At 39.6% G+C, this 288,358-nt stretch overlaps 1 protein-coding gene and 3 long non-coding RNA genes across 10 annotated transcripts; 3 read left to right on the top strand and 1 right to left on the bottom strand.

Moving 5' to 3' along the window:
- Window positions 1–10,516: 10,516 nt before the first annotated feature.
- On the bottom strand, window positions 10,517–179,742 carry SPATS2L (spermatogenesis associated serine rich 2 like). Of its 6 annotated transcripts, none has more exons than XM_012473236.2 (13): window positions 179,667–179,742; window positions 156,307–156,356; window positions 97,801–97,861; window positions 75,435–75,543; window positions 71,464–71,513; window positions 68,443–68,689; window positions 48,840–49,046; window positions 47,382–47,517; window positions 28,186–28,244; window positions 21,631–21,740; window positions 19,031–19,133; window positions 15,942–16,162; window positions 10,517–11,411 (listed from the first exon to the last, which is right to left on the bottom strand). In XM_012473236.2, the coding sequence occupies exons 3-13, from the start codon at window positions 97,837–97,839 to the stop codon at window positions 11,016–11,018; spliced, it is 1,677 nt and encodes a 558-aa protein (XP_012328659.2). In that variant the 5' UTR covers window positions 97,840–97,861; window positions 156,307–156,356; window positions 179,667–179,742; the 3' UTR covers window positions 10,517–11,015. The 6 variants fall into 6 exon arrangements, with proteins under 6 accessions (XP_012328659.2, XP_021526372.2, XP_064229276.1 ...); XM_021670697.2 differs by lacking the exon at window positions 179,667–179,742 and adding an exon at window positions 179,460–179,604; XM_064373206.1 differs by lacking the exon at window positions 179,667–179,742 and adding an exon at window positions 178,150–178,177.
- LOC105731471 (uncharacterized) lies at window positions 53,808–76,353 on the top strand. The gene is made up of 4 exons (XR_001110743.2): window positions 53,808–53,907; window positions 56,135–56,166; window positions 69,953–70,178; window positions 76,313–76,353. It is a non-coding gene; the product is annotated as an uncharacterized LOC105731471 (long non-coding RNA).
- A 515-nt stretch (window positions 179,743–180,257) lies between the features above and the next one.
- Window positions 180,258–185,524, top strand: LOC105731469 (uncharacterized). Of its 2 annotated transcripts, none has more exons than XR_001110741.3 (3): window positions 180,258–180,810; window positions 181,393–181,588; window positions 183,078–185,524. It is a non-coding gene; the product is annotated as an uncharacterized LOC105731469 (long non-coding RNA). The 2 variants fall into 2 exon arrangements; XR_010341433.1 differs by having other exon boundaries at window positions 185,066–185,524.
- Window positions 185,525–263,349: 77,825 nt separating this feature from the next.
- Window positions 263,350–266,535, top strand: LOC105731461 (uncharacterized). Its single transcript, XR_001110738.2, has 3 exons — window positions 263,350–263,616; window positions 264,664–264,719; window positions 266,281–266,535. It is a non-coding gene; the product is annotated as an uncharacterized LOC105731461 (long non-coding RNA).
- The last annotated feature ends 21,823 nt before the right edge of the window (window positions 266,536–288,358 follow it).

Genomic DNA, 288,358 nt, shown 5'->3' on the forward strand with positions numbered 1-288,358 from the left:
TGCATCAAGTAGTTTAAGGGAAATCCATTCAGTACACTGAGTCTTTGAAAGAGGAGTGACTTTGGATAACTACTGAAGGCCGGGGCAGCTGTGGTAGGAAAGGGGCAGATGGCCCCTCATGGGTATCAGGAGTCAAAGTCAAATTCAGCATGCTTAAGTAACAAACATTATTTGGGTGTGGTTCCCTGGGGGCTAGCCTCACTTTGCATGGAAAAATATTTTTCTTAATACCAGACTGTGCAAACCCTGAAAGAGTTGGTAATTCATCATAACCCATTGCTCTTCCTGGGGGGGGAAAAAAAGCTTTATAGTGATTTGAGAAGTAGATTTACACAGTTGGATCAAGAGACACATAGAAATACTTAATATGGGTCGGGTGTGGTGGCTCACGCCTGTAATCCCAACACTTTGGGAGGCCGAGGCTGGTGGATCACAAGGTCAAGAAATCGAGACCATCTGGCTAACATGGTGAAACCCCATCTCTACTAAAAACACAAAAATTAGCTGGCTGTGGTGGTGTACATCCATGGTCGAGCTACTCGGGATGCTGAGGCAGGAGAATCGCTTGAACCCGGAAGGCGGAGGTTGCAGTGAGCTGAGATTGTACCACTGCATTCCAGCCTGGTAGCCAGGTGACAGAGTGAAACTCCGTCAAAAAAAAAAAAAAAAAAAAAGAAAGACTTAATGACAAGTAGAATAAGTATTGTTCATACATTTAAAAAAGGTAAGTGACTATACTCTTTCACATATTCTGTGTTGAAAACAGGTTTGCCCCAATTAAAACTGGTTAGTTGTATCATGGAGAGCCTAAGGCTGGCAATGGGGACCTAATGAAGGATTTGTTTTGTTAATAATGCCTTATATTAGAATTTAAAAAGTATTTTCACATATGTGATTTTCATTGCTTTTTACAATGTTTTCAAATTTTTAATTTTTATAGTGACAGGGTCTTTGTCGCCTAGGCTAGAATGCAGTGGTATGATCTTGGATCACTGCAGCCTCCAACTTAAGCAATCCTCCTGCCTCAGCCTCCCAAGTAGCTGGGACTGTAGGCATGCACTCCACACCTGGCTGTGTTGCCCAGGGTGGTCTCAAACTCTTGGACTCAAGCCATCCTCCCGCCTTGGTCTCCCAAAGTGTTGAGATTAAAGACCAAGAAAACGAGTTTCAGAAAAGTTAAGGCTATACAATAGTGAATGCACACATTTTAGCCCCATTATCTGATTTCTGCAGAACTACACAGCATCACTGAAAAGCTAGAGGGAGAACATAAATGTAAAAGGGTGAATTTCCTCAATATTTGAAGTTTTTGGGCGGTAAGCTACTATATTATGTGTCTGTCTCCTACTAAACAGGGACTGTCCTTTCTGTCCCTGTAGTGTCTGGTATACAATAGGCCTTTAATAAATTTCTGAACAGTTGAGGGCCACCTCCTGTCCCCAGATTATTTTAGAAAATGTGTCTGATAGCAATCTTCAGGGCATGTGGAAACTGCTTTTTGATCTTGCAGAGTTTATAGTGTCAGGAGAACAAAGGCGGTGCTTTTGAAAGTTCCTTGATACAGTGAATATTCCTAATGACCACAATTACTATTAGTAATGACCATAGCAGTTACATAACTTGTCAAGTCGTTTAAAGTAATTTAGAGACATGCATCACTAGATCCCAGAGAGGTCTGTGGCTGTTGCTTCCTGACTTTCCAGAGAGGAAAGCAGAAGTCTGGCCTCTCTCATAAATTCAGTGCATTTCCTATGCTGATGTAAGTTCTTTTTCATTCAGACTGAATCCCATTGCTTCCTTTGCAAGTGCTAACATTAAAAAAAATTGTTGACTCACTTTCCAGTCCATGTATACATGTATAATGACTGACCAGCTGTACCTTGACTTTTACCACAGGAATTAACATACAACCATGTTTGGCTTTATCTGAGAAATCGTTCATAGAAAACTTTCGATTTAATAGCATTTTGAATGTGCATAAGACCTGTGGTGGCAAGTTGTTTGGTAAAGGGAAGAATGCTGACATTTCTCTGAGTATGAGATCACCTTAGATAGGGCTGTCTTACACCTGTAGGCCCTTTGAATAGCTTTGATCTGTGTTTGGCAGGATGTTGGTTGGAGACTGAACAAAAATTATGAACTTGGAAAAACATAAGGAAAGAGCTTCTACTATAGCAGATGAAAAGTATTTTCAAATGACTTACACGTGTGTATTTGAAAGTTAACCAGGAACTTTTTAATTATGAAAAATTCTGTCTTTCCCCTATGCGGAAACTCTCCCTTGAAAACTGTCAACGGTTGCTGATTCCTCAGTCAGGGTGGATGAGTTGTTCTTTGTTGAGGCTGGCAGTAAGCATGCAGGGTTTCAAGCATGTAGGACAGCCAAAAACAGAAACATCGTAAATTGCTAACAGGAAAAAAAATTGCTTTCCAGCTGTTTCCAGAATTTCATATTTCAATCTGGTTGGTGGTGCAGTCTCAAAGCGGCCATTTTCGCTTATATTCCTGTCAGCCTCATAAAAGACACATGGTTTACATTGTTAGAGAAGAGCTAATTTTTCTTTGTTCACATGTGTTGCCTCAGACATCCCATACACATTTTATATTTGCTAGCTAAATGGCTTCTGATGTAGGCTGTGGCTAAGACCAATAGAATTTTATAGTAACTGTCAGTCAGTATTCTACCCTGCTTGTTTATTTAACGGCTTGTTTATTTTCATTTTATAATGTTGTTTCTCACGCTTTTCATTTACTTCTTCTACCCCCAAACCCTCATTGCCTTAGTAAAGTTCTGCTGAGCTCCAGGTATGAACTGGGGGGGCCTGGGGCTTAGAAGAGAAACTTGTTTCACACAGAGAGCATGTCATGGAAAGAAAAAGGTAGCATATTTGCTAATGATGGGAAAAGCCAAACTACCTTCTGCTAAGATTTCTTAAAAATTTGAATAGTTTTGTTTCAATAGCAGCTCTTTCAAGAATCTATCCCCTAATTTCTTGATGTGGAAGACCTGGGGATTCAGTTTCTATGTAGATGACACTAGTAGCCCATGGACCTTTGAAATTGTACATTTAGATCCAGCTATGGGTCAGTCTGGAGTTGGCCACTGAGGCTGAACCAGCAAAGAACCCAGCATAACTGGAGTAATCAAGGAATTATGTCCTGGCTCATCTACTCAACTTCTGTCCCCTTTCTCCAAATCCCTGTCCACTCTAGATCAGGGTTTCTCAACAGTGACTTTATTGACATTTTGGACAAAATAATTCTTTATTGTTAGGATTATACTGTGCACTATAGGATGTTTAGCAGCATCCCTGGCTAGCATTCCTGCCCCAGTCGTGACAATCAAAAATATCTCCAGACTTTTCCAAATGTCTCCAGGGGTTGGGGAGCGTGTGTTGATTATCCCCAGTTGAGAACCATTGCTCTAATTGGGTGATTTAACTTGAGCAAATTAACCGCCTTTCCTAATTGGGGGCTGTGGATCAGTAAGAAAACATCATCAATCACAGGCAGGAGTAGAGCCATGGGAATTGAGTGGGAGGACGATACCAAAGGAAGGATGTCTTGGGCTTGATGATTTAAAAAATCCATCCTTTAAGCTCCCGATTACACATCTGCTTTTGGTATAATATTTGAAATATTTTCGTTTGCTGTTCTGACCAAGCGACTACCTAATAAAAGCTAAGATGTAGTCTTCTAATTGTTTATGAACTTATTCAATACACTAACTCTACGATGTAGGTGGGTATTATTATCATCCCTACTTTACAGATGGAGAAACCGAAGCACAGATGGGTTAGTTGAGCTGCCTTGCTGCTAGCAGAAAGCAAAGCTAATATTCACATCTATGTCGGTGAGGAAGGAGGCCCCTTCCTCTTAAGCTTCTAAGACCACTTCCCCTTAGCATTGCATTTCAAAAGGAGAAGTAAAAGTTGAAAATAGAAGGCATAAGGTCAGTGGAGGAGACAAAACCAGTGCCACTAGCTGGACCTGTAGGTTAAAGATCAAACCCCCCACCATAGTTCCTACCCTATCTACAGATCACAGGCATGGTATGGAGGAATCTTCCCCGGAAGGCATTGTTCTCGCTTAATCACAATTAGACACCCTCCCCGTCCCCAAAGTCACGTACCCCTTGCTTACCTCATCAATCACGACCCTCTCACATGTACCCTCTAAGATTGTGAGCTTTTAAAAGAGGCCAGGATTTTCTAGTTGGGGAGCTCAGTTCTTGAGACGCTAGTCTGCCGAGACTCCCAGCCAAATAAAAAGGTACTTCCTTCCCAGTTCGGTGTTCTAGAGGTATGTTCGCGGTCGCTCCTGCTCCATCATCTTACTCCAGAGTCCAGGCCCCTAAGCACACTAGGTCTCCTCTTACAGGAGCCTGCTATTCCAATTCCCAGAGATGAGCTAGAAAGGATTAAAGTCTTCTGTATGTTGCACAGCTATTTATTCTATTGATTAAACGTTCTTTTTTTTTTTTTTTAAATTTTTTGAGACAGAGTCTTACTCTGTCACCCAGGCTGGAGTGCAGTGGTGTGATCTCGGTTCACTGCAACCTCCACCTCCTTGGTTCAAGTGATTCTCCTGCGTCAGCCTCCTGAGTAGCTGGGATTACTTGGGGTCAACATCATGCCCAGCTAATTTTTTGTATTTTTAGTGGAGATGGGGTTTCGCCATGCTGGCCAGGCTGATCTTGAACTCCTAACCTCAGGTGATCTGCCTGCCTCGGCCTCCCAAAGTGCTATGATTACAGGTATGAGCCACCACGCCTGGCCTGATCAAACACTCTGATAGTGCTTTCTAAGGATGTTCTGGTATCAACTCATTGCCTCTGGCTTTCAAATCCCCCCTTTCTTGTGCCGCTTGTGATACTAGAGCTGGACCCTGTAAACACTTTTCTCTCACCAGCTGGCATGATGTAAAGCTTTGTCACTGGTGAGACGCTGCAGAAGGGCCCTTTCCTTCCTGGTTCCGGGTGCATCCTGGTTCTCACTGCTGCAGTGCTTAGTCCCAGTGTGGGATATCCAATGGCTTTCACCCTTAGCAGCTTCTGTTGGGTGGGCCTTCCTGCTGGCTCCACAGACAATTCAACAACACCCCTGTGTGGGGCTTCCAGGTGAGTGATGCTGGTGTTCTAGCTGGAGTCCCAGCAAGTTTAATGGCACCCCTGCGGGTGGACTCCTGGTGAATCTGAGTGGCTTCCAGCTTGCCAGTCCCAGCTTGCAACACCTCAGCGAGCTGCTCTGTCCTCCAGTGGCCACAGCCACACCCTCTCCAAGGCCAAATGCCAGCCTTGGTGGTGGTGGTTGGAGGGGGGACTCTTTCAAGCTTGTTCTTGTCTTGGGTACTCTGTTTTGCTTCTCGTAGTGACTAGTCCCTGTATCAGCTATTCCTATTGTCTTTAGAGTTCTTACCCCTTAGTAGATAATCTGCTGTTACTAGTTATTTCTGTTGATCTATCTTCCCCATATACATTGATAGCTTCTCTAGCAACTTACTCTGTGGTTTATATGCCTGGAATCCATATAAAGTGCCAGGCATTATTCCAAATGCTTTTCAAATATTAACTATTCAATCCTCATAACAACTCTGTGAGGTAACTCCAGTTACCTGCCCCATTCACCCATGGAGAAAGCAAGGTAAGGATATGTTTAGAAATGTGCCCAGGTTTACACAGCTGGAAAGTGGTGGAGACAGGGCTCGAATCCAGACAGGTGGCCTTGAGGGTCGGTTACTTCAGCTTCTCTGCTCTCTCCTCGTATTTTCTCTAGGATTGTTTTACTGGGTTACTCTGCACAAGCCATTTAGACTCCAGAATTTTCTGGAGGTATTGGAGTTGGTCACCTATTCATAGCTTCTCTCTCTTCTAATCAGTGTTTATTGAGTACCTACCATATGTCAGGTGTTGGTAGAGGAGTAATGGTGTTATTGGATGGCTTGTTACGCAAGGATGCTAATTTACAGAAAGCGTGTTCTTTCAAAGGACTAGGAACAATTCAATCGAGTTTAAATCTAAGTATCTGAAGTTAAAAGCAGGATAGCTGGCTGGGCGTGGTGGTTCAAGCCTGTAATCCCAGCACTTTGGGAGGCCAAGGTGGGCAGATTGCCTGAGCTCAGGAGTTCAAGACCAGCCTGGACAGCATGGCGAAACCCCATTTCTACTAACAGTACAAAACTTAGGCATGTGTCTCTAGTCTCAGCTACTTGGGAGGCGCCAGCCTGAGCCCAGGAGGTGGAGGCCGCAGTGAGCTGTGATTACACCACTGCACTCTAGCCTGGGCGACAGAGTAAAACCCTAACTCAGAAAAAAAAAAAAAAGATATGTTTTTATAGGGAGCACTTTCTACATTGCTGTTTTCTGTAGAAGTTCTTTGGCCATTGTCACAGTCATTTTTCTGAAATAATGTTTTGGTTTTTTTTTTTGCCAGAAATCTACATAATTTCTCAGCCAAATTTGCTTTAGAATGTACTTATTATTATGTAAAAGTTGTTTGTGGCAATTCTTCCTATGAAACTGAAACTTAGTGGCAGCCACAGAAGCTCCTCTGAGCTGTGGGAAAAAACAGAGTTCTCAGACAAAGGGGCTTCTGATAATTAATCACTAATGTGTAAGAGCCTTGAGTGATGAGAGCAGCATTATGTGTTTCTCAGATAGAAAGACTGGATTCAGACCGGAGAGCCTTTGCCTGCAGGGCTGCTATAATGAGATTAAACACTGGGCTCTGCTGAGCAGCCTCCCAGGACTGGAGACCTGGTTCTTTGAAACTAAGAATAAACAGAAAACTTTGTTAGAATTCATTTAATAGGCTGGGTGCGGTGGCTCACGCCTATAATCCCAGCACTTTGGGAGGCCGAGGTGGGTGGATTATGAGGTCAGATTGAGACCAACCTGGCTAATACGGTGAACCCCATCCCTACTAAAAATACAAAAAATTATCCAGGCATGGTGGCACAAGCCTGTAGTCCTCCCAAATACTTGGGAGGCTGAGGCAGGAAAATCACTTGAACCTGGGCGGCAGAAGTTACAGTGAGCTGAGATTGCGCCACTGCACTCCAGCTGGGCAACAGAGCGAGACTCCATTTCAAAAAAAAAAAATTTTTTTTAAATCCTTATAATGGATTGTAAAGAACAGTATTTAAATTATGCTTCAAATTCTTAGCTAAGTAACAAGAGCGGCAACGGGACTTAGCAACTCTTCTTAATTTTCTCACAAAATCAGAGCAATTGAGATAGCTCAGTACTTTCAAGGAAATGCTGGAACAATGTATTAGTCAGGTGAATTGCTTTTTTCCCTTTTTTATATGAGGGTGGGGTCTTTTGCTATTTTATAGTTTGCTTAAGAAATTTAAGACCAAGTGACTGACTCTTTTCCTTTGCTTCATTTATCAGTACCTGGGGGCAATCTGGAGACCAAGCCCACCCATGCCTGAATTTTAGGTAGGACCTCTGAAACAAGTATGGCAAGAAAGGGTGCCCTTATGTAGGTCAGTGGATGCTGTCACTGGAATGTCTGTTAATAAATAAACATTTTGTCATCTGTAGACACATGAGGGCGCTTTAAACAGGCAGTGTGGGATGCAGCGTGCAAAGGGAGGGAAGGAAGGAAGGAGAAAGCTTGTCAAAGGTAGCCTGGAATTCAGGCATCTCTCTTTCTGGTTGTGGACCTGTGCCTGTGTGGGGCTGAGGAGCACTGAACTGGTCTAGGAAAAGAACTGCGGAGGCCCTTGATCCCCACTTTTCATGGTGAAATTAAGTTTGAGGTTCAAATTAAGGCTTTCAGAGAGTCAGAATTTCCAATCTGTTACTTTGGCAAAAAACTACTTTTAATCTGGTAATGTTTCCCATTAACCTCATTTGATGTCCTTCCCTAAGAATGTTTAATTAGAATCTCTTTTTCTGATGCCAGCAGAATTGAACTGCTTATGAATTGAGCTTTAAACTGAGTCTGTTGTTTCTAGTCCTCCACTGAGGATGAATTTTGCAGCAATTTGCGTTTAACTTTCTGTGCCTTGCTGCATTAAGCACTTCTAGAATAGGATCAACAGGACAGAGCTGGAGTATGCAGAGATTCTCAAAAGAAATGTAAATTTGGAATGTAATTGGAAACCCAACAGGAAGGGGTGGATTTCAAGGATGAAGTCTTGGTGGAAGATCTATATGCTACAATGTGAGTTTGAAGTTATTCAATCTTCCTGAATATTAAACTATTTTAACTTCTACTAGGCAAATGTTTAAGAGAGAAGAATCTATTTTTCTGACTACTGTGCATCAAGTAGAGAGTTTAGAGTTTAAAACATTTTAAAAGAGTGGCAGAATAGGACTCAGATCTCCAGGATCACACCAATAGTTCTGCCAGACAGATGAAGATATGTAATATGGTGTTTAAGTGGCCTGACACTGTTATTGAAATTACTGTTTCAAAAATGCAAATTAATAAATGCTCACATGCCCAGGGTCTATAACAAAGGCAAAAATCAGCCAGGTGAGGTGGCACATGCCTATAATTCTAACACTTTGGGAGGCCAAGGCAGGAAGATCGCTTGATATCAGGCATTTGAGACCAGCCTGGGCACCACAGTTAGGCCTCGTTTCTATTAACAAAATTAGCTGGGATGTTGGGGTGCAAACCTGTAGTCCCAGCTACTTGGGAGGCTGAGGTGAGAAGATGGCTTGAGCCCAGGAGTTCAAGGTTGTAGTGAGCCATGATCATGCAATCTAGCCTAGGTGATAGAGCCAAGATCCTGTCTCAAGAAGAGGATGAAAAAGGAAAAAATATAGGAAAAAATATAATCAGGTCTGAACACTTTTTAGCATTCTTTTGTTTCTTTTCAGTGACATGGGAGTGTTTGCTGTGTGCTCAGGAATGTGTTTGGGCTTTTTTAACCCTGAGGGAGTGAGTCAAGGTTAAGAGCGGTTGGGTTCAACTCTGACAAAGGCAGGTGCACTCCTGACCTGGCAACTTCATTTTTTCCCCCGTTCCAAGAACTACTTGACTCATCTTTGAAGCGGCCACATTTACACTGACATTTTTCAGTGGCGAGCAAAATCTTGCTACATAAAAACCTGTGCAAAATCCTTCTGTCTTTTGATACATAAATTCAGGGCCTCAGATGGGGTAAACAGGGCCTACAGTGCTGAACATTTATCTTTCTTATTTGAATGAACAACTTTTCCTTCCTTCCTGGAATGTGACTTAACATTTAGAATTCCTATTAAATCTCTGGGTACCCCCAGAGACCTCAGAAAGCTCTCTACAGGGAGAGCAAACATCCTCCTGTACTTGGCAAAAGAAGAAACAGATGCTTGCGTGGCTTGCAGGCTCAGCTGCTCAGGGCTGCTCTGTGGAAGAGAACCAGTGAACCTGGGTTGCCAGAAAAAATGTTAATGTTGAGCTGAGAATAAGCATTTGCCCTTGCAAGTAGCCAACAAATCTGTAGGACACATGTGAGTGCAATGGAAACAGCGCCCAGACTGGACTGCCCTGTAGTCAAAGTTAGGGGATCTGGGGCTATTTGGAGTTTGGGCCACGGAGTATCCATTTTCCTTTCCTGAGAAGTACCCTTTTGCATCTAGTTCAGGAACTCTGGGAAGCTGGCCACACCCCAGCTCCAGAAGTGGGCTCTGATTAGTCTATGTAAATTAGTTCATTGCATTCACTTCTCTTCCCCCTTCCATGATTGGTTTAAGAGACAGGCCTACCAACAATGGTATGTAAGACCTTCGCTGGGATTTCTGAGAAAGACACTTGCTCCATGTAGAGGCTACTAGATAACTTATCTACTCTGGACAGTGTGGGGAATATACTTGAGTCTTAAGAGCATGGTGGCCCTTTGCCACCATTCTGGATGCAATGTCAACCCAAGGAGGAATGGAGAGCTAAGATAATCAAGAGCTGGGAGCTGGCTGGGTACGGTGGCTCAAGCTTGTAATCTCAGCATTTTGGGAGGCCAAGGTGCACAGATTCCTGAGGTCAGGAGTTTGAGACAAGCCTGGACAACATGGTGAAACCCTGTCTCTACTAATAATACAAAAATTAGCCAGGTGTGGTGGCGCATGCCTGTAATCCCAGCTACTTGGGAGACTGAGGCAGAAGAATTGCTTGAACCCAGGAGGGAGAGGTTGCAGTGAGCTAAGATTGTGCCATTGCACTCCAGTCTGGGCGACAAGAGTGAAACTCTGGACCAATTTGACTTTTCACTCACTGAACCAATAAATTCTTACTCTTTAAGCTAGGCTCAGTTGAGGTTTGTAGTACTTGCAGTGAACGTTTCCAACTGCCCAACTGCCACATAGTGTGTCTCAGATGATCAGGGTGCATATCCATCTATTTGTGTGTAACCTAATTGAAAGGGCATTTTTTTTTTCTCTGAAAGAGTATGTCCCAAGAGAAACAGTATTTATTGTTCAGAGCTTTGCACTGCAACCTCTAGTCTCTAAAGTTTTTTTGAAAGCACTAAAAAGTACATTCAACAAGTAGGTGGGTATCAATCAATAAAAGAAACTAGCGAGGTGTCAAATGCAGCATATTTTAATTTGTTTCAAATAAAGCAATATATGTATATATATTTTTTCAGAAAAACACCAGATGTTAAATTCTACAAAAGCGCATGTGTCCTCAGCAGATCATGTTTGTCTGATTATTAAGAATTCTTTTTTGTAACATTAACTCTCTAAAGACAATCAATGGACTGACATCACTGCTACAACACAGGTTGCTAACTGAGCCTCTGATCTTCAGCCACATCTTGATATTCCTAACAATGAGTAAATACTGCCTGGCTAAAATGCTGCAAAGTCTTGATGAGAGAAAGCATCAACAGATCAAGCAAAGCCATGAAAGTTATGAAGCAAGCTAGAGCTGATTATTAGAATTAGTAAAAATGATTAAGAGAGGAGACACAACCAAACAGGATTTGTATATTCTGATTGACTCTCTTTTGGCAGCGAATTGCGTCAGCACCTCGGGCAGGGAACCAAAACTGAGTGAAAACTGCTCTTTTTTCATCCTAGCTCAGGCCACCAATGTCACAGCCGGGACTGAGAGAACTGCTGCATCTGTGGAAACTTCTATTCTCGTAGGGCAGAGATTGCACTGTGAAACCCTACCAACACTACCCCGGAAGGGCCTGGCCTCCGAGGTGTCTACAGCGTGCTGCCTTCGCCGGGGTTTTTCAGAATGGGCCGGGGCCTCAGGGGTCTTCGTCCCCAAGGGGGCCTCTTGATTTCTGGCACCACCTTTGTTTTTGGGCCGGAAGCCGTTGTGTGGCTGTCTTCTGTGTTCGTGGCGGTTGTTGCCCTTCCCCAGTGGATCGGCTTCATTCCCACTGCCCTGCGACTTGGCAGGCCCATTTAGCCTGTTGTTATGATACTGTGGATTAAATCTCCGTCTTTGGTTAGAAGATCCGTTCTACCAAAAAAGAAAAGAGATAAGTATCAGATGCCAGTAAGTCATAGATGACACCAGTAGACATCAGGGAAATGAAATCTCTAAGCCACAGGTAAGCTTTTTTGATACACCAGAAGAATCAGAAACATAAAGATGAGGTCAAGCAGATAAAATTCTTAATCTTAAAAGAATAGTGGACTGTTTTGTAAATGGAACTGCAAGAAAATGATGTTGAAAGAGGTTACAGAAGCATAAGACAATTCAAAAACTGGGTCAAATAAAATCCATAAAGATGCTTAAACTATAGCAGAATAAAATACAAGCCAGGAGCAGAGTAATCATGATCCTCTACTATGGAGATTTCTGGGACATTCTGTAGAGACTGATAGGGATGGGAAGCACAGAAATTCTATAAAGAAAAAGGGTGGGGTCCCTGGCTAAGCCCCACGCTCAAGCCCTATTTTCCTGCTCAAATGTTGCCTTTTCTAAAACCACACTGGCCCTCCCCACCCCCCATCCTGTTTCCATAAACACCCCAGATTCCACTGGCAGACAGCAGAGAAGAGAAGAGGAGAAGCAGCTGCATGTCAGAGACTGCAGTCTGACGTCAGACAGAAGCAGTTTGACTTTAGAGGGACGGCTTGATGGCAGGACTTTGGAGAAGAGTCCAGCCAGAGATAGCCAGACTTCAGCGGAAGAATACTTACCCACTCTGTCCCCTTTCCAGCTCTCCTTCCTGCTGAGAGCCACTTCCACTGGCAATAAAATCCCCTGCATTTACTATCCTTCACTTGGTTCATACAACCTGATTTTTCATGTATGCTGGACAAAGCTCGTGATACAGAAAAGTGTCACACTGACTCTCTGCCTTCATGAAAAAGCTGAAGGTCTATTGAGCTTTTAAACACTCAAGCCATCCTTGGACTGCAAAGCTAAAAGAGTACTGTAACACATGTCCTCTGGGGCTCCAGCGGTCACAGGTACCACACTAGATGCTGCTATGGGGCTGCATGGAGTTTTGATCCTGCCGGCACCCAAAAGTGCTTGCTCTAGCTCCTGCACCTGTCCACCTGCATGCTCCCCATCCCCCAAGGGTTTGAGAGCTTCAGGCTAAGTGAGGCACCCCTGTTGCAAGGCCTGCAAAGGGGGCAAGGAAATTTTCCTGTTCAAGACTATGCATAGGAATTCTAATTACATAGGTGAAGAAAAAGTAAAATTCTGTCTGTAACTTTTCTTCTCTAAAGTAGCTTTTCTAATTTTTTTTGAAACAAATATCTTCACAGTTCAGAAATATTATCCTGGGCAAATATAGGGGTAAAGCGTATCTGGCAGGTTTTGGTGGCATGCAGAAATAGGTATATTTTCACAGAGGTAGTTCATTGTTTTTCTAAACTTTCTGCAGTTATAAGCAAAGAAATGTTGAAGCCTCTACTGAAAAATCATTCCTTCAGCAAATCAGTGGCCAAGAACATAAATGGATGAGTGTAGGGATGCAATGGATTAAGCTCCTGTATGAGGAAAAGATTTCTGAACTCCTCAAGGTCAATAATAGCCAACACTCACTGAGTGCTTACCATATGCCAGGCACTGAGTGAGGTTCTTCACCATGCACTACCTCATTTAACATCAGAATCACCCTTTAAGATAGTTGCTATTATGTGCTTCATTTTATAGATGAGGATAAGGAGTTTCAGGGACTTGCCCAAGGTCTACCTATAGCAGGGAAATGGTGGAGCTATTACAACTCTATATACTGTCTCCTGACAAGGTTCTTAAGTTGTAACATAAACACAAACCTGTTTTGAAAATCAAACCTCTTATGAAAACATGTAATTTTATGAGTTACAAATATATAAGGTTCTTAATTTGTGCACTGTGACTGGATGGTATAGGTTTAGGGCAAACCAACCCCCAATAATTCAGAACCCAGAGCAAGAGTACAAATGTGGGCCCATACTCCTGTGAAAGGAAAATAAATCTTGGCAACCCCAAATTACTAAGCTAAAGGGAAAAGTTAAGCTGGGAACTGCTTAGGGCAAACCTGCCTCCCATTTATTCAGAGTCACCCCTGTGCTCACTGAGATAAATGCATATCTGATTGTCTCCTTTGAAGAGGCTAATCAGAAACTCAGAAGAATACAACCATCTGTCTTTTATCTACCTAAGACCTGGAAGCCCCCTCCTCACTTCCAGTTGTCCGCCTTTGCCTTCAGTAGTCTCACCTTTCCGGACTGAACCGATGTGCATCTTACACAAACGGACTGATGTCTCATGTCTCCCTAAAATGTACAAAGCCAAGCTGTGCCCCACCACCTTGGGCACATGTCGTCAGGACCTTCTGAGGCTGTGTCATGGGTGCATGTCCTCAACCTTGGCAAAATAAACTTTCTAAGTTATCTGAGACTTGTCTCAGATTTTCGGGGTTCATATACTATATGTCTGAATGCTGTCTCTTCCTAACTCTGGCTCCGTCCCACATTGTAAGGGGGCCTTGCACACATGAATGTGGACGTTCCAGCCTGCACACCTAAGCTTCGCCTCCACTCCCACCCTTCAGACCAACAGGTGTGGTTTGTCTTCAAGATGATGTATATAGGAAAGTGGTCCAAACAGACCCTGTGAGCAGGCTTGGGCCCAGCTGGGAATAGAATTCCAGGATCTTGAGTGCTGACTGGCAGCATGCTTCAGTATACAGAGTGTAGACTTCAGTGGCCCTGTCTCCCTTGTCTCTCTGACTCCTTACTCTGTAGAGAGAGCCATGGCTATGCAAGGGTCAAGGTCAAGAAGGGTTACTTGAAAACACAGGGCCCAGCCCAAGGGCCCTTCTTACCTGGGCTTACAGTGTTCTGACTTAGATATTTGAGTGTATTTCAACTTAAATGAGCCATTACCTAAAATGCTAAAACAGAGAATTGAAAAAGTATCTATACAGATAGTACTTAATCTGGCCTCCTTTGTTTTTAAAGAAACTATGAAAAAGGAAAACTCATAGGCTAAATTTTAGACTTAATTATAGCATGATATTTAATAATGAACAGAAAGGCCAGGGACGGTGGCTTGCACCTGTAATCTTAGCACTTTGGGAGGCTGAGGCGGGCGGATCGCTTGAGCTCAAGAGTTTGAGAGTAACATGGCAAAACCCTGTCTCTACAAAACTTATACAAAAAAAATTAGTCAGGCATGGTGGCACATGCCTGTAGTCCCAGCTACTCTGCAGTCTGAGGCTGGCAAATTGCTTGAGCCCAGGAGGTTGAGGCTGCAGTGGGCCAAGATTGTGCCAAAAAAGAAAAATGAACAAAAGTTGTGAAGATATATTTAGACTACAGGTAAAAACAGATTTGATTATGATCTTTAACTAATGAAGTTATAACATGCTCCTTATCAAGGTGCTATCTTAAAGCTCATGAAGATTTCAGGCCTGAGAAACACCTGTCAGTGTCATTAACAAGAATTCTCAAAGGCCAAGACAACAAAACCCAACAAGACACCTGTTAGAAAACCAGCATTTTAAATGACTTACAAAAAAAAAAGAAGAAAAAAAGACTTTCTCTTGGAGATCATAAAAGGTATCTTTATAGCATGCCCAACTTCTATACCATCAGATCCATTTTTTTTTGGATGGAGTCTAATTCTGGTGCACAGACTGGAGTACAGTGGTGTGACCTCGGCTCACTGCAACCTCTGCCTCCTGGGTTCAAGCAAATCTCCTGCTTCAGCTTCCCCAACAGCTGGGATTACAGGTATGCGCCACCATGCCTGGGTAATTTTTGTGCTTTTAGTAGAGACGGGGTTTCATCATGTTGGCCAGGCTGGTCTCAAACTCCTGACCTCAAGTGATCTGCCCACCTCAACCTTCCGAAGTGCTGGGATTACAGGTGTGAGCCACTGCACCTGGCAGATCCCAATTTTTTGTTAATGCTCTAAGGATAAGGGGGAAATCACCTCCCAAAGACATAGTGGAGAAACAGAAGGAGAAGAAAGATTGTTCCTTGGGTACTTGTGTTTTTAGACGTCATAGTAGATAAGAATGAAGAAGGTCATTTTGAAATGTATTCTCCTTGTTGAAATCCCAAGAGAAGATTGCACTAACTTTAGCCTCTTATCGATCAACTCAACATAAGTGGAGATTAAAATATCTTAAAAAACAAATGCCAGGTTTTCTCTCATTAGTAGTTTCAGTGGCCAGGTTCTGAATCTTGTTCCTGAGTCTCTGTGGGTCCCTTCCACATGTGGGCTGGTTTTGGGGCCCCAGGGATGGTAGCAGTCCTAGCCATGAGCCTCACTTGGGTGGACTGTCTGCTCATGGGGTCAAGAGTGTATGCAGGCCACTTCCTTCACATGGGAAAGCACCTGGGAGGTATAGACAAGAGAGACCAGGGGAGCTCCCTGGAGGCCAGTTAGGCAGTGCTGCTGGGTGGGGAGTGGGTAAGGGCGGGTGGAAGGAGCCTGAGTGTGACCCCAGGAAGCTGAGCATCTAGTAGTTGCTGTTTTCTTCCTCTGGAAACAGGGTGCCCCCCCACCCCCTGGTACCCTGCACCAGTGTCTGCTTACCTGCTTGTTGGCTGGCATGGCCTGGTAAGAGGGGTCGACGGTGCTGGGGAGACTGCTCACCATTTTGGGGTTTGCTGCTTTGCTTTCGGAGGGCTTATTGTGAGTGGATGATTTTCGGGAAAAATTACTCTGTTTCCCAGAGGTTGCTGCATGCACATTCAGCAGAGGCAGCAGGGAGCTGCAGGGAGTTCTTGAGGAATAGTTGTTCTTTGGATGTGTAACTGCAACAAGAAAGTGCTCAGTGTTACCAGCTGCACCTTCAACACTGCTGTCTCAGTAACCTATTAGGAAGCACTAGAAGATGAAGAAACTGGCCAGGAGCTCTACAAAAACTTTCAGAAAGTTTTCTTTTGAAAGATGTTATTTGAAAGGGCACCTTGGTGCTTAAGAGAACAACCAAATTTCTCCTGTGGGAATCACTGAACTGTGATTATAGCATAATCATCCAAGTTGTGAGACATTTGTAAGAAATAAGACATATCTGAGCAACTTAAATATTATTCTTTAGGTCAAGAATCACCAAGGGAAAAAAGATAATGAAACCTCAAGATTCCCTCTCTGGCCTTGTCTGTAAATGCACTCTGCCTCGAGATTCCCCATTACCAAACCCATTCTCACCTCCCTGATCAGTTCCCTGGACCGACTGGTACTGCAGACACAGAAAGATTGGGAGCTATGTGGACACTCTGGCCTGTCAGAGCCACGATGTTCTTAGAGTTTGGGAATGGGGTGATACTGGATGTTAGGAATTCTGCTACTCTGGGTCATGCATATCCCCCAAACACAGGGCCAGGCCTGCCAGCCCCTAAGGCATCTTGTATATTTCATTATCGCTCCATTAACCCACCTTTAATCAGCCCCATTTTCTGCAGCCTCACTGCAGATGTGCACCAATTCCAAGGTCACAGGCAAGGCAAGCTGATCAGGCAGACCCCTATCAGGGCTCAGGACTCAAGGCTCAGGCAGGCCTGCTCAGCATTTATTATGACCATTCCTGCTGCTTTTGAAAGTGATGGTTTCTGCTGGGATGATTTCTATGTGATTACACTGAATTGGAACTGGAGGGAATCAATTCAAGGATAAAACCATGACTTCCCTCTCACAGTTCACCAGAATCTCACTGCCAGCTAGAGCTTTCTTTGATTTTTAAAACTGTCACCAATTTTTGAAAGCAATTTTGTCTGCTCCCTTTGATGGATCAGGTTTAATCCCAGGGTTCTGCTAGAGGATTAGGCGGGACCAGTAAGGATCACAATACAGGAGAAATGGAAAGGCCAGGGATGTATTCCTAGTGTCTTCATTGTATTGGGAAGGTGTGACAGCAAGCTGGGCCTGTCCAAATGTGACCAGGGGATTTATGTGGCTCCTGTGCTCACCAGATTGTTTTACAAGGTCATTATTGTCTGCAGATCAGGGACCACTATTTCCAGTTCACTACCAGTACCCGTGGGTTCTCAATGTGCTCTCAACAAAGCTGAGAAGGAAGAGCCTTTGGACGATTATGGTCTCTGTCTTTCAGAATGGACACCTGGAATTTAGTAAGAGACCATTTCTCCCACTAGATGGCACTTGAAGTGCTCAGGAGGAAAGGAGGTGAAGGGGTGCCTCCCCACCACACCTGAGATGGGTGACAGGGCGTCACTCAGCATCACTGTCTTGCTCATTGAGGGCTGACGTGGAAAGAAGAGTGGGCAGTTCCCCTTACAACTGTGAACTGGACTGTTCCCTTTTTTAGAGATGGGGCAAAAGCTCTGGATAGAGAATGGCAAATAGGTAGATTCTTTCATAAGGAAGAGTACGGGGGAAAAAACAAAAATAATTTTTAAAAGTTCAGTCAGAAAATCAAATAATTGCCAAAGATGTGTGGACAAGGATGCTCACAGCAATGTTATTTATTAATTTAATTAATTTATTTGTTTTTTGAGACGGAGTCTCACTCTGTTGCCCAGGCTGGTGTGCAGTGGCGCGATCTCAGCTCACTGTAACCTCTGCCTTCTGGGTTCAAGCAATTCTCGTGCCTCAGCCTCCCGAGTAGCTGGGATTACAGGCACACACCACCATGACTGGCTAATTTTTGTAGTTTTAGTAGAGACGGGGTTTCACCATGTTGGCCAGGCTAGCCTTGAACTCCTGACCTCAGGTGATCAGCAGTGTTATTTTAATGGTGAAAAACTAGAAGCAGTCTAAATGCAGCAACCTGAAGACTGGTGACAATTATATTATATATAATTATATTTACAGAAATGACTGGTTAAATATATTGATATGAAAAAATGTCTACCATAGATTGTGAAGTGATAAAAGCAAATTGTATTACTATACATGTATGCAGTGTAGCATAGTATAGTTACTTATACCATAATAGGAAGTGCAGCCAAATCTTGATTTTTCAGCTGACTGCAAGGCTGTGGGTTTCTGCATCACTCACTAGTCCTTCTTTCCTCCTTGTGGCTGTCCTTAAAGCCACTTCAGTGCTCGTTCCCACCTCCCCTTGCGGGTGGGCTGGTGTAGGGGGAAAATATAGCAGCCAATTTTGTTGCACATTAGCTGCTCTAATTAAGGTTTAATAGGGAACAAGGCTAAATCTAATGGCTGAGTGGAGTCTTTCATTATCTGCAGACCTCACTCAGCACAGAGAACCAAGGGCAGAGGCTCAGGGCATTGCTGAGGGGCTCACACAACAGCTGGGCCCTGCACAACAATAACTGATTGTTTCCAGACATGTTAGGACACGTTAGGAAGACTCACTCTCTGCCTGACGAGTTTCTGTAGAACCAGGGCTATTTGAAATCAGAGAGGCAGTTTAACTGGCAGTGCTTAAGAAAAGTTTGCAAAAGGTATAAACTAGTTGACCTGTTCTGTTCCACTTAATAAATCCTGGGGATTTACCGATGGGCAGTGGCATTTGAAGACTCTAAGTTCAAATCTTGACATTTCTGATGACTTGTGTCATGAGCTTAGATCATTAAATCTCTTTAGACCTCATTTTAGCCCCCTGGGGGGACTGCACACCTGACATTTCCTATAGCAACTCCAAATAGCACCAAGCTTACTCACACAGAATTATTTAGCAAGTATGCAAAACTCACTTTCTCCACAGAGCATGATTTGGGCCTTCAGCTGTTCGATGTCACAGGAGAACCGGGCAGCTTTCCCAAGCTCTTCGTCATATTTACGCTCGCTGACAAAGTGCTGGAGGAAAGAGATGGAAAGCAGGAGCCCCACGATTACAGAAATGACTGAGGCACCCTGTGGATGCGTGCACTTTGCTCTTCCAGCACACACTGCGGTGCTGACCTGGTGGGGATCTTTCCAGCCCCGTTGCTGGGAGGCTCTATGCTCAGTCTTGGTCCTAACCTGGCTGGGGCATGACCATCTTCCTGCCTGGGGAATATGTGGGGTCCTGTGTTTCTCTTGTCTGGGCCTACATGGAATGTGTGTCTGACTCATCTATTTAACCTTTTAGCACCCCTCGACCTTCTAGTAATTTTCTGAACTGCATTCTGGTAGGGTCTTCTGAGTGCCTGCTAAGGTATTGACTATCAAGAGAAAACATGTCATCTTTCCTAGACCCCCATCCCTATTTTAATAGGGAACCAGGAAGTCCACAAAACCTTTAGTGTCTGGAAAATATAATCTTAAATGGCAGAATTTCAAGTGCTGTGAAAAGAAGTGAGAAAGAGATTATTTTTCAATTCATTTAAAATTAAGATCTACATGTAGAAGACAGGGTGAGAAATACAGAAATAACTGTGACTCAGTCCCTTCTTGAGTTTACCAGGGAGTTTAGCAATGGCAAGGAAAACAGATACCATTAAGTACAATACAAGGTGGAATGTGATTGGTGCTTCAGGAATATAAAAGAGGAAGAAATTATTTCCTACTGAGGGCAATGGGGAAAGATTATGTAAGAGGAAACATTAAAAAAATTATTGAACACTTACCAGGCACTGGCCAAATTCTTAACAGATAATCTCATTTCATCTGATCACAGTATTATGAAGTCAGTACTATTATTATCTCTATTTTACAGATGGGGAATTGGGGTTCTAAGAATCTAAGAGAATACGTAATTTATCCAAGGTCATAGAAGTAGAAAATTTTGCAGCTGGACTGTTTCACTCCAACGCCTGTGCTACTAACCATTTTATGATGGGTGGGATTTTGACAGGCAGAAATGAAACTTGGAAGATGAGTTGATTTCAATAGACCAGGAAGCTGGCAATTTTATATATCTTACTTGATGTTCTAGTAAGCTGGGATTTTTGTAGGGGGAGATGGAAGTTGGAATATACATTGGAGTCTAGTTGGGAATTTTTTTCTGAGGGGAGGGAGATATAATGGGGGAAAACAGATCTGCTTTGGGAATTTAAATCTGGTCTTCGTGGAGTATGAGGCTAGAGGGAGACAGTGTAGGCAGAGAGACTAGTGAAGAGGCCACTGAAATTGGCTAGGTGGGAGGCCACAGAGGCCACAGCACAGAATGTAAGAAGAGAAAGGCCACTGACACGCTCAGCACCCTCGAGCGAGGTCCTCTTCCCCATAGGGCCTGCTTTCGTACCCAACCAGGAGGGGGTCACTTGCCACTGTCTATCATTGCCAACCAGTTTTATGCCCCAATTTGCAATCTTACTTCTAAAGCTAGCAGCAGCTGTGTCTTACAATCACTCTAGTTTCCTGGAAGTGGGTAAGAAGCTTAAGGGCGTGTGTGTGTGTGTGTGTGTGTGTGTGTGTGTGTGTGTGTAGTATACTGGGTGAAAAAGAGGATAAGGGGAATTTTAAAATTGCTTCCTATTTTGTTGAAAATACTTATACTTGCCTTCCTGGTAACCATTTCCCCTTCTGGTAACTGTACCCTAATGCAGTTTCAAAGAGCCATAGTCTTGGTGGGTCTGGCGATCAAGATGTCACACCCTCTCTGGGCCAAATGATGTATGTGACCCAAGTGGAGGCCAATCAGAGTCTCTCACTTAGTGATCTGAGCTGAGTGGGATGGTACAGGGCTGAGGGTCCCATCAGAGTGTGTCTAGTGATTGTTGCTTCTTATTTTACCCGAGCCACCCCAGTTCCTGCCTAATTGTTGACCTGAGCCTTCAGATAGGGCTCTGCTTTGGTGAGCTATACTCACATCCTTTCAAATTCTACTTGTCCTTGAGGTTAGCCAGGGTCAGTTTCTGTTGCATATCAATGAAGGAATCGAATAAATATGTATTTATGGGTAGTATTCTTAATAAAAATGCAACTAAACTAGAAAATAATATAGGAAAGAAATCTCCACAGACTGCATGCTTTCTAATCCTCACTGTTACACTACGTTCATGCTTCATGTGTGTGTATATACCTGTGGATGTGTTTATATACATACCTATAAATCACAGTGTGTTAAAATAATATCCCCCATCCCAGCTATAATTCATGGCAAAGTTACTTTATTTGGGTTGGTCTCTACTGACTGACAAAATAGCTTGTACTTCTCTTTGGGAGTAAAATGTTCCTTCAAAACACATTACACTTAAACACAGTGATTATGTGGGTCTTCCCCCTTCTGTGTTCTCTATTTCCACCCTGTGAAAGAGAGCTGGGTGTAGATGTTAGATCCTCAGAGAGCAGCACTCTGTGGATGCAAAACAAACATAATGGGGATCAGCTCTCTGGCTCAGGGTTCAGGCTGTGATATTTTAGAACTGACCTTAATTTCTGCCCTGAGTTCGGCCAGCTGCATCTCTGCCATCTGACTGGCAAGGTCAGTAAGTCGCTTTAGTTCTTCTGCTTTCTTCTGACGAGTGGTCAGGATTTCCACTGCCAAATAAGGATGAGTCACACATTAGGGCCAGAGATTGAAACATATTAAATAACCTAATTTCTTGGAATCAGTTCTCGCTCCACAGACTGATTGCTTTGTTGGACCATTACTGTGTTTTCTGAGTTGGTCACGGAGGCGGGTTTACCCTCGGTGCCTATTGCCAACAACCCAGTTCCTCCTGTCCTCCTCCACCAATCCCCAAGCCAAACAGTCCCTTCTGATTCACTGTACACTCCCACTCTGCATTTTCTTCACTGATGTCTGACCTCACTCATGGAATTTAGACTTTTGAAATTTGTGAGTTACTCGGAACAACGATCTCTGAAAAACAAACTTATTAAAGTCCTCTCTGAGTGATACTGCAAAGACAGGAAGTCCACTAAGCAGAAATCATTCTATATGTGCTGCACTATTAAACTTTAACAGCAGCAGCCCTGTTGAACTTTAACACATACTCATTTAGGGTGACTAGCTGTGTTATTGGAATCTAACATAAAAATCTAACTTTATTAGTTTTTTGTGAGCCAAAAATGTCTCTGCTTTTGATACTCTGCAGATATGTTTCCATTCTGCAAAGAAACAGAAGTTCTACCCCAGAGTGTCTTAGGTCTTTCTGTAAGTGTCCCCAGTGGAAAATTTTCGAGAGTGAGTGAGGCCAGCTAGAACTAGATTCGTGTGAATTTTTTAGCACCTGCACATGTAGAGAAGACACTAGGGAGCACTCGGGCTCCAACATTTTCGCACATCTTCAGATGAACTAGAGGTTTAAATAGATGTAGTAGCCTGTCGGTTAATTTGTGTCTGTGTGTGTATACACGTGTTTCCCAAAAGATTATGGAGCTCAGAAGCAATTAATACAAACGCACAGGATGAGAGGTTTAAATATGCAGTTGGATCTTTCAATAGATAGACTTGTGGCTCTCTAATTCGATTCATATATGAATTGTCTTCATTTCTTTGGGATGAGCATTTTGAGTTATAAGAAAAGAGGTGTTCATCTAAGATGACATGCATGTTGGACTCACATTCCATGCTTGGCTGAACAAGGATCAACTGCTTTATTAGACCAGATTCACAGCACACATGCAGGGCCAAACAATATGATTTCTGATTTTAAGAGTTCTTATTACACAAAATATCAAAAGATAATCACCGCAAAAGCCCAAAAAGAAGTACAGAATCCACCAAGAGTTAAGATTCCCTGCAAATCATAAACCATTCTTTAGACAGACTGAAAGACATAATCTTTGTATGCTGATATTGATGTTGAGATGTTAATAAAATAATTAGTCTATAACACATACAGCTTTATCGTCTGTCAAACTGTGCTAATCATGCTTTGATTATTTAACTGGGGCTCCTCCTGATCCCCATTTACAATACCATGTGGCTGGGCAGACGGATGTGTGCCTAATAGTCTTTCTGAATACAGAGGAGCTAGTGAAAAACTTGTCTGGATGATGAGAGTGAAAGGAAGTTTCATCTCAATGTAGACAACATATCGCTGAGTGATGTCTCAGGACACCCAGTTGGACCAAAGGTCACAAAAAGGGTGGCTCACCATCATTTTCAGCCAGAGTACATATGTCTTGTTTGGGCCACACATTGCTTTTACAAATTAACTGCCCACATTTAAAAATTAGAAGATTTCATTTGAAAGCTGGCTCTCTGGCATCTCTTAAAGTACTGGAATTTTGGCTAGAGTTGGTCAACATTCCTACATGGCAACAAGTGGCTGAAGCCAAGAAGTCACTGCCCTCTTTAGATGGAGTCAGGCACCGTGTGCTACGGTTTCCCCCTGCACCTTTTGGCACATTAATGTTACCTATCTGTTCCCTGTGAGCACCTCCAATCATTCTCCGGACTACGGTGTGAACTGTACCATGTAGTTCTTCGTGTCCATGGCACCTAGTGCCTGCTTGGTCTACAAGGGGTGTGCAATATGCTTGTTGAGTGAAGAATTCAATGAATGAATTAATGAGTTACTTAAAGGGAATATCTAAAGAAGGATGGAAGTTCCTTTTCTACAGGAGTCACTTAAGACTGTTTAGGATTCATACCTTTGATTAGTTATGTTATTTGTTTGCTGTTATAATTCAACATATGGATGGGACTAACATCTGCAGCATGAGAAAACAATTCAAGTAGGAAGATGAAATGAGATACATTCTTCTTGCAAACTAAAATGAAAAATTAATTCTATGCTGGGCGCAGTCACTCACATCTGTTATCTTAGCACTTTGGGAGGCTAGGGCAGGAGGACTGCTTGACTCAGGAGTTCGAGACCTCCCTGGGCAACAAAGCAAGACCCCTATCTCATAAAAATAATAATAATAATAAAAAATCTAAAGGCTCAGACTTGAAGCAGCTAGTAAAGGGGTCAGCAGACCCTCAGTGACGACACAGTCCAACAGATCTGACTTTTCTTCATGGATCATTTGTGAGACTGGTGACAATTAGGGGTCATTGTTGTTGTTGATTAAGTAGAACTTGGGCATTCATACCAAACAAAAGATTTCGTAGAAATAGATATAAATGGGCCCTAAAATAGGAATGCAGGTGCAAGATCACCAATAAATTCTGAGTTTACACTCATGCAAATATGCACGGAAATAAATACTTTGCATCAGCAAGTGTTGGAATGAGTTTTACATATAGTCTCATTAACATTTCAAAGCCTTTCGTTATGAAAAATGCTTTAAAATTTGAGATCTAAAGCCAATATTCTTTGGTGGGGGGTGGGGAACGTTTTCACCTCAAAAACATCAATCACACAAGCAAAAAACAAAAACAGATCAGATCTTAAACTTCATTGATCCTGTAATTTAAAATAGAACAATAAGTATGTTTTGAAAGCACTATCCTTTCGGAAATCTGTAGAGGGAGACAGTTCCATACAGCTTAGGTTTTCACTGCATTCAAGACTTAATTAATATTATGTATGTATAAACAGTATCTGGTATGCTGAAATCCACTTTCTCAATAGGATTTATAAATTCCTTTAAGTTTTTGAAACACATTGGAAGCTTGCTTATATTATCTAAACCACAGAAAATCTTAAGCCTTCTCAAACAATAACCCTCAGAAGAAAATATACTCAAAATCAAGGTTTGCGTCAGGAGCCAGAGAAGTGGCTCCTTAAGCACAAAGATTCTTTGAAATCCTTTTTATTCCTTAAAAATTCTTGTGAATTTTGTATTCTACTTCATAATTTGTGTGTGTTACTACTAATTTTCTTCCCTTATCTCTAGTGAACTTGACACCTGTGAATACCTGGGTATAAACATGAAGTTTGAGACCCTAGCACTATAACATGCTTAGTTTCTTCTTCTGTCAAATCTGTGTAGGAATTGATCACATCTTGTAGGGTTATTGTGGAAATAAAGATAATAACATATGTGAGGTGTTTAGTATAGTATACTCAAAATGCTAACTCTAAATATTATTAATAAAGTGAGCTCTGTTCATCCAGAATATACCTCCTCTTCTTTTGCAATTACATGAGTGTTCATTAACATTGGTTCCCACAGTCTATAGATACTGATTTATTTACAATAACTCATTTAACAAATATTTATGAAGTACCTACTGTCTTCTCAGCACTGTGTTAGGTGCCATGAGGGATTTAGGAGATTCTGTTATAATTGAGGAAATATGGTTTATAATGTCTACAGGAAATGTAAAGTGTGAAAAATTCTCTTGAGACCACAGAGAACCAAGTTAAAGAGGGTGGTTGGAAAGAGAGCTCTGTAGTGAGTGAGGAGAAATCCATAGTTCCTTCTATCTGTGGAGAAGACATATTGTTGATACAGGCTTGTTATTTGAGAGATGCAACAGAACCCCTGACCTCCATTTTTTGACTGTAATATGAGGGGGTTGGGGTAATTTGCTAATAAGAGCTCTTCCCTTTTTGCACACATATTGTATCAGGCTCTGTGCCAAGTGCCTGTATTTTTTCACTTTATTTTTACAATAACTACTTGAGATGGATATTATTGTTGTTGTTATTTTTAGTACAGGGTCTCTATTACCCAGGCTGGAGTGTAGTGGCATGATCATAGCTTGCTGCAGTCTCAAACTCCTGGGCTCAAGTGATTCTCTCCTCTCAGCCTCTAGAATAGCTAGAACTATGGGCACATGTCACCACATATGGCTAATTTATTTTTTATTTTTATTTTTTTAGAGATGGGGGTCTCACTATGTTGCCCAGGCTGGTCTCTAACTCTTGGCCTCAAGCAATCCTCCTTCCTTGGCCTTCCAAATGGTCTGGAATTATACATGTGAGCCATTGCCAGAAATCTCAGACTTTGAGAAGTCAACAACATGGTTCAAGGACACACAGCCAATTAGAGATGGAGGTTGGACTTGAACTCGAACTCAGTTCCATCTGCCTCAAAGGCATGCAAATGGGCTTCCCCAGGGCTGAGAGTAGTCCAAAAACCTGCAGCACCAATTACTGAAGTTAGGTGAACCCTGTCAACCAATCTAGCAGTTTGAGCTAGCCTGAAAGCTCGATGAGTGCAGGCTTTACATCTATCTGTTTGCTGTTTATCCTGGACACAAGGAAGCCCACGTATTTATTGATTAAGTTTTTAAAATGGGATGCTCTCCAGAGATGCTCCAAAGTCCGCAGGTCTTGGCATCAAACATTATCATGTCCCAAGAAGGAAGAATGAGTTCATGAAACCTGAGGTCTTTAGTTAACCTCTAAGAAAGTGATGATGTGCTAGTGACTTTCTATTTTGGTTCAAGAGGATCATTTGTATCTGTGTTGGTTGTTAGCATTTTTATCATTAGGATATAAAACTAAAATAAGCTATAAGTGAGAAGTAGGGAAAATCCCAAGTTGTGAGTATAATCTACTTTTACCGAAGATATCAACAAATTTCATAAGAATAAAATGATTTCACAAAGAGATTAACTACCTAAATATTCCGTAGCTTTACCTGGATCACATTAGTTTCATTTAATAAAGTTTGCTCTATTTCAGGGTTCTAAAACGTTGCTTAAAATTATTTAGATGCCTGACTAAACAAGGTCTGAAATGAATAACAAAATAATTGAGAAAACTCTGTAACAAAAATAACGATAGCTATTTTCCATAAAATGACACTTGAATTATGGCCTAGGTCTAGACAAGAAAAATAAAAAAGAATGAAGAATCTGATCTTTCATTCTGGCAAAAAGAAAGACATCACAGTCAAAGGTAAAAGGATTTCACTGAAATCTGGTTGGGACACAGACCGCCATTTATCCAATTCATCTCTGGGTAAAGATGAGGAATTTAAAATGCCCAGGAGACAAGAATTGAGCTGAAAACTAAAGTCTTAGGGGCCCCATTAACAGAAAACTAAATTCAGTAATACGAGACAGCCTAGCACATTCACTTGTGGCTTGATGTGAATCTGACTGAGTAATCTTGTCTTTGTTGAAATTTCCAACTCATGAGCCTCAGTCTATCTAAGGTGGTAAATCTTCTATTACTCAAGTAACTTTACCACAGTTTAAAGGTTTATAAATCAGCATAAAGAAAATAAAACAAGTCAAACCAAGAATGTCAATATTTTATGTTAAATTTAGGATGAAGTTTTGCAATAATCAAGATAATCTGAGCGTGTTCATTATTTAAATAGAGAATTTGGTACATTAAGCGATCTGATTTGTGATTTTCAATTTAAAATATGGAATTGATTTCCTTTTGTGGTTTTAAGTTGGCAGGTGTCAGTGTATTTGATGAAGTTCATGAACAGGACTGGAGTATTTTAAGAAAACTCTGTTTAGTATACCTTTAATTTTGAATTATTAATCTTACAAGAGTTACTTAAAAGCTTAGGAACACATTACTTGTTAGGTTTGTGAGTTTGCCTTGTCTGACATCTGAAATGCTTAAGACAAATGAGATATATTAAATTTATATATGTAATTTAAAATGTTAAGGGGAATTTAAGTAATTAAGTTTCAAATGGAACTACTTTTCTAGAAAAATTTAATATGATAAGCTTAATTGAACCTAAAAAGACCTAGTAAAAATGATGATGTAAATAATATGGCAAGATTTATAAGTTGTAAAGACTTAAAATTGTCTTAAAATGTAATACTAAATTCAATGTCATTTAAAATCCAATTAACTATAAGGTCTTTATGTGCACAAACGTCCCCTTGGACTTCCAAAAACTCAACTGACACCTATTATGTATTGAGTGTCCATCTTGCCATGCAGTCACCTGTATGAGGTGAGTGTTACAGCTATATCCTTTTGCCAGATGATGTAAATGAGGTTCCAGGGGCTAAGTGACATGCCTAAGGTTACAGGGTTCATGAGCCAAAATTTCAGTATAAATTTTAGGACCCAGCTCAGAATCTAGTATCATTGTCAGTCTGACCTATGGATTCCTTCTGATTGGGAAGCTCCTAATCAAATAACCATGGTCGTCTACTTACTGGCTTCTTCTTTAACTTTATCCATTTCTGCCATTAATGAAACTTCTTTGTCAATGATGCTGGGGAAAAACAAAAACAAAAACAAAAGCAAAGAATGCTTAATCAAAGATAAACTTTTAATAAGCAATGAAAGCAAAAGAAAAATTATTTTCATTAAACAAAGTACAAAATTACCATAAATATTTCTGTGCTACAATGCTAGCAGTATACTCTGCCTCTTCAAAAAATGAGGCGATGTGGAAGGGATATTCCCAAGGATTACATAGTGACATCTGTTGATTAAATCATTGTCAACAAACCTAAAAAAAAAGTCTTTTAGACTTTCAGAATTGTGCTGCTTTGAATTTAAATTTGGGAATATTTTTGTCCTATGCATTCCAAAGCTCCAAAACAATATAATAAGTATTTGAAAAGCTGGCACTTAGGTTGTCAAGAACTGTAGTTCCCATTGTCTCTGTGCTCCACCCTGAGAGATTCTGGCTGGGAGGGAAGAAGACGGGCCCAATTCTGCTGCAGATGGTCCTGGGACCATACTTTGAGAAATATGGTCTGGGTCAATCCATCCACATGCTCAACAACATGCGTCTCTGCCTTTCACAATCCCCTGAATAAGCATTTCAAGGTTCTAATGAACTTCTCATATTTCATTTATTTTTTGGTTAGTCCTTTGAAGAGGTATTACCTGCATACAGCAAACAATGATCTGCTCCAAAGTTTGCTTCTCTCCTATCCCATTCCAACCCCCAGTTCTCTAGTTCCCCTCCCGGAAGTAATGCATCATGACAAATTTCTTATACGTCCTTTTATAGAGTTTTATGTAGGAAGGAGTGAAGAGAGGTTTCATCAAAAAGGCAGGGAGCTGTGCAGGGTGAGGAGCCTGGGAAAAATCCCCAGGGTGGGTGAGCACAGATGTCAGATTCTCTTTATATTTTTAGTTTAGCCATAAATATTTAAATATATATCTTTAAAATATAAGGACTTTTGGGGACCACAATCATTTACTATTAATCCATAAAACATTCACAATAATTTAATCTTATCAGATATCTACTTAGGATTCAAATTTCCCCCACCTTTCCCATTAATCTTTTTTTTTTTTTAAAGTGTATTAAAACTAGGATCTAAACAAACCCTGCTTCATTCCAATTGGTTGATTGACTCTTAAATCTGTTTTAATCCAGAGGTTCCCTTTCATCTGTTTTTTCATCCACTTTGCAATTTATTTGTTGAAGAAATTAGGTTGTTTGTCCTCAAGAGTTGTGCAAGGTCTGAATTTTGCTGATTACATCTCCATGGTGTTATTTAGCTTGTTCTTTTGTATTTCCTATAAATTTGTTATTAGATGTAGAAATCTGATTAGATTCAGGTTTTATTTTCTTAGGAGGAACACTTGATAAGTGTATTGTGTCATTATGTGTGTGCTGATAGAAGTATATGATATGAACTACTCCACCTGAAAAAAAAATCAGACTGAGTTTAATCAAATTTCTACATCTAAAATAGCAAATGTATAGGAAATACAAAAGACACTCTCTTTTTTATGATCTTATCAGCCACTGATGATTATTACCTAGATTTATAGGGTTTGCAAAATTGAGACATTCACATTCTATCAGTCCCTCTTCATTTATTTCCTGGAATTCTTCCATAAAGAGAAACTTTGTCAACTATTTGATTATCATGAAGTACAGTTTGTATAGGTAAGGTAGGATGAATGCTTGATTCTCCCCTTTTACTTGTTTTCAAAATGATAGTTGGTTCCTTAGCATCCTTCAAAGGTAATCTAGAAGTTTTCTTTTTTTTGCTTGTTTGTATTCTTTAATTATACACATTAATTATAACCTCATATTTAATGTGCTTCAATACACTATTGTTATCATCTTTATTACTCTCAGATTGTTCCATCACATGGACTTTTTCTTCTCCATCAGATGCACGTTTGCAATTTAAAGTGTGTTGAAAAGATATTTCCTCTTAATTTTGCAGTATTTGTCAAACTTCTAGGCTATATCTATAGCGGTTTGGGGGTTCCTCAGCTACATGATGCAGCCTAAATACTTGATGAGTAAAGGACTGTGTGCTCAGGAGCTCATCCCTTCCCAACAAGGAAATTCTAGTGGAGAGGACTAATTGCACAGTGCACGGCAAGTTTTCCAGAACTGGGCTCTAAGCCTAGTCTCTCAACTGCAGACAGCATCAGCAAGCCCCATGACACACATGGCTTATGGTCACTGGATATGATCACTTTGGTGTAACCAACATATCAGGACGCCTGTCCCTTATCTATTTATTGACATTACATAGGTATGATGTCAATGTGTTTTTTTTTTTTTTATTATACGTTAAGTTCTGGGGTACATCAGCAAACTGACACAATGTGTTTTAAATATAGGAAATGCACGATACAGAAAGGTGTACAGTGAGAAGGAACTCTTTTTTCCCATCTCTGCCCCAACTAACTCAGTTCTTGTCCCCAGAGGTCTCCAATGTTACGAGTTCTTGCGTTTCCAGAGACTCTCTATGTATCAGCCAGCATATATTCAGTAATTGTATGAAATGCCAGGTTGAGTCAATAGGCTTTGTGCTCTTGTGTTTATGAGCTTCTCTGCTAAGTTCACAAACATAGCATGACAGAGGCAACTGTGTGTGTGTTTTGATTATTTATAACCTTCTTAGAGAGGGGCACTTCTACCTTACTTTAGGAAAACAAGGACTGTTCAAGATAAACTGTTGGAGAGACACGGTAAAAATCTACAGATGTGGAGCCAAAAGTCCAAACTACAAATATATGGTTAAGCTACTCTGCTGGAGGACATATTGTGAATTTTTATTCCTTACGGAAAGGGAAGAAAGAAGAGAGAAAAGTTAGCATGATGATATTCTTTTTGGGAGTGCTGAGAAGGATGTGAGAGGACCTGCCAGGACTCACTGGGGAAACAGGGAAAAGCAGACAGAGAGGAAAGAAAATGACAATGGCAAGAAGAAGAATTAGGATTCTCCTCCCCAAATCGACTAGAAGGATTTCTAATAAGAGTCCCCAGGTTTGGAGAGCATGCCCGGCACACAACTAAGGGAAATAGCTGCATGTGACATGAGACTGGCATGTCCTCAGATGCCCAGTGGCAGGAAGAGGAGCAGACTACAGGCAAAGCAGAGGCCCCAGAGGCTGGGAATCCTGCCACCTGTGTGTGGGGGTGGTGGAATGATGCGAGCAAGGGCCTTTGCTAATTTATCAGCTACAAGACCATGCTAACACTTTTGTTGATCAAATTTGTTAACATGATTTTATGCTCAGAGAATTTACAAGATGGACATTTGGGGTATAATACATGTCCGCAGGTCTAACACATAGTAAACAAAGTTGGGTATTTATATACAATGGTTAGTTCAGGCCTTCTGGGCTAGCAACAGGAGGGAAGAAGGTTTACACAATAAATTGTTAATCTGCTTAATACACACCCTTGAGGAAGTGAAAGAGCCTGTGAAGTTGGCATCAAACCAGGCTTCTGTTCCGCTGGGTATTTCCACAGAAGATCATCCTCCAGCATCACAGTAATTCAAGCTCTGCTATCTATGGGTGGCTGCTTTCAAAACTCATGTGTACAAAGGCAAGCTAGTAACCTCTGCTGACTCAGGACCCAGCTTGGAGCTGATGAACTGATGCAAATGAAGATCAGGGACTAGCCTGGGGCAGATAAACCCGACCCGCCCTTGAGAATCTCAATGTGTAGACCTGAGGGTTCCCTGGGTTTTGCTTTCAAGGCAGTAGGCTTGTCAAGGGAAGAATAATGGTGGGAAGTGGATGTGGAGGAAGTAGTAAAGCCAGCCTGTCCTTTGGCAGGCTGTCAGACAGTGAGGAGCCAGCCTCTCATCAAGCGGGTGCCAGACTAAAAGAAGGTCAAAGAGGAAGGACCATGCCTAAATCCTTATAAAGGCCCACAAAGCCTGGGGTGCCTGAGTGGGTCACAACCAGTTTTGAAAGTAATTTCATTGGTGCCATTTGCACGTCCTGTGGAATCTTCTTAGAGGTACCAGGACAGAGATAGACACGTGTAGATAGTCAAGTGCGGCTTGACGACTCTGCAGGCTGGATAAGAACAGAGGGCACTTGGCAAAGCCCCGGTATGGAGTTACCAGATATGGAGGGAGGAACGAGTTCCTTGGAGAGGAATGACATTAGGGAGTTGATAAGTCACTGAAGAATCACAGACACTATCAAGAACCACATTCCTACTGTGGAAGCTGCAAGGTCACACACTGCTTTCGAGGTACACCTATGCAGACACATATCAGCCCTCAGTTGCCTCAAAATGTGAGCTAATCATAAGAAACACTTTCTGAGTGCAGACGGTGGACCAGGCACATTAGGTAGAGCGCCAGTGCCTTCCTGGAATGATCTCATTTAAGCTTCCTGACATCCCATGAGCAGCGAACCTGGCTCTTTCCTTGCCACAGGGCCTTGAAATGAGTCCTCCCCTCTGCCTTGAAGACAACTCTTCTCCTTAACCTTGCTTCTCTTCATCTCATCAGCTCTGAGTCCTCCTTCAGGTCTTTGCTTAATTGTCACTTCCTTAAGGAGCTCTGACTATGTTTTTAAAAACTTCTGTTCAGTTTCTTGATCTTAGACTATTATGGGTTGCTCAACAAAACTTTCTTGATAGTGATGAATGTAAGGGAAGACAACATATTCATTTTTCTGTGGCATAACAATAATGAAACTAGTACACTGTGGTGCTTGCATATAAATCACATTTATGCAAGATTTTTTGTAATTTTGGTTACTGACAGAATCCAATCATTTGAGACATAAGCTTTGAATAAAGGTGTATTGATACCCACCAAACACACAGGGTTTGTCTCAGAGTCAAAACAAGCAGTTTGCAAATTGTGGTGGTTTAATTCCTGAAATTTGTTCTTCCACCACTAATCATCTGAAATGCTGAGTTCTGAATGTTTTTGCTTTTCAACAGTGATCTGAGTATTTGATAGAAATACATAACTCTTTAATTGGCCTTCCACTGGCCACTAAAATTTCTCTAAATGGTTGGGTAAAGCCCTCTGGAGGGCACCAGGCACATCAAACGTGTTCTATATAATCAGAGCTCCCATAAAACCCACGTGGACCTCACGTTTCAGATGTGCTCTTTCTCCTTCTAAAAACACATCTTCTCATTTTAGCCAAACTGCCTGGATAGTAAAATTTTATTTTGTTGCCATAAAAAAGCTTTTATTATCAAAGCAATAAGGTGCAAGGAGGAGATTACCATGGCAAAGACTTTACAGTTTATTATATAGTTAATCACAGAGATAAAGTGTCATTTTAGAAAAATGTTTCCACTGTCTTGATTCCTTTCTATAGAGGACTAATAATGAAAAGAATCAGAAAGCCTCTTTAGTACTAATAGATTTATCATTTTCTGCCATTTGAAAGACTCTGTAAATTTGGAGACGGAGGCATTGAGTGACAAAACTGATTCATTTGGAAGCTTGGGTGAGTCAGGTCAGGCCCAGTGTTCTTCAAAAATAAAGATGCCGCCACATAGAGGCAGCCACAGGACCATCAATGTGGTTGTTAAGCTGGAGAGCAGAATCTACTGGTAGATACTGAGGAATGAAAGCAGAATTTCAAAGGGGAGGTGAAGAACTCAATCTGTAACAACAGCCTGGGACCATCTGATTCCGGACAATTTTGCTGCGGAACCTTCCTGTGGAGAAAGTGCTTCAGCTGGAGCGTCCTCAACTCATCATCTGCCAAGCTGACAATGCACAATGGGAACATCAGGAGGGAGGCAGGCCCAGCAGGAGGGGCATGCTGTAGAAAGAGAAGGTGGGGACTGCTGTGGAGAAAGGATGCTAATGAATGCTAACGAGTATTTCAGCCTTCCTGGCCTCTACCAAATAGCATAAGCATGCCAAAGACTGATAAGCCCATAGCCAGGCTTCCCTGCAAAAGAATTTCCATTTCTTTCACTAAAAAGAAAACAGTGGTGCAAAAACATTTCTCTCCACTGTGAGCTCTGCTCCTTAATGCAAAGCAATAAGAACTGTGACCAACAGTTCTAACATCCCCTGAGAGGAATGTCAGCTGAGCTCACAGCCTAGTAGTGCCCAGTGGCCACCACGTGGGCCTTGAGCTGGGAATCTAGCCCTGTACTAGCTAGCACTGAGTATCTGTGTCCTTTCCCTTAGTGAGAGAATTTTGCCCATCAGTTGGAAGGCAGGAAAACTTCCTTTATACATTTAAAGCATAATGTACTTTCCATGAGTACCATTTCTAGTCCCATTCCCCAGTATTACCAGTAATTCTTGGGCCCAGGGCAAAGCCAGTCAGGGGTTTCAGCTCACCAATTTCTCAACTGTTGCAGCTGTCAACAAAGATGCTTCCCTGGCTTAACAGCCACAAATGCAGCAAGACTGTATGGTTCTGTATTTCCCGGTCAGGAGGCCTGGCAGCCCTAACTGCAAAGAGCATTCATGCTCTTGCACACTGCCAATTCCAGGCTCTTCCTTGCTCTGTTTTGCTCCCCATCCTGTCCCCTCTCCTGTCCCCTCTATGCTGGTTACTGGTGTCGTCCCTCACCCAGTGTCCATGACTCCTCTTTCTTCGCTTCCCACATGGTTACATCCTCTGAAGTCCACCCCAGAAATGTCTGTCTCTCTCATGCACCTCTCCACTTCCACTGAGTCTTATTTAACCCTGAGCACATTATCAAGTCCTTGGCTATTTGTTGTTGTTTATTGTTACACTGCTGGAATTCCCAGGCCTGTCACCTTCCACTCTGTATATATGTGCATTTAGGTTTTACAAACACCTGAATTCTTTTCAAAACTGAAATACAATAATAGATGTTTTTTTCAAATCGGTCCTTCTAAAGATTTCTTGAATGTAACAGTGTTACTTGGTAAACACATAAAACCCAACATACATGTCTATAGCATGTAGACTGAGGTTAGCACACAATCCTTTGAAAAGCTGCCTACTAATCATGCCCATCCAGGAAATACAGTGGCGGTGCCCCAAGCATGAACCACACTCAACACACAAAGCAAAGTCAAAATCCATCTTACTGACAAGGAACATCAATAACTACACTCAATTGCCAATTGGGCTGACATTTTATTTCCACTTCTTTTATAAGAGGCAATACAATGTGTTAATATTGTTTAGTCTGCGTATTTGATGTTGGAATTATACAAGGATTTGAAATAATGGTCAATAAATTGTTCATCATACTGTCTGAGGTGCATTTCTGCAATGAGACACACAGATTTAGTATAAGAACTAATTCTCAACACTTATAAAATTTTGGAGTTCTTCAAAAAGGACATTATTAATTTAAAAAACTACACAGGGATTCCTTTTTCTTATTGGAATTTTTTAAATGACAGAATAGCATAATCCCATAGTATGGACATCCTACAACATCAAATGTTCAACTGAAAAATCTATATTCCTATGTTTGGAATTTTACATATGACTTTGATGAACAACAGAAATTTTTATCTTTGCTAATTACTTATTAGTTCAGTTTCTTTTCATGGAGATCACTATTCAGGGAAAATAACTTGACTGTATTTCAGTTTCTATGACTATAAAAATGCAGACTCCCCTGCTTCCCCTTTTATATCTACCTCTATGGAAAGAGAGCAAACTATTCTATCTGTGGATGTTAATTTTCTTATACCACAAAGGTTCTGTTCAAGGACCTGAGTTACACATTGCTCTTCACATTTTTATTTCATTTCACATGCTCACTCTAAAACACTGGAAAATATTAGAAAGCAGGATAAAATGAAACAAATTTCACTAGAAAAAACTGGAAAATATTAGAAAACAGGATAAAATGAAACAAATTTCAAAATAAAACAAAATAAAGCAAAATGCCCCTTTGTCTCAAGCACAAAATAGAGCCAACCACTCTGATCCCTGTTGTATTTCCTTCAAAAAAAAAAAAAAAGGTAGGGGGAAGGGGAAGGGTGTTGATGTAGATGCCATCATGGTTGTTGAATATAAATAACAGAAACAGAAACTGGAAGAAACTGATATGGTACAAGAAGTGCTGGAAATGCTGGCCCACATTCAACGCAAGGCAGCCAGGCCTAGCATCCTCTGCTCCTGTGTGAGAAGGGGAGGAGAGGGGCCCTTCTCGTTTTGGCCCAGAAGGCTCTTCCCCACAGGCACCTCAGTCTCAGGTGGTTACTGCCCACGGTAAGGCCCTACTCTAGCCCAGGCTTCCAGAGTGGAGCACAAATAAAATATTAAATTTTATGTACTCACGTTTTATTCTAAGTAGACTTTCCTAATCTTTAGTATACAGATTAACAGTAGTACACATGTATAATTTATAAACGAATTTTCTGATTTGAGAGGGATGCGCTCAAAATTCATTTGTTGATGGAGTGAGACCATCATCATTATTTTTATTAATTTTTTTTTTGAGACAGGGTCTGGCTCTGTTGTCCAGGTTGCAGTGCAGTGGTGTGGGTGTGATGTTGGCTCACTGCAACCTCCATCTCCTGGGCTTAGGCGATTCTCCCACTTCAGCCTCCCAAGTAGCTGGGACTACAGATGTGCAACACCATATCCAGCTAATTTTTGTATTTTTTGGTACAGACAGGGTTTTACCATGTTGTCCAGGTTGGTCTCGAACTCCTGGCCTCAAGCAATCCTCCCACCTTGGCCTTCCAAAGTGCTGGGATAACAGGTGTGAGCCACCACGCCCAGCGGAGACCATCATTATTGATGGAGGGAGAGTACTCCTCCCTGAGCACATTATGGTCTTTCTTGCTTCTGGTTCCTTGTGTTGCTTCTTCTGCATGGAATATTTTTTCTCCCTTCTCCAATCTTGCAAATTTCTAGTCTTCCTTCAAGATCCTGCTCAAAGGTCACCTCTGCAATGGAACTTTTCCTAATGAGCTAAGCAGAGTTGATTTTCCCTTCCTCCAGCTTCTTTCCAGCTTGTTTACATCTGCAGCCACTAGACCATGGGCTTTTTTATTTTTATTTTTTTAGGAAAAAGACTGTCTTTATCCCTCAGTCTTTCTAAAAGTGTTCCTTCAAGTGTGGTCTGCAAAACACCTACATTTGTACTCACTACACTCATTGAATGGAAGATTCTTGGGTGCTACCCAACATCCACAGAATCAGAATCTCTGGGAATGGGCCCCTTGATGCTCCTCATGCACTCAAATATTTGAGAAGCAGTGGCTTGACACACATTCATTTATCTATTAAGTGGATGAATGAAGAAAGGGGAAGAGAGAGGTAGGGAAGGCATGGCAAGACGAGAAAGGGTAAGGGGAGCTGTTTTGGTGGCAACTGTGACATTCAGAACTGGCGGTCTCTTTGCCTTACTTCTCTCTTCATCAAGTAATAAAAAGTAAAAGTCATGATGGACCATCCCTCTCCCATAGCTGGAATCCACTGCATGCTAAATAAATAAAAAGTTGGAAAGGATAACTTATTCCCAGTGTCTTGGTGTAGAGGACAGGAAATTCCCCAAATGCTACTCGGGAAAAAAAGAGAATCAACCTTAACTGAATATCTCTATGGGCTAGGCTAGTGATTTTCTAAAATGATGTGATAAATGCATTACTTGTATATGAATTTTCACAAAACCCCTAGAAAGTGATAGCAATATTTCTGTTTTGTAGCTGAGAAGGAGTTAAAAAAACTCAACCAGCTTCAGAGCTAGCATATGTAGAGATGAGATTTAAACCTTATTCTATCTAACTCTACATCCTGTGCCTCCTCATTAAGTGGTTAATAAACCTTGAAAAATGTGTCTTTTATTAGAATATGGCCTGGTAAGAATCAAGAGTTTATAGTCATGTAAGCATAATGTAGTACACATATAAAGAATTCTATTTTATTGGCCTCTGGTACGGCCTTTCTATATGATTTGTTGCTGACTTAGCTGACAAACTGCCCCAAATAACTCCTTAGTCTCACTGTACCAGTCCAAAAATCAGAAATAAGCTCCAAGATCCATTCTGAAATTGTGATCCAGGACTCACTTTTTAGTATTTATTATATTGTATTTTATGTTTATATTAATATATAAGAACAAATTCATCTTTTTTCTAGAGAAAATAGACTATATTACACATATTTTTTTAAAAAGACCATACTCTAGTATCCGGTGGGGATGTGTAGATAGAGGAATTTGCTTATTTCCTCTTTATTTTTCTATTTTATGATGAAAGCGAACAATTCCTTTTCAAAAGCACATTCCTGAGCTGGTTGATTGGTAAGCTTTCATTTGCTGAAAAGATTCAAAAATCTTTTCCGATTTCAGGCTGAAATTAGAATCAATTTCTTGTCCTGCAGTTCTTATTGTGGGCCTTTATTCTGCAAAGAAGGCTGCAGTGCCAGCAGAGCTGACTGCCAGTGCCAAATGTGTGGCTGACATAACGTATGGAGGTAATCCACACATGTAGCTCAGGAAGGCTATTAATATGAGGTGCTATTTATGCTGGTTTCCTGGGGACTGTACCTAAACTGAAAAGGCCAGTTCAGTACTTTTTGTATTTATCAACCTGCTCTTCCTTCATGTCAACTGATTCATTCAGTCCTTGCAACGGCCCTGGGGAAACATCTATTGCAGAGAAAAACCTCAGGGAGGAAAGAAAATAGGAAAAGAGAAGCTTTCACCTCCAAAGAGTGAGCTATATCTATTTAGAAAGACACATATTCACAAACAAGGCAAGATTTGAAATATACTGCACCACAGGGACTTGCTTTAGTCACAAAGTCACAGGAACCTTGAGTTTCTCCATGTTATATGGGTATTTGCCCTTTCCACAGTTTCAGAATAGATCCTGGAGCTTATTTCGGTTTATTGGACTGGTGCAGAGTGAGGAAAAGGAGTCATTTTGGGCAATTTGTCAGCGAGACAGCAACAGAAACCATACATATGGCTCTCTTGAGGCATAAATATATTTATTAGCCTCTTTCATTATTGTCTCTTGGTGTCTCTTGCAAGTAAATGTTCATCCCCATACTCTCTGTTCCTTTAACTTCTGGCACAGTATTGAATATTGGGTGTGGGGAGAAGGAATAAGTTTAATTTTCTTTCTATGGTGCTTTGTGCAAGTCACAAGCAGGTGGGCATTTAGAAAAACCGCTTGATGAGAAGGAAAGGGATTAGTCAGAAAGTTTGGTTTGTATGGATTTTGATCAATGAAAGGATGGTATTCATTTCCATGGCAGAAAGAGAGACCTTTTATTAAATGTCTTTTAAAACAAACCATTAAAAAACACAATCCAAACTTGATTTTATTAAAAAACAAAACCAAAAACACAACCTGATCTCTTTTGATTTTTTTTTTTTTTTTTTTTTTGAGACAGTGTCTTGTTCTGTCACCCAGGCTGGAGTACAGTGGCGTGATTCTCCTGCCTCAGCTTCCCGAGTAGCTGGGATTACAGGCAGGAGCCACCACACCCGGCTACTTTTTGTATTTTTAGTAGAGATGGGGTTTCACCATGTTGGCCAGGCTGGTCTCAAACTCCTGTCCTCAAGTGATCTACCTGCCTCAGCCTCCCAAAGTGCTGGTATTACAGTTGTGAGCCACTGTGCCTACCCATTTGTTTGTTTTTGAGACAGGATCTTTCTCAGTCGCCCAGCCTGGGGTATAGTGGCATGATCATGGCTCACCTCACAGTTTCAACCTGTGGGCTCAAATGATCCTGCCACCTCAGCCTCCAGAGTAGCTGGGACTACAGGACCGCACCACCTTGTCCAGCTAATTTTTAATTTTTTTTTTTTTAGAGATGCGGTCTCCTTATGTTTTTCTAGCTGGCTAAACTCTTGATTTTTCTCTTCACTAGATGTTTAGTCTAAGGAACTGGCAAAATCTATTAATTGTTTAACACATTCCTGATAATTAAACAGGTAATTGAAAGCTCTTAAAAATTATTATATAACAGTGCTAAGTGGCTGAAAATTCTCCTAAAGGCAGCTCTCCTGCTGGTAATCCTATTATAAACATGCCTTATTGAATGGCACAGAGAAAAGCGTCATCTTATTACGTACAACTACACTATGCCACTCCAGATCCTCTCAGGGTACACTGGCAGTGCTTACTATCGTTTATTTCAGCCATGTTAGTTTAACAATGGAATCTTGACTTATTACTCATGCTTATATCAACATCTTCCATGTGACTGAACTCAAGAGCTAAATTTGCTTGTCACAGCATCTATTCTGTGACACAGATCTGATTCTACGACCTCTTTTGCCTAATACATATTTTTCCTATGCTTACCTGTTAAAAGTATACACAGTGCCACAATTCCAATAATTCTCCTAATTAAGACAGAGTAATAAAATGGCCAATAAGTATTTGTTCAGCCACTATGGCACTGTAATATATGTAAAAGACCTTCTGTTTCATTTGGCTTAAATAGCATAATGGCTGGGCACACCTGGGTATGTCACTGGTATTAGAGTAGTTGGATATATGCCAGGTATGCCCAGGAACACCAAGTAATATTGCTCCTGGCTGAAGCCAAAGAAGAATAATAACCAACCCCCCAAGCAGACATTTAATGGAACAATTCCTTACTGTATTTATCTTTACATGTCTCAGATCTTCATCCTAATCCTGGTTCCCACTGCAATATTTGGTTTTATTGCAAAATGAGAAAAAGACTCAGGTAGAAACAGAATGGCTAATGAAAATGACTGCCTATCATTAGCTACAACCTTCAGTTTTTAATTTTTCCATTTTCTTCTAAGGACTGAGTAGAATTCTATAATGAAAAACAGACGATAAAGCAAAGCCCTCAATTTTCTACACTTCAGTATAATTGTTTTTCTGATCTCGAGGAGACAAAAACGTAATTTGACCTTTAAAATGTGTAGCGAGAGGGTCTACGTTTCAGGCACTATGGAAAAAATATTTCCTGCTGCACTGATACGAAATAAGGAGACAAATATAATATGTTTCTTTGGGTATGTAAGTGGTTGGAAAGTCCCTGTTTCATATCTCCAGTGGTGCTTAGGAGGCAACTGCAGGCAGGAGATGCTCAGGAGTGTTTCAAAGGGAGGCATCTCCATCCTTTCCTCAAGGAGCTCCAGCAGAACCGAGGTGGCAAGACAAATGAGGCATTCTTCCTCTCATTTTCCTCTCACCCAGGCTTTCTCAGCACTACTGACATTTTGGGCCAGATACTTCTTTGTTACGGGAGAGGTGGGAGAGGTGGTTAGCAGCATCCCTAGCCTCTACCTAACAGATGCCAGCAGCACTCTCTCCCTGTGGCTGTGACAACCAAAAATATTTCCAAATCAACTGTCTCCTGGGGGCAAAATTGTCCCACTGAAAACCATTGCTGTGGCCCTAGGCATATCAATCCCTTTGCAAGACTCTCAACTAGTAGTTTTCAACCATGGATGCCAGATGTATCTGTTTTTGCTTTTCATTGAGACAGGGTCTTACTCTGTCACCTAGGCTGGAGTACAGTAGCATGAACACGGCTCACAGAAGCCTTGAATTCCTGGGCTCAAGTGATGCCTCCTACCTCAGCCTCCTGAATATGTGGGACCACAGGCACACACCACTACACCCAGCTAATCAAAAAACTGTAGAGATGGGGTCTCTCCCTGTTGTCTAGGCTGGTCTTGAACTCATGGGCTCAAGCAGTCCTCCTGCCTTGGCTTCCCAAGGTGTTGGGATTGCAGGCATGGGCCACCATGCCTTTTTTTTTTTTTTGGTAGTGTTGTTGCTTTTGTGGGAGTCTCACTCGTTGCCCAGGTTGGAGTGCAGTGGAGCGATCTTGGTTCATTGCAACCTCCAGCTCCCAAGTTCAAGTGATTCTCCTGCCTCAGCCTTCTGAGTAGCTGAGATTACAGGTGCGTGCCACCAGCTAATTTTTTGTATTTTTAGTAGAGATGGGGTTTCACCATGTTGGCTAGGTCTTGAACTCCTGACCTCAGGTGATCCACCTGCCTCGGCCTCCCAAAGTGCTGGGATTATAGGTGTGAGCCACCGTGCCTGGCCTGTTGCTGTTTTTAAAAGCCTGGCACAACCATTATCTCTGGGGGTGGCACTTAGGCAAGGGAGGACTATAAAGCTCTAGGAGTTTTTATTCATCATGTACACACATACACTTTGTTATGGAAAGAAGTAGATACTAATTTACAGGTATCATCTTGTAATGTTAAGTTGTTCACAAAGATAACACATAAAAAACCCAAAGCACATAGAAAAGTCAGGCTTTTATCATTGTTTGAAAAGCCAGGAATCACAAGAAAGCAGCTAAAATTTGGAGGATATGGGCAAAGAAAAAAAAAACCAATATTGCAAGAATCAACTGTGAAAAACTGCAAAAGTGATGGTCTTACTTGGACTCAAAAGAAAGGGGCTTCAAGGATATATGTTTCAACAATTTTAAATCATCTGGGTATCCAAGGGGCAGCAAACTGGGAATATGGGACAGATGATTACATAGGTATTTCTGATACTCAGCAGTGCCACTGGAAATTTCCCACATGAGGGACCTCAAGATCACATCCTAGGAAAAGTGCACAATATTTAAAGTATCAATGGTAACATCTGCTTTGTATGTGGGGCCACCTGTTGATCACCTTGATAATCTGTATGTAGTTTTGCTTGACTGTCAACAGGGCTTCAGTAGCAGATGAGAAGGATTTGAGAAAGATAAACTTATTTCAAAATAGCTTTTTCTTCTGTTTAAAAGTCCCACTCACTCTGTTGCCCAGGCTGGAGTGCAGTGGCATGATCTTGGCTCACTACAGCCTTGACCGCCTAGACTCAAGTGATCCTCCCACCTCTCAGCCTCCTGAGTAGCTGGGACTAAGACAAACCACCACACCTAGCTATTTTTTTTCCCTTTTGTAGAGACGAGGTCTCGCTGTGTTGACCAAATTGGTCTCAGACTCCTTCCTCAGCCTCTGAAAGTGCTGGGATTACAGGTGTGAGCCACCTTGCCCTGCCAAATTCTCACTTTTAGAGTTATTCTTTTGGCTGGGGGAGTCTCAACAAAGCATTTGTTAACATGCAAATATGTCACTTTGGGAGGGAGGATACACAATGATCAAAGGAATGAGTTTAGTAGTTATAACATAAGACAATTGAGTTTCCTTAGTTAAAAAAAAAGAGAAACTGCTCTTTGGAGTGGAGACACCACTGTTAAGCGGTGGAGTGGAGACACCATTGTAAACGCCTATCTTTATTGAGGTGAGGAGCCCTGGCCTGTAGGGGGCAGCAGGAAGTTCACCCTGTCTGCTGGGAAGGAGGAAACTACAAGATGCAGGAAAACTGGCAGAGGAAGGGGAAGTGGGCCAGGGCTCAGGGTGCTGGGAGCTGAGACTCCTGACCTACTTTCAAATTCTGCTTGGGCCAGACCTGGCATTGCTTCGGGAAAAAATAAACACAAAGTATGGGAACACTTCTGGCCCACTGATACAGAATGCATGCTTTCACAGATTTCCCTTTCCACTTTGAAAACAAAGCTGCCTAAAAGAACTGTTCCCTCCAGCCCCCATTCCCTGCAGCCTCTTTATGCCTCCCCACGCCCAGCACACACCCTACCCCATTGGCTCATTACAGTCTTCCATTTTCTCAGAGTGCTTTTAATTAGATGTTAAATTGACAATAGCACCTAACAGAATTTTTACAGCTCTATTTTGGAATACTTTTCCCCCAGCATATGGTGGAACTATCAAGTATTATTCTCCTTCCTCAATGTTTTTTTGAATTTCATGTTTCATTGCTCATTTTAAGCCTTCACAATCAACTTGGACACACACACACGGATTTGTGGTGAGAAGCTATACTAGTTTGCATATAAAGCAATTAAATCTGGCAGCTATGATTCCAAAGGATGAATATTTTCCAGTTGTGGTAGGAGGCCAATCATACAGAAAAGAAACCAGCTGCTTCATGTTAGTTTCTGATGTGACTTTTCACACAGATGCTCGTGTCGCAAAGTTTATTTTCTGTTAAGATGTACTGTGAGAGCACTGTGTCATCTTTGTTCCCCTCTCAAATCCCCAGTTCTTTCTGGGAAAATGAGAATTATCTATGTTACGGCCATGCAGCCTTATGTAACCGTGTCCTGCTGAAATGCCAACTTTGATTTTGTATTTTAGCTACTTAATGGTTTTCTTCAATAACTGTACTGAGCAAAGTATTCTTCACATCCCAGTTGGAAGAGAGATCATTTCATTCATTTTACCTTGATGTGTGCTCGCTTGGTATCGAGGATGTGCAAACAACAGCTTCCTCCCAGCCTTTCAGAATCATTATTCTCATGAATTCCAGCAGCACTTTTCAGGGAATTTAGTCAAGCAGGACTCAGGTCCTTATGCTGGCACTTTTTGGTAGCAAAGTGAATATTTAGAATTTCTGACTTGAGTTTTTAGCTCTAAACTACATGAAATGCTTGTTGAGTATTTTGTGGTTAGGATAGCTGGGTGGCCCAAAGAAAGGAGAGTAGAAGAGGAACTGGAAATGGAAGGTACACATCCACGTCGCTTGTGCACCATATGCAGTGACATCTCTCTCAGAACTAGCACTCTTTCTGGAAATCTCCAGAGGACTTATCCCATGTCCTCCAAATCTAGATATGCCTCATGATATAATCTTGAGGCAACAACTGTATTAAAATGAGTACATTCTAATACACCTACAGTTCATTCAAAGTTTTCACTAATGCTTAGAATGTAGGATTTCACCATCAATAAGAAAATTTCATTTAAAAAATTTTTCTAAGCTTCCATCTTCAATTTTGTGACCTGATACTTCAAGAGCACCACAATCCCTAAAATTCATTTTCTTTCCCTTAGAAAACAAGAGGGAGGCTTTATTCAAGTACGTCACCATGTTTGCTGGGCTGCAGGCTCATTTGGAACAGAGGCAAGGTTTTTCCGTTTGGCAGACACACATGGTTGGTTTTTAAAAGTACTTTGGTTTTATTTTTAAGTTAACATTTATGCAATGATTGTGGGATCATTTTTATTAAGGATTAGATCAGAAAATAAGTGCTGGTGTTTACTCATTTTATAGCAACAGCATACAAAAAATGGTTGGTCTAAATGTCTTCTTCGGTTTGCAGAAAAAGTGCCATTTTGATAAGTAGGTGGCTTTTAAACAACAGCACTACTTGGCAGTGCTCATTCAGAAGTGATTCTTTCCATCAGTTTAAAACACAACCTGAATTACAAGCAGAGAAAAAATACACAATTTCCTTGGGTGCTGACTTTCCTGGCCCCACACTTTCAGCTCTTGAGGAGTAAAACTCTCACAGAATCTGTTATAAATCTCAAGACATCTCATGACCCATGTGATATTCATTTTACTAAGAAATAAAATAAAATAAGAAGTACTCAGAGCAGCTGGAGGAGAGAGAGGTAATTTGAGGGCACTGCTACACTTTGTCAATTAGTGTGAGTCACTCAGATGGAAGTATCACACAGAGGCCTCAGAGGAAGAGTTTATTCTAAAAGGCCACACAAAAGAATAAGACACAGTGGTCTTCTCTGAACAGCTAACTAATGCCTCTAGACAGGGGTTGGTGAACTATGAGCCTCACGAGCCAAATGTGGCCTACTGTCTTTTTGATTACCTAGGGCGGCCTTTGAGGAGCAACAGCAGAGCTAGGTAGCTGCATGGAGACCTTAAGACCACAATGCTTAGGTATTTACTAGTTGGCCCCATAGAGATAAAGTCTGCAGACCCTGGCTCTAGAGGACAGGCCTGGAAGCTGGCTGTACTTCTAAGTGTTAGGGTAACTTACCTAAAGATAGACTGGAAAGTTTTATGACTATAAAATAACAGTAAGAACAACTATAGCATCTTTAATTTCTCATATTCTTGGAGTTGCTTTGAACAATTAATTAGGTTATCATATGATCAAACAGAGAGGCCTGTCGGTGACATACAGATGCTATGACTGGGGTGGGGGGAGGTAGATGACTCCTCCCCTCAGAGGGCCTCTGAGAGGCTGAATGATAACTGAAGGAGAAGGTTTTCTTCCAAGTTCCTGCTGTCTTCTGCACCCTTAGGATGTTATATGATACATAGCCGATGGTTTAAAATTCATGCATTTTAGATTAGATTAGTGTTAAGCCTAATTCTTAGTTTTACACAACTCCATAGTTTCTGCTAAAAAGCACTCAATGTCAAAGCAAGCACTTGGAATAGGAAAAACATGCAGAACATGTGATCAAGTTCTAGAATCATGGAAAGCCAAGGAGACACACGGAACATGTTACATGAGCCTGGGCATGGTGGATACATGCCAGCCCTTGGACTGTAGCCAATCTAGCAGCTGTGAGGGGGTCATCTTTGCTGCCACATGGAAAGATGGTGCCTAAAAAAAAGCCAAGAGTGGGCAGAGCTAGGAGACTGTGGGAAACACTAGGAGGGGGAGGAAGGAGAGAGGGTGAGACAGACCAAGTCCTGATAACATAATGAGGATTTACAGCCAAATTTGTATGAAGGAACCTTCTGAAATTTTCATGTATATCAGCCAATAACTTCTCTTTTGTCTTTAACTAGTATGACTTGGTTTCTGCCACTCGAAACTGAAAGAGTCCTAATACACTGAGAACATTCTTCTACTGATAATAACTAAATCTTTACTAACAGATACATCGTTTCAATCGTGGACATTAGCAAATATACAGGGCTCAAAGAAACGTTTTCCATCAAAATCAGTGGCAGGGCAAGGCAGGACCAAAACCATATTGGTGCACCATGTTTAAATTCTAGTCTTAAAGATACCCAAGAATGGGATTCTGTCACTAAGCTTATGTGAGATGTTTCTGAATTTCGTTAAGGGAATTCTTCTTATTTTATAATTATAGTGCTGGAAAATATTTTGTTTTCCTAGTAGCATTCATGATATTAGCCTTTCAGCGATTTGTTAAAAATATTATTTTTTGAGGTTTCGTTCTTTGTTGGGGTTTTGTTCTACATCATTCATATGGTTTGGGGCCAACTTCAAACTCCAGTGAATTATGTCTATCAGGTTTCTTTTTATTCAAATACTTTATCTTCTTTTTTATTCCCAAGATATATGCTACTGCCTGCAGGGCTTAAAACAATCTGCTGGAGAGTTATTCTGTGATGCTTATATATTAAATAAACAATGTTTTCCATCTGATACTTTTACCTATTTGAACGACTCAAGTATCATACATTTATAGTTTCCATGTTGAATCACTCACCAGTTGTGTAATTCAGCAAAGGCAGCTTTGATCTTCTTCACAGAACTATCCACTTCTTCCTTGATCATGACGCGATATCTAGTTAGAGAAACAGTGCAGCGTTGCAAATCCTTCACTGATTTCTCAATATTTGGGCCTAAAATTGATGTCAAAAAACATTATTAACTTGAGCATTTTATCCTTTGTTTGTAAGATAAACAACAAAACGAAGCAACTAGCCCACCAAGAAAAAGGGATTCATCTTTTGTCTAGTAAAATTTCCATCAGGAGAATGTTTGTAACCCAGTGTGGGTGGTTTGCGTGGCACCTGAGGCTGCTATAATTTCACCAGTGGGGTCTCTGCCTGGGCCATCTAGGGTATACTTGTCTCCTGTACTCTTCAAAAGGAGGCTGTGATCATTATGTTCTATTACAAACTGCAGTGCCTTAGAATCTGATACGTCTAAAGACCATTTGTGCTGCTGGCTCTCTCTTATAAACACCACTCTGCATGGTTAAAAGCCAGCAGGGCTTTTGGAAGAGGAAAATGACACAGAGATTGCCAGAGGTACAAATGAGCTAGAGAAAGGATGGGACACTGGTGCCAGGTATGCTGGCACTGGCCCCATCATCCAAAGCCAGGCCTGTAATAAGAGCAGCAGCATTGAAAGCAGCTCTGTGGGTGTCCATCTTGCCTGATTTCCTGAAACTGTCACCAGGGTCTACAGGTAGTGCATCACAAATAGGCAGATTGTACTTAACACAATCAAGGCCATGTTTCTTAGAAGAAAGAAATCTCCCTCAAGAAAAGTGAGAAAGTAGATCAAACCAAAGCCAAGGAAATCAAATACAGCTGAGGCTGAATGAGAAGAATATCATTTAATCTTCTGGGAATCAGAAAGGAAGTGATTTTCATTTTTAATATGAGTTATGTATCAAGTATATCCAAGCTCAGAAAAATCATAAAAACCCAGTGTGTCAAATATAAAACCCCCTTTCAGTGTTACACTGTCTGTAAATTCTAACACAGAACTGAATTTACATGGGGAAGACCATATCTGAAGAACACACACCAGCCTCCGGACTCATCTTCTTTCAATGCAAGGCAAGCACCTGTGTATCAGGGAAACATGAGTCCCTTTCAGCACTTAAATTTTTAAAAGAGCTCCTGCATGAGCACTTGCTTTATAAGATATTAGGATAGAAGGTATTTGTGGTACAAGTTTATCCAAGCCTACAACAAGAAGAATGGTCTCAGAGGTGCAGAGAAAAGAGATGTAATTCCATTTAAATATTCAAGACCTTTGATTACATGGGAGGAATCACATCTGCCTTTCCACCTATGTGGGTCACAGAGAAAAATGCAATTTCATGTGCATCTCTCTTCACTAAGCAGCATCTTTTGGAAAGTTCTGTCACTGGCACTTTTCTGTATGTGTAAAATATGTTGAATCATTTGTGCAAAATAAATCACTTTACCTCTTTTCTTTGCCAACTCATCTGGCTTTATTTCAAGATGAGCTGCAGGGGCATTGGACTTAACAGGAGATGTTTTTGCCTTAGGCTTGCTTGGGTTACAAGGCTGCTCAGCTGACCACTGTAGGCCATCTGACCTCTCTGTTGTTCCATGTATAGGTTTGGGGTTCCCATCTAAGGATAGTTTCTGTTGCAGTAGTCTGTTGCCTTCTGTAAGAAAACACCAAATAATGACTGTGAAGTGATAAACTAAAAACACTTATGATAAAGTGATGGAGGATGCCAAGATTTCTGTTTTTGTTTACATGTTGGCAATAATGCCTTTCATTGCAAACAGCCAAGAAACTGTTTAAAAAGAATCCCCAGAAGATTAGAGGATGTACTAGAAGAGTCTTGTATTTTGAGTAGGAAGACCTGGGCATGTTTTGGCTCTAGTAATTACTTGCAGAGTGACCCTGGGCATCTCTGAGCCTTAGTTTCCTCATCCATAACTATCCAGGAAGGTTATTAAGAGGCTTATAGGAGATAGCAGGGCCTTTTCCCTCCTGCAATTCCAGTAAAGGCTATGAGTCTTTAAGTACAATTTCATATTGAGGCTATAAAAATGTAGGCCTCCTATCTCCAAGTGCTACATTAATGTCTTGTGATATTTTATTCTGAATTAATGAAGGCAGAAGAGTGATTGGAGAGAGAGCAAAAATGAAGTGACAACAGGTACTATAATCATTGCATCTAATTTATGAAAGGCTTAAATCAGAAAACATCATCATAATACCTCAACTATATTTAATATCTAGGGAGTCAGATTCTCTCTGGAGCTTTAATAGATGTGGCAATAAATTAGCAGGATGTTGCTTTTGGCATCTTTTAAAGGTAGGCTCCTATTTAGTTATTGCTGGAGTGAATTAAATGGCACATTAGTGGCTTGAAAAGGAAATGTATCACACTTAACATCTTACTTACTACCAGAGAGAGCTTTGGGTGTGAGAAAGAGGAAGCTGGTATGCTTTTGAAGGCCATGTTCTTGTAGAAAGCTTGAAGAGTGCAGTTTGAATCTGGGAGAACCAAGTTCTGGTATTCCCTATGTCCTGGATGACCTTGTGGGAATGCCTTCACTTCTCTGGCTGACTGGATTGCACTCAGACAGAACACAGTTATCTTTGTGAAACCCAGCCTTTTCAGATAGTCACCTTTGCTCCACTTCTCTCTACTCCCATGTTGCCTTGCTTTACTTAAAACCACAGTACTATGATTATGTTTTAACACAAGTCTTCCCGTATCTGCCCCTCACCCCTGCCTTGTAGAGGCTGCGATCTTCCCAAGGGCTAACACTGAGACCAATTCTTTTTTGAAGCCCTAGTACTTGTGTCTGGCTCAATGGCTTTCTGTAGAATTATGATTGAATTAAAGTACATTTGAAACAATTTCATGGAAAAAATAAAAAATAATGAACATCTTACCTGACATAGTCACAAACATTACAGAGACTACACTTAAAAAAACACAAAGGAATATGATCTAGGTCCTAGTCAATTTGATTTTAGACATTAGTCCATTCATGATCAATATAATTAGACTTCAGTTGAATCCATCATTCATAACTTACATATCAAGAAAGCACAACATACTTTTTATAAGCTGAATGATGAATACCCTTAAAAATTTACTCACAGTACACAATAAAATGTTCAGCAAAGATAGTAAATGAAGTATATAAGTACTGAAAACAGCATTTCCTTCAGTAATAAAACAAATTCAAATGGTAGTATGCAATTTTATCCTTAGTTATATTAAAGTAGAACCTCACTATAAGGCACTGGCTGTCAAACTCCAGTGTGAAATGAGTTTCACAAATATTAATAATGCCAACAAATATTAATAATGCCAACATTTGCTCAGCTTCTGGTGAGGGCCTCAGGAAGCTTACAATCATGACAGAAGATGACTCGGTACATATTACATATGCAAGTTCCCTAACACCATTTCTAGAGATTCCAATTCAGCCGTGGGCCTAGGCTTCTCCTTCCCAGGTGATTCTATTGGAGTGGAGATGGGTGGTACCAGCTACCCTGAGAACCCTACTGTAAAAGATAAAAAACTAATTTTATGTTGAGTCTATAAACATTTGTGTTAAAACAATGATTACGTCCAAGCTGGTTCCAAGTCATTACCTTTCTAAATCCCAGCTGAGAGTTAGTCTTGATGAGATATTATAAATTGAGAATTCTGGGTTAGGCTGTTTTTGCATTGCTATAAAGGAATACTTGAGCCTGGGTAATTTTTAAAGAAAAGAGGTTTATTTGGTTCATGGTTCTGTATGCTATACAAGAAGCATAATGCCAACATCTGCTCAGCTTCTGGTGAGGGCCTCAGGAAGCTTACAATCATGGCAGAAGATGAATGGGAGCCAGCATGTGGTGAGAATGGGAGCAAGAGAGTGAGGGGAGAGGTGCCACATACTTTTAAACAACCAGATCTCACATGAAGTAACTGAGCAAGAACTCGCTTATCATCAAGGGGATGGTAAACCATTCATGAGGGATCTGCCCCCATGATCCAATCACCTCCCACCAGGCCCTACCTCTGACATTGGGAATCACATTTCAACATGCGATCTGGAGGGGACAAACATTCAAACCATTTCAAATTTAAAACACAGATCTTTGTGTATACATATTCCTGAAAATAATGGGATTTATATTATAGTTTAATGGAAACAATGACCTTAGAACAGAGGGGAAAAATTATTGAAATAAAATGCAAAAGAATTTTAAATGGAAGCCAAGCATGCAAATGAGCATGGGCTCATTAACCTAGAGCTAAAAACATCTTGTTTGTGTATCAGAGAACCGATATGTGGTCTACTGGTTCATTTCAACATTCATCCAACAAATATTAATTGAGAAATGTGAGTAGCAATATTTTTTTTAGGTCCTGAAAAGCTGTCTCATTACTAGTGGAATCATTGAACATTAAAATCTTCAAGACCACTTGCACATATTTGCATACTGGCTGTACAGATTTGTCTTCAAATATAGTAAAACTCTGGGACTCTTGCAGATGAAAACTGTTAGAGAGTTATAGAGCATAAGAGAAAGTCACTGGATACGGTGACTTTCCTCTAACATTATAGGGCAGAAATATCATCAGCTCTCCATCTATTTGGAGTCCACTTGTAAACTTCAACAGGTTGTAGCTCAATGGGGGCTGATTCATACATAAGCCTCCACTGTCCAGTAAGATAGCCACTAGCCATGCGGCTATTAAACACAGGAAATGTGGCTTGTCCAAATTTAGATGTGCTGTAAGTGTAACATATATATGGCAATTTGAAAATTTAGTACAAAATTAAAAATTTAAAATATTTCTTTAATAACAAAAATATTGACTACATGTTGAAATGCTATTTTTGATACATTAAGTAAAATATAATATATTATCCAATTAATTAACCTGTTAACACTTTTTAAATGTGGCTACAGAAAATATAAATTATATACATAGCTTGAGTTAAATTTCTATTGGATAAACACTAATAGGATACACAAGGAGCGTGAGATTGTTGATCTACAGCGCATAATCACTACTAGTTTATATTCTAAAAGAGGATATTTCTTTTAGTGAAGCCTTAAAATATCCTCTGCAATTTCTACAAGAGAAAAGTGGTGACAGTGATGCATGTCTTGTTCATCATACTGTATATACTTGGTATCTCGTAGGTACATAATAAATACTGAATGAGCAAATCAGTGTTACTTCAGTGCTAGGCATGCCTATGGCCCTTCCAATTGTAGGGAGCCTAGTTTGATATGAGTCTCTGGCTGTGTCTTTATCTAATATTCATCAAATACTTGAACCATAGTAGCCATATCTTGGAAAGATAAGTTATCTCTGGAAACACTCCATCTGCCTAGATTTCAATAAAAATTGTATACATTTTAACTTAATCCTTGTCCATGTATCTAAAAATGGCTTCTAGAAGTTTGTGTCTTTGAATTTAACTATTAATTGAGCCTTCCTTTTATTAAAAACACTTATCAAATCCCAACATAAATGGTATATAATGTCCTGACTATTACGTTTAGTTTCTGATTCAAGGCCTCGATAGACACATATAGAGAGTGCATGATGTATCAACTCTGGTTTATTAATAAGCAGTAAATGAGAAATAGACATCTGAACTTAATAACTAGTATGTACAATGTGAAAAAATTTCAAATCCCAAATGTTGGTTGCTAGAGTTCAGGTATACAAGTGCTTTTTAATATATTGAACTTGTATCTAGCAACTTGGCTAATTTCCTCATTCGTTCTGGCAGCTTTATTTATTTTTTTGGTAGATTTCCTAAGATTTTCTTTCTATATACACAATGACGACATTGGTAATAAAGTTTAACTTCTTTTCCAATCATTCCTTGCCTTATTTTCTTGTCTTATTAATTCTAACTACAAAGCAGAATGAGCATCCTTGCATTGTTCTAGGTCTTAGGGAAATTGCATTCAGTATTTTATTAAGTATTACATAGCTGTAGAGTTTCCATGTATTTATTAGACTCAAGAAGTTCCCTTGTATTACTACTTTGCTGACAGTTTTTGTCAAGTCACTTTTTTAATTTTACACATTGAGATGATAATATCATTGTTCTTCTTTATTGTATTAATTAACAATATTATGTTGATTGGTTTTCAATGTTAAACAAAAGTTCAGTTCCTGAGATTAACCACACACATTTGGTCATGGTGTATTATCCTTTTATATATTGTTTACTTCATTTGTAATGTTTTGTTGAGGATTTTTGTTCTGTATTCATTAACAATATTGTTCTGTAATTTTCTTTTCTTGTAATAACTTTGTCAGGTTTTGATATGAGTTATGCTGACCTCATAAAATGAGTTGGGAAGTATTCCCTTCTTCCTATTTTCTGAAACTGTTTAAGGTTGCAATTATATTTCTTCCTCAAATATTCATGAGAATTCACCAATGAAGTCAGCTCGATCTGGAAATTTTAATTATGAATTTCTTTGCTAGGCATGGTGTTATTTGGATTTTCTATTTCTTCTTGTTTGTTTTGGTAAGTTGTGTCTTTTAAGAATTCATCCATTTCATTTAAGTTTTTGGATTTATTGGCATAAAGTTGTTTATAATACCCTATTGTTAGCTTTTAAATGAATGAAGAGTCAGGATTAATTTTATTCCCGATATTGGAAATTGGTTTATTATATTTTCATTATGATTGAGTTTAAAATTTTTCTCATATCTCTTGTGAATTTTTCTTTTTGACTAATGGATTGTTTAGAAGATTGATTAATTTTTAAACATTTGGGGATTTTCTAGTTATCTTATTGCTGTTGTTAATTCAATTCTACTGTGTTCACACACCATACTCTTAAGATGGTGTTTTAAAACTTGAAACATTTTACGGTCCAGCAACTGGCCTACTTTAATGTAAATGCCATATTCTCTTGAAATTGTTGGGTGTGTTGTCCTATAAATATCAGTTGGCTCAAGTTGGTTGATGGTATTGTTCAAATCGTCTACGATCTTACCGATTTTTAATCTATATGTTCTATCAGTTGCTAAGAACATGGTATTAAAATCTACAATTGCTGTGGATTTGGATTTGTCTCTTTCTTTAGTTCTATATATTGCTGCTTCATGGATCTGAAATCATTAGATGCATATACATTTACAAGTGTTATGACTTTTTGATCAAACAACATATTACTATGAAATGACACTTGGATATGTGGCTTGTTGTTTTTCATCAAATTCAGATAAACTGTGTCTGTTATTCCTTCATAGCTTCCTCCTTCCCCACCCCCCAATTTTCTCTTTGCTTTCCTTCTGCAACTCCAATTACACCTATGTGAGACTGCCTGATACTGTGCCTTAAGCCACTGAGGCTCTGGCTTTGTTTGTTTTATTCTTTTACTTTTTTTCTCTCTGTTCTGCAGTTTGCATAATTTCTTTTGACTTGTCTTTAAGTTAACTCATCCTTTCTTCTTAATTGTCTGAACTGCTGCCAAGCACATCTGATGATTTAAATTTTCTTTCTCTTCATCCATTATATCCATCTTTTTTTTCTGTAAAATTCTTAATATATTTTTAATTAGCCATCTTTGTCTGCTAATTCCAACTTCTGTGTTGTCAATGGGTCTGTTTCTAATGACTAACCTTTCTCTTCATTATAGGTCACATTTTTCTGCTCCTTCCCATGTCTAGTAATTTTAAAATTGGGCATTGACTATTTTGGATGATGCACTGAGAAACTCTAGATCTTCTTTTCCTTTAAAGAGTTTTGACTTTTGTTCTAACAGGTGATTAAAGTACTTGCAGATCACTGTCCACTCTCTTCCTCCCTTTCTGCCTTGAGGATAAATGCTAGGCAGCTAAAAGAACAAGCTGGGGGATGGTAGAGACGGTAAGAGGATAGTGGACTGTTCCTTAAAATACTTTCATTTAATTCCTCTCTTTATATTCTGCTTCTTGAGCTTGCCTTCCATCCAATGTGCTGTCTCTGAACCCAGGCCCCGCCTAGGGTTCTGATTCTGCAGGGCAATCATCTTCCTTCCCGCCAAAGCTCCTCCCTCTGTATTCTATGCTGCAGCATCTGATTCATCAATAAAGCCCCTTCCATCTACTTCCCTTCTTGTAGAAACTGATGCCCTTTTTTCATTTTTTTCAGTATTGTGGATTTCTACATATAAAAATTTCTTTACTATAATTTAAGGAAATTTGTTATGAAGACAATAAAAATTCATGCCTTTCTTTTTCTTGAAAAGTTCTTGATATGCTTTGTCAAATTACTTTTCAGTCAAGTTGTACCATTTACACTCAGCTGTGGCGCCTGAAATTGTTCTCACATTTAACTCTTGCCAACACTGAAAACTATTAGCTTTCTGGTTACTAAATCTTAATATCAACTTACATATTTTACTTGTCCTTCATTTGATTTATTTTATACAATAAATGAATTATGCTGGTTGCTTTTGTTAGCAGTGCCAAAGAAAACAAACCCTCCTCTTGGGGAAAATATATGAACTTAGATTCAAAAAGTTTTCATTATGTATGTATAGCTATGTATGTATTCAAATTTGAAAGTTTCTGAAAAACTTTTTTTTCTCTTTAGTTTTTACTTTTTAGTGAAAGCTTAATGTATTTAGAAGTAGACTGAAGAAAGAATTCAAATCTAACTTTAAGAATTCAAGTCTAACTTTAAGGAATGTATTAAACATAATACTTTCTAAAATTAGTTTAACCCTTTGAGTTAAGATGGTTTCATTGTCTCCTATACACAGGTAATTGCAGCAAAGCACATCATCTGATCTGAGTATGTATTGTAAAGTAATTCTATTTGGAAAAAAATTGATAAAGAAAGCATAACCTTGTTGTTGTAAAATTATGTCTAAAATTGCTAATATCTATGCTACTTAAAGCATGTTATCATTCTTTAAAAAGTACTTATGTGAATATAATGGTGTTTTATGAGACCTGATACCTGATAATATGATTGGTAATTCTTTGGTAATTGATCTTTGTGTTCCTGAATATTTACAAAAAAGAAATATAAATGGAAATTAAACTTCTTAAAAAGTTCCATCTCCCTACTAATCAGTTTTACAAGTAAAAACAATGAGATTAGTATGTTTTCTGGATGGTAATATATTAATAACTTAACAATGATTCATACCCTTTGAACCCAGTAATTCTACTTCTAAGAATATATGCTAAGGAAATAATCATGGTTGTTCACACAAATCTATATACAACAGATGTTCACTATAATATTGTTTATAAAACCAAACACTGGAGACTCATGCCTGCAATCCCAGCACTTTGGGAGGCTGAGGTGAGCAGATCACCTGAGGTCAGGTATTCGAGACCAGCCTGAACAACACAGCAAAACCTCATCTCTACTAAAAATACAAAAATTAGCTGGACATGGTAGCAGGCGCCTGTAACCCCAGCTACTTGGAAGGCTGAGGCACAAGAATTACTTGAACCTGGGAGGCAGAGATTGTGGTGAGCCAAGATCATGTCACTGTACTCCAGCCTGTCTAAAAAAAAAAAAAAAAAAAAAATTCACATGGACAATAGTTTGAGAATAATTAAAAGAAATATGGCACATGGCATATTCATAAAAATACAATGCAGATATTTAAATCATGTTTTTAAAGAACATTTAATGATATTATATAATGTTCATAATCTCATGTTACGTAAAAAGCAGAATACAAAGGTTCACATGTTGTTTAATATGATTTTTAAAAAATCTACATATCTGTGCATTTAAAAATTCTGAAATGAAATTTAACAGTGGTTGTTTCTGGGAGGTAGGATTGTTTCATTTTTTTTGCCTCAAACCTTACTGAATTTTCAAATTTCCTCAATTAGTATAAAGCCTTTTTAAACCCAGAAACACAAAATCCATGATTACCTTTAAAAAGCAATATAGCCACTTTGGGAGGCCGAGGCGGGCGGATCACGAGGTCAAGAGATCGAGACCATCCTGGTCAACATGGTGAAACCCCGTCTCTACTAAAAATACAAAAAATTAGCTGGGCATGGTGGCGCGTGCCTGTAATCCCAGCTACTCAGGAGGCTGAGGCAGGAGAATTGCCTGAACCCGGGAGGCGGAGGTTGCAGTGAGCCGAGATCGCGCCATTGCACTCTAGCCTGGGTAACAAGAGCGAAACTCCGTCTCAAAAAAAAAAAAAAAAAAGCAATATAGCAACTTACAAAAATTTAATTAACCTACACTCCTTCAGATGTATTTATCATTAATATCCAACAGAGATCATGAGAAAGGATTGTGTGAGCACCCAGCATTGTTCCAGGCCCCAGAAATACAATGGTAATGAAAGACAGATGTGGTCTCTGTCTTTACAGAACTTGCAGTTTAATAGGAGATGTATAAATCAAACCACCATACAAACAAATGAAAAACTGCAACTGTGGTGTCAGCAAAGAAAAGCACTTAGTGTTATGAAATCTGTACTGGCATATTTGACCTGGGGATATCAAGAAAGAATTCCCCAAGGAAGTAACACCTAAGCTGAGATCTAAATAATCTCATCTAAAATCACTTGAAATAACTAGTTGAAAAGGGTGGGAAATTGTATTCCAAGCAATGACTACATTTGTAGGGAAGAAAGCATTGTGTACCAGTTGTCAAGTTATAGTGTCTCTTGGCTCCAGATCCGCTCTTCTTGCCCTACTTTGTGATACTGGAGCTGGACCTTATAAACAATTCTTTTCTGCCAGCTAGTAGAATGTTAACTTTGGTATCAGCAAATGGCAACACAGTGACTCTGCAAGGCCATAAGAACAGAAGTATATCTCTCTTCAGGGTTCTGGACCTCAATTATTATTATTCACAGGAACCCAGCAGCCATGCAGAGGAGTTCCAACTACATCCTCATGCCACGTTCCTTTCCCCATCTCCCACCACTATCAGTGGCTTTGAGCAGCTCCAATTGATCTACACCCTCTGGCAATGGCAGCCTCTTAACAAAAGAGCTCAGTCCATGCCCTTTGGCAAGTTTCTTCACCGCTGTAAGGCTGCCTGTTCCCCTGGTAGCCACACATCTTTTCTGATCAGGTCAGAATCTCAGTCTTGGCTTGGGGGCCTTCCCAGTACTTAGTTGCTTTACTGTCTGATTCTCCTCAGTGTAGATACAGTAATAGTAATTGCTCTCATGCTACATGTGGACACCTTATGGTCCTCATTTACCCCTTCTAGTAGTTAGTAACCTCCTACTGTTTTAGTTAACAATGCTTTACATTACATGTCTCCTATTCAAATAACCAGTATGGTTCCTATCTCCTGACTTGATCTTGACTGATACTCATGGCCAGTATGAGGGCTAAAGTAGAAAGGGCAAGAAGGGATGTGCCAGGCAAAGGGGCTGGAGTGGGACACAGAGGCCAGACTATGCTGGGCTTGTAGGCCAGGGTAAGTCTTCTGGTCTTTATCGTAAGAGGTCAGATTTGTGTTTTTAAAAGTTTACATGATAGAGAATGATTTACAGAGGAACAAGGGTAAGTGCCAGGAGATTAATGAGTGGACTACTGCTGCAGTGCAGGCAAGTGAGGATGGTAGATTTGGTGGGAAGGCAGGGGAAGAGAGTGAGCAATGAATGAATTCTAGAAATACATAGAAATGAAAACCAACAGGAAATGGGAATAGATTGGAAATGGGGAGTGAGAGAGAGATGTCATGACCGATGACTAGATTTCTGGCTTGCACAATTGGATAGATGGTGCACTAGGATCAGGAACACTAAAAGATACAGCCACAACTGATAAGGGAGATCACAAGATTGTTTTGAGCATGTTGTTGAAGGGCTTTGAAACAGCAAAGTGAAAATGTCAAAGAAGAGTCTGGAGTTTAGAGTGTAGCCTGAACTAGGAAGATGAGTTTGAGCGCCATCTTACATAATTAAAGCTAGAGTGTGGCTGAAATAATCTAAAGAGAGTGTGTAGCTTTATATCATGAAGGACCTGAGATCCAGCCCTGAGGAGCTGCAGCAATTTAACAGCAAGGTAAAGAAGAATGATCTCCAAAGGAAACAGAGAGGAAGCAATAAAGACAGAGGGACACAATCGGGAGAGTGTCATGCTATAGAAACCACAGGGAAAGGATAGAGCTCTTAAGAATAGAGTGGTCAACAATGCTGAATACTGCTGAAAAAAAAAAAATTAAAAATGGCGGCTAGATTAAATAACATGGAGGCCATTGCTAAACTTACCTAGCACAGTTTACCTAGAGCAGTTTATTTGCAGAGATGAGGCTAAAAGTCATAACAATGAGGTGATGAGCGAGAGGGAGGTGAAGAATGGAGACAGGGAGTTAAGGTAACTCTCTGAAGATGTTACAGAATACTGGTCTAGTGATGAAGCCTCAAGAAAACTCCTTTATCTTTTTTGGATATTTGCTCTTGTTGCCCAGGCTGGAGCGCAATGGCGCAATCTTGGCTCACTGCAACCTCTGCCTCCTGGGTTCAAGTGATTCTGCCTCAGCCTCCCAAGTAGCTAAGATTACAGGCATGTACTACCATGCACAGCTAATTTTGTATTTTTAGTAGAAATGGCATTTCTCCGTGTTGGTCAGTCTGGTCTCAAACTCCCGACCTTGGGTGATCTGCCCGTCTTGGCTTCCCAAAGTGCTGGGATTATAGGCATGAACCACAGCGTCCGGCCTTCCTTTTTTTTTTTTTTTGAGACAGGGTTTTGTTCTTTCATTCAGGATGAAGTGCAGCAGTGTGATCATGGCTCACTGCAGCCTCGATCCCCAGCTCAAGTGCTCCTCCTACCTCAGCCTCCCGAGTAGCTGGGACTACAGGCATTTGCTATCATGCTGAGCTAATTTTTGTATTTTTTTGTAGAGATGAGGTTTGCCATGTTGCCCAGGCTAAGAAAACTATTCTCTCATAATTATACACTATGATTTGCAAATTTCATCATTCTTCTATCTTTACATGACAGGGTAATTAACAGAAATTCGGGGGAAACAATAACTTTGGAACAGAGACCAAAACAGACAAGTTTATGCAACAGACACAATGTCAGTTCTGCCTTTTCATGTCTTTATCAAATACAGATAGACTTTATTATTTCATTCAAATCCTGTGAAGCTTGATCAGCTCAGAGGGCATAAAGGTGGTAACTTTTCAACTGGAATAACATCTTTAGTTTTATTTACATTCACTGTCTTTACAAGATCTCATATGTCATTAATACCTTCATATATTTAATATATATGTATATTATTATATATAATAATATATAAATATGAAAAGGTAATAAAGTCAATGGACTAAGTTGTCAATAACACAAAGTAGGCCGAATAACTTGATTTTTTCCACTGTCTTATTTCTTTGTAAAACAAATTTAATTATTGCATTAAAAATTTTTTTTTAATTTTTGTGGGTACATAGTAGGTTTATATATTTATGGTTTATATATTTATGGGGTGCTTGAGATATTCTGATATAGGTATACAATGCATAATAATTACATCAGAGGAAATGGAGTTTCCATCTTATTGCATTTTAATAGAAACATTTACATCTTTGTTCCAAAATCTCTAAAAAAATATTTTTTGAAAGCCTTTTGATCTTTGTAAGCGGTACATTCCATTTAATTAAGTCTGTTTGTAACTGAAATCACCATAACAAGACATGGGTGGGAAGTTATGAAGGTATAAGCTATTCAGAGGTGAAGAGTTTTGTGTTTTTGCTGTACAGTTGCAGCAAAAATTCTTTTTGAATGAGAAAGAGAAGAGAGAGGGCTTTGGGTTTCACTCTGCCCAGGTGACAGAAAAATACCTGAGGGGTTTTATGTTTCCTCTGCCCTCATGTCACTACATCCTGTGTCTATGTCTGTCTCTTTCTGCTTTATCATATATAGAGAAAGGAAGCACAGCTCTAAGTCACTGCAAATGCAATCTAAGATACTGAGTTATGTGAAGCTGAGGTTGAGACTGAAAAAAAACACCACTCTCAATGGGAATTAATATTACGTATTTAGATGCTAAAATAATAATTAAAGAGGAGTGAGAATAGTAACTATGTGCTTTAAAATATAAATTTTATTTTTATTTTTTATTTTTTGAGGCAGGGTCTCACTTCGTTACACAGGCTGGAGCGCAGTGGTGCGATCATGGCTCACTGCAGCCTTGACCTTCTGGGCTTGAGTGATTTTCTCACCTCAGCTCCGCAAGTAGCTGGGACTATAGGCAAGGACCACCACGCCCCACTAATTTTTACGTTTTTTTTTTTTTCAGTAGAACCAGCTCTCACAATGTTGCCCAATCTGGTCTTGAACTCCTGGCCTCAAGTGATCCTCTCACCTTGGCCTCCCAAAGTGCTGGGATTACAGGCATGAGGCACTGTGCCTGTCCAAAATATAAACTTCAAAAATGCATGTTCATATGACGGTACTTAACATCAGCTATACAGATATAGATATATAGAGAGTATTCGAGCTATAATTAAAAAAATAGTAAAAACCTATGGTTATAATTCTACAAGGGCTTCAGCTAGAATACTTAATAAAAGTTTAAATAAAACACTGGCTGTTCAAACCACTATAACTTGGCATGAGAGAGCCTGAATTGAAGCACTGGGATCTCAGCTTCAATGCCTCCCAACACTTAAGTCACGGCAGGACCTTCTATGGAATCGCTGCACACGCATACTCCCTAGCTGCCCTTCTACATGCTGCCTTTATAACATTTAGTACAGTCTAGAATTATGTTGTTAACTTAGTTGTATTCTGGTTTATTATCCATCTCTTCTCCCTATCCCCCCCACCCTAAAGAACATAAACTCCCCAAGAGCAAATAGTTTGTTGTCTTGTTCACTGTAAAAAGAACAAGAATTTCTGACACATGTTGGATGCTTAAAAATATTTACTCAAAGGATAAATGAATGATAAGAGCGTCTACCCTGTTCCAGATGCTGAGTTAATCACTTTATGTATCTCGTTTACTGCTCACCATAATCTTGCAAAGTGGAGGAATATTCTGTATTTTGCAGATAAGGAAAGTGAAATGCAGAGTGGTTAACTTATTCAGGGTCACACACCTCGTAAGTAATGAGGCCGAGATTTGAAACCAAACATGTCTAATGCTAAAGCCCTGGTTCTTAGCTGTGATATCATATTGCTTCCATTTGAGAGCTGGCACTGCTGAAATCCTAGAATATGCATATTTGACTTTTACTATTCAAGTTCTAAGCTGGCTGCTTTCTTTTTGTTGATCTTTGCTAATCCTCTGGTCCAATGTAGGGCTTAGTGAAGCAGGGGGGGTAATCTTGAGGCCAGGAACAACAGCAACATAAAAAAATCTACTTGAACAACCTGTGGTAAACCTCCTAACATAATAATACTGTGAAATGGTGGTGGGGTGTTTTTGTTGTTGTTTGATACAGGAAGCACAAATGATGGGGAGCACCTGACATTCTAAATGCACAGGATCCTTTCTCTGACATTTGGTTCAGTTCACTTGAGGATGAGAAAGCAGCTCCGTGCAGGTGCTGTGCCCTAAGACAGAATCTGCATTGCAAAGGTAAAAACGCAGGGCTGTTCCTGCTCTGCAGTACAGGGCAGGCTGCACAGTCCAGCTCAGGTAGGTCAGCAACCATGGCATGGAACTTTTTGTTTCAATGAACAGGAATGGAAGACTTGGCTTCCCAGGATGCTTTACATGAAGAGGCAACATTAAGGACAGCTGCTGGGTCAGCAAGAGGAATGCAAGAAAGGGAAAGCTCTGCCCCAGAATTTATCTCTGGGAAGCTGCTGATGGCCCACAGTCCTGCTCCTTTCCTATTCAATGGGAATTGTGTCTGGTGGGGGAAAGAAAGAGAGGAATGTGAATTCCTATTTTGGCCTAAATGAAGACAAGTAAATGCTATACATTTTAGCTTATGAGACTCAAAAAAATATAGGGCAGGAGGAACATTTAGCAAAATTAGACCCTAAGGTCACAATGTGCTTTAGATATTTAGATAGGGTTTTTGAAAAAAGTATTATTCTTGGCACTTTTAGTAAAATATATATATTTTACTAAAATATATATAAATATATAAAATATGTATTAAAATAATATATAAAATATATATTTTTCACTAAAAGTAAATATATATTTAGTAAAATATATACATATATATGTGTATATATATATATTTTTTGAGATAAGCATTTGCCCTGTACCCAGGCTACAGTACAGTAGCACAATCATAGCTCACTGCAGCCCCAAACTCCTCGGCTCAAAGGATTTTCCCATCTCAACCTCCCAAGTAGCTGGGACTACAGGTATGAGCCACCATACCCAGCTAATTTTTTTTTTTAAAGAGATGAGATCTAGCTATGCTCCCCAGGCTGGTCTTGAACTCCTGGCCTCAAGTAATCTTTCAGCCTCTGAAAGTGCTGGGATTACAGCTGTGAGCCACTGCACCCGCTCGGCAAAAATAAATCTGATCTGCTCTTTGCCTGACTTTGTATTTGAGTCCAGGATGATTTTGATTGGATTATATAAAAGATCCAATTTGAGCTGTTATTAAAAATTCTGAGATACAGAAAAAACTACTCTCAGGCTTAAAACATACCCCTAAACTTCTAAGCTATCTGCTGACACACAGCATTGTCCCACTTGACAGTGCTATATTTACAGCCTGAAACGATGATGCTTTTGGTGGTGATTTTTCATGTAGGAAGTCACACTAACACCCCTGAGCCACCTGCATATATCTTATTCCCCTACCAAAAAAATGATTCTGTTTAAGACTTTAAAAAAGAGAGATCCTGAATGTCAAGGTGTTATAAAAAGATAAAACACGCATCCCACATGTTCACAGCCTCCTGCCCAGTGGGGCATTCAGGGCAGCTTTTGTTGAGCTAGTTCCATTACTGGAGGGCTTGATAAATGCTCCACTATAGTAGCTTGGAGATTTCTTTTAGGCTTATGCTGTGAAGTCACTCAAGTACAGAATATCATTATATGGCTTTGTTATTGTGACTTTTTTCTAATTTTTCAATTACACATTTTTTTAGGAGTTAGGGAGCCCATGGATTTAGCAGTAACTCTCCACTACATAATAAAATTACATGGATTTGAGTCAGCCTTTTGCAAACTGCAGAGTTCAAGAGGGTTATCCTCTCACCTTCTCAATCAGGAGTCTTAGTTTCTTCAGTTATAAAGTGGGGAGCCAGGATTAAAGCTTCCCTCTTATCCTTTCTAGTTCCAAACATTCTACTCAAAATGGGGTGCAGAGTGTCTATAGTCTAACACTCATCTGTGGACTACCTGTTAGAGCTCTTGTGATTGCCAGTAGATTGAGCAAGCATTTTAAAGCCATTAGATAGTTTTGGCATCAACTTTCTGATGAACCTTCATAATTCTGGGGCAGGAAAATCTAACTACAATAGTGTTCCCTTATTCACAGTTTCAGTAACCCATAGTCAACTGCAGCCCAAACATAGTAAACAGAAAATTCCAGAAATAAACAACTCATTAAGTTTTTAGTTTTACACTGTTCTGAGTAGTGTGATGAAATCTTGTGCCATCTCACTCTGTCCCACCCAGGATGTGATCATGCCTTCGTCCACAGTATCCATACCATACACGATACCTGCCCACTCGTCACTTTAGTGGCTATCTTGGTGATCAGATTGAGTGTCATTGTATCTCATCACGCAGGCATTTTATCATTTCACATCAGCACAATAAGGATGTTTATAGTGCAATAAGATATTTTGAGAGAGAGAGCAAAAAAGAGACCAGTATATTACTATAATTGTTCTATTTATTATTGGGTATTTTTAATCTTTTACTGTACCTAATGCATATATATATATAGAGAGAGAGAGAGAGAGAGAGGGTCTCATTCTGTTTCCCAGGCTAAAGTGCAGTTGCACGATCTCAGCTCACTCCAACCTCTGCCTCCCAGGTTCAAGCAATTCTCCTGCCTCAGCCTCCCAAGTAGCTGGGATTACGAGCACTTGCCACCACGCCTGGCTACTTTTTGTATTTTTAGTAGAGACGGGGTTTCACCATGTTGGTGGAGTGCAGTGACATGATTACGGTTCACTGCAGCCTCAACCTCCTGGGCTCAGGTGATCCTCCCACCTCAGCCTCCTGGGTAGTAGGGACTACAGCCATGCACCACTAGGCCCAGCTAATTTTTGTATTACTTGTAGAGACGGGGTTTCACCATGTGGCCCAGGCTGGTCTTGGACTTCTGGGCTCAAGCAATCCTCCTGCCTCAGCCTCCCAAAGTGCTGGGATGACAAGTGTGAGCTATCATGCCTAGCTCATTTATTATTTAAGAGAAAAATTTATTGCAGAGACATTTGTAATGAATCAGTGACATTAACAAATAATACTAACACACCTCAATGCCTTCTTACAAAGCAGAAGGGAGAATGGGATCACTCTTCGTGCAAGAAAGGATTCTTTACAGAAAGTTTCATGTTAGGGTTTCCAAAAGCCCCCTTGTACCCACTCCCCTGGTGGGTACTTAACTTTCAAGGCAGCTGTCCACTGGGAAGGAAAGCACTTCTATATCGAATTTGCTTTAATGTCTTAACACTTGATAGAGTTACTGACATTGTTTTATGAAGAAGGTATAAATTATAAGTAAATGAAAATATATACATGCTAAGCTTTTAGTCTATGATTGATATCAAAATGGCAACTTGAGTAATTAGATTTTGAAAGTAATTCATGTGAAAGCAATAATAACTAAAGTTGGGAACCTGCCACTCGATTATTTAATTTCTTTCTCTTGCTCTGACTATAAATCAAAATAGTCTCAAAACTGCAGGCAGTGAAAACTGAATTTAAAAATTCCTGGAGAATTCAGATTCAAAATAAAATAGGTTATTTTTGTTGTTGTCATCGTTTGGTTTTAGGAAACCATCATGAAGTAAATAAGGATGATACGAATTTCAGGACTATTAGTGGAGTTGTTAGGAAATGTGTTTCTGGAAGAATATTTGTGCTTTGTGAACAATTTAAGAACTTACTAGTGTATTATGGAGCATGCCAATGCCTTCTCACTGCCACCCTGATTTGGTTCATGTCACCATTTGATTTTCTGTTTGCACCTCTATCTCTTCTGCTAGACTGAACTTTTCTTAGGCACGGATGTGTCTTACTCATCTTTGGTTTGTCAGAGGCAAGCACTGTGTCACATACAGCAGGTATGCAATACATGAGGGCACTCAGTAAAGTTCTCCTTACTTCTTTCTAACCCTTCAAGTTCTTTTTACCACCTCAGTTCTCTTGGTCCTTTAATACCCAGTGGTCCCAGGAAATCTCTCAGGATCACTGAGTTAGATGCAGCACGTCTCTTCCCCAAACCTTAAACTCACCAGTGAACCTATAGCCTTCTCTTCAAGGATATCAAACCTTAAAATGCACCAGTGAACCTACAGCGTTCTCTTCAAGGATATCAGAATGTGATTCCATCAGGGCATAGACCATATCACATCTTTCTCTGAATCTACTGTGGCATCTAGCAGAGTGCTCTGAATAAAAGGAGAGTTTAAAAAGGCACTGGTTCAATAAACTCAGAATTTTATACTTAGAAGGACTTTGGGGGTCAACTAGTGTAGTGGTTCTCATCAAGGGATCTACCACCTTTTAGAAGGCATTTTGAAAAACTGAGGGGGCATTTTTAAAAGTTAGCAAAATGATTGTGTGTTGGGGGTGGGGTTGGGGGGCAGGATGCTAGATGACTTGCAATCCTGGGAATGTCCTACATAACAAAGAATTGTCCTGTGTCCTGAACTTTTTCATGTTCTCCTGGACATTCATGATTATTTAAATATATATATAATTATGTGAGTCTAGACAGTTTTGCTATGGATTCCCAACATTTGCTTGGATTTCCAGGATTCAACTATTGCATAAATTAAAGGAAGATGGTACTTTACGATGTTTAGAACTTGACTAAGAATTTTTCACCAAGTGGAAAACCACATCAGCAGTCATGATATTAGAGTTGACACCCCTTACCTGAAGTCAGACTGCATTTGTAGCACGTGCATTCACAGTGAGTCCATGTTACATACAAATATACTTATTGAGCTCTTACTGTACATGTCAAATCTAAAAAAAAACAGTGTCCACAATATCCAACTGACTACTGCCTTACTTCATTTAATTGCAAAGTGATTCATTATAAGTGGGTGTGAAAATCTGGCCTCTTTATTGGGCTTTCTATTTTAGTTCTTCCTGAATTTCTTATATTTTTATTTACTGAAAATCTGTTTCTAGGTAGGTTATATTATGCATGAATTTTATTTTAAGATTTGTTCTAAAAATGGGGCATTGGGTCAGATAGTATTGAGAAGCACTGATCTAGTAGATTCCAATACAGTTTCCTTATTTTTCAGAAAGGAAATGGGACCCTAGAGAAGAAATGAGGCACCCAAAGTCAAATAGTGGATTAGGAAGTGGCCTTTTAAAGATTAATAAATGTATAGCTATAGTACAAATAATTAACATTCCAGATTCTAACACCCTGGCAGATTATGTTCTGTCACATCATATAAAAAATACCAGCAGTTCAAATAATTTGGTCTGCCCTTTCAAAAGGAAAACATTTAATAACATTTCTTTTCGTCATTAATTATTCCTTCACTACTCCAGGTGAATTCTAGCAAAGGTATCTATATAGAATATTTCTTTAAACTAGAATTTCCATTTTAAAAAACCCTCTGACTGGCCAGGTGTGATGGCTCATGCCTGTAATCCCAGCACTTTGGGAGTCCAAGGCAGGACCGCTTGAGTCCAGGAATTCAAGGCTGAAGCTGCAGTGAGCCATGATCACCTTACTGCACTCCAGCCTAAAAAAAAAAAAAAAGAAAGAAAGAGAGAAAAAAAAATCCTCTGACTTGGTGTACTGCTAGATTGAGCATTTATTCTCTGCCCTGTTAATTCCTCTTCACCCCCTATCCTGGCTTCCAGAAGGCTGAATTGTACATACTGCAGAAAAACAACCTTCTATTTTCAACAGAATCAACCCAATGAGCTCCCTTTGTGCTCTTTTCATCTATGTTTTCCTAAGCTAAGTAATTTTACTTAAGCATTACTGACCTGTGACCCCACGAAGTGCCTTTGAAGGTTCCTCAAGTATTGAGATCTTTTTCTCACGAGGGTTAAGGGCTGGTTTCTCGTTGGTAGAATCTGTGGAGGAGCTGTCCTTCTCGCAGCCATTCATGGGCCCATTTTGAATCTGCGGTGGCTGTGGCTGCAGGGGCCCTGCCTCAGGCCTCTCCACTTTGTCTTTAGCATCTTTGTTGCATTGATGCTGCTTGGACTTGCTTCTTTTTCTTTTATTGTTCTAGAATGAGAAACAAATAAGAAAATAATATTCAGCTCAGACTCTTGAAATATAAGGTGAATCTGAGGGATGAAAATTAGATACATTATCTTTTTTGGTTCCTGGCTCTTCTAATAGACTGGATGAAGAATATTTATACCTTTATTAACCATCCAAATTAATTTAAGTATCTTCTTTCTTACAGTAAGTTGTATAAACTTTCACCTTATAAACACAATAAACATGAAGGTTCCAATAAAAGGAAGAAAATACCAACAGGAGTGGCTTAAATAGCTGCTTAAATATTTGAGCAACTTGAGGCTCTATAATAAAATTTTGTGATAACCGTCCTGAAAAAACTTAATTTCAGTTATCCTGCCACTGGGGAGTAGCTCTCATCTCAAAGTGGTGAATGCTGGGGAGGCAAGGAGCATACTAAGGTTCATATCTGCTGGAGAGAAGGAGAGGTAAAGGGGAGAACTGCTAGGCAAAAGGCAGGCAACTTCTTATAAAATGAGGGCACAGAAGGTAGGTTGTTAATGTCCAGGTTGGGTCTCTGAAATAGAAACCAATCAACCAGGAGATTCCTGGAATTGCTGCCATTGTCTAGGAAGTCTCAGGTAGCCACAAGATCCATAAGCATCCCCATCACTTTTTCTTTTTAACAAGGTCTCACTCTGGCTCTGTCACCCAGGCTAGAATGCAGTGGCATGATCACAGCTCACTGCAGCTTCAACCTCCTGAGCGTAAGTGATCCTCGCACCTCAGCCTCCTGAGTAGCTGTTACGAAGGCATGCACCACCACATGCAGCAATTAAAAAAATTTTTGTAGAACAGGGTCTCCCTATATTGCTCAGGCTGGTCTCCAACTTCTGGGCTCAAGTGATTCTCCTACCTCTGCCTCCCAAAGTGCTGGGATTGCAGGCATGAGCTACCTGTCCTGCCATCCTCATGAATATTTCACCTGGAGCAGACAAGAGCTTCAAGGTAATGGCAAACTGATATAAGTCCCCCTTTTTTTGGTGCGAAAGCCCCCAGATCTCTTGGCTGCTAGCTGAACAGCATTACAAGGCTTCATTTAATTTACTTTGAAATAACACTACACTGAATTTTATACAACTGAAATTTTTTAGATGCCCAATATCACAGGAGTCTAAACTGCAGAATTTTACTATATCTCTCCTAAAATGCCCTAATGGTGAATACATAAGAATATCAAGAAAATTAAGAAGATGTTGTTCCTAATTATGTTGTATGCTCGACTTGATGTTGTTTTGTACCCAGTTGATATTCAACGTACTTAACAAGCAGTATGGTACCAGCCCCGGCCAATGGGAACAGACATCTGACCCATAAGGAAGACCCTGTCCCACCTCCTGAATGAGTGCCAGCTGAACATCAGCCTGTCTTCATTCCTCAACACATTTAGAAAAGAAGAAAAAAGTAACTGTTTCCTCTTCTCAATTCTCCTCTTTGCTCTCTTTTCCTTTGGAACCACAATCATGCCCTGGTAAGTGCTCTCCTAGGTGAGAGGTATATCCCAGGTTGAAATATAGGCTAGTGGCACTTATTCCCCCTAAACACTCACAGCAGCTTCTGGCTCTCAAGCCTCACATCTACTTGGCTGGGAGACCATTTTCCTTTTCAACCTCCAGGAGGGAGACTCAGTAATGAGTTGGGTCTGCAGCTGCTGTCTGCTCTTTTTTTCACTTCAGAAAAATCTAATACCCGAACCACACTTTTGAAATTTTTCTATGTAAGTCTAAATACTGCCTTTCAATCACTTGCAAATCATGTTCATCTCACACAGAGGCCTGGGAAGCTATGATTAAAGATAAGCAGAGATTGTCAAAGCTGGTGGCATACAAAGGTTAAAAAAAAATCTCATAATTTTCCTATTCTACATGAAACTAGGAGGAGAAAAAACAGGAAAGGATGATTCCTGTAATTTCAGTAATCTTCGGGTTTTATGCAAGTAATACTGTGTTATTGTTTGTTCAGAATCTGTTTTGCAGGCCTGTGATCTTCCCCCATGGGAAGGGATAGACTGGCATACTATATCCTGAGAAAACCAAAACACAGGCCTTGCCGTGCCATAGCAGGAATGAGTGGAACAGTTACTTTGAAAGGAGCAGCACACTTTTGCTAGTGTGTATGCACAGACACAGCTCGGGAGCTCCCAGAAATCCCAGGCCCTTTGTGACTCGACAAGAAAGCAAACCAATTTGAATGGGACACAGTAAAAACCCCTTCCCTTTGTTCTCAAAGAGTAGTATGCCAGTGTTCAAGAAGGTCCCTTACTTACTACGGTTCTAAGGAATTTTCTTTTCTTCTTCTTTTATTAATGATCTACCTTAGAATTCAGCCAAAAAAGCATCTCAGAGCAGCCTTGGACAGATTCTTTCAGGTGGGAAAACATGTGAAAATAAATTTAGAGTTTTTCAAGTATCTTTAAAACACTCCTTAATTTTTTTCTTTGTGCTACAGGATATGTTCAGGCAAGTTAATGTTTTGAATCCTTTGAATTCTCCAGCTGGGCTACCCTTTATACTTAAAAAAGAAAACAACTCTGGGACTTCTTAAGCACACCTGGTCGTTAAAAACACTGAGCAGAAAATAAAGGCATTAGTATTGAGAGTATCTGGTAATTTATGAGAGTCATGAATTTGGAAGCTTTCTGGGTGTATATTAACATATTTGAAAGAAGCATAAAATTGGCAGCCTTGTTAAAATGATAACAACCATGAAGGTTTTGATTGAAGATGTTACCAATTTACAATCAATATTAATCTTACCTTCTTTTTTCCTGTCATATTCCATTCTTTTAGAACTTGAATTGCACTGCCTAGATAAAGACAAAGAATCTTCAACAAATATTCACATCATGAAACAGCACACAAAATTCACCTCTGTCTTTCCATCTTGGTAGCAGTTTTTTTTTTTTGCTTTTTCATTTGTTTTGATACATCCTATCTTAATAAAAATGCCAGTTTCATCTTTTATTTCCCAGATTTTCACTTAATTTACTGTATGATCTTGGTTTTATCAAAATATTAAGCCTCACTACATGAAGCTTACTTTTTTATCATTATATTATCTTAGGGAAAATGAAATATATCTCAAGAATTTTCCAGCAGCTTTGTTGCCATAGGTAGAATTAAAATTATTCTGTTTGATATATGAATAAAAATACCTATAATCTTCTGAACCAAATATGGGATTCTGAGTATTATTAACATTGTGAATCACAGCTTTCTGTTTGGCCATTTCTTCACTTTTTCCTTCCCTACTCATATGTTCATATCTGGCAGGGGGATGAGGAAGACATATTATAATATTAGCTTCTCTAGAGTTATCATGGATAGGGATGGGATGTGGTCTTTACAGGGCTTCTACCTTGAAACCAAAAAAAGTTCATTATGTGAAAAGTTGGGCCCCAGGTTCTGTACATCCCATTCACACATATAGGTAGAACTGTACTGACTCAGAGAAGATACCTAATTAAATTATATTAAATTATATATAAATTAAATGCCTAATTAAATTACAAGACATTAAAAAAATGTTTTATTGCTGGCCAGCTGCAATCCATGTTTCTGCATAGTCTAACAAAGTTCATTCATTCATTCCAATTGTGCTGAAGGTAGGTTCAATAACAAATTATTGGTAATCGAGGACACCAGTTGTTTTCAAATAAATAGGCACAGCATTTCTAAAAGAGGATAGCTCTTTAAAACGTATTCTTTTAACAATTTTAAGCATTCTCATATAAGCTAAATATACTAATAGATCTCTACAAGGAGTATGTTGGCTAAACAAAGATAAATTTCAGGCTGGTCTTTATAATAAATTTCAAATTAGTAGGGTCCCAATTATTGAGTCTACTGTGACTGTTAGATAAGCAGAAGGCCATATGGCTTTGACTAAGTTCAGACAGGCTAATTATTCCTATCTATTTAAAGTTTCCAATTCAATGACCCTCTTAGACTTGTCTGAGTTGCATGCACTTGAAATAATAAGTCTGCACCTAAAAGTAAGCTATAATTCAGACTTTTTATTAACTGGGTGGTCTTTCTCTAATTTGTCCAGGGAATTAATGTTTCACTGCATTTTCCTTTTGAAGATATTTAGAAAGTCCCTTTCATTAGGTTTCTTGGTAAGTCTTGGTTAATAATAATTAGGGCAGTTCTTACAGCTATGCTTCAGTTTTCTAAATAAAACTAAAGTTTAAAAATGCTAAATACTTTTCATTTTAATCATAAAATGGCGGTGAGTTGCTTACTGCTTTCACAACTGCCATATTTAATTAGTCCTCTAATTTTCAGGTTTTGATATACATTCTATTTGTAATTTGGACAATGAGCTTTAGAGACTAATTCTGAAGAAGAAATACCCATAATTACAGAAGATTTTGAAACTGTTATTATTAAATTTTAATTATCTTGAAACTGCCTTGAGTTTTTTAGCCACTCAGATTGCTTTCTGTATGCCTCATAAATGACTCCTAATAAATATTTTTGACTCTAAATTTTTTTTTTTTTTTTTTGGAGACAGGATCTTGCACTATTGCCTAGGCTGGAGTGCAGTGGTGCAAACATGGCTCACTGTAGTCTCGACTTCCCAGATTCACCTGATCCTCCTGCCTCAGCCTCCAGAGTAGCTGGGACTACAGGCATGTGTCACCACTCTAGGCTAATTAAAAAAAAAATAGAACTGTAGAGACAGTATCTCGTCATGTTGTCCAGGCTGGTCTCAAACTCCTGGCAATCCTTCTGCCTTGACCTCCCAAAGTGCTGCGGTTACAGGCATGAGCCACCTGCCTGGCACCCAGTGGTTTTAAAACAAGTTTTCCTACTGCTCCCCAATGAAAATGACTTCCCATGAGGCTTCTCAGCAATCAATGAGTTTTATTAATGAGATCTCAACACTGAGAAGGTGAAAATTTCAAGAAGGACAAGCAAGGTGCTCTGTTTAAATACAAACAGATTTGATGACAGTCCATCAGTTACTGCGCATCTGTGCGTCTCATCAAGATCACTCAGCAATAAAAACTTTCATGATAAGGAATATGGTGGGCCTCAGTCCAAGTAGGGGTAGGGAAGAATGGGGAAAATAGCCTTTTTCCTTTCCTAAAGCTTTTTTTCCCATGGCAGTGATGTTGGCAAGTAAAACCTGAAAAGAGAAAGTATCTGACCCAGGATGTGCATATTTACCAATATGTTTTGAGACAAACTGCACATAATGCTGCAAAGTCAGATTAATATTGCATTCTCTACCATTTGCTTCTTGTGACTAAAAATCATATATCTGTTAGTATATGAACCAGGGAAAAACAGTGAGGAAAGTTATGCACCATGGATTTGCTTATAGGTCTACTGAATGATAATCATTTCCTAATTCAATTAGGACCTTGCACCTTGACTGCTGATATCAGAATGTGAGCATATTGCTTGGTTGCAAGACCTTGACCTGAAATGCAATTATACTTTTAGAAACTCAAGAAGGTCACTCTACTCCTAGGAAAATAAGTAAATCAAACTGTCCTTGACAAACTGTAAATAGGATACAACTAAGAAATGTGCTGGCAGGTCATCCTTGACCTTATTTGACAGATTATGTGTAGCTTGCCCATATTTACAAAATAGAAACTAATACCAGGACAGAAGACACATGATAACTAAGGATAAGCAAGAGATCTTTGTTCAAAACTGGAACTTGTTTAATTTGATTAGGAGAGGAGAATTTCCCCATAATTTACAGAAATCTAAAACATTATGTTGTAATTTTATAGGATAAACATATTTCTGAGATTTTAGATTTTGTAACATTTCTGGCAATGGACTACCTAAACAACAATTTCTTTTAAAGAAAGCAAAAAGATTTTAGAGGTGGATAAGATAAACTGATATTGCGATTAACTTGGCAATCTAAAATTCATAAACTAAAGACATTAAAGAATAAACCAGTCCTCCTGGACTACATAAGCATCAAGTTTAATAATTCCAGTCATAAAGCCAAGTAGAATTATGCTGATTGGAGAAGCTTTCCAGATAAGGACCAAAATACATTATCCTCCATTCATAAGAATGACATCATATAAAGAACACATTTCTTTATTTCTTTATCTATTGAGACAGGGTCTCACTCTGTCGTCCAGTCTGGAGTGCAGTGGCGCGATCTTGGCTCACTACAACCTCTGCCTCCTGGGCTCAAGCAATCTTCCCACCTCAGCCTCTGAGAAGTGGGACTATAGGCATGCAGTACCATGCCTGGTTAATTTTTTTATTTTTTATAGAGACAGGGTTTCACCATGTTTCCCAGGTTGGTCTCGAACTTCTGGCCTCAAGTAATCTGCCCATCTTGGCCTCCCAAAGTGCTGGGACTACAGGCATGAGTCACTTCTGGCCAAGGACACATTTAATATCAAATTGGAATGACTGGTAGGCAAGGAAATTAGCAGCACTATAATCAATATCCTTGAAAAGTAGACTCTTTTTTCCTTAAAGAGAGAAAAATAACTTCCAAATTCTATTCTTATTGAGTATGTTTATATGTTTTTAAAATCTAGCACCTTTTTTTGAGACAGGGTCTAACTCTGTCACCTAGGCTAGAGTGCAGTGGTGTGATCACACGAAGCCTAGCACATTTTTATGAGACCTAAAGTACTCATAATGAATTGACAGTCAGTTCATTTAAGGAAAAAAATATGGAATATCTGCAATATTTAGTTCTAACATCTTCAGTTCCAGGACACAGGTATACCTACCATCCACAAAGGCTTGCACGGCTTTATCCACGTTAAAATCAAACTGTTGTAGCACCAGGACTATTTCATTATTGCTTTTATTGGGAACAACTGATCTAACTGCATAGATCTGTAAAGGAAAAAAAAAGAAATAGAAAGGTGAACACTTTAAATATTTTTCATCTATGAATTGCCCATTGGATAGAATTATAACTATTAGAAAGGTCTCTAAAAGCCAACTTATCTACCTTCTTGCCATCAAGCATAATTAAGGCATTCCAGACCAGTGAACATTCATCCTGGTAATCACCTTGATACCCACTTTATTTGTGTACACATTTTTACAAAGATCTTCTTGTAGGAGTGTAGGAGCATGTGTGAAAAGCCAACTCTGGTTTTGCACTCTACCCTCCCCCAAGACTACAGATGCATACAAGATGTGTTCTCAGTGAGGACCCAGAGACTTTTTCTGTCTCAGCCTTCCTTTCCACTAGCTCAGGGGGTTCTTTAGAAAATGTACAGAAATAGCCTCATGCCTCAGCTTCTCTATCTGCACAGTGGAAACAGTCATCTTGAGGGTCACAGAAGTGTGCTGTGAAATTCCATTAATGTTTAAAGATACAAAAAATGTGGAGCATTGTATTTTTGAAATGGTAATCTTAGCTACAGTCCAAAAAACGTTCTTGAACACACTTCTGAAAATCAAACATTGAAAACAGTAAAAGTAAATACATATATGCACAAGGATTTCAATAGGTTAAAGCTTATGTTCAATGTTTAATGACATATATATCTTTCTTAGTTAAATTTAGCATATATTCTTTCTTCTTGACTATTAGAATTAATTGACCTTTATCTCACAGTACTTGTATAACTACAGAATGTTCTATTGATTTTAGTAAAACCTGGTTCACCCAGTTCTCTATCACAAGGATTACTGCAGCTGCTACTGACAAATACTAGAGTATTGCATGGTGCAAAGGTAAGTGATTATTAGAGCACTGTACAATCTTCAAATGTTTTCATCAGCAGTTAAATTATGACCAGTTGGTTTTAGAGTTAAATGCAGGTTAGTACAATTGGATTCACAGAACATGGATTATATGGGTATGCATGTGTAATATGATGCTACTGACCAGAACATTTAATTGAATAGGATAGCCTATTTCCTGATTATATTAGAAAACAGACCACCTATTCCACACAGATCTACAGTAAGAGTATTTAGGTTGTAATGAGACAACAGCACAAGCTACTGTCATGTACTCACCCAGCACAAGCTAGGGGTGGGTATACGACTTGTAAAAGTGCTGACACGATAGATTAGAAAGCTGGTTTTGAATCTTGACATTTTATAAATGCTAAATATTTGAGTTTTACTAAGGACTCTAATATTATATATATATATTTGTACGTGTGTGACTCAAGATTCCTTGATTATTTTCTATTCTCACATTTTATGATTCTTAGTTTTTCTAGCATCCATTGGAAAAAAATTAACTTCTTCAAATCTAAGCTGTTTCTCACTTTTTCTCTTTGTCTTCTTTAAAAATCTAATTCTGTGAGTATTTTTTGAATACTTATTATGTGATAAGCCATCAGACTTCCTGGAACTTGGAGACTAGAAGACGATTTGCACATTGACCAAATGATTGCATAAATATATGCTTATACATTCCATGTAAGTGGTATAAAATCATATGACAGGGAGACTTGACTTTATATGACTTTATCCACTGAGACCTGGATGGAGGATGAGTGAGAAGAGATGGATGGGAAGGGAAGGGAAAACATTTTGGCCACAGAGAACAGCATGAGTGAGGAGAGAGGCATGGATGATGAGGGAGGAGCTGGAGGTGATTAGGGAGGGAGGCAGAGGGTAGGCTTCTAGAGTACAAGAGGAAGCCCGAACTGGGCAGGGACCAGATCACACAGGGCCTACACAACTGTCCAAAGGATTTTTATTCTTAGGAGCATCCCTCAACTAACTTTTTGTTGAGAATTTTTTTTTTTTTTTTTAAGAGAGAGAGGCCAAGATGGGGAGAAAAACAAAAACAAAAAATCCTCCATCCAGCCCAGAAAGGTCATTAACACAATGTGTCCAACAACACACATTATCTGGCTCATTGTTACTAGCACACTGGAGTTATGCTTAAAGATTGTGTTACCCTTCCAATATAGCTCTTTTAAATAAAATCTAGCATTTATTTGAAGCCACTATGGCTTAGTTCATATTACAAAATTTCTTAATAATCACCATCATTATTACCACATCAGGCACACCTAAATAATATAATATAAATTATATTAACTACATTATTGTTACATTAGACAAAGGTTTTCAATCCACCTACACAGCTATGTAAACTGTTAAGACCCAGAATTATAGGATAAACATAAAATAATGGCTTTCTCTGCCTCCAATCTCTCCCCTGCAAAACACAATATTGTATTATGTTAAGGCAAAACACGAAATAAACCACTACTTGTAGAGATACTTCCTTTTTAGATGTTTATACTACTCTTGCCTATCCTCCTTCAAAAGAAAAAACAAAAACCATGGTCAGATGTACACAGAAAACATTATCTATCCGTGTCATTTTGTATATCCTAGCACTGACTGTATCTTTAGGAAACTGACAATGACTGAGTTTTGATATCAAATCTAACTGAATATCGTATACAATTCTGGAGGAAGGCACTTAATTAGGACAGGTATTCCAAGTTTTACAGAAAAAAGGGAAAAAATAGTTTCTGCTTATACTTGGGTATTACATATTAATGTTGAATTCTAGTAAATTTCTGGGCCAACCTCTGTTTCTGCTCTAATCACTTGGCTTGGGTAATATGGAGAGAGCAGCATTATTTATCAGCCTGCTATTTATAAATCCACTATGTTTATTTTCCTATGGAAATTCTCTGAGAAAGATGGAGAAATTGTGTGCACTCACATGTGCACATAAAAATAAAGGAAGCTCACTGTGTCACACTCATAATTCAGTGGTATCAAAAAGGGTTTAAGCATTTTAATCTAAAAAAAAAAGCCCTCATTATGAAGAGCTTTAATTGTAAGGTGTGGATGACCAAGGAAGAGTTATAGTGAGGTTGTGCTGAAAGGCTTGCCTTTGCAGTTGGAAACGAAGCTTCTGAGGACGGATGCTCCTGGAAGAGTGGATCAATCAATGCGTGACTAATGGTAGTTTGCATACGGAGAACTCATCAAATTCACGCCCTCAGTGGCTGTTTTGCAGAGGCTGTTTCTGGCGCAGCTTCATACACACAGCCTTTTACTTCATTGCCACAGCACAAGCTAACACGTAAGCCACTGTTTGAAGCTGCACTTGACTGCACCCCTAAAGGGCTCTCATGCCATAAGCAAAGTGGTCCCACCAGGTGGCCGCTGTTGGGTGACAGTCAAGATGGCTAGTTAGCGGTTCATTTAGCAACTGCTTTACCTTCCCAAAGTTACGTTCCCCTATTTTACTTCTACTAATTTCACTATGGTTTGGCAAAGTCAATGTGCTATCTAGAAATAGCACGATGTTTTGATGCTACCTCTTGAGCATTTTAATCATGATCCTCTCCTCTCTCTGGGCCTTCCCTATATGGCTGTGCAGGCTCTGCCCCACTGTGCCTCAAGCCTGCCCTGCTGGCCTTTGCATGCACTAACTGGGCAGTGAGGCAGTGTGACTTTCATGGATGTTGTCTGGTTTCAGTTTCCCAAACCAACTTACCTCCCCTGTACCTGAGCTGTCTGATTAAGAGCTGTTAACGGTTTTCCTCATTCATACTGTGCATCTTTTGAGCCTGTGATGACCCTTAGAAATTCTTCTTGGCTTCCTGATGAGTCACTTAAACTATGTCTGAGTTTTAAAAGTGGCTCTGACCAAAGTTTTCAGTCCACCCACACAGCTGTGTGATCAGCAAAGACCCGGCATTATCAAATAAACATAAAATAACTGCTTTCTCTGCTTCCATTCTCTCCCCTGCAATTCAGTCCCAGGCTGCTGTTCTTCCCTGAAGTATATTCGTGACGATTTTACCCTCTTCCCTAAGAACTTAAGAATAAATTTAAATATCTGCAACCTGGCATTCAAGGCCAGCAACAATTGGGCTCTAACTTGCTTTCTAAATGTCTCTGACTTTACCCATTCACAGACAAGCTCCGCATGCCCAGTTTTGAACCCCCACCCCCGGCTGGGCTTTTCCAAGATGTGTCTGAATTTCACATTCCAGGTGAAATGCCATGTGTCCCATGAAATTCTTCATCCTCCCTGCCAGAGGTCATCTTTGCCTCAACCCCTATAGCCCTTGGTCAGCAAGAGTCTTTTAACACTTAGCCCCTTTTCCTTTATAGCTCAAGTATTTGTGTATGTGTCGTGTGTCCCAGATGGTAGGCAACATGAGGGCAGAATCCTCATCTTGGTCATTTTTGGATAATCACCATGTCCATTCACAAGCGACTAATATGGTGCATGTAGTAGGTATTTAATACATATTTGTTGAGTGAGAGAATGCCAACTTGTGCTATACCAGGTGGCTGCTCTGAGTCAATGGAAGACTCGATCAGCATGTGTGAACCATTCCAGCACTCAGCATCTGCCACCCATGGTAACAGTGGGCAGGTCTCATTTGACTGATGTCATTAAGAATTATATGGGTAGGGAGAACATATATATGTTCTTTAAATTTCAGTAACAGAGACTGGAGGAATATTTATGAGACTTCAACATTCTTACAATTTTACTTCTGTAGAATAAGGTACTCATGGTATTTTGTGGAGTTTTTAAAATATGAAAAGGCACAGTAACTGCCTGTCTATCCTTCCAAGGCTCAGCTCAGCAGACAGACATTGGCTGAGCCCCCATTACATGACAGGCACTGAGGATACAAAACCAGACATAGTTCCACTGTAAGGAGGCACAGTCTAGCAGTGGAGCCAGAAATGTCTACAATAAAAGTAGGTAATAAGTGCTGTACTGTCTTTATGAACAGGGTACTGTGGTGCTACAGAGAAGGAATTAAGTTTGCCCAAGTAAGGGAGAGTACTTCATAGAGAGCCAAATGTCATGGAAGGAGTGCTGGAATTAGATAGACCTATGTTCTAATCTTGGCTCTGCTACATGCTAGCTCTATGACCTTGGGTGTACTACTTACATTTTTGAAACTTGGTTCTGTAGCTGTAAAATGAGGGTATTATCTTCTAGAGCTTATGTAAAAATGAAAAGAGATGATGCCTGTAAAGCGTTTCATGTAGAATTTGGCATATATTAGCTACTCAATAAATTTTAAAAAGAAAAAAGTGGGAGCATTTGCATTGAGCCACAAAGGAGAGGGGTCTCTCCAGGTATGGCTTTGAAGTAGAAGGACCATGTGGCTTGAATGTTGGTCAAGATGTACTGTCTACTCTTCTTCTTAGAGAACCTCCTTCCTCCACAGACTTGCTAAGGGGTCAGTGGACCCAAGAGTCTGTCCCCGCTTTTCCCCTCTCTATGGTGTGACTAGTATGATAAGAAAGTCTATCTTTAGGGTGGTTAACGTGGTTTTGTACCCTTCTTCTTCTTTCATTTAATTATTTACTAAATGTCTACTATGATCAGGCACTGCGCTAGTGGCTGGATACAGCAGTAACAAAACAGATACGGCCACTGCCAAAACTAGAGAGGGAAATGGATATAAACATAGAAATAAAAAATATATCACTGCAACTTGTGCTAAGTGAGTGCTGTGAAGGAAGTAATCAGAATGTAGTAACAATGAATTACAGTGGTCAGGAAGTGGCCTGGCTAGAAAAGACAAAGTGAGTCAATCAGACCCTCTGCCTTAAAGGTCTGAGCTAAACAATGCAAAGGGAGAGAAGCTGGAGTGTAGATGAAGGAGGCTGGATTTGCAGCTGCCTCACTTTCTCTCTTTCCTGCCTCTTAACTTTTCCTGAAGTCTCATGAAACGTTGCCAGACCTTTATAATAATAACCTCCTTTTTTTGTACTTGTGCTAGTTTGAGAAGGTTTCATTTTCTAGAGCAAGTATGGTGTGCCTGGAGGCAACATTAATAGCCAGGGCTGGAATAAAAATAATAAAGCTAAATAATTAATCTGATTGGCCAAGGTGAGAAAAGGAAGATTTTAAAGATAAGTCCCATTAGAATGTACATGGCAGCTGGGAGAAGAGAGGCCTCAGAGCTTTGCTCACACACTTCTTTCAGCACTAACGTTGCCACTATTATTTACTCATGTGACTCTTATTCTGCTGAGTGACAAGAAGCATATCTTTATATCCACAGGGTCTAGAACAATAGTTGGCATTCAGTAGATGATTCATAAATGTTTGTTGAATGGATGAATGACTCAATGAATAAAAGGAAGCAGGGAGTCTAGTAAGATGGTTATTGACATATTCCAGTTTTACTTATCCATTTTTAAGTGCATCTCTAATTAAGAATTAAGTATTATACACTATTAAAAAGCTTAATGGATTCAAGCCCAAAATGTATGGAGTGCCTCCTAGGTGCCAGGCACAGCATATGGCTGGCTCCTTCCTTGAGAAGCTTGCAATCTTGGAGGTGAGCTTAACCTTATCCCCTACGATAAGGACAGCAATCAAACAGCCAGCAACCTCTTCCTCACACCAATGGGAACTGGAGTTATTTATGGGTTTGCCATTCCTGCAACTTTGAAAGGAATTTTATAATCAGCTTTGGTCACATTTCTCAAATGCTAAGCCATTCAGAGATGCCTTAAAAACAGCTCATCTGTGTACGCTTTGCTTTACTTGCTGGGCCACTAATATTATCTACACAGTAATGTAGGCAGTTTTCCTATGAATCTTCTTGGGGAAGAAAATACTCTTTGCAGACCAGTACCTTTACATCATGGATAATTCCATAATTTAATTGCCTTTTCTAACATCTACTTCCTGCCAGCAAAAAATCTGCATGAGGTGTTGCCATGTTCTACTTGGCTGACTTTTGGGGAATTAACACCAGGGGTATAAATCAAAATTAACTTTTTTTTTTTTTTTTTTTTTTGGCAGGAAACCAGGAGGAAAAAAAATAATACAGATTTAAAGATGGGAAAAAATGCAGTTTTTATAGAATCATGGTAAGTAAAAGTAGAAAGGATCTTAGAGACAGTCTAGTTGCGGCTTCTCGAACTTTAAAATACATTCTAATCACCTGGGGATCTAACTGGGATGAAGTTTCTGATTCAGAGGCTTAGGGTGGGACCTGAATTCTACATTTCTAATAAGCTCCCAGCTGATATCTGCGTGTCCAGGGATGTGGTGGACAGAATAATGCCCCACCCCCAAAGACAACCAGGGCCTTCTCCCCTGGAACCTGTGAACATGTTAGGTTACATGGCAAATGGAGTTTGCAGATGGAATTGAGGTTGCTAATTAGCTGACCTTCAAATGGGGAGATCATCCTGGATTCTCTCAGTGGGTCCAGTATAATCACAAGGGTCCTTATAATTTGATGGAGATGGAAGAGAGTCAGTGTGACAGTGATGCAATGAGAGAAAGGCTTGGCCAGCCTCTCCGGGTTTGAAGATGAAAGGGGGCCACTAACCAAGGAATGCAGGCAGCTTCTAACAGCTAAAAAAGGCAAGGAAGAGTATTCTTTCTATGGCTCAAGAACTGATACCTTGATTTCAGTCCAATGAGATGCATTTGGACTTCTGACCTCCAGAACTCTAAAATAATCAACATGGATTGTTTTAAGCCACTGAAGTTATGGCAGTTTGTTACAGCAGCAACTAGAAATGAAGGCAATGGACCACACTCTGAGAAACAAAGGACTGCTCTTCACTTCCTCCCTCCTTATAAGGAGATGTCTTTTCCTATCCCACCAACTATCACCTTTTAAAAAAATATACCTTCCAGATGGCAACCCTCTCCCCAAAGGTTTGGGGAAATTCTAGCCATTCACTCATTCAAGCCACATTCTGTGAGGGAAAGTGAAATGAATCTGACACATCTTTGCATCCAACAAGCTGACAAAACAGCAGAGAAAATAAAGCAAAGTCATAAGTAACCAGCACATCGTTCTGGTAACAACATCCTCTCTGAATCTCACCTGCTCTCTATTCTTTGTTTCATTAACCCAGACAGGTTCCCCTATCTTTCACCTGGACTCTGGAAAAGGCCTCCCAATGGGATTCTCCAGCTTGGTTTCTCCTCTCTCCAATCATCTTTAAACAGTCATTGCACAATTAAGCTCCCCAAAGGGCTTGAGCATGTTTACTGATGGAGGGAAGGAGATGGCAGTGAGACAGAATTAGAAAAGGGGAAGACAGGAGATAAATCATGAAACAAGCTCCTACAGAAAATAAGAGAAACATCATCAAAACCTATGTGGAATGGAAGGGAGGTTCTTCTCTGTTTTTCTAAAAATCCATAGATAGGAAGAGTGAAGACACAATAAAAATTTCAGATTGTGAAGGGGGAAATTTATGGAAACCTTTCCTTGCATGAGAGTTTTAGAATTCGCTTTGGGGCTTAAAAAGTGGAGAAAGATTTAGAGCCGCCCTCATGCGAATGAGATAGGAAATGACCTTGATGAATGACGGAATGCCGAGCAGGCCTGCAGGTCCATGGTGTTGGACTGCACAGATCTGTTATGGTGCCGATTGGCATGGCTTTCCCAGCAATTCTCAACAAGCCAGAAGCAGGAACAGAGAAAAGGAATGACCCATGGTTACGAACTATAAGAAATGTAATGGCAGATTTTAGGGCTCAGAAACACAGGGGCTGAGTATCACTAAGGTGGTTGAAGAAGGCATCTGTAGTCTCTGAAGAGGGGAGGATGAATTGGAGGACTAGAGAGAGGCTAAGGGATGAGAAGAACAGATGTTAAAGAGAGTTAGAAGATGAGAGAGGTCAAGGATAAGGACATGATCAGAGAAGGGATGTAAGACATTGCCAGTCTGTGGTCCCAGTGTGCTTCCTGGTGTGTAAATATAACCCCTTTTCTACAGTCCAGCCCTTTGTTTTTAAAAAGAACTAAAGTATTCTCCACAATTCCATCTTTATGGAGTAAACATACTCTTCTGCAACTTCCCATAAGCTGTGCTTTCCAAGTTTTTACTATCTGATTAAGATTTTCTGAGCATATCCTGTTAATATATGACACTATAAGAGAAGCACACTGCTCCAGAAGTGGTTGAGTTAGAGCAGAGGACTGAGACTTGCACCTACCTTGGCTGGGTCCCGTTTATCCATTAAAGGAGTCTAAGGTGGCATCAGCAATTTTAGGAGCCACATTAATCACTAGGTGAAATGTAGGTTACTCAAACTCTCCTTACATTGAGTTTGAGACAAGTGTCCCCTGGCCTTTACTTGTGCAATGACTAGAATGCAAAGGTAGGATTCTATGTTCATCTTTCTTAAACGTCAGTATGTAGGTTCTGACTCATGATTCCAGCCAGCTGTTATCTTTTGGAAACTTGAATTCTGCCCCATCATAAACAGGAATGTTTCAGCCATTCCTTCCAATTTTGTATCATTTTAAAAATTAGTTGGTATCTTCTATAATTTAGATTTGTTGATTTGAATTTTGTATAGGCCGTGACCAAATATAAAGGCCACAGTATTACCACAAAAACTTTCTTCAAAGTTGAAATTAATCTTTTAATCCATGTTTACTTGTTCATTCATTCCTTCAGTCAGTCATCAGACTCAGAAGCTGAACTGCAGCAGTGACAGGTCCATTGGGGTTTATAGTATAGGAGGGCAAATGTTTGATGAATGTTACAGAAGAAGAAGTAAGGATGTTCTAGCATCTGTAACAGGAAACCTGTCCTAGTCTAGAGAGTAAGGGAAGCCCCCTCGAGGGATTGAAGTTAGCTTAAAATGAGAATGATGGGTTAGTAGCACTATAGTTAGGCAAAGGAAATGGGAGGGAAGGTGGAGCACTCCAGGAAGAGGGCAAAACGTCTCTGAACAGATAGGACTGAGTGACTGGAAGATGCTCAAAGGAATGAAGGTCAAGGACTGCTGGAACATTAAGTATGAAAAGGGAGGGGGGACTGTGGATGACCCTGGAGAAAAAAGGAATGAGGCAAAAGTGGGCAAGGCCCTGCAGACCTTATTATAATTTTGAGGTTTATTCTAAGGGCAAGCCATTGAAGGGTTTTACTCAGGAGAGGAACTTGTATATTAAATGTCATTCCAGTTTCTTTGTAAATGTGTTGGAGGAGATGAAATGAATGCCTGTTAGGATTCCAACCATATCCAGGGGAGAGAAAATGGACCAAGATGGGGCAGTGTAGAAAAAGACTCACACATTTCTTAGGAGGAAGCAATTGATTTGTGTCTAACTAGATGCAGAGAATGAGGAAGATGAAGGAATTTGGGTGACTCCTTGGTTTCTGGCTCAACTGTCTATGTGGTGGGGTCATTTCCTAAGAAGGGACCAGTGGTGGTAGCTTTACTCTTTCAGGAGCCTGTGAGGCATCCACGTCCAGATATGTAAGGCAGCTGAATCTGTAAATCTGGAGCTCCAGGAAAGAACTGAGCTAGGGACAGAGAGTTTGGCACCATCAGCATCAAACTGAGTCTCAACCCTGGCTGCAAACTGGAATTACGTGATAAATTTTCAAAATATAGCTATACCTGAGCCCCACTCCAGATAATCAAATCTGGGACTTGGCATTCCTTAAAGAAAAAAAAAAAAGTTTTCCCTAGGACTCTAATATCCATCCAGAATTGAGAACCATGAGTGAGAGATAATGAAAGTCATAAACAGGTGAGGGATAGTGGATGAGGCAAAGGAGAGAAAGTGGCACAGAACAGATCTCTTTTTGGGTATAACTGTTCACCTGTCAACTCTTACCTGAGTGTGCTAACTACTCATCCATACCTCTCCATTGTTTATATAATATTATAACGTCAAAAATAGCAGTTCTAGTTTAGAACAGTTTTACTTTCTGTAAAGCAAAACTCTTCAGGAGGGCACTCTCTGTAAGAGGGTATCCCAGGTATCCACTGTTGCATAACAAGTGTCTAAAACTTTGTGGCTCAGAACAACAATCTATTTTTCACTATTTCTGTGGCCTAGGAATTTGGGAGGAATTTGGCTAAGTGGTGTGCCTCCAGGTCTCTCATGGAGACGGATGGTGGGGGAGAGGGACGCTAGTGCAGATGGAGTGTGTCTGAGCTTCTCTCTCTTTGTGCAGTCTCAAGGTTTCTCCAAGTGGTCTGTGTTGATGGGCTAGTCTGGGCTTCCTTGCAGCACGGCAGAACAGTCAGACTGTTTACGTGTGGCAGCCCAGAGAGCCACTGCAATATCCTGCCTGGTGAAGAAGCAGCAGAATCACCTGGTTTTGGAAGTCTTTTCCTTCTTACTATACTGGTCAACCAGCTACAAAAGTCTGCCCAGTTTTAAGGCGAGAGGCAGGCTCCACCTTTTAATGTGGGAAGATAGTATTGTATTCTCTTTGAAAAATACAGTTGGCTTCAAATAGTTAAAGATAATGAAATCGACAACCCAGATTTCTTTTTACTGATTATTCATCTATACTTTGTCAAGTTACTGAACATTTGGGGGGGGGGAAGCAAATTTATTTAACAGTTATAATGATACTAAATGAAATTGATACTTTGTGTTAGATACAACTTCTTTAATTCCTAGAAATGAGCTGATGACTTATAGAGTAAGAGATACTCAAATGGACTTCTCTCCTATCTAAAGAAATAGTAAAATTGGAGACTGATTTGAGTAATAATAAAACTGTGGTCTCCCATACGCATACACAAAAGTAAAATTAAAATGAAATAAAGTGTCTTAAATCTTTCAATTTAGTCCATGATCAACTTTTTACATCAGAATTTTGATTTTTAATTTGACACTGGAAGGTATAATTATCAAATCATTGTTAGTAACAGTCTCTCTGATCTACATTTAAACAAGCAATGAGCTTAATATGTATCTCATTTCACCCATTTAGCTAGCATATATTCAGTATGTATCTACAGGTTTTCTACAATTGCTCTTGATTATTCTCAGATTTTCCCAGAACTACCAGTTAGACTTGCACATAATTTTAGGGTACACCGAGTCCTTGAGTCCATTGGAAGTCTGTTTTTAGCCAGCTGGTTATGCCTACATGGTATTAGGACTTAGGTAAATATTCTGTCTGGCCATTATCACTGATAAATTCTATATTTATTTATTACTGAGGACAAAAAAATGTTATCTTCACAAGGTATTTTGGTTTTGGTATTTTAATCAGAGTAGAAAACCAAGACACTTTAATCTTCTGCTTCTAACTTAGAATATTCAGTAAAATCTTTCTTCTCATTTTCTTTGCAATTTAAAGTCTCCATGGGGCTGGGGCGGCGGGGGGAGATGGTGATTATTGACATTCACTCTCCCCGAGGGATTTTTTTTTTCTGCTCATTCACTTTTCAGATAAAGAGTACCATAAAGGTGTAAGTCACTGTTACCCTTTAATCAATACCAGAATAAAGGAGTTAATTACCTTTTAGTCAATACCAGAATAAGGGAGTTGGGTTAATCTCTAAATTATATTAACCTTGGATATTTCTTCAATGTGGTGTAGAAGATTTAAACACCATGGAAACTAGAAGCACACTTTCTCTTTTTGAGGGGATTTTATTTGTTCACCCACATACCATTTTTTATTTGAACAGGTTTGATCAATTAAAAAAGAACATGATGATATGAACACAAGTCAAAATTATCATCTAATTGGCCAGATCTTGTTTTCTTAATGATTTTATGAGTTTGTTTGCTTTTCCTCTAAAGGCAGTAAAAAAGAATTTAAACTAGTTTGTGCATTCAGCCTTTGCCAAATTCCTAAAATTAAAATTTGAGTCAATAAAAATTTTAAAAACCACAATTGTCCATCAGCAGATGAGTAAAGACAATGTGGTGGATATACATAGTAGAATATGATTTAGCCTTAAAAAAGGAAACCCTGCAATGTGCAACAACATGACAACACTGATGAATCTTGAGGATGCTATGTGAAGTGGAATCAGCCAGGCACAGGACAAATACTGCATGACTCCCCTCATACGAGGCATGTAAAACAGTCAAACCCACAGAAGTAAGGAGTGGGATGGTGGTTTCCAGGGCCTGGAAGGAGGAGGAAATGAAGAATTGCTATTCAATGGGTATAAAATTTCAGTTACGCAAGATGAGTAAGCTCTAGAGGCACTGTGCCTATGGCTAACAACACTGTATTGTACATTTAAAAACACAATCAGAGGGTAAACTTCATGTTAAATGTGCTTAGCATAATATTTTTAAAAAAGAAAGAAAAACATTAAGTTATATAATTGATCCTAAATCATCATTTCAATATATTTTTGAAAATTACCTTAAAGGATTGAAAAGCAGAGTTCTGAAACATTCCTAAGACAAGAGGGCATCAGGAATTTTATGCCAGTGAACCAGACATGGACCTTAAAGATGGTTTAATCAGGTTCCTTTATTTTACAAGAAACTGAGGTACTGAGAGGTTATGTGCTAAGTTCAACCTGAGGCAGCCAACTTGTATCAGGACTCAGGCTGGTGCCCATGTTCTTTGATCCGCAGCCCAGTCTCCCTTTTGGTCTTTCACGGTGCTGGTGTGTAGGAGGTGGGAAAGACCCTGCGTTCATCCAACGATAGAGCAGCCAAAGATTTTGGAGTTCATCTACATTAACTCCCATACTTTGGCAGATTAAAACATTGAAGCCAAGAGAATTAATACAATGTGTACACATTATACACAAAGGACACAGTTCTTCAGTATAATGATGCCCCTTTGTTACCTTACATGTAGTTTGAAACAAAGTATACTTTTAAGGGAAAGTAAGATTACTGAATCATTGTTTACCCTAAAAGTCAAGAAGACTCCCCATACTAGTGACAGTATGGCTAGGTTTGCTAAAGGATGGGAAATCTAGAGTTTGCATTTTAATTTACAAATTACTTTAGCATGATGGTTCTCAAACTTTTAATCTTTTCAATAAACATAAAAATCTCAGGCTTTTCTCATATAATTGAATTCCAAAATAGGTATTCCAATTTCCTTTTTAAATACGTGTGTGTGTGTGTGTATTTTGCTACACTCTGAAGTATTGTGGCAGCTACGGAAATCATCACAGTTGACTGACAGCCTAGCTGCCACTCCTCTGGGTCCCCCAGTGCATTTGCACCCCAGCCACACTCCCCCCAGGAGGCTGCTAGTTAACAGCTGAGGAGGCTGGGGACTAGTGAAAGCTCATCACTGAACATTCCTCCAGTGGGCAACGTTGGCCTAAATACTCCTCATCAGCCTGCCGAAATTCAATACTGCATTCTAAGTTTGAGACATTCTCTGCTCAATTTTCCTTTCTTCTCCCTCTTCTTTTAAAGCTATCAGATTTGCTTGGAAGTCTAAAGTCTCTCCCTGTCTGCTCTGGCTGCCTACTCTCTTCCCCATCTTTTCTAATCCCATCTCATCTTAGCATCTGCCTCTTGGAGGAATCAAAAGAACATGAATATGTGGGTTTTTTTCCCCTAATTATACCTATCTTTTCCCCCACTGACACTGTAATACTTGGCTTAGACCCAGGATGCATGTCTCACTTCCTTCTTCCTCCCCATGAGTTGAGAATTACCATTTGACAATAGTGGCTAAATTATTTAACATTGATTAATTAGCCAATATATGGGGGACACAAAGCCTATGTATTATTATAGGAGCTATTAAGTACACAGATAAATGAAAAGTCCATTAGGAGCTTATAATCAAGTTAAAAAGCAATGACTTACAGAGAAAAAAGTGGTTTTAATAATAATACAAGCAATACACTTTCAAGGGCTGAATCTATGCATCTATCTTTTGGTCTGTTTATCTGTCTAATCTATCTGAACAGATTTCCAGTGTGCAAGGTTAGGGCAGAAGAAACCATTGTTACAGCCTTCTAACATTGTCATTTTTTTATCTGTAAAAATTGAATAATTTAATACAAAGGATCATGGTGAGCAATAACTAGAATGTTGGTAAAGTACCTATAAATCCCACAGGATTTTACTTTTTCCTACTGCCAAAGGGTTTCATTTTTGACATGCTCTTGTATTCTTTAGCATTAACCATCTATCTTATATATACCTCTCAGCTGCAGTGCACAGGGGCTACCAGGAAAGACTGGAAGGAGTGGGGGGTGGGGAGGCAGGGGAAGCAGGAGAGAAACACTGTGAATTCCAATCATGTAGCCTGGAAAAAGCAATGCGATGCTAATCCTACAATAGTAAATTTCTTCTTATCCCCTGAAACTGATGCTGACATTTCCATTTATTCATTCAGTTCCTTTAGATTCCTTGTCAAATCTCTTCTGGTTGCCAAGCAACAGTAACAGCAGTTCTGTACATAAGCATTAGGCAACAACGATTGTCAATGTTTCTCCTTTTTGTGAACGGGAAATTTAATGACCCTTTCCTATGAGAAAATGATGACAAGAACCCGATCCATGGTGAAATCTGAAAGCTGTGTGGCTTGTGTTCTTGTTTGAATCTAAGGGTTGGACTAAATTGACTTCAACACTCCTGCAAAATTTGCCCCAAAGCTTGCATGGTTTGCACTTTCGAAACAACTACATAGCATTAAAACTTGTCTCAAATATCATGAAATAGTTATGTATTAAATGGAGTTCATATTTTAAAGATGCATAATGATGAGTTTCTTCTATATTCTCTCTGAACCTGCTAAAATCTCTTCGATCAAATGCTTGGGTTTTTCTGACCATACTCCACCCCACATAAAGATCTGAACTATACTTCACTACTTTGTAAAATGCTGATCAGGAGAGTTACAAGAAAAAATAATAAAATAGTATATATTTATTCAAAAATAATTAAACATATGCTCATCTGTTGGGGACAGACACCAGGGCACACAGACATAAACACTTTGTATTTCCATCATCTGCAGAGACTTTGAAGATGTCACCTCTCTGGACGAGAGACTCTTCTCCTTTTTCCTATTCTTCTTTTTTTATTTTAATGATTCTATACAATTATTGTTTATAATCCAATTTACTTCTATAACTTTAACAGCTCTAAAATTCACAGTGAGGTGGCACAGCTCAGCAATGACATTATAGATAGAGCTGTTCCCCATTTCCATATTGTCATACTGTCTAATCTCACTTATATTTTGTAGGCTCACCAATAGCTATAAAAATTTGAAAAAGTCAAGTCCACTTTTATGTTCTTTTTCTCATTTGGTCTTTTTAATTTTTCTAATCTTGGTTCTATAGGAATTTATATTTTGAGTTTCAAACAAAAATGTTAATTCTAGAGCTCCTTTTTCATTTTCTAACTGTGAAATAAACAGATAAGCTCCCCCAGATTCTTTCTAGTTCATATTGTTAAGAGCTCATAAAGCAGCTCTGCATTTATTATTGTACTTCATGACTTTGTGAGGTAAATTTTGTTATCATGTCCAATTTACAGATTAGGAAATTGAGGCCCAGAAAAGTTAAGTGACTTATTTCAGGGTGCTCACCTAATAATCTCTGATTTCTGTCCCCAAACTCCACACTTTTTCCATAGCCTTACCTTGTTGGAGATCATTTCCCAAGTGTACTGGGTCTTCTAGCATGGCTTAGGGATCACTCATTGCAATTGGTTATCAGTGCATACTTGGACACTTTGCAACTATTAACACCATTTACAGACAAAGATCCCCTTTACTTTACATCACCAAGTTTTATTGCTGAATTGTATTCTACTTAAACTGATTTATGGGAATCCATTAAAAATATCTGACTAAAATTTCTATTTTGTCTATACCAGTTCTAATAATCCTTTCTTATTCAGTTAAGAATTACATTTAAACATTTATAAATCTAATTTATCTTGGCACCCACATGTTTCACACAGAAATCATCTAATGGTGACTATTAGGCCCTACACTGAACTCATCTATACATTTCTACTGTTCAATTTCTTTAAAAATACATTACTTAAAAAAGAAGCTATTAAAAATGAGTATGTCCCAAATATAAGATCAGATTAGCCCAAAGATTTTGTTCTGTTATCTCAACAAAGTGAGATTTGGGGGATTTTTTTTTTCTCCCTTTATTTTATTTATTTCGTTCAGTGGAATATGACTGGTTACTCAGCAAAGGACCTCATCTGGTATTGTGAAGTCTACCTGAGACCACCTGTATTTGATGATTATGTAAACATACTACTTTTCTGAAGAACCACAGGTAGTCAACCTAAGTAACCCAAGTTTCTGTTTTTAGAAGCAATTTAAAACATGCTTTATTTAATAGCAAAAAGAGATGACATTTCCATTAAGCTACATTTCATTTTTCAAGAAGATTTGAGATTTTGCAAAATATTGTAAATGGGAAATGAAGTCTCTTAAGAACTTAACAATTCAAGCAGGCATGTTCATTCATTCATTATTCATTCATTTATCTAACTCTATCTGGGGGGTCAACTATATATCAAGCTCAAGAATAGTAATAGTAAGACTCATTCTCTGCTTCCAAGAAGCACACAGTCTCACATGGGGAGACAGAGCCACCACTAACAATTACACTTCCTGGAATAACAGCTGCAGTAAAGAATGCAGAGATCCCCATAGAAGTACAAGGCAGATAACAGAGGAAGGGCATTTCAGGCAGGGAAGGAGAAAGCAGAGAGTCGAGTCCCTGAGGAGGACATCCCAGAGAGAGGAAACAGCCTTTGCAAAGGAGGCAGACATGTTCAAGGTCAGGGTAGTGACTGAGAGATGCATGAAGATGTGGCAGTGGATGAAGGTGTGAAAGATGGACAGGGGTCCACTCATGCAGGGGATGTATGTCATGCGGAGGAGACCAGACTCTGATTGCGACTACATTTTCAATTTAAATCCTTATCGTTATAATCCAACAAGATAGAGACATTTTAAAACAAAACGGTTAAAATGAGTGCCAGTTGTAAGGTTCAGTTGTCTTGAATATTAAACCCGAAATGATTAGCTATCTGCTTCTTTGGACTAAAAGCTACATGAAGGCAGGAATCATTTCCTCACCAAAGCACCTACTCAAATTCATCCAATAGAGGACCCACTAGTGACAACTGATGAACTCATTTGATTCCAACACTTATTATGAAGTAGTTCATTTCCTGCAGTGCTTGACTAGATACTGCATCAAAAATGCTACATAGATGTTTCATCTGATCTCTACAAGCTTGTACTCTAAGACGTAACTGTTGTTATTATTCTTAATTTTCAGAATTAAAATGTCATTGCTCTGTGTGACAGACTGAGAAACAAACGAATCATAAAAAGGCCATAAAAGCTAATAACTAAAGACAGTAAGTATACTAAAATAAATCAATGTAAAATTATAAAGGAACAGAATTTTCAGTTGTTTATTATGATTTATTTTATTGAGTTGAGAAATCTATTAACCTTTTGACATGAGAAGATGGAATTCACTAAATGAGTTAGAGAAGCTCTACTTCCATTGTCATCACCCTCTTTCAAAATAGTGCCAACATTTTCATAAGTTACGGAAATGCAGTGGGAAAACACTATCTACTGTTAATTGACACGTGGACATCTGACATTGCTCATGAGGACTGGATGAATGTGGCGCTTAAGCCTTTGCATGGAGCATTCACACTGAACTTCTGTGATCTGTGTGCTGGCAGATCAGTCTGTTTTCCCTTACTGGCATGATGCCATCTCTGTTTTGAATTAGACACTCTAGTGTTGGCTGCTAAGCCTACTATATTGGTCTGTCCACCAGCCATGCTTTGCAGGGATCAATTGCTATGAGTCTGATTCTTCTAAGTAATTTTCCTTTCCATGATCCAACTTTAGGAGTTGTTCTATCTCAACAGATATTTGGAAAGAGGCCGCTGATCCTTGGTCAGCACCACGGCGCCCAACCCAGCTTCTTAAATTGGGGAACACATATTCTCACTTGAATATATGACTGTGAGTTCAGACATTATATGTAGAAGCCATGACATAAAAGGGGACATCTTGCTGCTATTTTTTACTCAATGGCCAATAAGTTTGTAAAGATATAGGAAAAAACAAACTCAGTTTCTCCTACTACTCTCACAACACAGAACACTTCTGGGGACCTCTGGTCACCTAAATGTGTGGGGTCTTCTCTCCACCAAGTAATCCTTCAGCAGTGGATTCTTCAGCAGACATCAGCTGGGTGTTCTCCCACTTAATTCTCCCAATGTTAACTCTGATGCCATCTACCTGAAGACAGCATCAGATACCACAGATTGAGAGCTCAGCTCCACAAGACCACCCTCCACTTCAGATACCAGCACAAGTACAGCTGGCCCTCCATGTCCACAGGTTCCATATCTGTGGATTCAACCAACAACAGACCAAAATATTTGGGGGAAAAAATGATAAAAAATATCAGGAGGGTACTGAGTACCTATGGCTTTTGCAACATCATAAAATCAAAAATCTTAAGTTAAACCATCATAAATCAGGAACTGCCTATAATTTGCTAGAGCAGCTCACAGAACTCAGGTAAACACATTTACTGGTTTACTGAAAAGGATATTATCAAGGTTACTGATGAACACAAGATAGAAGAGATGCACAGGGCAAGGTATGTGGGAAGGGGTTTGAAGCTTCCATTCCCTCTCTGGGTTCACCACCCCAAACCTTCAAGTGTTTTAGCTCAGTCCTTTTGGGTTTTTATGGGAGGCTTCATTACATAGGCATGACTGCTTACATCATTGGCCACTGGCGATCACTGGTAACCTTCAGCAGTTTTCCTCTCCTGCCAATTTGGTGGGTAGGACTGAAAATTCCAATGCTCTAATCACCTGGTTGGTTCCCTGGGCAACCAGTCCCCACTGGATGATATCCAAGAGGCCTTGGCCAAAAGTCAGCTCATTAGGATGCAAAAATATACTTATCATTTTGAAGATCCCAAGGACTTTAGGCATGGTATGTCTATTTCATAAGTATCACAAAGTTACAATGGTTTTATACTGAAATAATGTATGGAATATATTATGAAATACGATGGGTAAAAATTTTTCATCAAATTTTAAGACAACACATAATACTCCAAGGAAATTGTATGCTGGCAGAAATTGGTTTTGATCATGTACCCAGAGACTTGGGGTAACATATTAGTCCTTCTGTGACTTGGGGGCATTTTGATGGAAAGTGGAAAGGGCACAGGCTTTAGAACCAGACACAAGTGAGTCTGAATCCCCGTTCCTCCACATTTTTTGAGAGTTTGACTTTGACCAAGAAACAACCTTTCTCACCAAACAGAAAGGTTATTTAATATGAAGATTCATAAAATATGTAGCACAGTCACAGATGGAGCCAGGTGAGATTTTTAAACCATGTAAGATCAAGTCACACTCCTACTTAAAACCTTCCAACAGCTTCCTTTTGCCCTCTGAATAATGCCCTACATGGCAGTATCATGGGTTCCAAACCTTTTAGTACACAGACCCCCTCTGGCAGTCTGGTGAAGCCTGTGGGGTCCTTCTCAAAATAATGTTTTAAAATTCATGAAATAAACTACATGTGATTACAAAGGAAACTACTTATATTGAAATAGACTATTAATAAAAACCAAACATGCTACAGTAATATATGTACTTCTCTATTACCACACCAAATAACATTGTATAGTAACAGAATTCTATAACTACAGTAAGTTTGTAGCAGTGATGCACAAATAACATTTCAGGATATGTAATATGCACCAAATGTAATTGAATACGAAAATATCTGTGATTTTTAACTGTGAAAGTCACAGCCACTGCTGTTCTACTGTGGGTTTTTTTTTTTTTCCCTTTGCCTACATTCATGACTAGAGGAAATGGTAAATTTCATTTAGATGTTAGTGAAGATTAAAATGTATTTGTTCTCATCTTTGTTCATAGACCCATGGATTCTAACCACGGATCCCTTGGAAATCCACGAACCTGGATAGGGAGCCGGCATTCTAAGTGGTATTCTTTGACTTCATCTCCCATTATCAATCACCTCTGCCTACGATACTTGGACCACACTGACCACTTGCTCGTCAAACACATTCAACTTAGTCCACCTTAAGCATCTGCTTTGCTTTTCTCTCTGTCTGGAATTCTCTTTCCTCAGGTCTTTGTATGGTTGTTTCGTTCCCTATCTTTATCTCAATCCAATGTCACCTCCTCCAAAGGGCTTCCCTGACCACCCCATGTAGAGCAGCCACCTACCCTTGCCTCCCCCTTCATCACATCACCCTGCTGTTTTCTCTATAGTAGTTATCACTGCCTAAAACAATTGTGTTCATTTACATATTCTTGTGTTTATTCTCTGCTTCCTTTTCCCCAAATTTGAGCTCCATGGGAGCAGGAACTTCATCTACATGTTCAGTGCCATGCCCCAGGTATCTAGAGCAGTGTTTGGGTCTATTACACCTTTGCTAAGTGAAAGAAAAAGTAGTAAGGGCTCCACAGATGTATCCTCTCATCCTTCACTCTGTATTTTTGGTATGGTGAGGATATAAAGAGATGAAAGACAAACTCCTGCCCTCACATGGTTTACAGTCCAGAGAAGGCTGTGGGGTGACGCTGTGGAAGGTACACCAGCATTGTACTGGCTTGGGCTCCCGTCCAGGCTCTCCCACTTGCCTGTACAACCATGAGTAAATCAGTGCTAGGGCCTCAGTTCCTATGGGGTCAGTTAAATGGGCCGGACAAATTTATCTTCATGGTGTATGGTTTATGATCCTTAACAGCTAACAGTACAAGGCAGCACATGTGGCAAGTGAGGGATTCTGACCTTCAGTGGAGGATGCAGCACAGACTTAGAAAGAGCTCTGAAGTGGAATCAGTCTCCAACAAATCATGAGGAGTTGGAGGATTTTCAGAGTCATGAACTCTCAGGGTTGAAAGCAACTTCAAAGGCTGCCCAGCATGACCACTAGGTGATACACTGGATATCTCTCTCTGAGTCCATTTCTGAAGAGGTAATATAATACTCTTGCTCTTAGATGCAACCCGGCGTGGGGGTGAAGAGTATGAACTGTGGAATGGAACACTGCCTGGGTTCAAATCTCAGCTCTGTTGTTTACCAGCTATGTGAACTTAGCCAAATTACTTAACTTCTCTGTTTCTCAACTTCCACCTCTGTAAAACAGAAATAACACCAGTATCTTCTTTATGGGGTTAGGGTCAAGAGTAAGTGAAAAAAATGAGTGTAATATGCTTAACATGCTTTCTGTAAACATTACTTATGATTTTTTCTGCTAAACAGTTTGCTGGTGTGGCAAACTTATTACATATCCCCTGAAACCATTTTCCCTTTCTCCATTGTAATTGAGTTTTTACCGGCTAGGGATTAGTTTTTACCGGCATTACTCAGTTTGGAGTTTCTGTGAGCCAACATATAACTTGATCTTACCTTTTCCTTGACATTCACATGAGTATTGAGTTCAGCCATCTTGCTTCTAGTGGAATCAGCCCTATAAAGAAGGAAAAAAGATTAAGTTTTAAAACTGATTTCTCAATGTGTTATTTTTATGCTCTCTTCCAACACAGTAAACAACTTCATTCAGTCATAATCATAAATATCATTTTAGAACGTAAAAATACTTTCAAGCTAAGCATTTGCCTTAGATATGTTCTAAAAGCATGTTACAATAAGTCTAGAAGACAATGTAAAATCTTTTATTCATACTGTATTGACATGAAAAATGACAAAGACAGATGGGAATTTATCTAAACTGTGTTTCTTCCTATTATGTAAAAGAAAGGTCGTCAAAAATAGTGAGAAGGGAAACTGTACCTATTTTAACTAAGTATTATTATCACAATCTTCACTGTCTCAAAGCTTTTATCAGCTCCTAGGTAATCTAACAAACATTTATTGAATATAGCCCTCCTATATGTACATAACAATACCAAGCACTATAGGAAAAACAGGAGGAAATGATTCCAGGTTTAAATGTAAGTACCCACCCCCAACTTTTTCCTTTTTTTTTTTTTTTTTTAACTTTTCTCTCTATCTGGAATGCTCTAATTTCAGATCTTTTCAGGGTTCTTTCCTGTAGTGTTTTTTGTTGAGCCATTGTCTCAAAATCTTTTTTTTTTTTAATTTGTCTCAAAACAAACCTCAAAGAAAACCTGCCTGTCGCCCAGGCTGGAGTGCAGTAGCATGATCACAGTTCACTGCAGCCTCCACCTCCTCAACTCAAGCGATCCTGCCACCTCAGCCTCTCAAGTAGGTGGAACTGCAGGTATGCACCACCATATTTAGCTAATTTTTGTATTTTTTGTAAAGACAAGGGTCTCACTTTGTTGCCCAGGCTGGTCTCAAACTTCTGGGTTCAAGTGATCCTCCCACTTCGGCCTCCCAAAGCACTGGGATCATAGGTGTGAGCCACTGCACCTGTCCTCTGCAGTCTATCTTAGTTCAAGTGTCATCTCCTGCAAGAGGGCTTCCCTGGTCACCATATCTAAAGTTCCACCTCTCCTGCCTTACTCTCCAACAGAATACAACAGTTTTAAATTTGTTTTTTCACTTACCAACATATCATGAGCAACATTCCAGATCAATACATATGTACCTTCACCGTAATTTTTATTGTCCATAAGTTCATTATCTCTGTTTGCAAATGGACCCTTAAAACTGCCCATAATCCTTCTGTTTCTTTAAAATCTTTAGGTTTTCTGTCTTTGCTGTCCAACCTCTTTTGTGAAGTGGCCCCCTCTGAGAAGATCTGTATTCTGAAAATCAAGCTGTTGTGTTTTCTTTTCCCTTATCTGGTCAAAATCTTTCACCATTATAATGGAACACAGATCTTAAGTATTTAATAGATTCAATTTTTTTTGAAATAGAGAATAAATGACTTAAATGCACAAACAGATTGGTTCAGAAATTAGCAGCCAGTCAGGCCACGATATCAACATATACCACCTGTTTGCATGTCGAGTGCTTTTTGTCAATAAATAACCAATGTAACACTTTCTTATATTCTTTTTGTCTTTTGTTATAAGAGTGTCCCTATCTCCAGAGTAGATACATGCTACGGACTTGCAAAGAATCTCTGATTCCTCCCCACTATTTTCTTTTACACCTACATCTTAAATAAAGCATAAATTCAGATTCATTATCTTTCGCTGATTTTAGGATGAAAGTTTGGTAATACACAATGTTAACTCTATTACTATTCAAATTATTCTCAACTAGGAATCCACAGAGACAAATTATCAAATATTAGAAACAGTAAGACTTTTATAAGTTTCCAAATAATACTGCCACTGGCACATGCATTTGGACATGCTAGCAGGAGAGACCCTGCATACTTGCTTCCAGTAAAGCAGCGCTTTCCCAAATGCTCTGCAAAAGTGCCCAAACTATTGAAAACACCCTATAAATGGTAAGTTCTATATCCCCTTACTTGGTATACAGGATAATTGGTTGGTGCAAAAGTAATTGTGATTTTTGCCATTAAAAGTAAAGGCTAAGTCTGCAAATACTTTTGCACCAACCTAATAGCTGGCAAGTAACACTTGAATTTTATTTTCACTTATTCCTGCCCCTGAAAGTTACTCACTTGTAAAGGACAGGATTCTTTTCTGATTATTTCTCATAGTGAACATGAATGATGTGTGAAGTACAAAAACAAATAACTAGGTGTTTGTGTTTACAAGCCATGGGTAGAAAGTAAAGCCTTTGGTCAGGCAAGATAGTCTGTAATCATTATACTGGAAGATGTCTGGACGGCTGGTTTTCTTATTCAAATGAAAGTTTTGGCATTATGTAAACATACACTGTATGTAAATTTTACAGTGTGTGACAGTATGAATATACGCATGAGAGGAAGGTAGAGGTGGAGGAAAGGGAGAGAGGTATACCTAAGAACTATGAAGAACTAAATGATGACAGCTAAATTTGGTGCCATTAAAGATGAACCTGTGAGCCACAATGCCTTTCATTAGACCAGATCAGCTGACTCTTCTGGACACATCTGATTTTGGCATTACAGATATGAGAAATCTAATAGAAAAACCTTTTGTTTTTTTTTTTGCATTTGGGCTTTGATGTCTAGGATTTGGATGTGCAGCATTTTCTAAAGCTGAAATGTTATAATCCTCAGAGGAATCAGGGAGGAATTCCATTGAAGACAGAAAATTTATGAGATCTGAAGACACGTTGACAATGGATGGTAAACTATATTTATAACACACACACATACGCACACACACACACAAACACACACACCCCTCCTTGGCAATTCCTTTTCTCTTTGACCTCAAAGTCTAACTCAAGAAGACTCTTTGGGACTGATGCCAGTAAGATTAATTACAATTTTATTCAAATCATAATTTTAGTTTTTTGTGGAAGGAAAATACTGGCTGTAGGGGTAGAATAGGGCTATTTTAAGTTTCTCAGATGGGAAGATAAGTTAAAAATAATTATAGGGACCCATTCCTTGCCCATTTACTCTCAGTTATTTTTCCCATGTGGAAGGCTGCCTCTACAGGCTCTACCTTCCAGGTGGGTTCCAATACCCTCTCCACATCACAGCTTTCTGCCAGCTGGTGCATAAGAGAGACAGTGCGAAACTAGTTAAAGTGTTTTAATCTAAACAGACCATAAATTTAGTTTGCCTTAAAGAATTATAAGTTTAAGTGACTGGATAGTCAAGTTGGGTTCTACAGCTAAGGACAAACACTAGGGAAACAGTGAGACAGGCGAGGTTATTTTCAGTGCGTCCTGAAGGTTCTCATTGAGTGTCTGCACCTTCCAATTGGCACTAGTCCCTCCAGAATGTCCAGAAGCACACCTTGCACCTATATAACATTATGTGCTCATTACCTTTCCTGAGCTGACCCTCCCTGCTATGAAAATAAAACTGCGCTGGGTCCCTATTTTGAGATTATCCTTTCTGCTATGAACTATATCTGTCCAGTCAGCTTAATTTCATCTGAATCTTAATTGTTTAAAGTAGTCAAGGAACTTTTCAATATATTTTCACCTCATTCCACATGACAGGCCCAGGGTTTAGCAACGTGAAGCCCCAGCCCTCCAAGGTACAGACATCTAGGTTAGCCCAAGAAGCCTCTAATGCTGTGATTTTTAGGACTGACAGTGAGTAACAGATGTTTGGGGAAAACAGACCTTCCCTAACATCTTGGTCATCTGCTCGGTAGTGTATCACTGCAAAACATGACTGAATACTCATACTTTAACATATATCGACCATAAGAGCTTTTAAATCTACAAGAAAGGTACAGGGATCTTTGACTTCTTGAGAAGAACCTGGTTTCTCCTTGCTATTAATCATTTAAAATTGTTCTTGGAACAGACCAGTTACTGAGGGCTAACTATTCAAGTCCATGGATACATGTTCCATACATACTAATGAATCAACACAAAATTACGATACTCAGAAATATAAGTCCTGATATTGGTGCAACATTTCAACAGCTTATATATTGTTTTAAAACTTTTTACCCTAAAATTGCAATTTAGATTTCAGTAATATCATTACAAACATATATTGATGTCATCATCTAATTTTTATACATATCCTAAAGAAAACCAGAGATCAAGGAAATTGTTAAAACTTATTAGGGAAACATATTAGTCATAAAGAAAAGAATTTCACCATTTTAATACATCAGCTATAAATACTTTTCTACCATAAAATGTATAAACCACAAATATGGTTACCACCAATCACTTCAAAAACAGAATTATATTGAACTGAACTACTCATGAGCAAAGATCTTACGGAATATGCATTAACAGTAGCCAGAAAATCTATTAGCTTAGAACAAAGATAAACATTTTTTATGAATAAATTCAAATAATAGAAATTCTGGCAAATATGTTTGTCTCAGTATTTCCAACTGACATAATTCAAGGAAGTTTAATATGTATGACAGTCTGTAAAGTTTTTAAAATATATATTTATGTTTCTAATGCAATCATATAAAACATGCAAAGTTCTAACAATGTATTGAAATGTCAAATCACTTTCTGACTTGCTTATCTCCTTTCTCCCTCCTGTTTGATTGCATAATCAGCAATAAAGTTTCACTTTTGTTTCTCTGAAACCCATTATTGCTCTTAGGTTTACTTTCCTGTTCTCGGGTATTACATCACTTTGCTGGAACTGGATTTAGGAAACTATAGGAAATAGATAAGAAAAAATTTTAAGTAATGATTTTAACAAAATTTTCAAGGTTATTAATGCAAAATTTCCCATTATTTTCAAAAACATAAAAATCATGCTGCATATTTGGGGCCATTAATAGGGTATTTCATAAATTATCATAATGCATAATGTAAGCTGGAGGGGTTAGATAAATGCCAAATGTCATGACGATGGCTTAAAAAGGGAAAATGACCAAGTTGGTAGAGATTGGATCAACTTGACTTTCTGGCTAATCTTAGACTTAACCAGGGAGCTCTGAAAAAGTGAGGTTTCTGGGCCCCAAGGTCAGTTGGGGAAGTTGTGATGGAAAACAGCAACTCCCAGGTCATTTTCATGCAAAGCCAAATTTGAATGTGGCTAGTCTAAAGTGGAGTGTGTTGGAAGGGTTTAATACAGGCCAAATTTCAAAGACTGAGTACAAAAAAAAGGAATATAAGCTGTCTCATTGATACGTTTTATATCGATTATATGTTGAAATAATAGTATTTGACAGACTGGATTAAATAAAATACAGTTTTAAAATTAATTTCATCTACTTCTTTTCACTTTTTCAATGTGACTGCTAGAAAATGTACGATTGCATGTGTGGCTTATGTTATATTTCTATTGGAGAGTGCTGTCGTAGAGCAGAGGTTCTTAAAGTGTTGTTCCCAGATGAGCAGCATCAGCATCACCTGGGAACTTGTTAAAGATGCAAATACTCTGCTCCTTACCAGACAGAAAGAGAAGCTCTAGAGGGCAGGGGCAGCACAGCAATCAGTGCTTAACAAGCCCCGCAGGGTATTCACATGCACACTAGCAAAACCTTGAGAACCACTAAGTCTCTATCCCGGAACATAAAGAAAGAGCCTCTTCCTTGATCCCAAACACTACACACAAAAAACAGATTTTCATGGAAGCCTAGAGAGATAAGGGGAAGGCCAATTTCCTATATATTTTACTTCATTAAGGAATAATCTTTTCACAAATATATTATTTAATAATAATCAGCACAGTTCCGGAGAACTTAAAATGTACCAGACACTCTGCTAAGTGCTTGATGTACATTTTTTTTTTCATTTTACCATCACAACCCTATGAGTAGAAATTAAGATTATCCCCATTTTACATATGTGGAAACTGAGGCACAAGGAGATCTAACTGCTCAAAGTCCCACAGTAAGCGTCAGGGCCAGGACTCATACCTAAGGCAGTCCAACTTAGCAGCCCACAGCCATTGGGCTAATAGCACCTCAAAACCATCATAAACGAGTCACAGAGCTCACTGTCTATGAACTGCAGTAAGAACTCCGCCAGGAGAATAAAACCATCCTTGGACCTGCCTTCTCAGGCCAGACAAGCCCATGATACATGCCTTGTGCATGTGCAGGATGCATAAACTGCAGCATGGAACCACTCCACTCACATAGAAAGGGGCACAAATAAACTTGTTTTAAAGAAATGGCTATTTTTGGCTGGGTGTGATGTCTCACGCCTGTAATCCCAGCACTTTGGGAGGCTGAGGAGGGCGGATCACCTGAGGTCAGGAATTCTAGACCAGCCTGACTAGTATGACAAAATTCCGTCTCTACTAAAAATACAAAAATTACCCAGGTGTGATGGCCTGCCCTTGTAGTCCCAGTTACTCGTGGTGGGCGGGGCAGGGAGGGGGAAAAGGAGGAGTCTGAGACAGAATAATTGCTTGAACCTGAGAGGCAGGGTGGCAGTTGTAGTGAACTGAGATAGTGACAGTGCACTCCAGCCTGGGAGACTGAGAGAAACTCCATTTCCCACTCCCCCCACTCCGCAACAAAAAAAGGCTGTTTTCCTGCAGCTTCTTACCTCAGGTGGGCGCAAAGAATTGCAGTTAGTGGGCCTTTAGCCAACAAATTGTTTCCTGGGAGCTGTGATGCTGCCGAGTGGCTCCATGACATTCTGGGGTCTAAAGGCATAACTAATTGAATTACTAATTTAAATTACTAAGTTGGAGGAATTGAAAGTGTCTGTGTACCTGACTCTGGTATAAGCCTAGACAGTGCTGTTGAGAAATCCTGTATCACTATGATCACGTAGATCCTGAGACATTTTCTCATGGCTGCCTCAGAGGAGAAGAATCAGCACTGATCTTGTGCGTAGGAAGTCAATTACGCCATGTGATTTGAGAAGCAGCAAAAATTTTCTCAGGCAAAACAATATCTAACAGTATCTCTGAGTATGAGCTTCTTAAGAAACAGCATTTCTACTTAGTTGAAGGCATGCCATTACCTCTGGAAGAAGGTGCACTATCACAGATTAATTTATTTCATTCTCCTACTGCCATCAGTTGGCCCTTAGCAGAGAGCAGTGCTCTGAGAAGATCGGAAACAGGACAGGTAGGTTTTGATAGGGAGAGCTGGGAGGGCTTCACATCTGTCTATAAAGGGCACCATTCATCCTGATGGGTCACACTGTAGCACAAGGGCCTCAGGTCTCCAGGTTGGAGGAAATGAACTCTGTGATCCCTTTTGGCTCTCAGGTACTACGGGTCTGTACAGGCACTGAGAATTGATGGAAATGCTTATAAAAGGCATAGGTGCCATTTCCAATGATGTACAGTACTAGGCTATTTCTCTGTACAGATCACCTTTAAACCAGAGACTAACCATCCCGTGCCCTAAGCACAATCAGGGGCACTTGCATGTCAGCTGAAGAGGGAAAGTGTTCCTCTACAAAACTGAGACTTGGTCTAAATTTAGTACTAGGTATGTATTCTGTTACCTAACTGTTCAATTACCTAATCTCTCTTCTGTTTTGTCCCCTCTTCCTTTTCCCTCCATCCTTTGCTATTCCGTATCTGGCATGGTAATGACTGAGGTCTCTTACATTTCAAGAGCTTTTGCTCTTTGTTTCTGTGGTTTAATTTCCATAGTCTAATAAAAGTTCTTGTTCCTTAGAGGAAAGTCACTTTAATTATTAGGAATGAGAAACATAAACAATGAAACAGAGTGATGACTGAAATATGAATTTCATATGAAGATACTTAGACTGGTTTTTTTTGCTTAATTTGGAGAAGAGAATTCAAGGTTGCATTTTCATTCAAAGGCATTTCAGTGTACTCAACCCACTGTTAGAACAACTTCACTGAACAGCATTTTAAGGGCAAATGTCAGAAAAAAAAAATTCACATTTAAAAGCTCTGGCTTGGCCTCTTTTGAAAAGCAGCGTTAGCCTTTGGTTTAGAAATGTCACTGCCTACTAAGTTCTTTGTGGGGGGAAGAAAGAAAATTGAATGTTTTATTTAAACAGGTCATTAACAGTCAATACTTATTTGAAAAGGCTTGCTTTCAGAGGCAGATAAAAGCTTCCAATCACTTAGAATATCACTTGAGCAGATCTAGGGCAAGATGTGCTGATGCAAGTTTGAGACCTTTATGGGAGAACATCTTCACTCAACAGCCCGGAGTGCTGAGTGCTTGTACGGCAGGCAGAGTCAGCTGCGTGGCGCACACTGCGTATATGCTGCACGTACACGGCAGAGCAGAACACAAAGCACACTTTATGGCAGGCCCAGCTTTGAATTTTCCATTTTAGTACTGGCAAATGCTTATGAATGAAGATTAACCATTTTTGCATGAAGTGCCAAACCACCTCCCCACAGCAGCAGAATGCAAATGGATGCAAAAGAGCAAAGGACAGCTAAAATAAATGCGGCAGATCTAAGGCAGTGCAAGCACAGGGGGAGGAGGACACATGGCAGGCTTTATTAGCATTCACCTACGGCATGGTTTTTCTATTTAATTTGAAATTATTTCATTTCATAGGTCTCTGCTGGCTTGAGAATATAAATAAATGCCTTTTTCTAAAAGTGACCCAACACTGGCTCCTATAAAGATCTGCTTCTGATTGCTGGGCTTTAAAGCAAACATGTGTTTCCATAGAGATGTGGGCGACCTGGACCTTGTGCAAGTACCCACTTGTATCAGCAACTCAATTACACTCGGTTCTTTTAAGATGCAATGATGTAAGCTCAAGTCTTTAAAATATGCCCATCCTCAGAGACGTCTCAGGAAAGGTGAAGTGGCCAGCGTTACGTGAAGCAGAGAAGAGGTTCAGCAGAATAAATGCCACCCTCTCCAAGCACACTGTAATTGGTTCTCTCCCTGCAAATCACACTGCTTTGCTCCCCCATCCCCCTCACCGCCTGCTGGCAAATCCCAAATCCCAAATCCCAGAGGGGTTTGGACAAAAGATCAAACATAGTTCTTTATCCTCTGGAGCCCCAAGTACTTTACCACAAACTCTCCAATGTTGAAAAAGAAGTATCATGCATTCCCTTTCTTCCTTTCCTTCCCCCATCTCTTTAACTAGCTATGGACAATTCCTATAGAAAGGGCAATGATTTTTCTATAATTTGACAAACATTCATTAAACACTAACAACACGCCAGGGCCTGTGGGGAATGATGGCAATGGTTAAAGCAACACTTACTGAACTCTTACCGTATACCCAGCAATCTCTAAGTAGGTTCCATGTATTAACATTATCCTTTAATTCTCAGAATCGCCCTAAGCAGTGTGTACTTCTATTTTCGTTATCACCATTTTATAGAAAAATAAATGGGAGTACAGAGAGGTAAGCTACTCACTAAGTCACACAGCTATTCAGTACCCAGCTGAGCTGAGATACGAACTTACAATCTCCTGGCTCCAGAGCTCTTGGCCCCAAAGGAACTTAAGATCAACGATGAAGACAGATATGTACACAAAAGCACAGGAGAGAGCCAGACAAGGAAGTGGGGCAGGAAATGAGATTCAGAACTAAAAGAATTAGAGTTGGAATTCACCTGGCTCAATGTTCTGGGCAGAGCAACACTGGGGCTGAGATCTGTCCAGCTTGAAAGACCCATCTCAGAGAGTCAGGCACAAAAGAGTATTAGAGGCAGCCGTGCCATTAGAGGGGCTAGGGATGGGGCCGTATGCTTTTAAAACTTCTAATGGCATCTTTATATGGACAACACTACATATTCATATCCAAAGGAAACATGGATTATGGTTCTGCAATATAACTCTGGACCAGCAAAGAGAACCCCTAAGTAAACCTGGCAAATAAAAAGCTCTATGTTTACAGCTAACTCTGGGAAGCTGGCTCAGCTGTCATGGAATAAAAATGTGGAAAAGAAACCCATCATCTCTTCACAGCACATTCTGGTTTCAAAAATCTCTGTTCCCACAAACTCACAGTATTCCTAGTTCATTGAGTCAGAACTCTCCTAGTAAACATTTAATAATTTTCTCAAAGTGGCAGAGAAATTCAGGTTCTTCCTAGTTCCTTGAAATATCACTGGTACTGGCTGAATAAAAACAGTGTATGATGTACTGCCCTAAACACAATGGCATTTGGTGGGAAAGATATACTTGGGAGCAAAGGCAGGGCTTGGACTTCCAGCCAGGAGAGCGCACACAGGCAGCCAGCCCCGTTTCCACCCCATCGCTGTCCTTCCTAGGGTCTCCCAGCAAACGCAACCTCAACTCACTTTTTAAGGTTTCCTTGTGCTCCAAATCAGGGCTCTCGGCCTACAGTTTCCAGCGACTGGCTTTCTCAGCAGGCAGATAAGCTCTGTTCCCCATCTGGCTACTTTTATCAACTTGCTTTTACGGTGACCAGTAAGTCATCTTAACAGTGACGCATGTGGAGCCAGAAACCTGGGTGGTAGCAGGATCTTGGGTGTGGTTGAGTAATCAGCAGTGGGCTGGTGGCTTTGGCCACCTGAGCAACAGAAAGACTCACCTTCTGAAAGACTGCTTGTTTCCTTTTCGTAAAACTGCCCAGGGTTTTTGCCTTCAGGCTCCTGTTAGTGAATCCCAGCTCTTCATCCTTCTTATCTTAGGGAAGGTATAGCTCTAACTCTGAACTTGCAACCTATACACCGACTGCCCCTGAGGCTGAGAAGAGGCTGGGACTGTCGTCATCATTCCAAAGGTCAGTTTCTGGGCATGACTGTCTGCTAAGGGCTTCTTATCTTCCGGGCGACACCAGGACAGGCATATGAATCAATTAGTACACATTCCAGCACTGTACCCTGAAAAGGTTCCTGGTTCTAGACCTAATTGAAAACATCTGTTAGCTAATTTTGCATTAAATGGAAAATGTACAAACTATGTCCAGGGGTATACATTTTATTAAGGGGCATGTGTTCACACAAGGGGGTCAAGTTCTCGCCTGATGTTTGTTCAGTTTAACAGCAAAAAGTCAGGGTGGGAAGCATGTGGTAGGGTACATTTGGGGCAGAGTGGAGAGGGGTTTCTTACCTGTCAGACCTACTGTATCTACACACATATTAGTCCTACATATGTTACCTGTTCGCTGGTTTGCGGTTTAGAAATCTACACATATATTCTACCTGTTCTTAGAAAAGCTCTCTTCCCTCCTGGATCAGGCTTCACTTGGTCCCTACCATCAGAGCCCATCTAGCTGACTGCACGCAGGCAGTCAGCCTAGAAAGTTGCTACCACCAGCCCTGTGCCTGCTACCAACCACAGGATCTTGGGCCCTTAGATAATCTCAAAGAGGAAACACAGCCTATTTTCTGTTATACAGATTTTTCCTTATGTTCCTGTGACTGAAAACAAGCAATTGCAATTCACCAAGATTGAATCCCAGCTCTGCCTCTTACTAGTTTTGGGATTTGAGCAAGTACCTTGATCTAGGCCCTGTTTCCTCCTTAGTAAAATGGGGATAATAATAGTAACTATGGCATAGAGTGGTAAGAAGGATGAAATGAGTTCATGTTTGTAAAGTGATTACAACAGTGCCTGGCACACAGCAAGTGCTATAAAAGTGCTATAAAAGAATATAAATAGATTCCCTCATAGCTCATGTGGTGGCTTTCCCACTGTCCTCATTTTACAGGTGAGAGTCTAAGGATTATGAGGTTACCAACATGCATCAAACCAGTAATGGAGCCAGCCCTTGAAACCTGACCTTCTGACCACAAATTGTCCTGGTGTGGCTATGCCCTTCCCTTTTCCATCTAATAGTGTCACCTGATGGGAGGTGAGCGTGGCGGCCCAAGGCTAGGGGCCTGACTGCCACCCTGCTAAGGCAATAGGAATTCTCAGGGCTCTGTCTGTTCCCACAGGGTCATTTGTTTTCCATGCTTTTAAAACAGCTGCATTAGCAGAAGCAAATCCATCACTACAATATCACTTCCCCACAGAAAGGATCAGAAACCCATGGCAGGTCACGGTTTCCTGCCTTGTAACTATCAGATGTGCTCAGTGTTTTTGTGACCAAATTCACAGCTTAAGGTACTTGTCTTCAGAGGACAATAAACAGTCATAACATAGAAAGAGCAAAGTTCAAATAAATTCTTAGAGCTAATAAGGGAACAATCTAAAAATTACTAAACCTTCTTCCATACATTTTGATTTCAGGTAATTGTATCAACATGAGTAAAAGAATTAATATGATTTTAATTCCCTCTGGTTTATTCTAATGCAGTCACAGATAATAAAAACTCATTTTGATCATTTATTATATGCTCAAATTCTAGGGGGTCATATTTACTATCTTAGTGAACTTTCCATTTCTAGCTGTAATAAAAAATAGAAATTTGTCACCTGAAATATGCTGTAATGGGAAATTAATAAGTACTTTTAAAGTGCTTCAAATATACAAGACATTAACAGATTTAATATATTACAAAAAGAATTCTTTCCTTTTAAAAAAGACTGCTTCTGATAAATTCCACTTTGCCTTTCTCTCTTCCAAAATTCCAAATACAATGCCTTTGACAAGCTAAGTGTTCAATGAAGACACATGGAAAGAAATGAATAAATGTCCTCTCATTTTATTCTTCATGTCTTGCTTGCAATGAATTTTTAATATTTTTTTCTCCAGTTTTTAACCCCTCATTCTAAGTTATCACTTTAAATGCCACCCTTTTAAAACCAGCATTGTCAGGCTGGGCACAGCAGCTTATGCTTGTAATCCCAGCACTTTGGAAGGCTGAGGTGGGTGGATCCCTTGAGTCCAGGAGTTTGAGTGCAGCCTGGGCAACATGGCAAAACCCTGTCTCTACTAAAATACTAAAATTAGCCAGGTGTGGTTGCATGTGCCTGTAGTCCCAGCTACTAGGGGAGCTGAAGTGGGAGGATCACTTGAGTTCAGGAGGTTGAGGCTGCTGTGAACTGTGATCATGCCACTGGCACTCCAGCATGGGTGACAGAGTGAGACTCTGTCTTAATAACAAGAAACCCAACATTGTCCAACATTGTTCTAGCCACATCATTTCACACACCTTCAAATCCACTCTGCTATTCCTCCCAGCTCCAACCCTGCAATGCCTTTTAGTCATTATCAGAGTCAAGGTCTAATCATGAGCACTCAAACCCTCCATATCTTCCTTATTGGGCCCCATGTATACCTGTCTTTAACCTGGTAACTTCCCCAGCATCTTCTATTGATTTTATTTCTTCTTAATGCAGAGCCTTTTAGGATAATCAAATCACTATGCTATAGCCCTCTAGTTCATCTCCATCAAAGCCTACACTTTTGTCCAAAAAGTTAACCTTTTCTATGGAGTATTTAAAAAAATAATTCATCTTCACCCAATGCTAAACACAATTAACTATTAACCTCACCACTATATACCCATGTAACTCCAGCATCGATAGGGACTTTTTTTTTTTCTTTTGAGATGGAGTTTCACTCTTGTTGCCTAGGGTAGAGTGTAATGGAGCAATCTCGGCTCACTGCAACATCTGCCTTCTGGGTTCAAGTGATTCTCCTGTCTCAGCCTCCCAAGTAGCTGGGGTTACAGGCGCCTGCCACCACACAGGGCTAATTTTTGTATTTTTAGTAGAGACGGAGTTTTGCCATGTTGACCAGGCTGGTCTTGAACTCCTAACATCAGGCGATGCACCCGCCTCGGCCTCCCAAAGTGTTGGGATTACAAAAGTGAGCCACTGCGCCCGGCAAATAGGGACTTTTATTGCTGTTGGCACCTATATGCACTTTATGGACCCTTCATAAACTGTCTTATGGTCTGCCTTGGCTACACTCTAAGTTTGTAGCATAAAAGGCTGGAGAGCAGACACACATCCTCCCTTCTTTGCACGAAGATCTAACCTGCCCTATGACTCAACTCACAATGTGGGAAGTTCAGAAAGTACTAGATGCTTCCAATGGTGTACAAGCATTAGCAATACATAGTTTAATCTCTTCCAAATCATTATTCTGAAGATTGAATGAATCAAAACTTTTTTAATACAGTGGCTCAAATAATGCACAGGTCTCTCAGCTAAATATAATACCATATATTATTTCCCTTTGTAAGACTTTGGTAGTCATTCAATCTACGTAACACCAATTTTGAAGTGTAAATGTATTAGGTTTTGATCACCTGTTTGGTGAAATAGATCCATCTCTCACAGCTTTGATTCCATTTATACCCATTCTTGACTGACTTGCAGAGACAAATAATCAGGAACGTCTGTATTTTTATTTTTTTACTAATGCTAACAAGTTCATTATCTAAATGTGGGACATGTCCGTTGAGTGTACTCCCCTGGGCTAGACACTGTATGTAGAGGGTGTCTGTCCCTATGAGAACTGAAACTCAATGCCTGTTCTTGGTGGGGGTATGTATTGTCATGATGAGGGTGTCGAAATCAAGAGAAATGAGAATGTAACAAAGTAGTAAATAAATCATTCTGAAATGACTACAACCATGTACACAAAGTGGCTTCTAGAGGGATGAGATGGCTTTAGTTTAGGTGAGCTTAATCAAAGAGGGCTTCAGAGGGGGATGCTCTTTTGCACTACTTTGAGGCAATACTGGCAATGATGGGAATGGCACTGTAGGTATGAGGAAGAGTGAAAGTAAAACTTCTCTTGCAGAAACAGTGAGCAATGTGTGAAGCCAGAAAGAAAACCTACCTGCTTAGCACACGGAAGTCAATTAATAAATATTTACTGGGGGTCCACGATTTGTCTCTGCAAGATGCAATGTGTTTAGTTAATTATGATGCAGTATAATTTTAAGATTGACTCCTGCGGGAGATAAGATTAGCAGGTAGTAAGCAATGAGATGACATCAGAAGGCAGTATTTGAGGTGTCTATATGGTGTGGTTTATAGTTGTCCTGTTCGTAATGCAGCTAGAGGTAATACGCTTGTTTCATTTTTCCTTTAGTAAATGGGAGAGATCCTTCTCATCCTACCCCACCCCAATTCTCCCTCCCACCCCACTGTCATTTTTGGTTACATGGTTCTGAATCTAGAGCTTATGCATTTTCTCTGTTATTCTTGAAATGCTGAATTGAAAACAGGATCTTTCAAAATAACTTCAAATTGGTGCAAGCTGACTTTCTGTACTTCAAGTTTTGTAAAAATATATGCTTTAATCTGACAAATATTAAAGGGCTTCAAAACAAACAAAACTATATAGGTAAGTTACACGTACCTCCATGAAAGTAACTCATAAATTATATTTAAGATTCCATTTGGTTTTATGTTTACTTATTTGTTCTACTAAATACTTCTCTTAAAAATGTGAGGAGGTATAAGAAAGGGAAAATGTCTTCAAAACTTAATCTACATTTGTATCTATTTCTGAATGGCTACTAGCCAGTCTTTAAGTCTTGGTTTCATTTTTTATTCCAAGCTTTCAAACAATACTTTACTAGACAGAATGAGACCACTCTAGATGTCTTATACAGAACATAGGGTGAAGACTGAGGAAAGACTCTAATGGTCACAGTATTAGTCAGTTTTGTTTTTTTTTTTTTTCCCCTAAGGCAGTCAAATTTAGCATAGGGGGATTATATACCAACTTTAGTGACATTAATGTTAATAAGTTCTGATAACTCACTACTATCAGACCAGCCTAGTCAGTTTTTGAAGAATCCTAAAGCCATGCTGTATGGTGGGGAAAAATTAATTTAGCTTATTACAAAGCATTCTCCTTCAAGTCTCTGAATCATCAGTCTCTTGCTTTACAAAGACTTCTTAATCTGACAGCTCTGCCATGCCTTTAGCAATAGCTATCATTTACTGACCACAGTCACTCATTTGTTCAGTATTCATTTTAGCACTTGGTGGGCACCTCCTCTGTGCCAGGCACAATCCTAGGTGCTGGAGCTACAACAGTGAACAAACCAAACAAAACCCCCTTTAGGCACCATACTGGATGATTCTATTTCACTGAGACCTCACAACATACCTGCCTGTAGGCATTTATTATCTCCATTTTAGAGATGAGGGAACTAAGGCTTATATGTTAAGGCTCAGGTGCCAGAGTTAGTCAATAGCAAGGCTGGGACTGAAACCTCTCAAACCAACTCCCAAACAGGTGCTCATTCCACTAGTCTGGTGCCATTGTTTTGGTTCAATACAAATAAATGGAATATGTAGCTTAAAAATTATTTAGAGAGTTCATTCCAGTTGTGACATCTTAGTACTCACAAAAATTAGAATCGTAGATGTAAAGCTGGCTTGACAAAAATGGCAAAGGGGGAAAGAAAATTATCAATGGGAAGAACAATATTTTCTCATTGCTTTAAATGTTGCTGCCCACTTCCCAGTGAGAACAAATCACCATGGAATACCGTTTCCTGGCTACCTGCCACATTCTTTCTCACTCATTCCTTAACTATTATCTCCTTATGTTCCTTTCCCTTTATTCCTGTTACATATGGTGTTGCTAAAGAGCAGGTGAAGCTGTCCTGGGAGACAGTGAGACTCCTGTCACAGAATCTGTTCAAGCAGAAGCTGGCTGGCCACTGAATGAGGATGAAGAGGGAATTCACTTACAATTCAGGAAGATGGGGGACCTCTGCCTTGTAACTCCGGAATTCCAAGGGAGAAACAAGGTTGCTTTTGCAGTCTTTTCCCCTGAGTTTCCCATGAGGCATCTAGAGTGGTCTCATTCTGTGTTAGTCATGTGTTGTCTGAAAGCTTGAACCAAAAACTGAAGCCAAGTCAAGTCCAACTGATACCTACAAGGCACACTGCCAGAAGTCAATTATTTCCTTTGGGTTTTTATGCCTGGGAGTCTGAGATGGTCATGGAAAGAGCCTTTCTTCCTACAGGCAGGGCCAGAAATGCCTCACATCTATGGCTTTGTTAGAAAACAGTATGACTTACCATTTAAAGCAAAATCTAAAGAAGCTGTTGGATGACACAAAGAAATACCTTCTAACAGATTTTTGTGTTTGGTTTGGTTTGTAACTCAACCGAACTTTCATGAGAGGCATCTCCTCCTGGTCCTAATGTACCCACAGTCTGAAAGCTGGTGAAGCTTTAACATTGAACTCAACATGCAGTAACTGTTTCACTCTTCTGGAGTCCTGGGACTCTATGTATAAAGCACTTTATACATTCCTAAATTAATTTGTGGATAAGACATTTTGCCTTTGCAGATCTTGAGAACTTTATTCTTGAGAGTGCACTTATTCCTCATTTGACACAGTCTGAAGTCTTCTCGTCCTGAGATATGTACTCCTGAACTATAAATGAATCCCTTAGTCAACATCTTCATTAAATTGTCATCCAGACCTTGCTCAAACATATTCTACAACGGGGATGCATGTCTCCTAAATGAGTTTCTTCTGCACAAGTCTACTTGTGACTAAACCCTTAGCTAACACATATTCTACAATGGGGATGCAGGCCTTCTAAAAGAGCTTCTTCTACAAAGTCTATTTGTGACTAAACCCTTAGCTAAGATGGCGTCAACTGCTTTCCATGAATGTGCTAGCTCTGCCTTCAGACACTCCTTAAATCTGGTCATTCTTCCAAAACTCTCATATTCATCTTACATATGCTTTCTCTATTCTCGTACAGAATTGTTCATAGAATCGAAGGATGTCAATGTTAGAAAGGACTTTATATAATACATTCCTAAGTTAATTTGTGGGTAAGACATTTTGTCTTGTCAGATCTTGAGAACTTCATTCTTCCCACCCTGAGATACATATATATACTTAGTCATTTTATTCATATTTTAATGCAGACTAAGATTGCGTTTTCTTGATAATCACATCACAGTATACATTGATCATAATGAGCCTACAGTCAATTAAAACCCCCAAGATTTCCTCATAGGATCTGAGTCCCATTTCTCCAATCTTTACTTTTGAAGCTGATTTTTCTTTTCGGATCTTAAGTGCACATGTTTATATTTGGCTCAAATTAATTTTGTCTTACTAATTTGGCTGATTTCTCAAGCCTATTAAGGTTCTTTGCGCTAGCAAACCTGTAACTTTCCACTTTAGCTGTCCATTTCACTTTGGTCATTCACAAATTGAAGGATATCATTTATGTCACTTATGCCATTAAGTACAAAGTCTGGGCTTGAATCCCAGCTCTGCCACTTAGGAACTGTATGACCTTCAGGAAATTAAACTCTCTGTGTTGCAGTTTACTAATTTATAAAGTGGAAATAAAAGGTTATCAACTACATAGAATTGTGAAGATTAAATAAACTAATACATATAGAGTAACTGAACAGTAATAGACACATACGAGTTCAATAAATGTCAGTTATTTCTTTTGTTTCATCAAAATCATCATCATTCATGTCACTGATAAAGAGAGATCTGGAATAGAACAGAGGTCTATACTGGTTACCCTCTACAATTACTTTGACCCATTCTTTAGCACTTTCTGGGTTTGTTATGCAAACCCAGTTGTAGAATCCATTGAAACTATTCTGTTATTCAGTTCTTATTTCTCCATTAAATCCATAATGAAACCCTGAGACACTGTGAAAATTGCGTTGATGAAATTCATATACACCCTATCTATAACATTCTCTTCACTTTGCATTCCATTTATTCTATTGAACAGGAAAATCACTTAGTCCTGCTTGACTTCTTGGAGCCTAATGATTATCACTTGCTTTTCTGAGTGTTTTCTGTTTTCAGAATAAATTCCAGAATTTTGCTGAGCTTTTATGTTTTCCCCTTTTGCCAATCGCCAAGCTTTTGGGGCTTTCTTCATTCTCTGACATTCTCCCAAGATGACTGACTACAGAGACAGTTGCAGGTGAGCAAGGCCTGGGGATACAACTCGGGCCAGGTGGCCCCAATCCATGACAAGGCACTAGCATTACACTGCTGGGGACCTCAGTTCCCTCTTACTCATATTCTGTTCTACCCTTACAGGTGAGAAATCAGTATTCTTGATTAAAAAGCAAGAATAAGAAGAGAGGAATAGTCCTTTGTTTTTCTCTATCAGAGATCTTGTCTCTTTCTTGTTTTTTCTTTACAAAAGTAAAACAAATTTATATAATAAAAAAGATAAAAATAATATTGCAGTCTTGACAGAAATGATAACTATGTAATTATTTTAAAAACACACAAAACTCAACATCACTAGGATTCCAGTTTTCCATGTCTGGATTATTTTGTCACCTTTATTTTCTGTAGGATTGTTTCTTGTCAGCTTTTTATGTCTTTGGTTGTTTTTAGGATTCTTTATATATTATACTTCAGCTCACCCTAGATTCTGGGCTTCCTGATACTTTTCTAATGAGATTCTGTCTCTCTGTTTGGAATGTGCTCTTAGTTTTGGCCTCTCCTTGCATTCTTTGCAAATGGTCTTTTATGGCCCCAGCACTTTGGGAGGCCCAGGTGGGCGGACTGCTTGAGGTCAGGAGTTCAAGACCAGCCTGGCCAACATGGTAAAACCCTGTCTCTACTAAAAATACAAAAATTAGTTGGGCATGGTGGTGCACGCCTGTAATCCTAGCTACTCAGGAGGCTGAGGCAGGGAAATGCTTGAATCTGGGAGGCAGAGGTTGCAGTGAGCAGAAATCACACCACTGCACTCTAGCCCAGGTGAGTGTGAGACTCTGTCTCAAAAAATAAATTAAATTAAATAAATACTCTTTTATACTCTGAGTTAATTTGAACCTGCCCTTTGCAGCCATAACTATCTCTCTTCTATTTTTTTTGAAACTATTAAATCTCTAATTCTAATCATTCAAACAGTTATGGACTGTTAGACTTGGAGTGCATGTGTGTGTGAGAGAGAATGTGTGCATTATCTTTGACAATTTGGCAACATAATCATGATTATATTATCAGGATTTCATTGTTGATTCTTTCATTTTGTACATATACACACATATTTTTTATATGTATATGTAAAACTTATTTGGTGTCAGCTATGCACCAGGTACTGTTTGAGGAGCTTTAGGAGTACCTAGAAAGGGCCCTAATTTCAATGTAGAGGTGGGCTTCTCATCTCTTCAGTCGTCTTCTCTTTTAGAGTCTCAGACTGTAGAATCATATCTTCTACTTCTCTGAAATATTTGGCATGTCCCCCCTGCAGTCTGCTATATCCACCATCTGCTCTTTAGTTAGCACAAAAGCTTAAACATCGTGGTTACCATCCTCCAAGAGCTGGCCCACAGCAGACACTCAATATGTGTTTATCGAACAAACTGATAAAAGTTCCTTCTACTTATATTTCATAAACCAATCTTTTCTTGGTTAAATTAGACCCAATATAGCAGTTCTCTTCATTTCCTTTACTTCCCTAGAGAGAAAATGGCAGTGAGGCAAATTAGTATCTGAGACCCCATTTCCATTTAAACATGAATAAGACTCCGAGCATATGCCCAAATAGCTTGTCTCTCATCATTCTTATTACCTCTGTCTCATTTTTGTACATTATAGCAGAACTAAATTATACCAATGCCCAATATGACTGAATGGTCTAAGCTTATTTAGTCAACTAAACTATTTATTGTCCACCACATGCGAGGAACTGTCCTGGACACTGAAGTTTTTTGTTCTTTTTCCTTGTAACTTCACCAAGTATGCATCTTGTTTTGGGTTTTTGGATTCTCACACCTCTGCCTCCCTGAGAAGTTTGGGACTCCTGTTCCATGGAAACAACCCACTGCACTATTACAGTGAAAACGCTTATTTCCCTACTGTTTCTGCTCTGTTACAAATCCTGCCATTTGTCAACTTTTTTTTAGGGCAGATTAGTTAAAACCAGGTTTCTCAACCTTTTCTTGTAACACTGTTTTAAATACCAAATTAAGTATAGTAATTTAAAAATCAGAACCATGAGACAAAATGCTATATTGTTTATAAACTACAACTCTTACAACTTAACAGTTAGGAACCATTTATCTAAATCTGAAAATAAGTAACATTTCTAAAGAATATAGCCAAATTTACAATGTGATTCAGTTGATCATCAACGTGATCAGTAACTTTTAGGATTTGAACTTTCATTTACATATCTGTATACTTCATATGTAGCATAAAAATTGGAATTCACTTTCAATACTAGGATATGTAAATATGTGTATTCCTTTCCTAACTTCAGTTCACTTTTTAGAAAGTAATTTAAGTAATCTATAATCAAACGTGAACACTGCACTCAAACAAACCACAGATTTTCAATATGAAATAAAGATATACTTTTATTTTCTTGAAAAATATAGATATTCATCTAGGCTTCTGTACCAAGATTTTGTCATTAGATCATTTTCATTGACTATGATTTGAGTACAGAATAACTTGTCTGCAGAGAAACAACAAATCCATTTGTCTTTGCTGTTTTCCTGGTGTGTTGCTAAAAGACTGTGTTTTGTCCACACGAGGTCATGGCCCTGACCTGGAAGTGGGCTTTGCTGAGTAAGCAGGTCAGAGATCATCATGATTGCAAAATAAGCAAGAAGGCATGAAAGTAATGAAGAAAGAGACAGTGGGGGGAAAAAACCCCAACTTAATGCTAATTAGCCTATAAGCTAAGCTAAACACAGTTTTTGCCCAAAGATAAAAGAAAGAGTAAGAAAATGTTTCAGAAAAACAGACTAAAATTTATTTGTACTTAGAATACTGATGTTTCATCCTGTCAAGTATATCTTTTCAATATTATTAAGACTTTGTAGTAAGGTTAAGAAGTAATTTCTGAAAAATGTTTAGTCTATTTCTGAGTCTTCAATTAGTGACAGTCACCAGCAAATGTTGAGCAAGTTTTGGAAAAATTAACTGCACTTATAGAAACTCTTAGTAAATTACTACTTTGGTTTATTACATACTATATATTAATAAAACATCTAAATGTGTTTAATTTACTAGCAAGAAGTACCTGAGACATGGTAAGATTTTGATTTCTATGGTAGTAAGTTTTAGGTATGTAGAAGGCAACATCTTTAAAATTTCTAAGTCTCCAATACAATCTTGCAGTGTGACATGGATTCCTCCACTAGTTAGGCAAACATCACATGTGAGCTACTGCAATTATTTACAATTAATACTGCACATTTTTACTGTTGGCATGTTAGCTTGCATTTTCCTTTTATTTTCATATCAAATATTTTACACAGTCATGGTATTACACCTATTACCAACTCAAGTCCATGAATAATCATCAATATTTGCAGACTTTTTTTCTTATTTGATACTGCTTTTTTTATATAATAGTTTATTTAATTATATTCACTTGAAATATTTAGTATAACAAAAGATTTCATTAACTCCCTCTAGGTAAAAACAGATGGATATAAGAATAAGAAAGCAGACATAAGCAGAATTTGTTATTTTCTCAGGCTCAAGAGCCTCCTTTTGAGTGTTCCATTCAATCTAAATGAGAAGGATATTCTATGATAAGCAAACCCTTGGGATTAAGGACAGAAATATCAGCACAAAAACAAGTAAGAATCTGTTGACTGTTAATGTATTAAGTGGATGGGGTGAAATAATTAACCCATGTTGAAGAAGTCCAGACAATCCTCCTAACTTGTACTTTACAAGATATAATTGTTGATTTAACTTATGGCTCTGGGACAACTAATGAGTTGCATTATGGTCCCAGTATGTTCACTATTGAAAATAACTCCCTAGCATCTCAACAAAACTTCTTTTTATAAATGAGGAAACTGAGGCCATATGGACAGAAGGAAATTGATGAAAGTCACACTACTAGAAAGTGGCAGGGCCAGGATTTAAATACAGGTCTTCCATTCTTATTCATTCAAGAAAATTTTATTGAGCATCTTCTATGTATATAGGCTTGTGCTGAGTCTTAGCTAGAAGAACAGTATATGAAGTACAACTCCTGGCCTCAAGAAACTTTGCTTTTAGTGAGGTTTACCAGATAACTGAATAGAAAACAATATAATACAAGCTATTCAAGGTGAAGCACAAAGTTTCATTAGACCACTTTGAGTTGGGGGTGGGATGGGGCAAATAACAAAAATGAGGAGGGTCAAGGAAAGCTTCCAGGTGGATGTCAGGTTTAAGCTGGGCCCTGAAGTAGCTAGGTGAATGGGGCACAATGAAGAAGAAAGAAAAAGGAAGAACATGATCCTTAGAAAAAAAGAAATACCCTAAGAATAGGGCCATAATGTTTCTGGTTAACCCATTAACCATATTAAAACTTTGTCAGCCTCAGTACCTCACTGTAGAGTCTGATAATCTCTGAGTTCACAGAGAGAGTCCAATGTATAGATTTTGAAAACTGAAAACCAGGCTTTGAAACATGGCATCAACTGAGAAGTCCTGCCTATGCAACCAGCCAGTGGCAGCCCCACAGTGGTCGTATTGCTGTCCCAGCCAAGCCGGTACAGCTGTCATCCTCCTTGAGCCCCATGGTCTTTGGCTGTAAACAGGCCTAATGCCATCTATTTATCTCTTTCATACTGATGTTGTAAGGATGCTCCCCTTTCTTAGCAGGAAACATTACTAATAATACGTACTTCACAGTGATTTTGTGGGCATTAAAAGATAATATAAGTAAACCTACATAATGTTAGCTCGTGAGTAGTAGGAATACAGTTCTGTTGGTTTCTTGTCCTGTGATAATGCAAAAGCTGTTCTCTGGGAATCTGACTGACCCAGCAAAGATAGGAGAAAATCTGTAGGCTTCACTTCATTCACTTACACCAGGATCTACCCAACTGACTTAATTGACCTGAAGCACATCAATGATTTGGGAAGATTTTCTTTTTCAGAGAGACTTTCTTAATCATTAACAAAACAAAACAAAAACTTTTACTTAAGAAAACAATACAGTTTATTCTTCCATCTGGAATGCTTCATTCTAGAATGGCCACCCAACCTGGGACTCCCCGGCACTCACCTGGATGACTACAACTGGTCCTTCTCTGCTCCCTGCTAGGAACTTCCCTCCCCTACCTCTCCACAGACCCCAACAAGCCTTCAGACATTCCTGCAGTCCAGGCAGAAAGGAAAAAGAAAATGGAGAATTGCACTGGCGAAGGACCTATGAGTGGGTGATACCTGAATGGTACTAGAATATATGTCCCATAACTTGGCAACAAGTGAAATAAAAACATCTTTTGAGAGTTGAGATGTAAAATCAATAAATGATGAATCCTAGGAGAGGCTTCAAAGTCCCCTTAAACTGACTGTTGCCACTGACATTAAGAAAGAAGTCCATTGACCACCTAAACATGAGAACAGAGCACACAGAGGGAAACCTTGCCCGTCTGAACACTGGCAAGGCCGCGATGCAGCACTATGTTCCTTATGCTAAGTACTTCTCATAAATTATTTTATTTAGCAATTACAACAAACCGGTGGCATAGCTCATTCTAGCCTTCTTACCGAACAGGAGAGGAAACAGTGTGTTTCCTAGTGCTGCTGTAACGCATTAGCACACATTTAGTGGCTTAAAATAACACAGATGTATTACCTTACAGTTTTGTAAGCCAAAAGTCTGACAAGGATCCTTTTTGGAAGCTCTAGGGCAGGATCTGTTTCCTTGCCCCTTCTAGATTCTAGAGGCCACCCACGTTCTTCAGCTCATGTCTCCTTCCCCCATCTTCAAAGCCTGCAGCGTCCCATCTCTCTGACCATTCATCCATTGCCACATCTCCCTCTGACTCTGAGCTCAGCCATAATATCTGATTTTTATCACTCTCCAAGAACCAATTTTCACCCCTTTGGGGGCAACATTGCCCCTGTTGAGAATTCATGATCTATTCAAACAGGAATACTAATACTGAATGAGTGCCTATTGTTGATCTTCCACCACAACCTCCCGAATTTTCCTTCCTCTGATATGTGCCAGCCATGCAGTTTGAGACTGATCTAAGGCTTTAAGCGTTGACCACAGAAACTGATGCAGAAAAGATACATACTAAAGCACTCAGCCAATGAGACTTTTCATTATTATGTTATCTCTACAACAGACAGTAGAAATGCTAACATTTGTATATCAAATGAACAGCTATGAAACATATTTTCAATGTCATTTTTAATATCCTCTGTACATGTAAATTAATCCAATGCTTAGGAAGAGCTATGTATTTATTTCTTGTTCCTAGTTAAAATAATGAATGTCCTTGATCTAATTCTGCCATGGCTTTTATTACTTTTCTCAATAACAAAAGCCAGAAACCAAATTTGATTTTGCTTCTAGCTGTTTAAATAGATAAAAATCAGCGTGACTGTCAAAATCCAGGTTGGTCTTGTCAGGTTGAGAGGAAAACCAGGGCTACAACTGAAGAAGATGAACATGGACACTAACAGGAAAAAGTTCTTTAGCTAGTCAAGTAAACAGATAAGACACACAAGTCCCAGATAGAGTATGTATAGCACTGCACTATAATCAGCAAACTGCCTCTTTATGATTATTTTCCTAGAGGAGATATTGTTAAAGTAATGCAGATTTCATAACGGGTTGGTAGTAGTAGTAGAATTTAAAAAAAATTGATACTAATAGAAAGATCTGGATCATGGAGTAATGGCAGTATGGCTTCTGTGGCCTAAAATCACAGTGACCATGCATGTGATCTTGTTTTTTTGTTTGTTTGTTTGTTTTTTTTTGAGATGGAGTCTTGCTCTGTTGCCTAGGCTGGAGTGCAATGGCACAATCTTGGCTCACTGCAACCTCCAGCTCCCGGGTTTAAGCAATTCTCCTGCCTCAGCCTCCTGAGTAGCTGCAATTACAGGTGTGTGCCGCCATGCCTGGCTAATTTTTGTATTTTTAGTAGAGATGGGTTTTCACCATGTTGGCCAGGCTGGTCTCGAACTCCCGACCTTGTGATCTGCCTGCCTCAGCCTCCCAAAGTGCTGGGATTACAGGCATGAGCCACCACACCTGGCCGATCTTGGTTTTATACTGAACCTATCTGGCCTGAAAATTGTACCTAGAAAATGCATTTTAATTCAACTGTACAGCAGCAAAATATATTCTTGGGGATTAAGCTTCAAATTATTTTCCAGCAGGAGGAAAGGTGTATCTTATCATTGAACTAGAGGCCTGAGGGCCACAAAGTTGCAACACTAACCTATTGCAGAACGAGATTTTCTCCTTCTTTATATCCTTAGGTATTTTTTACTTTGCTTACTAGTCCCCTAGCTGAACTCAGGGTCAAAACATGCTGCTCAGTCTGCCTCTACAAAGCCAGAGGCAAAGCAAACTGTTGTCCCCAAAATCCATTACTTCCTTCTACCTGGGTGTACCATTGCCCAGCTAAAGGTCATAATTTACATCCTCCCTTGCAATTCGGTATCTTCATGTTGCTAGGTCCTGGCCAATGGAATGTGAGTGGAAGTAATATGCAAAACTTTGGGGTTGTATCTTTAAAATACAACCCCTTCTTAAAAGGAAGGGGCGTGCTTCCCACTTCCTTTTGTCCCCTTCTTGCCAGCTGAAGTGTGACAAGAACTTGAAATGGAAGCCATAAAGTAAGGATGACAAGAAAACCTGCTAGGAAGACTGGTCCCCATCATTGTGTAGCTTCCCCATCAGCCTGTATGACTAGACTGTGACATAAGACTTTTATGTTTCTAAGCCAGTGTTGTTTGCCTTTATCTCCGCAGCCAAACTGGTAACATAACTAATATTTAATCCAGAAATTTCCGACACTCCAGCATTCACAACATTTTTTTCCAAAAAGTAAAAAAAGTGTAGTGGCTCCATCACAGCTTACTTGCAGCCTCAACTTCCTAGGCTCAAGCAATCCTCCTGCCTCAGTCTCCTGAGTAGCTGGGATTACAGGCGTGTGCCACCATGCCTAGCTAACTTTGTTTTTAATTTTTTGTAGAAACAGGGTCTTATTATGTTGCCCAGGCTGGTCTTGAACTCCTGGGCTCAAGAATCCTACTGCCTTGGCCTCCCTCCCAAAGTGCTGGGATTACAGGTATGAGCCACCACATCTGGCCCTGCATTCCCATCTTTGGGTTAAGAAGGCTTCAATATCCTAAAGACTTATGTATAAATGTCCTAATACCATGAACAGATCAAAATGAATAGGTTAAAAACTGATTTTGAATTAACATTATAGTTTTTCTTTTAAGCTGAATACTGGGGATAAATACATAGAAGCACACAAGTAAATAACCCCTTTACTTCATTTCCACAACTAACGTGGGAGGTGAAAACCTGGAGAGGATGTAGAGAGGCGCATGCACAGAAACAGGTACATGATGGCAAAGGATTGGCTTATTCTGTTGTAAATCTAGTGGTCAACTTCATATCCCTGTTTCAGACAAAGGATGGCAAGGAACTGAGCCCTACACAATGAAAAGAAAACCATTTTAAACTGCAGCAAGAAAGCCTTAACAATTTGGAGAAATGTATTCTCTGAGCCTGTAATTAATCATTTTAGTTACTGAGGGAGGTTTTGAAATCTCTTTCTCTGCAGATATTTTTTAATTGCATAGATTTTAATTTTCTAGAATGTCATGTTAGAATTCTGCCCTTTTGGGCAAGAAGGAGGGAGTGAGAATGGAGATTACCTCAACAAGTCTCTCATCCAGGGATGAGGGCTTCCAATCCTTTCTCCTCCCCCAAATCCCTTTCCCTTCTTTCTCCTTTTTCTTCCCTTTCTCTCGTGACACTAAGTTGGTTTGTGCTTACATGAGAAGCAACAAGCTTTGTTTCTCTTAGCTTTATTTCTCATGACTACATGCCTTGATCTATGTCGATTCTATAATGTGCCAGAGATTGTAAAATTTAATGGTAGGAACAATGTGTATGTAGGTGTGTGTATCTGTGCAGGTGTGTGTGTGTGTGTGTGTGTGTGTGTTAGGGAATAGTGGGGGTGGAGCTAGAGTTTCACAATGGATCCAGAAGCAATTCACAGACATACACACGTAGTCACACACATACACACATAGCCCTGTTCTGCTGTGTTCTGTTCTGTTCTATCACAGAAATCAGATGATGAACTCTGGGGAGGGGTCATACAATGGCATCAGGTCTCATGCCTCAGAACAGATCCATCTTCAAGCACACAATTCTACTCATCCCTTCAATGGGTCATGTGATATGCTAGTTCTTTTGTTGAAAAAAAAAAAAAGAGTGCTCCTTTTCAGGCAGATACATTTGAAACAACAGAAGAGCTTATTATGAGGTGATGAAAGCCAAAATAACAGTAGCTTATTTATTTGGAGGAAATCCCATATTGTCAGGACACTGCTGACCACTTGCTACCTGCTTCCCCTCCCCCAAGGAGGAGCAGCTTATCTCATAGGTTCATTTCAATAAACCTGGTAACTCCCACCCTTTCCCCACTGTGTTAAGTTCCTTCCGCCTGCCTGCAAAGACGGTACCTTCCCACCTGCCCTTGGCCATGCAATAAACTTTGAGTGCAGGCCCTGCCCCTGGTTTGGGAGGACAGAGGTAGAGAAGGGATATAATGTCCCACTCTGCCTGTTAACTGGGTCTCCTTACTGCAGGGGCAAAGTACTAGCAAACCATCCTGGCCCTGATCTAAAGCCACATTTTCCAGTGAGCTCTCATCAGAAAGAAAGCTGACATTTTGCTCTCCTCTTGCCTGACTGCTCTCTCTCTCTTAACATTACCTGGCACACTGTAGGAAACTAGTAAACAATTTTTGAAGGAGAGAATAAATGGACTTTGGTGGACCAGTTAGCTGACCTCCTAAAACCCCACTGAAATTGTTCTGAACTTGAGGCTCCATGTATTTTTTGGATCACTCACCCCATAGTAACAGTGCTTACACATGGACTATATATGTTATTTATTTATAAAGGTTAAATATGTGCTTCTGTATTAATATATCACATACTTTACAGAAATACTCGAAAATAGAAATTTGAAAGATATGAAAAAAATGTTAATATAAGCTCCAATACATTCTTACACCCCCAGTGGATTATTTTGAGCACTCCACTTTGGAGCCCACTGGTCTAGACTTTCAATACTGTAGAAGTTCAGAAGAGAAGGAATTAGAAGTCTGGAGTAGTCCAGACAGACTCAGCAGGACTGGAAGGGCTCTGGTTCACAGGCTTGTACTACTTGCCACGTGCTTTAAGCTGACTTTCAATTTCGGAAATATGCTTAGTGTATATGTGTTGAAATGAACTGGAATGAGGTGAGGACTGAGCTAACAGTTGCTGAATGGGTAGGATTTACAGAGCTAGAAGGAATATGGGAGGGACACGTCAAGTGAGACTTCTCTGGGAATACTTTATTCCAAGAACAGGCTTACCACAGAAATGGGATAGAAGTTGGTTTCATCACACTGACTTGAGCGCCGACGTACTGTAGAGTCACAGGAAATAATGTCAGTCATTGAAAGATAGAGAAGAGTGAAAGTGGCAGGTTATCTTGAACCATGAAATAAATGTAGAGAAATCTGGATTTGATTTGCTGTAGAATAAAATATAGGACCACTGAACATTTTAAAGATGCAAACATCACAATGAGATCTATGTTTTGTGTAGATTACTCTGAGGTAGGATGCAAACTGGAGGGAAAAACATTTGGATTTGGTTAGAGCAGCTCAGAAGAATCTGGAGTGAGACTATTAGAGTTTGACTTGAGTGATAAAGGTGGTAATAAAGAAGAAAGTATGAAACTGAACATGAATTAGAAAGAATATGATTGGCCAGGTGTGGTGGCTCACATCTGTAATCCCAGCACTTTGGAAGGCTGAGGCGGGCAGATCACGAGGTCAGGAGTTCGAGACCAGCCTGACCAACATGGTGAAACCCTGTCTCTACTAAAAATACAAAAATTAGTCAGGTATGGTGGCACATGCCTGTAACCCCAGCTACTCAGGAGGCTGAGGCAGGAGAATCACTTGAACCTGGGAGGCAGAAGTTGCAGTGAGCTGAGATCATGCCAATGTACTCCATCCTGGGCGAAAGAGCAAGACTCTGTCTTAAAAAAAAAAAAAAAAAAAAAAGACAGAATATGATCAAGCCTCAGTAAAATATGGAGGAAGAAAGAGAAGAAACCAAATACTCCTAAAAATGATTCTACCACTTAAAAACTAAAGAACCCTAATTGATTTGTTGAAGTTTTTTTATCCTGATTTGCTATACTAAGTAACACCAATGTGAGTTGATATTTCTTTGGTCCTATTTAAAAGCTTGGGGCTCAGCTTCTAACCTCAAAGAAAATTTGTGTGCATTTTTTTCTTTTTTTGAGACAGGGTCTCACTCTGTCATGTTGTCCAGGCTGGAGTACAGTGGTATAATCATGGCTCACTGCAGCCTTGAACTCCTGGGCTCAAGGGATCCTCCCCTCCAGTCTGCCAAGCAACTAGGACCACAGGTGTGCCATGTATAGTTAATTTTAAATTTTGTTTTTAGAGAGAGAGATGGGGTCTCACTATGTTGCCTGGTCTCAAACTCGGTTGCCCGGTCTCAAACTCTTGGCCTCCAGTGAACCTCTTGCCTTGATCTCCCAAAGTGCTGGGGTTATAGGTATGGCCCACTGCATCCAGCTAAAAAATTATTAAACATGGAAAATGGACTAAGTTTTCAAGAGCCCAAGATATTACTAAGTTTGCTGGAAGATGCAATTTAGAAATGGCACTCTGCCTTGAAAAAAAAAAAAAAAAGGAAATATCGCCTTTGTGTATAAGCAGTGAACAACTCCTGATTTTCTGCATGTGAGTGAACAATCTGGTCAACCACAAGATGAAGACCAATAATGAGTTCATGTACCTTTGCAGCCAGATTTTTCCTATATGTTAACTCCACAGTACTTCTAGCCACAGAGTTTAGCTCTGAGATAATTTAGCCAAATGAATACTAAAAGACATGGAATACAGGTGTAGGTAATAAAAATACTGGAAGAAAAAGAAATACAAGCATTTTCATCAATCAGCGCTAATTCTGTGAACAGGTAGATGATGAGGCTGCATCTGTGCAGTTCATCTTTTGAAACCTGTGTGCTAGATCCCTCAATGACTTATTCTGAAAATGGTCTCCTAAGATGGTAAGAAATGACCAAAAATTACATAAAGCTCACTTTCCAAATAGAGTTCTGCAGAAAATACATCTGCCATCTGGCTTTCTGGCTAACTTCACTTCTTTCCTTTTAGGCAGATATTATTTTATCCAGACCACACAGTTTGTTCGTCTAGTTGGTTCATGAAAATTTCAGAACATGACTCTGTAGCAGGAATGTTTGGCAAGTGACAGAACATTAGCTGCTTAACATCAGGGCAGTTTCCTTGTCTCGGTGGTTAAGCAATCTCTCCCAGGCTATGTGTGCTTGGGTGCCTTCAGCTATGAATTCAAAATGATGATTTGATGATATCTTTGATATCTCTCAAAGATAATGTCTCCAATGCACTTTGAGACAGGTACTGCTTATGTACATATACTAATACTCTAAAATTAGCTAGGAAGACTTTAAAACCCAGTGCTACTTCATAAGCAACATTATGATGGTTTACTTGATGCAGATTGATCTAAACCAAGTCACCGTGCTTGTCATTTCATGTGAAATGGAAATAAAGTTTCTCTATTCTTGTTACGTAAAAAACAATGTGCTTTAAAATTTAGCCAAGGTGTACTGGAGAATGGAAAAAGTAATTTGGTCTGGGTTGGCTTTTCAAAACCCATTGAAACTAAGAAAAGAGGCATTTATTAAAAAAAAAAAAAATCAGATCAGTTGTATAGTTACTTCCCCCCCTCCACGTTTTTCAAATGGCAGAAATCAATGGTCTTTGTAACCACCTACCTGTCTCCAAAGAAAGTGACAGGCTGAGCTGAAAGAGCCTCCAAACTTATGCCATGTAAGGGGGGAAGCCTTTTAATGACGCTGTGGGCTTGGCATTGTTTCTCAGTGGTCTCACTTAGCCGACAATGCTAAGGGCTGCAAGCTGAGCCTAAAGTATAATTCTACAGACACTGACAATGAAAAGACCATTAGGAATGTAGTAACCTATCCCACAGAAGCAGTTTAGAAGGGAAAATACATATCCAAAAAAATCTGGCCCCACATCAAGATGGAATGAACAGAATTCAACATCTGTGAAGAATGTTGGATAATGATGTTATAGTTCTCAAGAAAATATTCAGTGAGAACTTCACACAATTTTAATAAACAAAGTTTATCTAGATCCTTGAAAATAACAATTCCATTGCTATGGTTTGAATGTATCCTTCAAAGTTCATGTGTTGGAAACTTGATCCTCAATGCAATGCTGCTGGGAGGTGATTAGGTCATGAAGGTTCTGTGCTCATAAATGATTAACGTCCTTATTGCAGGAGGGGGTTAATTATCTGGAAAGTGGCTTTGTTGTAAAAGCAAGGTGAGCCCCCTCTTGCTCTCTTGCCAGCCATGGGATGATGCAGCACAAAGGCCCTCCCCTCACCAGATACCAGTGCCAAACTTCCTAGTCTCCAGAACCATGAGCCAAATAAACTTCTGTTCATAAATTACACATTCTAGGGTATTCTGTTACACAAAATAGGCTAAGAGGTCCATGATCCCTAAAGCTTTATTAGTTACTTACCAAGCCATCCTCAGATTTTTGTTACCTATTGAAACTAGTTGATAACAAGTTACATTGCTCATTTGCATAATTCCATTTCCTTCACTATGTCTTTGATTCAAAGCACGACATCATGGAGTCAGAGGGAAACTGTTTCTATATTTTGGAGGGAAAAAAGCAATGTTTGTGATAACCCATTTTTTTCCCTCCTTCTAAGCTAAACACTTACAATTCTTAACACATGTTTTCTTCTTGGAACCATTTTTTACTTCTGGCTTTATGTAAAATGTGAGAATTTTCTATCTCAGAAAATGGCACTAGTTCATCTCTTATGATGTCCCCATTGTATGTTCATTGCCAGTGAGACAATCTGTTTAGCGCCATCATTATTATTACTATAAATAGATCTGTATAATGTGCTTTTATGCATGTTTATCACTTCCAGTTTCGGAACTGTGTTATTTAGGCCTTGACCAGAAAGGTTTCATATGAATAATGAGCCTGGCTTTCTTGTCTGAAATTCCAATGTATTTTATAGATATAAATAATACCCATTTACCAAGAGTAGACTGACTTGTAATTCAAATAAGAAAGTCAGACCACAGACGTAAATGTACATTAGTGTTGGGCTTAGACTTGTAAACAGAAATATAATTCACGAATTTCATTAATTATTTAGCCAACCATTACATAGATATTTATCTGTCAAGTTGTAAAATCTTAACATTCAGGTTTTAAGTGCATTTTACAGGTACACATGATAATCCTAATCTGTAAAGACTTGGAAATAAGAAAACAACCTTCTTTATTTCCTTATGAAATAAGACTCACCTAATTTTCACCTTCCAGGTGTAAGAATCTTATAAAAGAGCAGAATACTGAAGTCAGAGACAGTTTGAAATTGTCTGAATTATGTTCTGTTTGCTAATTACCTGCAAATGTGTTTGCTTCACTGTTTAAAAAAGCATAGATGTATGTGTCTGCATAAACATATTTGTATATACAATGGAATATCAAATGGAAGGAGAACTCAATTCAGAATTTAAATTTGTAACTTCTAGTCTGGTCCTGCTTTCCGCAGCTCAAATGTATCAAGTTCTCTGAGTCCCAGTCTCACATCTGTAAAGCAGCTGTGAAGACCAAACGTGTGTGGAAACCTTTTGTAAACAGTGAAACATAAATCACTAAATGCACATGAGGTCTGTGTGTTTGTGTGTGTGGTTGCTATAGTTTGACCCAATTCACATGAACATGACAATGAATGGGGCTTGTCCTCCTTATTTGTCTCACAGACGTCTAGATTTTTTAAAAGGATACTTGTAAATCCAAATGAATCAAAGTAAATGCAGGGGGAAAATATCACACCACATGAGAGAAAATACTGAGGAGTCCATCAGGTCCAGCCCAGGAGTGATGTCTGTCTGGGGTGAGACCCCCTAACTGTCTATTTTGCACAGCTTCTCCTTCCATTCTAGAAACCACGATTTTTCCAGGAGGGCCAAGTTTTTTCACAGGCAGTCTCCACAGCAGTGCCGCAGTGGCTCTGGCATTGAGGGGGACAGACAGGAGGCGGTGAAGGGCAAAGACGGGAAACAAAAGAGATGTCTGAAAAGGGAGAGATGGAGGAAGGGCGGCCTTTTATGTCTACGGGAAACCTGTTTGTCAAGTTCTTGTAAGTCAGGGATTGTACGTATATCCAACCACACTTTACTACAATTAAAAAAAAAGTCATTCAAGGTTGACATTTCCTAAATGTCACGTATAGCTATGAAACACAACCCTGGCAAGATGTCAAAGGTACTGCCTTTGTTGCTAAAATCTGGTTTGTTCAGTCACAGCAAACAACTAACAAACTCACAGCCATTTTCTCTTAAATCGAAAAATATTTTTTGTTTCGATGTGTCCCAGAAAGCACTTTTAAAATACACCTACAGACAGTTAAAAGCTATTTGTATTTTCTACAGACTATCCCACCAAATGGGAAGAAAGGACAGGAACAAGAATCCTTGGCAACAGCTAGCCTCCCGCAATGGTGAGGGCTTGAGAGGCACGAGAATGAAGTGGGTAAGTGTAAGTGGAAATATAAGGTGCCTTTTTTTTTTTTTTTTTTTTTGAGATGGAGTTTTGCTCTGTCACCCAGGCTAGAGTGCTATGGCACAATCTTGGCTTAGTGCAACCTCTGCCTCCTGGGTTCAAGCGATTCTCATGCCTCAGCTTCCTGAGTAGCTGGGATTATAGGTGCCTGCCACCACACTGAGCTAATTTTTATATTTTAAGTAGAGATGGGGTTTCACCATGTTCCTAAGCTGGTCTTGAACTCCTGGCCTCAAGCAGTCCTCCAGCCTCAGCCTCCCAAAGTGCTGAGATTACAGGTGTGAGCCACCACACCCGGCCTGAACTTGATTCTTTACTAGAGCTAGCTACACTGCCCAAGACCTATGGCTCCACTTCCAGGATCACAGGGTAAAGCTAAAGTCATCTCATTGTATGAGAGTGAGGAACATCAACATCCCTTTCTATTAAGAGCAGAGAGCCTTCACTAAAGTTCACTGTCTTGGCTATGCATCTTTTCCTCTTTGGGATAAATGACAGGGTCTGAGCTAATGATTCACATTGTTAAAATTATAGACCGAGGCAAATAATTATTCATGGTTAGTTAGGCTTAGGTTTGCTCCAACATGCCTTCCTGAAGTGATTCCTCTCGAAAACAAACTCACTTGGGAGATGTTTAACTTCATTAAGCCCGCACTGACATCAAGAGGGTGTATTTCCAATGGACACTGCCATGAAAAATATAGATTGGACAACTTAACTGAAAGCCCACTTTGCTATTCGTGGAATGTTCTCTTCTCATTATAAAGAAAGGACCAGGGTTCTGCCAAGAAAATGTAAAAGCTGCAGTTTCCTACAATAGTGGTGCATATTTCTGTTTTAGACCACAGCACAGTACTTGTAGAAGTCACTGCTTCAGTAAGAGTTGATTATGTGTTCATTTCTCAAGGACAATGGGTCTGAGTGGCAAATGCCTTCAGAATTTTTTTTTTTTGATGGGGGGATAAGCTAAACTAAGTCAGATTTCTTTGTGAAATAGGGGATGTGGCAAAGCAAAGGGTGGTTAGATTTAAAGTTTGAAAATTTTAGGTATCATAGCTATTGAGGATAGGAAATAGTGAAGGGTGAGAAGAGGGTGGAAATATCCCGGGACCACATCCATTTGCTCTTCTTGTTTTCTGCTTTAGGGGTAGTGACTTCTTTTGAAAAATGAGAGGTTTATTTTCATAACAGGCAGTGAGGAATAGCTAGGCAGATGTGTGTGGGTTGGTTCTGGCCCTTGATTAGCAGACGGGAATGATACTGCCTTTAAGTTTCACCAAAGATATCCGTCAAAACACATACAAGGGACCTCCACTTGCACAATCAAGATCCCAAATTTCAATGCAGCGATCATACTGTTTTAGGAAAGTTTAAATGGAGCCAAATTTCCATTTCCAGAACTGTTCTCAGATGTGGTTAACAGATTACATGGACTTTTTCATCTCTTCTTTGCTCCTCTAGGATGAAAAATCTAAAATCAAGGTATTTTTGAAAATTTTTCTGTGCTTTGATCAAGGAAGTACTTGATAGAGGCCAGATGTCATTCTGCTACCAGAGTATCCTTTCTCGGAACCACAGCAGGAATGTTCCCAAGCCTTTTACAGAAAGTACGTGCCATGTACAACATGTAGACACTCTTGTCAGAGTAGTTCAGACTTTGGGCAGCTATAATTGGAATGTGGCTTTGAGAACTCTAGAAAGTTCACTGTGTGGCTGTGCATGTATGTCAGTGTGGGTGTTCCCCTCCCTTGCTTTCTCATTTTTTTTCCCTCATACATGCAGGTTTTTGTGCTGTTAATCCTCTTGGAATGTAGCTCTTATCAGCACCTAGAGGAATTCATTACCCCTTCACCTTCTCTGTTCTCCAGCCCATGAGGCTAAGAACAAGAGAGCAATTGTCTGGGGAGCTGAACTCTGAATTCAGGTGTGCTGGCACTGAGTTACTATCTACCTGATTTTTCCTATAATCAAAAGGGAAGGGGAGAAATTAATCATGCTTTCCTCTCCACAGGAGCTGGAGGAAAAGAGCCTTCAGAAACAGAGGCTAAGGCCCCCTGCCATTAAATACATCTATTTTAAAGCTAAGGGTTAAAAAAGAAAAGAAAAAAGCAGCAGATAAGCAGATTTGCAAGAGATTCTAAGCTGTGTCTGTACAACAGAGCAAATGATCAATATAGTGGGGGTAAAAACTAGTTAAGCCACTTAGAGAAAATCATGTTTGTTTACCTTTATATATCTATATCTATAAACTTCTGCTGGTTATACAGTAGACTTAAAATCAAAATATTTTGTATTTTATATAGAGCCTGAAAAAACTCATTTTATGGTCTTTAAGTATACGCCCTTCTCTATCATTCTTAAATTGTCAGTTTTGTTCACACAAGAAAATAAAACAGAATACAAATACAGCACTACTTCTTTTGGGTGTAAACCGTGAGGCACTGCCACACTGTCAGGCATTTATGAAAAGCAAAAGGCAAGACACAAACACCCATCAGTCTCTGGCTCTTTCTTCAAGCACGTAAACTGAGATGTACACTGAAATGGGAAACTACCCAAGCCAGAAAGGTAGCCAAATATACTGGCAGAGAGATACAGCAACATTCTTAGAATCCATTAAAAGGCAATAGAAAGCAACCATTAACTGAACAACACTCAACTAGATTGACAAGACAGAATTGAAATGGCACAGGGGGCTTCCACCCTCTTAAAGAACTGTGTCAAGGAGCAGGGGATTTGTAACCAAAACTCTTGGATATTTCTAGAATCCAATAGGAAAACCTTACACCAAAGACTACATCATTGTTGGCTTTGTTTTTACAAGGTTGATTTATAGTTGCATCAAAAAAACCCCTCAATCTATAATTCCTCAATACTGAAGGGAGGAGTGAATACAAAAATTTTTTATGCCCCATTCTTCAGTTTAAGGCTATGTAAATCAGTCATCAATTCTGAATACTGTATTAGATGAATCCCTTTGTTAACAATTATGCATGTCAGAACACCAGGAATAATGTAGTACTACTAAAATACATCAGGTGTTGGAGAAAAGTTACTGACAAGGTAATACATTTATTTTTTAATGGAAAAGTTTAGTCCTTGGCAAAATAAAATATATGCCATTCATTTAATTTTAATTTCTCAGGATTTTGAGAAGTGTCTCGACTTCAAATGTTTTTACTGCAAATATGTTGCTATAGTCACAAAATCTTCTACCATACATTAAGTTTATTCACTTAGAAAACATTTATTCCTCTGTATTCCTGGTACTTACACACTTGGAGGGAAGCTTTCGATTGCTGGTTAGTGCATTTAAAAACACAAACACTGAGATGTGTGGCACTCCTTCCCAGCAAGTGCTCAGCTAAAGAAGAAATATACAAATGCACCTCTCCCTCAGAGTTCTCACTGCTTTCCACCCGTTGATTTCATAGTGGTGCATTTCATTTTCGAAACACTTCCATAAACATGATTGTGAACCATGCTGTGAGGTTAATTTTGGTGATAACAAAACCTGAGAAGATTTGTTTTTTAGAAGGTTCTTGGCAGTGACTGAACATATGGTGTGATTTTTGTGCAGGGTAACTCCTCACTTGCCTCACCCAATCTCTATATTGCTGAAGCCAAGAGCCTCAACACTCCAAAGGGGAAAAAAAAAAAAAAAACACACTCAGCCCTAGTCAGTCACTATCCACAGGATTTTAGGTCCACTTAAAATTTAAATTTAGGCCAGGCATGGTGGCTCATGCCTATAATCCCAGCGTTTTGGGAGGCCAAGGTGGGTGGATCACTTGAGGTGAGGAGCCTGCGACCAGCCTGGCCCACAGGGTAAAACCCCGTCTCTCCTAAACACACACACACACACACACACACACACACACACACACACACAAATTAGCTGGACGTGGTGGCATGCACCTGTAGTCTCAGCTACTTGGGAGGCTGAGGCATGAGAATCGCTTAAACCCAGGGGCAGAGGCTGCAGTGAGCAGAGATCATGTCATTGCACTCCAGTCTGGGTGACACAGTGGGACTCCATTTCAAAAAATAAAATGAAATAAAAATAAAATTTAAATTTAGAAATTTGTATTAAGAGAGAAAAGTTTGAATAATATATCAAAAAAATGGCTATTAACATGGATTGGGGATGGTTAACACTGCAATGATCTCTGTTTTCTTCCAAAACCTACTTGGATGGTGAGAAATTAATTTTTAAAAGGTATAAGCCCAAAAGGACAACAAACGAGAAGATGAGACAAAAATGGCTGAGGCATGACACAACCATTCAGAAAGATGGAAAGCAGACAAAAGAGTGGGAACTCAATTCGGCAGAGGCCACTGAGACTCAAGGGCCCACAGTTAAGAATACAGAGAAGCCAGCATCTGACCGCCAAAGAACCCCCGGAAAGGGAGAGGTGAGAGGGGTGACAGATTCACCTCACTCACATCAGCCAAGTTACCATCCCTCCCAACCCTTGTGGGACATAGGTAGTTTCTTCTCTAGAAAACTGAACCCAAGAGGCTGAGACCCCAGACATTATGGAGAGCAGGCTGAGGCTCCAGGCTGAAAACAAGAGCCAAGGAGGAAGTCTGTCTGGGCATTAACAGTGAGGCCTCCAGCCCTCTCCCGTTCAACAACCTGGGGCAGTGGCTACTCTTAGACCCTCAGGCAGAAAATGTGAATTTCATTCCTGGATAATGGAGTGACCACAGTAGGAAGATGTTTAGATGTTGACACTTCGAGTAGGGGACGGAGTAAAAGGTGGCTTCCAACAAACTGAATGTGCTGAAAGGAATAAATTCCTGTCCTTTAGTGGTTGGATGAGAATGACAATTAACAGGAGACCAGAAGAAGAAGGTTAGATGACAAACAGGGTAGAGGCATTATTTCCCCTCACCTGGACTTTGAGAACCTTGGGTTTCATTCCTGCCTGTGTCTTCAACTATTTTTCTTTTCTGAGACAAAGTCTTGCTCTGTTGCCCAGGCTGGAGCGCAGTGGCACCATCTCAGCTCACTGCAACTTCTGCCTTCTGGGTTTAAGTGATTCTCATGTCTCAGCCTTCTAAGAAGCTGAAATTACAGGCGTCTGCCACCATGCCTGGCTAATTTTTTGTACTTTAGTAGAGATGGAGTTTCACCATGTTGGTCAGGCTGGTCTCAAATTCCTGACCTCAAATAATCTGCCTGCCTCAGCCTCCCAAAGTACTGGGGTTACGGCCTATGTGCCTTTGACTCTTGATGTAGCCTGTGAATCATTTCTCCTTTCTAGACCTCAGTTTCTTCCTTTGTAAACTGGAGGGTTATGGCCCTAGGTTCCTGCTATTCTGAGATGCTGAAACACTCTTCGCAGAAGGTCTAAAATGACAGACAGAATGCTGGCGGTCTCTAACATGATGCAAACTGCAGGCCTGAGGCTTTGCTGACTCTTCAGGGTCCTTCTGCTCCCTCGGCAAGTGGCTGCCATTCTTAGACGTGATGCAATAACAGCATTCTTCTTTAAAAAAATGGGCATTTTAAACAAATTTGCACCGAAAGTAGAGGGCAAGAACTCAAGATAGTAAAAGCACCTAGGACATATCAATACTGACTCTCCATTTTTCTACATAAGAAAGTAAAGGCATTGTCAGGAAGGAATAGAGCCAACCGAAATTCAATGCACACTTTTTTTTTTTTTTTTTAATGAAGCTCAGGGAAAAAAAGGTGAAAAACTCAGTAATACCTCTCTTTATTTTCAAGGATCAGCTCTGAAACGGAGTAATAGTTAAGATTTCCTAACACTTCGTACAGGCCAGAAGCACTGAGCTAGAAGCTTTCCAGGACTTTTCTCATCAATTTCTCATGTGCGCCTATCTTACAAAGGAGGAAACTGAGGCTCCTAGAGCTTAAGTGATCTACTGGTACACATGGAGGCATTAGTGTCAGACCTAGGCCTCTCTGACTATAGAGCTCACACTCCATCATTCCATCTATTGCCTCACCTCCACCTAGCCCCACTGTCCTCAGGTCAGCCAGCCAGTCCCTGGCCACTGCAGGAAGACTTCCCGCAGTCTGCTCTCCAATGACGTGTCCCGTGGCTTCAGAGGAATTGACATGATTGCACCTTCTGCTGAAAAGCTAGAAGGCATTCTGAAAAATCAATACTGGCTTCTGCAAGAAGCAGCCTTGCCCTAAGCTAATTGAAGGCCATCTTAACATCTTCACAACTGTGGCCATAATCATCTTGTCTCATTGCTTACCATGTCTCAACATGCATCTGCAGTAAATCACTTCAAAATCACTTTTACATGCTCACTCATACCAAAGAGAAGACAACAACATTTTTTTGTCACTGCCCTATAACTTCCCCATCTAAACTCAGAACACTAGTATTATGGTTACATAATAGCCTGCTGACATTACTATTTTAAAGCACCACTTTTTCAGGGTTTATCACAAGTCGTTTTAAATTTCATTTAGCTCTAACTTGTTATACAACTTTATGTTCAGAAACAATGTCCTCTGCTACATCAGCAAGCTATACTGGAAAATACAATTGCTATGATTTGAAAAAAATTTCTTGGCAAGCTTTTGATTCCACCCTTTTAGCGGGCCATATGTTGGGTGGTAATGGAAAGAGAAGTTATATGACTTATTGTAAGATATTACTCAGAAAAACTAGAGGATATATATTTTGATAGCTAATCTGGATTAATGGTGCAGCCTGAGCCTTCAATTTCATTTACTATAAGTGAATCCAGTGACTAAATTGTTGTTCACATAACTTTGCAAACCAAGCATTCAGTTTACTAGATTATCAGAGACTAATAACTCAGAGAAGAAACTGGCACACTTGGTGGGGTGGACATTTGTGGTATGATCATTCAGTATCTAGCCATTCCCACTTCTCCTAGCCCTACTTTGCTTTAGGGGGGACCCAGGGAAGCTGCCTCCAATCTGAGCCCTGGGGTTGTTATATGACCAGGATGGATCCATCTGTACAATGTATTCTATGTGTCTCAGTTATGGGTTCAAGGCAGCTCAAAATGGGCAATGAGGCCTAGGGCATGCAAACCGGGGGCTTTGTTTAAGCTGTTAGGAAATGACTTTTTCTTGCTGGGCTTGAATGAAGAGATGATGAGACTAAAGTTGACTTGACCATCTTAAGACCAAGTGGAGTTCAGAAAAGAGCCAGAAGAAGCAGAGTCAAGACATGCACAGTGCAGTCAACTCCCACTCAAGAGGGTTCCTGAAACCCCCACCTAGTGATCTCTGTGTTGGCCACCCCTCACTCCAAAGGAGGCTAAGAAATGCAGTCTTTTGGCTGGGGACATTATCACTTTGAATAAAATCATGGTGTGCTACTAAGGAAGAAGAAAAGAATGGGCACTGGTTAGGAAATTAGTGACCTGTTCTGTGGCCCACTTGGGTTACATTTTCCATGCTCAGCATAGAAAACAGGCAGCTATCTGACATCTATAAAGGAAGAATGATACATTTCAGAGTCTAAATTAGAGATCAAGTTAAAACACATGAGTCTTTGGTTTGTAAAATCTTTCATTAGGCAATAATCTAACTGTTATTTTGTAGTAGCTTCATTGAAAAGTATTACTCAATTGAAAAATAATATAACTACAATTAAAAATGCAGGATCCGCAATCACGTGCAGCAGCCCAATTTTGCATATTCAACTTAGATACTGAAAAAACATTGTTAAAAAATCCTAATTTCTTCTTACATTATAGGGATAAATCGAGTTACATATTTATGAGCCCACTGTCTCCAGGCAAGAATTTTTCAGTTTCAAATTACACCTTAGACTTCTACAGCTTAGGTTAGAAATGATAACAAATGTAGGAATCTTTGAATTGACATTTAGTTCTCAGGGGATAGCTTTAAAAACTAGAGAATAATGGAAGTAGCTGCTTTTAAGAATTTTTTTCAGTAGTCATAAAGACACATCATACATTAGAGAATATAAGGAATGCCAAAATGAGATTCTCTCTGAAATTATTTAGTGTGGGATGAGAAAAGGAAGATAAACAAAAAACAATGGTTTATTGGACCAAGAGAATTAAGTGGCAGGGGAGTCACAGAAATGGAGTATTAACAGACACTCTGCCTTTGGTCTTGAATTATGAAGGTAACAATAAATGACCTTTATAGATCATAGCCACACAACTTCAGAACTTAGAGGAAGCTTGAAAACAACCACACTCAACTCTTTCACTTTCCTGAGGAGAAAAACTTGGACCTTAAAAAACTGGATCATCTTTCTAATGTTCCCCAACAAGTTCACATCAGAACCAGTATCAAAATATGGGTTTCTGAACTCATGGAGCTATAATATACTCTTTCCACTAACATCCATTCAGAAGTCATGGAATTGGTAAGTCAGTCTGCCAGATGTTACAATAATTTACCTCCACATTTATTGTGAAGTCATTCCGAAATTGTATTTTTAAAGGGAGAAGAAACTGGTTGTAAAACTATGACATCTGCAAGGGTGATTAATGAGGAAAAATACATGACATCTTGCCTCACTGAACTAAACCAGGTCTAGGGAATGTGGACAGACAGAGGCCTCCTGGATACAAAAGGAAGAGGCTGAGAGGTTGTCAGGGTTTAACAGCTGGTGGAAATTTTATTTTCTGTTGGAAGTGACTTCTTTGTTACAGTTTGCTTCAACTGCTTCCCATGTACGGCTGAAGTTCCCCTGAAACACTAAGCAGCTCTCAGCTATGTAACCCTCACAAGTGCTCCAAAAAAGTTAAAAACTAGAGTAATCAACAAGTGATACAAAAACTCGGTCTTTTGAAGGTCTTTATTCAAAGAAGCAAAAGATCAAGGATAATATTTCAGAGTGGGTTAGTTTGTGTGTACAACAAATGACACAACGAGTTCTTCTTAATAATACATTTTCATCACTTGGCAGCTAGTAAATAGGAGAAATGCAGGGAATCCCCACTCAGCAGTTTCTATGGGTAAACCTAGAAAGTAGACCTGGGATTTGGGAGTAGGAAGAAACCCCAGAGCTGCTCTAATAAATTGAGCTCCTTCATTTTGCAGGGCAATATCAGAAAAAAGCTAATAATCCCTGCTAAATCAAATGTACTAAAGAGTAGTTAGTGTTCATGTTCAGCTGAAATATGTTTACAAATAAATTCAGCCAAAAAGCCTCATATGAAGTCTCTCAGTTATCCAGAGTCAGTCACTTTCATAAGGTTTGACCTAAATATTTTCCTTTTCTCAATTAAAATAACCTTTGTTGCTAGAATAACTGGCTAGCCATATGCAGAAGATTGAAACTGGACCCCTTTCTTACACCATATATAAAAATCAACTCAAGATAGATTAGACTTAAATGTAAAACCCAAAACTAAGAAACCCCTGGAAGACAACCTAGGCAATCCTCTTATGAACCTAGGAATGGGCAAAGATTTCATGATGAAGATGCCAACAGCAATCACAACAAAAGCAAAAATTGACAAATGGGATCTAATTAAACTTAAGAGTTTCTGTATAGCAAAAGAAACCATCAATCAACAGAGTAAACAGACAACCTAAAGATTGGAGGAAATATTTTCAAACTATGCATCTGACAAAGGTTTAGTATCCAGCATCTATATGAAACTTAAACAAATTTTCAAGAAAAAAACTAACAGCCCCATCAAAAATGGGCAAAGGACATGAACAGACACTTTTCAAAAGGAGACATGCATGCCAACAACAAGCATATGAAAAAAAGCTCAATATCACTGATCATTAGCAAAATGCAAATCAAAACCACAGTGAGATACCATCTCACATCAGTTAGAACGGCTATTATTAAAAGTCAAAAAATAACAGATGCTGGAAAGGTAGCAGAGAAAAAGAACACTTATACACAGTTGGTGGAAGTGTAAATTAGTTCAACCATTGTGGAAAGCAGTGTGGCAATTCCTCAAAGAGATAAAAACAGAAATACCATTCGACCCAGCAATCCTATTACAGGATATATACTCAAAGGAATATAAATCATTCTACCATAAAGGTAATGCACACAAATGTTCACTGCAGCACTATTCACAATAGCTAAGACATGGAATCACCTAAATGCCCATCAATGACAGATTGGATAAAGAAAATGTGGTACATATACACCATGGAATAATATGCAGCCATAAAAAAGAACGAAATCATGTCTTTTGTGCAAATGTGGATGGAGCGGGAGGCCATTATCCTTAGCAAACTAACACAGGAAAATAAAACAAAATACTGCATTTTGTCATTTATAAGTGGGAGCTAAATGATAAGAAGTCATGGACACAGAGAACAACAGACAATGGGGCCTAATGGCGCGTAAAGGGTGGAAGGAGGGAGAGGATCAGAAGAAATAACTAATGAGTACTAGGCTTAGTACCTGGAAGATGATGTATCTGTAAAACAAACCCCTGTGACATGAGTTTACCTCTATAACAAACCTGCACATGTACTCTCAAATCTAAAATAAAAGTTTTTTTAAAAAGATAACCTTTATTGTTTCTTTCCTGCTTATTATGAAAGCCGTATATGTTCAGAGTAGGAAAATTAAAAGACGTAGGTAAAATAGAAGAATGCCCCAAATCTCAGCACACAGAGAACCACTTTAAAAACTCTTAAATACATTTCCAGAGTATTTTCTAAGAATATATACATACATTAACCAAAATATGGTCACATTTCATACTTGCCTTTTGTTAGCAATTTTTTAACAATGTATCATAAACATCTTTTCATTATCAGTATTTATCTACAACAGTGTCTATTGTGGCTGAACAGTATTTCATTGTATGACTGTGACATCATATATAGAATATATTTATTGATGAATGGCAAGGATATTGTTCTTATCCAGAAAGGAGGAAAAACATAACTCATTATAATCACAAACTCTGCTTGGAAGAGCCCCCAAACAGGGTGACCCTGGGTATGCAATATCAGTCCGAGAAAACACCAGGGACATATTTATTCTATATATGATGTCACAGTCATACAATGAAATACTGTATGTAATTGTTAAACATTTAAGGAATTTCCTGTTTATCCTATTACAAACAATGATGTAATGAATATCTTTGTGGCTGAAACCTTTCCACATATCTTTAATTATTTCCTTAGCACAAATTCCTAGAAAAAAATAGTGAATATATTTTAAAGGATTAAAAACAAACATAGTAACAAACTGCCCTCTAGAAAGAGCATCATATATGTTAATTTACTTGAGTTACTTGCCTATCAAGTGCTATGATCAATTTAGTACTACATGAAGAGAAGTTAAATAGACACCTTTGGGTTGGTAAAGTATGATAGATGTGCTTGTATCCATGATTCTGATGAATGTTAACTTACAAATACCTTAATCAATTAGGTGATTGTATACTAGATATTCCCTGTTTATATACTTCCAGCCAAGACTGACATACATTCCATTTTGGCTCTTTCTTTGGAACCTAATGCCTTTTCTCCCTCTCCTGTGTTAAGTAATCTTCTTATACACTTATCAATATTCTTAAAAACATTCTAAATGGTCAGTCCCTGACAATATTATCGTAGTGCTCTGATTACATGCATCAGCTAGAAAATCTCCATCCAAGTTATTCTCCCAACTAGATGCCAGATGAGTTTGGAGTCTGACATTTTAGTGAAGTGACAAAAAAAATTACATCTGAAGTTAAGGCAATATCAACAAGTACCTGTAAGACTAAAGAGAGAAAGTAGAAAGTGTTGTCAGACTACACATTTTCTTTGAAATTTTTTATTTATTCATTTTATATTCCACCTGATTCCAAAAAGGACTTACAGCAGCTTTTCCTTTTAGACATGTTTTCTAAATTCGACATTTCTGCCTCATTGAGACTGACAACTTCTTTCCTAACATAAGGATATTCTTCTATCATAACCACTTGCTATATTTGGAGATTGAATGGCAAGGATATTGTTCTTATCCAGAATGGAGGAAAAACATAACTCATTATAAGCACAAACTGCTTGGAAGAGCCCTAAAACAGGGTGACCCTGGGTATGCAATACCAGTCCCAGAAAACACCAGGATGCATAAATTTCTAGGATGCATAAAAGCTCCAAAGAATCACAAAAAGTCAGGCCTTTGGCTCTCCACTTCCCTTGTGGGACTGTAAGAGCTCAGATCCCCGACAGCCTGACTCATGTGAACATAATGGGAAATGAAGGTGTTAGACCCACAGACACAGAGGAGCTGCATAGCAGAAAGGCAGGCCCAGCATCAGACGGAGGAGGAAGGCTTCACTCCCCTGTAAAGCGGCTGCAAGAGAACAACCAGTCTCCTGTTAGGCTTGTCTTTCTCTGCATTCTCTTCCGTTTTCTTTCTAGGTCCTCTTCTAATACCACCCAACTGACCCTTCTGCAGCTCTGGTCCCCTGTCCTACATTTTGAAGCACAGTCATTTTAGTCTGTGGCCCTCCTAAATCTTCATCTTTGCACTTGTTTTCCACCCCTCTTCCACTGGCCTACACCTTGCTCAATATCTCTTCTGTTTCAGGGCCCTGTGCTGGCAGTACAAGATATGGTCCCAGATCCAGTATTACACACTGAGTGACAGTCAGTGATAAGTCCATGGTATATGGTGAATAGACACTGGAAAGAAAACTTATTTACCATGACTGTATATTCTTTCCACTGACTATTCACTGGAAATAAGTTTTCTTTGCAGTGTCTATTCACCATATACCATGGACTTATCACTGAATAGACAGTCCATGGTATATGGTGATGAATAGACACTGGAAAGAAAACTTCCCAGTGAATAGTCAGTGATAAGTCCATGGTATATGGCGAATAGACACTGGAAAGAAAACTTATTTTGCATGATTTAGGAAAAAAAGGGAAGGAGTGTCAAGTGCTACATTAAAGGAGGATTAGAGTAAAAGGGAAACAATGATATTGAACTTACTCGGCATATTAAAAATGTTATAGTTAATTTTGCTTAACCTCTAAATGCTTCCAAATGCCACCATTTTGGAGAAAAAGGATCAGTTTCATCGTGAAACCTGAGGTTTTCTGTGGTTTCAAAACAGCCTTAAGAAAAACAGTTTTTCATCTGAACCAGCAATATATCCAAGCAGCAAAGGACAAACTCACCAGTAAGACTCACCCAACAGAAAATATCATATCAACATTTCCCCCAGACCATTATGCTTTAGCATGTCACAATTTAGTGCATCCTCCCAAATAATTATTTGATCCTCACAATTTAGTAAGGTAAGTGTTACTATTCCCATTTCAGAGATGAGGAAACTTAGGTTCTCGGAGGTTCTATGATGCATTTGAGTCATTGAGTTTAGTTCAGCGGAAGAACATAGGTGCTGAAGCCAGACTGCCTAAGTTCAAATCCAGGCCCTGCCCAGGTTAATCATGTGACCTTGGGGAAGTTACTCAACTTCACTGTGCCTCTGTGTCTACATCCAAAACACAGACAAATGGTAATACCACCCACTTTGCAGGGCTGTTGGGATAATGCATTAAAGTAGTCTTAGAATTAAGAAGTTGGGGCCAGGGGTGGTGGCTCACCCAGCCACCACCCAGCACTTTGGGAGGCTGAGGTAGGTGGATCACAAAGTCAGGAGATGGAGACCATTCTGGCTAACATGGTGAAACCCATCTCTACTAAAAATACAAAAAATTAGCCAGGTGGGATGGCATGTACCTGTAGTCCTAGCTACTCAGGAGGCAGAGGCAGGAGAATCGTTTGAACCCAGAAGGCAGTTTGTGGTGAGCCGAGATTGCACTCACTCTGGGCAACAGAGTGAGACTCTATCTCAAAAAAAAAAAAAAAAAAAAAAAGAGAATTAAGAAGTCAGTCTCTGTAATCCCAGCACTTTGGGAGGCTGAGGCGGGAGGATCACATGGTCAGGAGTTCGTCAAGACCAGCCTGGTCAATATGGTGAAACCTCATCTCTACTAAAAATATAATATTAGCTGGGCATGGTGGCATGCACCTGTAGTCCCAGATACTCAGGAGGCTGAGGCAGAAGAATCGTTTGAACCCAGGAGGCGGAGGTTGCAGTGAGCCAAGATCTCCCCACTGTGCTCCAGCCTTGGCGACAGAATGAGACTCTGTCTCAAAAAAAAAATTTTTTTTTAAAAGTCAGTCTGCCAGTGACACATAGGTGCACATACAGAGTAAGCACTTAAGAAATGTTAGCAAGGCTGAATTCCCAGAACTAAGTATTTTAAGGCCACTGGAGATATCCTTATCTTTAACAGTTACATTGCCTCTGTGATTCATAATTTTATCAGCAGAGAAATTAGCTATTTCTTACAAAAGGAAAATACATGATAAAAGCAAACCTTGAATTGGATAAAATGGCTCGAAAAGGAAGAGCAAGGGCAAAAGTTCAAGTGTGACTTCTGAGAAGAACCCTATTTATTTTTGTTTCCAGAAAAATACTGTACATGATTTAAGTATTTGCAGTCATTTTTCTAGCACAATGAAAGGTCAAGCTAAATGGAAGTAATATTTGTGTAACCCATGGTGACTGTCAGGGAGTCTGTTTCTCATGGGCAGGTCCTCGATCCAGACAATGCAGCACTTCTCTGGAGGACCACTCTGAGCAGAAAGGGCTGTGCCTCCCCACAGCCCTCCCCACCTCCCACTGCACCCCCTCCATGTGAGTGCTCTGAAAGAGCAGAGAACAAAGATGCAGCTGGCAACACGAGTGCTGTGGAAAAGAGCAATTTCATCCCGGGAAGAGGGCAGTGGAAAATCAGCAGAGGAATATTACCAGGACACACTTCCTTGTTTCTGGTTCCTTGTAGCATCAAGGGCAAAAAAAGAGGTGAAGTGCAGAGAATGTGTTGTTGGGGGAACAGGAAGGAATAGAGAGATCCAGCATGACACAGGATTTGCAGGAAAAAACTGCCGGTGGCCAAAAGAACTACAAAACACATACCAGCCACAAGAAGACACCAAAGCAGCAAGAGTAAAGAGTGCAGGGAAGAGAAACTCTGCGAGCACAGCATACGTCAGAGGAGCATATCAGAGGCCACCCAATACCAAGGATGAACGATTGCTTAGTCCTTTTCTAGTGCACAGGAGAACCTGGGGAGATGGCCACAGTGGGGATCTTAGACTGCAGATGTCATGTGCGTCGAGGTTTCTTTCTATATATGACACTTCCAGCTAAAGCATCACGTAAAGAATCATGTGGAGGAACAAGTGTCATCTGAGGGGTTGAAGAGTCAAGTGCAGTGTGAACAATCCCATCTAAGGAACTCAGGGCACCCCTGACACAAGGGTTGCATGTGAGAAAGGAAATCTCACTCTAAATAGGAACATAATCAGCATTTAAACAAAAAATAATGGACTGTCATTCAACTCAGAAGTTCTTCATGCCACAAACCTAAAAATAACAGTAACATAATTGCATTTGTCTTGCACTTTAAACTTTGTAAAAAATTTTTTATAAACATGATCTTCTGGCCCACATAGATGTTTTTTGCTTGCCTCACAAGACATGTTCTTTGTATTATTTCTGAAAGTCCCTAAGAATTGACTTTATGTTATTACAAGCATGTTTTTAAATCTATAAATACACACATTGAATTTATCTATGGATACTATACATAAAAAGCAAATGCTGGGTTTTAGGTACTGAATCTATTCTAAAATATCTACTTATTTTCTAGAATGACTAATTAAACATAATTTATGTTAACTAAACCATGTGTAAACATTTCAATACTCTGCATAGACCATTAAACACATCTCATTAAGAAGTTCCTATATTTTCAAACCTTCAGACATTCTAAGGGGGTACTATAGATGAATAATTATTTTCAAAAGGAATGTTTTAAAGGATATCCCTTAAGGGTCTTTAAAAACAGGTCTTAAAACCATAAACAGGAAACATGCTATAGGGTTATAAAGAATAGTGGAATAAAAATGATTGTGGCCTACTTCCATAAAGAAGCATTTAAAAAAAAGAAAGAAAAAAGCTAAAATTACTTCCAGCTTGCTGAGTTAAGATGAACTGTTATTTCACGAGGCAAGTGTCTTATTTACTCTTTGCCCTATATACAATAATAACATGTGTTGTTGAGAGTCAACAGTTCACATTAGCATTTTTTAATTTAGGAAAAAGGGGAAATTGTAAACCCTAAGGAACAGCTTTCTGGCTGACATCGTTCAGCTTGCCTGGAGGATGATGTGTACTTTGTACCCAAATCTTTATTAAACCTTCTGTCCTTGAGACACAAAGATAACACTTCTGACCCACAGTCAGCAGGACATTGGCTTTGAGGTTCTTTCTCTCTCTTTCTTTCAGCTTGATGAGAAATTTGTGCTGATCCACCCTCTTTTGGTCATCTGGTTTCCTTTGTGACTGACAGTGCACATTTGGGAGACAGCTGCCTGGCTTTGAGAGAGAAGTGCAGCTTGGAGAAGAAGGGAAGTGAAGTGGAGAGGTAACTCTTTGGGCTTGGCACTGGTGCTAACCAACTGATGTGTTAAAAACAAAATTCTATAAAGTAGAAACTGACACTGTTAGCATGGTAAGAACTCGGCAAAACTATCTGCATTAAGAAAAGTTGTGATAAGATGAATCTTTTCATTGTACATACCAACTACTGGAGTAAATTAAGTCTTTGGGAAGTTTGTATCAATTCCTTCTATAACACTGGGCTTTCGGGTTGGTCCATGCTTTAGTTTCTCCAAGCCCTTGGTCTACATCACAGCACTTGCCTTGTTCAGGTTTTTTGCATTTTCCAGCTCTCATCACTTGCTATAACTATTGGGATTATTCACAGATTACATGTTTCTTCATTGTCTGGCCCTACTACTACAATATAAATTCTCTATATTAGAAGATCTCAATCTACTAAAATTAGCTACTGATTCCTTGATTAGAGTTAATCTGGGGCTGGGCACAGTGGCTCACACCTAGAATCCTAATACTTTGGGAGGCTAAGGTGGGTGGAATTCTTGAGCCTAGGAGTTTGATACCAGCCCGGGCAACATGGTGAAACCCTGTTTCTACAAAAAATACAAAAATTAGCCAGCAGTGGTGGCACATATCTGTATTCCCAGCTACTCTGGAGGCTAAGGTTGGAGGATCACTTGAGCCCAGGAGGTCAAGGTTGCAGTGAGCCATGACTGGGCCAATGTACTTCAGCCTGAGCAACAGAGTGAGATCCTGTTTCAAAAAACAACAAAAAAAGGTCAATTTGTTCCAGAGTATATCTGGCTTAATAAATTAATTAATAAATTAATCACCAATATACAGATCTATATGAGTATATATGTTCATTCAACAAATACTAACTGAATATGCCTTACGTATTAGGCAATGGACACAGAATAGGGAATACTGGTGAACAAAGCAGAACCTACACAGCTGGCAGTCTATTATGGGGCTAGCTGAATATCTTACATAATATCTTGCTAAATCTTTGAGCAGAACATAGAGAAAGAAAAAGAAGAGAAGTCATCAGCTTGTGCATCAGGGAGCAAGCAAGCTCTTAGAGAACAAAGCCACAACTTTCTCACTTTTTAAATTTCATCTCCCTGGCTCTCCACTGCTCTAGGTGAGCCATGCATGCCTCTCGACTGACTGTCAAAGCCTTCTTCAAGTTCACTTTTCAGAAAGTTTTGCAAACATCTTATAAACAATTTTGCTATCCCAGAAAATGAGCAGGTACTCCTTTGAAAAAAAAGGAAAATTCCTTTGAGACTTTTTTTCTCAGTAGCAAGGAATGCAATTAGGCCTATACTTGGCATTCTGTCAGTTCCCATAGCCAAGAAATCTCAGGGTCAGGAGAACAAAGCTACCAAGATGCTTTTGCTATTGACTATGGCTGGCCCAAAGTTCCAGGGTTAAAGCCTGAGAATATTTTACCCCTTTAATTTCCCACATAACTAACTTCCAAATACCAAAGCTTAGAGGACCCAGAATGCAAAATCCTTTCCATTACTTTATTAAAAATATTTGTATGCTGTGATTTACTGCTAATGCTGGTCTTTCAAAGCATTAGTCAGGACACCTGCAAACCTTCCTGTAATGGCTGCCAATAAAAGTTTAACATTTCATGGGTTAGCACTTAAAATCTGACAAATAATAAATCATCCTTGTAAACAATGTGAGTCACTGAGTTGATAATATATTGAGAGTTGGTTAAAAAGATGAACTATAGATTACATTATAACACACCACTGTGGAAAACCAAGGCTAAGTAAACTAATGATCGTTATTCCCATATCTGTCTCTTTAGCGGTCTGCTTTCTCTAAGAAAGAAATTTTCTTTCAACAGAAAGAAATTTCACTAAGTATGAACAATATGAAATTTGGCTGTTTCATATGTATATGTGCTTGAAAAACAAGGAATCAACACTCCTCACAGTTTTATAATGAATGATCCAAAGGGGACAATATACTAATATTTAGAACTTGTCAGAGGCAATACTAAAAGCAATGTTTAACTTGTTTTGGGAGTTATTTGTCAATTTTTCAGACATATGAACATTTAAATCATTTCCATTCTTGAAATATTTTAAGTAATTGCAAAAGCCTTGGTAGGACAAATGCTTTGTATTGGATACACATTTGGTATGAGGAACAGCAGTACACAACATTTTAGAAATGGCTATGACACAATCAAATACATTTTAATAGGTTCACAGGAGAAAAAGATTAAGGTATTATAATGGTATGATGACCTGCCTGTGGTATGCAGACTCTTTGACACATTTTACCTATGAGCAGTAAGTAGCCTTTGAACTACATGGCAGTAGTAGTATCCAAGTTATCTTTAACTCACATGTTTTGTATGTGTCTTTTTATTTTTTTACAATTCATATACATGTATTATTGTGTTAATATGTTATAAACCTTATAAAACATGGAAAAAGGGTGACAGAATGGATACAATGTTTGCTAATCATAGTATCTCAAGGCAATACATAGAGGATGAAGTTCATGATTAAACACAGTGAATATAAATCCCTTAGTATTCCAGGTAACATAAAATTTTGGTGTCCAGCTTCTTGCCAGATTTGATTCAATGGTCTCTGTCATTAACTCATAATGTGGCTGACAAAGGGTTCATGCAAAACTTTGCCATTCTCTTCTTGCTTGCAATATTAAAATTGTCTTCAACTTTTTGTCAAGAATTCTTTCCAGAATCGTTTAAAGATTCTGCTAGTTTGTTAGGTTTTGTTAAAACTAAAATACAGAATTTGTAAATCCAGTTAACCAGGCACAATATATTTCACAATATAACCAAGGCAGATGGGGCAGTGGGGAAGCCACTGGGCAGCCCCTGAGCTGGGCACTCCCATTCTTTGCTCAGGAGACCTTGCCTATGCTCCAGGCGATACCTGACCACCCGACATGTGGACTCAAGGATGGTGCCAATGTCAATATAGTTGCCATCAGTTACCGTAATATTTCATGATAACAAAATGAATGTAAATGCAAGTCCTAATCAATTTCTTTTCCCACCCAAATGAATCTTCTCAAGTGCATGCTGGTGTGCATATCCCACTTTGGAGATCACTTTGCCATGCAGTGACACAGTTGTTTACTTCTAAGAGCCAGTTATAATCACAGAAATCTCTAGACCTAAAACTAGGCAGGACAAGGTATGAACTAAGCCAGGCCAAAGAGGTAGTTACTTTCTTTATCTTTTTAAGTTTTTAAATTATTACTATAACCCATTAACAGAAAAGTACATTTAAAAATTCATTAATTTTGCGCATGTCACTACCAGCCCTTTCAAAACGCACAATACTGCCAGGGCCATTGGAAGCCTTCTGGGTCCTTTCTCTTCCCTCTCTTAGAGGTAAGCACTATCTTGATATCTGATTCTTTCAGTAATAAGTTCCTTGCTTTCCTTTGTTGTTTCAGCCACTTGAATATACACACCTTAGCAATAGAGTTTAGTTTTGTCTGTTGCTTAATAAGACTGATATGTTATCTTGTATCTTTTGTTTCTCTCTCTCTCTCTTTTTTTTTTTTTTTTTTTTGAGACAGGGTCTTGCTCTGTCACCGAGGCTGGCGTACAGTGGTATGATCTCAACTCACTGTAGCCTTCCCTTCCTGGGTTCAACTGATCCTCCCAGCTCAGTCTCCCAAGTAGCTGGTAGCTGGGACTACTGGCACACACTACCACATCCAGCTAAGTTTTTGTTGTTGTTGTTGTTTTTTTGTATTTTTTGTAGAGAAGGGATTCATCATGTTGCCCAGGCTGGTCTTGAACTCCTGGGCACAAGCAACCCCCCTGCCTCAGCCTCCCAGAGGGCTGGCATTACAGGCATAAGCCACCAAACCCAGCCCATGTCTTCTGTCTTTCAACATTATGTCTGTGGGATACATTCATGTTATTGTGTATAGCTCTAGTTCATTATTTTACTGCTGTATAGTATTCCAGCATATGATTACACCACAATTTATTCATCTAGTCTCCTACTGACAGAGAATATTTTCCATGTCTCTGGATGCATATATGTTTCTCTAGAATACATAGACACACACACACACACACACACACACACACACACACACACACAGGCAGTTAACTTAGTTTAAAAAAAAAAAACCTAATGAATTCCAGTAATTCATTCTTTTGGCAATGAATTACTAATGAATTAACTAACTCTTACAAAGTTATGAGGAAACTTCATTAAATTACTAGATTTATCTCTGAGTAGACTTCCACTCCTACACATTCACTAAATCCAAGCCATGACAATAAATGAATTTTACTGTATTAAAAAATAGTTTGGGCCAGGCATGGTGACTCACACCTGTAATCCTGCCACTGTGGGAGGCTGAGGTGGAAGGATCACTTAAGCCCAGCAGTTCAAGACCAGTGTGAGCAACAAAGTGAGACCCTCATCTCTATAAAAAATCAAAAAATTAGTACCTGTGGTCCCAACTACACCAGAGGCTGAGGCAAGAGAATCATCGCGTTAGCCCGGGAGGTTGAAGTTTCAGTGAACCATGTTGGTGCCACTGTGCTCCAACCCAGGTGACACAGTGAGCAGAGTGAGACCCTGTCTCTAAAAAAAACAGACAACAAAAACCTTGAAAACTTAGTGAACTTATTAAAGCTGATTCCTTCAAATCTCTCTCTTTCCTCTCTCTCTCTCTCTCCTTCTCTCTCTCTGTCTCTCTCTCTCTCTCTCTCTCACACACACACACACACATTTTACATATTGTAATCAAATTTTTCCTCTTAATGAGGGCTAATATTGTGCATACTGAGAGAACAAAATGTTCAAATTTTAAAGGAATTTTGCACCAAAACGGTTCCAAGTTAACACTGATCAAGCCTGGAAAGCCAAAAAATGTTATTTCTGTAGCCAAACTAAGGAGTACAAGTACAAATAATAGAGATTAACTCCAAATTCAGAGTCTCCAGTGTTTTCATTACCATTGTTAGTGTTCTGCAAGTGGACTGTAGAAATGGGGCATACTTAGGTGACAATACTATGGTACCAGCAAAATCTGCCTCTGGTCTCCCATTGTCTTACCAATAACTACATAATAACTAAGATTTTTTATTGTGCCAGGACTTTCCACATACGAGCCTACATATACTTTACATATATGGGCTATGGGCTTGTTTAGTTACCAAAACAACCCGATGAAGTGAATACTCTCATTTGTCCCATTTTACAAGTAGAAACTGAGGCACAGAGAGGGGGGATAACTTGGTCAAGGTCCCACTGCTGGAAGTAGCTCAGTTGGAACTCAAAATCATTCCTCGGTCTATTCCCTATATTACCTTGCAAAATGTTAGTTTTGTTGTTATTGTCTTATCTTGGTAACAATAATAATACTTAAGATCAGAGCAAAATGTGAATCCTAGGGGGAAAAACATCTATGTACATTTATTTTGATCTATGGGAAATTTGTGAAAATGATTGTAACCAAGCAACTCTCTAATTCTGGGAGAACAAATTAAGAAATGAATTAAGGGATTCAGTGGATACCCAAATTAGTCATTAGAACTCAAAGATCTGGAATTCTGGTCTAAATCCAGCTTTGGCACTTGCATCCAAAATAAACATGACCAGATAAGTATCACAGCTCACAATTAAAATGGATTTATATGGCTTATGTGTCCACATGGGACAGGCTTCTTCCTAATTGAGTTCGGACACCTCTTCAGTTATCATGGGCTTCATTTACCATCTTCCAATAGTCTTTCATAACTGCTGGCAATAGGATTATGCTAAGGGAGAAATCATTTTCAATCAGTGATGTCTGCAGTACAAGCATAAAGAGATAAAAGTAAAGCCTTTGAGCTGTAATTAGAAAATTCCTAAAGTGTGCTCATGTGGCATATGGTTTAGACTACTACCAACTGGCAAGACCAGTTACAGAAGGAATGTCTAATGTCACTGTTCTGGGATAAGCAGCCCATACAAGTAGCGTTCCAACACATGATTAGAGCAATCTTTTCCAGGGTAAAACATTCCTGCTTTCCACCTCTAATGTGATTAGTGACAGACAGCTGGAGGCATCTCATTCTCCTGACAAAAATATGATCAGAATTGTTTTCAAATGTACACATCTTTCCATCAAGCTGTTGCCTTCCAGCAGAATAATCAGAGTTTTTATTTATTTGGTATATGTTTCAAGAAAACATGAATTGATTGTGCCCTTGCTTGTCTGATGGCTGCCAGGATTTACATAGCAACCCTTCAGCTGCCTAACCAAAAGAAAACTAAGCAGTGTGTGCCCCTGTGCATGCACATACGTGTATGGAAACAGAGAGACAGAAAATCAACCAGTTGTTTCTATACTAATTCTCTTCAAACAATTAGAAAGTGCTTTCACTGTGATTCAAATATGAGGAAGTAAAATATTCTATTCCATTCATGGAAAACAACCAACTCCCACCAATGTTTATGGCTCTTTTCAAAAAGTTACACTAAAGTTTTACTTATCACCAAAGTTTTGCATTTATGGGAAAAAGTCAAGTTTATATTAAACATTAGTGGAAAAATCCAGGAGGCAATAAGACCTCATTAATTTGGACTATCTCGATTTAGAATTTATGATTATTTGACAGGGTCTGGACCAAGGATGATCTTTCCACAAGGAATATATGGCTTGTTAAGTAAATTAATTTAAACAAGACCATCGAAGGGAAAAATAAAAAAATGATAATAATAAAAATACTTTCAGGGAAAGTATGGACCTAAACCAACATGCTTTCTGTTCAGCAAATACTTTTGATACACCTGTTCAAATACCAATACTGATAACTATAACAGTTACCGTTTTATTGAATGTGAATTTTGTATAAGTTTGTCTTGCATACATGAGCTTAAAAACATCTCGACAATTCTGTAAGATGGGTATAATTATCCCCATCTTAGAGAAGAGGAAACTGAGGCTCAGAGAAGTAAGTCACATGCGAAGACTGCACAATTATTAGGCAGCAGAGGCAGGATGCAGTGCCAGGCTGTGGGGCTCAGGAGTCTGCATCCAACTCCTAGTTAATGCTGACTGAACACTGCCAATTCCAAGTCAGACTTCTGTAATCATGGGAGCACGTTCTTCAACAAGAATGACAATGAGAGCAAAAGTGGCCATCAGTATGAGGAGGGAAAGCCAGGCAGTCTGGCTCCAGAGTCCACCACTCTTAGCCATAATTCTTTTTTAAATCACAAGAATGTCTGTAAAAGTCCTATTTTTTTTTTTTGGTACTTCAAAATATTTCATATGCATGAAACTAATCTAAACATATCCATAGACGTGGCAAGGCAAGTGAGGAAGGGGTATGTGGGTGGCGTAGGACTGACTCACATCCACTGGACCCCACTGCCCTATCAGGAGTAACTTCAGTCAACACACTCTAAAAGAAAACTCTGGTGTCGAGCCTGAGAGGCAGCTAAGGCTGCCAAAGGCTGTCACAAGGCTCCCAGGAGTCAGCTGCAGGTGTAGGGACAGCTGGCCATGGCAGCAGGAGGAGGTCATGGAGAGGGAAGGACCATCTCTACTCACCTGGGAGTCCACAGAAATGTTCCTGAAAGCAGCCTGGGTTCTGAAGTGTTCTAGGAAAAATGGAAATTTGGGAATTCAGGCAGGTCTCAAATTAGTAGCCATACCACCCATTTCCCATCACATTCAAAACCCAAGCACAGGATCTCGAGTCAGGCAGACAGAGAATTTGTCCTCACTCTGAGCTCTGTAACTCTGAACAGGGAGAGTAACCTCTCTGTGCTTCAGTTTATTCAGCTGTAAGATGGGGATAATAATAGTACCTTGCTCACAAAGATGTTGACTTGATGCTATATAACGTATGCAATGCATTTAGCACACCACCTAGCATATAATAGTGATATTTTAATAACACCAACAATAGCCAACATTTATTGCCAGCTTAGGAAGTATCTAGCTAGCATTGTTCTAGGCCTTTACATAGGCTAACCCTTCAATACTCTGAGGTGGGCCCTGGTATCACTGGCACTTTACAGGTATTAGAAAATGAGGCACCAGAGAGGTCAAATCACCTGTCTCATGAAAATATAACTGTGGCAATCAAGTCCCAGAGCCTGGGCTATTCACTAAAATATCTTGTCCAATTTAATGTTGGCTATTCTTCTTCTTCTTGTTATAATCTCTCCTCTCCAAAAGATACCCTATAAAGTACACACAATCCCAAAGAACTCACTATTCAACCAGTAACCACTTAGGCAGAAAGGTGGGTGCCAAGGTCATAAGTCAACCAATCAGTCACTCACTCGCTCACTCATCAGTGCACGTGTTTCTTAAGAATGCCTATGTCTCCAACGCTCTGCTGAGCACTGTGTGGGGATTCAAAGCCTCTGCTAACTGATCCTATGAGACTCAGAAGATTGACCTCCACAAAATGACTGAAGAACAACCACGAGGGAGGTGCTGCAAAGAAGGGAATGGGGGTCTCAGGACACGAGATGCTGTTCCTGGCTCTGGCACCAACTCTCTGGGTGACCTTCTCCAAGCTAGCTGACCTCTCTGGGCTTCATCTTTAAATGAGAGGAATGACCTAAAGGCTTTAAGCCCTGAGATTCTATTTTAAAACTATGACTTTCTTTTGGACTAACTTTTTTTCCCTACCAGTCCAGTTTTGAAAAAATAACCCTTCATTTAGCCAACAAACATTGACTGAACACAATGTTAAACACTATGAATAGTGCCAAAGATATAACACAGAACACAGCCTACACTTTGTAATGATCTCCATAAGCATGGTGAATTCTCATCCTATGAGATCTTGGCAACCAGAAGACAAGGCAAGAATGTAGCCCTGAGGACAACTGCACACACTGGGTTTGCCCCAATCTGCACCACTCTAAAATCCAGGATCCACGTCGCCAGGTGCCCAGCAGTCTGGGAAAGGGTGGGGTACCATGCTAAGCAGATTGGGAGGGTAAGAATGTCTGTGAAAAGTAAGGCAGAAACAAGACAAACAATGGGATGCCTGGCTGGAAGTTAGATTTGTTTTCTAAAAGTTAGTAGTGTTATATGCAACAAACCGAAGTGACAAGAACTCAGCTGGTACTTAATTAATTGACTTTCTTGACTTTAATAAAGTATACCAATGGCTATTTTGATAGCAATCTTGTGTGTGTGTGCATGTGCCTTCTTCTATAGGAAACATTTACTTCTACACAAAAGCAACTGACCTTATTTAAAGATCAGTTCATCTCACCTAGATACATTTGCTTTCACAAAAACTCCTTGGAGGGGAATAATTTAGTGAGTGTAATACTTACATTAAAAAGAAATTGATTTTAAAATATGCTTTTCACACTTTTGACAAAAACAATTTTCTAATTTTCTTTATGACTCACAAAAGGCAGATTGTTGTGTTGACAAAATAATAAATAACATGAGTTGTCAAATGAGATATTAAACATTTATGGATTAAATTTTTAATAAAGACTTTTAAACATTCCCCAAAATATCCATCAATCTTTGACATGGGAAGAAGCAGTATTTTGGTAAATTCCAGCTCCTACTACAATAGAAGTCAGCACAAGATATTTATAACTCAGAGAGGGCAATGATAACTTTTATTTTTTTCTTTTTTTGAGATGGAGTCTCACTCTGTCACCTAGGCTGTAGTACAGTGGTGTGATCTTGGCTCACTGCAACCTCTGCCTCCCAGGTTCAAGTGATTCTCCTGCCTCAGCCTCCTGGGTAGCTGGGATTACAGGCATGCACCACCACACCCAGCAAATTTTTGTATTTTTAGTAGAGATGGGGTTTCACTAAGTTGGCCAGGCTTGTCTCAAACTCCTGACCTGAAATGATCTGCTCGCCTCGGCCTCCCAAAGTGCTGGAATTATAGGTGTAAGCCACCACGCCCAGCTCAATGACGGCATTTTTAATAGGATGGCCAAATATTTGCAGCAAAGGATTTTAGAAGGCACAGGATGGTCAAACAGGGCCGGGCATGGTGGCTCACGTATGTTTCCCAGCACTTTGGGAGGCCAAGGAGGGTGGATCACCTGAGGTCAGGAGTTTATGACCAGCCTGGCCAACATGGTAAAACCTGGTCTCTACTAAAAAAAACTAAATAACTCAAGCCTGTAATCCCAGCACTTTGGGAGGCCGAGGCGGGTGGATCACGAGGTCAAGAGATTGAGACCGTCCTGGTTAACATGGTGAAACCCTGTCTCTACTAATACAAAAAATTAGCTGGGCATGGTGGCGCGTGCCTGTAATCCCAGCTACTCAGGAGGCTGAGGCAGGAGAATTGCCTGAACCCAGGAGGTGGAGGTTGCAGTGAGCTGAGATCGCGCCATTGCACTCCAGCCTGGGTAACGAGCGAAACTCCGTCTCAAAAAAAAAAAAAAAAAAAAAAAAAAACTAAATAAATACAAAAATTAGCCGGGCATGGTGGCACATGCCTGTAATCCCAGTTACTTGAGAGGCTGATGCAGGAGAATCACTTGAACCAGGGAGGAAGAGGTTGCAGGTTACAGTGAGGTGAGATTGCACCACTGCACTCCAGCCTGGTCGACAGAGCCAGACTCTGTCTCAAAAAAAAGAGTGGTCACACATATCATGCATTATTTTGACAGGTTTTCAGTTAGCAGATATATTGCCTTTTACTACGTTTCTATCAAAGTAACTTGTGCATGAGAGTCTATACAAAAGTTAGTTCCTAAACTGGCTTGAAAGGGATTCCCAATTATTTTATGCAATGGCAACATTGTTGGAGTACATGCATAAGCCTCAAAGAGGACAACTTTGAGGAACAATGCTTATTTGGCTAAATAGCTTTCTTAAGCTTAGAAAGAAAAAAATTGAAATTTCAGTAGTGATAATCCCTAGGGTGAAGGATTATGGGCAATTTTTCTTCTTTTTAATATTTTTCTCTGCTTTCTAAACTTTCTAATATGAGTATGTACTACTTTAACAATTTGAATTTTTTTTCAATCTCAGAATATATTATGGAAAATAGCCTTAAAAAAGTGAAAAGTAGTTGGGCATGGTGGCAAGCACTTGTAGCTCCAGCTACCTGGGAGGCTGAGGCAGGAGGATCGCTTTTGCCCAGAATTCAAGGCTATTGTATGCTATGACTGCATCTGTAAAGCACTGTACTCCAGCCTGGGCAACATAGCAAGACTCTATCATTAAAAATATGTGAAAAGATTTTGGAATCAGACAAACTTGGGTTCAAGCCACAGACTATATTTTTTCTACCTTGGTACCCTTTGATAAGTTACTTAGCAGCTTAAGTCTCAGGTTTATCTGGAAAATAGGAACAATAACGTGTGCCTTGAGCATCATTTTGCCTGTGAGAGGTGAGATATTTTAAGTGCTTAGCACAGAGCAGGTGCCCAACAAATGTTAAGTACTCACCTAGTCAAAGAACACATGGAAGGTAAGGGAGGCTTTTCTGATAACACACAGTAAATGAATGTGTTAGTGTTTGTAAACTGATGCATCAGACTATTTGTTTATGGAAATACTGTGAGTTTGGAATAGGTAACTTCTAGAAATCACCAAACAGTTAAAAGTTCAGAGAAGGAGTAAGTAGAAATGGGCTTCTACTCCACTCTCCTTCCCATTGCAATTATTTGATTATTAGATTCCTACAGTCCAGCCAGGGGCAATGGCTCATGCCTGTAATCCCAGTACTTTGGGAGGCTGAGGCAGGCAGATCACTTGAGGCCAGCAGTTAGAGACCAGCCTAACCAACATGGTGAAATATTTTGTAAAAATACAAAAATTAGCCTAGCGTGGTCATGTGTACCTGTAGTCCCAACTACTCAGGAGGCTGAGACAGGAGAGTTACTTGAACCTGAGACCTGGGAGATGGAGGTTGTAATGAGCGAAGATGGCACAACTGCACTCCAGCCTGGGTAAGATAGTGAGACTGTGTCTTAAAAAACAAAAATTCCTATGCTCCAAGACGCTCAGGTTCACCTGTACCTGCTACTTTACTCACATGTACCTGCTCAGAAATCCCGACTGGGACAAGATTTGGAAGAAGGATTAAAGCAGCTCTACTTGAGAATAGAGAAAGAAACCACAGCTATCATAATAAAAATATTTTCCATGTTGTCATTCCTTGTGATTAAAGAAAGCAAAATAAATTATGGAATTGCTTAAATGAGGGGTAATGTACAAGATTATAGATTCTCTGGCTTTTCTCTTTTTATGGTAGCTATGTTGATGTTTTCATCCTATTCCTCTGAAGGCAGTTCAGTCAGTTAGGTTTATGATAAGATATATATACTCAACAAAATATGGCTGTTGGGGAGATGTTGCCTTTGGATATATGTTGCTATACCTTGACTACAACAAGAAATATTGATTTAACTGGCTTTAATATCAAGTCAGGTATTTGTTGACACATGGAAATGAAAAATACCAAAATCATGAAAAGCTTAATATATAGGTCAAACCCCATTTCAGCTCACTCCACGAGACTCTCCAAACTCTTCTGCTGCATTGGAATTGTGTTCTACTGATACTTGCATAAGTCGCTGGGTAACAGAGACTTTCATTATGATGGAATTTGCTACATAAATGGATATTAGTATAAATTTTTATGTAGTACAATTTACTGTATAGAAAGTACAACAGAAAAAATAATCATTGGGTCTTCAGCTCTCCCTTCTCTCAACTCTGGAGACACATCTTCTTTTTTACCTAAGGCATGCACATTCTTTCCTTTCAAGGTCTCATTCCCCTTTGTTCCTCTCACAGTGCCTGGTGCGGAGCAGACACTCAGGAAATAGCTGATGAGCCCAATGAAAGCTTTAGTACTAAAGCAAAGAAGGGAAATTCAGAATAGTTTCCTGTGTCAAAGGAGAAATAAAATTTAGAAATTGATTCCAAATGGAATAGAAAGCATGTTGACCCTTGCCACCTGGCATGCTCAGAGAGTCCTGAGACCAGTGAGCCTTGGGTGGGCTCCCTACTGCTAAGCAGTCATAGAAGCTTGTCTAAAATGTCCAGCATTTAGCTCACACACTCCCATCCCTCAGGAACTCCAGAGACATTTAAGTCATTCATTGCCTGAAACACCTTCAAGGTCCTACAGTATAGACCAAGCAAGGGTGGCCAATGAGAAAATCCTGTCCTCCTAAGGGACTAAGATAAAGGGTGACCCATCATGGCTGTCTGGGAGGCCATAAAAGTCACGGAGATCAGAACATAGCAGCCCAGGATAAGGGAGTCAGTGCAGCCCCAGGGTTGGGATTTACTCTCTTGCAGTCAGACCCAGAAGCGGTTTCTGAGCCCTTCCCTACACCACCAGCACTGGGGGGAAGAACCAAGAGAGACCTCTGAAAAGCTTGCACAGACACTACCCAGCGTCAAAGTTCCCAAATTCCCATTCCCTTTCTTTCTCCCCTCCAGCACTGGGATTACTTTAATAATCAAAGAGTTGCCTATAATTTTCTATAACACAATCTTCTAAAATATTTTATCTACCTTACAGTCTTTTTCTCTGAGCCTTTCCTTTTGAAGGGTAAAATATGCATCAAATATCAGTTTTGTTTTTATCTTAAAACAACATAATAGATCTAAATGCCTATTTCTATAGAGGTCTTTACTGTGTTCAAAAGAACCACCTATTGAAGTCAAAAGGCCCCCCTCCCTCATTAGAGGAATATGTCCTGGGTGTGAGCTTCCAAATTTTGAGAGACTCTAAGGTAGGCACCAGGGGTTTCCAAGGCAGAAAAAGGGCCTGTCCCATTATTACTGGATAAAGTTTAAGCAGAGTTAGAAGGGTCTGGTGAGGTTTGCCCCAGGAGTTGTGTATTTTTACATATATCTTTCAAATATTTCCATGCTTCATTTGTAAGTATTTTAAACTGTAAATTGACTCATCCTTGCGGGGTGTGGGGGTGACCTGTAGCCATTAATTAACAACTTAGAAACAAATCATAAGCAAACTTCTTGGTGAACCAATGGTTTGCTCAATACAGCTGACCCTCCAAATGATCTCTGACTATATAGTAGTCGTTATCTCCATTTGAGAACTGAGGACGCTCAGGGATAGGAAAGCTGTTTGCCCAGGGGTAGACAGCTACCACACAATGGAGCCATGCTGCAAATCCAACCTGCAGATTCCATACCTAATTCTCTGTCCACAGTTCTAACTATTCACTAGTTGCATAGTAAGCTCAAATTTAACTTGCTAGTACCAACAGGCCAAGTTGGTGGTCATATTCCGGCGAGATTCAAAACCTAAAAAGGGGGGTTTTGAGTGACACTCAAAACCCTGGGGCCATGAGTGACACTGTTTCTCCCTTGCAAAAACTAAAATGACTGAAGGAAAACCAGAATAATCCTAAGACAAAGATATGTGAGCTCAAAGGCTATAAAAATTTGAGATTTCAAAAACCAAACATAGCTTTCTTGACTAGATAATAGTTGGTTATAAACTCTACAACAAAGTACTTCTCAGATATGAAACATTACGCCTAGAGTTGGATTTTTCCCCCCATTTTTACTAAGAATTGAAACCCACAAAATGACAAACCAGGATTACCCTATTAAAAGACAACTTCAATTGTTCCTTTGTTCTAAGAAACTGTGTGTTAGGTACTGACTGGCAATACCTGTACCTTGATCTTCACATTAATTATGCATTTTTCCTACAAAATTGGCTGCCACAGTACACGCTGCAAGTCAGATTTGAGAGCTGCCAAGAGAAATGTTCCAAATGGCTGACTTTTTAAAGACAACCTGTCAGTTCACCAGGTAATTGTTTGGGGGCTTATCCTAGTATACGTTATGTCTCTCATATACCTATACTTACACCTATAGCAATTATTACAGCTCTAAATAGGTATTTTTTTCCATTCAACCCCTAATATACAAGTAATGAAACGTACAATTCCTTTGACAGCATCCATTTACTTTGGCTACTGTTATTGCTTAATTCCTAAACTGACTTGTGTGAAATACCCTGATTCCTAGGAGACAGTGATTCTGGCTTAGTCCTTCCAACTAAAACAAAGAAGAGTTTTATATTAACGACTCAATAAATACTTTCTTCCTCAAGATTTCCTTTCATCAAATAATCATACCAATGCTTCATTTCCTTTAGTTAACACCTTATTTTAATGAGGCTTGATTCCAAAACATACAACAACACACACACACGCAAGAGGTACTATATTGAGTAAGTCAAGCGTTCCAGCCAAGTGTCCTATCTTTCATGTGGCACCAAGTGACATTTTGTAGAAGGCACAATGCTAACTATTCATTCTGCCAGCCTCAAAAAGATAGGCATGAACTACATGCCAGAATGGAAAAAGCGTAAGCTTTGAAATCCGATGCTGGCTTCAAACACCATCTCTACCACCACTATCTCTCTGTGACCTTGAGCAAATGACTTATCTCCCCTCAGCACTCTGTCATCTGAAAAATGGGCGTAACAGACTCTTACCTCAAAGGAGTTCTGAAAGTTAAAAGAGAATTTTGCTGTAAAGAACCTAGCATGTAACCCGGCACACTAATAGACACTAAAGAATTGTTAGTTTTATTCTGGCTGTCCATAAAATGCCATTAGTAATTCCTTTTGAATCTGTTGTCTATTCACAAAACATAATGTAAAGGATAGTAGCTGTGGAGTTCTTTGTGATCATAATGAACTGGAAATTGTTTACCCATAAGGTAATAACAGTAAGGTATATTCATGTAATGAAATTTATGCAGTTATTCTAAATATTTTTCAAATAATGCTTTATGACAAGGAAATTTTTACCCTAGAATTTAAGTGAAGAAAGCAGAAAAGAAAACCTATATAATAAAAATAGTTCACATTTGCCGAGCACAGGCTATGGGCCAAGAAGCACACTATGCACTTTATTTGCATTATCTTATTAATTTTTGCAATAAACCTACTAGGTATATAGTATTATTATCTCCATTTTATAAAAGTAGAAACTAAGGTTTAGAGAGTTTAAGGAATTCATAGTCACTACATAAGTCATATAGCCAGGGCTGAAATCTCCAAGTGCCTGATTCCAAAGCCCTTTACCAACTATGTCATGCTGATTCTGCAGTACAAATGTCCTGTGTATTTAAAACACACAAATATACACATGTGCACACACTCACAACCTCACATAAATGCACATCTGAAAGGGAAACACCAAATGCTAACAGTGACAATCTCTGAAAGTGGAATTTTAGTTGACTTTTAATTAATTTTTTATCCATTTCAGTAGCTTCCAAATTCAAAGAGTATGTATTATTTTTACAATTAGAATTTTTTTTGAAAAAGAAAATGCATGACAGTACTCTGAAAAATATAAAGTATGAGACAAATATTAGTATTTTTAAGAAGCAATCATTTACTCCTTGATATAGTATAGATTTGTGTTTCTTAAGAATACTATTCTTTTAATTTTTTTCCTATCTAGTCCAAGGAAGAGAAAATGTTTTTAAAAAACTATTTTGTACAAAAGTACAATAAAATACAGTACAGAAAGTGCCATATGTGTTACCTGATAGATATTTGACATTAATATGAGAGTCAAAGAATTTGTGTGGGAGGAAAAATAAACCTCTTTTCAAATAATACAGAATTTTCAGCTTAGTGAAAACACATCCATTAGTGACACAATGCCATCAGAACTCTCTCTGTCATGGTTACGTTAGTGATACTGTCATGGAGCCATCTACACAGGCTGGCACGCTGTTTGGACATGCCTCAGCCTGACGACTCTCTGTCCCAGGAGGTGCGAATATCATGATGTGTTGGAGTGACACCTAAGGAGTAATTTCCTGTCACTCTACCAATTCTTTTTAAGAGCAATGATTCTGTAAAGAGAATGGAATGATGTATTACATAGCAATTCCTTTGAACCAAACAAGTTATATGAGTTGAAATCATAGGTGAAATTTGATTTTACTTTACAAAGTTATTTTCTCTTAGATACATTAAAAATAAGGTGATTTAAATAGCTTTTTCAAAAGAAAAATTAATGCAATCTAAAAATTACTCTAATGAATCTTATTCTTTATCATAGGGGTTCTACTGAAGGGCAATAAGTGGACCAATAATGATTTCATTACTAAGGCATTTGACTAAGTCTTTCCCTGACTCTATGCTCTTGGACAAGAAAGTAAACATACATGAAAGACTGTCAAACTAGTTAAAAAAAAAAAAAAAAACTAACCAAATTCACATACTGATGTTAATAATTCCCTTGCAGAATGTCACAGGGCTCTACCTTTGGCCTATCTTGGTCAACATTTTGTCAATGACAAAGTAATATTCCCAAATGTGCAAATGATAAATAAGTAAAAGTCTAATATCACTAATATGTTGAATTTAAACATTTTAGAATTCAAAGCTGTCTTGATAAAGAAGAAAAATAATTTGACAAAAGAGACAAAATTTAGAAGGATAAATGTATGTAAAGTCCTCTAAGTAGGCACACATGATTCATTGCTTAAGTAAAGAACAAAGGAGACCTGGCTTTGTAGTAGTTGTTAAGAAAAAAGCCTTAGAAGTTTTCTTTGAAGTCGTATATGAACAAACAATGTGTTGTTCCTGATTTATAAGGGAAGCCCACACAATATTTGACTAGATTAATAAAAGAAGGGTGCCCCTGATCAGGGGTGTGAATAGCAGCTTGGTGTTTTCTACTGTTCAGAGTACTCAGTCAGGAGTAGGCTATTGCATTGAAGATGCCCTTTTTTTTTTTTTGAGGTGGAGTCTCACTCAGTTGCCCAGGCTGGAGTGCTGGAGTGCAGTGGCACAATCTTGGCTCACTGCAACCTTCACCTTTGGGGTTCAAGTGATTCTCCAGCCTCAGTCTTCTGAGTAGCTGGGATTACAGGCGTGTGCCTCCATGCTCAGCTAATTTTTGTATTTTTAGTAGAGATGGGGTTTTACCATGTTGACCAGGCTGGTCTTGAACTCCTGACCTCAAGTGATAGGCCCACCCTGGCCTTCCAAGTGCTCAGATCACAGGCGTGAGCCACCGTGCCTGGCCAGATGCCTCATTTTTAAGATGACATCAACAGAGTGATGGGCACCCAGAAGAATTTTAACAGGATGAGAGCTATCAGTTATGAGAACTAGAACTGCCAGGCGCAGTGGCTCATGCCTGTAATCCCAGCACTTTGAGAGGCCGAGGCAGGTGGATCACTTGAGGTCAGGAGTCCTAGACCAGCCTGGCCAACATGGTGAAACCATGTCTCTACTAAAAACACAAAAATTAGCTGGTTGTGGTGGCACACGCCTGTAGTCCTAGCTACTTGGGAGGCTGAGGCAGGAGAATTACTTGAACGCAGTGGGTGGAGGCTGCAGTGAGCCGAGACTGTGCCACTGCACTCCAGCCTGGGCAACAAAGTGAGAATCTGTCTCAAAAAAAAAAAAAAAGGAGACCTAGAACTGCATAACCCTGAAAGGAGAAGACTTTAAGTAGGAGCTACAATAACTATGGTCAAATATTTGAAAAGTGACCACACAGAAGGTGCATATTTATCCTGCGGCATTCAAAGGGCAGATGGAAGACCAACAGGGAAGCTGCAGGGAGGCAGATATCAGTACACCACGGGGGAAGAAGTTTTACAAATATCTGTGTCCACCTGTGTTTGATGAAGAATTGGTCCAATCACAGATAACACAAAGTCCAAATTCAAAAGGGGCTTAAGGTCTAGAAGCATTGCAGACTACTGTCATTAGCATTTCTTGGCATCATAAAATGTTGATCAAACTCCTCGTTCCTGGCTAGTTCAAATGGCAACTGGGATAATGTGGAAAAAATTCCTGTATTTGGTGGGATGTTAGACCACAGTATCCATTATCTGTTTCCAATGCCTGCTTTCTACACGTCTAATTTCTTATCAGTGAGTTTCATGAAGATACTCCTAGTACATGGATGTATTATCTAAATATGCCTAACCCCAATAAATGAGGGGAAAAAGTAAATTTAAATGCAATCTAGAAGAGTCCAGAAGGTGAAATTCTACAAAAGTTTAGGTATTATAAATTAGTGTTGCCATGGAAACCTTAGTTGGTATCATCCACTGCAGCCGAAACACTTCTCGCTCAGGGACTACCAGAACAATGAATGAGTTTATATATTCAGTGCCACAAACCAGCACTAAATAACATTTTTAATGCCTTTATTTCTAATTTTTGAGGCAGTAGATTTACATACTCTTCTTGAGTGTTCAGGATTTTGATACAGCACTAAAATTGAGGGTATGGAATTACAGTGGAGTGATCAATTGCATCAAGAGCTGAGCAAGTCACTGGAAGCCCAGTACTGAAACCACCATTCAGATTCCACAAGAGAAATAAACAAGAAAGGAAAAAGATCTGCCAGATCAGGATATTTGCAGTCACAGTGACTGACATAACATCTTCCCCTTTTCCCTTAAAAAATTATAGGACTATCCACATTCCTAAAATAAACACTTGTCGATCAGGGCAGTATGTGAGATCAGATTCTCTGCTGTTTACGGCACTTCAACAAATGGGTTTTCTCGGTTATGTATTAGTAATCACTACAATACAAGAAAGTCAGCCCACACTGAGAACAATATTGCCTCCAATCAAAATCATTCTTACCTTAGTATACTAAAGCTTTTTCCTTCTTGTAGCCAACAAAGGCTACAACAAAAGACCTTCCAAAACACCCACAGCTAAGAAAGAACAGCTCCAACAAAATAAGTGTGAAAAATCTGTCCCTGGTATCTAATTTGTACATAAATCTTCTTTTTCAGGATATTTTAGTGGCTTTCTTTATTTGTAATCTATCAGCAAATAATAGAAATAAAAGTTTATTTTGATGGAAGTGCACCTAACTATTCAGTGATTTGAAACCTGCTTTGTTAATTGTTATGCTATCCTGGCAGAGGATGTAAACATGCCTTTTTTCCAAGGCTTCATGCTGTATCTATAATCTCAGATGAATATTTTCACAAATGCAAACCATTAGGGAGGATGGGACTTAAGCAAAATGTGAAGGAAACTTCCTTCTGGTCCTTTTTCACCCTTGGCTGGGTAACATCTGGGCCCCTTGTCCCAGATTTCATATCTTCTTCTTCATCAATCTTAGGGAAGGGTCTATAAAATTATTCAACATAAGGAGGTTGAATTGAGATACGAGGATAAGTTTGACTTACCACTTCCATAGCATTTGCATTTTAGGCCCTGGGGCCAGGCACTTTCTATTTTATCTTATTTAGTCATAACAAAATCATAACGAAATTGTAGGTGTTACTCACTTCACTTTATACATGAGAAAACTGGGGTTCAGAAAGATTAAATAACTTGCTCAAGTTCATATAGCCAGCAATTACATGAGTCAAAATCAGGTCTTTCAAGTGCCAAAGCCTGTCTTCTTTTTCTTCTAAATCATACATGGTCTGAGGAAACTGAATAGTTTTTATAATGTAGGCTTTCACATATTGGAGAGCAAAAAAGAGTAACTTGATATTTGAAGTGCCCTTTTCAGCAGTATGGATTCTGAAACTACAACATAAAGGCAGCCACCTTTCTCATACACACATAAGATCAACCTTCCCACTAGAGACAAAGACATGAATGTATCATAATTTAAGAAAATCAGCCTTATATCTATCTTCCCTTCTCCTTCCAAGTTGTACAAATGAGACCAGCAGGACAGCAAATTAGCAAGCAATGTTTGGTGTCAGGGGTCTGGAACCAGGGAAAAGCCAAGCTCCAGGCAAGTTATTCAATTCTGAAAATAATCTATTAAATTTCCTGACCCTTGCTAGTAGGTCTCAGTACTGAAGAGGCCTAGAAGGGACTAGCAGTGACCCAGCCCTAGGGACACCATTGTTCCAAGAAGGCTTAGGGAGACATGACAGGACCCTTACCTAAGACAATTTGGGATCCCTCCACAAGAACACAAATCCAGGACTTGGGAATGTGGGAGACAAAGGGGAAACCAGTACAAAAGTGAAAACTTGTTTACCCAAGAACGAGGCTAAGTTATGGCTACCTGGCTAAATTGCCTGGACAAGGCAAACTGCATGGCCGATCTGTTGAGTCACTAAGGTTCAGATGAAAGGAAGCTGTATTCCCTCTATAAAGGGCCTAAACTGGTCCTAGATCCTGCAAATGAGGGAGAAATACTCACACCAAGGTGGTCTCCACTCCTCGCAGGCCATTTTCTATAATGCGGAAATTTCAAACTTTTGTTTTTAGCACAAGAACCTCTGCCCCTAACAAAATCTTATACAAAATACCTACTCATGAAGCAAATAAAAACAGCTGCCCAGGTTGAAACCAAGAAGGGAAGTTCTCAGAATCTAAGAGTCCAGTAGACTACAGCAGGCAAACCACCACTAGAGGAGACACTGAGTCACACTGCCTATCATTAGATCTCATTGGACTCTAATCCTACTGGACTGTTCTCCTGATAGTCGTGGTTTCTTCCCATCACTTCTTCTAGGAGGGTTTCTCCTTCCTGATCCAACCAGATAAGATATGGTTTCCTATCACAGGTTGGCTTTTCCACTGTGAATACATAAAGCTCCGCATATCTCTAAAGACAACACGTGCTATCTTCCAGGTCTTTCTGACAATCCATATGCCCTTCCCTCAGAGCCCTTTGGGCCAAATCATCCAGAGACTACTGCCCTCAGTGTCTTAAGGCATAACTAATTTCTGTAGAGCCCTTATCAGTTTGGGGCACATCATTTTGTTTGATGCACAATGACTGTATGATGTGCATATTATTCAGACTCCAGATTCACAGATTCATTAACTTGTTCAGGATTCTAAAGCCAGACAGCAGAGGAGCTGGGACTTAGCCCACTGCAAAGAATCAATGGCAAGATGGGGAATCTCAGAGACCTGACTCTCAGGGTTTCAGTTAGTGCCTCACAAGTAAGGGGCTTCCAGGGAATGTGAGTCCACTTTCACTTCCCTTGTTCCTCCTGTCTACCTCAAATCCTCCCTCTACCATATCATGAGAATTCCTGACTCCCACTCCTGATGGTGACTGGGAGGGCCTGCTGAAACAGATGTGCTTTAATAGTGCTTTCCACACTGTGCCCGTTGTACGTATAACTCCTGGCTGCAGTGTTCAGAATCTGTTTCTCAGATTCTGAATCTTATCCAAATACCTCATACCTCTGGATTGAAGAAACTGACCAACTGCTACTTCTCTATACCAATAGGGCTGACGCAATCATTCAAAAAGCTCATGGGCTTGGCTCATACAGGATGCAACTCCTAAAAATGAGATGTTCCCTAACAATGCTGTCTAATAGAACTATAATATGGGCACACAGGTGATGTTTAATTTTCTAATAATCACATTTTATTTTTTTTCTTTATATCACATGTTAACATCCATGAAGTAATCATATTTTTTAAAAAAGAAATATGTGAAATTAATTTTAGTAATATATTTTAACCCACTATATCAAAACCATTGCTGTTTCAAGATGTAATCAATATTACAATTTGTTAATGAGAAATTTTATATTTTTTTCATATAGTCTCAAAATATGGTGTCTTTTACACATATCTCAAACTAGCTGTATTTCCAGGGCCCAACAGTCATGGATAGCTAGTGGCTATGGTACTTAACAGCAGGTCTACTATCTTGCCTCTGTTCCCATCCCACCTATCATTTCCTTCCTTTAGTGGGGATGCTATGGGCAGGGGCAGACAGTGGGGACCAGGATCATTAAAGAAGACCGACATGCACCTGAAGGCCCAGATCACGAAGAAGCGTTTGTGCCATGCCAGGGAGGTTAGATTTTAACCTGAAGATGCAGAAACTCTTCTGAAGGATCTTAAGCAGTGGAGAGTCGTGATCACATTTGCCTTTTAGAAAGGCAGCAGTGTGGGGAACAAATTGGAGACAGGCCAGGCAGAAGGCAGAGAGACCAGTTGTGAGGCTACTGCAGTAATCCTCAGAGAAGAGATGAGGGGCCAAACCACGGCAGTAATGAAGGTTATGGTACACAGAAGAAAGGGCAGATTCGAGAGAGTCTGAAAAGACAGTCTCTATATAAAATGTAGAGGTTGAAGAAGACAAAGAAGTTGTTCTACATTTTAAACTTGGTGAAACAGGTTTCATTCACTGAGATAAACACAGAAGGAATATGCTGGATTGAAGTTGGGGAAGTGACGTTTTGAACTTGTTGAGTTAAAGATACTTGAAACACATGTCAGGTAAGATTTCAAGGCTGGAGATGCAGATTTCCAAAGGAATCAATGGCATATAGGTGGCAATAGAAGAAAACAGAGGATGAGCTGCCACATGGCAAATGTGAAGAGTGAGCAGAGGGCTGGGGCTGAATTCTAGGGGATGCTAAGGTTTGAGAGGAAGGGAGGACCGTAAAGATAAGTCCAATACAGAGCAGCTGGACAAGAAAGAAAATTAGGAGAAAGGGATAACTCAAAGAACAGGTAGGCAACATGTTAAGGAGCAGAGGGTGATCAAGAATACTAAATGCTGTGCAAAGTTCAGTTAGTGATAAGAGAATTCTAGATAATGGACCAGGTGGTCAATGAACCACCAACAGAGGTGGTCATTAGGAGAGGATGAAAGTATAGGGTGTTGAAGATGAAAGGAAAGTTGTGAGGTACAGGATATATTCAAGGATCTGTCCTTCAAGGAGCTGCCTGTTAAGACCAGGAATGATACGAAACATACCCAAAACTAGAGAGAAGGGACCAAAGAGATTTTGTTCATCGTTTTCTGTTTTTATAAAGAATAAGAAAGACTTATGTATGTTTATATGCTGAAAGAAAAGGATCATTGAGACCCTGAAGAAAATGAAGCAAGGTCCCTGAGGAAGCAAGAGGGATTAGCCTCAGACTAGAATGGGGAGGAAGAAAAGGAATGGAAAGAAAGCCTGCCATTTATAAGGAACACAGATCATCACTGCAAAACCATTTTTCCTTAACTAGAAATATAAATGCAATATAGTTATCCATGAAGGCTTTCTCTTTCTTTAATAGTACTACTTATCATGTATAAAATCAGATAAGTGCTGTGCATGGGAAGCAGTCACTTGAGCTCCAGATCTGTGGTCTTGGTACATTACCAAGCTTTTCACACACCTTCAGACTGAGCCTAAACATTACCTCAGGTGACACTCATCACCTGCAGAGCCACAGAGGTTGTTAACAGCTAGTGGCCTCTCTGACTTGCTGGTTTCTGTGCATACTGATAGGTAAATATTTTCAGTGTCACCATGTGTCACCTCACAGCGTGGTGTAAGAAAAAGCAGGGCCTGGGTGTCAGACACCGAACAGATTCATCTGCCACTTATCAACTCTGCAGACTCAATCAAGTTATGTAACTTCCCGGAGCTTCAGTTTTCCCTGTCCAATAAGGGTATATCATCCTTACCTTCCAGGATTCCACTGAGGTTTAAATAAGATGATCAATAAGTGATAACTATGATGATGATGACTGTTTTCACTTTGTTCTGAATCTACTAGGAACTGGGTGCTGATAATGAATTGGTGCTTTGCAATAGCTAGCATCTTGATCCCTAAGGTGAATTAAAGAATCAATCCTAGCATTAGGAAGGAATCTTGAAAATCCATATGGCCACCTAATGTTTGCATCCTTTCCTCATCTCAGTGCATATGCAGTTTCTGCCCACAAACTGCCTGGGCTTTATACCTGCTCCACAAATCACTAGCTACTCAACCTTTCTAGGCTTCAGTTTTGCTCTTCAGTAAAATTGGAGTAATAAGAGTATGTACTTCATAGCACTGTTTTGAGAATAAAGGAGAAAATGCATATAATTAAATAAGATATTGTCTCGTATAGGCTATACTTATACGTGTTTAGTAATGGGGGCCTATCACCTCCTGAAACAGCACAATCTATTATGGGGCAACTTTCTGTATATTGACCCAAAACCTGTATTCCTCAAACATCCCCATTAGTCCTAGTTTTACAGTCCATGGGAGTAGTTTCACGGAATCAGAATGAGGGTTTCACATAACAGTGTGTTTATACCTTTACTCAGCTTGGCTAGGTGCACTGTGCAGTGTTCCACATATGGCTGGCTGCTTGGGAACACAATCTGGGCTGGACCTCTCAATATTTACATTACTGTGAAAGTGTCAGCCTTCAGTGGCGTTTCCATAATGCAGGAGGCCTTTTCAAGCACTCTAAGTGAGCTGGATGCTACCCAGGAACACACTGGTTATATTGCTTCCAAGATTTATTTTGCGCTTTGTGTCATAGTCAGTTCAGCACTTGGCACCATACGTAATTATTGCAGGTATCTATATATCCTTTAGGTTCTATTATTGAACACTGCAGCCCACCAATGCTCAGAAGACTCCTAGCTGGGTTCAACTCAGAAGCAACAGTACTATAAGAGCACTGATACAAAGTCAACAAATTGGCCCCGAAATTCACTCATATCACCCTTCCCTCATCCTTATATTTCCATTAATAGCTATTGAAATCTTATCCAAATCCTTTCAGTAATCACCTCAAACAACTGTCATTCTAGGAAGATCCCCCCCACTCCCTAACAGAAGATATTTTTTCCTTCTGAGCTCTGCTAGACCTTTGTTTCTGGGATACGTCTGATATTTTTCCTGCTAGGCTACAAACTCCTTCCCAGCAGAAACAGTGCCTTGTACAAAATAAGGCTTACTAAAGAATTAAATTTGGTCTTGAATACAATAGGATGTGGCAGACTCTTCCCCACATCACCTTTCACCCTCAGATGGGTCCCCAGATTTATTTTTTTAATTTACAAGGATGCTTTTAAATGAAAAGCTTGAGCAGTCCTGCAATAAATACAGTCTGAAATTTTAGAGCTAATTAGCTAAACTTTTATATAACTGATAACTTTAGCCTAATAAGCCTGAATGCTTTTTTTTGTTTAATACTGGGGCCCATCACTCTACCTTAAAATAACTACAGGCTTCTTAATTCCAACTCACAACTGCCAGACTCCATCATTATCCCAACTCTGGGAAATGCCGAGTCCTCAGAATTTTCACAGCTGATGAATGGAGAAGCTGATTAGAACCACTGAAGGAAAGTGGGGGGAAAAAAACCCTTGACAGATGCCTCCTTCAAATGTCTGTCCCTTCTATCCAATGTCAACATGAATTTCTAAGTTAACAAATATTTATTGAGGTCATGACTATGTGTCAGGCTGTGAATTAGGCTCTGGGGACCCAACGGTGAGCAGTACAGAGTCAATATCAAAGCCCATCATTAAAAAAAGAAAAATCATTCTTACGTTTATTCATTTTACAGGTATATTTATCAAGTGCTTCCTATGGCCAAGGGCCAGTAGACAGAATATAAGGTACATCAGTGCCCTGAAGGAACTTGCTATCTAGTTGAGAAAGCAAGAATGAAGCACACAACAGTGTAAGAAAGGATCCGATGGTCTAGAGGAACGACGCAAACAAGTGCAGAAAGAACCAATGAGAGTAACATGATCAGGGCAGGCCGACTTGAACTTGAAGAATGTGGTTAGGTCAGAGAAAAAAAAAGAAAAGAGACACTCTAAAAGGCAGGGTATGAACAAAAGAGGACACATAAAAATGAGCATGTCATCTTAGAAGGGCAGTAAGAACAACCAGTAGGAACAGAAGGTTCATGTTGGAAAGAAGTAGAAAATAAAGTTGGTAAGTTAATTTGGGGCAAGACTGTGAGTACATTAAAACCAGGTTGAGAGGCTGAGCAATGGTTGGGGGTGGGGGGCATGAAAATTATTTGCACTATGGTGCAAAACTAAACAATGCTAAAGTATTGTTCCCGTGAAACAATCCTTGGAAAAGAGTTCTGAGGGAAGAGTTTTAGGAAGGTTGATGTGCTGGAAGTGCGTAGAATGCAGAAAACTCAATTACAGAGAGACCAAGATGTATTATCATCCTAGAAACGCTGATGGCTGAGGGCCTCCAATCCAATGAGGGATAGTGAAGAATGAAAAGGAAATGTGGGGGCTGACTCAGAAACCATTAAAAAGGAAGAGTTAATAGGACTTGATACATAGTTTCAGAGAGGCAGTGAGAGAGAGATGGTTCCTAGATCTCCAGTCTGGGTGATGAAGAGAATGCTAAACAGATCAAGAAAGGAAAGTCTTTTCACCATAAAAGGAACAAATTTAGAGAGAATACGAAGAAAAGTTTGTTACCAAGCATGTAGTCTTTGGCTTAAAAGCAGGACAACCACCATAAAAAGTCTATTAATTAAGCAATTAGATAATGGGAATGGAGTTTGGAGATAAAGACTTGTATGAAGTAAAGATGGAGAACATCCATTTAAAATTATTTTATTAGAAAATAAAAACACTAGCTATTAAACAAAAATAATAAAAATGATATAAGTAGTAGAGAGAAATATATCTTCATAAGATTATTTTTCTCAGCTATGGTACTTAGGGGATCCTACCCATTACCACAACACTGAAGGAATAAGCTTCTGCAGAAATTCAACATATGGCCTATTTACATAACAAGCATCACAACTCCAAATTAGCCATTTTGATGTGTCAAAGAAATAACACCTTCACAGCAGAGTACTTCAGAAAAGGGAAAGAAAAAGAAAGGTTTGTTTTTCTTCTATAATTATGTTTACTGGGTTTTTAACTATTTGTAACATGAAAACCTTATTTTAATTGTGTGATTATACTTTAAGGCAAAACAATGATGAAATGGATTAGTTGAATAATGCACAACCATTCAGAGATCAATAAACAGACCCAATCACTTAAATCTGTTCATATGAGACATCTATTCTCATGTCCAGTGCCATACTAGTAAAATCTACTCTTCTGTGCACAGAAATTTTAACAAACATATGATTTAATTATCACAGTCAAATGGCAGTAAAAGTGCTACAGAAGATGACTAGGAAAGAAGTACCATGAAGCAGTGACTAAGCGGTACCTGTTGAGTGCACACAAAACACATTCCCCTCTTGTCGTCCAGTGGGATAGGTGGTAGCAGCTTAGCTCTTACCAAGAGCAACCTCAACTTTTTCCATCTTATCCAAACTGTAACCAGAAGTTCTTGTCCTGGCTCACCTCATAAAATGCTGATTAAAACTGTATAAAGTAATAGAATGAAGATCACCTATGCTCTTCCAAAGTACAACCATTCATGAATATTCATTGTGAATGATAGCACAATTCTGATCGCAGACTGAGAAACTGACAAAAATTTGGATCCAAAGTGAGATATTTCTAAAGCTTAACTTCCGAAGTAAAAGATGACCATTTACATGATAAAAGGGGTCCATGTAAATGCTTCAGATTGGCATGCATTTGAAGACTGCAACGGTATGGCCTAGGTATTTTCTTTCCCTGATCCTTACTGGTGTGGCAGAGCAGCCTCACAAGCCCACAGATACCTCTCTCCACAATGGCCTCATGAAAATCAGTTCATGCAGAGAAACTATTTACTGAAGACTTTCATTAGGGGGCTCCCTAAAACAAAATGAATACAAAAGGAGTCTTGATCATTTTGCCTGTCTAAATGAGCACATTAAACTATGTTGATTCTTAGAAAATCATTTAATGTTTTCAGGGATTAAAGAAAGAAAATTGCCAATTAATACACTTTTCCCAGATGTTCAGTTTTTACTAACCTCTTTATTCTCTGTATTCAAGTGGTTGTATTTTTATGCAAATTATCTTTTGCGGGGCTAGTCTCTAGTTTGTGTGTCTGTGTGTGTGTATTTAAAGCCACACCGATACAGAATTTGACATATTTTCTGTTCTGCTGCTCCATACCATAGGTTAACACAGCTTGAGCTTATTCCAAAACTCTAATTAGAAACTGCAGTATTTCCCTTGTCTAAGTAGAAAACCATCCCCAAAGTTGATTTTTCCTCAGTTAAACAAATAATATCATACACAGATATTTTAAACACGATAGTTACTAGATAAAACTGCCCCATCTAGCAACACATTGCTTTCTGGTTAAGCAACACAATTTCATAAGGCCTATCAAATACTTTATCCAGATGCCCACTCTATTTTCAGGGTATCTTTCAAAATAATTAGTTGCAATACTTGAAGTCTTTTTTTTTTCCCCAGAGTGAAGAGGTTTCTGACTTCCTGTCCTTTTCCCTGCCATATTAGAAATCTGCTTAAACTCTGGAAAACAGTACCAATCAAAGTGGTGATGAATCCTTCCATTAAGACAAACTAAAGATGTTAAAAAGATACACGACCTTACTCTTTCAAATACTGGTATAAAACCACTTTCTCTGCACAGGTTCTAAAATTTCAGAGTCGTCTGTCTTAAAGTCTGTGGGCTTGTGAGGGGGCTGGTACATATTTTAATACTAAAAAATGAGCAAAGAGACTGTGTTTGAAGTTCAAGGATTTTCACTAGTTCTCAAGCTACAAACCCTGTAATACAGTCAAAAGAAAACGTACAGAAACAATCTTTCATCAAAGTGTTAGGTCTCCAAAACCCTGACATCCGCTAAAACCAGGATTGCGGGGGTCCTCAGAAGCTCGTGAAGTTCACAAACACACCAATCCCGCGGGAACCCGAAACCTCCACTCGCGAAGACGCGACGGTACCGCCGCCTCCCCGCGCAGGTGAAGACTCGGCCCTTCAGCCCAGCGTGTCCGGCAGCGCGATCTTCCTAGAGCGCCGGAGTCCAGCGGGAGCGCCTCCCGCGACAGCCCAGTCTCCGGATCGGGTCCGCAGCACTCAGGGCTCAGAGGAAGTCCCCCCCGCGGACTCCGCCCCCACCCTCCCCAGATGCGGCGGCGCTACCGCTTCGTCCCGCGATCCGGGCGCTCGGCGTCTGCTCCCACCACCTCCGCCCGCCAGCTCAGCACGGACGCCGACGCATCCAGCTCCCGCTGGGAGCCAGGGGTGCGGGGGTTCCCGGGGCCGCGGACCCCGCAACCGGCTGGGATCCGAGGGCTGGGTAGTACCGGCTGACGTGGGCTTTGCTGCTCGGGACCAGAGGGCGGGGGGCGGGGGGTCTTCCTCCGGCTTAGGAGGGGACTAGGGGCGCCCGCGCGGGAGGCACCGCGGCCGCGGGCGATTCAGATCCGGGGCGGGCGGGTCCACGTCGGAGCGCGGCGGCCACACGCTCGCCCCGGGCGCGCCCCTGTACGTCCCAGCCGGCACCTCCTCCCGCTAGTCCGCGCGGGCCACAGAAAGGAAGGACGGCGACCTCCGCGTCCGGTCCGCGCCGCCAGCCCGCGTCGGCGCCTAGCGCGGGCCACACCCAGCGCCCTGGGAGGCGGCGGAGGCTGGGCGGCCCGGGCTGCGGAACGCTCGGCCCAGCCGAGTCTCCCTCCCAGACGCGCAGGCCCCGCCGCGTCCGCCCGCACCCCGCATCCCCTGCCGGCCCCGCGTGGAGAAGGGTCCCGGGCGGCGGTGGCTGGGGGTTCCGGGCTTACCTCAGTGCCGAGCGCCGGCCGCTCTGTCCCGGGCCGGAGCTGGAGCCGGGGCCCGGGGGCGCGGTCGCCAGGGGAGGCGGCGCGGCGGTGGCGGCCCCTGCTGCTAGGAGGGCGGGCCGAGCGGGAACCGCTGCCTGGGCCGCGCGCAGTCCGGAGCTCGCTCCGCGCTGCCGGCGCTCGCGGCGGAGGGCGCAGCCAGCTCGGCCCCCGGACTGGATTCCTTCACTGACACAACTCCGGCTCGGCTGCCCCACGCAGGGACACTCCCGCCCCTCGCTGGCAGCCCCCGCCCGCCGGCCCGCCCGCCCCTTGGTGTCACTCACCAGGCGCACACACCCCAGCCGGCGCCCCTCGCTCCCGCTCGCACACACAGCGCTGCTCACGCCTCTCTCGGGTTTTGTATCCGCTCACACGCACGTTCTGACACAGATCCCGTCCCTCCACACGCCCTCCCTAGCTTCTTTCCCACCCCACTTTCTAGAAGAATCCCCGTTCAGCTTCCGCACTTTGCTTGCTTGCCCCACACCGACCTCCTAGCTTTTCCTCAAACCTCCACTTCACCGAAACTCCCCCTGTTATTGAAAGATTTTGTCGCAATCCGCACGTGTTGCAAGAGAATCATCTTCTCCTACCCGGGAAAATGAACTTTGCTTCCCCAGCACTGTCTGCAAATACTAGATGCTTTTCATTTTAGAAGTAGTAATGCTTTCTGGAGAGGAGCCAAGCTCAAAATGTAAACAAAGATAGCCCATTCGAAAATGACCTGAAAAATCAGGCGCGGAAAAAGTGCTGGGGCTCCGTCTGCCCTTAGAAACCCGGCCAACCCCGGTGTTCCGCCTTCTCCCCTGTGCTGCCGGTCTGCACTCTGGGCTCCAAACGTGTGTGTAATAACCAAGTTACACATGGGCACCATGGACTTCAGCCGTGGGTTACTGCCTGGAAGTACAGTAGTCGGGAGAGTAAAAGCAGTTTCTCAATCATTATTCATGATGGAAGCACTTTAGATAACACTCCTCTTCCAGAGGCACTAGAGTGAAATGCAGGCAACTCTACGATTCAGTAATTCAATTTATTTATTTGTTTATTTATTTATTTATTTATTTATTTTTAAGGGTGACTTTTTAGCTTCCTTTTTTTTTTTTTTTTTTTTTTTTTTTTGCTATACCAGTAACTGTTTCTGAGTGGCTCCTTGGCTGTCAATCTCCTTATAAATACCAGACCAGAGTCATTTATGCCTCTCGAGCTCCAGACCCTAATGGGCCTGCGAGTGCACAGCAGAATCGTACATTATCTGATGTTCAGTAATTCATAATTTGAAATAAAATACAAACACCTTTCGGGTAAAGTTCCAATCTGCTAACATAACGTGGCCCGGTGAGCCCTGTTGACAACACACTGCTGAAATAAGAAAAGAGAAGAGCTAAAAGGAAAGGAACTCGTTTTCTTATGTGACTTGGAGTGGTGGTTTTTGCTATCATATGGTCGCCTTGGACTGGTGTGTGGATCATATAATTATTTAACAGACATTAGCAAGTGCTTTATAAGTACTACCTCATTTAATACTTCAAAGGACCCCATCGGTAGGTACCATTTTTGTCCTGTTTTACAGATAATGAAACTGAGGACTGCGCACCGTGGCTCACACCTGTAATCTCAACACTTCAGGAGCCCGAGGTGGGTGAATCTCTAGAGCCCTAAAGTTCAAGACCAGCCTCGGCAACATAGTGAAACCCCAAAACAAACAAATAAATAATAATAATAATAATTAGCCTGGCGTGGTGGTGCACGCCTGTAGTCCCAGCTACTCAGGGGGCTGAGGTAGAAGGATCACCTGAGCCGGGGAGGCTGAGGTTGCCGTGAGCCAGAATCACACTCCTGCACTGTAGTGTGGGAAACAGAGCCAGAAACTTTAAAAGAAAAAAGAAAAAAAAAAAAGCAAGAAACTGAGGCACAGAGAGGCGAAATAAGTTGCTTAAGTTTTTAGCCAGTAAGTGGTAAAGGAAGGATTTGAACCTAGACAGTTAGACCCCGCCTGTGCTACGAAGAGGAAAGCTTGCTTCCAGAAACCATGCTCCACATGAAGAGCAAACATCCTATTGCTTATTAAATTTAGGTGTAATAAGTAACTTATGGCCATTTGACTTGAAATTTGATGCACTTCTTAGGTCCTCTGGCTAAATAATTTATTTACGTTCTGGGGAGGTTTCCTCCATAATTAGAATTCCAAAATGAATAATAAACTACATTTTTTCCTAGGAAGGGCTTTGGAAATAACACTGAACTCAATCTTCATTCTTCTCTTCCACCACTTCATAATCTTCCCATGACTCCAAATCTAACTTGCTTAGTGAAGTCTGACAGAAAAATGCTTTCAAGAACTGAATATGACCAGAGGGAAGAAAGGGTTTTAAGAAGACCATATATAGCCTTTATAATAGAAGGCTGCTTCTCAGTAAGTACTGTAGATAGGAGCTTTAAGAATAAATGCTATATATGTTGAGAGCCAAGATGTTAAAGCAGTGGATCGATGAAAAAACAAACAGAGACTAGGAAGGTAGGAGTAACCGCTGTACCACAGACTAGGCTAAAACTAATTCTCTACTGGAAGTGGAGGCCTAGCCCATGAAATATAGAATAACTCCAAAGAAAACAATTATATCTTTCAAGAGTTAGCTAAGGGGCCCAGCAAAAAAAATAAATAAATAAAAAAGAAAGAAAAAAAATCAGAGTTTTAAAAGTTTTACAGACAGTAAATTTCAAATCAAACTTGAACCTTTTGCTGTTCAATCTAATTTATTCTGAAATAATGAAAACTGTTTCTGGTTGGATTTAATATGCTTATTGAAACATGTGAAAGCTTCTTGCACATCATATGACTAATAAAGCAGTATTTTTCTGAGTTAGGCATAAATGATTTTTAAAATATGCATTACATTCCTATTATTATATGGAGATACAAAAGTTTGAAGAAATAAAATGTGAATAAGATATATATTGGTGTTTTCACCAAATGGTGAAACTTTATTTGAAAAATTACATTGTTTAAAATCTTGATCTATGTAATGCTAGCTTGACTATATTGTTCGAAATGATTCTCTGTGATTGCAGTCCATGAATCGCATTTCACTATTTTCTAAACGAAATAGAAACGTGAAAGTCTTTTCTTAAGCAAATGAAACAAGAACCATAAGAGCAGATGTTTTCTGAGAGATCAATAAAGTACGTTCATTTATATTTTTAACATTTTCATATAGGTAATTTTAATCCGTGCGTACTGCTTTTCTCCATATTGTCACCTATGCTCTTTATTCAGGGTGCTTAATTGTAAGCATGGAGAAACAATGCCATGTCTTTCAATAAGGCCGGCACTTTTCTTGCAGTATTGACTTCTGCAAAATGCCATATTCCCTGCTTGCCACCCCTAGATTGTGCCAGTCTCCTGATCCTCTAGACATGATCGTTCAGAGCAGGGCTCACATTCATGGATATAGCTCAGATCCTGGAAGCCTGTTTTATGCCATGATCAGTTGTGACTATTAGGATTTTAGTATCTGAATATGTAGTGGAGACAGAGAGGAATTTTAGTTACTAGGCTCCAGATCACTAGGCAATGTTCAAATCTGTTGGGGAAGGCATCTACCATCTAGGATCTTGGACTTTGTGTGCAGTGACTGAATGGAATCTGGGTTATCTTCCCTAGGGACGGGATGAATATGTGTTTTGTGTCTGTGAGTGTGCCATCCAGTAGGGCTGTTCACAAATATTCCAGCTCTGCTGCCTTCGAACCACATGATGAGATTGCACTTCCCCACCTGATGAAAGTATAGTATAGCCCTGCGAGTTGCTTCAGCCAATGAGAGGTGGCTGGAAGTGATGAGTATCACTCTGGGTCAGAAGTTAAGAGCTGGGACATCAGTCACCACATTCTCTTTTCTTCCTAGTGCTGCAACATCAAGGTGCATGGTGGTGGCTGCTCCATCAGACTGGAGTGAATGACAACAATGAGCTATGCCATCCCTGATGAGCATTAATGGACATGTAGTATGATCCAGAAATAAACCTTTGTTGTTCTAAGCAACTGAGATTTGACGGTTGTTTGTTTCTGCAGTGTAATCTAGCCTATTCTGATTAAAAATAGGAAGGAAGAAAGAAACAGATAATTGCAGGGTACACCTTGGCAGAATATGGCTAATTATTCCCTTTCCTTCTCAGTGCACAATGAATTCACATTTCCTAGCTTCCCAAATTGTTAGGTGAAGGATGGACCAAATTCTCACCAATGGAATATAGGTGAAAATTTATACTCCCCTTCCAGGTCTCATCCATGGAAAGCCTTCCACATGATCTCTCTTCCCCATCTGCTGTGTGGAAACTAAGGACCCTGAGACGTCAAAGCAGAAGTCAGCAAACTTTTTCTATAAAGGGCCAAATAGTAAATATTTTAGGCTTTGTGGATCATATAGTCTCTATCACAACTGCTCAACTCTGCTGTTTTATGGAAAGCAGCTATAGGCACTATGTAAACAAATAGGCATGGCTATGTTCCAATCATAGTTTATTTACAAAAATAGGCAGTGGGCTCCATGTGGCCTATGGGTAGTAATTTGCTGACCTCTTGTCAAGAGAAGGGTAGAGATAGGATGGAAGGAGCCTGGGGTCTCTGAGTCACCCTGTGACTATTTCTTACAGACACTCACAAACACCTGATATTAAGACATTTAATATAACCATTTAATATACCTCTGTCTACTTGTTGAACACCCACAATTTTTATCTGAACACCCATAATTGTTATCTGAGTAAAAAAAAAAATCCTTCTGTTGAATGAAGCGTGATTAATACACTGTCTTAGCTTATATTCCAGAAAAAATTTCAGCTGGATTAATAATCTAAACATAAAAAGTGTAAAAGACTAAAAGAAAATATAGGAGACTTATAATACTAATTTCAAATATCATTAAAAAAATTCAGAAACTGTAACCAAAAAATTTAACAGATAAGACTACAAAAAATTTAACATTTCTATCAAGTGAAGGGTGACATAAAAACAGTGTTACCTAAGGGGAGAAAATATATGCAACATATATACACAACAGGAAAATGTTAATATGCGTAACACAGACAGCTTCTAGAAGTCAATATGAAAAAAAGAGAAGCAGCAAAATAAGAAAATAGACAAAGAAAATAGACAATTCTCAAAAGAAGGACTATGTGCTAATAAGCGTATGAAAACATACCCAACCTCACCAATGATCAGAGCATAAATAAAAATAAGATAGCATCTGTTATTTGTCAGATTGGCAAAAATATGTTTTAATATCAGGTGTTTGTGTCTATAAGAAATAGGAATTTTCATACTTAGCCGACTGGAGTGTGAATTAATAAACATTTTTGGAAAGCAATTTGCAGTACCTATAGATATTAAAAATGCATGTATCTTTTAACCATACTTTTTCACTACAAATGATCTTCTCTTTTACAGAAATTAAGTGTGCAAAAATATATTTACATATATGTCGATTATAGTATTATTTGTAAGGGCCAAAAAAATTTGGACCACAGTTCTAGGTTTATAAATAGAGGAATGGTACATCTATTCCTCTATTTGGGCACATCCACACTGTAGAAAAATAAATAGCTGTTTAAAAATGAGGGAGCTATGTATGTGTTGACATGGAAGAGTGTCCATGATATATTTTTGAGTGATAAGAGCAAGTCAGAACACTATGTACAGTATGAGCTCTAAAAAGCAAGTGGGTAGGGGGAGGATGGAAATTTGTGTCTCTTGAAGGATACTCACACTGTTGACCCTGGTAACCCTTAGACCCCTAGGGTGTTGGTGAGAGGGGTGAAACTTGCCCTTTTAACTGTGTGTACTTTTTCCCCTTGGTGTATCATTTTTATAATTATACATGTTTTTTTTAAAAAGTAAGAAGATGGAAAGCAACAGAAACTAAAAGAAAAACCAGTCATGGACACTGGCCAATGCTGTGCAGTTGAGGGCTGGATGGGCGGAGAAACAAAGAGTTGTTGAAGACCTGCTGAGGCAAATCCAAAAGGATGACTCACTCCCTTGGTGTTCTGGTGCAGCAGTTCAAGTTGTTATGACCTGGGACCAGGGCTCTGCTTGGAAATTTTCCAGAAAAGATGAAGACCTGGAGTGAGAGGAGAAAATATAACCTTGCTGGCCTGAGGGTAATGCATGTTGGAAAGAAGAAACCCAAACAATGTACTTTGGCTGAACTTGTTCTGTGTATATGGGAGCTAAATATTAGGTTATCTTTTCATTGCTTCAGACATTTTTTATGTTCAAACCTTCTCTTCTCAGAAGAGTTGCCTGAAATGAACATGTACCTAATAAAAGGGTTTTTTGTTTGTTTGTTTTAAAGCTTTCATGTCACTGTGTATTCTAGGAAGATAATTCTAGGTTCAGATTGTGCCAACAGAAAGACAAATGGCACCAAGTGAGTATTCTAAGTGAATCGGCTATCACTCATTCAGGATGCAACATATTTGTTCTCTGATGTGTACAGATGATCCTTGAACAATATGGATTTGAGCTGTGCAGGTCCACTTATCTGTGGATTTTTTTTCAGTAACACTTACACACAGTGTGCCGGCCTTTTCTCTCTCTTCTTTCACTTCCTCCACCTATTCTGCCTCTGCCAACCCTGACAGCAAGACCAGCCCTCCTCTTCCTCCTCCTCTTCAGTCTGCTCAATGTGAAGACAGTGAGGATGAAGGCCATTATGATGATCCACTTCCACTTAGTGAATCACCAATATATTTTCTCCTACTTATAATGATTTTCTTAATACCATTTTTTCTCTACCTTATTTTATTGCAAAAATACAGTATATAATACATATAACATAGCTAATTCACTGTTTATGTTATTAGTAAGGCCTACAGTTAACAGTAGGCTATTAGTAGTTAAGTTTTTAGGGAGTCAAAAGTTATACCCAGATTTTCGACTGCATGGGGGTCAGCACTTCTAACCCTCACATTGTTCAAGGGTCAACTGTATTAGCATCTTCCATTTACCAAGAGCAGTTTTTGTCACAAATCTGATTACCAGTGAGGTAGAAAATCTTGCATGTTTATTAACTATTTGTTTTAAGTAATGCCATGTTGATCTGTTATTTAACACAAAGTTTTGTTTTTATTGAGTTTAGCTTATACTCTAAATGTTGTTTCTGGATGTCCCACTGGGAAGGTTTAATGGGTCTTGTTATAGACTCAAATTCAGTGTTTAAAGAGAAACCTTTGGATTCATCTGGGTCACAGTGTAAGAACAAGCTGCTGGCAGATGTAGGCATGTTTCTGGTTAGTCATGCTCTGAGTGCTTTTGCCCAAATCTTCCCAAATGTGGGACTGGCCTTGCCTAGTGTGGTACCTGAAGCATGGGATATGCTTGTGACACTGAGATGGCATATTCATTTGCTAGGGCTGTTGTAACCAAAACCCACAAACTGAGTGGCTTAAACAATAGAAATGTATTGTCTCACAGTTCTGGAGTCTGAAAGTATGGGCAGGGTTGGTTCCTTCTGAGAGCTGTGAGGGAAAGATCTCTCATGGCTTATAGATGCCCATGTTCTCCCCGTGTGTGTTCACATCATCTTCCATCTACACATGTCTGTTTCTATGTCCAAATTTCCCCCTTTTCATAGGACATTAGTTATATTGAATTAGGGCCTACCCTAAGAACCTCATTTTAGAAACCCAACCTCCAAATAAGGTCATTCTGAAGTACTGGGGGTTAGGACTCCACCAGATCTTTTTTGGGATGACAAAATTCAGCCCTTAACAGATGGCATAATAATTAATTATAAAAGTGGGATTAGAGCTAGGGCCTCTGACTGGCTCCCTAGCGTTCTTGATCAGACTCTATTACCTCTACATTCCAGGGTCTCTTTGCTGCTCCTTCCCCCGTGTTTCTATTGATTTCTGTGCATTGCTCTATTATAATAATTAGGTAACTGCACATTGGCCTTCCTTATGGGACTTATGCACTCCCTGAGCAGGGACTGTGTCTTTGGTCCTGGTGTCTAGCACATGCCTGGCCCAGACAATGTGAATGAATGGACAGTGATGTGTGTTTTTTAAAAACATTCACACTGTCATTTGTCCTCCTGATTGTACAACTAAATGTAAATGAGATGTGAGTCTAGACTCATCCCTGTGACACAAAATGACATGCAACTTGAAACTTAAAAAAAAATACTTATTAAATGCATTATGGTGCATTGTGGGCAGCAGCTTCTGAATAAGCAGGTGGAATAAAAAAGTCCAAGACCGAGAGAAAGGATCTTTATATTCAGCTTCTTCTTAAATGAAGCAACTTCAGCCAAAGGATACTGTGCTCTACTTACACTAGTAATGAACTTTAGATTTACAGTCTAATTTAAAAATTACTGTTATAGAAAGTAGAAATACTTTTGTGGAGATTATTCTGTGGCTAACAAACAGGATTCATAGGGAAGGCCTATGGGAGCTGTGTGTTTGTAAGACCTGCAGAAGACAAGTCAGGAGGGCAACTTAATAACAGTTCAAGTGAACACACAGGGATGTTGATAAGTGAGCTCTTCTGTCTCTGCCGAAGACAGAACAAGAATAGTTTATGCTACTGCATGCAAGGGATCAGTTGACTATGAAGTAAGAATTTCCCAGTAGAATATTAAATATCAGGATAGCTTGAATTCCAATACAGGCTGTGGTTTTACATCTTTCTACCATTTAAATGAAATCTCCTAAAAGATATTGAGCCAGGCTCTTTCACACTTATTAGTCCAAGACTGTGGAAAAGTTACATCATTTCTACCGAGGCTCAACTTCCTTACTCATAAAATGGGCTTAATAATAAGGTTAGAGGAGATTGCAGGTACAGCATGTAGCACAGTTTCTGGTACATTGAAACTGCTACAAAAATAATATCAAGGATGAAAGTGAGAGCAAATGTCCATTAATTATTTACTACATGCTAACCACCATTCTGAGCATTTAATGTGTTTTTCATTTTAGTTTCACAGTCATCATGTGAGGTAGATGCTTTTATTTACATTTTATAGGTGAGAAAACTAAGGCACAGAGAGATTAAGCAACTTGCCCCAAATCACAGGACTAGTAAGTGGCAAAGTTCTAATATAAACCCAAACAGTAGGTCTCCAGCACATGTGCTCTAGTCTATAATATTAGCAACCTTTACATGATTTTAAATAAAGTAATATTAGCTTCTCAATATAATAAAAAATTGGCATAGTCTAGTGGTTCCCAGGCTTTCATATCCTTTTTATTATTTTTTCTTCCATGATTTGAATGATTTTATTTACTAAAATACTGCAAATATAAGTAATAATTACTTCATTTTTTATTGTTATTAATCAAAGACATATGGAACGGATGTCTTGATGAATAAGAGGTAATGGCATGATGTGAATTGATACAATTCCTGTCAAAGGCAAAGCATCTTGACATTTTGGTTGGCTCATGTGGCTTGATCATTGCACAGCTTGCACCAGGCTTTCTGAAATACCTGTAATCATTAATTGGCCCTCTTTTGCCCAATATTAACTTCACAGAAGAAGTTAATATTCTGTGATGAGGCATCTCTGATGTTGATCAATAAATTCCCTCTACTGAAACACTGGGATGTAAGTTATTCCCTCCACAAATGATTCCTCCATATAATTATATGTGTTCTGAAGGCAGACAGATGGACTACATTAGCAGTTCTCAAACAGCCTGGTCAGCAGTTTTGGAAAAGTCTTTTTAGTGTCCAGGACGTATTTTCAAAATATATATATATTCCATTATGAAATGTTGAATCACTGGCTATAGCTGAGTGTGGAAGGGTTGCCTGTAAGCTGGAGGCTAAGGTAGGCTGAAGAGATAAGGATCTGGGATGAGAAGTGTTGGGTGCGTGTGTGTGTGCGTGTGTGTGTGTGTGTGTGTGCAGGGAGCAACAACGGTGAGAAACAAGCAATGGTGTGCTGGTAGACACCCTTTGGGAAAAAAGGAAAGCCCTGATTAATACTGTTTGCCAATTTCCATGTTGTATATACTTCTACCATGGCTAATTTTAAGCTACCAACAGTTTAACAAGTTATATTTTTAAAATTATTTTGTTTTTAACAATCAGCTCTCCCAAGCCAATACAAGCCTGCTCTAACAAACCACTAGAAGTAAACAAACTTGTTTATCAGCAGTCTCAGGGTAGAGCCTGGAAATGCTAATGAGAATAGGTGTCTGACAGATCAGGTGAAGGAGAAAGTCAAGAAAACATAATTTCAAGAGGACTTTGAAGACTGAAGAATTACAGCCAGAAAATGATTCTGAGGCAAGAAGTCTAGCAAGAGGAGAAATGTATGAAGGTCGCAATCCAGTTATCAAGTTAAGAATAAAAATCTTAAGTACAGGGCGTATTGTAGAAATCATGACTGAATAGACAAGGGAAGAGAAGAGAGGAAGATGCTGCAGTTCAAGCAGGGTAAGGAGCTCTTGCCTGGGACCAGATGTGCTTCAACCAGATGAACAAATGACTACCTGTCATTGCCCCTTTTCCACATTTACCTCTTGTGCAATATGCTCATTTCCCCCTCCCCAGGGAAACTGTAAGCATCTTTGGTAGTACTAGAAAGTGCTGTTTACCTGGAATTAATAGACAAAGTAATCCGAGCCGGGTGTCAACAGCTTGGAAGGTCGGTAAGGAGAAATCCAGCAACTGAACAATCATGTCGATAAACATAGCAATAGAAACTTTCAAAGCAGACTGTATTTGGAGACCCAGGTTGAGTGGTCAGCTGGCAGGCAGATGTAGAGAAGTCTATCAGGAGATATCAAGTCAGAGAGATAAGACAGGACACTGGTTCAGGGAAAGAGGGAGGGTATAATGAGAATGGTGAGTTTCTAAGCTGAGTAATCTTGTTAGACTGCTAGGTCCCTACCCAAAATCTACTGTTTCTGTTTTACTTAGAACCCTGGTTCCATCCGGTTAGCACGGCAAGGTTTGGTCGTATGACTCATTTTTTGGCAATGAAATACAAGTGTAAGTTTCTAGGTGGAAATCTCTGGAAAGTTCTTTAAAAAGAGGAGACACATGACTGCTTTGTGCCTTTTGCCTGCTTTCCTCCTTTCTCCTGTTTTTTCTTGGAAGACAACCCTGATGGCTGGAGCTTCAACAGACAATTTGTGCCAGGAGGCAACCTTGAAAATGAAAATGAAGGCCAGGCATGGTGGTTCACACCTGTAATTCCAGTGCTTTGGGAGGCTGAGGCAGGAGGATCACTTGGGGCCAGGTTACAAAAAAATTAAATTAAATTAGCTGGGTATGGTGGTGTGCGCCTCTGGTCCTTGCTACTCAGGAGGTTGAAGCAAGAGGATCACTTGCAAAAGTTTAAGACTATAATGAGCTGTGATCTCAGCACTACACTCCAGCCTGGGTGACAGAGCGAGAACTTGACAAGAGAGAAAGAAAGAAAGAGTGAGGGAGAGAAAGAAAACAAGGAAAGGAAAGAAGGCAGGAAGGGAGGAAGGGAGGAAGGAAAGAAAATAGAAACCAGTGCTAAGGCTGATGTTCCAGAAAGAACGTGTCTTGGTTTCTGACTACTGAGGAGTTATCTACAGTCTGGGACTATTTGCTTTTGGGTGTTTTTTATGTGACAGAAAAACTTTTATTTAAACCACTGTTATTCCCTACTTTGGTTACAAGCAGCCAATTGGAATTCCTGTCTGATGTAGCCAGCTAACAAATCAGGAATTAAGGTATAGGAAGCAGAGAAGGGGATTTTGTTTCAAGAATTCTAGTACAAGGCGGGGAAAAAGAAAGAAGCCTAGTTGCTAGGATCAGAACATAAGATGAAAACCAGCCAGCAACACTCCTGGAAGCCTAGATCACTGAAAGAGAGAGCTACTTAAATCCAAATCTAAAACCCTCCCACCAAGCATTCTCTTTTCTCAATAAGCCACAGGCAGGACAGCAGTGGCCTACAGATAACTGCCAAATGCCTGCAGGGGAGGGGACCAGGTAGGTCAATGCATCAAAGAGCGAACGAACTGCATCCGCAGCCGTGAACATAAAGGAGCAAAGATTTCAGAGGTATTTCAGTGTCATTCTCATTGGGGAAATCAATCAGCATCTGGCTGCTAACAAGCCTGGTGATCATACTCTAGGCCCTCCCTGCTCTAGCACTCTGAACTCGCCCCTCATATCAGGACCAGATTCCTGGGTGCATGAAGATGGCAGGAGAGGAAAGAGTGTAAAGAAGTGGAGATGGTGGACAGGGACCACTCTTTCTGGCCACTTGAAGGGGCGAGGTGGAACTGGAAAAGAATAAGGGGCCCAGGGACTTGAGAGAAGAAGGAAAAAGAATAATGGCGTGATGACTGCCATACGTTTTGATCAAAATTAGGAGACTATGATGGGGGAGGAAAAGCAAAGAATTGAGAGACAGAAGTCTAGACACATGAACATCATCTTTTCAAAGCTCTGGTGTGCTGTAATGTCCTGTCTGAGAAGGAATAATTCAAATATCCAACTGTTTCTTTTCTGCCTCCTTTACAATAACCAACGTGCAAAGCAAGAATATTAGTGTACCGGTGTGTGGCTTCCTCAAGGCAGTGACACAAAAAGTGCTCTCATCAAGGCCACTGGAGACATAATTGCTAAATTCAATTGACACTGCTCACTCCTTATCTTTTGCGGCCCTGCTGAGTCATTTGACACTGTCCTCCTTTTGAGAATGCTCTACTCCTTGTGCTGTTGCTCTGAGTTCTCATCCAAGCTCTCTGATCATTTCTTTTCCATCTCAAACTTCCCTCTCCTTCCTCTTGAATGTTGGTGTTTCTAGTGTTCTGTCCTCAGTTCTGTCCACTTCTCAGTCTAGAGTCTATTTCTAGGCATATCTTTCATGCAAGTTATTTCATTAACTCTATATATCCTGTAACTCCAATGTCTATATTTTCAGCTCAAAAATCTGTCCTGAGTGCCAAACTTCTATATCTTAAATCTACACACACAGCTCCAGTCCCACAAGTCCAAAATTTGAAACCTCAGAACTCTGAAAGCCTTTGGAGTATAGGAGTTACATCTCATGTCTTTTTAAAAAATAGCTTCAGTGCATGGGAGCATTCAGGAAATATTGTCAAATGACAACATGGCTGGATATTTTCAACAAATATATACTTAAATTTCATGTATTTATGTAATATTTTATACAAGTATAGTTGTCTAACAATAAATTGCACATATTTAAAGTGTACAATTGCATAAGTGTTGAGATATATATATATATATATATATATATATATATATATATATATGCCTTTTAAACTTTCATCACAGTCAAGATAGGGAACATAGTCATCACTCCTAAAAGTTTTCTCTTTGTGTGCCTTTGTAATCCTATCCTCATTTACTTCCCTCCCCCTCTGAAAACCTCCTCCCACCCAATATTCTGCCAGTTAACCACTGATCTAGTTTATGTCAGTATAGATTAATTTCCATTTTATGTAATTTTATATAAATGGACTCATATTTTATGTATTCTTTTTGGGGAGGGGGCTGGCTTCTTTTACTCAGCATAATTGTTTTAAGAATTGTCCACGTTGCTTTAGGTATCGATAGTTCATTCCTTTTATTGCTGAATAGTATGCTATTGTAATGGCATACCACAGTTTATTTATTTATTCTCCTGTTGATGGAGATATGTGTTGTTTCCAGTTTTAGCTATTATAAATAAAGCTGCTATGAATATTTGCAGAAAAGTCTTTGTGTGAACATTTGCTTTCCCTTTGCTTGGGTAAATTAAGAGTGAAATGACTGGATTACATGGTAGGTTTATGTTTAACTTTATAAGAAACTTTTTCCACAGTTGAATTATTTTACATTCACATGGCAGTCTATGAGCATTTTGTTCCTCTACATCCCCACCGACACTTGCTATGGTCAGTCATTTTAATTTCAATCATTCTAAATAGGTGTAAAGTGGTAACTCATAGAAGCTTTAATTAGCATTTTCCTAGTGACTAATTACTAATTATGCTGAGCACATTTCTATATGCTTAAATGTCATCCATATTTAACTCTGAACTGGTACATCTTCAGGGTTATTCATGAGCCATCTTTTCTGTATAAATATCTTCTCTGGTGAAATGTCTGTTCATTTCTTTTGCCCATTTAAAAAACATGTTATTTTCTTATTATTGAGTTTTGAGAGTTATTTATATATTTAGACTACAAGTATTCTATCAGATACATGATTTACGAATATTTTCTCCCAGTCTGTGGCTTGTCTGTTCATTCTTTTAACTGTGTCTTTTGAAGAGCAGAAGTTTTAAATTTTAATGAAGTCAATTTTGTTCTTTTATGGATTGTGCTTTTGGTATCTTATCCAAGAAATCCTTGCCAAGCAAGGTCAAAATACTTTCTTCTATGTTTTCTTCCAAATATTTTATAATTTTGGATTTTACATTTAGGTCTACAATCCATTTTGAGTTATGTTTTATATATGGTAGCATTTATCAATTTTATTATTTTGTATATGGAGATTTAATTTGTTGAAACATATTTTAAAAATTATAAGAAAGTCTGTTCTTGTTGTGAATCAGTGGAAGCCTTTGTTTTAAAATTTTTAAATGAAAGATTAATATGCCAACAGCCCAAACAAATTGCTTGCCTAATTCTTAGAAATACATTCTTACTCTAATTTTGAAGTGTCTCATTTACTTTCTTATTTTTATAGTAAAGGAATAAATAAACATTTTTGGTCTGCTCCATTGGTTTATTGACTTATCTAGTTGGAGTTCTATATACTTGCTTTGATCCAGATAGCTCCTGGGCCTTCAGTAGGGTTGGGGGGAGGAGTAATGGGAGGCAAGGTAGGTATGAACTATGGATGAATGTGCCTAATTGACACCTCCTTAGAGTGTTCCTAACTCTGAATTCATACATTAGGGAATATTCAGGGTTATTTCATGAAGCATCTTTTCTGTACAAATTTTGACCCTAGCAAGAATAGAATACCTTTAACAGTATGTGTATATCTGTACAATTTAGTAGGAAGTGGAGAGAAGATGGCTGATTACGATCTTTTTTATTTCAATTTATTAAAGAGAGAATTCCTGGATTAGATTTATGTTCCTTCCTTGGAGTGGCCCACCAGAATTTACATGAAAATGTCCCAGATAACTGGAGTGGTCTGAGAAGACCTGAAGCCATTCTTAGGCCAGGGGTAGCAAATGGACATTCTCAGCCTGCTCAGTTCAGCCCAGGGGCGCCTTATTATTGGCAGTGGGAAGTATCCACTTGGCAATTTTGGGGGGGAGTTACGGGGGCAGTGTCTTGCTCTGTCACCCAGGCTGGAGTGCAGCAGCACAAACACAGTTCACTGCAGCCTGGACCTCCTGAACTCAAGCGATCCTCCCACTTCAGCCTCCCAAAGTTCTGGGATTACAGGTGTGAGCCACCATGCTCAGCCCTCACTTGGCAAATTTTTTACCGAGATGCATTTGCTATTAACCTCCCAATTATTTTCTTCTTCACTTCCCTTTCTGGTGGTTTCTTCTTCTGAGGTAGTCAAGGTCTCATGCTTTCAATTGCTTTTTCCCTTTCTAACATCTGCCCAGGAATGAAGATTATGTCTGAATGTATCTTCTTAACAGGAATATTGGCATGTTAGTGGAGGGTCAAGGCTTACTTTCTAATAGTGCAATGCCAGGGCTAAATAAGACAATGCTTGCAGAGGTCTGTCTTTGGGTAGCTATTTAGGCTAAGTACTGGATATATATGGACACGTGTTATCTCTAAGCATCCATTCTCTATCTCGTTCTCTATAGCTTCCAAAATCATTGGGTACCCATATAATTTTATTAAAGCTGATCCCATATCTAGTTTCAGATGTGGATTCTTGACAAATTAGCTCTTTCAATGTTCCTAGCCCCTGAGATTGGTTCATGGGTGGGGCATATGAGCTAAATTGGTTTGATGAGACTAGTGGTTCAAGACTAGTGCAGAAACTATCAGAAATTTTTTCTCTACTCCTCCAAACAGTGGTTGTAAAACTGTAAGGGCTGAAACTGCTGCCACAAGAGGAGACCATCTATTTGGAATTTGGAAATGAAGCCAACACTGCAGATGGCAAAAGGATAGACGATGAGAAAAGTCCTTGGTGATGTCATTGAGCTGCCAGGTCAAACTTTGGTGGAATACTTCAAGACCATTCAATTGTGTGATGGAATTAGTTTCCCATTTTGAAATTGCCTTGTCACTTAACTGAAAGAAAAAATTGGGCTTTTTAAGGTTACCAGAAACAGACAGTTTCTGGTCTCCTCAAGTTTATTAGGATATATCAGAAAGTCTCAGCAGATCTCATGAAAAATTGAAAATTGGTTCAAGAAACTGTTGAGGGCCAGGTGCAGTGGCTCATGCCTATAATCCCAGCACTGTGGGAGGCCAAAGTGGGTGAATCAGTAGAGTTCAGGAGTTCAAGACCAGCCTGGGCAACATGGTGAAACCCTGTCTCTACTAAAAATACAAAAAAATTAGCCAGGCATGGTGGTGCCTGTCTGTGGTCCCAGTTAACTCAGGAGGCTGAGGCAGGAGAATAGCTTGAACCCAGGAGGCGGAGTTCCACTAAGCCCAGATCATGCCACTGCACTCCAGCCTGGGCAACAGTGCTAAACTCCATCTTAAAAAAAAAAAAAAAAGGGAAAGAAAGAAAGAAACAGTTGAGATTTAGCAAATCTGTTTTGTATTAATCTCTTCAGAAGTTAGCGTCTAATCTTACTCCAGTGCTCTACTATGTTGGCAATTTAACTGCACTCTTCCCTAAATGTTATGGTTACCTGGCTGTCTTATACTCTCTCTCACATCCAAATTTTAGTTTAGTCAGTCAGTTATAATTCCAAGGCAACACATGTGCCTGACAATCCCTCTCAAACCTCATTGGCAAACATAGATATCTGCCTGCTTCATTCCACTCTGGATATTCCTAGGATAAGGGCATCAATGGTAAAAACACATGGTGATGAGGGATAAGGAAGTCCTCAGTAGCAAGTTATGAGTGTGGAAGTCACTCAAGAGCTTTCTCAGAAAGGAGTCTATTGGGCACCATATATATATCCTGTCTAAGACAGTATGCTTTCTGGAATCCCTAAACTTACAATGAGAAGCATGAGAGGACTGAAGGAGGTAGGAAGCTGAGTCAACAGGGATCTGAACATGTGTCTATAGGAACTACTAGAATGACCCTGTTGGCAGTTCCTTTGTAATCATGTAATAAAGATCCAAAAAGGTGATTTTGGCAAATATAACATGAGAATCTAAATGCCAAGGTGATGTGTGTGGGGTGCCTACAGTATCTCCTACAATTGTGTCAACCAGCTTCCTTTCCTTTGGCTTCTGATTGGATTCTGTCAAATGAGAGCCCTAGTGAGAGATGGGGAGACAGAGAAGAACGCTGTAGGACTATTTATTTCCCTGGCTCTCTTCCTACTGGATTGCCTCAGGCTGGCTGATGCAACCTTGACCAGATCACATTCTGAAGATCACAGTCATGCTTGCTAGAAGACTCTCTCCTAGGTTGTGGTACCTCTCCTTGCTCTCTGCTGTTACCAGCTCTGTTCTGGCATCATCTCTGTTGGTTCTCCTATAACCTGATTACAACCTTATAAAGAGTGCCCTTCTTTTTGGCCAAGTCTAATTTATCATTTTCCCAAAATCAGTTACTGCTTCTGTATCTTAACAAAATGTTGCCGTCTCACACCATTCAGAATGGCTATTATTAAAAAGTCAAAAGATATCAGATACTGGTGAGGTTGTGGATAATAAGGAATGCTTATACACTGCTGGTGTGAGTGTAAATTAGTTCAACCATTGTGGAAGACAGTGTGGTGATTCCTCAAAGACCTAAAGACAGAAATACCATTCGACCCAGCAATGCTATTGCTGGGTATATACCCAAAGGAATGTAAATCATTCTATTATAAAGACGCATGCATATGTGCATTGCAGCACTATTCACAATAGCAAAGACATGGAATCAACCCAAATGTCCATCAGTGATAGACTGGATAAAGGAAATGTGGTACATATACACCATGGAATACTATGCAGCCATAAAAAGAATGAAGTCATGTCTTTTGCAGGGACATGGATGGAGCTGGAGGCCATTATCCTTAGTAAACTAATGCAGGAACAGAAAACTAAATACTGCATGTTCTCACTTAGAAGTGGGAACTAAATAATGAGAACACATGAGCACATAGAGGGGAACAACACATTCTGGGGCCTATCAGAGGGTGGAAGGAGGGAGAAGATCAGGAAAAATAACTAATGGGTATTGGGGTTAAGACCTGGTGGTGAAATAATCTGTACAACAAAACCCCATGACACAAGTTTATCTATGTATCTGCACATGTACCCCTGAGCTTAAAAGTTCAAAAAAGATATTGCTTGTATCCAAGTCATAAAGCTATTTGCCTAAGTTCTCTTCTGAAAGAGTTATGATTTTAGTTTTATATTTAAGTCTCTGTTCATTGCAAATTAATTGTCGTGAACAATGTGAGCTAGGGGTCAAAGACTCTTCTCCCCCATATGGATATCAAGCTATTCCTGTCATTTATTGAAAAGACTCCTTTCACTTTTGAATTGATTTTACTGATGTGGTTAGATTTATTTCTACCATTTTGGTATTCTTTTCTGTTTGTCTCCTCTGTTGATTTGTTTGTTCTCCTTTTTTGCCTTCTTTGGGATCAACTGAATGTATTTTAGAATTCCATTTCGATCTATCAATAGGCTGTTTAGCTATACCTCTTAGCATCATTCATATTAATTGCTCTAGGAATGACAATATTTATTCTTAACTTTTTATGGTCCACTTAGAGTTATTACTTACCATTTTGTGTAAAATGTAGAAAGCTTACATTTAGAAATGTAGAAAACTTTTCATTTATCCCATTTGTTCTTTATGCTATAGTTGCCTTATTTATTGCATCTCCATATATTATAAATCTAAACTGGGTGGTTGTTAAAAGTTGGATTAAAAAAGAGGTTTTAATAATTACCCAGTTCTTTACCATTTTCAATACTTTTATTCCTTAAGTTTCCATCTAGTATCATTTGCCTCCAGTCTAAAGGATGTTCTATTTCGTTTAGTATATGTCTTCTGATGATGAATCTTCTTATTAGTTTCTTTTTGAAAAATCTGTATTTATTTAGTCTTTATTTCCTCTTTGTTTTTGAAGGATATTGTCTCTGACTATACATTTTTTTTTCTTTCAGCTCTTTAAATATGTAATTCCACTGCCTTTTGGCCTCCTTTGTATCAGGTAAGAAGTTAATAATAAACTGGACCCAACTTTCTTGATCTGTTTTGAAGATTTTTCTTATTTGTTTTATGTTTTTAGCAGTTTATCATGTACTAGGCATGGTTTTCTTCATATTTATCCCACTTGAGTTTTGCCAAGCCTCTTCAATCTATAAATGTATAACTTTTACCAAATTTGGAAAAATTTTAGTAATTATTTCTTGAAACATTATTGTCCTCCCCATTCTCTTTTTACTGTTCTTCTGGGACTGCAATCATAAATGTGTTAGGTATTATGATACTGTCTCTCAGGTTTCTGAGTATCTGTCTTTTAATCTATCTTCCTTTGTTTCTCTCTCTTTCTCTCTCTCCCTCATTTTTTTCTCCTCCTCCTCCTTCTTCTCCTTCTCCTTCTCCCTCTCCCTCTTCCCCTCCCCTCCCCTGCCCCTCCCCTTCCTTCTTCTTCCCCTTCCCCTTCGCCTTCTCTTTCTTCTTCTTCCCCTCCTCCTCCTTCTTCTCCTTCTCCTTCTTCTTCTTCTTTTTTTTTTTTTGATAAGTCTTACTCTATCACTCAAGCTGAAGTACAGTGGCATGATCATGGCTTACTGCAGCTTCCACCTCCCAGGCTCAAGCAGTCCTCCCACTTCAGCCTTCTGAGTAGCTGGGACTATAGGCATGCACCACCACACCCAGCTAATTTTTGTTTGTTTGTTTTCTGTAGGAGCAGGGTCTTACCATGTTGCCATGGCTGGTCTCAAATTCCTGAGCACAAGCAATCCTCCCACCTCAGACTCTCAAAGTGCTAGGATGCGAGCCATCATGCCCAGCCTTCCTGTTCTTTAGATCAGATACTTTCTATTAATCTATCTTCAAATTCTCTCTTTCCTCAGTCATACACATTATGCTCCATCCAGTGAATTTTTTATTTCAAGAATTTTACTTTACAGTTTTGGAATTTCCATTGGCTTTTTTTTATAGTTTCTGCTTTTCTGCTGAAATTTTCTATCTTTTAATTCATTTTGATCACATTTTCCTGTATCTCAGTGACCATTGTTTAATAGTTGCTTTAAAACTCTTGCCTGCTAATTCTAATGTTTAATCACTTCAGATTTCGTTCATATTGACTGGTGTTTCTCTCCAGAATGGGTAATAATTTACTAGTTTTTATGAATTGGGTTCTTAGATTGTATCCTAAACATCATGACTATTATGCTGTAGAAATTGGATTGTATTAAATTCCTCTGAAGAGTGTTGTTTTTTTTTTTCCTCATTTGGATTTAGTCAGGCAATTAATTTTGTTAGACTCAAACTTCACACTCTGTGTCTTGAGTGGTAGTTCAAATCTCAGTCCAGTTCTTTTATCCTTATCTAAACTTCAGGGGTCAGGCAGAGATGTATGTAGTTATTTGGAACTCCATCTCTCTAAATACTTTCTGGGATAATTCTTTAACTTTTTTACAGCTGAATTCCTTCTGCTTCTCCAGGGCAGAATAACTGGATTTTCTATCAGAGTTCTAGCTGCTTTGCATGGTGCCAACAGCAGCCAATCCCTGGGCTAAAGCCATGAAGGTGGGAAACTCACCCCATATCACCTTCTTCCTTGTGCTACCCACTTCCCAAATCTGCCTCTTTTTTTTCACTCTCTTGCTTTCAGATTGTTGTGTTATATTTTTCATAAATTTTATTGTTATTATTTGTAGTTTAACAGGAGCTTATTCAGCCATTTCTAGAAGCAGAACCTCTTTATTCTATAAATTTTTGGAGTGTATTCTCTCACAGGAGAGGCAATATCTGGATTCCTGCTACAAGAACTGGGTCACCATGAAATTTACCCACCTAATGATGTTTTGCATATTCTGTGTTGATCTTCATCATTTCCTCTCAAAGCCATCCAAGTTTTCTGTTACTACTTAGTAAAGCCATTTCATTCTCCAAGGTGTACTTCCTAGTTTGCATTTTTATGGGCATCCTATTTATGGCTTTAGAGAATGCTGTTCAGTACTCACTGCCTCTGAAATATCTCAAGGGATGCCATTCCAGTTTGCCCTCTGAGATTTTCAGTCTTTCTCTTTTACATTTCTTTTTAGCCCCATGTGCCTTTCAAGGAGCAATAATGACTAATATTTCACTCTGTCTTATACATCTGTATTTATGAGCAGTTAGACTCAGTTGCATTTCCCTCTCCCTATTGGGTAGATTAAGTTTGGCCTCCAGCATCTCATTTTTCTCTTCATATTTTTCCGACCTGACCACTAAGATCATGTCTCCCAAGAAAAGATTTTTCTCCCTCCAGCTTAATCAGCTTGTATTTCTTTATATTTCTTTTACTCCATTGCTGCTCCTATTCTGCAAGTCAGAAACATATTTTAATATTGTATTTTATTTTCATAAAGGAAATTCATGTACATATATAAAATAATCAAATATTACTACAAAGTTTTAACAAACACCAGCTGTTCCTTGGCCACCTGTTTCTCCATCCTTATTCCAAATCCCCTCCCTAGAGGCAATCACTTTGAATTGTTTTACCTGATTTTATCCTGTATGTTTCTAAATAACATGATTAGGTTGTTACAGACTGATGATATTTACTGATTCTTTTGCCCTATATGTTCTACTGACATGGTCTGGGTGCACCCAGACAAGACCCTGAATTGAAGTCTTGAGTAAAATAGCTTATTTAGGTGAGAATCCTTAGAGGTAGAGGTAGGGCAATGAGAAATGAGACATGGAAGGAGGCGAAGCCTAATAAAGGATATGATATCAAGCATTGCCACTGTGGACAGTAGAAGCTTGATCCTACTGGTGAACTCTTGGAAATGGGTAGAACATGCCTTGGAATGACCTGTGAGGGGCAAGGAGTTGTGGTAGCTATCTTCCAATACCTATCAGTCATTGGTTGAGGAGTGCTTTCAGAATTCACTACCTGTCAGGGACCTTTAACTGCTCCAGGTACAGGTCAAGTCAATTATATTGGCTTAAGAAATCTATCAGGTAAAGAGTTGCAGGTACTTTCAGTTAGAAGACACTGAGTAGGCATGAATGGCAATGGGCAGTGCCAAGGTTATATGTGGGGGAGCCCTCATCATATATTGTACAACTATATCAATAGGCTCCTTTACCCTTGGCTTCTGTCTGGATTCAGCCAACAGGATGTCCTGATGGGAGAAGAGAGGAATGAAGAAGAGTGATACTCAGGTATTTATCTTCCTGACTTTCTTCCTATAAGATTATCCCAGGCTAGCTGTGTCCCTTGACCAATGGTCGCTGTTCTGAATTCTGAAGATCACAGCTCCTCTTAAGGTGACCTTTCCTATAGATTCTCTAGGTCCAGATCCTAGTAATCTCTCCCTACCTTATGCTGTCACTAGCTCTGTCCTTTTTCTTTTGCTATACTCTGCTCCCACTTTTATCAACAGTGGCTTTGAAAATATACCCTCCTCAAAGTCTCCTAACTGGAGTGTGCCATCTTTTTCTTGTTGAGACCCTGATGGAAGAATGTAGCTTGAAACAGCAACCAAATGGTTCTGAACTAGGTTAGCCACCCAGCTACTACCATAAAACTAATGGATTCTCTCCCATGGAGGGCAAACCCCTTCTTGGCAGATGAGGAGACTGTTTTTTTCCCCAGGGACTAGCCATATTAAAAGCAGAAAGAACAAAGCTAGAAACAGTTCAATTCCTTTCTCCAAATTCACAGATATATTATTCCTTCTTTGGGGAGGAGTAGTGAGGTGGAATGAGGACAGAAACACTCTTTTCATTACTTTCAAAGAAGTGGATGTTTCCTACAGGCCATGGAGGAAATGCTGGGAGGAGCAGAGAATGGTCTCTACAATTTAGTCAAGCTGAGCTTAGGCAAACTTGCTCGCCTGCTGCTCTCATACTCCCTGGATTGTGGGTTTGTGTCAGATGTCATAACCTCGTGACAAACTGAAGTGTCTGTGAATTGGAGATTTAGAGAAGCAGAAATTAAATAGAAAAGTGAATTGCTCATGTTGTATGACATAGTAAAATAATAAAGATATTCCTATCACAAAAGGGAATGCTTGGCCAGGCACAGTGGCCCACATCTATAATCCCAACACTTTGGGTGGCCGAGGCAGGATTGCTTGAGCACAGAAGTTTGAAACCAGCCTGGGCAATATAAAGAGACCAATATCTACAAAAATACAAAAACAAAAATTTAGCTGGGTTGTGGTAGGATATTTCTATAGTCCAAGCTGCTTGGAAGGCTGGGCTGAGAGGATCACTGGAGGCTGGGGGTTGAGGCTGCAGTGAGCTGTGATCACACCACTGCACTTCAGCCTGGGTAACAGAGCTCTCTCAAAAAAAAGGGGGTGGAGGGAGTAGGGGGTGGGAATGCATGCAATCTGTATTCTTATAATTGCTGGGGTTTTTAATTTCTTTCTTTTTTTTTTTTTTTTTGATGTCCTCAGAATTTATCAGCCTGTGAATGTGAAAGAGATTATTAATAGTATTGGGCAAGATTTATATTCCCACCTGCATTGCTCTGAGATCTTAGCTCTATCCCCCATTGGAGTCTCCTTAGAGGTCTCCTCCACCCTGGAGACCCCAGGTGGTGTCTCACAGTGACTCAGTTCTTCCGACCCTGCCTTTGTGAGGGAGACAGTTATGTGCCAGCCACTCAGAAGAAGTATCTTTACACTTCCTTTGCTGCTAGGATCTTAACTGATGGTGCCTTGGCACTGTCTCCTGATGCTGCCAGGGGCCTGTTCCACCAAAGTCACTGAGTGTTCTATATAGAAATAAGTAGTATGATAGTATGATCTTCTCCCCAACTTTATGATGCTCTTTGTCTCCTGAATCCCACATAGTACTATATGAACTTCAATTCTCCCCAAACCCTGACTTCCAAAGCTGATCTTAGACTTTCTTTTTAGATACGTGTTCTGACCCCAAATCAGCTTGATTAGATGGGCTATAGTAATAGTCCTGGATCTGGAAAATCTCCAAAACCTAATGGCCAAATCAATACTGTTTTCTTCCCTTTTCTGCCTCTTTCTCTCTCACCCCTACTCCTGGAACAGTATTTTTACCACTCAAGGATGCAGTGGACAGTTGTAAGGCTGTAGACTATGTAAGTAGCACCCTCTAGAACTGCACAGCTCATAATCATGTCAACTGCCCCTGTTAGCAATCTATTCTTTTATTAGGCACTATATTAAATAAATAACTTTATACATTTTAAATAAGTAAATGATAAATAAAAACAGTAGCTTATAACCTGTATTACTCAAAGAGTAGACCTTGGACTGGCAGCAGGAGCATCACCTGAGACTTGTAAAAATGTAAACTCTGGGTCTTACGGAGACTTCCTAAATCAGAATCTTTGGAGTTTGGGCCTGAAAGTCTGTGTTTTAACAATCTCTGTAGGCGATTCTTCACAGGTTCATGTTAGGAGTACTGGTCTATAATCTATACAATCTTGTGAATTTGGCTAAGCCAACAGGAGTTGAATGTAGGTGAGATGTAACAAAATTAAATAATAATGTATAACTATAATACATTAACAGGTGTATTACATATGTATTATGTAAATATAATAATGTGTTTCTCATGCTTCCAATTAAACCTCTTGAAAAGGGGGCCGACAGGGATTCAAAATCTGTTACTGGGAATGTTCTCATCTTGGCCAACCTCTAACAACCATATCACCCGTGAAAAGGGAAAGGGGATAATGACAGAGAACTTACTGGGCTGTAGTGCAAATCAAAAGAGAAACTAATGTGATGGTTCTATGCTCCCAAATGTTTATAATTGTTATTAATAATATGACTCTTTTAAGTCACTTGAGTACCATTTATTAAATTTCGAATTTAGGGAACTATAATAGTATGTGGCAACTCCCCAAAATGCTTTTATCCATGTTTTCTATTCATGCATAATTGAAGAATGCCTTATTACACTATAGCTTCTAAAAATTGCTCCTGGAAGAGGCAAGACTTTCTTTTTGTTTTTAGGAATAGATTTTTAAAATCTTTTGTATTAGTGACTATTCATTGTGAATCAGAATAAAAGACATTTTTGCCCCCCTAGTAATTTATATTTGATGGTCACATGCTCGGACAATTTCAGTACACTTTACAGGTACAAATGGGTCCTTTTAAGTGCTATTACTTTTTAAAACTGCTATTTTTGCTATGGATTCATTAACAATTGAAAACTTGAATTAGAAGTAACCTAAAAATGTCTTACTTTATGTCAATGAAGTCTATTAAACACAAATGAAATTCATTTTTGCAACACCCAATGAAGAACATATCACACCTAATGCAAATCTGTTCTCAGATTTTTTAGAAAATAAGTTGAACAAAGAGGAACAAAGTAAAATGTAATTTTAATATCATACTAACATGACAGAATAGGAGAAATAGAAGGTCAAAATGCTGCACTCATTTTTAGTTAATTAAGGTAAGCCCAGGAGGTTTCATTTTTATTATACACCAGAGGTGATGTCTTTAGGGAGTTCAAATAAATGCTCATTATCAATTTGAACTTAAAGTAGGCATATCTGCATAAATTCAGTAAAATTATCACACTTCTGTTAAATCCTCAAAGTTCGTTGGTAGTTTTCCTTTGTTTTGCTCTAAGCTTTTTGTTCATAATAAAATGAGAGACTATATATGACAGGACCTAGCACACAAGTTGGCACACATGCACATAAGAAATGTTAGTCTCCTTTCCTTTCTTGCCCTTTGTTAAACTTAAAGAGACTTATTAAATTTTTGGTCACATATTCATCTAGGAGTTTTAAAACAGCAAGTAAATATGCTTGGAAAATGGAATTAAAACTCCAGGGAACATTAGAACTATTTGGCGAAGACAAAATTTTTCAGGTACTATTAAGTGCTTAAAGTATTGCATGATCACACATATTAATAGTAAATATTTTAACATGAGAAGGGTTTTGTATATGTTGCTGATGCTTACATTTTTAACTACTATTTTCAGGCATTACAAATTCAGTCACAGAATTTAATTAAAAAAAAAAACAACTAGGAACCTCTGATGATAGGTGATCAAGTCAAAAGGAATTCATATTTTAAAAAAAGGGAAAAAAATTCTTTAACTGTTTTTAGATCATTGGAAGAAATTCAAAACCAGAAGTATATTTTGAAATGAGTAATTCTGCAGCAATGGAATTCTCAATATTTTTCTTCTTACAATTAAAATTTGTAGCCTTACATATAAAATAGTATAAAGATTTAATTGTATAAATCTACAAGTTAAAAATCAATGTTATTAATATGCACAGCATTTGTTACATATTAATTACATTGTTTGGAGGGTGTGTGTGTACGTCTTCACAACACAAATGGACTAAAGAATGTTTAGCTTTTTTAAATTCAGAAATGCAGGGCCAATTTTATCCCCTTCCAACTTGAAATTAGGGGTCTCAAAGATTCCAGACTGGAATACAGGAAATGAAAGTCCCTGCAATGCCCACAGAATAGGTACCAGATGGAGAGCAGAGTTACCCAGTATTTGGGACAAGGCAGTCCAGAAGATTATATCCTAGAAAACAACAAAATGAAAGCAACTGAACCATAAAGTACATGTTGTGGCTCATTTCTGAAGCCAAATGCACAAGTTCTGTCTTGCCTTCTCTGTTTAATCATTTAGGTTAGAGTCTTCAACAGGGCCGTAAGGCACTTTAGATCAATCTAGTTTGATCTCTTTATTGTACAAATGAAGCTCAGAAAGATTAAGTGACTGGTTCATATCACAAAAAGTAAGTGGAAGAACAGGGTCTTGAACTCCAAGTTCTCAGCCCAGTGCTTTCCCCACTATAGCCTAAGGCCTTTCTCCAGTATTACCAGCATCATAAATGCTGTGTGAAGGCTGAAGTCAAAGCTTGACTCTGACTTTGTGGGTGCAATCAGGGGCAGGCTCCAGCCTTGCCCAGACCCACCTTGTAGTTTGGTCTTGCACAAGTGGGAAGCCCTAAGGAATCTCTGGAATGAAGGAACACATGTCTTCAAGAGTGAATATGGGGTGTGCGAAGATGCACCCAAAAAGGCAGACTGGAACCACATCATAGGGTTGTCCAGAAGGCTACTAAATATGGAAGTTATTTGGCATGCCAGGGAGTGTCCCTTCCGATGCCTGGAACAGTGTAGATATTAATGTTTGTTATATGAATAATGAACTGTTGATAGTTTTGAACTGGTTATGGGCCATGTTCTTTTCAGACATGTACTTCAGACTCCAAGATCGTCAGCGAGTATTTGACTGAGGCTCAAAGAGGCTGGTGATTCGGAGAGTAGATGTAACCACAAAGGTGAAAAAGAGTCTACAATAAGTTCTAAAATTTTAACATATATAAATATACTTTTAGTAGCCTTCTTGGTACATATTTAGACTTTTTAATAAAAGGATTGCTTGTAGGTAAATCTAACATATTTAAGTTTAAGTGAAAGAAGCCATACACAGAAAACTTGGGGTAAGTGCAGTCTTCTAGCAAGCAGACACTAAGAGAGCATGGACAGCCAAGAGATATCTTACAAAAAATGAAGGTGAGAGGAAGTAGATACAGGCCGGGAGAGCCATCATGCATCAATACCAGTCTGACACCTATGAGAGGAGAGTGGGGAGGAAGGAGCAGGAGGACGGAGGGTTAGGTAGGAAGCGTCTTAGACTGGAGGACAACTCTGAAAAAGACTTGGCCAAGTTGATGGGGATCCCTAGAGTAAAGATTGCCCATAGGGGGATCCCATGTTGCCAGCAATAGCTTGGCTTTGGTGCCTTTACCATGCCCAGTCATTGGCTGGGGGCAGTCAAGGGAGAGTGTGGTTTTGGTGGAAATTTTGCAATGGATCCTGATAGTGTAATACCTAGAGGTCATGGGCACACTGCACTCTTTGCTGCAGGTTTTCTCCTGAAGGGATATCTGATAGTATTTGATAGCATACTCAATATTTACACAAAGTTAAAAACAGGCAAGTCAAGATAGTGGTTACCTTTAGGGAGAGGTCATAGCTGGAAGGGGATACAAAAGGGGCTTCTAGGGTACTGATAATGTTCTATCTTTTAATCTGGGTGCTGGCTGCACATCAGGCGTGTTTACTTTGTGAAAAATTCATTGAGCTATAGACTTACGGTTGTGCATTTTCTGTACTTGGTAATATTAACTCCAAAAGAGAAAAAGATTGCTTACCAAGTTCAAAAGAAAATAATATTGAAGAGTTTGCTATAGTAGAAAATATCAAAAATTTTGTTAGAAATTCAAATAATTTACTTTAAATATAATAAAAATATAGACTGAAATGGAACGGTGTGGCCCAAGAGAGGTCACGGGGGCAAGGCTGATAGATTCTGATAAGTTTGCAAGGCTTCTTAGTTGGAGGCAATGAGGGTGGGGGGATTAGAGTAGGAAGAGGAATCTGTGAACAGAGGCCAGTGGGGGTGGGTTGAGGGGGCAAAGGTTACCAGAAACGAATGATTAGGCAGGGTGTGGAGTCCCAGCAGACAGAACTGCATTAGCAATCAGAGAGCCAAGTTGGACAAGACAACAAGGACTCATTTTGAAGACTCTTTGCATTCAAGTATTTTGCACACACCTTGCCAGCTACAGGAGAGAAAGATGCCAATATGTAGACTGGGGGCATCAAGCAGAATTGTTTGACCGTGAGGTTGGATTTCAGGTCTATAGCTGGTTATCAGGTAAATGAATGAAACTACGGACTCATCAATTCTATTGGCTTTCTGCTCATCAATGGCAAAAGGAACAAACATATAACAAACAAATCAATTGTTTACATACATCAGGAAAAGATGACTTTCCTGTAAAAGAGATTAAGCTTTAGCAATGTGGAAAAGATGGTTCATTTGTGGTGTGGAAATATCCATAGGTTATATATGACTCTGAGAAAACAATATGACTCAAGAGAAAAGCCAGAGGACTGTAAAATTCATGGAAGGACTATTTCCACAAAAGTAATTTCTAATCGCTCAGCTTTAAGTAAATTTTTGATTTTCACTATAAATTCTTAAGTTCATGGTTTACTGAAATTAATCCCTATATTTGTCCAGTACATTACTTATTTCACCTTTTTTGCACATATGATTTCTCTAGCTCTTCATATCAGCTGTGATGTCTGCAGAATGGATTCAGTTTCTTCCATTATTTAAAATATATAGGGTTACATTAGTTGGTGTTCTCCAGAAAAACAGAATCAATACTGGTGGTGAGGGGAGATTTTAAGGAATTGTCTCATGTGATTCCGAAGGTTAGCAAGTCCAAAATCTGCGATGTGGGCTGGCACTCTGGAGACTGTGGAATGGGCTAATGTTGCAGTTCAAAGTCCAAAGGCTGGCCATCTGCTGCAGAATTCACTCTTAATCAGGTAAGTTAGCCTTTTTGGTCTTTTCAGGTCTTCTACTTACTGGTTGAGGACCACTTACATTATGAATGGCAATCTGCTTTACTCAAAGTCCACCAATCCAAAAACACCCTTACAGAAACATAAACATCCAGATTAATGTTTGACCACATATCTGGGCATTATGGCCTGCTCAAATTGACATAAGGTCTTAGAGTCCAGGACTTACTCAAGTCTATGGAGCTAATTAGTCAAATAATTGTTTCTAAAATTCTGGGCGTCTGACATTAAGTTCCCTATATGAGACTTACTGAGCACTAAAATTAAGAGATAATCTTCATAAATTCCAATTTAGGGAGCAAGAATGGAAAGGAGTTAGCCAGAAATGTCAGTTATAATTCCGTAAGTGCTAAAAGCAAGAATCAGACCCTAGATAATTAGGAGCCATGAAAAACCTTACTCCTCCTTAGTTAATGTTAGGTGTAATTATACAAAATCACAAAACTGTAAACGAACTCAAAATAAGAGAAAAGAAACTAAACCATCTGCCTAAATTTAAAAGTGCCCGTAGAGATGCTCAAGTTCAGGCCTGGAATATTTCACTATGACATCTAGTATAGATGTGAATAACCCGGCAGCATATGGGGCTGGGGTAGGCTGGCGAGGAGCAAGGTTCAGCTGGAAGGCTGGTCTATTCTGGGAAGTCTGACCTATACTGGGGGACAGGCTTAGGCTTTCAGACTTGCAAACCAGCAGAGTAAGTAGGGTTTCAAGCAGCACTGCTTTCTCTGCCATCCACACATCATTCCCCATCTTTTTCATCTTGGCAGGGATTTCTGTGTCTCAGACAGGCCGACCAAAGCAACTCATCATCATCATGATGAGTGTGAGATCTATGGCAAAAATTCACATTCCAAACCTATAAATCCATGAATTGATGATTCTGGAGGCTTCCTTGTCGCAACACAGTAAATTCACATACACTGCAGTCTGCTACTCCTATTTACTTGTGATAATGAAGAATATACTTTGTATGAATATTTGAAGACCTCAGATAATCCCCAAACCTAATTTTAAGTTAAATACTTTCAACTTCCTGCCTCACTAAACAGCTGTTCTTTTGGTCAATTCTTCCCGCTCTCCCTTTGCAAATTCTAGTAGGAACAAAACAGCATGCACAAATGTGTGTCCTGTTTTTTATATACTAAAAATCTCACAGCAAAGCTGTACATATATTGTTATATTTTAAATACACCCTGAGTGAGGGGACTTGCTATTTAAAATCATCCCAAGGTGAAGAAGAAAGTCCTTTGATTTTATAGTGCTCATGTCCAAATTTACTTGCCATATATTTCTGATATTTATAAGTCATACTTTGCTAAAAAGAAGGTAAAACAGTATTAATTGAAAGATGGATGAGAAATGCAACTAATTAAGCACCTACTAAGTGCCAAGTAGTATGCTAGACATGGCCCCAAGCACTGAGTGAGAACAAAGCACATTGAACATCTCTGCTTCTCAATACGAATTTTGTAGCCCACATTTGATGCTCAGGATAGGCCTTAAGTTTCTAATGAAAGGAAAGCTCCATTATTTAGTGAAGCTGTGAAACAGTAAACGTGTAACTGCTTAAGACAAAACAATGCATCACGTTTCATTTCTCTGCCTGAATAAGAGAAGCAACCCTTTGTCTTGCCTTTGCTTCATGCTCAGCAGATGCTGGCTTCCCCCAAAGATAAAGCGTTCTTTGTTTGCTATGCCCTCAGCTTCTCTGGGTATAGGATGGCAGCTTCTGTATGCAGATGCTGAAAAATCTTTCTGAGAGTGTTTACATAGTAGTTGTCTCTTGAGCACATGCTTATTTTTAGTGGTGAATTATCAGAGCTTGTGAGGTTGAAACCTCAGCTACTTTTTGTATGTGTTTTAAGTAGCCGAATTTCAGACTTAGGGACCATAGACCACATACCAGCCATGACAGCAGTTTTCAGACCTCATCCTCTCATCGTGCCAGGTAATTGAAATTGATTAATGACTTAACCGATTTAACAATGGTCAGTGAGGGTCCACAAAATGCTTATTTTACCATTATTCAATTTATTCATCACCAAAAAGAACGAGCCAAAATACTGCTCTTTGTGGAGGTAGAAACCTTAGATCAGTGATCTCAAGTCATTGCTCAGTATCTGTAGAGAGCCAGAGCAAAGAAAAAGGGTCAAGTCCTAAGACCTGATGGAAAAACTGCTTAAATTGCTAATAGGGAGGTGAAGGCTGCCTTGGATACTTAGAATTCCACAGATGCTGCCCTCAGCAACATCTTTGATACTGCCCAAAAGTGGCAAAGATTGCTCCAAATCCTTCCGGAAGAGACCTGGGGAGACACAGTGAACTCAAGCAAATAAAGAGCAGAGACTCTGCCCCAGGCCCTCTGCTTTGTACTTTGTCACCTCAGAGATTGAAGGAAGCAGCTTCATTCACTGATGACCAGCAAGGTTTAAGGGCAACATATATATATATATATATATATATATTTTTTTTTTTTAAGTCAGGACTCTTGGTTCTAAGCCACAGAACTCAACCTAACTTTTGCTTTTTGCGTGTGTGTATTTTATTTATTTATTTATATTTTACTTTAAGTTCTGGGATACATGTGCTGAACATGCAGGTTTGTTGTATAGGCATATATGTGCCATGGTGGTTTGCTGCACCTATCAACCCATCATCTAGATTTTAAGTCCCACATGCATTAGGTATTTGCTCTAGTGCTCTCCCTCCCCTTTCCTCTCAACCCCAAGAGGCCCCGGTGTATGATGTTCTTCTCCCTGTGTTCATGTATTCTCATTGTTCAACTCCCACTTATGAGTGAGAATATGTGGTGTTTGGTTTTCTGTTTCTGTGTTAGTTTGCTGAGGATGATGGTTTCCAGCTTCATCCATGTCCCTGCAAAGGACATGAACTCATTCTTTTTTATGGCTGCATAGTAGTCCATGGTGTATATGTGCCACATTTTCTTTATCCAGTCTATCATTGATGGGCTTTGGAATTGGTTCCAAGTCTTTGCTATTGTGAGTAGTGCTGCAATAATTGGCTTCTTAAACTCTCAGTTACATCAAACGAACAAAAAATTCTCCAAATGGATACATAAAAAATGTTTTGCTTGTGTGTTTGTTTCATGTAGCTGAAAGTCTAAGAAATATATCCAAGGATTCAAATGATAGCATCAGAATTCTTTGCCTCTTTCCATCTCTGGGCTCTGCTTGTCTTTATTCCAACCAGCATGCTCTCTCCACATGGTGGGCCAGTTTCCCATAGTACCTGGTTAGAATAACAGTGGAAAAAATAGCTTCTTCTACTGTGTCCATATGTCGGTCCCAGAAATGGACTTTGATTGGCTCAACTTGGACCACACATGCATCTCTGGACTAATCACTATACCTTGAGAGCCACGATTGAATAACCTGACTCATGTGCCCAATACTATGGCCAAAGTAGGTGTGGCTGTGCGTTAATAGCTCTATGAGGATCTTACCACATATGCAAGGGGTGGATTCTCCAAGGAAGGGATGAAAATAAACAAAGACAATACCCACTAAAATATATAAGTGGTTCATAGAGCTCTAGTGATCTTGAAAATAAATAGATTACCAACTGCTCCTTTTTTCTATCCACACTCTTCCTTTGTCATTGAAGGCCGTCCTCGATACACTGTGTATGCACTTGAAATAGGCCCAAAATAAGTTATGTGTACTAACCTACAGCTAATAAACCTTAGGTTGTTGCTGTCTTCATTAAGCAAATTTTTAAAAAATTAATGGAACAATTTATTACTTTAGTCATTTCAGAGCCAGGGTTTTGTTATGTGGCCCAGGCTGGCCTCAAACTCTTGGGCTTTTAAAATAATCCTCCCACCTCAGCCTCCCAAGTAGGTGAGATTATAGGCATGGGTCACTGTGCCCAGCTAAGCCAAATTCTTCTGTTAGGATAGTGTGCCATTGAGTGATACTTGGTAGACAAAGATATAGAAGCATATGGGCTTCTTAGGAGGCAGAATTTAGTTTCATATTTGTTTGTTTCTGCCATAACAATAAACACACAGTGTCTAGCATATGGAGGGCCTAAATTATTGTTTGTTAAGTAGTCCAATATGTCCTTTGGGAGATTTGTAAATCCAATAGCTAAAGAATCTTCATCTTCTGAAAACGTCTATTTCTCCCAGACTCTTCCACACTAGAAATTCTTTTTTTTTTTTCCTAAAGGATTTCCTTTAGCTAAAGACCTTGGGAAGAGTTCTAAGCAGGTAACATATGAGAACAGCATAGTGTAATGGCTGAGGTTTTAGAGTTAGGCATGATTTAAAAATTTCTAATTTTCAGTAAAATTTCTAATAAATTGGGTTACCTCAGTGTGATGGTTAATTTTATGTGTCAACGTGATTGGCCAAGGAGTACCCAGTTTAAACATTTCTGGGTGTGTCTGTGAGGGTGTTTCTGGATAAAATTGCATCTGAATTAGAGAACCCAGTAAAGTATGTTGCCCTCTTCAATGTAGAGGGGCATCATGCAATCACAGTCCAATCACAAAAGGTGGAAGAAGGAGGAATTTCCCCCTTTTGCTTCTTGCCTTTTTGTTTGAACTGGGACTTTGGTCTTCTCCTCCCATTGGACTGAGATTTACATCACTGACTTCTTTTGGTCCTCAGGCCTTCAGACTTGGACTGAATTATACCACTGGTCTTTCTAATAGTGTGAGCCAGTTCCTCATAATAAATCTCTCTCTCTCTCTCTCTTTCTGAGACAGATATATAGATATATGAGAGACTACATATAGTTTCTTTGGATATCCTTGACTAATAAACTCAGGCAAGTTATTTAATCTCTTGGACCCTCAGTTTCCCCTGGTAGTATTATCCTTAGTGAAAGGGTAATGAAAATAGCTACTTCACAGATTGATATGAAGAATAACTGAAATAATATTTGAGAAACCTGGCACATAATAATAGATATTGTTGAGGGAGACAGGTACTAATTGGTGGACCAGAAATGAAAGTACCTAAAATGATAAGGTGTTGAATGGGGAAATAGAGGGCCTAGAAGACAAAATTTATTTATTTAAGATTGCCCACTATGATGTATTTGTGCTGTTGTGGTTACAAAAGCTAAAATCATTGGTGGAAAAGATATGTCCATTAATCAATTAATTGCTGCCCATCTTGTGCCCCTAGGGCACAGCACTTATGCTTTGATCACAGTATATTTTTAAAATTCATCTAGTGGTATCATAACAAAATTTCAAGGATAGCTATCAAAATGAAACAACAGTTACTATGAGAGCAGATGCTAAAAAACTAATTGCAGAGTTGAGAACAATTTTGAGGGGACACACCAGTTAGTGGCATTTGTATTAAGCTCAAAGATACATTCATAAATTTTACTAGAACATGAAAATTTTAGAGAAATAGCATAGTATTAGACCTTACTTTTATAGTTACTAGAATGTAAAAATTCTCCCTAGAGATACAACCCTCCCCTCCATAGCTTATGCTGAATTAAGTAGGACTATATTTGAGAAAGTTTTACATTTCCCTCAATGCAAATCTATTTTAAGGTCAGCTAAGCTCAACTAAAAATAAAAGCCCAGAGTGGGCCTGCTGCTAATGCTTTATACATTGTATTTATAAAAGAACTGGCTGGCTTCTTGTTGTGTACTGATATCTAGCAGAACTGTTATATGTTGATTATTTCTGTGTTGGCCAACTGGGAATTATGGATGGTGTAGTCGTCAGGACATAATCATTCATTTGTAGCTGTATGTGACAAACCTGTAAAGAACTGGACTTACAGTTTTGAAAACATTTTGTACTGTGATTTTAGAAAAGAATGCAATCTAAAATAACAGAGAGAAAAATCCAGTTCCACATTAGACCTTTATGGATCTGCACATGGTTGTAGGATTGACCCAGTGTTACTTCCAGCTCAGGTTGTCTCTTTCCTTCCTTCCCACAGGTGTGGGAGATTTGTCTCCTCTCTGGGTTCCTCTGGGGGAAATAGGAAAAGCAAACTTGTGATAATGGCAGAGAAGTTTTTAAATAATTACAAAAATAATCTTAATATATATTCTTTTGGCAATTGTCACTGGTTGATAATACCTGGTGGCTCTAACCTTTGCAACCCACAGACCTCTCACAATCAACAAGGCTAAAACGTGGTTAATTCTTTTCCTCCCAAACCTATTAATTCATCCTTGCTTACTAATCTGTACTGATGGCACCATTTCCACCCTGTCAACCTGACAAGAAACTTGAGTTACCCTCGAGTAGTCCTTGTCCTTTATATCTAATTGACCACTAAGTCTTTCCCCAGGATATATCCAAAGAGTTCTTAGTTCCATTCTCCCTCTCCGTTATCATTGCCATTGTCTGATTCAGACACTATTTTCCCCCTTGACTTTGGCAAGAGTTCCCATTGATTCTCTCCTTCCCTTCCTACAATCTTCCTTCTTATCTATTATCCGTATAATAGACAGATACATTTTTACAAAATATGATTATTTACTTTCTTGCTCTAAAAATAACCCCAGTCATCCACAATTTTAGTTAGTAATTCTGGCCCAGAAAAAATATTACCAATATACAAGTATTCTATCATACAGAGCATTAACAATCATTACTATTAGTTTGGTGCAAAAGTAATTGCGGTTTTGGCAATTCCTTTTAATGGCAATGACCATAACTACTTTTGGACCAGCCTAATACATTAACATTGCAAGAAAATTTATGGGAAGAGGAAACTTAATGAAGCAAGATCAGCACAAACAATTTATTAGAGCTTGGCCTAGGAAACTAACATATATTATTATTATTATTTTAATTTTTGAACACGTTTAATCAGTCCCGTAGATTAACATATATTATATTGAGAATGTTACTTCAAAATGTTATTATATTGAGAATGTTACTAACATATATTATATTGTGAATGTTACCTCAGAACTTTGTTAACATGAGGACTTCTTATAGAGATTTATCAGTCTCTATTTGTACCTCAAAATGTGGACTTAAATATTAATTGGTTAAAAGTTAAAGCAGACTATATTTCTTAAAAGATAATTGAGCCATTTTCTACTCAAAACCAAGTATCAAGACAAAAATACGATAAAAAGTGACAAAGATAATGAACTACCCATTCTCATTTAATTCCAACACACCTCACATACTTCCAACAACAAGAAAAAGCACATAAACTGATTTAAAGTATTGGGAAGTCTAGAACAAATTTTTAATTGTAGTAATGCTTTTTCATAATTTTCTAATTGTGGTAGCATAAGATATTATGCAATATAAACAATTAATAATCAATTTATTTTTTGCCTTATCTTTAAAAAATTTCATTAGCTATACCTAAAAGATTATATGTAAATATATGTAAATTACCAGGTAATATGACAAACAACAGTAAATATACCACCCCACCAAAGAACCTGAACATTAACTATAATTTCCATAAATCTGTTTACTCCTCCCCTATGTAGCTCACATTTCTCCTGCAGAGGTAACTCAACCTGAGGCAGTTGTTGCTAGAAGTGGTCTGAGGAAACCAGTGATAAGATGAGGTTTTGAAGCTGGATCACACACCTCCCTCTTGGCAATGGGGCCTCCATCACTGTGGTAGGAGGAGTCCATATGGCACCTGGCACAAAGTGGCAGTCCAGTGGTTAACCTTCTCACCAGAGGCAGATTGGGATGGTGTATTGGAGCAGTGTACTACACTAGCTGTCCTGACACTGACACACTAGGCATTTGAGAAGTTGTAAATAGTAACCAGGAGGGCAATGGATTAGATGGCTAGAGCTAAGAACTGTTGATACCCTAGAAGAGGTAAGAAAAAGCTGCAAGTGACTAACAAACTAGGATTGAAAAGCAGAGGGCTTCCCTGGCAGTTTATAATGGGGCTCTCATGTCCTGCAGCAAGAGACAGAGAAAGCGGCAGACCAGGCCCTGGCCCAGTATTTAAGGGACCAAGCTCTAGAGAAGGTTAAACTTCAACCAAGACAGGTCTGTTATGCCAACGTCAGGTCCTGTTTGGGGAAAAATGGGCCCAATTTTGGGATGCAGGCATCTGGGTAAATCACCCCTAATATTTTGGGTGCCAAGACTTCTGAACTCTCTGAACCTTCAGAGGTGTCTCACCGCCTTCTCCTATGAAGAATTAGAACATTGCCCTTTTTGGAGACAGTTTAGACGTCTCTCCCCGAGATGATGACACGTACCCCTCAGGATCTGCCCCTACCTTCCCTCCTAACCACTCTGCCTATAGTTAGGGTGAAGTTGTAGCATTCATCAGATGAAAAATGTTAGGGGACTGATAGGAAAGAGAGAGCTGATGCTCCAGAAGGAGCTCAAGACCGGCCAGCATGCTCCCATAGGAAGGAGGAGATTGTCAAAGAATGGTTAGATTCTGAGGGAGGTTGACTAAGTGACAAGAACATAAAATTGAGTAAGAGAGAATGAATTGATTTGAGATTACTCTCCTGAGCTACAGGATTTAATACCATGGCAAGGACCTTAGGAGATAGGACTGGCTTGCTATTAGAGTGGCCTCCAGAAACATGCAAAAAGAGATTATCCACATGCAGTTGGAATGCTCAAATTGCCATGACAGATAGTTAAGGAAGCAATGAAAAGGCTTGCTGAGGCAGGCATGAAGGTTCATCATAGGAATGCCTAGAGGATACGTTATTAACAAGGAATTGCTGGTGAGGGGTCATCAGCCTCACTAATATGTTCAGTGGTGGCTCTCCTCTGTAGTCCAGAGCTGGAGTAGGAGAGGTCAGTACAGACTAAGGCTTGTCGATAACAATGGGGATGCTAGGACCCTGGCACCGTAGAGGCCTGGCGGACACAATGGTTTGTGATGAGAGGTGAGTGTGGAGTGGCAGCCAAGGAAGCCCACCCTACAGAGAATTACGAAGATGCTTAATGGAACTTGATATTCTTAGATGCAGAATAGGCAGGCAGCTAACAAGAGCACTACTCAGCTTGTACCATCAAAAAAAAATCAGAGATAATGACGAGGAGACTAAGGGCAGTTGTCTCAATACAAAATCCCTTGCATTTCCCCCAAACCTGCGCCAAACCTAGAAACTAGAAACTAACGATAAGGCCAGATCCCCAGGAGAAAGACCTGGACAACCCCATGATAAGTATATGTGGTAATGATTCCCTCAGAGCTTTCCCACAGGAACCTATGGCCATTTATGCAGATAACTGTATACATGGGAAAGGGAAATACCCAAATATTTTGAGAACTATTGGATGGAGGGTGTCATCATGGCTCATTAGCATGGAACACAGTAGGGCCGGGTAATAAAAGAAGTCCTGGCTAAAGTTTTACTTACAATGGGTCCCCTGGCATATAGACTCACCTGCTCCATTGGTCTTTTCTTTGGTTTCAGAATGTACAACAGAATTCCTATACAAAGAAGTTTAATAATCCTCATATTGGGCCTTTTGCCTGTGGGGAAGGTGAAATGGAGGCCTTAGAAACTGCTCCTCTTTCCAGCCATGACAGTAAGTCAAGAACAGTAATCCTGGTGGAGGGGGGATAAGAGTGGAGTTTAATGCCACCTTTGTGGAACTAAAGTGGAGTTGGCAAACTATCTTTGAAAGGACCAGATGGTAAATATTTTAGACTTTGTTGGTTAGATGTCTCTGTTTCAATGACTTTACTCTTGTAGCAGAGAGCAGCCATGAGCAATATATAAACAAATGAGCATGCATGTCTGTGTTCTAAAAAAACTTTTATTTATAAAACAGGTCAGCTCATAGCTTGCCAGCCCTGATCTAGAGAATGAGTTAGTGGGTAGCGGGGAGGTGCCCATCCTTTCTTCATTGAAGTCACCAGTCTGGCCCTGAAGAACTCAGATTCTGGGAGGATAACAGCAGACTACCCCAAAGCCAACCCACTACTATCTCTAGTTGCAGCTCCTGTGCCTATTCTGGCCTCTTTGATACAGCAGATTAATGTGTGCCTCAGATGCATCATATGCAGCTCCTAATTTGGTGAATGTGTTCTTTCTATTCTGATCAAAAAAAGGATCATAGAGTTCACACCCACATGGAATGGGCAGCAATATACCAACATACTTTTACAGTGTTGTCCCAGGTTACGTTCTTTTATGCCCTCTGTCATGACATAGTCTGAAGCAATCTGGACACTCTGTATGTTTACAAAACATCACATGGATTCAGTAGCTCAATGATATTGTGCTGTTCGGGCTAGATGAGTTGGGCTGGATGAGCAAGATGCAATTGGAAGCTTCAGTTAAGACACACATGCTGCAGAGGGTGGGGGATAAGCACTGTGAAGATCCAGGGGCCTGCCACATGAGTAAACATGTTGGTATTCCTGTGATCAGGCATATGCTGAAATCTGCCCTCCAAAATTAAATGAGGAGGAAGGGCTGTTCTTATACAATGGGAGCAGAGAGAAATAGGTTGCATCACCCAACCCAGTGATCCACATAGTGGCTTTTGGGCACTCCTTTGCCCATCTCTGTTGGCAAGTGGGTAAGTTCAGCAACTCCCACCCGAGAAGAACACAGTGACCAAGGATTCAGATCCTTTATAGTCTGCATCACATCGGGACATTAGCCACCAAGACAGCAGAGCTCATAGTTAAGAGTGAGGGAAATCTAGAATGGATAGTGGAGGAGGGAGATGATGGGTATCAGTTGCAGCCCTATGTCCAGCTGTAGTGGCAGTTGTTTGTCCTATTAGAAGGGACAAACAAGGTCCTGATTGGGGAAAAATGGACCCACTTTTGGGATGCAGACATCTGGGTAAATCCCCCTCGATATTTTGAGTGCCCAGACTTGTGAACTCAAATTAACATGGCAACAAACATATGCTAAGTTTCCTTCAGAAAGACAAGCACACTGTAACCCTGGAAGAGCTGAAGGCATATGAAGAAATAGATTTGAGTGGTGCAAGGGGTGGACTGTGGTGAATATAAAGATGCCTGCCCAGATACCTCTTCAATAGGGATATTTTTGCAGCAGGTGCTGGGAGTGGTATCAGCAGATAATCTCCAGCTATGATTGCCTCAAGAACAGAGAGTAACTTGGCCCCAGGTACACCCATCCTGGATTGGCCCACACCCGGTGATTTATCTTGGTGGGGGTCTAAAGGCCTGATTATCTGGGTCCACTGCCGGACAATCCTGACAGGCTGCATATGCACCAGTGCCCTCCTTGGATTTGGCCTAGGCTCTGTGCCTATTGCAGCTGAATTTCTTCCTTTGACCTTTCATAGGTGTTAATCCCTAATAAATATCCTGCCTCACCAACTACTTGCGGATAATACAACCTGTGACATGCAGTTTCACTATGATGGCATGTATTTCTTTTTGTTTATCATGCTTGGTATTAATTTTTCTTCCTAAATCTGTGGATTCATGGTTTTAATTAATTCTGGGAAATTTTCATAGCTATTATTATTTCTGTAAATATTACCTCTTCTCATTTAACTCTGTACTTTTTCTGGGATTCTCATGAGATATGTATTATTCCTTCTCTTTCTACCTTCTATATATTTTTCACCTTTTTCTTATTACTTTATGCTAAAATTTTGGTAATTTTTAAAATAGACCGCTTTCAATGCACTATTTGTCTCTTCTTTGAACGGTAAACTGATGCCGCAGTCTTTGATTAAGATTTCTATTTTAAAATTTTATTTTTTACTTCCAAAGTTTTTAGTTGAAAAAAAATTAAATTTGTTCATTTCCTCGTATTTTATCAATTGGTCATAGTTGTAATTGAATCCTTTACAACTTTGTGCATTGTATGTATGGCTGTTCTATATTCTGTATCTAATAGCTCCAGTATCTATTTCTGAAAGCGTCCATATCTGTTGTTGGGAGGGGGGGTTTGTTTGATTTTTGTTTTTGTTGTTTCTGTCACCTCTTAGAGTGGCTTGCATTTGTGTGAGTTTGTCGATCTTTGATTGTTCATTCATTACTTGATCTTAATTAGTGAGAAATAAATTGAGGATTGGAAAGGTTTTCCCCAGATATGATTTGATTCTGCTGGTGACCAGCAGGCTCTATACTTGAAATTCCCTTGATCTGCTCTCACTCTCTTCACATAGCCAAACCACAGTTTTAATTATAGAGGCTTTATAATATATTTTAATAACTGGTAATACTACCCCTCCTACTGAGGGTCTCAGCTAGTCTAGGAAATCTGGAGTTCTTTTCCTCTGCCACAGAGGGCCATGCTATTGCTCAACCAGCCTTAGGTAACCCTGTCCCTTCCAGCTGCCCCAGTTCCTGGCACCTCTTATCTCAGGTGAGTTTTTGGAGCTTAGAGAAGGAGCTCTGAACACATCCTCTGTCTCTCATGTAACAGTCATGTCTCAGAGTGTATCTTCAATAGGATTTATTGTTTTGCAGTACGGGAGTTTCTCAGAGCATCTAGTCAGCCATAATAATAGAGATGATAGCTTTTATGTAAAAAAAAATACAACAGATAAGGATTTATTAGGCCAAATGTGTATGACTGTGTTCAAATTCCATTCATGTTCACACACATGTATTGAGCATGACTCTAATGAGAGGAGTTGACGTTTATTGAAAGCTAATTGTGTGCTTTATATAGATTTTTCCAAAAATATTTTATCGTTTTAAGTATGGAAAATTTCAAACACATGGAAAAGGAGAGCAAATAGTGTAATGGGCCTCTATGTACCTGTCATCCACTTTCAATAATTTCCAATTTATGGCCACTCTAATTTTATCTATTCTCTCCTCTCACCTCTTATTATTTTGAAGCAAATTCAAGACAGCATATTATTTCAACCATAAATATTTGAATAACTCTCTCTAAACATTAAATACTGTTTTTTGAAAACAGAACCACCAGAGCAGGATTACACCTAAAAAGTTGACAATGATTCCTTTATATCATCAAATATATTAAGAATACTAACTCTTATCTGTAATATCAGTTGCAAATACTTTTTCCAAATTTATCATTTGTTTTTATACTTTACTTATGGGATATTTTTGTGATGCAAAGCTTTCTTTTTTTATCTGTTTCTTTCTTTTTTTTTTTTTTAAAGAGTGTCTTGATATGTTGCCCAGGCTGGCGTGCAGCGATGCAATCTTGGCTAACTGCAACCTCTGCCTCCTGGTTTTAAGCAATTCTTGTGCCCCAGCCTCTCAAGTAGCTGAAATTACAGACATACACAACCACTCCTGGCTAATTTTTGTATTTTTAGTAGAGACAGGGTTTTTCTGTGTTGGTCAGGCTGGTCTCAAACTCCTGGCCTCAAGTGATCCACTTGCCTTGGCCTCCCGAAGTGCTGGGATTACAGGCATTAGCCACTGCACCTGGCAGAGTTTCTTTTATTATATATAGTAAAATACATTGTATTAATCTATTCTTGCACTGCTATAAAGAAATACCTGAGACTGGGTAATCTATAAAGAAAAGATGTTTAACTGGCTCATGGTTCTGCAAGCTATACAGGAAGCATGGCAGCAACTGCTTCTGGGGAGGCCTCAGGGAACTTACAATCAGAACTTAGGTCAAAGCAGGAGCAGGTGTCTTGCATGGCAGGAGCAGGAGGAAGTGGTGGTGGTGCTACACACCTTTAAACACTAGATCTCACAAAAACTCACTCATATTATGACACAATACCAAGGGGGAAATTCACCTTGATCTAATTATCTCCCATCAGGCACCATCTCTAATATTGGGGATTACAATTTGACATGAGATTTTGGTGAGGACACAGATCCAAATCATATCATTCCAAATTGCATGTCTTTCTCACATTGCATAATATAATCATCCCTTTTCAGCACTCCTCCAAAGTCTTAACTCATTCCAGCATTAACTCAAAGTCCAAAGTCCAAAGTCCAAAGTCTCATCTGAGACAAGGTTAGTCCCTTCCACCTATAAGCCTGTAAAATAAAAAAACAAGTTAGTTACTCCCAAGATACAATGGGGGTATATGCATTGAGTAAATACTCCTATTCCAAAAGGGAGAAATGAGCCAACAGAAAGGGGCTAGACCCCATGCAAATCCAAAACCCAGCAGGGCAGTCATTAAATCTTAAAGATTCAAAATAATCTCCTTTGACTCCATGTCTCACAACCAGGGCACACTGGTGCAAGGGGTGGGCTCCCAAGGCCTTGAGAAGCTCTGATCCTGTGGCTTTGCAGGGTTCAGCCCCCACAGTTGCTCTCATGGGCTGGTGTTGAGTGCCTGTGGTTTTTCTAGGTGCATGGTGCAAGCTGCTGGTGGATCTGCCATTCTGGGTCTTAGAAGATGGTGACTCTTCTCACAACTCCACTATGCAGTGCCTCAGTGGGGACTCTGTGTGGGGGCTGCAGTGCTACATTTTTCCTCCGCACTGCTCTAGTAGAGGTTCTCTATGAGGGTTCCACCCCTGCAGCAGGCTTCATACATCCTCTGAAATCTAGGCAGAGGCTTCTAAGCCTCAACTCTTGCATTCTGTGCACCCACAGGCTTAACACCACAGGGAAACTGCCAAGGCTTATAGCTAGCATTCTTTGAAGCTGTGGCTGAGCTGTACCTGGGCCCCTTTGAGCCATGGCTAGAGCTGGAGTGACTAGGATGCTGGGAGCAGTGTCCTGAGGCTGCAGTGGGGCTACTGGGCCCTGGGCCCGGCCATAAAGCCATTCTTCCCTTCTAGGCCACTAGACATATGGTGGCAGGAGCTGTGACAAAGTTCTCTGAAATGCCTTCGAGGTCTTTTCCCCAATGTCTCTGCTATTAGCATTTGGTTCCCTTTTACTTATGCAAATTTCTGCCGCCATCTTGAATTCCTTCCCCCCAGATAGGCGTTTCTTTCCCACCATATGCCCAGGCTGACAGTTTTCCAAACTTTTACACTCTGCTTCCATTTTCAATATAAGTTCCAATTTCACATCATTTCTTTGCTCATGCATATGAGCATAGGTTGTTAGAAGCAGCCAGCCCACATCTTGAACAATTTGCTGCTTAGAAATTTCTTCCACCAAGATGGTGTGGTGATTCCTCAAGGATCTAGAAATAGAAATACCATTTGACCCAGAAATCCCATTACTGGGTATATACCCAAAGGATTATAAAACATTCTATTATAAAGACACATGCACACGTATGTTTATAATAGCAAAGATTTGGAACCAACCCAAATGTCCATCAAAAATAGACTGGATAATGAAAATGTGGCACACATATACCATGGAATACAGCCATGAAAAAGGATGAGTTCATGCCCTTTGCAGGGACATGGATGAAGCTGGAAGCCATTTTTCTTAGCAAACAGACACAAGAACAGAAAACCAAACACTGCATGTTCTCACTCATAAGTGGGTGTTGAACAAAGAGAACACATGGACACAGGGAGAGGAACATCACATACTGGGGCCTGTTGGGGGTGGGGGGTTAGGGGAGGGATAGCATTGAGTGGGGGGATTGGGGAGGGCTAACATTAGGAGAAATACCTAATGTAGATGACCAGGGGATGGATGCAGCAAACCACCAAGGCATGTGTATACCTATGTAACAAACCTGCATGTTCTGCACATGTACTCCAGAACTTAAAGTATAATTAAAAAAATTAAAAAAAAAGAAAACACACACACACACACACACACACACACACACACACAAAGAAATTTCTTCCACCATGTACCCAAAATCATCACTCTCAAGTTCAATATTCATAGATTCCCTAAGGCAGGGGCACAATACAGCCAGGCTCTTTGCTAACACATAAGAAAAGTCACCTTTGCTCCAGTTCTCGGAAAGTTCCTCTTTTCCATCTGAGACCTCCTCAGCCTGGCCTTCATTATTCATATCATTACCAACATTTTGGTCATGACCATTTAACCAGTCTCTAGGCAGTTCCAAACTTTCTCTCATTTTCCTGTCTTCTGAGCTCTCCACACTCTTCCAACCTTTGCCTGTTGCGTTCCAAAGCTGCTTCCACATTTTTGGATATCTTTATAGTAATGCCTCACTCCTCTGTATTAGTCTGTTTTAATTTGTAAAGAAATACCTGAGACTGGGTAATTTATAAGAAAAGAGGTTTAACTGACTCATGGTTCCTCAGGGAACTTACAGTCAGGGCATAAGGCAAAGTTCTTAGTGGCACTTCACATGGTCATAGCAAGGGTTAGAGAGAGATGGGAGAATGGGAGAAGGTGCTATGAACTGTTTTTTTTTTTAGACAGAGTTTTGTTCTTTGTTGCCCAGGCTGGAGTGCAGTGATGAGATCTTGGCTCACTACAACCTCCACCTCCCAGGTTCAAGCATTTCTCCGGTCTCAGCCTCCTAAGTAGCTGGGACTACAGGCAGCTGCTACCACATCCAGCTAATTTTGTGTGTGTGTATTTTTAGTAGAGACGGGATTTCACCATATTGGTCAGGCTGGTCTCGAACTCCTGACGTGATTCACCTGCCTCGGCCTCCTAAAGTGTTGGGATTACAGATGTGAGCCACCACGCCTGGCTGGTGCTACAAACTTTTAAACAATTAGATCTCATGAGAATTCACTCACTATCATGACACAGTCCCAAGGGAGATATCTACCTCCATGACTCTTTGACCTCCCACCAAGCGCCGTCTTCAACCTTGGGGATTACAATTCATATGATTTGGACAAAGATAAAGATCAATGTTTGTTTTTATACTAAACTGGAAAGATACTAACAGAGGTAGCGCTTTGATAACCTCTACATGTAATGTCTGGTTGTTTTGTATATAACATTTCACTAGCATGATCCATTTTATTTTATTAAAAAAATCATACACCAATCCTTTCCCCTCATTGTTCTAGGTATTTGAGTTGTAGTTAGCAAAGTTTTTCCTCTCCCAGATTATAAATTCACTAATGTTGTTTTCTTCTACTTACTATGCGATTTTATTTTTTATGTTTAAGTCTCCTATCTATCTGGAATTTATCGTGGTATGTGGTGTGAGGAATGGATGCAGTTTAACACTAATCCTTGCCGTTCTCCAGTTATCCTTTATCATCTACTAAAACATACAGTTTCTACCACTGATTTAAAATGCCAAGTTTATAAAACTTTAAATTCTTATATGAAACTCATTCTATTTCTACATTTTCTGTTTCTTTCTATTGGTCTGTCATCTCTCTCTTTATGTACCAGACCCAGTTTTAATTACAGAGGCTTTATAATTCATTTTCATATCAGGTAACACTACTACTTTCACACATAATTTATCCTTTTTTTGAAGTTTTTATTCCTGCTATTCTTGCTTGTGTTTTTTTTTAAGACATATAAGGTTTCTAAAAGGGTTTTTTTCCCTGCGATTACTGCTTGTCTTACAAAAGAACTTTAAAATCAGGTTAAGACCCTCATTCTTAATGATACAGTTTTTATTAAAATAAAATTATCTTGCTTGTTAAGTTATATTTACTATCTTATTTTCCTACATATATATTGGTACTTCTCAATGCACTTACAGGAATATTTTTAGAGCCTATGTATTACATAATATTGTATCCCTTATTTTGAATAATTTTTAGTGTTTGTCTTTGTACTAAACTCAAGAAAACACTAACTGAAACAAAAGGTAGCTCACTAATAACCTCTACATGTCATATCTAGTTGTTCTGTGTGCAAGTAACTCTCATGTGACTAGCATGATCATATTTTATTTATAAATGTATTTATTATATATATTTAAGGTACACAACATGATATTTTGATACACATATAATCAGTGAAACAATTACTGTAGTCAAATCTATCACCTTCCATAGTTATCTTTTGCATGTCTCTGTGTTAAGAGCACCTAAAATCTACTCTCTTAGCAAATTTTTGGTATATAATACAGTATTTGTAACTGTAGTCCTCATGTTGTGCATTACATCTATAGACTTCTTCATCCTACATAACTGCAAATTTGTACTCTTTGACCTATTTCTCCCATTCTGCCCCTGGTAACTACCATTTGACTCTGTTTCTACTTATTCAACTTTTTTTTTTTTTTTTTAGAAAAGAAGTTCTGCATTTACACGAGATCATGTAGTATTTTTCTTTTTGTGTCTGGCTTATTTCACTTAGCATAACATCCTTGGGTTTATCCATTTTGTTGCAAATGTCTCTCTGCTTGTTGGAAACCATATTCCTTCTCAGGGATAGCACAATGCTGTGTATTAAAGGCATCTTAGTAAGTCTGAATTGGCTTTTGCACGGCAAATACACATTATCATTACGTTGTTTATATTTATAGAGTGATTACTGAAAGGGAAGCCCCGTACTAAGTGCTGTGCAAGGTGTAAAGATGAATCACACAAAGATCAAGGAGCTTACAACATAGTGAGGAAGATAAGATGTGTACCTAAATAATTATACCACAAGACCTATAACCCAGAAGAGACGTACAATGCATGCTAAGCAATGAGAGAGAGAGAGAGAGAGGGAGGGAGAGAGAGAGAAAGAGAGAGGGAGAGAGAAATTAGATCTACCTTGGGGACTGGGCAGCAAGTTAGCATGCCAACATTTTGTTTGTTTTGAGAATTAATCAACTAGGAACGCACCCATCGAAGAATCAGGGCAGAACTACCAGTCTGTCAAACTGGTTTCCATGAAAAGAAATTAATTCATATTTCCTTGTAAAGCGGTTCTTTCCTCCCATATTTACTTACCATCATGTAGGTATGCCCTGGAGAAATGAATATTTTTGGCTGGTGAGAAGGTAATGAGTTACTTGTAAGCCATTATTATAAAGAAGCAATTACTTCAGAATGATATTCACTGAGGACTCCAGAATGATATTTACTCCTTGTCTGGATGTAAGGCATATCGCTGCCTGATTGGGCCTGAAAAGAGTGGGTGCACCCTAACGCAGGAGAGGGAGGGCGCGGATTGGTTACGATTTCAAACTAAAATGTGTTTCTGGTTGCAAAGCAAAATGAATACTAAGAGACAAAGCAAAGCAGAGAAATCGGCTCTCTGGGACTGACATCTGAGCTCAACAACCATCTAAGAACTCCCTTTGTTTCCTTTGTAAGCTGCCTCACCATCTCCTTTGCTGGATATCCCCAAAAGATTGTCCAGTTCTTAAATCCCTTGTGTGGTGGTAAGAGGTCTGGGAAGTTTCTTGAGGGAAGAAATGGTTTCTGTGGACGTGATCTGGTGGACACACAATGGGAAGCCTCTTTGGAAACCCCATGAAGCCCCTGTGGGCTCTTGCCAGGCCCTCTGCCCTCCTGTTCCCAGTCTACTGCTGACTCCACATTTAGCATCCACTCACTTCAACTTCCATGAAGACTGGCCCGTCAGGAGGGAAAGGAAAACATCTAAGGGGAATCCCTCAACTTCAGGCATGCCCTTGTCCCAAAAGATGAATCCCTAGTTGGTTCTCAGGCTAACAAGCAGAGATGCATATTACACTGTATTCTATAGAATGAGAATATGGCTTTATTTATAATTTCATAAATCCAGCTGTGATGCCTCATTTTATGTGACAACTTGACTGGGCGACGGGGTGTCCAGAACCCTGACTGATATACCAGCCTTGTGATAATATTGCTCATTGTAATAAAATACTCAATATGGCACAACTGCTACAGATACAAATGGTAATCTAATATATTCTCTTGCTACATCCTTGGGAGAATTATAAAGGATGACTTAGCTAAAGTTTAAAAAAATCTGTGGTATACCTGGAAATAAAGAAGACTAATGAATACCATATTAATTTCCACTGGCCTATCTTATGCTTTGTATCCTGAGAAACCCCCACTTTCATGCAGAAAACAGAATCTTTTGCCTTCCACATCATTGTGGGGATCTGAGAGAGCTTCTAGTGTTGTAGGAATTTTTGAGGCACATTAGATAGGCCTCATTACTAAACCTTCACTAGAGTGATCATTTGAGTTTTGTCAGTGAAATGTTACCATTCAGACAATGTAGAGGTGATGAAAACACATCCTAGCCAGAGAGCCTGAATAAACACCTGAATAAACACCACAGCCTCCCGTGGCCCAGTGCTGCTCAGTAGATCATCCAAAGAAACCTGGTCTAGCATCCAAAAGCAGTCAAAGGGCTGTTCACATCTTTAATTCTGTTTCTGAAAGAACTTTTATCTTCCAGTGATCCCATGGTTGTACTTTGTGATTCAGTCCACAGTCCGTAGAAACATCTCCGAGGGACTTGGCTCCTCACTAGGCGATCCAGAGCTTCTCCCTCTTTTGATGTCTCCTCTTCACTTTCTAATCAGCTCTCTTCTCCAAGTCTCAGCCTCTGTGGCGCTGGTCCTCAGGGCGCCTCCCTACTACCTTTTGCCTTTTTGATCTCCTTTTTCTCTTATCCATTTACCTAATTCTGCCTCAGGGAACCTGAAAACTGGGCCATCAATGAAAGAAGGCCATTGGTAAATTGGGGGACAGAGAGAAGTTGAGGGGACAAAAGTGTACATCTTTTTCTAGATGAAATCTTAAAAATACTGATCTTTTATTTCCTCTCATTGTCATACTGCAAGGTGGCACCACAGGTCAGCCTGGAGTAGAAGACATGTTAGCTGTCGCCTCAGCACCCAGGGAACGTTCCTTCCATCCACAGCTGCCTGCGCAGGGCTTCTGGATTGTCCATTGGAAGAAAGCTGGCATATCTCTGAGACTTTGCTAAGCTTCATCCAAACTCTTGTGTGGATGTGAATCCTTTTCAGTGACTCGGCACTTGTACTCCTTATTCCACACACAGACGGCGCTGGGTCTTGACACAGAGTGCTGTGATAGAATGGAAAGAAAAGTCCCTGTGCTGGTGCTGAGTTACACTTACTACTGGCTCATTTTATCTTCTAGGATAACCCTCCAGAATAACCCTGTGGGATGGACAGGGCAAGCATGAATATTACTATTCTCATTTTCTAGCACATCAGACTTGGCATTTCTGTTAAATGTTAGTGAGTGTTTCAGAGCAGTACGGAGAGTTGTTCAGGCTAATTGTAATTATATTAACTTACCTAAGCATCCTGGGTATTTTTCCCTTTTTTATATTAAAAAAGTCCACTTTAAGATATGGAATAAACATGTTGTTTTTTTCCACTGGAAATCATGCACCACATCTTTCACAAAGAAAAACATTAAATTTATAAGCATACTTACACTGTAATCATTTTCTGTGATTACTTTTCATTTTTATGCTAATATAACTAGAATTTATGTATTACATTATTTTTTCATAGTGCATCTATTCTGATAAATACAGAAAAAGGAAAAAACACCCAAAAACATCTCCTGAGAAGAGCCGTAAATATACCTTTTTATCATCCTTAATAGCAAAGCATTTTGTTCTTTCTTCTTTCACTCTCTGCCTCTCTCTCTGACTTCATCAGAAACAATCTATAATATTTATGGATATTACATACATTTAGAAATAGATTTACTTATAGGATCAAAGTAGGTATTGACCCTAGTTCACTAAAAACAAGGTCATTCATCAGTTCCTGTGAATCTCCCAAGTCTGCAGCCTCTTCAATTACATGGCCTGACCCTTCCTTGGTCTGTGGGGTTTTTGGAGGACCATTATACTGATTACAAAGCCAACTCTCAGTGACCTGATTGCACTGAATGGCACAAATTACCTTTGGGCAACGAACAGGTATATCAGGGAGGCATTCAAATGCATGACCCTTAAAGCCTGAGGAATATATCCGAGGTGAAATAAAAGGGAGGCTTGGTCATAATGGCTCAGGTGTCCATATTATGGACACCAGCCAAATAAAGGGTATCTGTAGACACTCGCATGTCTTCTGAAATTATGGGGGCTGGAGGACCAACTGAAGGCAGGTCTGTGTCATGTGGAGGAGGCGGGATTATACCCACAGTTGCTCAGCATTGTCGTTCTTTCCACTTGAAAGCTTTATTTTAATAATCATGTTCGAATTTCTTCTGACCATGAAAAACCAGTTGAGCTGAAATCTGTGGCAGCATCTTCTTTCCTTGCTAAAGGAAAGCAGGAACCCTCCTGTTCTAGGTACAGATGTGAAGAACTCCAGAAGCTTAGTTTTCCTTTGCTTTTTTTTTATAAAAGAGAATTGGAAGTAGATGTAATAGAGAAAAGTTTTACAGTGATGAAGATTTTCTCTCTCTCTCTCTCTTTTTTGAGACAGAGTCTTGCTTTATTGCCTAGACTAGAGTGCAAAGGTGCGATCTCTGGTCACTGCAAACTCCGCCTCCTGGGTTCAAGCAATTCTCCTGCCTCAGCTTCCTGAGTAGCTGGGATTACAGATGTGCAGCACCACCCCTAGTTAATTTTTTGATTTTTAGTAGAGACAGGTTTTCACCACATTTGCCAGGCTTGTCTCGAACTCCTAACCTCAGGTGATCCACCCGCTTCAGCCTCCCAAAGTGCTGGGATTATAGGCGTGAGCCACTGCACCTGACTCAGCCACTGCACCTGACCCAGCCACCACACCTGGCCTATATTTCTGAAATGAGAACTTGGATTGTGCCACGAGGCCAGCAAGGCCCTTCCCACCTGTTTTCCAGACACAGATGCCAACCTTCTCTGCATGCCCCAGACCTCACGGCCTGTGTTCACCCTGAAGCTCCACAGGATGAAGGCCCGAACTGGTCAACTGGTATCTGACTGCATGTTTTCCAGCACTGCTCACTAAAGGTCACGTGAGCTCTCCTCTAGGGGTCCTGTCTTACATAACCCTTGCGTTCACCCCCACAGAGACCAGGGCTGAGTTCATGACAAAATCACAACAGGTGCTGACCACAAAAACCCCTTTTGGCCTCAAAGTACTTCAGCCTCGAAAATGTGGATCATGTTTTGAATCATTAAGCAATGTGTACATCCTTCCTCTTCCTTGTAAATCATGTTCCCTGATAGCCATTGTAGCTCCAGAGAAGAAGAGTGGATACTGCTTTCAGGAGAGAATGGATGTGACCAGAGCTGCTGGTAGCCCTTAGAATACCTTTGTGCAAATTTTAAAAATGGTCTTCTTGCTCTAAGTAGACACAGCCCAGTGTCAGCTCAGCTCACTTATAGCTGGGTGAACATAAAAGTAGGTACATGCTGTCTCATTTGGGCATTCTTGTGCAGGGCACAGTCTGTACAACTGTACACTGTGGCCCCCCTTTGTAAGCACTAACTCTGGCCAACCTGAGAGAAGAAAAAAGAAAGGTCGGCTGGACATGGTGGCTCACGTCTATAATCCCAGCACTTTGGGAGGCCGAGGCAGGTGGATCACCTGAGTTTGGGAGTTCAAGACCAGCCTAGCAAATGTGGTGAAAACCTGTCAAGAGATTGAGGTCAAGAGATTGAGACCATCCTAGCCAACATGGTGAAGCCCTCCCTCTACTAAAAATACAAAAAAATAAGCTGTGTGTGGTGGCATGTGCCTGTGGTCCCAGCAACTCGGGATGCTGAGGCAGGAGAATCTCTTGAACCCAGGAGGCAGAGTTGGAGTGAGAGAGTGAGCTGAGATCGCACCACTGCACTCCAGCCTGGCTACAGAGTGAGAGTGAGACTCCATCTCAAAAAAAAAAAAAAAAAAGTGTCATTTCTCTGGTCCTTAGTGGCTTGCGGGGAGGAGAATGAGATGAAGGTAAGAGAAGCGTGAACTTTGAGTCCTGACATTTCCTTTTCAGATGGGTGACATATTTTGGATAAGTTTAGGAGAAAGCTCAAAGACAAGGACATTTACCCCATTCGTATTTGGGAGGATGCCTCCTTGCAGAGACACCTTGTACTATCCACAAAGTGATGGACAGTGTGTCTGGGCAGACTGTCATACTGTCACATATAACACATATGTGCTAACACATATTGTGTTAGCACACCTCTGCTTTCGTGTGGTTGCAGAGCCCCAAATGTCCTGCATGGCTATGGAGGAATGCATGGGGACTGAGAGTGTGGCTGGGAAACTTGCCAGCAGAAATCGCCACAGTAGGGCCATTGTGACCTGTGGCTAGGAGTACAGAGCACCATCCGGGATGGGCATCCAATGGAAGTCATGGCCAAACTTCAGGAGACCCTAATGCCAGGGAGAGCCTGGGGGTATCCAGAGAGCAGAGGAGCAGGTTCTGCCCTGATTGAACCCAGAGAGCTGACTGCCTGTTCACAACCCCCAGATCTGCCATCCAGTGCCAGCAGAGTGCCCAACAGCCAGAGCCAAGAGACCAGGGAGCAGGCAGATGGGCCCAAGGCCATCACACAGAGCTCTCAGTGTTACCCTTCTCCTGCCACTCAGAGGCCCTGTAGTCTCCCTTGATTCTCCAGGATGCCATCTCAGAGAGGAGTAGGAAATCCAAAAAAACAGCATTTGCCTGAAAGAGAATGATTTCTCCACAGAGACTATTTAAATGACTGCATAAAACTATGTTGATGAGACTGGAATTTCATGGTGTCCTCCTTACACAGTGGATAGGCTTATAACAAAGACTGGATCAGCTTTAGGAGATAAAGAAGCTACATTTTTGGGAGACAGGAGAATCGCTTGAACCCAGGAGGGCAGAGGTTGCAGTGAGCCGAGATCACAGTACTGCCCTCCAGCCTGAGCAACAGAGGGAGACTCCCATCTCAGAAAAAAAAAAAAGAAATAAGCTACATATTTTTCGGCCTCTCTTCGTGGAGTTGACCCCACCTTCGCCCTCATTCCATATCCTCCGGGTCAGCCACTGTATGACATGGGTGGAGCAGGTAAAGCTAAAGGTTTTGTGACTTGGCCAAAGCCAAACATCTGGTTGTTGGTGAAGCTTGGACTGGACCCAGCCCTTTTGTTCAAGTCTATTCTCTAGACTGTCCCTCAAAGGCCACGAACAGACTGGCACCAATCTAAGAAGACATTTTTACCCATCTGTCTTCAGCCAGGGTTCCCAGAAGATGACCCTGAGACAAAGATGTACGTACAAGTGAAATATTAAGGAATGGCTCCCAGGAGAAACCAATCAGAGAGTGGGGGAAACAGGACAGGGATTGGAGGGAAGCCAGGCAAGGGCATGACTCCAGGGGAAATCCCAGTCTCAGCCTGAGCATGCGGATAGCTCGGTAGCATGCATTCTCCCCAGTGACAAATTCTTACAGCTGACAGTTTTCTCCTCTCTTGTACTTTACCAAGAATGACTGGGTTATCCATTTGGATAAAGCTTCATGCATTTCTCATCTGCCCGCTGAAAACTGCAAACAGAGGCTGTTTACCTCCAGGAAGGCAGCAGGGCTTCCATCCTCAGGCACCTTCTGTCAGGTGATAGACCACACTAGGGTGTGGAGTGGGGGATAAACTCCCAAACATGAACCCAAACCATCCCTAGAAGCCCAAGTGCTGTCCTCTGAAGGTGCCGCTGGTGGAAGCTATCAAAAGCAAAGCACAGAAGCTAGGGGATGAGCACAGAGAACCCATAGGAGGGATCTGAGATCTGGGCACAACCCCAGAACCCCCAACAGCGTCTGCTCTCTCTCTGTTGTTTAAGGTTATCAACTATTCTCTTTCTTGAGAAGAACAGTCCTTTAGTCTGAACTTTCGTTCTTTTGGTATTAAAGTGCTATCCCTTTTATGAAGAACTGGCAATAGTGGCTAATAAGACTTGGTATTGATCCGATGTTTTATTTGGAAAAAGGGAAGTTGCCAACTGTCTCTTAGTTCCTCAACCCCCCTTTTTTTCTCACATATTACTTGTCCACAAAACCCAGAAAGTCTGGGAACCACCGTATTAGTCCATGTTGCTTCTCCTTTTGATTGGTTTCCGAAGTACTTCCTAACTATTCTCTCTGTGATTTAAAACAAAACAGGCAACTAAAACAATAAAGAGTTTGGAATCCAGCTCAGTAATAATTGTGTAAACATTGCTTTTCCTCCCAGGAGGGCCTCTGTAGTCATCAGTAATGTGCATTTTCCCATGCAACTTGAAGGCAGGGGGGGCAAGGGGAAAGCTGACCCAGAAGAAATGTCCCCATTGCCACTCTGGCCTCACTTCTTCTCCATGACTCCTAGGCTAGGTGGCACTGGCTGCAATGGTAGGTGGGAAGATATCTCTTCCCCACCTCCTACCCTTCAAAACCCATCAAGAAATTCCCAGAAACCATCGGCTTGTGAGTGTATGAGGGTGTGTGTGTGTGAGTGTGTGAGTCTGTATGTGTGTGTGTAGTGGGTGACTAAGTATTGCATGAGAACTAGAGAATGATGAGAAAGGGTAATAGTGATGAGACTCCAGTTAAATGTGAAAATTAGAAGTTCCTCCATCTATGCCTTGTTCTTGTTCAAAGGAGTAAGTTGCATCAGCTTAATATTCTCCCCAGTGACGAATCCTTACAGCTGACAGTTTTCTCCCCTTCTGTACGTTACCAAGAACGACCGGGTTTTCCATTTGGATAAAGCTTCATGCGTTTCTCATCTGCCAGCTGAAAATTGCAAACAGGAAAATTCTGTTTGTTGGAGCAGTTCCTGGAGCAGAGGAATAGTTTCAGTTGATCAAAATAGTTTATAGTGTCTGATGGTTTTTACTTGAACTGTAAGAATCCAGGATTTATTTATGTAAAGGAATATCATTCTGTTCAATTTTATGCTGTTGACTCTTAAAAAATGTGTGGCCACCAATAAGTTATTCCAATAGTCTCATTTTAATGAACAATAATTAACATTTATATTTTGATTTCATATGATCGTATAGAAAATTTTATTTAAATTATTATTTTATATAATTATATGTCTAAAACATTTATTCAGTATCAAATATGTGCCAGGTGCAGTTTTAGATGGTGGGGATCCAGCAGTGAATAAAACAATTAAAGTCATAGTATTGTTGTCAAAGAGTTGAACTAGCATTTCCTGTGAAATTGCTTTTGAAATAATGTATTTTCATGGGGGCAATCTAATGCTATATGATGTAGAAATTAAATTTACAAACAGATATTGAATTACTATTATTTTGTTCTTAAAGTAAGAAGGAAAGTGCTACCAAAGCCAGAAAATATCATGTTTTAATGCAGGTGTTTATTTACTTATTTTGAGATTTAGTCTTCTCTCAAAATAAGTAATATTTAAATAGAAAATAATTCTTGAAGTTCACAAGTTCCTAAATCTATAAGATTTAAATACTTAAGAGCCAGCCAGAGAACCTGGATTTCGTCAGCCAGACAACAGCAAGGCAATCGTGTAGATGAAAAGCCCTGATTTCCTTCCCTGAGAGGAAGAGTGACTTGCAGATAATTTACCGAGATAATTGTCTCAGTTTCTACCTATAAAGATTATCTCAGAGATAAGCAAGGATAACATGAATTTATTTAATGTTGTTTAGTTCTCTAAATTTTTTAACAATGTAAAGAGATTTACCTTTAATTGCATCAAATCACCAAGCCAGGACCGAATCTATTGAAGTTTTTAATTGCATCAGATCACCAAGCCAGGACTGAATCTATTGAAGTTTTTAATTGCATCAGATCACCAAGCCAGGACCGAATCTATTGAAGTTTTTGGTGCTGAAATCTAGTAAAGCCCCCAGAAGTATTTCTTGTCAGGGATTCTGGGCCAGAAATGATCAATAGTGAATGGCAAAGGGAGGCTCATGTAAGTTAATGACACTTGGATGTGATATGTACCTTGCAACATCACACTGATGATACAGCAGTTCTTTCTCTCTCTTTTTTTTTTTTTTTTTTTTTTAGAGATGGAGTCTCACTCTGTCGTCCAGTCCAGACTGGAGTGTAGTGGTGTGATCTTGGTTCACTGCAACTTCCACCTCCCGTGTTCTAGCAATTCTCCTGCCTCAGCCTCCTGAGTAGCTGGTACTACAAGTGCACACCACTACACCTGGCTAATTTTTTGTATTTTAGTAGAGACAGATTCACCATGTTGCCAAGGCTGGTCTCAAACTCCTTAGCTCAGGCAATCCACCTGCCTCGGCCTCCCAAAGTGCTAGGATTACAGGTGTGAGCCACCGTGCCCAACGTCTTCTTCCTTTTTTTTTTTTTGAGATGGAGTCTTGCTCTGTCACCCAGGCAATGGCGTAATCTCAGGTCACTGCAACGTCTGCCTCCTGGGCTCCAGTGATTCTCCTGACTCAGCCTCCCAAGTAGCAGGAATTATAGGCACGAGCCACCACACCCAGCTAATTTTTTGTATTTTTAGTAGAGACAGGGTTTCACCATTTTGGCCAGGCTGGTCTTGAACTCCTGATCTCAAATGATCCGCCGGCCTCAGCCTCCCAAAGTGCTGGGATTATAGGCATGAGCCACTGCACCCGGCCAGGTCTTTTTTTCTTAAACACGTATTACTCTACTGTGTTATTTTGCCACATGATGCCGGTAAAGGGCCTTTTCATTAAATTTTGGAGAGAACCAAATTCAGCCAATAGAGGCCTTTTTAACAAATAATGGAGTTTTATAAAAATAATAATGCACAGCTGTGCATGGTGGCTCACGTCTGTAATCCCAGCTCTTTGGAAGGCTGAGGAGGGAAGATTGCTTGAGTCTGGGAGTTTGTGATCAGCCTGGTCAACATAGGGAGACTTCATTTCTACAAAAAACAAAAACAAAAACAAAACAAAACAGCAAAGCATGGTGGTGTGCGCCTGTAGTCCCAACTACTCAAGAGGCTGAGGTTTGGACATCATTTGAGCCTGGGAGATTGAGGCTGCAATGAGCTGTGATCACACCACTTGCACTCAGCTGGGTGACAGAGTAAGATTTTGTCTCAAAAAAGAAGAAAAAACAAAAAAACAACAGTAGTAATAATGCTTCTCTAGCTCAAGGACATCTGCTCATGAGTGATTTAGAAAATAGCTTTATAATTACTTGTGAAATTTCTTTTTGGGTTCTACAATTTAATTTAATCATAGCAATTATTGAACATTTTCCATATACCATTTTCCCAAGTGCTGTACGTGCATTATCTCATTTAATCCTCACAAAACCCTGTAATGAAGGTATTCCTGCTTTACAGATGAATTAACTGAGGATTTGGAGAGGTTACGCAAATTGTCCAAAGTCACATAGGCAGTAAGGGGGAGAGGTAGGTCTTGGAATTGGGTCTCGTTGTGCCTAAAGTCCACATTGCCAGATTCACTCTGCTCTCCTACTACTTGATACCAGGTGGATGCCACCAGAAATTAAGTCAGATTCCAGAATTATAGAGCAATTTCTGGTAACTTCGAGGAAATGACGAGAATCTTTCCTAGAGTAGTTTCCCCAAGCTCCTCTCCCGTTCCACCCATGTAGCATAATGACACTATTGTGCCTTCAGAGTGAGTTTTTTAGTTGGGTAAACACTCACCTAGCCAGCTGGAACCCACACCTAGCAGCTTCCTCGTACAAAACACTCACTATTTATAATATTAATTACCCTGTGCAGTACAATTCTTTTAGAAAAATGCATGATGTGTACTCAAAAAAGCATTTTTTTTTCCCACACAGTCTTGTTACTCAAAAATGTTGGCAGGGGATCACAAGAACATCATAAGCCTGCATAGAATGTAAGAAAAACAAAAATACAACTGAATTTAAAGAGGGTGTATTCATTTCAGAGATGTTTTTGCTTCTTAATGACCATTCCTCCTTCAAAATTGAGAGGGCTGTGTTTCTGATGAGGATGGAGCTATTCTGTTTCCAAATGCTGTTATTTAGTTAGATGTTCCAAGCAACTCTATAATCGAAAACATCGTGAGAATAAAAAAACACACATACCATTTTAAAGTTTTGCATACCTGTGTATTTAGAAGGTTTTTTTTAAGTGTGGAAATTTTAAAGTAAATTTAGAATTTCTAAGGCAAGAAGTTTTCAGAATTTAAATGTTTTTAAGATAAAATTGAGTTCTGTGTTAAGACAGATGTATGAAAGAGAAAAGAGTTAAATCCTTATTTTTCAACTAACTCAAGATTCAAACTACCTATATAAATATAAACCACTGTTGATAGTTTTATTGGTGGTCATCTTCAAATTTAAAAAATATGTAGATTTAGAGAATAATATATTATACCAATAATACTTTGCAGGTAAGCATTTGCCTATGTCAAATGTATTAAGATGTTTCCAGCAAAGATACCTGGAGTGGCAGCCATCTTGCCACCATGAGGCCATGAGCAAATATGCTAAAGGATATAGTTTCTCGATGACATTGATGAGACTGTTCTCTTCTTGTTAAATAAATAATATGTTATTAACAACAACAAAACATACTTGATCTAAAATTTAACCAAATAACATGTATTGTTTGAAAAAAAAATCCCTGATCTAATGGCTGGTGCTTGCAGGTGTGGGCCCAACACTGCTTCAACTACCTGTGACTTCAGGTGTGTCACAGAACTCCTCCTCTGAACCTCATTTGTGTCACTTCTAAATAATGAGCGAGGTCCAAATGTGGGTCAAAACCCAATAGTAGACTGAGAAATCAAGTTAGTGCATCAAAACTGCGATTAAAAATAACAAATTATGCCTGGGTGCAGTGGCTCATGCCTGTAATCCCAGCACTTTAGGAGGCCTAGGTGGGCGGATCACCTGAGGACAGGCGTTTGAGACTAGTTTGGCCAACGTGGTGAAAACCCATCTCTACTAAAAATACAAAAGTTAGCCAGGCGTGGTGGCAGATACCTGTAATCCCAGCTACTCGGGAGGCTGAGGCAGGAGAATTGCTTGAACGCAGGAAGAGGAGGTTGCAATGAGCCGAGATTGTGCACTGCACTCTAGCCTTGGCAACAGAGCTAAACTCTGTTTCAAAAAAAAAAAAAAAAAAAAAAAAAAAAAAGAAAAGAAAAGAAAAGAAAAGAAAAGAAAATTACATAGATTGGAATTAAAGAATAGAAAATATCAGTGGATCATGCTTGAGCAGGAAAAACATTTTACACAATGTTTCAGATACCCACATATGTGTGGTATACTGAATTATGATGTAAAATGTATTTCATTCTGTAGGCGATAGTCAAAAAAGGTTGAGAAATGCTGAGAGAGATGACGTCTAGGTCCCCTTCAGCTGTGACATTCCTTGGGCCTTTTGTGTAAGTGATACTGTGGCAGAGACTGCAAACAAATTGTCCACCAAAATTAATGATTCCCTTCCATATTATGAAGTCATGGCTGTGCACCCAGAGACTGTAATTTCTAGTTCCTCTTGCAGGTAGTTGGGACCACGTGACGAGTTCTTGCCAGTGGAGTGTAAGCAGAAGTGATACGCTTCACTTCCAGGCAGAAGTGGTTAAGGAGCAAGTGAGTTTTCTTGCCCTCTTCTTTCCTTGCTGTTGCCTCCATGCAGACAAACTTACTGACCTTGGGAACTCTGTTAAAGATGGTGAAGCCTGGTGCTCCAAACACTGCTTAGAGAACAGCCTCTTCCTTTCAGAACACCTATTTTGGTGTTCACGTGAGCAAGGAGTAAACTTCTCTTGTATTTGTGCCATTATTCATATTGGAGGGTCTGCTTGTCATGACAGTGAATGATTTGAATCCAGAAAACATCCAACAGCTGGAGAGAGAGCACTGGAGGCCGTGCTTCATACAGGGCCTGGCCTGCACGCAGATGATACTACATTCTGTTAACAGTTCCTGTATGCTTGTCCTGCATGTTAAAGAGGTAACAGAACATGTGTTCAGTAGTCTTGCCTTCTGATAATCCTCTTGACCAAAACTTTCAGGATAGGCAGAAAATACCTTCACTGCAGTGATAGTCTCTTAACAGCAACTAGGAAATCATAATAGGTTTAATTTTAAAATAGCTTACTCCATTTCTCTTTGTGAAAGTAATATTTTGTGTTTCTCAGAGTCTAAATAGTTTACAAAATACTTTTTAAAAAAAATTTTAAACAGAGTCTTGCTCTATTGTCCAGGCTGGAGTGTAGAGCTGCCATCTTGGCTCTCTGCAACTTCCACCTCCCAGGTTCTAGCGATTCTCCTGCCTCAGCCTCCTGAGTAGCTGGGATTACAGGTATCCACCACGATGCCTAGCTAATTTTTGTATTTTTATTAAAGAAAAGGATTTCACCATGTTGGCCAGTCTGGTCTCAAACTCCCGACCTCAGGTGATCTGCCCACTTCAGCCTCCCAAAGTGCTGGGATTACAGGTGTGAGCCACTGTATCTGGCCTACAAAGTACTTTTATATGTAACTTACATCATTTGACTCTACAAACAATTTTGGTGGTAGGAAAGCAGGAACTAATTGCCCCATCTTGCAGATGAAAAAATAAAGGCTTTGTGTAATTTAGTAATTTAAAGTTGGTACCAGGAGTAGCAGAGCCAAGCCCTTGAATCACACAACTTTAAAACCTAAGTCTGTTTCTCTTCTGAGCTTGTTAGGTCTGAGTTTTGTTTGCTGCTGTATTTTCAGCACCAGCCTGAAATGTAAAAAGGTCTAATGAATGAAGATCTCTTACTGCTTCTCCTGGTTTTGGCTCAAGTCCCCACTGTCTCTGCTACAGGAAAATGCCTACTTTTTTTTTTTTTTTCCATCCAGTGTTGGAGCAGTAACAGTGGACTTGAGCTTTGAGTCAATTAAGGTGATGTTAGAAAGTGGAAAATGGAGTGGCTCACATTCTGCTGATTAAAGAGCATTTTTTGGATTTAATGAGATTTAAAACATTTTGCAGTGTTTTCCAGGGAATTCAAAACTCCCTTGGAATTATAAGAATTATGAAACTTATTTTGAGCAGCATAAGGACAATACAGCATCGTTAAGCATTAAATGAAATAAAAATATCCACAACCATTTTTGCCTGCCTAAATATAGGAGAGTATCTAAAAAACAAAAGAAAGCAAAATGCATCCAGATTTTCAGGAAAAGAAAGTCCTTATCAATGAAGCATCAAATTACAAGTAGATGAATGGGCTCTGTTTTCCTTTTTTTTTAAATCTTGGTTATGCTTATAGACATGGTTGCTGAAGAAAAACAGAAAAGTTTTTTATTTTACTGTTATAAGAACTTCTCTAGAAGTCACAGAAAGATTAAACATTGGGCCCCACATAACTATTTCAAAAATGGTATTTTTGTAGCTATGTATATAAATAAAACCATTTCCAAAGCAGAGGTCTCTGTAGGAAATTTTGGACCAGTATTTCCATTATTGAATATGTCTATGAGCTAAAAAGTTTCCTAGATCCAAACCTGCCTGTCTAGTTATTTTTGGCAACAGTAGAGTCTCAAGCGTGGAGGGAAAACGTCTGCAGTGTTCTGTTGGATCTCGAGGCACCCACAGCACAACTGAGAGGCAGCTTCTTCTGACAAGTCTGTCGCTGGCACAGTCTGCCTTTGTCTCGGGGCATGTAGTGTTGGGGGAAAACCCAAATAGTGACTGGATCCATTCTTGATAGCATGATCTGGGGCTTGTCTGAAAATTTAATAGCTAGAATGGGAGGTAACCCATTTAACTGCCACAGGGAGGATCTAGGGGGTCTGAAAAGGGTGGCCAAAGGCTCAGAGCTTCTTGCAAATGTTTTTATAACTGGGACATCTCTCTTCAACTGGTTCATAAAGAAAAATGCCTTTCCTTGTAGAGCTAATCTAGTTTGGTGATCAGCCCAATGCATGTAAGAACCAAACGCTCTGCTATTTGCAGATTAGCTCAACGGATGAAGTATTCTAAAATCACTTATTTTGTGTGTGTGCTAAAAGTTTCTTCCAAATATTAGGGAGGGAGAAGAACATTCTTTGATTTAGTCACTTCAGTGTCCACATCATTCCCCTGTTGGAGACTGTGGGTCCATGTGGGTTGGGCATCCTCTAAGAGATAGAATCTGGAATTAATTAGAAAGAAATTACTACCCCAATAAACATATGTTAAAATTATCTTAACGTTCAATAATTAAAGAGGTAGGAAATACCACTACTCTGAAATCCTCTTGTAAGTGCCGATAAAAGAGTCAAGCTCCTAGTTGTGCACATACATAATACAGCTCCCAGCACAGTACACTGTTTAATGAAAATTCCTGGCTGGAGAGCTGACTCCATTAGGAAAGGTTCGCATCAGACAGAAGTGTTTACCAGGGCATATTATGTGTTCATTGCAATGATTAGAGGAAAATGGTTTTATACCCATGGAGTTGCTGCAGGGGAATAAAGGCTAACATTAGCCTCTTCCTCTGTACAAGGCTTTATATTCTCCTATAAATGTGAAGAGACAAAGAAATGTCCATTAGAAATTCTTTTTTGGGGGAGAAAAACATATTCTACCATCATAAGGGTTCTGAACCTAAGAGAATCATGATGGATGCAATCCATGATGGATGCAATGCATAGACTGGTTGATTATTCATTCATTAAAAACAATAATTATGGAATGCCTTCTAGGCCAAAGGCACCCTGTGAAGGGACAGAAGGATCTATAAATAAATTTCAAAATTCCTGCCCTTAAAGAATTTATAGGCTGTGCATGGTAGCTCATGACTGTAATCTCAGCACTTTGGGAGGTTGAGGTGGACAGATTGTTTGAGGCCAGGAGTTTGAGACCAGCCTGGGCAACATAGTGAGACCCCTGTCTCTACAAAAAAGTGCAAAAAAAAATATATAGCCAGGCTTGGTGGTGCATGCCTGTGGTCCTAGCTACTTAGGGTACTGAGGTGGGAGGATTGCTTGAGCCCAGGAGGTCAAGGCTGCCGTGAACTGTGATTGCACCACTGGACTCCAGCCTGGGCAACAAAATGAGACCCTGTCTCCCTGTCTCAAAAAAAAAAAAAAAATTAAAAAAAAAGAAAGAAAGAAAAGCAAAGAATCTACAGTGTAGAAATGTAGAAAGTGAAACAGTAGGACCACAAGTACCTATAAAATCAGGCACAATGAGAGAAGAGATAGATGTTAGTTATAGCAGAGCAAAAAAAAAAATGGCAACGAATAATTCTGGCAGTGAGGGAGGCTTTAAGAAGAAGGTAACATCTGAGCTGGGCTTGGCAGGATGAGTTGATTTCAGGAGGGAAATTGCAGGAGGGAGCAAGGCATTCCCTGCAGAGGAAACATGGAGAAAAGCATTGCTAGGGGAAGCTGTTGGGTGTGTTTTGGGAACGGTGGGCAACACGGCATGATAGGAATCTCCTGTGTTTGGGGAGGTGCAGTGGGAAATAGGCCTGGGAGGGAAAATGGAAAATTATAAAATCTCTTTGAAAGTATTTTATAAATTCAGGGTGTTCTTATTTCCTCTAGGGAAATTGCATTCTTCACCTTACATACCAGCTGAGTTGAGGACGTAATTGGTAGTTTTAAGTCCAATTATATTTAATTCTGTTGAAGGCAAGAACTATGGATTTTGATATTACTTATGATGGGGCATGCATAATAAGGCCTTTGATAGAGGTTAAAACAATGGCACAAAGTACAGTGGTCTTTCCCTCAGCTAGGAAACAAGAAAGAGATGACAAAAAAATGAGAAATGAGCCAATTATGCAGAAACATCAAGCTTGCAGAGAAACAGAAAAAACTCAGGCTTTAGGATTGTACTTCAAAGTCTAATTTACTTTCCCTTTTAACCAGTCTTCTTATTTCCTTAGGATTTCCTCTAAACCATTTAGTACTTAGACTACATTGAGGAAAAATAAAAATAAAAACATGATCTTAATGACTAATTTTAGGAAAGAATTTGAATGGTAGATTCTATTTAGAATTTGTTGTTTCTTTTATCTCAGTTCTTCACTGGAGGAGAATAATTCTTGTGTTTCTCCCTCCCAGAAGATGATTCTAGAGATTGCATTCTGCTCCTGGTACGTTAAGTTAGTAAACACAGACTCGACCATGTGCAGTCCAAGTGAAAGAAGAGATGAGCAATACCTGGTATTTTTGAGAGGTATAAACAAATCTCTTAAATTAAGAGAGTTGGTTGCAAATAATATATATGTGTGTGTACACATATATATATCTTATATGTTTCAAACTATATACAAATATATATTTAATATGTATATTATTAAATATCTGAGGAAGCAACCTCAGATTCATTGGTTCAAACCTTTACGTGAGACTCAAATCATTTAAAAATTACTTTCCTAAATTACTTTCCTTTTCTATCGAAACAAAATACTTGATAGAAAAACAGCACTTATCATACTGGTACTATCTTACTGGTTTTCTGTGTTTTCTGTCTTGTCCAACCAGAAAGGCACTTAAGGGCAGGGACCATATCTCTTTTTTTCACAAGTGTACATCTTTGCATTTAGCACAATGCTTGGAAAATCACCGTCATCATTATGGGAGGCATTGTGATGACGATCTTCATCATGCAACTAACACTTATGGAGCCGTAAACTTACCATACATGCTTTGTATGTATTACCTCATTCAATATTACGTTGAAGGTTACTGACATATGTTTGTTGAACATAAATGGATTTCTTTTGAAGAAATGGTGTATAGTGTTGACAAGTTATCCAAATGGCATACTAAAGGTTGATTGGTTTTTGCTTATGGCAGAAAAATTGGATATCTTGGAGAGATATTAGATGGGAAGGAAGTACCAGGAAAAAAGAAAAGAGTAGTGATGGTTAGGGTCACACATTTTGCCTACCTTATTTATTTATTCTTCTTTTTCAAATAGCTTAATTATTTACTTTCCTCATTATGTAAGCATACATCCTCAATGCAAACCTTCAGAAAAGTTTTCTATTCTGGAAGCATTTCACTTATGCATAAGCATCTTTTTCCCACTTTGCAGAAAAAGATTGCTTAGTGACATGTCACCATCCAAGTAACAGAGATGTAGACACTTAGTAGCAACTCAGTAAATGCACTGGTGATTAATTTAAAGCTGTGGCCCAGAGGGTGCTGATTTTTTACTGAGCCAAATTTCAAATCAATGTATTACATTTCTTTCTTAGGAATGACATAGTTTAAAAATTAAAGGGCAAATAAAAAGTTAGGAAACTCCTTTCTGGCATGTATTGATCCTCAAATATTGAGGCATATATATTATCAATTGAGTTCATTGCAACGGAAAATTAATACTCCCAGATAGCCTCAAAAGCACAAGCATTTTAAAATTTTTGAGCGGTTTAAAAATATGTACAGATTTTTTAATTTGTATGTGTTGACAGATGCAGTAAACCACCATGGCACATGTATACCTATGTAACAAACCTGCATGTCTGTACATGTATCCCAGAACTTAAAGTAAAAAAAATTTTAAGTACAATTTTAAGTACACATTTAAAAAGTCTCATTAAGTATGTAACTCCAACAAACTGAAGTTTAGACACCATTATCTAATCTTGTCCCTGCCATTCCTGATTGTTGGAGGAGATGATATGCCTATGGTGTCTGAACTTCAAAACGGCACACAGCTTTTGAATGGCAATGACACAGCCTCAGCAGGGAGTGTGCCTTGTGAAGCTCTCTCCGTCTGAACCAGTCTGCCTAAGTGGTTTCCTGCAGTCCACAAAATGGATTCACATGTGGTGTCTACATCAGATAATGTTGTATCTTGTGGCTTCTATGGGGTCTGGAAGTAGTGAACAACCTAGGAAAGTGAGAAGTCATTCAAATGCTGGAAGGAAGATGGCAAAGATAAAGCCCCAAGCAGCATCACTGGGAAAAAAAGATTGAGGTCTGTACAGGGTGGAGCTTTAGGAGTGCCTGTTAAAAGCTGGAGTCTCAGGGCATCCTAGTGACATTGCTTTCTCCTGCCCCTTTCATCTCCTCTTTACCATCCCAGGAAGAAGTTCATGATGGGAGAATTTTCTGTGGTCACTATCTTATCTGTATTTTGAGTGCTGAGTGCTATCCTCCAAGAGTTAGCCTTCCGTCTGCTAAGGAACAATCAGAGTCAATGCACTGTGGCCACAGTCTTGTAAAACTCAGAAAAGATGCTGATGCCTGAGGTGCAAAACACTTTCGTGTATAGTGTCTTCTTTTCTTCCTATAACAATCTCATAAGGATGGAATTATCATTACTTGACCAATACCTTGTCAGTAAATGTTGGATTCCAAGCTCACTAATATATTAACGGGAATCTGGTACCTCAGTTGTTCCCTCCACGGTGCCTAGTATTATGCTTGGCACATCAATAAATCTGTTTATCAGTAATTGCAAGTAAATTCTTTGGAGGGAATTACCTTGCTCCCTCCTCTCGAATAGAAATGGAAAAAGATCTTCAGTATAGGGATTGTTTTATTAGACTCCTGTAAGGAACCAGAAGGTCCATTCAAAAGCTTTAATGGATATAGTTTAACAAAGGTTCTCCTTGAAGAGGTCTGGGCAGGGAACTAGAACAAACGGGGGATGATGAGATGCCTAGGATACAGCAGGAAGCCATGGCCTCCCTCAACCCTGAAGGGGAAGGCAAGCATCTTACTGGAACCCAGTGCAAACCAAACGGAATCTGTGAAAGAGGACCATTCTGAGAAAAGTCGAGGATACAAAGCAACCTAGAGGAATCTAGGAGAATGCAACCATTGCCCAAACCTTTGGCCTAGTGGAGGGTAGGAAGGTCAGGGAATAAGTTCTCCAGCTTCTCTCTCCTCCTTCTCCTTGATCTACTACTAATGCCTCTGACTGGCAAAACCCAAGCAAAGTCAAAAGGGTTGAAAATGAAGCAGTCCATGGATGTCTGCCTCCTGAGACTCAGAGTGGGGAAGAGATGGCGAGGAGAGTAGGTCTGGAGAGGCAAACACAGTATTACCACAGGAAATTAATCAATACCTAGTGACTAGAATTTTTCTTTGTTCCTCACTTCTGTACACCAACCTTATATATCAAGATTTACCATAGAGCCATAGATTTTTCCTCCTTATGTTTTTGTTTGTTTGTTTGTTTGAGACAGGGTCTTACTGTCACTCAGGCTGGAGTGCTGTGGCACAAACATGGCTCACTGCAGCCTCAACCTCCTGGGCTCAAATGATCTTCCCACCTCAGCCTCTCAAGTAGCTGGGACTACAGGTGCCACATAGCTAGCTATTTTAAAAAATTTTTGTAGAAGCAGGGTCTCCCTATGTTGTCCAGGCTGGTCTTAAACTTCTGGGCTCAAGAAATCTGCCCGCCTCGGTCTCCCAAAGTGCTAGGATTACAGGTGTGAGCCACTGTGCCCAGCTCCTTCTGTTCTTTATAATAGAGGTGCCTATTACTTTTGTGTTTTTAAAAAACACAATTTCTCATGAAGTAATATGTATATGTATACACACACATAAAATTTAAAAGGCATAAGGCATATTTTTCTCATTTGCCCAATAGAACTAGTTTAATGAATAAGCTAGGATTTGCGGCGTCGTATCATGAAATAGCTTTGTTTTTCTCACACCACAATATTTCAGAACTACTCTATCTGCTCTCTTTTCTCCATCACACCAAGATATCTAAGGCAAACCCCATCATTTTTTTCTAGCCATATTTTTATATTAAAATACTGTTATTCTCATGTATTAAGAAGTACGGTTTAATCTAGGTCAACATGTTCACTATCTCATGCAATTTAAAGCTTTGCCCCTGGCCTGCAGTTTCACCTGACCTATGCTTGAACACTCACAGAGGGAAAATGAGGAGACAGAGGACTCTCTTTTCTCTTCTTATTCCTTGTTCTCTGACTCTGTGTTCTAAGTGGTGGTTTCTCTCATGGGGCAACTTTGCAGGTTCTGTGATTCTTTGGTAATCCCCTTCTCTTAGACTCTCCCACTGCACCCTTCCCTGATCACATGTAGATCGCCCTTCAATACCATCACATCTCCCATGGAGTTGTGGAGTGCAGCAGCTCAGCAGTGCCTGCTTCTGGTAGGATGCTTCTCACAAATTCCAGGATGAAGTCATCCTAAGACATACCTTATGTGACTACCTTTTGTGATGTTCACTCTTTTCCATGTGAAACAGCAGGAATATTTGCCTTGCCAAACTCTGAAAGTGTAGACTACTTCCCTGTTAGCTCTCTCTGCTCACAGCCCTCACTATGGACTTGTCTATGTAGAAGTCAGGTATGGGTCTGTGTCCTTCAAACTTCATGGACCCACATCAAGCTCCCTGAGAGGTATTCCTAAACCAGCCTTTGAAGGTGGCTGGGAAAAGCATAGCACTGCAACAATCTCACCAAATGAATTTTTGCCAACCTCCCATCCTTACCCTTTCTTAGTTTGGAGAGAATGGAGCTAGAAGAAGGGCCTAGAAGTCATGCACAGATGGTTTAATAAGCACTTAAAAGCTATTGTTCTCAGTCTTAATGCACAGACTGGAAAAGTTGCATTTAGACTCCTGTTACAGATTCCATAGTATAAAATTAGTAAAAACTAAATTTTATAACCTCACCTGCACAGAAAAGTTATCATTCTAAGCATTCTACTCCATTCTTTTTGATAGACCTGTGTTATACAATTGTAAACTTACTACTATGATCTTCCTTGTTTTATTTGATAGTTGGTTACTAGCAGTTTTCTTACTTCTATAAGACTTATTTAATAATTTAACAACAATAAATTGAACACCAATTATGCATAGAAACTACACAGCACCAATAATATAGTAGTGAAGAAAACAGACTTTTATAGGTTACATTCCAAATGGGCTGTTTGGCATTAAAGGGATAATCACAAAGAAAGCATGAGTTATATGATCATTTCACGTGTATAACTCACATTTCATTAGGTGAATATGCCATATTTTACTCAACGATTTCCCTGTGGTTTCATATTCTGAGTAATGTCAAAATCATGCAAATCGCATTTTCCATATTCTGAATTATTTCATTAGGCTAGATTCCAACAGAAGACAATTAGACACAGTACATTTTTAATTAGCTTGAATTGAAATACTTGTGTTTTGAGAATTCTTATACGATTTCACAATATCCACATAAAGCACTTAGAACAATGTTGCACAAATGGTAATCACTCAATACACATTAGATATTATTACTATCACCACTAGCCTTTGCAATAGAGTTATCCTTGGATGTTGTGACATTGAATTTAGGAGTCACAGGATGTTAAGGGGATGCAGCATTTTCATGAAGAAAATGTATTACATATTTTCCTTAAAAATAGTTTCCCATGAAAACAAAGCAAAAACTACAGAAAGTAGAGGTAGAATTAGATATTTCAAGTTTCTTTGGTTTCCTTAGACTTCTAGAGTAGTGCTTTTTTCCTGGACTATTCTAATTTCTCTTTTCTTCAGAGCTAGGCTGATGACAGTCTAAATGTTAAAAAAGAATCAGAAAATCAAGTTCCCCAGTTCATGATCACATCATCATCTGAATTTCTACCAGTTGCTTCTAGCTCATCTACTACTTCTTTATGCAGTTTTTGAGAGAAGTTTTGTAACGCACAAAAAATAAAAACATGCTTGTCATTAGAAACTATATGTTATATAATATTATTACTACATTTATTATTATAATATGATATAAAGTAGACATGTTTTAACATTATATTATAAATATAAAAATATATTATAAATATAAACACATGTATACTAGAAATAGTATATATATTTTGTATATAACTCATCCATGCTGGTTTCAATTCATCGATTATTAAGCAAACAATCTAGAAAATAAGTAAATAAAGCAAAATGCATTAAAAAGTCAAGGAGGGCTGGGCATGGTGGTTCACGCCTATAATCCCAGCACTTTGGGAGGCTGAGGCAGGTGGATCACCTGAGGTCAGGAGCTTGAGACCAGCTTGACAATATGGTGAAACTCTGTCTCTACTAAAAATATAAAATTAGCCAGGCTTGGTGGTGTATGCCTGTAGTCTCAGCTACCCGGGAGACTGAGGCAGGAGAATCAGCTGAGCCTAGAAGGCAGAGGTTGCAGTGAGCCGAGATTGCATCACTGCACTCCAGCCTGGGCTACAGAACGAGACTTCGTCTCAAAAACAAAAACACAAAGAATGAATAAGAGCAAAAAGTCAAGGAGAACTTAAAAATTAAAATGAAAGATTTCAATATATCTCTCTCAAAATTGGAAACATCTAGGACAAAACCTTCAGATTTTGCACATATTTTTTCTGGCCAGAATGGCTTTATCCTACCTCAACACCAGTGGGAATCATGTTCACCCCTTAAATGTTATTTTAGGGTCATTTTCTCTAAGAAACTTTTTATTCCACCCTCTCTCCAGATAGAAATTTACCATTCCTCCCATTTAGACTCTAGTGAATTCCTTACATATGTGTGTCTAGCACAGATCTGAAAACTTTTCTCATGCTTATTGGTGAAAGGTCTAGCTCCTCTAGGAGGCTGTAAATTCCTTGAGAACATTCACTGAGACATTATTTTGACTGAATAATCAAACTGTTTCTACTCTCACCCTGAACTTCACTGAATTTCTTTTCTTGAACCCTGATCCTCCTCCAGTCAAGCCACTAAACATGGGCCCACCATGCCCGAGGGGCTGTAACGACGGCAACATTTTGTTTTCTAAGTTTAAAAAAGATAAAGCTCAAGTTCAGGGAGGAAGATAGAAAGATATTCCTGCCTTTTCTTTTATGTTAAGAAATATTTCTCCAAGCCATGTCAGGGGTGTAGAACTATGAGTCGGAAGGGAAGTTAGAGGACTGAAAGTTGAAGGATCTCTCCGAATTTCCCTGAGAAAGCACTCCTGCACTACTTAGCTAGGTATTCTCAGAATTCTCAGGCAAGTTTGGGGATCTGTGAGTATGGGATAAAGGAAAGGGTTCCCACATTTTTCTAACTTCCTAGAATTTTCCCTGCACTTGTCAGAATGGGGTTCGTGTTAATCAGCTTTTGCTGTAGCAACAATCAACCCCACAATTTCAATGACTTATAGCAATGAACATTTACTTCTTGATCACAGTCCTGTGGGTCATGTGGGTCTGTTAAATGTGTCTTTTCATCCCAGACTTGGAACTGATGAAATATTTCTTATTTAGCCTGAGAAGTCAGGCCAAAACACTCAATTGCTTTTAGAGCTTCTGTTTAAAGTGACAAATGCCACGTCTGTTCACATCTCATTAAACGAAGCATGACACATGGCCAAACCAAAAGGCAATGAGGCAGGGATGCATATTCCTCCCACCATTAGGAAGGACAAGTCACATGACAGTGGGTGGGGAATATAATCCTATCATATGAGAATTGCTCAATTGGGAAAAATAATTCAATCTACCACAGTGCAGTACCAATGTAGGAATGCTCATCATGGGATGTGCTGGCTGGGAGGCTTGTGGCTGCCCCTCAAAGGCACAAGAGAGCTTCTTAGAGCTGCTCTGACTCAGGAGGGCCACACAGATGGCTGACAGTAGACTTGCACGTCTAGATGAGGAGGACACAGTGTGTGTGAACTGAAGACAAGACTTGTTTCACTAATGCCAAGATGAAGGAGTGGCCGTGCCTGAGAACTCAAGCCATTGATTAGACACCTTAGCAGATGCCAGCACAACACAGAGGGGAACTGATAATCAGACCCCTCTCTATTTTCCCACTACCACTGCTATGTTAGCCCCTGGGGAACTGAGCCCCCAGTACCTGGAGAATGGAAAGAGGAAAAGATAAAATCTGCAAATGGACCCTGAAACAACCGATTTTATCTGGAAATGACTAAATTATGGATTATGCCATTAGACAGAAGTGATTTTATTTATTGAAAAAAAAATTTCATTTGTGCTCATCTGAGTTAGTGAATTGAAAATATCCTACCTGTCACACGTGTTTATAGCCTTCAGTCATGTCACATCCCTGGCAGGTAGTAGGTATTCAATAAATGTTTATTTGAATGAAGGAAGAAATAATGTTTGGATAATTAAGATAGAAAAACTTTTATTTGTTATTGGAATTTGGGTAAATAATTTATCTTTTTTAGACTTTAAAGGTTCACTTTTGTTTTCTTTCTTCCTTTCTTCTCTAAAGAGGATGGTTTTTGAGACACTTGTGTATATCTAGATGTTTGATGTGATTGAGAGGTGGTAATTTTGAAAATAATACATACATAAGAGAGCCCAAACTTGAAGATCTATTTCTTTAGTGCAAGCCAGGTCTGTTGGCAGCTATTTGAGATGGGTTCTCGAGATTCATTCACTGTTGATTGGGACAGAGGCTTAATAACTTAGAACCCACTGAAATAGAAATGGCACAAAGATGATCCATCTTTTAAGCCATCTTCAAAGACTTGACTATACATATATGCAAATGCAGAAAACAGTAACTGATCTTTGAAGTTGAGCTAACAGTTTTAATTCTCTGATAACTAATGAAGTTGAGCATTATTTTGTGCATTTACTAGCCATTTGGATATCCTCCTTTGTGAAGTGTCTGTCAATTCATTGGCCAGTTTTTCTACCAAGTTTTCTGTTTTCCTTCTTACTGACTTGTAGGAATTAAAAAAAAATGTTCTGTGTTCAAATTTTGTGTTATTATTTTCTCCCACTCTGAGGGTATAGATTCTCTTTCTATTAATGGTATCTTTTTTATAAAAAGAAGTTGTAAATCTTAATATAGTTTAATTTATCCATATAGTTTCTTTTATGAACAGCACTATTTTTATGTCCTGCTTAAGAAATTTGGCCTACTCTAAAGTACACTCCTTGGAAAGTTACTTTTCAAGCACTTAATTTTTCACACTGGTTCTGTTGCCACCTTTTTTCCTTCTTGGCCTCTTGAAGTACAAGAAGGATTCCTCTGTTACACTTCTGGTTTCGTATCTGGGAATCTGTGTGTACTTTAAACACCATCATCACCAAATATTGAATTTCTGTGTGAAGAGCATTGCATAAAAGCAACACTTGAGTTTAACTTTTGAGTGTGTGAGAAAGAGGTCTTTGAGAAAAAACTCTGAATTCTTAGCAATTCTCTTTCCTCCAAGTTTGTGGAGATTTTTATGTTCTTTCATAATTTACTGTCCATCCAGAGTGCCTATCCAAATCCAGTCCCACAAAACCACACTCAGCTGAAGCCATGTTTTCCTTAAGGTAACAGGGAAAGCAAAAGTGTGGAAGGATACTAACTTCAACCCCCTGAAACTAGGCTCCAGGCCAACTTTATCTCTCAGTGAGCCTTTCTTCATAATCATCAAAAAACGTAATGATTATTTTTAATTGTCAAAAATCAGTAGCAACACTGAATTTGGCATTCAGTAAAATTCTACCTGATGTAAACTCTGTGTGAAGGGCTTAAAGTGTCACCCCTCCTTCACCTTCATGGTTTTAGATGTAAGTTGCAGCTCAGTTGTTTTATAGTTGAGAGGAGGTACTATGACCGCTGGTTCCCAGGACGAATCTTTATGGGGGTCAATAATAAAGCGTTTCTCTTGTGAGATTCTTCTAGAGTTTCATTTTGTTTCAACAATTTGACAAAATTGTTTTTTGTTTTTTTTTTTCAGGAGGATAAGGCCATGATTTTAGCATAGTTTTGAAGCTCCTATAAGGTTAATGGACATATTTTATGCCCTATGCCTAACTTCATTTTCTCTACAATGTAGAAACCATTAGGAAACAAGAGTATAAAGAGTAATAGCACTAGCATTAGGCATGAGAAGACCTGAAAATCAAGGAAAGTCTGTGTGCAAGGCTTTTACTGTCTCATTTTGGTCTGTTATTGTCGGAGCCAAACAGTAGTTCCACAAATAGTATTTACAGTCCAAGTGTGCTAAATAGTCATAACAATGAAATATGCCTACTTAAAACAAAACAAAACCAAAATAAACAAAACTAACTCCTTCTCTTTATACATCATCCTGTTTTAGAATAAATTTCTGTTCATTTAGGTCTAGGAATAGGAAACTAGACTCTGTTTTCAGATTTAGCATGTTGCTCTGTCAATCAGTTATGCTTCCAAAGCACATTGAGTGTCTAGTTTGTGCCAGGAGTTGTGCTCAGTGCTGAGAATACTAAGATGAACACACCAGGGTCTCTGACTTTCATGATTTTATAATGGGGAGACAGATAAGGAAACTGACAACTCCATTATATGGTGCTAAATGCTATGGAGAGGAAGCATGGGGTGTAAGTACCATAAAAATTCAACAGGACATTCAGAGAGACTTCTCAAAGGGGTGATATATGAGCCCACAGGTTATGGATGAGCTGGAGTCTGCTAGTTGAAGATGAGAGTGACCTGGGAAAAGGAGATCCATGGAAAGAGCCATACATAAACAGTACTGCACTTCAAATAATGGCGAAGAGGAGTCCTTGTGGGGAACAGTGGGAGCGAAACTGGAAGGTTAGGTGAGGAAAAGGTCATTAGCTGTGTTAAGCTTCTAAAAACAAAGTGATGAGTGTCAAATGCTGCAAAGAAGAAGAAGACAGAAAAATACCATTGAGTTTGGCAGCACTAAGATCATTGGAGATTATATCAAGATCATTTCAGTCAGGCGACGGATAAGGATGATGGATTGCAGTGGGTAGAAGTCAATGACAAGTGCAGAGACTGATAATCTTTTTCTTAAGAACCTTGATTGGGGAATGAGGAAGCAAAGGCAAGTTTGATTGGCTTGTGGTGGTGATTTTTTTTTTTTTTTTTACTTTATACTTCGACAAAATTTTAGACTTCAGAAAACTTCCAATAATGCAAATAATTTCTATACCCGTGTTTTATTACATTCTTCATATTTGCTTTACTTCTCTCTCTCTCTCTTTTTCTTTCTCTCTTAGTCACATTAATTTTTTTCTGAACTGATTAACAGCAAGTCACAGATATTATGCTGTTTTAGCACCTCATACTTCAGTGTATTTCCTAAAAAGCAAGAATATTCTTTTACATAACTGCAACATAATGACCAAAATCAGGAAATTAATGTAGAGACAATACTATTACCTAGTCAGAAGACCTTATTGAGATTTTACCAGTTGTTTCAATAACATCCTACTTTGCACAAGAGCACTTCAGACATGTGCTGTATTCAAGTGTCATGTCTCTTTAGTCTTCTTTAGTCTGAAACCAGCCTTTCATCAGACATCATGAAGTATTCACATTTTGGAAGAGAACAGAACAATTATTTTGTAGGATGTCCCTTAACTTGAATTAGTCTGATGTTTCTTTCGTAGTGCATCGTATCAGAGACACCTAGTATTGATTTGTCCCAGGAGTGGTCAATTCGATCATTTGGTCAAGGTGGTATTTGCTAGGTTTCTCTACTATAAACTTACTGTTTGCCAGGCATGGTGGCTCAAGCCTGTAATCCCAGCACTTTGGGAGGCCGAGGTGGGTGGATCACGAGGTCAAGAGATCGAGACCATCCTGGTCAACATGGTGAAACCCCGTCTCTACTAAAGATATAAAAAAATTAGCTGGGCATGGTGGCGTGTGCTTGTAATCCCAGCTACTCAGGAGGCTAGGGCAGGAGAATTGCCTGAACCCAGGAGGCGGAGGTTGCGGTGAGCCGAGATCGCGCCATTGCACTCCAGCCTGGGTAACAAGAGCGAAACTCCGTCTTAAAAAAAAAAAAAAAAAAAAAAGACAACAACAACGACAAAAAAATTACTGTTTTTCTCTTTGTAATTAATATGAATCTTATGGAAAGATACCTTGAGACTAACTTCAAGGACTCAATGTCCTGTTTCTCCTCAAATTTTCACCCCCAACTGTAAAATTTATTGATAATTCTTGCCTAAATCGATTATTATAATCTTGATTATCAAATGGTAATTTTCTAAATTCATCCTGCTTTCTACATTTATTAATTGGCTTCATAATATAAGGAAAAGCATCCCATTCATTCTCCTCCACTACTCTAATTATTTTTTCATATCACTGTGACCTTGGATTCTTTTTTTTTTTTTTTGAGACGGAGTTTTCGCTCTTGTTGCCCAGGCTGGAGTGCAATGGCACGATCTCAGCTCACTGCAACCTCTGCCTCCTAGGTTCAGGCGATTCTCCTGCCTCAGCCTCCTGAGTATCTGAGACTACAGGCGCCCACCACCACACTCAGCTAATTTTTTGTAGTTTTAATAAAGACAGGGTTTCCCCATGTTGATCAGACTGGTCTTGAACTCCTGACCTCAGGTGATCTGCCCACCTTGGCCTCACAAAGTGCTGGGATTACAGGCATGAGCCACAACACCCAGTGAACCCTAGATTCTTATTCAAAGAGTTAAAATCCTTGAGATGCCAAGGCAGGAGGATCACTTGAGGTTAGGAGTACAAGGCCAGCCTAGCCAACAAAGCAAGAACCCATCTCTACTGAAAAAAAAAAAAATTAACCGGGCATGGTGATGCAAATCTGTAATCCTAGCTACTGAGGAGGCTGAGACAGGAGGATTGCTTGAGTCTGGGAGTTGGAGACTGCAGTGAGCTATGATTGTGCCACTGCATTTTACCCTGGGTGACAGAGCAAGAACCTATCTCTAAAAGAAAATTAAAATTCTTTACTACGGATAGTTTGAAAAGATACTTGAGCACATTTATAGGCATAGGAGAGTCAGGGGATTTATAAGAGAGAGTGTATGATTGGTGCGGAAAAGCACCTTACACAGTTTTACTCTGACACCCTGTTAAACTCCAACTGGGCTAGGTGCTGAGCATGCAAAGAGGAGTAAAATAGGGCCACATCCCAGAGGGAGTTCACGTGCTGGAAGAGGCGGGGGGGAGGGGCAGCCCACTGGGAAAAGAGCCAGAACCATTTATGAATGTGACTTATAAGCATCATAGATATGAAAGCAGAGCTGTGGGTGGCACAGGGTGGAGAATGGTTATTTTTAGTCAGTTGGTGAAGACCTCTCCAAAGAAATGACCTTTGAGATGAATCTCAGTAGATTAGTTGGTTGGAAGTGAGGGAAAGAATAATAAAGAAGAGTGGGAAAGACCTTCTGGACAGAAATGATACCCATGGAGATGTGGAAATAGCTTGTTATTTTTCTCCAGAAATTTGAAGAAATAAAGGGCCCTCTGTGAGTGGAGAATCAACACAAAGGCTTCAAGGATTTGTAGTCCCTTCAGGTTTGGGTGGCATTGGCTCCATCTGGGAATCAAGAGTCAGAGGGTGTGAACATTTTGGTTCAGAACAGACCTTGATTTCGAAAGGAAATCCCTCCTGGACCAGGCCCCAGAAAAAGACACCCTACCTCCCACCTTGGTTACCGCAATCATTAAAATGAACTCTATGCCCACTTTAAGGAGTTAGTGGCTAGATCTGAGTAGGCTTATTCAGGGAATCTCAAGGGAATCTGGAATTTCCCTTTAAACATTTGCTCTTGATTCCTGAAAATGTACTCACAGGCAGTTTGCATGAGGAGAAAATAAATCTGACTGCAATGCTAATTACGTATCTTTATTTATTTTATCCGAACTAACAATAACAAGATGTAAACCAGAATGCAAAACGGTCAGTTTATTTCAAATTTTACCTTAATTCCAAAGATGCCAAGATATGGTACATTAGTGAAGCTTTCAAAAGATTATTATTTTATACCTAAAAAAAAGCTTCAGTGGGAGTTTTTTGCTTGTCTTTGTTTTTAAAGAATGGTAAGGCAGATTAATGTGAATTTAAATACCTGGAAGAAAAAAAAAAAGAAGAAATGCATCTGTTGTTCCATTATCCAGTACATATAATACTCCCAAAGAGATTTAAACTTAAAGATTCTGAATCTTTGATTTCATTTTAGCAAATGCCATCTAACTGCAAATGTAGGTCACATAGTTTTGGCATCCGGTGTGGGTTTCCAGTGTCTGCAGAACACAGAAAACAGAAGAATACGTGTTCCATTGCCCAGCACACTCGAGAGTGAATTTCATATTAAAGCCTGAAGTTATTCACTTATTGAAATTCATGTTTCTTCAACATTCCCACTTCAGCTTTGTCCTTTTCTTTGAGGTCAGGATTTTTGGTAGTTAGGAGGATACAGCATTTTCTCCCTTTCTTTACAGATCCGTGGACTTTAGTTTACAAATAAACTCAATCTTGATAAAGATTAAATGAAATTAATCTGGTTACAACAACAAAAACTGGTCTGTGATACTTCTGATTATTCCCAATGCAAATAAACAGAAACTAACATACCAATGGCTTCACTGAGCTTTTGGAGACAGGAGGACAAGTAAGATAGGGCCATGGTCTCCTGCAGCCTGTGAGCTGGAAACTCATGGATACTGACAAAATAGGGCAGTTAATGGCAAATGTCATGAGTGAGATAACAAATATGACAGAAAGCCAAAGGAAGGAACAATGGGGGGCAAGGGAGAAAGAAAAAGAAATGTGTGAGGCTCTGAACCCATGTGGTCATCCCACCAAATGGATAGAGCTAAAGGGCTCCCTTGCTTTGCCACCAAACAATCTGTGACCCTCTGACACGCCCAGTTAAATAAAATTCCACAAATATATATTGAATGTTTGGAGTCAAGGACAAAAGTCAGCTAGAATTAGCTTAAATGAAAAGTGGACATTTGTTAGAATCAAAGGTGTCTCCTAGAATCCAAGTGCAGGAGCACATCCTGACTTCTAGGACAGTTGAACCAAGAAGCTGGAAAGTCATCAATGCCTTTCTCCATGTCTTATCCAGCTTCTATCACTCCACAGAGAGACTTGAGCACTTCTACAGCCCTTGCAGCAAAATATGGCTGCCCATAGCTCTCAAGTAGACATGCTTCCGTAGAGCTCTTCTTCTGTTTCTCAGAAGAGAGACTCTCTCTAGGTCAGCTATGTGAAAGGTGTCCATCACATGTCCAGTCCACCACGGCCAAGGGCAGCCATATGGAAAAACATGGTGGTGGTGATGGGAGGGGCTATGGGGCAGTGACTGCTCCCAAAGAAGGAGGATCAATCAATGTGTGCTGGAGCTACACCCAAAATGTGTCTCAGCATACACCGACCGTGTGTACACCATGGTGCTTCAGGGTCTATCTGCCCTCCCATAAAAGAGGAGGATGGTGAGGTAAGACTAGTTTAGAGTGATCACTGTGAAAGAAGACATCACATCAGGGAATTAAATGGGCTGGAGGGATCTAAAGAGTGGGAGACTCTAGTGATGGCAGGATCAGGAAAGGCCTCAGGTTGAAGACATTGGAGATGGGCCTTGACAGTGGGTTGGCTGCAGAGGTAGAGATGTACATAGCAGAAGGGATGAGGATAAAAAGCGGGTGGACATAGCCAGCAGAGAGAACCCTGAGAACAGAGAGGCCCAGAGGCAAGAAGGCCATGCTCTGAGAAAATGAGAGGGAGCCCCTGGTATCAGTTAAGATTAGATTTGGCTGCATGAGATAAAATGAAACGAGAGTGGACAACTACATAATTGTGGCTTAAGCAAGAAAGAAGTTCATCTTTCTCTCACTTAGAGGAGTCCAGAGGTTGGGAGTTTAGGGTTGGTAGGATAACACCGTGAGCATCAAGAAATCAGGCTCTTTCTCTCATTCTGTGCTGCCATCCCCAATACTTGGCTTCTACTTTATAGTTCAGGAGGGCAGCCCAAGGTCCAGCATCGCATCTGCATTCTGCCTTGCCATACGGAAGAAGATATGTAAAAGGGGCCACTCCTACCATTTAAGGATACTCCCCACAAGATGCACACAGCATTTTGGCTTACTTCCTATTTGCCAGAACTTTGTCAAACAGACATGCTTAACTGCAAGACAAACTGGAAAATGTAGTGGTCCTGTGCCCCTGTAACAGTCAAGAGTGCTATTTCTAAGGAAGGAGAGAAGAATAAATATTGTGATACAAGCATCTCTTTCACTCTCACTTTGCCAAAAATGTAGCCCCCATATTAGGGATGAGGTGAGAAAATTAGGTTAGAATCCCTTGAGGGTAAGGCCAAGGAGGTTGTCTAATTTGGTTGGCTGTGGGCAACCATTAGGGGTTTTGGAGCAGGCAAAGTGACATGATCCAAGTTATACTTTAAGAAGATTGCTACCGAAATGATTATAAAACAAGGCAGCAACTATTGAGTACCATTTGAAAGTTAAAGTCTGTTCAGGGTCTGCAGGATGTGTTAGAAGTGGGAGAGCCTCTACAGGGATGGGAGCAGAGAATAGCAAGGAGACTATATTAGTCAAGTCTAGAAAAAGCATTAATAGGATCTAAATTGGGCCTGTAGCAATGAGAAGATGGGATGATGAGCGAGAAGGAGAGGAAAAAGGAAATTCCAGTTTTAAGCCTTAGGGATTGATGACTGTTGGTGCTATTAACAGAAACAAGGAAGTCAGAGGAGGAGTAGGTGGTTGTGCAAAAAGGGAAGACCATTGGTTTGGCACCAGGTCCTGTGGTTTGGGCATACAAGCAAGGATGTCCAGTAGGATGACTAGAAAATAAGGGAATTTGACCGACAATCTCCAGGACAACTTTTTAGCAATTCTAGGATTCTTTGGTGTTACATTACTTACACTTTAACAGCAATGTGCGGCTCAGGACTTATGATACCACTGATTCATGTCCTGTGCTTGAAACTCTCTGAGAAGCTGAGAAGGCAGTAAACCGCCATTGCTCTTTAGTATTGAAGTTTCAGATTATTCAAGGTACTCGGCACATTTAGCATGGGTAAGTAAGACTTGGGTGCACTGATACTGCTATATTTCCAGAAAAATGTCAATAAGGCTGCAAATGTAATTTTGAAGCTAGGTTTTAAGTGGAGAAATTGAATGTCGAGGTGAACACTAAAGGCTATTCAGAGAAATTCTCACTTCAGGGTTTTATAATTTGTTTATAAATCAACTATTCATTCATTTAATAAATATTTTTTGAGCACTGCTATGATGTGCTAAATACAGGTTTCATAAGAGTGAGTAAGGCAGACACGGTCCCTGCCTTTACGGAACTTAGTCTAGACCAGGGGCTGGCAAACTTCAGACCCTGGGCCAAACCTGGCCTGCCGCCTGTTTTCATGCCGCCTGTGAGCTAAGAATGGTTATTACATGTGTAAACAGTAGAAAAAATAATCAAAGGAAGAGTGGTGCTTTGTGACACATGCAAATTATAAGAAATCCAAATATTAGTGTTCATAAAAAGCATTTTATTTTGCACAGCCACACCCACTCACTCACATATTGTTCCTGGTCGCTTTCAAACTACAATGGCAGAGTTGAGTAAGTGCAACAGAGACTGCGTGGACTGCAAGGCCAAAAACATTTATTATTTGGCCCTTTACATAGAGTATGCCAACCCCTGGTCTTGACAGACATAATCAAGGAAATGACCACACAAATAAATATATATTTAAGCCAAGCGGGTGGGTTTTGCTATTGTCTGGTCCTACTCAAGTACATTTTCTCCCTCCCACTCCCCCATCTAAATATCAAGGCCTGTGGTAAGTAATCTCCAAAAGATGGCTCCCAGTGAATTGTGCTTCCCAAAATTAAGGCTTTTGAAGTCATCCCTTCACCATAAATCCGGCTAACCTGTGACTTGCTTGTAACAAGGAGTTACAGTGGAGGTTACACTGTATGATGTGGTTTCTACGCTAGGTCAGAAGAAGCCTTGCTCTTCATGGTTTACTGCCTTCTCAGCTTCTCAGAGAGTTTCAAGCACAGGACATGAATCAGTGGTATCATAAGTCCTGAGCCGCACATTGCTGTTAAAGTGTTAGTAATGTAACACCAAAGAACCCTAGAATTGCTAAAAAGTTGTCCTGGAGATTGTCGGTCAAATTCCCTTATTTTCTAGTCATCCTACTGGACATCCTTGCTTGTAGGTAAGTAGTTTTATGCTATATTTAGTGTAGATACTTTAGATAATAAAAGGGACTATGTTTTTAATTTTTGATTTATATATAGTTTATATACTAATGAGTATTAGCATCAGATTGTCAAAGATTTTAAATACCACCAAGGTCCATTGCTGCTGTCTTCCAGAGCTCCCTGGTGCTGGCCAAGGATGGCGCTTGGCAGTCCTGATGCTGACTCCACTCTTCTTCTCTTTCTGGTCCCCAGGACCTTCTTTCAGGTTACAGCATCATCTCTGCTTTCCATCCCTATCCCCCCGAAGCTGCCCTTTTAATTCTCACAAGCCCCTCTTGGAAATTGAAAGACTGAGTGTTAAATGTTTCTTGCTTTTGTCATTCCCTCTATACAAATTCTACTTGCCTTTGAGTAAATGGATACATCTGATTTGGGGAAAGGTCATGTATAAGTTGTGGGGAAAAAAACTCAAAAATGAATATTTCAAGTTATTACTGCACAACCCTAACACTTGTGATAAGTGCTACCAAGGAAAAGTACAGGGCATTATGAAAGAGTATATCGAGGGTGATTGATTGGGAAATCATGACCTGTCCCTGAAGACGTGACCTTTAAGATCAGCTCTAAAGGGCAAGAAGAAATTAGGCAAAGACAAGGACGGGATGTGAGGAAGGAAAACAGCCTATTTAAAGGCACTGAGGCACATTTGAAAATATCTGAAAGAACACTAGGAAGTTTGGGTAAAGATGGCAAATGGGACACACGCACCACTTGGCTTTCTTCTAAAATTCCACTAAAGTCATGATAAAGACAGATCCCAGGATGACAGCTGCTCGCCAGATGTAGAGGTATGGGCAAGGGAGATTTAAAAAGATAAAAATTGTCATGGACATGTTTGAGAGGATGGAGAAGGTGTACACACCTGCAGGAAAGTTTAAGGTTAACTTCGTGATAAGAAAATCAAGCCAATGAGAGAGAAAAGGACAATTATTAACTTTTGGGGAAAAAAGTTATTCAGGAAGAGAAGAGTAACCTTTGATACTACATGGCTCAGCTGTAAAAATGTTTGCTTAGTCAAAATAATGCAAACACAGGGTATTGCTCTAACCTCAGTGATCAGGTGACTATTTGAAGATATTGAAGATATAGGCATGGGGAAGGGGTTGTTAGGGGAGAACGTGGAAGAGCAACGTAGGAGGTTGCATTGTCATCTTCCACAGTAAGGACCCAACAGGAGAAGCTTAAAAATAAAAGTAGCCTTCAAAGCATGGTATTTAGAGATGTGTGGGCAAAATCCCAAAGAATCAGCTGACTAGCTGCAAGTGGTAGCCTCTGGGGAGACAGAAGCGAGGATGTGACATTTCCTCAGATGGGGCATAATGAAGTTTGCAGAATCTTTTGACTTTCTACTGTGAGTACATTTTAACTTAAAAAGAAAAACCACGCAGTGGTAGGGCTATCAGGAGAGAGAGGGGGTGGGGTCTGCAGCAGGGAGGTGGAATCTTTTCAGCCATAGTAAGGATTTTAAGGGCAATAGGAAGCAAGAGAAGGAAGGAGTTTTTCAAAGGACCAGCTTTATATTTTAGAAGGATGGCTCTTGCTGCGGTGTACAGAACTATAGAGTGGCCCCGGGAGACCTGCTGGGGAGCAATTGCCCTCACACTGAGAGTAGCTTGAAGGAAGGTGGGAAGGGGTGGCCATGAAGATGCAGAGAAGTGGAAAAATTCAGGATGTACTTTGGAAGTAGAACTATTTAATCAGTAACTAGGAAGGAGAATAAGAAGAGGGAAGGGAGATTTTTCCTTGAATAACTACCGTAAAGCAACTTCAGAATTGCAGGTAATAACTCTAAACTTATTCCGTAGAAAAACTGTTCAGATTAATGTTGAATGCAACATTGCAAATTGGTAAGGATATTCATTTCAGGCTGAGTGCCTTTGGAAAATACGCAGGCTAGCCTCTTCGTGGCCTTGCATCCAACAATCCTATTTTCTTCAATTAAGTGGCAATTTCAAAGACTTGTCATCTGTTTACCATTAATACATATTAACACAGCCATTCATGGATCCACAGCAAAAGCCAGCTAGAAAGCCTGTGTTATACTTGTACAATTTCATATGCTTTTTCATATGCGTACATTTCAATTTCAAAACAACATTTTTAGAGGGAAGTAACACAGTAAAAATAAAATGACAGTAAATTTAACTCTGCTAAAAAAAAGTATCAAACCTTATATTACTTAAAAATCAATGTTCTTTTTCTGGCTTTTGCTTTACTCATATGTTTAAAGCGAAGAGCTTAGTCGTCATCCTACTTCCCAACCCCCATACGCACAGTATTATTTACTTTCAGGCCATCTGGCAGTTTTTCCTCGCCATGATTTAAAATTTTCCTAATGTTTGCTAACAAAATTTGGGTGTTATTTTCTTTCTATAATCGTCCTTTTCATTTCCTCTAGGAGAAGAAGAGACTGAGATGTTCTGATAAAAGTTTAATTTAAAAAGAAAAAAATAAGTAAGTGAAATAACTCCCTTTAAGCTCAGTCCTCTTAACAAAGGCACCTTGATTCTGTGCCCCAGTAACTTGATTTGCTGACTCATGAAACAGGCAAACATGTCACAAGAACAAGCAATAGTTTGTGTGTCTGGGATTTAAACCCCAAGCCCACAAGTGATTGGCATTAGATGGAATGGAGTTTGCTCATTCTGACTAATCTGTTTTCGTCTAATTTTCTTTGCATCCATATCTGAAGCAGTTTCAAAATATTGGGAGTAGGGTAGGCAGACAGAGTAGAAAGAACCTCCTGGTGTTTTGTAGCAGACAATTTTTCCTACTCCAGGGCCAAAAACTCTTTGTTTGGCTCTTTGTAACCCTTTTCTCATCAAAGCTCCTGACTAATGTAAGTAAGATCTGTGTACTTCAGCATTCAGATTTAACAGATGTTAATATTTTCCCATGTTTGATCCACATCTTTTATATTAGGATATAAAATATCACAGATATTCCTGAAGCACTTTGTCTCCCTCCATGATCCCATTTTTCTCTCTCTTTTTCCAGAGGTAATCACTATCCTGAGGCTTAGTGTACCATTCTTCTCCATGTTTTACACTTTTACTATTACGATATGCATATATATTCATAAAGAATATGTACTATAGCCTGCTTCAGAGCCTTCTGTAAATTGATTTGTGCTCTACATTTCATTTTGCAACTTCATTTGCTATCAACATTTTGTTTTATAGGTTTATACATGTTGATGCAGGTAGCCCTGGCTTATTCATTTTCTTTGCCATATAGTGCTCTGATAGATGAGCACTATATGGCACCCCCACCACAATCTATCTATCCATCTCCTTTGACGAACACTTAGGTTCTCTCTGTTTATCTTATTACAAACAATTCTGTAGTGAATGTGGTAGATTGCATTAATTGCCTCAATTTCCATATCCTTTGCCATGTGACTTTGTGATTCCTTCCACTAGAGTATGTTTTCCTGTCTCTTGACTTTGAGTTTGGCCATGTAACTTGCTTTGGCCAATGAAATGTTAGCAGGCATGACGTGACCAAAGACTGGAGAAGTGCCTATGTGATTGTGCTGGTGCTCTTGAGTCTCTGACATTGCCTTGAGCAGAACATGCTTGGGCTATTCTCTAGGCTCAGGAGGAGGATGTGATACACGGATCGGAACTGGGCTGCCTGGCTGATTTCAGCCTGTATCAGCTGATCCCCAGGTGGGTGTGAACTATCCCTAGATCAGCTAACCTCTAGCCAACCTACGGATGCCCAAGCTCAATAAATGCTTCCTCTTGAATGCCATTGAAATATAGTAGTTTTTGTTATAAAACGATATCTAATGAACACAGTAAACATTTTTGTAAGTGAAAGAAAAGTTCTGACTTCTGCTACAAATGGAATTGCTGTGTTACAAAGGATATGAATTTTCATTTCCTCTAGATATTTCTAAATTTCTCTCCAGGGAATTGAACTAATTTATACTCCCACCAGTGGCATATCCCATTTTTCTGCATTTTGTGTGTCCATTTCTCATTTCTTGCTGCCTTTCCCTATTTTGTAGTGAGGTTTACTCTTCCATTTGAGACTATTCTTCAGCCATGCCAGCTTGGGCTTGACATGTGAGTAAAGAAGCCATCCTGGAAATGAATTCTCCAGCCCCAGCTGTTCTGAACATCAGCCATTCAAGTCACTCCTAATCATTCAAGTTGTTCCATCTGAGGCCCCAGACATGGGAACAGAGAAGAACCATCTCTTTGCCCTTTCTGAATTCCTGACCTATAGAATCCATGGACATAATAAAATGTGTTGCTTTATACCACTAAGCTTTGGGGTAGCTTGTTACACAACAGTATATAAAAGAAACACTGGCTCATCATTTCACCTGGTGTGCAACCCTTTTAGCCCCAACATAGTGCAAAGGCTGGCCTCCAGGTGCCTCTGCCTGCTTCCGTACCTGGAGCTCAGCAGGCCTGCAGCCTCCCTTCTGGCTCACTGCTTTCAATTATGACTTCGTTTTCATCCAAGACAATTTTTGGTTTTGGTTTTGAACTCTCTATTTTAAATAGTTTTTTCATACATATCACTCATTGCTGTGTGCCTGGAGTAGAGGTGGCAGGTCTCACACCAATCTTACAATGTCGCTGTGTTGCCTGGTTTGCATTTTTAGCATAAGATCTCATCAAGCATGTGGCCAATTAAGCCTCCTGGATCACATTCATACTTCATTCATTCATTTATTGTAAATGTTAATTAGTACCTGCTATGTGCAAGCACGTTTCTAGACACACTATAGGATACCAAGAAGAGTTGAGCATGTTAATCAGCTTCCAGTCTGGTAGAGAGGATAAGGTGAACATGAATAACTGTAATAGCACATAGAATTATAAACTGTAGAATAAGTGCAACAATGGAGATACAGAAAAAGTACTGTGAACTGAAGAAGACAAATAGACTAATGTAAACCAAGTCGGCAGTGGCCCAGGAACCAAACTGGGCGATCTGCTCCGATGTGCCTGTGACACATTGGAGAGCTGAGCTGGAACTGAACTCGTTAGAGAACTGCAGGACCAGTCACAGCTTTACCTCCACTGTGTCTGTTATCCCTGCCCAGACGGTCCTGAAATTGCTACCTCTGGTCTGGACTCCATGAAAGTCTCTTTCTCTCACATCTTTCCTGCCTCTGGTCAAAGCATCCACAGTTCTCCTAGACATGTAGATGTGAAAACTCAGAGTTGCCTTTCATGCTTCCTCTTATTTTCTCCTCTGTCTCTAGGAAGCTCTCACATCCTACCAACTGTTCCCTTCACCCATCTCTTGAGTGTCTTTATCTAATCCCATAACCACCACACCAGTGCAGATCTTTAGCAGCTCATGCATGTATTACTGTGCAATATATATTTGACATCTCTAATTCTAGACTTTCACATTTCCCATACCTTGGGCCTTCTTCTCCTTCAATGCCCCATTTATGATGCTCCCTGCCAGCTTCAAAACCTTCAAACACTTCCCCATTTTGTACTGCATCTCAAGTAAATTCCTTAGATGGACCTAAAGGCCTTCTCTAAATCAGCCACACTCTCAGCAGGGTGTGAAATTTTCTTGGTAATATTGGGACTATCTCCTCTTTGTCCTGAGCATTTATTCTCATATTCACAGCATTTTCCATGCTGCCCAATGTCTGGAAAGTCCTTGCTGGTTATTGCTATTTTTTTAGGCATTTTTCTTCAAGAGTTTCTGTTAGAAAATATTTCCTTGTCCTTTAAAACTTTCACATAAAAACTGCTGAAAGAACTGAAGGTGTCCTGCAAAGAAATGTTGAAGCACGGTCCAAACAGAAGAAAACAGCAGAGTGGTTAGGTAGGGTCCATAAGAGCCCATGGAAGGAGGTTGGGCAGATGGTATTGTCCCCATTTCCTACATCAATTGAGGCTCAGGGAATATGATTATTTATTTATGGTCACAAAGCTACCCAATGTCTAAACAAGGCCTAAGCCCTATATATCCCTCTGAACCCAGAAAGAGTTTCATACCATAGCAGAGTTAGACATTGTGCGTATAGTCAGTTGATAGAAGTCTCCTGAAGGTAGACATCTGTTCAAAATAAGAAATCGCTTTCTAACAATTAAAGTTACATAAGAGCAGTATGAGTAAGCTTAATTTAAAAACAAGTTTTCCATATATTAGAAGCAAAGATGGGATAATGGAAAGAGTTTTTCTGTTTGAAAGGGAGAAGATGTAACCTTTAAGATCCTTTTGAAGGATAAATTTCTGTGATTGCCAGCTTGTTTGTAAATGCTGCTTTTACCTGGAAGTAAAAGCTCGATAAAGTGGGGAAGGGAGGGAAGAGGGATGTGAAGGAACTACTGTTTATTTAATAAGTATTAGAGGTGACATCCTAAGGGATTTACATTTTTATTTAATCCTTACAGCAACCCAGTGGAATAGGTTTTTATTATCACCATTCTAAATGCACAAGGAAAAAATCAAGGTTAAGGGAGGCTAATAAATTTGTCCAAGACCACAAGACTGATAAGTGAATAAAATGGAATTCAAGCCAAATAGAGGGAGGAAGGGGAATGAAATCAAGTATTTATTCCCTCAGCTCCCTCCATGTGGGGTCTCCAAGCTTGACTGCTTGTCTGAACCATAGGGGTCAGGTACTCTCTCCAAGGGTCATTTTCCTTTTACCACATCATGTTGAACCTGGTGGAACTTAAAAAAATAAAGCTTATTATCTGATTGCCCAATAAGGAATCAAATGAATAGACAGAGAACATATAAAATTCAATAAGAACAAAGTATAATGGGAGCTATTTAGAATCATTATTTTAAAGATATTCCTGACCAAACATGGAGGTATCTAAAGTAGCTTTAGTTCTAAGTGCAATGCAACTTGATCCTGCAGTACGTAACATGTACCTGCTTTAAAGAGCCAGCTGCTCACCTTTTCTGGTATTATTGAGGACCAGATACTTCTTAAATTACTTTCAAGAAGCTCTGGTTTGAGTACAGATATGTGGAGCAAATTAAGAGATAATGTCAAACATCTGCTCTCCAAGTATCTCCACTTATTTACGTTCACTTGTCTTGAGACATCCACTGGCATCTGTCTTCAGCCCTGGCGATGGCTGCTTTGGATGTGGAGTGCTGGAGAGGTATGCTTGACTGGGTGATTTGATCTGCCATGATGACTTTTCCACATGGAAAATAGGGTATCCTAAATAGCCGGCCTGAGGGATGCGGTGTTTTGATTGAAAATCCACTCAAATAAACTGATGCATTATTGAAAAAAAATAGCCTGTGTAAGATTTGAAATAATTTTGTATTTTAAAGCAATGCTTATGATTCTCTGGCTGCATACCATCAGATGATAGTTCTCATAGGAAACACAAACTGGGGGAATTTTATTGTGGTCATATGAGGGTGAGCAGGGAAGAGTTTCTGCCTGTGCTATGATATTTATTGGAGCAGAGAGGTGGCCAATGTAAAATCTTTGCAAGTAAAATGTTCTTTATGGTTTTTAAGTTTGATTTCCATGTATCATTCCAGGTTTAAGTCCTTGTTGCATAAAGTCTATAAGCCACTGTGGATGAATTTTAGCACAGAATCGATTATGAGGTTAACTTTAAACAAACTAGCATTTCAGTGCTAATGGAGGGATTTTAGTTTTTACTCTTTAGTGTAGGCTCCCTGGAAAGTGTGTGTGTGTGTGTATGTGTGTGTGTAACCTTAGATTTTAAAATTCCTAACAGTGAATATTTAAACACCCTTCATTTTCTGTCTGATAGTAAATACCAGAGTGGTTTTCTAAATGAGCACTTTGGCTTGTGACTTTTGAAATAGTCATGAGTTTAGAAAGCAGGCAATCAGGGTCTATGAAATTAAAATAAAATAGGCCACATAGTCAGCACACAGAAGAATAAAGAATCTCTGAAATCTAATTGAGGAAGGGAAACAATTGGCTCAAAAACATCCAAATTACATCATCAAGCTAGAAATCAAGTCTGGGGAATGAAGGTATTGTAGATACCAAACGTCTTCTGTTTACTGCTGCAGACCTTCTCTCCACTCCCTTTCTGCCATAATCCGTACCTTGGGAGTCAGACCTGCGTGGAACATGCTAACAGGCTCCCTTGCCCCCTGACCTCCATTTGGTTTAGGTTAATGGGAAGTACTAGAAGGAACCTGGAGGAAGAAGATATTTATTCCACTGACTCCCTCCCTGTGGGGTCTCTGAAAGCAAATGGAAGGGCTCCATTCCTGTCAGGAGGTCCTTCCCACACAGCCCATCCTGTCTCACTTTCCTCCTCTTCCTTGCCCCTTCAGGCCTAGGGGTGGTGAGATCCCTAGATCCCAGCCCAGATACTGGGTACTGCACTATTCCTGCTACTACTGCTACTACTATTGTTAATAGCCCAGTTATTAAACTCTTCTCAAATTATCTTCCTTTTTTATTTTAGTATCTCTTCTGCTTTCTGCATAGCTTTAACCCTTGAGCCATAAAAATTAAGAGAAATAAAGGAAGGAGGAAGGGAGCAAGAGAAGAAAAGAAGAGAGAAAAAAGAATGAAACCAGAGCTGTGTGCTTTGTGGTGTCTCTGTGAAGTTACTAAATCAGAGTAAGAGACAGCTGTTAAAGTGAGTCCCTCGGGTCGGACAATTCCTGAGGGCAGAGTCAGAGGCTATGGATGAGCCACTGAGGGAGCATCATGGTATTTCGGGGGTGACTTCATACTTGATTGGACTAAATAACAGAGAGGTAAACATTGATAGGACACTTGAGGAGGACACTTGATAATTGTCCTCCTCTGAGACTAGCTTGTCCTGGTGGTGGATGCTATTGGATTCTTCTCAGGCTTTGTGCTGGTTCAATATGTGTTTGTAACACATCTTGGAGCTTTATTGGGCAATAGGTGCCCTGGTTTGTTTTTTGCCCTTTTAATTATTTAGACAATGGTTTTTTCTTTTCTGGCTAAATTGCATGTTCAGGATTTGAACTCAAAAGAGTAGAGATTTACTTAATAATTCTGAAGGCAATACATCCTTCTGGAAGGTCTTGGCTAAGGGAAAAGATCTGTTTTGTTTCTTTCTTGTTTGAATAGAAGAGGTAAATTGAATGTATCCATTAAAACATAGATACATCCAAGGGGAAAATATAGTTAATAAGCTATGTATTTGTGTGTCAAATTTTAGTAATAACTATTTCATAGATAGATGTATTTTTGGCAAATATTTCACAGACAATTGATAGAATGATTTAGGCTAGGTAATCAGGTCTTTAAAGCATTCAACAAATTATTTAGGGTCCGTGTGGTGCAGAGCCTTGGGACAGGCAAAAGGGACCCAGTGTTGATCAAGACAGACAAGATTCCTGCTCTCAAAGGGCTTGCATGCTGGCTGACACATAGATGGCTCAGCAAAATCCATTGCTCCCACACAAAATTTGTAGTGACTAGCAGAAACTTTTATTATATTACAGCCTCAAGTTCAACAAGCCTTATAGGATTTATCAAATACAGAATTTGTCTGTCATTCATCCATGTGAGTGGCCTCAACCTTATTTTTCTTGCTTTCTGAGCTTTATATTTTTGCCATTAAGTACTTTCATCTTTGAAATGGTTACTGTATCAAAAACAACTTCACAGAAACCCAGCTAACAGTGTGCATGAAATACTTATTACACCTTTCAAGACTGCAAGTTTAGGGCACAGGGATGTTTACTCCCTCCACCTTTTTTTTTTTTTCTGGGTGAATGCTTGGTTTGTGACTACTTTCCAATTACAGTACCAGACAGCTAAGTGTCCAGGAAGGACAATAATTTTCCAGGTTTGCAATGAACGAGATGCGCCCCAAGCAATATCTGGTAGGAATCATCCTGCATAGCTTTCTTCTATTATCTTCTTCTGACCTGAGAGGCATTCTGCTTCGCCTTCAAAAGGACTTTTACGAGCCAGATGTTCAACCCATTTTGTGTTTTGTGACATTGGAAGGAAATCTGAGCACCTGGACAAGTGCTAGGGGGAGGGAAATGTTTAAAAAATGGTGAGAAAACACCCAACTCGCACAGTCCGTTATAAGAATGAGGCACCGCAGTGTGATGAGTCCTTCTACTGTTAGGTCAAACAAAGCAGCAACAACTTCCTTTGTTTTAATCACTGATTAGATATTCCTATATAGCTGCAGGTTTTTAAAAGATCACAAAGAAACTACGGTTTATGAAAAGTGCATATTATGTGCAATATCTGTGATTTTGAAAAAGCAAGATTTCATTATCTTAAGACATTGAAAATACATCCGTTCTGAAAATTCATCTAATTTAGGAGTAAATCACTGTCTAGATTAAATCCTAGCATAGGTCTGCACAGTTCAATCTGACTCTTCTGTAAATATAACTAAATGCAATGATCTCCGTCAGCTGGAAGATAAAATTTTGAGCAGACAAAGCATTTTGCCATTCTACACTTCTCTTTTCTTTCCCTTTCATGGCCTCATTCTCTGTAACTCTTTCTAACCATTAAAAGTCGAGTTCAGGAAAAATCTTTCAGACTGAAGTATACATGACTGACTGGGTAGTTAAGAGCTCTCATCTTCTTTCCACTGGATGCAAAGAAGACAATTCCCAGTAGAGATTTAGGGTGTCACGGAGTAAAGGGAGGAGATGGGGGCAGTGGTCCTTCCTGATTGTCCTGCTGGCTCATCAGCTTGATAGATGGCATGCTAACCAGCACCACTCATGCGCATGGGTAGTGGTGACAATGGGGTAAGGTGGATGCTGCTGCCAGTGTCATATATGCTAGTTTTTAAAGAAGAATGCTTCATGGTCCCTCTGGGATGGAACACCAAGTGTTATAGCTCACATAGGTATTTTAGAAGAAAAAAATGGAGTTGAAAATGTCCCAACTTTGCTTCCTGTATCTTGGCTACATCTGCGTGTGTATATATCACAATGCAGCAAGTCTGGCTCATTTGTTTCTCCCATTGAGTAGAAAGGAATGTCTGTCCCTGGATGTCAGAGAAAGAGATACCAAGAGACAGAGGATGGAGACAGATCACATACAGTTATGAAAATGGGCTTTAGAGCCAGACCGCATGAGTTCAAATCTTGACTCTTCAGGTTTTAGCTGTGACTTTGGTCAAGTTAAGTTTTCTGTGCTTTAGTTTCATAACCTATAAAATGAAGAAAATACTAGTACTGGTTTCATATGTGTGTTGAGAATTATTTATATGAAGTGCTTAAAATATTGCCTAGGACATATGAAGTGTTGTGTGTTAATAATAGTTTTTAAAATATTATAATATTGTTCTTTATGGGGACCTCTGAGATTCCAGAGCCCACTATTTCAACTGTCCTTTCTCTAGGACCCCAGTACCCCCAGCCCCAGTCTCCCTTGGCTGTATTCTCCTGGCAATACTCCGGCGCTGAGCCCAGAGCTCATAATTTGAGCTACTGAGTGAGTTCTGCTAAAGAAAACATCACAGTGCAGCAGATTCATGTCACTACACATCTGTGGGCACCAATTTCAACAGGGCTCCTAACACCACCAGAAATTCTGTTTCTCTGCCTCATTCTCCATAAGAACTAGTATTTCTTTTTTTTCTTTTAGAAGTAGCCAATTTTATTAAACATTTCAAATAAATTTGTGTTGTGGTTAAATTCCAAGGTCATGTCAATAATGCAGAATGACTTAGAGAAAATATTCTAGGCTAGAATTCATGATTTCTTTAAGTGATCAAAAGTTGATATGTTAAACATAAACTAGCTAAATATAATTATATGTAGGCTGGGCACAGTGGCTCAGGTCTGTATTCCCAGCACTTCAGGAGGCCAGTGTTGGCAGTACAGGCCTCACAGCCTGCAGTTCTAACGGCTGGTCTCACTCCCACCATGCTCCTCCAACTGCATCAAGTCTATTTCCAGGCAGCCGGTGACCAGGGCTGAGAACTTGCCCCTGACCACGAGCCTCCCCACTGAGAAAGCAAGCAGACTCACAGCTTTTTGGCCTCTCGGGAGCCTGCAGAGGAAAGGGTCTGTGGATTATCTTGCCTTTCTAGGTATGTTGCTGTAGTAGTTCGTGGAGCAAAAGTTCACAATATGAGTCTCCACATGCTGCTCTGAGAGGGAGATACAAGCTAGTCCTGCGTCCTGTCTGCCATCTTAATTCTGTACCACATTTTCTTTATCTATTCATCTACTGATAGACCTTTAGGTTGGCTTCATATCTTGACTATTGTGAACAATGCTGCCATGTTCATAGGAGTGCAGATATCCCTTTGATATATTGATTTCAGTTCCTTTGGATGTCTATACGAAAGTGGGATTATTGAATTGCATGGTAGTTCTATTTTTAGTTTTCTGAGGAACCTCCATACTGCTTACCAAGTGGCTGTACCAATTTACATTCTCACTAACAGTGTATAAGAGTTCCCTTTCCTCTGCTTCCTCTTCAATCCTTATCTCTCATCTTTTTGGTAAAAGCCATTCAAAAAGCTGTGATGTCTCATCGTGGTTTTAACTTGGATTTCTCTAATGATTACTGGTGCTGAGAATTTTTTCATATATCTATTGCCATTTGTATGTCTTCTTTTGAGAAATGGCCAGTCAGGTCCTTTAGCCATTTTTTTCAACTGGCACATTTATTTTCTTGCTATTGAGTTGTTGGGTTCCTTATGTATTTTAGGTATTAACTTCTTATTAGGTGTATGGTTTGTAAATAGTTCCCCTCATTCTGTGGGTTGTCTCTTCACTTTTTTAGTTGTTTCCTTTGCTGTGCAGAAACTTGGTAGTTTGATGCCATCAATTTGTCTACTTTTTACTTTTGTTGCCTGTGCATTTGGAATCCTATCCAAAAAAATCATTGCCTGGACCAATGTAGTGGGGCTTTCCCCCTGGGTTTTATTCTGGAAGTTTTAAAGTTTCAGGTCTTACATTTAAGTCTTTAATTGATAATGAACTTATTTTTGAATATGGTATAAGGGTCTAATTTCAAGACAAAGTTCTAATATCATTCTTCTGTATGTGGATATCTAGCTTTTCAACAACATTTATTGAAGATATTTTCCTTTCCCCATTGTGTGTTCTTGGCACTTTTGTCAAAAATCAGGCTGGGCACGGTGGCTCACACCTGTAATCTCAGCACTTTGGGAGGCCAAGGCGGGCAAATCACCAGAGTCAGGAGTTTGAGACCAGCCTGGCCAACATGGTGAAAACCAGTCTCTACTACAAATACGAAATTAGCCAGGTGCATAACTGTAATCTCAGCTAACTGGGAGGCTGAGGCAGGAGAATTGCTTGAACCTGGGAGGTGGAGGCTGCAGTGAGCCAAAATCATGCCACTGTATTCCAGCCTGGGTGACAAGAGTGAAACTCTGTCTCAAAAACAAAACAAAAACCCCACAATTGACTGTAAATATGTGGATTTATTTCTGGGCTTTCTATCCTTATCCATTGGTTGATGTGTTTGTTTTTATACCAGTTTCATGCTGTTTTGATTATAATCCCTTTATAGGATATTTTGAAATCAAAGAGTGTAATGCCTCCAGCTTTGTTCTTTTTGCTCAAGGTTATTTTGGCTATGCGACATCTTACAACCAAACTTTTTAAATAATTGTTTACATTTGCTGTTACCATTTCTTCACCAAGGATAAGAATATGTGTTATCCTTGAACCTCCAGGCTACTGAAAATTATCTTGCCCAAATTCTTGTGAAATTTTAAAGACATTTTTTCAGTTGTTGCTTTGCTCTATTTTTTCAAACATTTTCTTCTTTTGTCTTCTAGCTACACAATTATCTGGTTTTTCTTTTATATCTCTGACTGATTCTTCTCACACATCTTTACAACTTTTCCTTTTCTACTCATTGCTTAAATATTAGTAGTCTTTTTTTTTTTTGAGATGGAGTCTTGCTCTGTAGCCCAGGCTGGAGTGCAGTGACATGATCTTGACTCATTGCAACCTCCACCTCCCAGGTCCTGGTTCAAGCAATTATCCTACCTCAGCCTCCCAAGTAGCTGGGATTACAGGCATGACCCACCATGCCCAGCTAATTTTTGTATTTTTTAGTAGAGACGGGGTTTCACCATGTTGGCCAATCTGGTCTTGAACTCCTGACCTTGTGATCTGCCCACCTCGGCCTCCCAAAGTGCTGGGATTACAGGAGTGAGCCACTGTGCCCGGCCAATATTAGTAGTCTTAAGAAATCTGTTCTTGGCAGTCTGATTTTCTTCCTTTAAACTCTATAGACAATGTCCTCTACTTTCACCTACATGCTGATGGCACCAAAAGCTAAATCCCTAAGGCAACCCTCCTCTTAAGTTCATTGCCCATGTAGCAATTACCTGTTGCCTGTTAGATGTCTCTACTTGGATGTTTTTCTGGCACCATAAATTTAACATATCAAGACAAAACAAATCAACATTTCCTCTAAACCACTACACACACACACACACACACACACACACACACACACACACACACACACACAGTTTACTTTCCCAGGGAATGTAACCATCATTCACCCAGTGCCCAAACCAGAACCTTGGGGATGCCACCTTTAAATCCTCCATCTCCCCTGTTCTCTACTTCATATCAATTATCTTTGATCTTTCTTCTTCTTCTTCTTCTTTTTTTTTTTTGAAACGGAGTTTCGCTCTTGTTACCCAGGCTGGAGTGCAATGGCGCAATCTTGGCTCACTGCAACCTCTACCTCCTGGGTTCAAGTGATTCTCCTGCCTCAGCCTCCTGAGTAGCTGGGACTACAGGTGGGCACCAACATGCCCAGCTAATTTTTGTATTTTTAGTAGAGACGAGGTTTCACCATGTTGACCAGGATGGTCTCGATCTCTTGACCTGGTGATCCACCCGCCTCGGCCTCCCAAAGTGCTGGGATTATGGGCGTGAGCCACTGCACCCGGCCTGATCTTTCTTCTCTCTCCAAAATGTCTCTTAAATCCATTCTCTTGGTTTACTTCTTTCTGTTCTACCTGGCCTATATTTCTCATCTGAATTACAGCCACGGCTTCACACTTGGTCTCCCATTTTATGTTCTATATGCTAACCGTGGGTAATCTTTAAATATTCCAACCTCCTTGAGTCTCTTGCTTAAAAATCCTTGATGAATTTCCATTGCCTCTAGGATTAGTACAAACTCCTCTTCATGGCTCTGCTTGGGGCTTTCCAGGCTCTGGCCTCTCCCAGTGTCTCTAGCCTCATCTCACCACTTCCCTTTGAGCTCTGTCCTGTAGGCATTAGAACCTCCTTAGGCTTTGCAGACACAGCTTGCCATGCTCAGATGTGACCTTCCCAAGTGCTGTTCCTTCTGCTTTGAGCACTGTCTCTTATCCTGTGAATTTTTTTTCTGGCATATTTTTTAATCCTTCAGGTGTCTAAGCACTAGACTATAAGTTTTTTTGAGCACAGGGACCATTTCCCTCCTCCGCCATCCACATCTGCATCACCTTTAGCATAATGCCTGACATATAGGAGATACTCAATACATATTGGTTGAATAAGAAATGGATAAACAAATGTATGAATTCTGGGAATTCATCTTTTCAATTGTCTCTGATAACTCACATCTTATCAGGAGTCCCATCTATGCCTCTATCCCCATCTCAAAATTCAACTTCTCTACCCACTTCCTATGACTTCCCATACGTTCTGTTTTATTTTTTTATTTCTTATAGCCAAGAGACTGCAAATGACTAGTTTATGGAACAAATATGGCAGATGAATTTTGTTTCACCTACATAATATTTTAAATTTTGAATTAGTTGCCAACATTGAAAATGCAGAAGGTTTTCACTTTTCACAGAAGTAGGAAAAAAGTTCTAAACTTTATATAGAACCACAAAAGACCCTGAATAGCCAAAGCAATCTTGAGCAAAAAGAACAAAGCTGGAGGCATCACACTACCTGGCTTCAAAATTTACTACAAAGTTATAGTAACCAAATCAGCATTGTTCTGGCATAAAACAGACACATAGACCAATGGAGCTGAATACAGAACTCATATATAAACCCACCCATTCATAGCGAACTCCTCTTCAGTAAAGACACCAAGAACATACAATGGGGAAAAGATAGTCTCTTCACTAAATGGTGCTGGGTGAGGCTGGGCATGGTGGCTCATACCTGTAATCCCAGCACTTTGGGAGGCCAAGGCAGGAGGATCACTTGAGGTCAGGAGTTTGAGACCAGACTGGCCAAAATGATGAAACCCTGTCTCTACTAAAATTACAAAACTTAGCCAGATGTCGTTGTGTGCGCCTGTAGTCCCAGTTACTTGGGAGGGTGAGGTAGGTGAATTGCTTTAACCTGGGAGGCGGAGATTGCAGTGAGTTGAGATCATGCCACTGCACTCCAGCCTGGGTGACAGAGCAAGACTCCATCTCTAAAAAATAAAAAAATGGAAAACTGGATATCCATATGAAAAAGAATGAAACTAGACTCCTATCTCTCACTACATACAAAAATTAACTCAAAATGGATTAAAGATTTAAATCTAAGACCTGAAACTATGAACATACTAGAAGAAAACACTGGGGAAATGCTCCAGGACTTTGGTTTGGGCATAGATTTTCTGTATGAGACCTCAAAGGCACAGGTAATCGAAACAATACAATGGGATCACATCGAGCTAAAAAGCTTCTTCACAGCAAAGGAAACCATAAACAAAGTGAATGATAACCCACAGAATGGCAGAAAACACTTGCAAACTACCCTTCTGACAATAGATTAATAGCCAGAATATACGAGGAGCTCAAACAACTCAATAGGAAAAAGAAATCATCCAATTTAAAAATGAGCAAAAGATCGGAATAGACATTTCTAAAAAGAAGCCATACAAATGGTCAACGGGTATATGCAAAAATGGTCAACATCTCTACTTACCAGAGAAATTCAATTTAAAACCGTAATGAGATATCATCTCACCCCAGCTGAAATGGCTTTAATCAAAATGACACTAGCCCCAGCTCCTCCAGTGCTGGAGTAATCTGAGTGGCCAGGAACACAGGAAGCAAAATCCAAACCTTTCAGAGACGTAATACTGACATCCTGATAGTATACATTTTACTCCTCCCTGATTATCTTATTGTAGCAAAACGGTAACAAAATAAGACAGCAGTCAGCACTTTTCTCAACTCTCATCATGTTATATTGATTATTTCAGTTTCCTTGTGTTGTCTTCATCAGTGGTCTTCGAGTTTCCCAAGGATGAGACATATTTTACTCTTGGTATCTACCCCCAATACCCAGCATAGGTTCCTCCATATCATATTTGCTAAATAAATATTATTTCAATAAATGAATATGTTATAGGTCAGTGTTCTGAGTCTCTTACAAGTAAGTGGCTAAAACTTAGGGGAATACAAACCCTAATGCAGCTATTTTCAAAGACCCCTTTTCAAGAATAGTACAATGCTGTAGAAATCCGAGGAACTCCAGAGACAAGTAGTTCAATTTATTCTGTTCAACGTAAATCCCCCTTCCAACTTATTAGTGATAACTGGAGATGACATTTTTGAGTAATCATTTCTTTTTCAGTGAGTCAGGGCCTGGATATTTCAAAGCTATAATCCTTACTTAGCTACACTGATTTCTGTCATTAAAGATTATCCTTGAAATAGTGAATGAATGCACGTTTTCTTACCCTGGAGCTAAAATGCATTTGATAGTCCAGCCATTCTTTGTTTGCTGTGGATGGAAGTTCACATTTCTCTGTAATACAAGTTACATGAACAGGTAAATTAAAACAAGTTTTGCACTGTGATTTTCCATTAATCACAATTATCAATTCATGAATTCCTGATAAGCCTGTTTGGTTAAATCTGATCTTTCACCTCCATGTTTAGAAGTTGAATTAAGGATAATTGCATGCATTATACCACTTGTGACAGTATTTGAGCTGATTAGCTTGTAGAGGACTGATTAGGTGAAGGCTATAGTTGTATAAAAGTGTGCATTATAATAGGCTATGTAGATGAGCTTGTAGCGATATCGTATATGACATGAAACTGAAAGAACAGATTTTTATTCAAATTAGAGACTCTCTTAATTGTACTCCACAAGCATCACGGTACATGACAGTCACTGAATGACTATGTAAATTTAGCCCCACATTTTTATCAACTACCCATCATGACTTTCCTGCTCTCTGCTGAAGAAAAAGAAAAAGCATAAATAGAAAGTCCTGGCAGGTGGGATAAAAATGCAAAACAAAGAACACAGCGCAAAATGCACTAAAATGTGAATCCCTATAACATGACACACACTGTAGCATTTCATTCCATCTATTGCCAAGCCTGATGAGACGCTACTTATTTTGACAAAAGTCTTAGAGAGACTCCAGACTGTCCTACAATACATAAAGACTCTTGTCTCATCCTTGCACCTCCTATTCCCATGCGGTTTCCTTCTTAGTATCTTTCGATTCTGTGGTGATATCTTGCCTGGCTTTGGTGCTCCAGTTTGCTTTATATTTTTCCTGTTGACCTGTTTATCATTGATAATTTAATCATAGTTGCTGCTGGCAGCCTCCGTGTGTGTATTCTGCTTGGTTTCTGCATGTGGCAATTACCTGATATCATCTGGGCTTCTAATATTCCTGGAGAGCATAATGCATCAGCAGTAGCTATTCTGAAAAGTAATAACATAAACAGGAATGTTTTCTACCCCCATCTTTTTTAGACAAGCCTCCCATTTAGCGGAATATTTAAAAATGTCCCATCTTTAGCAGACGAGATAAAGCAAAATGTGATATTCTGGTGTGATGGTGACAGAGGACTCTTGAATTATCTTAATCCAGCCAATTCAGGACATTTAGAGAGGATGTTGTAGGAAAATGTGATTTTCTTGGAAAAGCATTGTGAAGAGAACTTGTTGGGAAAAAAACCCACCAAATCTTACAGAAAGGTGGCCAAATAAAAACACAAACCGAGCTTTAGCTTTCTATTTTTGATCCCAGAAATAAGTTGCTTTTTTCTAAGAACATATGTTTTCTAATTTGTATCTTTTCTTGTATGACTTAATTGAAAACATTCTAAATATATGCAGCTTAATAAAAACATTTGGTGGGCAGGTCAAAAGCATGGTTATCGTATTACTTTCCTATGTATTTGATCTTTCTACAGGAATCATCTATGTGCTGGGGATATAGACTAGGTCAAAGGAGACTTTGTCATGTAAAACAAAGAGTATGGATCTGGAGATGAGGAGATTATTGGGGTGAGCTCAATTTAATCACATGAGTTCTTAAAGGCAGATAATCTTTCCAAATGGCATAGAGAGATGAGATGGAAGAAGAGGAAGAATTCAAAGCATGAGAGGGAGTTGACCTTCCAGTTGCTGCCTTTAAAGATGGAAGAAAGGGGCCATGAGCCCAGGAATGTGGCAGCCTCCAGAGTGGCCCTTGTCTGGGAGCCAGCAAATCTCAGTCTTAAACTGCAATGAGCTGAGTTCTGTCCACAGCACCAATAAGCAAGGAAGTGGATGCTTCCTCACAGCCTCCAGAAGGCAGGGCAGCGTATCGACCCTGTGATTTTTAGACCAGTGAAACCCATGCAGGTCTTCTGACCTACAGAGCTATAAGATAATACAATCCTGTTGTTTAAACTACTAAATTGAAGGTATTTATCACAGCAGCAGTAAGAAACTAGCACAGCATGTGATGAGCGAATAGCATACCATGGGGATTAGGGAAGTGTCAGCCTTTTTGTTTTCTTCCCTAAACTCTTTGCCAGAGAGAATTCTGGTGTTGCCCATCCAGCTACCCTTACCTTTTTGAGGAGAGTTCTGGGTCAGCTAGATCTTTTGGAACTTTGTGAGGTGTAATGAAATAAGAGAAGAGGAAAAAGAAGAGTTAGAATAGACCAAAGCCTCAGAGGAGGCTCTTGCACAAAGCTGTTAATCAACAGAGGTACTAAATTCCCTATGGGGCTGAGTAGGCTGAGGGTCAGCAAGTGCTCAGGGAGCTGTATGGAAATGTGGAGGTAGGAGAGGCCGTCTAGAGACTGGCAGGACCCTAACCTAATGGGCTGAAAGGAGTTGGAGGGGAGGGAGGGGAAACAGAAGTGAAGGAGAGGGAAGAGGGCCCAGGAGACACAGAATTTTTAAGAGCTGTTAAGGATTCCGTATTCATATTCCATAACTATATTTTTCAGAGATATAGGTAAAGATTGGATATTTTTAAATTTAATTTTATTTTTTCCCAGCAGGTGAATTGTTACTCCTTAGCAGATTCTGACATCCATGGACACCATCCTGCTGAATTTTTTAAAATTTTTTATAAAGAGGGAGTTTCACCATGTTAGCCAGGATGGTTTTGATCTCCTGACCTCACAATCCACCCGCCTCAGCCTCCCAAAGTGCTGGGATTACAGGCGTGAGGTACCATGCCCGGCTGCTAATTTTTATTTATTTATTTATTTTAGAAAGAGAGAAAGAAAAAAAGAACAAAGGAGAGGAAGAAAAAGGAAGAGAAAGAGGGAGAGAGAATGGGAGTATTGCTTTATTGCCCAGGCTAGAATGCAGTCTAGAAATGGGTATTGAAAACCTCTTTTATGCCAATAATTGTGCATAACAATGGAGACAGGAAGGAATAAGGGAAGAAAATAACAAACAAGCAGCCAACCAATATTTCATTTAAACCTATGAAATGCTATGCGATTACTGAGGAGTGATTTACTTCCAATTATGTAGTCACTTTTGGAATAGGTGTGATGTGGTACTGATAAGATTGTATGTTTTGTGTATTTGAAGTGGAGAGTTCTATAAATGTTTATTAAGTTTATTTGTTCGGGGTCTGAGTTCATGTCCTGGATATCCTTGTTATTTTCTGTCTCGTTGATCTGTCTAATATTGACAATGTGATGTTACAGTCTCCCACTATTATTGTGTGGATTTTTTATACAGACTATGCTTCTTCAAAAACAATTCCATTCTGGACTGAGCCAAGGGTCTATGATGAACACATGATAAGGACAAGAGAAATAACTACCCTGAAAATGAATTAAATATTCAGACAAAAGAAAATATATAAAATCTGGTTCAAACTGGCACTTTCTTGTCACTTTTCTCGAGTCTCTGTTTTAGATTTAGATAGATTGCTAGATGGATAGGATAACTGAGACTACTTTATAATAAGGTTCTTTTTCTATGCCAGTAGCTAAGTCTCCCTGGACAGAACATTTTTATTTCGCTAACTAAACCTCCAGTTTAAACTGATGTTTGCTCATCATCAAATAGGATTATAGTTAGATCTATGTTCAAATTATAGCAACCCCTGTTACTAACTATCTGACATTAAGGATGAAATTACCCAATCTTTCAGGGTCCCAGTTTCCTCACCTCTAAAACGGGGGTAATAAAATTTGTCTTTCAATGTCATTGTGAGAATTAGATACAATATCTAAAAAGTATCTTGCAGAGTCCTTGGTACATGGTAAGCATTTAATAAACAGCAGCTACTGTTATGATGAGGGAGACTGAAGGATATTATTGTCATAATTTAACCCAGGATATGAAAGAGGACAAGTGGATGACAGTTGGTAAAACTTAGTAGCAATTTTCTTTGGAATTGTTGACATAAATAAATGCATGAGTCCTTGATTATACATTTTCCAACAACTTCAATTAATTGTGGTTTCATTTCTGAAACTCTGTTTTCAACTCCAGGACTTGCACAAGTGAGAAACACTTAGCATAAAATTTAGAGTGAAAAAAAAGCAATATAGAATCCAAGTGTTTGCTCCTCAGCATGTTATAATCATGACTAATCCCATGCCCTTGCTCGTAATCAAACTTTCTTTCCTTGATTTCCCCTTTATTTATGAGAATGTAGATTAAAGCTCTGACTCCGACACAGACCTTGGTCAAAATTGAGAAGTGTTAAAAATTGATATTTTTCAGCTTTCCCTTTAGTGTGATACTCAATCAAATGCCCAAGGCCAGTCTTCAAGCTGTTGTCTACTGCTTGAGGTGTCTGCCGCTACTGCTGCACTCTGCCCATCTGTCTCTCTTCCTTTCAGAGTCCAGGAAATTCTTCTGTTGAAATCTATTTCTTTTGAATACTGGCGAACAGACACCATCTACTCTTGTTTCAGTTGCTTTCTCTAGTTCACTGCGTAGACGACATACTGGTTAGCTAACAACTTCGAAATCTCAATGGCTTACAACTAAAATAACGGTTTTTGTGTTCATCAGTCTGCAAGTAGACTGTAGTGCAGTTTTGTGGGCTGGGAGAGGTTTTCTTTTTAGGCTGCAGGTCTGTTGGGCTTAGCTGCAGGCTGTCGACTAACTCCACGTCTATTCCCAATATATTTCAGTATTTCATCCTCCTTGGACTCATCACCATCCAGGGAATGTCCTCATGGTGAAGGGTTGGTGCACAAGCCAAATCACACAAGCATATTTCAAGTCTCTGTTCACACACAACATTTACTAACATTCCATTTACCAAATCAAGTCACATGTCAAGCCCAACATCAATGGCATGAGGAAGAATGCAAAGTTACCTGACAAAAGCCATGGGAAACTACAGGAAACTGCTGATATTTGACCACTTTTACTTAATCAGAAATGGAAATTTTATATAGCTTGACCTTATATTCCTATTACCCAAGGAAATGAAGAATTAGTTAATCTTCATTTAATCCAATCTACCACAGATGGCTTCCATTTAACACACTGACTTTCACAATCAATGTGTTTGTTTTTAAGATGCTAAAACCTTAATATCTTTGATTGGGTTATAATATAGCTACCTGCGACTTTGTGGACTCTATCTTTTTAAAAAATATACAATTTAGTAGTTGTTAGTGTATTCATAGAGTCCACAATGAATGAATAGAGTGTATTCATAGAGACACAACGAAATCTAATTTCAGAACAATTTTATCATTCCAATATGAAACCTGTACCTGTTAGCAGTCATTCTATATTTCGCCTCTCCCTAGTACCTGGAAACCAATAATCTTTTTCTCTCTAAGCACTTGCCTGTTCTGAACATTTCATACAAATAAAACCATACAAAATAATATTTTGTCACAGGTTTCTTTCACTTAGCGTAATGCTTCCAGGTTCATTTAAGTTGTAGCACCATCAGTATTAAACTCCTTTTTATGGTCAAATAATAACCCATTGTATGCATATATCACATGTTTTTTTTTTAACCATTTGCTGGATGTTTGTGTTGATTCCATTTTTTGGCTACTATGAATTATAAACATGTACACACACGTTTATAAAAGTGTTTTTGTGGGTACATAAGTTTTCAATCCTCTTTAATATATACGTAGTGGGATTTCTGGGTTGTGTGGTAATTCTATGTTTAACATCTTGAGGAACTGCCCCAAACTCTTTTCCAAAGTGGCTGTAGCATTTTACAATCCCACCTGCTATGCATGAGTTTTCCAATTTCTCCATATCCTTACCAACATGTGTTGCTGTCTGTCTTTTTAATTTAGCCAACTTAAAGGGTGTGAAGTGGAGGTGTCTTATTATGGTTTTAACTCACATTTCCCTAATGACTAATGACTTAGAGGTTTTTTTATTGTGGTTATTGGCCATTTATATATCTTCTTTGGAGAAATGTCTATTCAAGTCCTTTGCCTAATTGCTTGTCTTTATGTTGATGAGTTATTAAGAACTGGATACTAGATTTTTATTGGATATATGATTTTCAAATATTTCACCCATTCTATGAATTTTCTTTTGACTTGCTTGACAGAGTTCTTTAATGCAAAAATGTTTTTAATTGTGATGAAGTTCAATTCACATACTTTTCTGTTGCTCTTGTTGCCTGTGCTTTTGTTGCCATATCTAAGAAATCATTGCCTGACCAAGGTCATGAAAATTTCTACCTCTCTTTTTTTCTAAGAGTTTTAGCTTTAGCTCTTACATTTAGATCTATGATTCTTTCAAGTTAATTTTTGTATATGATGTGAGGTATGGCTTCAACTTCATTCTTTGTAGGTGGATATCCAGTTGTTCACACACCATTTGTTGGAGATATTATTTTTTTCCCCATTGAATTCTCTTGGAATGCTTGTTGAAAATCAATTGACTATAAATGTAGGAATTTATTTTTGAATTCTCAGTTCTATTGCATTGACCTACGTGCTTGTTGCTATGCCAATGTCACACTGTATTGTTTATTACAACTTTATTGTACTTCTTTTTTTGAGATAGGGTCTTGCTCTGTTACCTGAGCTGGAGTGCTATAGTGTGATTATAGCTCACTGCAGCCCTGACCTCCTAAGCTGAAGCGATCCTCCCACCTCCAGTCTCTCAACTGTCTGGGACTATAGGCATGAGCAATCATGCCCAGCTAATTTATTTCTAATTATTTTTGGAGAGATGGGGTAACACTACCCAGGGTAGCCTCGAACTCCTGGGCTCAAGTGATCCTCCTGCCTCGGACTCCCAAAGTGCTGAGATTACAGGAGTGAGCCACTACACCCGGCCTATAGTAAGTTTTGAAATAAGGAAGTGCAAGTCTTCCAACTTTGTTTTTCTGGCTATTCTGTGCCCTTTTCATTTCCATATTAATTTTAGAATCAACTTGTCAGTTTCTGACCAAAAAAAAAAGAAGCCAAACTTGAATTTTGATAAGGATTATGTTCAGTTTGGAGCATACTGCCATTTTAAGAATATTATGCCTTCTGATCCATGAACATGGGATGTATTTCTAAATATTTAGGTCTTGTTTTTCAGTTTTCAGAGTACAAGCATTGCAGTACTTTTGTTAAATTTATTTCTAAACATTTTATTTTTTGATGCTATTTTAAGTAGAATTGTTTTCTTAATTTCATTTTTGGTTTGTTCATTGATACTTTAAGAAATAAAATTAATTTTTCCGTATTGATTTTGTACCCTGCAACCTTACTGAACTCATTTATTAGTTCCAATAGTTTTTAAAAATACAAATTAATTAGGATTTTCTACATACAAGATTCTATGTAAATAGAGATATCTTTATGTTTTCCTTTCTAATGTGGATGGTTTTTATTTCTTCTTCTGACTAAGTGGCCTTGGCTAGAACCTCCAGTGCAATGTTAAATAGAAGTGGCAAGGGTAATCATCCATGTCTTGTTCTTATGGAGAACATTTTTCATGTTTCAGACAAAGTATTGGTTTTTTACAGATGCCCTTTATCACACTGTGAAAGTTTCTCCCTATTTCTAGGTTGTTGAGTGTTTTGATCATAAGGGGCTGTTTTTAATCTCTTTGTTCTTATTTCACATACTTTCACAATGAGAAATCAATGTTAGGGTTTAGTTCTTGATGAAAGAAAGAGCTTCTTCTCTTTAATCTCAATACTTAAGAGTGTCTTTCTTGCCCCAACAGCTTTTAGGTTTATTGTAACTAATATACTCAATTCTAAAATATACCCATTAATTCTTGTTTGTTTAACTTTTAGAAAACATTCAGGTTAAGATGAATGCACACAGATGAAAAATTTCAGTGACTGCAAGGCAGCCTGCTTATGGCAAACTGTGTTAATAATTTTTTCCATCAAAATCTTCTGACCTGAAACAAATGTGCAACTCTATAATTTTCTCATTTTAATTAACTTTAAAAAAAACTAATACCAACTGAAGAAATTTTAAATGAGTTCATTAGGCCAAATATGCACATTTTTTTTCTCTCAACAATCAAAATAAGAAGAATTTAAAAAGAAATTTTTTAGAAAGCTTGAAATAAAAACCCCAAATCCATATACTATGCATTTTATATTTTGTCTGAGTCCATACTTATCAGATAAACAAAAAATATAAATCTAATAGACTTCACTCTATTCTCTTTTGTCTTGTAGTTCAGCATCTCTTTTCTAGTTTACTTATGTTTTCTTGTTTTTCTTTTGGCTCAAGTAAGTATTTCATAGATATAATTTTCTCCAAACCCTCAATCCCAAAATGACAGCAAATATACCATCTACAATTGAGGAAATGAACATAAAATAGGTAGTACATACTTTATTGCCTTTTTTTAACTTTGTGGTTCATAAACTATTTTTAAAAACTGATGCTCACTATGGGTCCTCCCCAGAGAAAAATGCACACATGCATAAATAAATAAAATTCTGTATACAATTTTAGGAGTCCTCATATGTGCACAGAGAATATGAAAAAAATTCAATATGT

This window comes from Aotus nancymaae, unplaced genomic scaffold (genome assembly GCF_030222135.1).
Source record: "Aotus nancymaae isolate 86718 unplaced genomic scaffold, 86718_ANA_hifiasm-v0.15.2.pri h1tg000008l, whole genome shotgun sequence".
Lineage (NCBI taxonomy): Eukaryota > Metazoa > Chordata > Mammalia > Primates > Aotidae > Aotus > Aotus nancymaae.

Excerpts from the sequence above, each read along its gene's own strand:
- SPATS2L (XM_012473236.2), bottom strand. The coding sequence starts at position 97,839 with ATGGCTGAACTCAATACTCATGTGAATGTCAAGGAAAAG. Across the intron at positions 16,163-19,030 it reads AATCATGCTCTGTGGAGAAA|TTACACATCCAAAGAACAAC; the intron begins GTGAGTTTTGCA and ends TTCTTGTTGCAG. Across the intron at positions 11,412-15,941 it reads CCATGCCAGCCAACAAGCAG|AACGGATCTTCTAACCAAAG; the intron begins GTAAGCAGACAC and ends CTTTTTTGGTAG.